Source organism: Heteronotia binoei, chromosome 14, assembly GCF_032191835.1.
Source record: "Heteronotia binoei isolate CCM8104 ecotype False Entrance Well chromosome 14, APGP_CSIRO_Hbin_v1, whole genome shotgun sequence".
NCBI lineage: Eukaryota > Metazoa > Chordata > Lepidosauria > Squamata > Gekkonidae > Heteronotia > Heteronotia binoei.
Genome location: NC_083236.1, coordinates 35867766 through 36156123, shown reverse-complemented (window position 1 = coordinate 36156123; position 288358 = coordinate 35867766). Strand labels below are relative to the sequence as shown.

At 43.1% G+C, this 288358-nt stretch overlaps 1 protein-coding gene across 1 annotated transcript; it reads left to right on the top strand.

Annotated features, from left to right (window-relative positions):
* The first annotated feature begins 157420 nt into the window (after window positions 1-157420).
* CDYL2 (chromodomain Y like 2) lies at window positions 157421-276662 on the top strand. The gene is made up of 7 exons (XM_060253667.1): window positions 157421-157681; window positions 227227-227821; window positions 249012-249229; window positions 258765-258937; window positions 263534-263744; window positions 266383-266526; window positions 274856-276662. The coding sequence occupies exons 1-7, from the start codon at window positions 157658-157660 to the stop codon at window positions 275012-275014; spliced, it is 1524 nt and encodes a 507-aa protein (XP_060109650.1). The 5' UTR covers window positions 157421-157657; the 3' UTR covers window positions 275015-276662.
* Window positions 276663-288358: the final 11696 nt, after the last annotated feature.

Below are 288358 nucleotides of genomic sequence, written 5' to 3'. Positions count from 1 at the left end.
GAGTTTTGCCTGGAAGGCAGCTTTAACTTCAGCTGACTGGAGGCTGCCAACCTGAAACTTCCTCCGAGGGATACCTCCTCTCCTGGGTGTGGGTTTAAAGTGAAGACGGAGATTGCAGCGTACAAGACGATGATCCGTATGACATTCTGCGCTGGGCATTACTCGGGTGTGTAAGACATCTCGAAGATCTCTCTGGCGCACCAGAATGTAGTCGATAAGGTGCCAATGCTTGGACCGTGGGTGCATCCAGGTTGTCTTCAGACTGTTCTTCTGCTGGAAGATAGTGTTGGTGATGGTGAGCTGGTGCTCCATGCAGAATTCTAGTAGGAGGCGCCCGTTGTCATTGCAGTTGCCAATGCCGTGTTTGCCAAGTACTCCTTTCCAGGCTTCCGAGTCTTTACCTACTCTGGCATTGAAGTCGCCAAGGATGATCACCTTGTCCTCTGTAGGGGTCTTCCGTACGAGGTTGCGTAGATCAGCATAGAACTTGTTCTTTTCTGCAGGATCTGCTTGAAGGGTTGGGGCATACACACTGAAGAGTGTTGCATGCTGCTTGTTTTGAAGTGGGAGGCGCATGGACATGATGCGATCTGAGTGACCTGTTGGCAGGTTTTCGAGTTTGGAGGTAATGGAGTTCCTGACCATGAAGCCAACGCCAGAAAGGCGGCTCTCAGCCTTTGACTTACCCGACCAGTAGAGGGTATACCCAAGCTCATTTACATAATAAGAAAATGGCCAACTATGCCAAAAGTGCCCATCCACAGAACAGTCTCCAACAGCCTTGATGTTCATATTTTAAAGTCAGTGTGTGTCTCTGCCATTCTCTCTTTTGTAAGTTGTACCCAGGCCTTAGATTCAGCAGGAGCTCACAGGAATACAGTCCCTTATCCTTTCTGATGTCCCCTCCTCCCCACCTACCTTGTCCATTGAATAGCAGGTGCAGCTGCATAACAATCCCAAGATTAGGAGAGTGGGCAGCCAGCCAGCCGCCAGGGGGGCTTTGCCACACCCCCAGCAGCCCTCATTAACCCCTGGAGAAGCCCATGCTACCCTTTCTCTGCTTCTTATGTGATTTTGGGTGGCGGGTGGCTTGCTGGCCTTTTGACTGGGGTTGGGGGCAGCCCAGGAGAGCCTCAGGAGAGTGAGAGATTCAGCCAGCCCATGTAGGCCTTGCTCATCTGGGGCTCTCCTTTTTTGCATAGGGTTGTTTTTGGCTGGGGCTAATGAGTTATGCTAATGAGCTCCGCCACCTATTTTTCTACAAAACAATTCCTGTTAGTACCTAGTAGTACTATCCTAAACAGTTATATTCTTCTAAGGCCATTGAAGTCAATGTCCCTAGAAGGGTGTAACTCTGCTTAGAATGGCCTTTCAAGCCTATGGGCGTTTTCCCACAGAGCTTACCTCGGAGCGACGTCCCTCTTCACCGCGCAGCGTCTGCGCGGATTTCCCACCAACTGCTCCGCATAACCAGGAAGTGCCGGACCTTTTGCATCGCAGATGTAAACCGCTAAAAACCAGTTTACGTTAGCGACGCAAAAGCCGCGGCTCTTCCTGGTTATGTGGAGCAGTTGGTGGGAAATCCGTGCGACGCTGCACGGTGAAGAGGGACGTCGCTCCGAGGTAAGCTCTGTGGGAAAACGCCCTATGTCTTGATCATTTCTCCTTTTGGAACGTTAGAGGGGGGGGGGACCCTTTCCAAACAAACAGGGGTGGGAGAACTCTGCAGACAACAATGGAACCCAGAATTTCCTATCAAATGAACTTTTTTGAAGTTGTGCTGAGATGCACTTGGATGTAAAGATGATGTTATTATTAGACCAAGTTAGCCTGTCAACCATAGGTAGGGGCTTTGGGGGTACTTTTCAATGATAGTAAAATGTCGGTTACTTATAGTGCAATTCTGTACAAAGTTACTCCAGTTGCAACTCCCTGGGTTCATCAGATTGTAGTAATTCAGCACAAGATCACATTGCTAGTTTATTAGATTTTTATGACAGTGGGTAGAAACACTATGGCTGTGGTCAGATGAGCAACTTGATCCAATGTCGCTGCTGTTCCCATCTGGATTTAATGTGCACAATCAGACAGCAACATCTGCCTCCCATTCCCCAGTCCTCCTCACCCCATTTTGGTCTGCCTTCAAAGCAGAGTTATTTGGTACCAGGGAATATCCAGTATTCACAGATGTCAGTGCTTTTGCTCTGTGTTTCCAGATGCCTGAACTTCCCTGTTGTGAACTGAAGCCAGTTGGGAAGTGTGACCATCTCCACGGTTATCCCACCCCCCTCAAGTTGTTGGTGATGTACACATAAGCACATGTGCACCCATTAAAAAAAATTTAAATCTACTGGACAGCACACTCCATAGTTGACAAGCAGCACTAATCTAGATAATTGAACATGGAGCAAGTGCGTGGTGAAGCTGCCACAAGGTGTGTTGTCTGATCAAACCTTCCTGCTGCAACTTAAACAGGTGCAATTAGAGGTGAAGCCAAGCCTGTAGTCTGACAGCAGCCCATATGTACCTTCTTGCGTCCTTTCCACTTGGACATCTCTAGGTTTTCATAAACACAGGCCTTGAATTCAGCAGGAGCTCATAGGAGCACAGCTCCTGAACATTTCTGATGCCCTCCCTCCTCCCCACCTACCTTCCTTGTCTGTTGAACAGTAGGTACAGCTGCATAACAATCCCTGGATTAGGAGAGCGAGCAGCCTGCCAGCCACCAGGGGCTTTGCCACACACCCAGTAGCTCTCATTAACTCCTGGAGAAGCCTGCACCACCATTTCTCCATTTCTTATGCAATTTTGGACTCCAGATGGCTTGCTGGCCTTTTGACTGTGGAGGGGGGGCAGCCAAGGAGAGCCCCAGGTGATCTCTAGCTAGCCCAAGCAGGCCTCACTCCTCCGAGGCTCTCCTTTCTTGCATCAGGTTGCTTTTGGCTGGTAGGTGACAGCATATGCTAATGAGCTATGCTAATGAGCTCCACTTCCTATTTTTCTACAAAATGACTCCTGCATAAACGTATCTTAGGCTTTTAACTGGAAAGCTCATGGTGGATTCAGAAAATCAGGTGGAGGGAACCCTTTTCCCAAGCTGATTTCTTTCCAATTTAGAGATTATTCTTTTCCCTTTCTACTTTTCCCTTCTCCTACCACAGTGTTGTAATATTTGGACAGAAAACATTCCATTCTTTGCCGCAAACAAAATGTCACAAAAAAAGGAACAGAGGCTTGCAGAACTCTGACAACAACCAAGGACATTCTTGCTCTCCAGGAGACTGCCACAGTTTTACCTAACATCAACTCGTCTGGAACACGCCAACCAATGGAGAACAGCTGGTTATGCTGCTGCAGTATAAATACAAAAAGCTTCCTATAGCACATAGTTCAGAGCAAACTATACAGAGATGCCTGCTTCTTGCAAAATGTGTAGGTATGCTTGATTGGAAGTTTCCTTGAGATTTCTGCAGACACGCTGCAAAATGCAGAAATGAAAAGATACTTCCATTTTTTAAAATTCTTAAACAAGATAAGAATAACAAAGATTAAATACATTATTATTTGTCGCCAAACACACCACTCATACTGACAAGCACATTAAGGGCTATGATCAGGTGAAAAGGTTGGGTCAGTTTGAATAGCATACATCCCTTAAGGAGTGGGAGACATGTTCTTTCCTTACCCACTTGGGCATATCACTTCCGCTCTATGGCCTTCCTCTGCATAGCACCCTCAGTACTCCACAGTGGACTCCCATCCAAATACTAACCAGGGCTAAGGATGCTTAGCTTCTAAGCTCTGATAACATTGGGCTAGCCTGGGCTATCAGGATGCTTGATAGTCTTAACTCACAATAATTCTTAACTCGCGTATGGACACATGAATGTGTTCCATTGGAAAGAACTGTGTTTGGGATGCTGATGTGAACCTTTTGGATGGGTCAAAGGCAGGGGTCATTTCATAGAAAAAGAGGTGCCAGAGCTCATTATCACAACTCATTTGCATATGCCATGCCCCCCTGACATCACCGGAAGGTAGGACTGCCAAGTTCCCAGGCTGCGTGGGGGCTCTCACCCTGGAAGTTCCCAACCCACCGGCCCACATTGGGCCGGCGGGGGGATCCTCCCCCAATGTTGCCGATGTGATGACGTCACTTGGAAGTGATGTCTTTGCACCAGCGATGTCACACGCCAGCCAATCTAGGAGCATCCAGGAAATGGTTTTCCTGGACACCCTAGCTATTTGGGAGGAAAACTCTATGGTACTATATGTATTCATATATATGAATTGTTGTTGTTCATTTGCACAGTTGACTCCGACTCTTTGCATATACATATATACCATATATGTACTCTATGGTCGGAGGCCACAGGTGACTTGGGAACCCTACCGGAAGGTGTACTAAAATATATCAGCTCAGCATCTACCTTAAAATGCTTCTTGAATTAGAATTGTCATAATAAAACCTGTCATAGTTTTTTAAATTACTTTCTCCTATGTGGCCACAATGGCATGGTGAAGATTTCCTTCTGTCTGCTTTATATGTCCTGGTTATGTTCCCTTTTTTTTTTTTTTTGGGGGGGGGGGCGGATATTAGAAAGTTTGTCAAATCTTAGAGTCCAGCAAAATGCTCACAGGGAGGTTGAACAATGGAGCCCAGAAGCAAGGTTTTTTTTGGGGGGGGGGGGTGGGAGTGAAAGGTAGAGCACAAAAAAATTTAGAGGTTCCAGAGCTCTGCTCCTGTGAGCTCCTGCCTAAAATGAGGCCTGGTCAAAGGCAAATACAACATTGGAAGACAGAGGCAATTGTGTAGGGATACTAGGATATTATATTATTTTGATGATATCCAGCCTGACCTACGTGTCCCAAACTAGCCCAATCTTATCAGATCTTGGAAGCTAAGCAGGGTTAGTCCTGGTTAGTACTTGGATAGGAGACAGCCAAGGAATTCCAGGGTTGCTATATAGAGGCAGGCAACTGCAAGCCACCTCTGTCTGTCATTCCAAGAAACTCCATGAGGGGTTACAATAACCTGGCTGTGACTTGCAAGCACTTTCCACCAGCAATGCCATCTGACTTGCCCATTTTTCAAGTGAGCCAAGTGGCACAATACAGCTGGGACACCTCTGTTGGAGTGGCATTCTGTGCCCCTTCCAGGGTGTACCTATCACAGCTTTCTCTGTACTTAGTTACAGAAACTGTAAAAGTGACATCACCTTGTGACAGAACTGAATAATTCCAGTTACCCCGGAAGAAAACTTTATGCCACCAAACAAACTGGATGACAATACATCATCATCATGATGACCCATTTCCTTGCCAGATACTCTTCTTGCCAATGTTTTTCCCCCAGATCCTCTCATGTCTTTTTTTTTTAGTTACCAGGCCTAACCACCAATATTGTTTGTTTTAAAAATACAATTCTCACCTATGATCTAGGAAAGGTTGTGTTTCAAACCTGAGATTCTGGCAATCTTTTTTAAAAATTCCATTAAATGTACCGTGTTGGTCCCACTGGTAGAATTATTATTGCTTAGAATGTCAAACGGGGTAAAGTGGCAAATTAACACCTGTATCTTGATGCTTCACGTGCAGTCAGCAATCACTGGTGTATGGTTTCTTAAAGCAGAGGCAGTGATCCAATATTCTGGAAAATGAAGAGTGAAATGGGTTGAGAAATCCCCTCTGTAGCAACCGACAGGATTGTCAGACATTTCCATGTGTAAAATAAAGAGCTTGCAAGTCTCTGGAGAGTTCAGTATGAACTGGATGATACACGATTAAGTAAAATTGCTGCTGTTATTGATTGCTCTGGGCCAATTATTCTTGACTGAGAAAGGAAGATTTGTTATCTTATCTATTCTGTTCGTTTTCACTGCAGTGATTGCCTCTTGACAACTGCAGTTTCTTCCTCTGAGCCTCTATGTCAAAGATACTTTCACACAAAAGAGAAAGACAAATTACAGTTAGGCCAGGATTGTCTAAACTAGGGGTCCCCAACCTTTTTAAGCCTGTTGGTATTTTCAGAATTCTGACACAGTGTGGGGAGTGCATCCACAAAATGGCTGCTGCAGGAGGTGGAGCCACTGGCTTACCTTCAGTTGCACAGGGTGCTTTGGTGACAGCTGCTGTTGAAGTAGGGTTGCCAAGTCCTCTTCATCCCCCGACGGGGGACATTCATGTACGCGATGTGGGCGCGTGATGAAATGATGTCACCCCGAAGTGATGTCATCAAAATGGCAGCACCCCCCTGGTGCAGGGCCGCTCTAAGCATTTCCAGGAAAACTCTATGGTTTTCCCAGATGCTCTAGCCATTTGGGAGGTTAAAACTCTATGGTACCTATTGTACCATAGAGTTTTACCTCCCAAATGGCTAGTGTGTCTGGGAAAACCATAGAATTTTCCCAGAAACACCTAGAGCAGCCCCATATGGGGTGCCACCATTTTGATGACATCACTTACGGGTGATGTCATTGTCCCAGTGATGCAGGGGGAGGTTCCACCCACTGGCCCAATTTGGGCCAGCGGGGTGAGAGCTTCCTGGGTGGGAGATTCCCCACCCAGACCAGGAGCTTGGCAGCCCTATGTTGAAGCAACCTTTAAATCTGCACATCCAAACAAATCTCCACTGACCAATCAGAAAGAAGTACTTCTTCACCCAAAGGGTGATTAACACATGGAATTCACTGCCACAGGAGGTGGTGGCAGCTTCAAGCATAGATGGCTTCAAGAGGGGATTGGATAAACATATGGAGCAGAGGTCCATCAGTGGCTATTAGCCACAGAGTATAGATGGAACTCTCTGACTAGGGCAGTGATGCTCTGTATTCTTGGCACGGGGGGGTGGGGCAACAGTGGGAGGGCTTCTAGTGTCCTGGCCCCACTAGTGGACCTCCTGATGGCATCTGGGGTTTTTGGCCACTGTGTGACAAAGTGTTGGACTGGATTGGCCATTGGCCTGATCCAACATGGCTTCTCTTATGTTCTTACGTTCTTAAGCCATATTCGGCAAAAGCCCCCACCTGGCTCTGCCCACTTTCTAAAAACATTTGGCAGGCACAAAGAAAGGTGTTGGAGACTCCTGATCTAAACTAAGGGCTGGTTCATACATCCACATCCCATGCCCGATTACTCCCCGTTTCTTAACTCACATGCCAATGAGTGGATGGTTGCATTGAAAAGCATCATGTTTCAACTGCTGATGTGAATTTTCCCTTTTGTGTGAAGACAAGACATAACTCATGATCAAAGCAATAACGTAAGGATGTATTGATATGTCTTTTTATTCTAGCCTTTTTTTGTATTCATACATTGCTCCTGTGAACATTTGCATTTTGCTCATTTTCATTGCTAATATTCCTTATCTGTCTATTTCTTCTGTGTGATTTTGGTGTCGTTTTCACACCGTTGAAAGGCCATGCCATTCATACACAGCTGGTGCAAAACAATGTTAAAAACTGAACAGGGATCATGCAATTCAAGGTAACAGGAATGATGAAGCAATACTAATTTGTATCCAGTCATGCATCCTGGTCCAAATGGAAGGCTAGCCCAATCTCATCTGCTCTTCAAAGCTAGGACAAGTCAGCTCTGTTAGTACTTGGATGGGAGACCACTAAGGAAGTCCAGGGTTGCTACACAGAGGCAGGCAATGGCAAGTGACCTCTGTATGTCTCTTGCCTTGAAAATCCTATAGCAGAGGTGTCAAACATGCAGCAGATGGGCTGCATCTGGCCTGCACTGGGCTCAAATCTGGCCCCTGAGCAACTTCCTTCTCCTGCTTGCTTTTCCAGGACTGCTGCTGCAGCTGTATGATAGCTTGTTTTTTTCCAAGCTCCCTCAGTGGCTCTTTGCTTCCAATTCAGCAGTCTCTCTTTCTCATCTCCCTTGGAAATTCCTTTGTAAGAGCACTGCTGCTCTTAGGTCAGCAACTGAATGTTGTGGTATCTAATGTCAGATTTATGTCTATTGACTAGGAATAAGGCCTGTTGTGGAGAAAAATACAACCTGCTCTAGAAAGAGGCTCAAAATGAGTGCCCCCCGCCTTTGCTATCTTCCCACCCACTGAATTGAAAGCATTCAGTCCCCCCCACCTCAAGGGGAGTTGATCTCTGTCATCTGGAGAGCAGTTGTAATTCTAAGTGATCTCCAGCCCTCACCTGGAGATTGGCAGCAGTGGTTCCCCAGGAGGAAATGGTATTGTACCAGTCTGAGGTCCCACCCCTCCTCAAACCCTAACCTCTCCAGCCCCACCCCTTAAATCTCCAGGAATTTCCTAACCTCGTTGGCAACCCTATCTCCTTCCCTTTATCTGCCCCTCTGATGTCAGCTTTCCATTGCCTTCATCCTCCCTACAATCTCTACATAGGAAAAATACAGTCTTTCTCCATGGGGAGTGGGGGACCAAAGCAGCTTACATCATTTTCCTCTCCCCCTTTGTTCTGAACAACTACCCTGTGAGGCAGGTTAGGCTGGAAGTCTGTGACTGGTCCAAAATCACCCAGTCAGCTTCCAGAGCAAGAACCTGTGTCTGGCAGACCCCACTCTGAAGCCCTAACTCCTATGCCCTCCTCAAACTCCACCGCAGAATCTCCAGGAATTTCCCACCAACCTGGAACCTGCAGCCATAGTCAGGACTGGCTCAATGAGTTCTGCCTCAGAGGCCTTTAGAGATACCTTTCAGACCAACAGTTTGTCTCTGATAACATTATTGGTCTTAAGCACAGGACTTCAGTCTCTCTCTGTGTCTCACTTTCCCTCTGTATCTCTCTCTCTGTATCTGGTCTGTTGCCACAGGACACCATTTTTTCCCTTTTCCAGAGGAGAATAAGGAGGAGTCCTCAGCCAATCAAGGGAAGCCTTTCTCTGGCTGTTTCCCTCCTCCCTCTCTCAGCCAGTTGAGGAAAGGTTTCTTTCTCTCCTCTGTGAATCAGTGCAATAGGTGGTTCAGCCAATGGGAAAGTAGGGAGAGCCAGTAACTGCCAGAACTAAGGTTGGTTGCCTTTTACTGACAGAATCAGCTCTGCTGGCTAGCAATAGCCACTCAGGTGGGAGAGAGGAGCAGACTCAACCAATGGCATGCAAGTCTTCTTGATTGGTTGTCTGACAGGACAAAGGCTGATGCACCACAATCCCATCCAGTCCCAACTAATCAGGTTGCTAAGTTTTGCCAGGACAAAAGGGCTTTTATTATATTATAGATTACTTTGGATTCATGTTGTTATGCCAAAAAAGGTTGTGTGATGATGATTATAGATTATTTGCATCCTCCTGGACTGAATCCTCCAGGATGGAACTGAGACCTAGGTTTCCTGTCTCATTACGAAGACTGGTATCTCCACACCTACTACCCCTCAGCATATTACACCTAATCCAATCAAGCCTGCTATTGTCATTCTTCTGCTATTGCCATTCAACATCTGAAATCACCTTTATAATGTTTATATCTCCAGTACTTTGTGTTACATTTTATGGCACACATGGCCCAGCCCAACAAACTTACATTTATGTCAGATCTTGCCCTCATAACAAATGAGTTTAACACCTCTACCCTACAGGGTCAACATAAATTGGCTACAACTTTGACAGCAATTTCACCACCATCCAGTCCTGCAATTAAAACCAAAAGAGCACTTCTATCTTCCAAAGAGGATAGGGTTGCCACCCCCTGGTGGGAGTGTGGGAATCCTGGCTTTCGCAGGCTCTTGCCTGCCACTGGCCAGCTGGTCAGTGGGGAGAAATCCTGCCCCCAGCCTACTTCCAGTTTCAGGACTACTTCTGGTTTCAGGACTACTTCCAGTTGGAGGCGACACTCTGGGTTTTGAGCAAAACTGGAAGTGGGGCTGAAACTGGTAGTAGGCCCAAAAATTCCCAACATCACTTCTGGTCTCCAGGAAGGATGTTGGGAGACCCCTGCTGGCCAGGTAAGTTAAACTGGCAACCCTAAAAGAGGGGGAAGTGATTTCTGCCATTTCCCCCTCCTACTGTAGAAGCCCATCTTAGCCTCTATGATGAGCATCCACTGATCCCCCAGGAACAAAACCTGTGTGGGCTCAGTGAATTGCAATATCAGAAGAAAGTCCTGGTCTACAAGTTCTGCCCCATGAGCAGATCTCATTGGATACAAGCCAAAGTGTCATGGATTTGATTTGCACAAGGGAGAAAGTAAATGGCAACATGGATTTGAGGCGGGGGGAGGGTTAAGTCAAAATTTGGCAGCTTCCCACAACTAAATCTATACCATGGGAGGGTGGGGCAAACTTGCAGAACTTTCAGCTTAGCAATGGAAGGATCTGCTGACAATAATCACATTGACACAAGATCAGCCAGTTGCAAACTCACCTTCTCTGTAAATGCTGTTAGCAGAGACGCTTCCGTATCTGATACTTAGCTATTGTGCCAAGTCTGTAAATCAATTACATAGCTATAACCGCTTCCAGATTTTTTCCAACTAGTTCCTCCCCTTCCCCCACCCAGTAGCTTTCACTAAATTGCTCAATCCATTAAACTTTATTTCTTGGTAGCAGCAATTGTATTAATTATAGCTGAATTGCAGGCAAGGGACATCATAGGAATTATAGAAGACAGCAACGGAGAGTATCAATTTGGCCTTCTGTGTACTCACACGGTTGGAAAAGAGTCAATCCAGGCACACACACGGAACAGTGACTGGCAGGTCTCCAGCAGCTAGCTTCAGATTCCATAATACTTCAACAAGCACTGCCAATAACACCAGAGTCCTGACAACAGTGCTCTTTAAAGGCCCCTGGCATTATTTTAGAAACACATTTTGGCTCCAGAATGCAGAAGCATCCATTTGCTCTACTCTTTTTATTTTAGTTTATTAAACTCCATTATATTTTCAATGCTCTATTTTCTACGTAAGCATACCATACTTACTTGGTCTTGCTAAGGCGCGGTGATGGGGAAGGACACCGAGTGAGTTCACTATCCCTTGAGCACGATCACTCAAAATTGCAAGTGTGATCAACCCCATTTGCAGGAAGGGTGGGATAGAAATTGCAACAAATAAATAAATATTAAAATAAATAAAACCAGGGCTTTTTGTAGCAGGAACTCCTTTGCGTATTAGGCCACACACCCCTGCTGTAGCCAATCCTCCAAGAGCTTACAGTAGGCTCTGTAAGAAGATCCATGTAAGCTCTTGGAGGATTGGCTTCACCAGAGTTCCTGCTATAAAGAAAGCCCTGAATAAGACAAGGTTGTCCGCTTTCCCCATTGCTGTTTATAATGACTCTTGAAATATTACTGATGCAGATCCAAGAAGATAAAGAAATAGAAAAATAAAAGGATTTATTTACAAATATAGAGCATTTGCAGATGATATAATATTTATAAATGAAAACCCCATACAAGTCACACCTTTGTTGTTAGCCAAAATACAAGAATATGGGGAGTTGGTGGGACTTTGTATTAATAAAGAAAAATCAAAATTTCTATGTAAAAATATGCAAATAAATAAGCAACAAGAGTTACAGAGACTAACGGGTTGTGAAGTCACCTCCAAGGTAAAATATTTGAGTGTGGAGATAACAATGAAGAATATTGATTTATTTAAAAATAATTATGAGAAGCTATGGCTAAAATGGATGAAGATATGTTAAAATGGAAAAAACTTAATTTGTCATTGCTGGGTAGAATAGCTGCAATTAAAATGAATATTCTACCAAGAATAATGTATTTGTTTCAAACTATTCCCATTGTGAAAGAAAGTAAACAATTTGATAAATGGCAAAGAAAAATTTCAGAATTTGTGTGGGCTGGGAAGAAACCAAGGATTAAAATGAAAATTTTGACAGATGCAAAAGAGAGAGGTGGATTTCAACTACCGAATTTAAAATTATATCAGGAAGCAGTTTGTTTAGTGTGGATAAAAGAATGGATAGTGCTGTTAAACATAAAGCTCTTAATGCTGGAAGGTCACGGAAACAAATTTGGCTGGCACGCGTATTTGTATTATGGAAAAAAGAAGATGGACGGTTTTTTCTCTCACTATTATATAAGAAATATTTTTCAAAAAATACATGGATTAAATATAAGAAATATGGGGATGAGAAAAAACCGTTATGGATAGTGCCAGTTGAAGTAATAAAAATAACGGCTGAGATAGGCAAAGAAAAGTGGTTGTCATATAATCAATTATTAAAAATACGAAGTGGCAAAATAGAACTGAAAACTGCTGAAGAGTTGAATAATAAATATGATTAGTTTGGTTCCAAATGCAACAAATAAAGACTTTGGTGGAAAGTGATATTAAAACTGAAGGAATAAGACGAGAACAAACAGAAATGGAAAAAGTTCTGCTTGGAGATAATGAAAAATTAATTTTGAAAATCTGTTACTTTTAAAATGGTCTACGGAAGATGAAGTAGTGAATCAAAAATGATAAGGTGGGCAATAATTAATTCTTTATTTAATAATTAAATAAAGAAATACAGATGGATACATGGGAATATTTGTGGAAGAACTCTATGAAACTCTCAACATGTCAGAGTATTAAAGAAAATTGTTTTAAGATGATGCACAGATGGTATATGACTCCTAAAAAGTTGGCAAAGATGAACAATAAGATGCCAGATAGATGTTGGAAATGTAAAAAACATGAAGGTTCTTTCTACCATATGTGGGGGGGTGGGCTCCCTCTGGGTGTCCTGCCCCCCCAGGGAAAGTGCATGCGCAATACATCGCCTCTCCTTTCCCGGTGTAGTGAACGCTGTGTGGTCACTGTCTGGCTATGCCTGGCAGATGGTCACTGCAATGGCCTCTCCTACATTACTGCATCCGTGGCAACACTTTCTCGCTGGTCCCCCCCATTTTCACAGAGTTTGCCACGTCATGGTGCAACTGAATGTCCGGAGGTATAACCGGATGGGCAGGCTGGGCTCACCAACCTCACCAGCCAAGAGAAGGAAAACTCTAACATTAAGCCCAGGCAGACAGAGCTCGTTAATGTAAAATCTACCACCTGGAGGACTCTCTGCCGGCGTCCCGGCTTACTGGGCCATGGCAAATGACCCCATGGTGAAAGGGTGGAGCCAGTACTGCACACACTGCGCTTCACCTAAAAATTCCTCTGCACAGGCCTGAAGGGTATCCACATCCACAACCCACAACATACCAAGTCCTGCAGCGATGGGCAAGGGGCGAAACGGCAGGTGGAAGATGCCACTGGAAGCCGCAGTCCCGATCCTGCATGTAGGCGGTTCAGGGTATTGGTCGCCTGATGCTGACCCGGAGACGAAAGCATTTTTCGGCAGCACCCTGAACGACCAAGCAGCCTTATTTAGGGACAGCACTGCTTGCTCCGTATGGAGAGGGGCATAGAAAAGGTGGCCTAAACAAAGCTCATCTCCTCCCCCCCACAGTTGGCTAGCCGCGGTCAACGGGCATCCTTACTTGCGGTCAAAAAATAACAACAAAGAAAAGGCATGCACCTGCCTCACAAAGTGTGCAAAGACTAAAGCTTGCGTGTTGGAACATCAGAACCATGCTTGACACAGTAGACAGTGGTCACCCTGAACGACACTCTGCTCTAGTTGCCCACGAACTTCTCAGGTTGAATATCGACATAGCAGCTCTCAGTGAGATCTGTTTCCCTGAGGAAGATAGTCTTCAAGAACACAGTGCTGGCTATACCCTCTACTGGTCGGGTAAGTCAAAGGCTGAGAGCCGCCTTTCTGGCATTGGCTTCATGGTCAGGAATTCCATTGCCTCTAAACTTGAAAACCTGCCAACAGGTCACTCAGATCGCATCATGTCTATGCGCCTCCCACTTCAAAACAAGCAGCATGCAACACTCTTCAGTGTGTATGCCCCAACCCTTCAAGCAGATCCTGCAGAAAAGAACAAGTTCTATGCTGATCTACGCAACCTCGTATGGAAGACCTCTACAGAGGACAAGGTGATCATCCTTGGCGACTTCAATGCCAGAGTAGGTAAAGACTCGGAAGCCTGGAAAGGAGTACTTGGCAAACACGGCATTGGCAACTGCAATGATAACGGGAGCCTCCTGCTAGAATTCTGCACGGAGAATCAGCTCACCATTACCAACACTATCTTCCAGCAGAAGAACAGTCTGAAGACAACCTGGATGCACCCACGGTGCAAGCATTGGCACCTTATTGACTACATTCTGGTGTGCCAGAGAGACCTTCAAGATGTCTTACACATCTGAGTAATGCCCAGTGCAGAATGTCATACAGATCATCGTCTTGTACGCTGCAATCTCCGTCTTCACTTTAAAACTACACCCAGGAGAGGCGGTATCCCCCGGAGGAAATTTCAGGTTGGCAGCCTTCAGTCAGCCAAAGTTAAAGCTGCCTTCCAGGCAAAACTCCAGACAAGAATTGAGGACCCCAGTTGCCTCACAGATCCTTCTCCAGAAGCACCCTGGGAACACCTAAAAACTACCGTCCTGCAGATCTCTGAAGAAGTCCTCGGGTTCTCCACAAGGAGATTTGATGAGAACAATCAAGAGATCTGGTTTGATGAGAACAATCAAGAGATCCAAGATTTACTGGCGAAAAAGAGATCTGCTTACCAAGCGCATCTTGCTCAGCCCTCCTGCCCCGGGAAAAAAGCAACCTTTCGCGCTGTATATAGCAACCTCCAGCGCAAGCTTCGAGACATTCAGAATGAGTGGTGGACCAAGCTTGCAGAGAGAACCCAGCTGTGTGCAGACACTGGTGATTTAAGAGGGTTCTACGAAGCCCTGAAGGCAGTATATGGTCTATCATATCAGGCTCAGAGTCCCTTGCATAGTGCAGACGGCCAAGTGCTCCTCACAGACAAGGCATCCATACTGAACCAGTAGTCGGAGTATTTTCAGGTTCTCTTCAGCGCCAACCGCGTAGTTCAAGATTCAGCAATCCACCTCACCCCACTTCAACCAGTGAAAACAGAGTTGGATGAGATCCCCACCCTAGAAGAGACTGTTAAAGCCATCAAGCAACTGAAAAGTGGCAAGGCAGCGGGAGTTGATGGAATCCCACCAGAGATCTGGAAGCATGGGGGCACAGTACTACATAGCACACTTCACAAAATAATGTCACCTGCTGGGAACAAGGCAAACTACCACAGGACTTTCGTGATGCAATCATCATTACTCTACATAAGAACAAAGGGGGAAATTCAGATTGCTCCAACTATCGGGGGATAACCCTGCTCTCCATCGCAGGCAAAATCCTTGCTAGGATACTCCTGAACAGACTGGTGCCCACCGTTGCAGAAGAACTCCTCCCAGAGAGCCAGTGCGGCTTCAGAGCTAACAGGAGCACCACCGACATGGTATTTGTTCTCAGGCAGCTCCAAGAGAAATGCAGGGAACAGAACAAGGGTCTATATGTGACTTTTGTCGACCTTACCAAAGCTTTTGATACCGTTAGCAGGAACGGCCTGTGGCAAATCTTGGAACGCTTAGGATGTCCCCCAAGGTTCCTCAGTATGGTCATCCAGCTACATGAAGACCAGCGAGGCCAAGTTAGACACTGCAACAATCTCTCGGAGCCCTTCCCAATAGGCACAGGTGTAAAGCAAGGTGTGTTCTCGCGCCAACTCTCTTTACAATCTTCTTTAGCATGATGCTTCAAAGAGCCGCAGTAGATTTAGATGACGACAATGGTGTCTACATCCGCTATTGCACCGATGGCAGCCTGTTCAACCTGAGGCGACTAAAGGCCCACTCCAAGACAATGGAAAAACTTATCCGAGAGCTACTGTTTGCTGATGATGCTGCACTTGTCTCCCACTCGGTATCAGCTCTGCAGCATATGACGTCCTGCTTTGCAGAGGCTGCCAAGCTATTCGGCCTAGAAGTTAGTCTGAAGAAGACAGAAGTTCTCCACCAGCCTGCACCCCAGGAAGATTATCACCCTCCTTGCATCACTGTGGGTGAATCAGTTTTGAAGACAGTCCAGCAGTTTAGCTACCTAGGTGCATCATCTCCTTAGACGCCAAGATCAACAAGGAGATTGACAATAGACTGGCAAAGGCAAAACGTGCATTTGGCCGACTGTATAAAAGAGTGTGGAGCAACAAGCATCTGAAAAAAAGGCACAAAGATCAATGTTTACAAAACGGTTGTGATGACAACCCTCATCTATGGCTCCGAATCGTGGGTATTATAACATCATCACCTGTGACTCCTTGAGCGCTTTCATCAGCGCTGCCTTCGCACCATCCTCAACATCCACTGGAGTGACTTTGTGACCAACACTGAAGTCCTCAAGTGGGCGGAGGTTACAAGTATTGAGGCATTGCTGTTGAAGATGCAGCTGTGCTGGGCAGGGCATATCTCCAGGATGGAAAACCACCGCCTTCCCAAGATTGCCCTGTACGGCGAACTTTCCACCGGCCATCAAAATAGAGGGGCACCAAAGAAGAGGTACAAGGACTCCTTGAAGAAATCCCTTGGTACCTGTTGCATTAACCATCACCAGTGGTCTGACCTAGCCTCAGATCGCAAAGCATGGAGGCACACCATCCACCAGACTGTCTCTTCCTTTGAGAACGCACGCATAGCTGGTCTTGAGGACAAAAGGAGATTGAGGAAGAATCATACTGCTACAGCACCAGCCCCAAATCAGACTTTTCCCTGCAGCCACTGTGGCCGGACCTGCCTGTCCCACATTGGTCTTGTCAGCCACCAGCGAGCCTGCAGCAGACGTGGACTACTGCACCTTTCTTAAATCTTCGTTCGTGAAGTCAAGCCGAGAGAGATGTGGTGGACTTGTGAAAGAGTGAAAAATTATTGGCAGATGATTCAACAAGAGATTTCTAAGGGATATGAATTTAACAAACATATTTCTTGGGATATGAATTTAACAAAGTTGCAGAGACTTTTCTGTTGGGATTACAAATGGAAAAATTTCCAAAAGAAGATAGAACTTTAATCTGGTACTTGCTATCAGCTGCTAGGACATTGTATGCATAGTTGTGAAAGCAAGAAAAAATACCAGAGAAATGGGATTGGATTGTAAAAGTTGTGACATGGAGTGAAATGGACAAGTTAACAAGAACCTTAAGAGACTATGATTTAGAAATATTTAAGATTGAGTGGAAAAAGTTCAGAAGATATGTAGAAAAATAAAATAAAAGGACATTGGACAATTTTTGATAATGATTAAGTATAAGGGGGAGGAGGATATTAATTTTGGTTCTTATTAATTAAGGGTACCTTTAATATTAGTATTTTAAGTATAGAACACCGGCGGGGGTCAAGTAACAGGGGATGGGGTGGGTAGAAAGTAATATATGGGATAGGGAAAAAAGTAGTTATTAATGATGTAAGGAATTGAAATTTATTACCATATTTTACTAAATAACATTGTTTTACACCAAGAGCCACAAAAAGAAAGAAAGAAAGAAAGAAAGAAAGAAAGAAAGAAAGAAAGAAAGAAAGAAAGAAAGAAAGAAAGAAAGAAAGAAAGAAAGAAAGAAAGAAAGAAAGAAAGAAAGAAAGAAGAAGGACTTCCGGAGGAGGAAAATGTCGAGCTGAGCTGTCTCTCATAACGGGAGCAGGCTGGAACTTCTGTTCGGGGTAGTGGAAGGCAAATTAATGCCTACTGCCTACTTTTCTCAGTTAGAGAATAGTTCAAGACATGCACGGAAAACTTTGAAAAGAGATTTACCTTGGCTTAAAGGGAGCCCTGAAGGCGGTCTGCTTTGAGGGGTCTCAGAAAGTTGCATAGTCATCATCTGCAGAAGTGCCCAGAGTCATTTATTTGACATAAGCTCGTCAGGATCCTAACCTTCTTGGACATTGCTAAACATTTAAAGCTTTGAAAGACCAGTGGAAATTTGGGTAATTGGAAGAAAAGGTACAGAAGTTTTTTTTTTTTTTTCATTCCGGAACTATTTATAGCTTAAAGGGACAAAATTAAAAGGTGGGAAAAGAAAGTATAGAAAGCTTGGAAGAAGAGGGAAGGAAGAGGCGAAATTTGGATTTTATAAATACAAAGGACAGTGTTAAAACTGCTAAAAAGTGAAAAGGAATTTATTGTTTTGTCTACCTGCGGTTTGGAAGTAAAAGCAACATCGTCACACTGGAACAGACCTGCAGCACATCTGAGCAAGACAGGAAGTACGTCAAGTATCGTGAGATCTCCATGTGAGTTGGTGGCAACAATAACAGGAAGCAGTAAGAAAAAAACCTACTCTAGCCATATATACCATAGAGAAACATCGGCGGCCATTGCTGGGAGGCTAAACTAAAAATACTGTTTTTAAAAGAACTCGGGACATTAAAAATTGTCGGAATCAACTGAAAAGGGGGTAAGAAGATAAGTACTATTGGTCATATCTTTGGTGGGCTCCTAGGAAATTTTTTAAAAGAAAGAGAAATTTGAAGAAGTAGTAAAAAGTCACGGCCACCATTTTGGAAATTTTAAAGACTTTTAAAGTAAATATCTGGACTTTTGGGGGCTCAGAGGACAGCGAAATCAGGCTTGCCATAAAGGGCAAGTCCTAATCTCTTGAATCTGATTGTTAGATTGAAGATTGGTGAGATCAAAAATTTTGTCATTTTTTGAAGGTTTTAAAATTTTTAAAAATTCATATCTTGGCCTAGAAAGCTCAGAGGAAGATGAAATAAAGCTTATCATAAAAAGCAAGCCCAAATCTTTTGAACCTGACAGCTAAATTTGAAATTTGTGAGATAAAAATTTTTGGTATTTTTTTTTCCCCTCTCTCTAAATGTCTGAAACCAAGCAGACCCGACAAAGGGCTCTTTCATTAGAGAAAATGCAGGAACAATTGGATGCCATAGAAGCCAGAATAATGAAAGGAGTTAGAAAGATAACAGATGACTCAAAAGAAGAAATTATTGCAGAGATTAAAAAAGACATGGAAGATCTCAAAAAGGAAACTGGGGAAACAGCTAAGAAAGTGCAGGAGGTAGAAGGAAAAATGAAAGTGTATGATACCACCTTGTTGAAAATTCAAGAAAAAGTGATAATTCATGACTGCAAATTAATGGAAACTCAGATACGTCTGAGAGGAGTACCTGAAGTAGAGGATGGTGATTTGAAAGGATATATAACAAAAATAATTGCAGACTTCTTAGAAGAAGATCCTGATGAGACCAAAAATATGTATGACTATATGTACAGAGTGAACTCACTTTTTGCCAAAAAAACCACTTACCAAGAGATATTGTTATAAGATATATGACAAAGGAAATGGTGGAAATGATCATGAATAAAAATTTTGAAAAGACATTGATAGTGGGAGGCAGTAAAGTGAGAATCATGAAGGAGTTGCCAAGGGAAGTGATAAATGATAGGAGAACATATAAAAAGCTGACAGAAAAATTGAGAGACAATGGCACGAGGTTTAGATGGATAATACCTGAAGGCTTGAGCTTTGAACTCCAGGGGAAGAGAGTCACAATTACAAATGCGCAGGAGTTGCATAGATTTTTTGAAGAAAATAAAGAGTTTGCACCATGATGGATTATAAATTATTGTCTTGGAATGTTAATGGACTAAATTCTCCACAAAAAAGAAGGGCAACATTTCATTGGATTAAAAAGCAAAATTGTAATATAATTTGTTTGCAAGAAGTACACATTAAACAAAAGGACTACAAATTTTTATGGAACAAACAATTGGGAACAGAATTTTTTTCCCTAGCTGAACAGAAGAAAAGGGAAGTGGTTTTATATATTAAACAAGACTTGGAGCCAAAATTAGTATTTAAAGACAAGGATGGAAGATTTGTAGCAGTGGAGATAACATTAAATGAGAAAAAAACATTGTTATTGGGAATATATGTGCCTAAAGGTGCAAAGGATGCTTTTTTAAAAGACATTATTAAAAAAAATTGATGAGTTGACTTATGATCAAGTATTGCTAATGGGAGACTTTAATGGAACAGTTAAGAATTCATTGGATAGATCTGGAGGGGGGGGAAATGATGGGAAAGAAGGGAAACTGCCAAAATCCTTCTTTGAATTGGCTAAACAAGAAAATTTAGAAGATATATGGAGGAAATTTAATCCTGAAGTGCGGGACTATACTTTTTTTTCAGCAAGACATAAAACTTTCTCTAGAATTGACATGCTGTTGTGAACTAAAGACTTAAGTTTTATAACAAGGAAGATAGAGATTTTACCTAAAACTGGGGCCGATCATAACCCAATAATGTAGATTACAAAATTGTCCAAGAAATTAAGAAGATGGAGATTGAATGAAGATTTGCTACAGAATAAAGAGACAGTGACATTCCTAGAAAAGGAAACTAAAGCTTTTTTCCAAGTGAATAATAAAGAAGGTATTGATTTTCTAACGGTCTGGGATGCTTACAAAGCAGTAATGAGAGGAGTGTTGATTACTTTGAATAATAAAGATAAAAGAAGTAAAGAAAAACAGTTAGTGGACATTCAAAATGAAATAAAGAAAAAGGAAGGGGAGCTGAGAAAAAGACCAGGGAAAAAGAAAATTTTAAGGGAAATTACAATATTACAAACCCAATTGAGACATTTGTTGAACAAAGAGGTAGAATGGAATTTGAAAAGATTTCAGCAGAAATCCTTTGAGGGAGCAAATAAGCCGGGAAAATATTTGGCTTGGCAACTGAAGAAAAAGAGAGAAAATAGAATTATTAATAGAATTGTGGTAGATGGAAGAGAGGTGGTTACCCAAGAGGGAAAAAAGAGAGAATTTTTCAAGTACTATGCCAAACTGTTTAAAGGTGTTAAAATAAAGAAAGAGAAGATGGATGAATATTTACAGAAGTTAAAAACAGAACCTCTAACTGAAAATATGAGAAAAGTTTTGAATGATCCAGTAGAAAAGATAGAAATTGAAGCAGCAATCAACGCAATGAAAAATGGAAAAGCTCCTGGGCCAGATGGATATACAGCTAAATATTTTAAAACTCTTAAAGATAAATTAATACCAAAATTGCAGAAGCTGATGAATATAATAAGAATAAAAGGGAATGTACCAAATACTTGGAAATAAGCTGTTATTTCCTTGATACCTAAAGAAAATAGAGATGCCACGAATGTAAAGAACTACAGACCAATTTTGTTATTAAATAATGACTATAAAATATTTTCAAGAAACTTGGCAGAACGGCTTAAACAACATTTGATAAATTTTGTAAAGGAAGATCAAGCAGGGTTTCTTCCCAAAAGACAAATAAGAGACAATATTAGGACTGTTGTAAATATTGTAGAATATTATGAAAGACATCCAGAAAAAGAAGTAGCATTATTCTTTGCAGATGCAGAGAAAGCATTTGACAATTTAAGCTGGGACTGTATGTTTGCGGTAATGGAAAAGATGGAGTTGGGAGAAAGCTTTATAAAAATGATACAAGCAATATACTCTGAACAAAGGGCAAGGTTGTGTGTCAATGCAGACCTTACAGAAGAAATGAAAATTAGTAAAGGTACTAGACAAGGTTGTCCGCTTTCACCATTGTTGTTTATAATGACTCTTAAAATGTTATTGTTGCAGATTCAAGAAGAAAAAGATATAGAAGGTTTACGAATAAACGGATGTACTTATAAATATAGAGCATTTGCTGATGATATAATGTTTATAAATGAAAACCCCATACAAGTAACACCTTTGTTGTTAATGAAAATACAAGAATATGGGGAGTTGGCGGGACTTTTTATAAATAGAGAAAAATCAAAAATTTTGTGTAAGAATATGCAGCTGAATAAACAACAAGAATTACAAAGATTAACGGGCTGTGAAGTTACCTCTAAAGTAAAGTACCTAGGAGTGGAGATAACAATGAAAAAAATTGATCTGTTTAAAAATAATTATGAGAGGTTATGGCATAGAATGGTTGAAGATATGTTAAAATGGAACAAGCTTAATTTGTCATTGCTGGGTAGAATAGCTGCAATAAAAATGAATATTCTACCAAGGATAATGTATTTGTTTCCAACTATTCCTATTGTGAAGGATGCAAAACAATTTGATAAATGGCATAGGAAAATTTCAGAATTTATGTGGGCCGGGAAGAAGCCAAGGATTAAAATGAAAATTCTTTCAGATGCAAAAGAGAGAGGTGGATTTCAACTACCAGATTTAAAATTATATCATGAAGCAGTTTGTTTAGTATGGATGAAAGAATGGATAACGCTGTTAAACAAAAAACTTTTAGTGTTGGAAGGCCACGGAAATAAATTTGGCTGGCACGCATATTTGTATTATGGAAAAAAGAAGATGGACGGTCTTTTCTCTCACTATTATATAAGGAGCAATTTATTAAATACATGGATAAAATATAAGAAATATGGAGATGAGAGAAAACCTTTATGGATTGTGCCAGCTGAAGTGATAAAGATAACGGATAAGATAGGCGAAGAAAAGTGGCTGTCATATAATCAATTATTAAAAATACAAAATGGGAAAATAGAACTGAAAACTGCTGAAGAACTGAATCATAAATATGATTGGTTTCAAATGCAACAAATAAAAAGTTTGGTGGAGAATGACATCAAAACTGAAAGAATAAGGAAAGAACAAACAGAAATGGAAAAAGTTCTGCTTGGAGATAATGAGAAATTAATTTCAAAAGTATACAAATTACTCTTACAATGGTCTACGAGGATGAAGTAGTGAAATCTCAAATGATAAAATGGGCAATTAATGTAAATAAAGAAATAAAGATGGAATTTTGGTAATATTTGTGGAAGAACTCTATGAAACTCGCAACATGTCAAAGTATTAAAGAAAACTGTTTTAAGATGATGTATAAATGGTATATGACTCCTAAGAAATTAGCAAAGATGAATAACAAGATGCCAGACAGGTGTTGGAAATGTAAAAAGCATGAAGGTTCTTTCTACCATATGTGGTAGACTTGTGAAAGAGCTAAAATGTTTTGGCAGATGATTCAGCAAGAGATTTCTAATATCTTGGGATATGAGTTTAATAAAGTTGCAGAGACTTTTTTGTTGGGACTACATATGGAAAATTTCCAAAAGAAGATAGAACTTTAATTTGGTACTTGCTCTCAGCTGCTAGGACATTGTATGCCCAGTTGTGGAAGCAAGAAAAAATACCAGAGAAATGGGACTGGATTATAAAAGTTATGTCATGGAGTGAAATGGACAAATTAACTAGAATATTAAGAGACTATGATTTAGAACTTTTTAAGTTGGAGTGGAAGAAGTTCAGAAGATACGTAGAAAAAGAGTGGAAAATAAAGGGACATTGGATAATCTTTGATAATGATTAAGTTTTTAAAACAAGAGTATAACTTTTGGGTTTTTTAATAGTTAAGGGTACCTTTAATTTGGGGGGGGGGGTAAGTAAATAACACTGGTGGGGGTCAAGTAACGGGGGAGGGGCGAGGGAAAAGTAAGATATGGGGTAGATAAATTTTTCCTTTTTTAAGTTGTAAGTTATAGATATAACTTTGCTACCATATGTTACTAATAAAATTGTTTATAACAGAAAGAAAGAAAGAAAGAAAGAAAGAAAGAAAGAAAGAAAGAAAGAAAGAAAGAAAGAAAGAAAGAAAGAAAGAAAGCCCTGAATAAAATCATCCCCATGCTAGATGGTAGAAGCAAAACAAGAGATGCAACACTTAAAGAGGGGACTCTAGAAAGCAATTCGAGCATAGAATGCTGGATGAGCAAATTAGGGTCGCCAGGTAGCGGGAGGATAACAGGCAGGGATATTGGGGGAAGTTGTGATACCAGCCACAGCATCACTTTCCTTCTGGTAAAAACCCAGAAGTACCACAGGTAGCTCAAGCAGCTACTCTATGTCACTTCCTTTTTTTACCAGAAGTGATGTAAGGCTTCAGCCACCATCATTTAAAAAAAAAAAAGTCCTGCCATTGCTCAGAACAGTAGTGGGCAACAGGAGCAGGAAGCAGGGGATTCCCCACCCCCACTAGAGGATTGGGATCTCTAGTGTAAATCCATCCATCAGGAGATATTCTTTGATTTGCTGGTGGCAAGCGTGATTTTGGTACACACATATTTCTCACACATTTGGAAAAAGGACAGCTGCAGAGTTTTCAAACCTCCCATGACCTCAAAGGAATGGGGTTTGTTGGTCCATTAATTCACAGAAGCTGTTTCAAGAACCTTGCTAGTGAACAGTCAGCACCCAAAAATTCTGGTAGGAACAGGGGCAGAGGAGAACTAGTAATCATCTTGGGTGCTACACTTTGTTACAGATTTTCTTCCCCAATCCCAGATGTTTGGTTGCCAGCAAACCTCACTCAGGAATGTTCAAAGACACTGGTATAGAACTGAAAATCATCATCCTTCAAGAAGGGAACTTCAAAGGAAGAATCCAGAGTGAAACTGCTGAATCAGAATGCATTAACAGGTTTTATTGCATGAACCAGGACTTGAACAGAGATGTCATTTGTTTTGGCCACTATGGGTTCAATAAGCACAAACCACCTTGAAAGACTCTAATAATCCATTACACCGACTGTACACTGTGCTTATTTTATTATACTTTGGAGTTTTTACTACCCAGTTTCCCCACTCTGCCACAGCTACTTCTGGCAATGCAGTTTCACATCTGGAATTCTGTTTTGACTCTAATTGGGTTATCTCTTACCAGTCTGGTTTTAATTGACCTGCAGAGGGTGTTGTGAATGGGTGTGTGTTAATATTTATATTAGCCCTCCCTGCCATTTTATTGTGTAGAAGTCATCTAATCGCTGATTCTCATGTGACCATTTTTACCTCAGGTAACGCAATTCAGTGAATCTCTTGCTAGTCTGGAGTCACCTACTGCCCCGCTAGACATAATAAAGAGTTATTTCTCAGAGATATTGATCAAGGAATCCGTTACTGTTCTGTTTAGGTAGGCCAAGACCACTGTAAGTATGCTATTACCTGTTAAACAGATCTTATTAAAGGGCCTCTTTACAGGCAGCCCTCAGGGTAAATTTAATTCGTTTCAATTATTTCAGGTATGAAGTTGAAGATTTCAGGGGGATTTTGAACAGCAAGGCTTACTTTAAAATTCCCAAGCAATTCAATACTGGTATTAATTTTAAACCTTCCAACTGCTGCTTCTTCTATGCCTGCCTTTAAATTACTTTTATACTCTATCTGGAAGATTTTTTTTATTATTAATGCAGTGCAAATCATCTCTATTTCTAGATATTCTAAAATGGAGAATTTTTTTCACTGTTTCCTGTACTTTGCAAGATGCTGTTTTCAGCAGAACAGTTATAAATATGCTATGATGTCTTGGAGCTCATGTTCCCAGAAACACATTGCAAACAGGAGGGCTTAACAAACTTGTTCAAGCAAATCCCAGCTGCATAGTGGGAAACCTACCAGGGCTACAGGGCACCTCTTTTTCCCCAGCATCCCCTTCCTCACACTCTTGTCTTTTCCCCTCCCCCTGGCAACCACATATCCTCACCTTTCCATGCTTCCTTCTTTCTTTCCCACCCACCAACAGACTTACGTTTTGTCTGCCCTCCATATTCACCTATATTTATTTTTTCACCCCTCTATGTACAATTGCTCATGTACACATGGAAGAAGTGTAGGCTCCATCTCAGTGACAAGAAATGGTTCAAAAAACAGACATAAAGCCTATACATCAGGTCTGTTCTCGGGCCTGATTGGAACCCTGCAGGGGCCAGATGTGGCCCACAACCTGTATGTTTGCCATCCCTGGCTTAGAGTAAAGAAAAACAGGGTATAAAAACCTACTCTTCTTTCTTTCTATCTCCTTGTTTCTACCTCATATGTTGACCGGGGGTGATAACAGACTGAGGGTAAGGAACAGAGAAACAGGAGTGCAAAACAGCTGGGAGACAGTCCCACTTGGTTCTTAAACCAGAAATAAGCAGTGACAGCAATTTTGTGTTTCAAATAAATCAGACTACTAAAGAAGATACAGGGTCTGCTGTTTCTCATCTTCCAATTCCAACAGTGCAGGGTAGGGGCAGGTTGTTTTCTACTGCCTGGCTGAGAGAACTTGGTAGGTCTTGGGTAGATCTGACAGGGCATTTGTTGTGTTATCAGTATATTTTTCTGACCCAGGAACTGGTCACATTTGGTTGATTCAAGTGTTTCCCCCTGCTACTTACACTTAATCTCCTGATGAGAAAGTTACTAAAGGGTGAAGCCTGAAGCAGAGTACATTTCTCCTCATAAAATGTAATATTAATATAAATTCATTCTGCTGCCGTAGAAACAGAAACACGTCTTGTTTCTTCCCTGTTGTAATTTGCCATCTGCGGACTTCATTAATGACATTTTTTTTAGACACCTTGGAAAGATGAGCTGATGTTTAAGACGCTGAAAGGAAACCTCTGACACCCTTCCCTTGCAGAGCTCAACAAATGAGTTTCTGACCTGGAAAAAATATATTAAGCTGACATTTGTTGAGTGAGAGCTTAACCAGCAGTCTTTTAAACAAAATTGATCAACAGTACATTATGTAACAGAGCTTGTTTCCTGGTGCAATGCAAAGGAATATTATTGAAATGATCCTAGCAGCCCAATCTATGACCTGAAGAAACTAAAATTCATATCTCTCTCTCTCTCTCTCTCTCTCTCTCTCTCTCTCTCTCTCTCTCTCTCTCTCTAACTGTTGAACTGTTATTACAAGGTAACTGTTGTTGTTTTTAAAAAGTGTTTAAAAAGGAACTATTAAACATGAATGATTGTGATGAAGCACTTGAAGCTACTTTATACTGAATCAGGCCTTCATTCCATCAAGGACAGTATTGCTTGTTCTGAATGGCGGCACTTCTCCAGGATCTCAAGCAGAGCTTTCACATCACTTCCTGCCTGATCCCTTCAAGTGGAGATGCTGGGGACTGAACCTAGGACCTTATGCATGCCATACAGATACTGAGTCACTGAGCTACAGCTTCCTCTCCCCCAAATTAACAATCACCATGCGCCATCCTGGACACCTTCCAGTGGAAAGGTCTTAGAAATGTTTACAGGCTCTGACTTTGGTTAACATCCAAAATGAAAAGAGACCACATAAATTCCCCTCTGGCATGGGTGGGCATGTGAGTGTTTCTGCTCCCCTCTAAGTGTGCCACAAAAACCTGTTGCCTCTGCCATGAGTTGGTCACTCATGCCCTAAAAGCTACACATCAGCAAAATGGAGTGAGATGGATTAAATAGCTAGCCCTAGGGTTGCCAATCCCCAGGTGAAGGCAGGGGATCCCCCAGTTTGGAGGCCCTTGCTCTGCTTCAAGGTCATAAGAAAGCAGGGGGGAGGGAATCTGCTGGGCACTCCATTATTCCCTATAGCAACCAATTCCCATAGGGTATAATGGAGAATTGATCTGTGAGTATCTGGGACTCTGGGGATTGTTTTTTGAGGTAGAGGCACCAAATTTTCAGCATAGCATTCAGTGCCTCTCCCCAAATTACCCTCCAGATCCTTCATTATTTCCAGTGGAGGAAAGGCATTTAAAAGGTGCATGGTCCCTTTAAATGTGATGGCCAGAACTACCTTTGGATTTCAATTATGCTTGTCAGAACCTTGTTCCTGGCTCCACCCCCAAAGTCTCCTGGCTCCTCCCCCAAAGTCCCCAGATATTTCTTGAATTGGATTTGGCAACCCTAGCTAATCCCAACTTGTATTATAGTGGAGTATGTATGGGGGGTTGTATGGGGAGTGGAGACTGAGACAAAACAAGAAACATTATTTCCATGTGTGTGTTTGTGTTCTTCTAGACTTCTTGGCAGTTCTTCAGTGGGCAGGCTCTAAAGGGAGCCAAACTTAGTCACTGTGGGAGGGGAAAAGAAGACGAACTCCTGGTTGCTGAGGGAACCGGGCTGTTATCTTCCCATTTTGCCACACAACACTGCAGCAGTTTCATTGCTATGTGGTAAATAAAAACAGTGTCACTGCACCGTGGCAAAACAAAACAAAATGGTTGCCAAGACAACAAAGATTCCATTCTAGTCCCCAGATGAGAGTAATGCCCCATCACTCAGCCACAGCCATATGGCCAAATTTGTATCCAAATTTGCTTGGTTGTGTAGCATACTGATGTAAGATGCCTGGTGCTTGATCCCTGATTGGGGGCAATTAGTCAATGAGAAGCCATCAGAAACTGTGCTGAAGATGATCCCAGTATTCACCAAATTCATTATCAAAAAATCTGGCAACGTGGATGCAGTCTAGATTCATCAAATGAACAAAGGATCAAAATATGGAACGCCTCCATCTTTACATCCTCCACAATATCCACAACGTTTCAATATTTTAAAATATTGAACTGTTGGTATATCTCCTGTCAAATTATCACATATAAGCTCTTCCCTAAACTGGGCTCATATGAGCATTGCTAGTGGCACTGCAAATTTGTACAGGATTTTTGGCTAACAGTACTGCATCAGATTCAAAGTGCTACAGGGTATTCAATAACTTTAAAACCTGAAATAATATTTCTGAACTATTGGCCTGATCCATCAATAGCCCAGCTTAGGAAAGACTTGATCTCAACCCTTTTAGTAGCTGCCAGAACTGCCATTGCTTCTAAATGGCATGAAAAGTCAGGTCCTTCAATCACTCTCTGGTACAATAAAATTTGGAATGAATTTATAATGTAGGGAAAATAACTCATCAACTTAATCAGAAACCTACCCTAGATGCTCTAATTTTGTGGAAAAATGGTTTCACATGCTAGATCCATGCAACAGTCACCTCGAGACTAGACTACTGCAATGCCCTCTACATGGGACTGCCCTTGTCTCGTATCCGGAAACTGCAGTTGGTGCAGAATGCGGTAGCCAGGCTGTTGTTGGGTCTCTCTATACGAGAGCACATACAGCCAAGGCTACGGGAACTGCACTGGCTGCCAATAGTATTCCGGATTCGCTACAAGGTGCTGGTTATCACCTTTAAAGCCCTATATGGCCGAGGACCTGTCCACCTTAGGGACCGTCTCTCCCCACATGTTCCCCAGAGGGTACTCAGATCTGGATCACAGAACTTATTGTCAATCCCCGGGCCGAGGGAGGCGATACTGAAGGCTACCAAAGAAAGAGCCTTCTTAATTGCAGCCCCCCACTGGTGGAACCAACTTCCAGAAGAAGTAAGGGCCTTGCGGGACCTTGCTCAGTTCCACAAGGCCTGTAAAACAGCCCTATTTTGACTTGCCTTTAGCTGAATTATAGTATAAGTAGATGCCCAACATCGCTGAACTTAATGAAATCAACACTAGCACCAAAATTGTTTTAAATTGTTTTAAACTGTTTTAAAATTATTTAATTGGTATTAATTAATTGTTAAAATTGCAATTGTTTATTTACTGTTTTATTGTTTTAGTTTTACTGTTGTTAGCCGCTCTGAGCCTGCTTCGGCGGGGAGGGCGGGATATAAATCTGAGAAATAAATAAATAGAATTCTTGGCAAATCATAATATTATACTCAAAGGATCTAAGTCAAGGAATATAGTACATTTCTAATTGTTGTAGTACTTATTGTGTAGCAATAATCTTAGAAATCATATACATCATAATTATACCTCTGAAATGCATAGTATTGTTTTTATAATCTATTATGAATTTATGTTGGCTGAATGAATGAGTATATGATTTCATTCGTAATCTTTGTATCCTATTTCCCTGGTTTATCAGATACTTTCAGTAGACTATACTGTTGTTGGATTCTTGTTCATTGTACTTTGTTGATTGTATATTAAGAAAACCTTCAATGAAATATTATTTTTAAAAAAGAATTGGCAAAGGAAGGAAACATGATAGATATGAACCTCTCCTTAGGAAGTAGTTTATTTTAATTTTACTTCATCTATATCCCACCTGTCTCTCCAATGCGGACTCAAAGTGGCTTCTCTCCTCCATTTTATCCTCAGAACAACCATGTCAGGTATGTGTGACTGGTCCAGGATCACCCAGAAAGCCTCCAAGGCAGGGGAGAGATTCAGACTTTGGTCTCCTACATCCTAATCCAACATTCTAAGCACTATTAGTGAGCATCCCTATAGTTCCACCACAAATCTTAGTCTTTCTTCAAAAGTTTACCAATATGACTTTTATACCGTGTGGAATATTCGAAAAGCTGTTGCAGACACGGTGCTGCTTTGAGCTCTTATTCTCTAGCCTGCCTGGCTTTCATAGAAAAGACAGAGCATTTGCAGAAATCATGCCCTCTGTTTCCAGCAAGGTGCTTTTATCATTGCATAAGAAGCTTGTGTCATTTTTCTTTTCACTGTTCCATTTCCCTTAACATTTGCAAATAATTTTCTCCCATTTCTTATTGATTCTCCACCTGCTGCATATCCCCCTCCCCTTGCTGCTCATGTCACAGAATGATGCATTGTGAAGACAGAAACACAAGACTCTTGGCAGTCACGAGGGATGAAGCACAAATACCTGCAGAGCAGCTTGTCTGGTCCAGCTGATCACAGAAAATACTCAAAGCCTAGAAAGCAAGCTGACCCTATGGAGGATCTTCTGAAATGTTAAGGGCATAAAAAGACCAATGATCACTATCATTCAGCATCCTGTTTCCTACAGTGACCAGCCAGACACCTGGATATCATCAGATCTCAGAAGCTAAGCAGAGTCATACCTGGATAGAATTCATATGGATGACCTCATATGTATGATCTCATATGGATGACCATATGACCTCATATGGATGGCTTCCAAAGAATACCAGGGGTGTGATGAGAGGCAGGCAGTGGAAAACCACCTCTGAAATGTCTGTTACCTTAAAAACAAGTCTAGCTTGCCATCTAGTGGTGCATAACATTAAAAGAGCTAGAACTTCTGACTGCCAGACAATCTTAGGATCTCTTGGCTATACTACATACACTGCCATATGATAATAATAATTATTATTGCCAGCCAGAACATAAACTGGCTTGAGAAGAACAGCTGTTTCCTATGGGTTTTTTCCAAAAACTTGGGAGTAGCCAATGAACAAACAGAAGAGCTCCCTCGGAAGCAATGTGGAAATTTGCTAGGAATTTTGAAGTTTGAACTAGAGGCCTCATGGCCTGAAGATGGGATAGAATTGGATCTTGCCTATTAAGATACCTGGGACCAGGACTGAGCAAAAGTGGTCAGCATTCAATTTCCTATTCAGAAAGGATCACCCTCACTCCAATTTGTTTTCATTTCACCCCAGTGATATCAGCATGTACTCAAGTCTCATTGGCAACATGGTATCATAGACAGCCAATGTGGTGTAGTGGTTAAGAGTGACAGACTAATCTGGAGAACTGGATTTGATCCCCCACTCTTCAACATGAAGCCTGCTGCCTGACCTCTGGCCAATCACAATTCTCTCAGAGCTCTCTCAGCTCCACCTACCTCACAGGGTGTCTCATGTGGGGAGAAGAAGAAAAGGAGATTGTAAACCTCTTTAAGACTCCTTAAGGTAGAGGAAATTGGGGTGTAAAACCCTAGCAGTATTGGGGTATAATTGGGGTATAAAGCAGCAGTACTGCAGTACTGTGATCTGAACTCTCTGTTCACGACCTAAGTTCAATTCCAGCAGAAGCTGGATTCAGGTAGCCTGCCCAAGGTTGACTCAGCCTTCCATCCTTCTGAGGTCAGTAAAATGAGTACCCAGCTTGCTGGGGGGAAAGTGTAAAAGACTGGGGAAGGCAATGGCAAACCACCCTGTAAAAAAGTCTGCCATGAAAACATTGTGAAAGCAACGTCACGCCAGAGTCGGAAACGACTGGTGTTTGCACAGAGGACCTTTCCTTTTCCCTTCTATCATGAAATCATCCCATTCCCAATATAATTCCTGACTGGCTGGGACTGAAAATGTCACTGGTCCAGAAACAATTGTTCTCACTTTCAGTATGCATCATTTTCCCCCAATGACATCATTTATTCATTTGTTTACTATCACCTACTCAAATCTGATTGGCTAAGCAACATTGTGTCCTCATCCCAGACACCATGTGATCCTTAATTAGCAAGAATCACCCCTATGACTGATTCAGGAAACATTATCCCCATTTTCAATTGATTTTGTTCACCCTCTGTGACATCATCACACAATCAGTCCTGATTGGCTCAGTATTGTTGTGATGCCACCTGATTCATTACATGTTCCCCAATTGGCTGGGATCACCATGAAAATTAAAACATGAGGATGAGAAGCAAATACACTAGTCTAGAAAAGGTGAACATTCCTATCACTGAGGACTTGGGGGAAAGTGTGTCTTCCATTCACCTCCCCCCCTCCCCAACACACACTTCTTTTGACTTGAAAATCAAATGGGACGTCATATTTAGGACTATCACATATTTAGATTCCTGGACATAACACGAAATCGTAGAGGCAATGAACCAACAGAAACCAAACAAAGCACCAGGACCAGATGGCCTTCCTATTGAATTTTACAAGACTTTTGAAGAAGAAACCCTTATTCCATATAAGAAAGTTATTGAAGACATACAAAATCAACATGAAATTCCCACATCTTGGAAAGAGGCCCTTATCACATTGATACATAAAGAAGGCACCGATTCAACGGAGATTAGAAATTACAGGCCTATCTCCTTACTAAATAGCGATTACAAAATTTTTGCTACGGTACTGGCGAACAGATTTAAGAAAGTTATTAGTGCTGTTATACATGAAGACCAAACTGGATTTGTCCCAGGAAGACAAATGCGGCAAAATGTAAGATTTCTAATGAATGTCATTGAATACTACAAAGAACACCCTGAGAAGCAAGTAGCATTAATATTCGTGGACGCTGAAAAGGCCTTCGACAACGTGAATTGGAAGTTTATTTTGAAATCATTGGAAGCGGTAGGATGCGGAAGAAATTTTTGTAAATTGGTGGAATCTATATATACGACACAAAACGCAAAGATCAGTTTTAACAGCACCAAAACAGAAATGATTGATATAGCTCAAGGTACAAGACAAGGCTGCCCCTTATCCCCACTACTATTTATTCTAACATTAGAGCTTTTACTGCAAAGAATAAGAGAGGAGGATAAAATAAAGGGTATCCGAATCAGGGGAGAGGAGTTGAAGATTAGAGCCTTTGCGGACGATATGCTATGTATCTTAGAAGATCCAAATTCATCTATTGGTCAATTTAAAGAAACATTTAAACAGTATGGACAAGTATCGGGTCTTAAGATCAACGTGCAGAAAACGAAATTTTTCACGAAAAATATGAATAAAGAACAAATAAACCAATTTGAAACCCAATCAGAATTTGTGCATGGAAAGAAAATAAGATATTTGGGAATCCAAATGACGAATGAGCTCAAAAACCTATATCGAGATAATTATGAGAAACTGATAAAAGAAATTCAAGAAGACTTAAACAGATGGCAAGATTTGCATATTTCACTTTTGGGCAGGATAGCAACCATAAAAATGAACATATTACCAAGAATCTTGTTTCTATTTCAGATGATTCCAATAACGCTTTCGAAGTCCTTTTTTCAACGGATCAATAAAATTATTTCAGTTTTCATCTGGCAGAAAAAAAAGCCTAGAATCCGACTAAAAGTCCTCCAAGATAGTAAACTCAGAGGGGGTCTCGCCTTACCAGAATGGACCTTATATCATAAGGCTTGTCGTATTGTCTGGTTGAAAGAGTGGTTTGTACTGGAGGATAAGAGAATGTTGATTATTGAGGGGGCAGGGTTGGGAAAAGGATGGCATGGATATCTCTGGTATCAGAACCCTCCCCCTAACAGTCCATTTTGGAGGCATGAGATAAGAAGATCCCTTTACAGAGTCTGGATGGAAATTAGGAAATTTTACCTTTATACCCCACTATGGGTCTCACCAGTTGAGGCTCATACCCATCCAAATATCTATGAATGGAATAAATCAACTGACTACCAAAGTCTACTAGATAAACAAAATAACCTAAGAATGGAAGAAATGACTTCAATAGATTGGTGGCTGAAGTGTCAGATACAATCCTGCTATCAAAAAGATAAAGAAAGAGGATTTCCCAAGAAACTGAATGACCTGGATCAAATTATTCAGACTGACCAAAAACTAATCTCCAAAATATATGAATGGCTATTGGGAGAAAAAATGCAGGAGGAGGTGGTCAAGGAATCATGGATAAAATGGCTAAGAGATATGGACCTTAACTTGACTTTAGACGATTGGGAGAAAATATGGAAACGGAACGTGAAGTTAACCTTGCCGGCCCTGTACAAAGAAAACTTGTACAAAATGATCCATCGCTGGTACCTAACCCCTGACCGCCTAGCCAAAATATATCCCAGCTATTCCAACAAATGCTGGAAATGTAAAAAGACTAAGGGCTCATTAATACATATTTGGTGGAGATGCGAGCATGCTAAAAAATACTGGGTATTAATTAATATTTGGGCTCAAAAAATTCTAAAAGTTAAGATACCTCACTCACCGGAATTATATCTTTTAAATGTGTGTAGAGAAGATTTCCCTCTCAGCATAATTAAGTCAGTAATGTACATTGTTACCACCGCGAGAATATTGTTTGCTAAATATTGGAAAACACCCCAAACCCCCTCCATGGAAGAATTTATGGCTAAACTTATTGAAGCTGCAGAACTAGATCTTATGACTACTAGAATAAGAAATGGAAATTTATTGAAATGTAAAGAGAGTTGGGAACCAATTTATTCTTGGGTTAAAAGTAAAGGATTGACATGGGAATAATTGAAAAGGAAACAGTATGTCTCTGATCACCCCAGGGGTGACTGAGAGAATGCATGGGAGGTGGAGGGAAGCAAGATGTTTCGACCTGTATGACTTGTGTGTTATATGTAGGTGTGGTTGTTAGTTTTTTCTTTTTTTTTTTTGTATGTTTTTATGCATTGTTTGTCTATTTTCACTTGGGTGCAATAAACTTCTTGAAATTTAAAAAAAAAAAAAAAAAAAAAAAAAAAAGAAAGCACCATCAAGTCACAGCTGATTTGCGGTGACCCCACAGGGTTTTCAAGACAAGACACATCCAGAGGTGGTTTGTCATTGCTTGTCTCAATGTCATAACTCTAGTTTTCCATGGAGGCCTCCCATCCTAATAGTAGCCAGGGCTGACCCTGTTTAGCTTCTTAGATCTGATTAAATCAGGCTAAAGATGGAATACCTATCTACTGTATTTTATCCATTCTACCAAGCTGGAAGCAGCATACACAGTTCTCTTCTTTAAGGCATTTTATGCTGAAAGAGAGTGACTGGCCCAAGGTCACTTAGTGAACTTTATAGCTGAGGGGGCATTTGAACCCATGTTTCTGCAGTATAAATATAGCATTCTAACCACTACATCACACTGCGCCTTGCATAATTGCTGCTGTTATATATTATGGGACCTTAGTTAGTTGAAAGGGGAATAACTGAGAATCTTACGTGTATCACACATGAACCCTCAGGAAGCCACCTTATACTGAATCAGAACCCCAGTCCACCACCATCAGTATTTGTCTGCTCAGACAGGCAGAGGCTCTCCAGGGTCTCGAATAGAGGTCGCCCACTGCCTGGTCTTTTTAACTGGAGATGCTGGGGATTGAACCAGGGACCTTCTGCATATCAAGCAGATGCTCTTCCACTGAGCCACAGTCTCTCCTGTGTAGGCAGGACAAGTGTTCTCTCTAAGCTGAGTTAGTGTGAGCTAGCTCACAGTTTTTTAGCCTCCAGCTCACACATTTTTGTTTTAGTGCAGAAAAAATGATCCCAGAGCAAACTAATTTATGCAGTAGCTCACAGATTTAATGCCAGTAGCTCACAAAGTAGAATTTTTGCTCACAAGACTTCACAACTTGGAGTAAATGCTAAATGAATGTATTTGTAAAAAAGGAATAGCCACAGCAGTGTATTCCACACCAGGAAGTTGTTCTCTGCAACAGCATCATGGGTAATGTATCACAGCTAAAAAAAGAAAAATACCACAGCAGCACGCTGCCCATTTTACAAAACACCCACAGCCTCCTTTGTGATTGTATTGACAAAAACCTACCTCCGAATCCTTCCTAAAATAATTCACAATTCATTTTGTTCCTGACAACCTGGAAGCATGTAGCTAAGGCATGTCGAAAGAGCAACTGCTATTTCATGCACAATTCAGTATGAAAACTGTGCTGGAGTTTTCTGATATTGAAGGCGGCTCGACAATTTTATGCCAAATTATGTATGTTAGGTAAATGTACTTCTAGGGCAGGTCCCTGAAGCTTCAATAAGTTCAAAGCAAGAAGGCAATTGCTACATCTTGTCTAGACTTACAAAATGTCACAAAGGATCTAGGCTGGGAGGGAGGGAGGCATAATGCTCTCCATTTCCCCTTCTAAGGTAGCCTTGTTAAGAGGAATTCTCAATTCCTCTTCCCTTATTTCTCCTTAACCCAGCAATCTGTTTCTCCCCATCCACCCCACCACCACTTTTTAAAGGATTTTGGAATCTGCTTCTAATTAATTTTTTGAATACAGGAGAAATCCAAAGAGAAGAGGGGGAGGAAGGGAGGTTCTGCAAAATTTCACTCTGTAGATGCTCAGAAGCAGTCGTCTTCCAAACATATCCTCCTGCTAGAGTAGGGTTGCCAAGTCTAATTCAGAAAATATCTGGGGACTTTGGGGGTGGAGCCAGGAGACTTTGGGGCAGAGCCAGGAGACTTTCCCATTCCCTAAATAAATACATAAAAATACAGCAGTGCAATTCACCGGAATAGTCATCATTTCCTCATCCCTCAATAGCTGCAATTCTAGTAAATGAAAGTGAATACACACAAAGCAGACAAAATGCATAGAGTTTGCAAGCACACATTTTTTGTGATCTCACTGGGGCTTTACTCACAGGACCTGCTGTGCTTCAGGCTAACATTGACAAATAAAAAGAGAGAGAGGTGGAGTTTTCCTCCATCCCATAAACAGGTTCCTATACAAAGACTCTGAAACCAATGCAAAATGAGCACAGACACTGTACTCTGGCATGCTCTCTCTCTCTCACTCACACACGCACACACTTACTGGCTCTGGTTCCTCCACAAAGACATCTGAAAAGTACAAAGACATCTGAAAAGTACAGAGTTGCTCTCTTTCTTTCTCTCTCTCTTTCTCACTCTCTCACACACACTTATTGGCTCTGGTTCCTCCACAAAGATGTCTGAAAAGTACAGGGGCTGTGCTGGCTCTCTTTTCTCTCTCACATACACACACATGCGCACACAGACACACACACACACACACTTACTTGCTCTGAAAGGAAAGCAAAACAAACTGAGGGACTGTGTTCTCACATGGCTCTGCTGCTGGCTCTTCCCCATGAAGCTTTCACTTCCTGCTCAAATTTAAAGGCACACACAAACATTTTAAAATGGGACCTGTTTGCAGGCTTCTAAACCTGTGGGAGATCTAGAGGTACATGGGGGCTGCCGGGGGCAGGACTTTCCCCCACTGGCCAGCTGACTGGGGGTGGGGTGGAGCCTGTAAAACTGGGGAATCCCCCACTTGGACCGGGGGATTGGGAAGCCTATGCTAGAGTACCACCCTGTAATGTATAACAAAACAACCAAAAGGCCTGAAATCATAAAAGGGTGCATTGATTTTTTTTCAAAGATAAATCCCTCTTTTAAAATAAAAAAGAGGAATCAGTGGCTACATCTAAAAAGGGGGGGGGGGAATACCCCTCTCTCTAAGAATGCTATCTTTGGCTGTGACCACACACACTAAATAGTGCACTTTCAATGCACTTTGCAACTAGATTTTACTGTGCAAACTGGCAAAAACCCAGTTGGAAAGTGGATTGGAAGTGCATTATTTAGTGTGTGTGATCGCAGCCCCAGAAAGAGCATCATTGAAGCCCTATTAGTATTGACAAGAGTTTGATAGGCCCAATGTCCCATCCCACACCTTCCATGTGTCATGCCCAGCATAAAATAGGAGAACACTAATCAGGAAAGGAAAATGGAAGACAATGATCATGTATCCTGCCCTGAAGAAAATGTGGATTAAAACTAAAATAGAAAAAGAGGGCGTGTAAATGAAGGAGAGACAGCATTGGGAATAGTGAATTCAGAGAATCACAATCACATGTGCAACTTATTTAGACAGTAAAGAATCTAGTTGGGGAGGGGTAATTCCTAATGCATGCACATCACCTTGATTACAGTACACTTGAAAGAGCTGAACCTGTGAACTGGCTCAGGCTGAAAGTCTTTGTGCTGGAGGTGATAGGGACTGATCCTACCTACATGACCGAGAATCAACCTGCCTGAAGGACTGCCTTCCTTCATAGGAGTCCACGTGACAACTGAGATCTGCCTAACAAACTTTGCTTAGGGTGCCTTCCATTTGGCAGATCCATACAGCTCCGCCAGGGCCCATGATTTTCCCTGTTGCAGTTCCTGTCATATGGAATAGCCTTCTGGGGAAAGGTTCATTGCCTGCTTGGTTTCCTTTTTGTGGACTGATAAGACTGTTCAATCCCAGCAGAAGCTGGGTTTAGGTAGTCAGCTCGAGGTTGACTCAGGTAGCTGGCTCGAGGTTGACTCAGCCTTCCATCCTTCCGAGGTCAGTAAAATGAGTACCCAGCTTGCTGTGGGGGAAGGCAATGGCAAACCGCCCTGTAAAAAGTCTGCCATGAAAACGTGAAAGCAGCATCACCCCAGAGTTGGAAACGACTGGTGCTTGCACAGAGGACTACTTTTACCTTTTAAGACTGTTCTGCTCTATGGGGCTCTCAGTAAGTTTTTGATAATAGTTTTGACCCTTGTGTGTGGTGTTTTATTGTACTGTAAAATGAATCTCTTGAGGACTTATATTTTAATATATCTCTATATTTGAAGAGTTATGGGCCAATTTGAAATTTGGTAAGACTGGATTACTTTTTAGAAAGGAAAGGAAAGGAAAGGAAAGGAAAGGAAAGGAAAGGAAAGGAAAGGAAAGGAAAGGAAAGGAAAGGAAAGGAAAGGAAAGGAAAGGAAAGGAAGAAAATGTTCTTCTGTGAAAGTCATTATTTAATGCTGAGAGACATAAAAGAATAACCTGTTCTTAATGCTGGAAAATTAGGAGTATAATTTTTACATCAGAAGGAAATTCAGACTTCCTTTTGGAAGCAGGAGTGGGTCAGAAAATAAGGTATAGTGAGACTGCATAACCAATATAGCAACATTCACAATATAATATTTTTTTAACAAAACAGGGCTGCGTATACACATCTAAAACCTTCAATTAAGTGTAATGTGCTAAACCCAGCAATTCAAGGGAGACATAAAATTGTATAGAACCAATCTAACCACCCAGGAGAATTCATAAAACTAATTACCCCTTGTTATTCACAGCCCAGATTTGATCTCAGGGCAAAATATTTATACAGAATTGTTTGTTTGGGTTTGCGCTCTTGCTCTGGCAGTCTGATTCTGCCAACTTCAAACATGTTGAGTCATACAATGATTTTAAAAAAATATGTACCAAGCAAGACAGATAAAAACTTAGAGCTTCTCATGAATGAATAAAATAGGGGAGTAGACAATAGATATTAATGGAAGATCCATGAATGGACCCTTTGGGGGGGGGGGTTAACTTTAAATTGCACCCATGCAGGGCTCTGCTTTGGATTGGGCCCCAGGGGATTAACTCTCTCCCTCTACACCGCATGCATATTAATTTTCAAACCAACCAGCAATGATTTTGTTTACATTTCTATGTCAAATATGTTCCACAAACACTCCAGAGAGCAAGAACTGCCATTGCATAGTGACTTGCAAATTTTAAGCGCATCAATGCATTCATGAAGTGTTCTACTACATGCCATGACAAAAGATATTGGGTAAATATGGAGCACAGGTCCATCAGTGGCTATTAGCCACAGTGCGTGTGTATATATAAAATTTTTTGCCACTGTGTGACACAGAGTGTTGGACTGGATGGGCCATTGGCCTGATCCAACATGGCTTCTCTTATGTTCTTATGGTTCCAGTCCATAATGCGCTAGAGCACTTACACAAACTTAAATGTGAGGGTATAATATAGTGGGTTCTAAGCATTGAGGAGACGAGATAGCAGTGATAAACAGCTCTTTATTCGATACAGCATGGTGAAGGCTGCTCTACTAAAGACTGCCAAAATGGGCCAACGTGGCCAACTATATACAACTCTGGGTTCCTGCACAAGCACATTATTGGATCATTCAAACCAGCAGGGGGCTGTGATTGGTGCAGGGCAGCAGGGATTTGGATCCTGCTGCCCATTGTTCCCAAGTCCTCAAGCTCTGTTCATCTGACTCCTATGAGCCTGGCAGGAATGCCCATTACAGTCTTCACTTAGGTCCAGTACGCAACAGAAGGGAAAACTGTGTATTAGCCGCTTGTACTGAATCAGACTCATTGTATTCTCACTTGTGTTTCTGCTTGTGCAAGATGCCATACAACCAATTTGGGAGCACTATAACATACAGAAAGGAAAGGTAAGGGGTGTCAAACATATGGGCCTGGTGAGGATAGAACTACCCCATCCAGGGGTCTTATCCAGTCCATGAGCAACTGGTGCAAGGGAGGAAAGGCAGGAGACTGCTAGAGGGGCAAATGGGTGCACACAGTGAGGTGTGTGTGATCAAGGTTATCAAGAAATAGAATGAAAATGGCTAGGGGTCGAGGCTAAGAGGCTGAGATAAAATAGTGGTAGGGGAAGGGCAGTGAAGGCAGAAGTAGAGAAGGCATGGATTTTCCCCCCTCTCATCTCCTCCAACTGCACCTGGGCAAGGATTGGTGAAGCTACTACATGGGGAGTCAGAGCCAAGCAGCCAGCTGCCACCATCACACCACTCAGCTTCATGCTTTTTCAAACAGTGGCCCTGTGGGGGGTTGGTGAGAGCAGGCGTGCAGAGCAGCACTTTGCTGACAAAGGAACGAGACCAGAGGGGGAGAGAGAGGGAGAAGGGCCGGTGTGTGGAATGGGAGGCAACTGGGCTATTTTGTGCATACCACTGTGAGGTGAAAGATGTCCCAGTCTCAGAAGGGAAAGGGGGTCTCAGGAGGACAAGAAGAAGATTATACTGGATTTATATCCTGCCCTCCACTTCGAATCTCAGAGTCTCAGAGCGGCTCACAATCTCCTTTATCTTCCTCCCCCACAACAGACACCCTGTGAGGTAGGTGGGGATGAAAGAGCTCTCACAGAAGCTGCCCTTTCAAGGACAACTCTACAAGAGGTATGCCTGACCCAAGGCCATTCCAGGAGCTGCAAGCGGAGGAGTGAGGAATCACACCCGGTTCTCCCAGATAAGAGTCTGCACACTTAACCACTACATCAAACTGGCTCTCTCCATTCTCTGGAGATCTCAGAAACAGCCTCTCCATCAGGTCTGTCCCTCAACCCTGCTACGTCTATGTGGAATGCAGAAGGGATGAGAACTGGGGTGGGGAGATCTGGGAAAGCCAGGTTTAGAAACCACCACCCACCCACCCACCCACCCCACCCCCCCGCCTTCTGAGCCAGGACCCTGTTTTCTGGGTCACTCGAGGCTGGTTACTAAGCCTGGACCACCTCCCAGAGTTTGGCGGGGCGGAAATGGGATGATGGAGGGGGTAGTCTGGTGTGCCTCCTCAAGATCCTCAGAAACAGGATAGGGAAGAGAGAAAATAAAGAGTGAGAAATGGTCCATAGTTGTGCTTGGCTGCTGAGGTAGGTGCCCCAAAAATACCTTATTTACTTGCAAGGAAGATGATTCATCTCCTAAAAGTGCTATATATATTAAATGCAATTAATGTGTATGGAAATGTAAGATACCCTCTCCCTTTTATGGCATCCTTTGGGAGGGAAATTGTCTTGCATATGATTAAATACATTTATTGGGGCTTTTGTGGGTTGCTCAGTAATTCAATTGTTTTCACTGTTAGGAATCAATTGCTTTTGTTTGTATTTTGAGTAAAACATAATCTTTTTAATGAGGTTGGCCTGTGTCCTTTATAAAGTTTATATCTCCAGTACCTGGCATAACATTTTATGGCACACATGGCCTATCCCGATAAAATGACATTTATGTCAGATCTGGCTCTCATAACAAATGAATTCAACACCTTTGCTCTAGGTGTTGCAGAAGATTTTGTGCTGAGTTTCCTTATGTTGCTGCCTACACATTGCTTCGTCCAAGCCATTGGCTACAATCCAAAACAGAGTTAAATGCACTTAAGCTATTGGTGGTACCATAGGGGGATGCAATGGTGGGCAAACACCCAGCCTGCTCTCTGACAGAGATCCATTGTGCCAGGCAATTCCTAATCATGCTGTTTATCTTGGCTGGCAGGAACTCAGAACTTGGCTAAAATACCCTGAAGGTTTGTATGAGCAAGAAAATCACTCCCTTTTACTGATACACTGCTTGGCATATTTTCCATTTTGTCATGATGGCTTCTACTAGGCACTGCTTGAATTCAGGATAAAAGTACATTACATGTATAAATAATGTAGGAACTTGGATCATTTTGCATGCAAATTTTGTGCTCAGAGTTCTAGCCCCATATGACAATCTTTCCTTACAAACAAACATCACATTACACAATTTCATTTTCAGAATTTGCACCATTTCAATTTCAAACTAGTTTCCCGACACTGACTCAGCAAATGCTGAGAATTGGGAGGTTGAACAGAGCCTGGGGAAGGCAACAGTTTGGATGGATGTGTCTGTCACTTCTAGGTGACACTCTAGGCTGCCTCCCCTAGTCTCATAGAAACTGGGGGAAATACCTAGAGCTCCCCTGTGTGGAGGCTATTTTTTTCTCCTGATCTTCAATTCCTTGGAGGCAGGAAATGGGGGGAGGGGGCAGGTAAATCTCCATCCCCAGTAGGTAAATGGGAGGCCTATTTCAAACCCAAGATATAAACAGAATTCTCCTGGAACAGCATACTGGGTTGGTAGCATCAAACCCCAGGACCTAGGGACAACCCCCCAGTACACAATAGCAAATAACGAAACCTACCACAGAGATATCACAATTGTTTCCCTGCTCCCAAATGGCAAGCAAAACGTGAGCCAAAATGGCAGTTCTTCAAGCATTCCCAGTATTCACACCTGCTACATTGCAAAATCTTAGTGCCTCATCAGTTCAAGATCTAATAGACATAGAATAAACATGCTGTTATTTTTTCTTATTATTCATAATGCAACCCACAAAAATATCAGACATAGGCCATAATACTTTTAACAGCTTGTTCCACATCTTTATCTCTGCAAGTGTCATCTTAAAATAAATCAATTCTTTTTATTCCCTCTTCTCCTTTTGTGTGAGTATATCTAGGGGAAAAATTATTCAGGGCATGTGTTGTGCTAATTTTTCACGCTCCGATTCTCTCCCATTTTTCTCCTCTGTATTATCACCGCACAATTTTTTGTAATGAGCCAGTTATGTGAAATTCTTGTCTGAATTATCTCCCTCTAACAAAAGGTGAAAGTGCTGTTTTTTTTTTTCAGTTTACTTATGAACTGGGAAAGTTTGATATACATAATAAAACGTGGAAAAGTTTGATATGTATAATAAAAACCTGACAGCTTTATTATGGGGCCATTTGCCCACTGCTTCTCCACTTCATAGAATCATAGAGTCAGAAGGGGCCTCCAGGGTCATCTAGTCCAACCCCCTGCACAATGCAGGAAATTTACAACTACTTCTCCCCACACACACCCCAGCAACAACTGTTCCATGCCCGGAAGGTGGCAAATCATCATCATCTCTCCAAAACTGGCCAGGAAAAAAATTGCAGACTGACCTCAAAAGCAGCAAACAGCATTTCCCTGAGCATGTAAGAAAGGGCCACAAGAACTAAGCACTGATACAACCCTTTCTGTCCTCCTCGTGATTTGCCTGAGTTCACAGAACCAGCTTTGCTATCAGATGGCCATCTAGCCTCTGTTTAAAAACTTCCAAAGGATGGGAGCCCACCACCTCCCAAGAAAGCCTGTTCCACTGAGGAACCGCTCTGTCAGGAAGTTCTTCCTAATATTTAGTCGAAAACTCATTTGATTTAATTTCACCCCATGAGTTCTAGTCTGACCTTCTGGGGCCATAGAAAACAACTCTGCACCATCCTCTGTATCAGGGGTGGCCAACGGTAGCTCTCCAGATGTTTTTACCTACAACTCCCATCAGCCCCAGTCAGTGGCCATGCTGGCTGGGGCTGATGGGAGTTGTAGGCAAAAAACATCTGGAGAGCTACCGTTGGCCACCCCTGCTCTATATGACAGCCCTTCATGTACTTGAATTAGAGCCTTGGTCCATCAAAGTCACTATTGTCTACTCACACTTCAGTATCTTAGACAGAGGTCTTTCATTTCACTAACTATCTGATCCTTTAAACTGGAGATGCCATAAAAAAGCCCTGGAAATAACCATTCAGCTTCTCAGCATTTGTATCCTTCTTTAAAACTGTTTTCCACCCATCATCACCATCAGGGCTTTTTTGTAGAAAAAGCCCAGCAGGAACTCATTTGCACATTAAGCTACACTCCTGGTGACACCATTGTTTCACATAGGCCTTTTTGTAGAAAAAGCCCAGCAGGAATCATTTGCATATTAGGCCACACACCTCTGATGCCAAGCCAGCTGGAACTGCGTTCCTGAGCGTTCCTGCTTTTAAAAAGCCCATGATCACCATCAAATCCAGTCTGTTCTGCAGTACAATCCAGTTTAATATTGTATGACCTATAGAACCCGTGACTTCTCCATTATGCCCTAAAACATCTTTTCCTGTGCTTTCTCCCTCTCTTTTTGTCCTAAGTATTCAGCCTGATGAAAAATCATGTGGAACTCAAAAGCTCGTCATATGGTCATATAAAAAGTCATTACATACCTCTTGGTTTTGGGATTCTTCTATGGACCAAGACAACTGCCTATATAACCTTTGCAACGAAGTTGGTTCATGATTTAGGCTGTTTCTCATTACAAGGTCTGTTGTTCTTGCATGATGTTCTTTACATTTCAACTTGAATACTTGAACATTTTTTTAGCAAAATTGACAGCACTGTTTTGATAGTGTTCCTATGTTCCCAGCCCCTGGCATTTTGCTTAATTCCTTTCTTGAAACTTTCCCCACTGCAGCAATTATTTTTTGAGGAGGAGAAATGCTAGCATAATTATGCCCTGCCTGGAAATTGTTACTCTGGTACAATAATACTTGCACATTCAGAAGATAGTATCTGCTTTTTGGAGTACAAAATGAAGCAGAAGAGATGAGGATGGGCAACATGGGCATTCTCACAGAGTAAAAAGGTGGCAGGAGAGCCCTTCTTAAGAACCTGGCATTTGGCAGTAGAATGTCTCAAGAAATTGACAGGGGGGTTATAATTTTAACTGAGAATGGATAATTACGGGGGATTTGTAATTGCTGATGAGGAAAACAGCTGAGAAAAGGATACTAAGAAGGTCTTAATAGCACTTCTGATTACTTCACCTAAGTATACTTCTGATCACTTTAAATTGTGAATGCAGAACGAGTACAGCTGCAGTCCTGTACACAGACAGCTTATATCTCATAAAAGTCAAGGGGACTTTAGCAGCCTAGCTGTTTGCAGGGTCACAGCCTAAGTCAGCAAATATTAGATATGTTCCTACTTCACTATTATGTTGTGGCACCCTTGCAAGCAGATAAGCAAACGCATCTGCAATGAGAAGAGATTAGACAACTCTAGGGTTGCCAGACCCCCTGCCTGGTCAAGGGATCTCCCAACCTTTGGGGCTCCAATCTGTCAGCTCCCAGCTGGCCGGCAGGGGGAACCTCACCCCCAAACAGGGACATCATCGCATAGCATCCCTGATGCGATGACATCACTTGGAAGTGACATCATCATGTCACCAACTAAGTTTTGGGCAAACTCTATGGTTTTGTAGGGGAAAAAAACCATAGAATTTTTGCCCAAAACCTAGAGTGTCGTGTGACATAAGTGACACAGTACATGACTCCCGGACTGGGTCTAGGATACCCCCACTGGCAGTGAGGTAGGAACTGGCAACCTTAGACAACTTTTTTGGCCAATGTGTGATAAAGAGTGTTGTACTGGATGGGCCATTTGGCCTGATCCAACATGGCTTCTCTTATGTTCTTAGGCCCGAATCCAAGGCAGCCACAACATAGCCCACATATATTTGGTCAGAAGTCATGAAAGTGTTTACAGTAACCAAGTAAGTGGCAGAATCAGAAGAGGCAAGGCTGAATGTCAGCATTTCCTAGTATGGCAAGCGGAGAAGGTCAATATTCTTTACCTGGCTCAGTGGCAGAGTGCATACTTTGCATACAGAAAATTCTTGGTTCAGTCCAGAAGACTTCCAGATAAAGGGTCTTAGATAGTTGGTATGTCTTTGTGTGAGACCCTGAAGACTCACTGCCAATTGGAATAGAAATGGTTGATTGGCCAGTAAATTGCCTTTATATGTATTTGTATGTTCAGGAATGAATGAGTCTAGGTTAGCTGCAGGAATGTGTTTAAAAACTTTCAGTTGTGCATGTCCTCCCCAGCCCAACTTCAGCTACCCATGGATGCAGCTGGGATTGTCACTTGCCCATCTGCAGTGGATAAACCTTAATCCGCAGCTCCATACTCCAAAACTGAGTAGAAGAAAAAAAATGGCTGGAAAATGTGCTCCATAGTAATGCTCTAGGAATTTCCCATGTCTCTATGATCTTTAGTGATATCACTTCCTCCCCAAACTCCACCCTCCACAGGAACTACCCTCAGAACCTCCTAACACTGCTGAGGCATTGCTGGCAGTCCTAATTGTAGCTCCCACTTAAACTCATATGTTCACATGTTCCTATATGATGACCTTGTGGGGCAGATTGCTAGGATAGAAACTCAACAAAGATTAGGGTTATTATGATCCAGGTAAAACCAGGAAGTCCCCCTGAATTACAACTGATCTCCAGATTACAGAGATCAGTTCCCCTGGAGCAGGGGTGGCCAAACTTGCATAACTTAAAAGCCACATAGAATAAACGTCAGATGTCTGAGAGCCGCAAAACATGAACGTCAGGTGTTTGAGAGCAGGAAGGAAGGAAGGAAGGAAGGAAGGAAGGAAGGAAGGAAGGAAGGAAGGAAGGAAGGAAGGAAGGAAGGAAGGAAGGAAAATAGATGGAGGAGGGAGAGATAGAAAGAAAGCAACTTTAACCTTAAATGCATTTCAAGTGTTCCAACTGCCAGCTGCCTTGGCTTGGAGAAGTGATTTAAAGAGACAAATGCCTTCTCCAAGCCAGCAGACGGGGTGGTGGGGGCTTTGAGAGCCACACAATGTGTGTGAAAGAGCCACATATGGCTCCTGAGCTGCAGTTTGGCCACCCTGGCCCTGGAGGTAATGGCAACTTCAGTGAACAGATTCTATGACATCACATCCCTGCTGAGTTCCTTCCTTTCCTCAAATTCCACCCACCCCAGGCACTGCCTCCTAATCTCCAGCAATCTCTCAAACCAGAGTTGGCAACTCTAACAGGGATCACCCAGAGGCTCTGATTGTGTGATCTAGTGCCTCTACGGTGGGTTTATAAAGATTTGTCATGATTTGTACAATTGTTATTTGCAACCAAGACTACGAACTGAGCCTTTTATGCTTCTCTCTGGGGATACAGTTACTATTGAGAACAGAAATTATATTGGCACCTTTACTTGTAGTAATTTATTTATGGTAGAAAGTTATTTATACTGAGTGGCTCCCATGTGTTTGGACTGCATTTTAAATATGCCATTGAATCTCCTGGAGCAGTGAATCTCCTCAGCCTTGTGGAACCTGTAGGTGCTTTTTGACTTTTGATAACAGGCTATGCATGTCACAACAAAAGACATGCCACAGGGCTGCTGCAGTCACTAAGATATCCTGGGACATTTGGAGGGTGGGGTGCCTGGAGAGGGTGGAGTTTGGGGAGGATGTGACATCATCAGAGCCAGTTTGGTGTAGTGCTTAAGTGTGCGGACTCTTATCTGAAAGAACCGGGTTTGATTCCCTGCTCCTCCACTTGCAGTTGCTGGAATAGCCTTGGGTCAGCCTTAGCTCTCCCAGGAGTTGTCCTTGAAAGGGTGGCTTCTGTGAGAGCTCTCTCAGCCCCACCTACCTCACAAGTGTCTGTTGTGGGGGAAGGAGAGAAAGGAGATTGTAAAACACTCTAAGACTCAGAGTGAAGGGTGGAATATAAATCCAATATCATCATCATCATCATCACCTCCAGGTGACAATTTGGGTGTGGAGGTATGCAGGCAAATGGCAAGCCCACTATTCACAAACACTGGGAAGTTCCTCAAAACATCAGCAGGTTCACGCCAATCCACCTGCTACAGTGGAATTACAACAGATCTCCACACTACAGAGATTAGTTCCCCCACAGAAAATGTTGCTTTGGAGGGGGGCTGCTATGGCATGATACTGTGCTGATGTCCTGCCTCTCTCCAAACCCTGTCCTCCCCTGGCTCCATGCCCAAATCTCCAGGAATTTCCCAAACCAGAGTCGGCAACCCAATTCCATTTTAACAGCACACTTCCAAGGATGTTCCAAGAATTTTAAAATTATTCATTTCCAGTTATAATGTTTGCTGGCGACAAATGCGGGTGCCATGCTATGTAAGTCCCGGCTGTTGGCTAGAGCTTACTTCCAGATTAGGGTGCAGCCTGAACAATTCTGTTGTGTGTGCATGCATGTGTGTGCGCGCTCACATGCATACGTGCAATTGTGCATACACCTTTTTTCTGTCTTTCCCTTTGTGATTCTTTCTGCATCCTGTGCTAGTATTTGGAGTCAATGTTTTAAATGCCTTTAAACCATGAATCACACTGCAGTCTCCAAAGGAAGAGGTGGAGTTAGTCATAAATAAACACAATTGTACAACTAAGAAAAGAATATGGTGAGCAGGGAGGCGGAGGAAGAATGAGAGCACGGAGCTATTTTAATCAGCAAAAAATAGTGCAAAGACATGAAATTAAGCCGGCTTTGGTATTCACAGCCAGCAGAGGAAGCAAGGAAAAATGTTGGACATCATGAGGGGAGAAAATAAAAACTAATTAAAAATACATTTTTCCCCCCTTTGTGCAACACGGTAGGATTGCCATTTCTGTTAGCAGGGACATGTGGGTGGTTGCAATGCCAGTTTGATCCAGAGTTTCTAGCAGTTCCTAGAACTATATTATGTCAGCTCCAGGTTTTTACTGGACTTGTTGCCTTACCTATTGTGTTCAGTGTTCCCTCTAAACTGTAGAGTCTTGTGAGCAAAAATTCTACTTTGTGAGCTACTGACATTAAAGTTGCCCCCACCCACTTGCAAGCCTTCCCAAAACCCATACTCATAGTCACCTGCACAGCTGCATGCCCCAATGTACAATACATGCCCTTTCCCTAGTGGCATTGGGCAATGAGTGCATCTAGAATTGCCACTGGTGTGGCTGGAAGAGCATTACCACTACCTGCACCAGGGGTCCCCAACCTTTTTGAGCCTCTGGGCACCACTGGAATCCTGATGCAGTGTGATGGCCACAGCCACAAACAGACTGTCAAAATGGCTACCACAGGAGGCAGATCAAGCCACAAAATGGCTGCCATGATTTGCCTTTAGTTGTACAGTGAAGATGCTTGTACTGTGGTGGCAGTTGCTGGCAAAGCAATGTTCTTACAGATCTGCATAGCAAATCAAATCTCCAATGGCCAGTCAAAAGTCTTGCTAGGCAAAAACCCAGCCACTTTCTAAAAATACTTGACAAGCACTGGGATAGTGGTTGGTGGTGCCATGGCACTCACGGGCAGTATGTTGGGAATACCTGATCAACACAGTCCACCCCAGTGGCGCTGGACAGCTTGTGCAGCCAGGAAACCAGTGGCTGTGCAAAGTGGCAGTGGGCTCTACTGAAAGCCCAGCATCCTGACAGCTGCCCCACCTCAGGGTATGTCCCTGAGTCTCATGGCACCCATGGCTGCTATATTTGAGATCACTGGGCTAGACAGTGTGGTGTAGTAGATCAAATATCTGACTTTGCTCCAAATCTTTGATCAGTCATGAAATCCACTGGGACCAGTTATTATCTCTCAACTTGCTCTGCCTCATTCAGACTTTACATTCTGATACAAAAGGCTCACAGTGCCAGGTGAGAGGCCATGATAGAGCACCTGCTTTTCATTGCAGTGCTTCCAGGTTTGGTCCCTAGTATCTCCAGTTTTACAAAAGGATCCAGTAGTAGGCGATAGGAAAGACCTCTTCCTGAGACCCTAGAAAGCTGTCAGTGAAAGCAGATAATACTGACCCAAATAGACCAGTGGTGTGATTCTGTGGAAGGCAATGCCATGGTTTTATGTGATGTTATTTATACGTATATTCTCTTTGGATGAGGACACTTTCTCTGATAAGGAGGGAAGGAAGGTCAGTCTACTTGTACAAAGCTTTGTGCTCATATCAGAGCTAATGCATACTACTACGGAGTTGTGTCAAGTTAAAAAATAGCAATTCATTACACTGCATTTTAAATCTGAATTTTAAAAAGAACTTCCAGTATGGATTTCAAATTTAAAAATGCATAAATTTGCATTTCTGAAATAAAATGCACCTATATAATAACATCTTATTAATGTTGAGAAAATATTGGAACATCTAATTTAAATAACTGGATTTATTTTATGGACTTAAAAGTACCAGAACAAAGCTATGTTTACTTAACCAAGACATCTGAAACATCTCATCTTTCCATGAGTGGTTACAGTGTCCAATATGGAAGCATCCCATCGGATTCAGCAGAACCTGTTGTTTCCAGTTTTCTCTTCTGTGCATGACCACACCTGCCTGTGAAGATTATGTGATGGATCAGTACAGAGTAGGGTTGCCAGGTCTCTCCTGGCAGCCAGCAGTGGATGGGGGGGACTTACTTGGAGAAAGGAAAGAGAAAGGCCCAACCCTCTGGCTAGGGTTGCCAAGTGCTCTTCAAGTCCCAGTGGGGAACTTTTGTGTGTGCACTTTGCACGCATGTGAGACGAAATGACATCACCCGGAAGTGACATCATTAAAATGGCGGCATCCACGAGGGCCGCTCTAGGTATTTCCGGGAAAACTCTATGGTTCCCCCAGATGCTCTAGCCTTTTGGGAGGTTAAACTCTACGGTACCTATTGTGCCATAAAGTTTTACCTCCCAAATTACTAGAGCGTACGGGAAAACCATAGAGTTTTCCTGGAAACGCCTAGAGTGGCCCTGCATGGGCACTGCCATTTTGATAACATCACTTCCGGGTGACATAATTGCAACAGCTATGCAAGGGGGGTTTCTCCACGCCGGCCCAATGTGGGCTGGCGGGTTGGGAACCTCCTGGGAGGGGAATTCCCCACCCAGACTGGGGGCTTAGCAGCCCTACCTCTGGCTGGTGTCACACAGGAAGTGAAATTGTCATACTAGCAACGTCCAGGCAACAGTCTGGTATTTGAGCAAAAACAATGGTAAAACCATCTTCTACTATAGAGTTTTTGCCCAAATACCAGATTGTTGCCTGGATATTGCTTGTGTGATGATGTCACTTCCTGTGTGACACCAGCCAGAGAGCTGGGCTTTTCTTTTTCTGCAAATAAGTCCCCCCACTGGCCAGCTGTATTGTCAACTGAGGGTGGAACCTGTCAGCTGTATTGTCAGCTGAGGGTGTGACCTGTGAGATCCTCCCATTTTCCCATCCAGCCTTCCCTCTTATCCAAACTAATCTTTTCTTTACCTCCCCTCCAGACTGTCCTGATGCACTAGTTTAACAAGCATCCATGGATCAGAGCAGAGAAACAGGACCTGGAGAATCTACCACAACAATACTTAGTAGCTTGGGAGCCACATGTGATTCTTCTGAGCACTGTTTCTCAATGTGGCACCTTCCAATGTTCCAGGAAACTGAGCAAGGCCGTTTAGATTTATTTACATTCAGTTGACCTCTTGCATGTGAATAATCATCATGGGGCAATCTAAAATCCATTCAGCTTTTCTGCACAGTCTTGGCCAATTCTCCTCTTCAGTATTGTCCCTGCCCTATGTGGCTTTGGTCCAGGTCCCATGACTGCAGCAAAGCCCCTTTGGTAGTCAAGGAGGGGACCCCATGCTCCCTTTTCCTTTAAAATGCAATGTAATGCACAATTCTTTAACATCCTGCATTCATCTGTCTTCAATGTGACTCTGGTTTTGCTCCCTAAATTCAACATGGTGGAAACCCCCCATTAAAACCCCACCCTGTCATGGTCTGCTTTCCGCAACAAGTAAAGTTATTTCCCAGAAAATACCAAAATATCAAATAAAGCGGGGGTGGGGGGAGTACTTCCCATTCAAAATATCAATCCATTTTTCTGTGTGTATGTTAGGTAAGAGATACCATTTAAATTGTATTCTAGACAAAAACATGGATTTTGAGTACATACATTTTCAATACTTCATGGCTCTACCTCTAAAATCATGATATGCATATCAATTAAATCACAGGAAATCACAGTGGGGTGGGGCGGCAATTGCATTTGGTTTCGACTGTAGGAAAATCTTGAGATGTATCCATCCTCCTACTCCACTGAGCAAAGTTGGAGGCCTTCCTCCAGCGTAAGGAGCCTTCATCCAACTTAAGTAGCTTTTTCATTGCAGGAAGAGTGCACTGGGTTACAGGAAGGGTGCTAACAGACTGGCACTTTGGGCCGACTCAGAGACACCTCTGAAATCAACCCGAAAAATCCCTCCAGATGGCAACATCTGCTGCCCGTCTCCATCCCATATCCCGTCCTCCAGGCTCCTCAGAGCGGCTCAAAAAGCTACATACCACTATCAAAGTGGCAGCAAATCTTTGAGCCGACTGCCAAGCACCTCCTTGCTATCTGGAAGTGGTAGGGTGGGTGCACGGTGATTTGACTATGTGAAAGCACCAAGCCACCCCAAGCTGCTTCTGCCTTAAAACCTGTTGGGAGCGCTTAAGCACTTAACTTTTTTTGGGCGGGAGGAGCAGTCCAACTTCTGAGGCACCTTCGCTTCTGGAGGCATCTGGCCTCCTGGTAGACGGGATCCAGGTGTTTCACCGTGGAGCGTGTGGAGGCTTTGGGACAGCTCTTTTTGAGCTAGCCCAATTTGGGACACCTCCCATCCACCCCCAAATGCCCATCTATTTGCAGCCGAAGAGTCCTTTAGCTAGTGGAAGGCTACTTGGAGAATGGCTAGATATGCCTCCTTGGTTACAGTTCCAACTCAGCCAAAAAAATTCCTCTGGAATCAAAAAGGAATAAAATTTACTTGAGCAAAATCGAATGGATGTTAGCTGGAACAAAAGTCCAAATCTTGTTTATTCCAAATGTTTCATCTCCTCTTCTAAGACTCTACATTTGCCTTTGCTCTTTTGCATCATCACAATAAACTTCAGAACTACAACATGGAAAGACAAGGTCATTTCTGGGCTTGAGACAGAATGCCTTCTATTATGTATGAATACTTTCCACAAGGACAAGTCATTGAAGTTGTCTACCTGGTTCAGCTAGGTGGCACATCTATTCATTTTCTTTGTAGTGTGGAAAGCAAAGAAACAGAGAGAGAATTCAAACCCTCCATCAATTTGACAGGGAAGTAGTTCATTTGCTAATCACAAATATCGACAGACAGGGTCTATTTATACAGAGGGTCAGGCAGCTTAACATCTATCCACTTCACTTACCCCATCACAGTTTAATCTATCTAGGAAATGTTTTCGTCCAAGCAAACTTCAGAAACCCATTTCCATTCCTCGTTCAGAGTAAATTCCAACTACTTGGGTTAAAGCGATAAAGTGCTGCCCTATCCACTTGCCATTTTCTATATTACCAAGCAATCCATTAGTTTCAAAGTGTGTTCCTGAAAACACAAGAACTCTTGATGTGGGAAGGGTTCCTTGAAGCTAGAAGGTCTGATGAACACCGCAATTATCACCTCTGTGTGTTACCTCTTGTATTGAGTACGTGTATTTATTCTTAAACTTCCACCCGCCTCTTCCAACTGGGCTAGATGTGGCTCAAAGCATAAAATATAAAAATGGCATTGATGAAAAATAACAAAATCTAAAAACCAGGAACAGCAATAGCAATAGGTCAGCAATCAACAATAGAAGAGTAGATTTTTTTTTTAAGTCTAAGCTGGCTAGAGAGGCGTTTAATTATATTGTTAAATCATGACTCTGTGTTTGTTGTTTGCTGTGACTTTGAGACAATGCAATAAAAGTGCTTGCCTATATTGTTAAATCTGCCAATAACCTGAGAGCTCATAGAGGGAGAACTAAGGGGAGAAGATCCCGAGGGCCTTGTTATCCTGGAGGACCTATGGAGCCAGGAAAGTCATTGTTTTCATTTGGTGTGGGGCCTAAGTGGTGAAGTGATGCAGGAAGAATCTTTGCCTGGGGCCTGTTGGTGACTCTCAGCAGCTCCGAAGGAGTACCGCATTACAAGAATCCCAGAGCTGCTGCCAAAAATGGGAGCCCCGTGTCAAATTACAACCGCAGAGGGTTTGAAGGGTTTTTGAGAGCTCTTCTACACAAGTAGTGAATTCCATCCAGGGAACTTTCAACCAGGGAAACTTGTACTAAGTACTATTGACAACGTACTTGACGAGAGCGGTATTTTAATAGATAAAAGTATTAGCTTGTAAAAGTTTACCCCCTAATGGAATGACTTCACACTTTTATTAAACACTGACAAAGAAAGGTTTATAAAGTGCTTGAAAAAAACTATAAACATGAATATCATAATCAAAATATTTTTAAAAAATGGAAAAAACCTGGAATGCATGATAGATTGGGGAGAGGGAGATACATAACTGAAAACATTTTTTCCTCTCCAACCCATTTTCCCTTTCTCTAACCTAATCTCCTTATCCGGGACATTGCAGGCCCATTTCCTTTTGTTTCTTTAGCTCACTCTCAGCTGTGCTAAGAATTGTAAGAGAAATGAGCATGCGCTGTCATCATCAGGTTGCATTCAGGGTGTTCTTTTACTTGTGATTCATTTCCGTACAGAAGAGAAGGCAGGACTTTTTTTTAGCAGGAATGCAGTTCCAGCTGGCTTGGTGTCAGCGGGTTTGGCCTAATATGCAAATATGCTCCTGCTTGGCTTTTTCTATAAAAAAAGTCCTGGGTGCAACAATGGTGACATCAGGATATGTGGCCTAATAGGCAATGTGTTCCTGCTGGGCTTTTCCTACAAAAAAGCCCTGGAGGCAACATGGTATACAGGACCAGCCCTCCTACTAGGCTAACTAGGCAGTTGCCTAGGGTGCCAAGAGGTGGGGGCGGCAAATTGGGCTCTCGCCCCCCCTCCGGTGCCCCAGGCAAGCCCTTAGCTTGCCTCCCTCCCCCCTACCCACTGCTGCTAGCCCCCTCCGGACTGCCAGCATGGCATCCCACCCCTGCCCCAGCATCCCACCCCCCACAGGTGCTCCGCTCGCCTGCCCACCACCGCATTCCACTCGCTCGCTCCCTTTCTTCCCCCTGGGGCTCACCAGCTAAAAATAAGCTTAGCCGGCGAGCAGCTCACGCCTGCATGTTTTATCTCCAAAACGCACAGGCGCAAGCTGCTCACCGGCTAAGCTTACTTTTAGCCAATGAGTCCCAGGGGGAAGGAAGGAAGGGAGTGAGCAAGTGAGCGAGCGGAGCACCGGGGGGGACACCACTCGGGGGGGAGGGGGCACGGAGTCATCGTGGGCGCTTGGGGGGGCGCCAGGGAGCAAGTCTGCCTAGGGCGCCCCAGGGTGTGGGGCCGGCCCTGATGTATAACCCAATCTCATCAGATCTCAGAATCTAATGAGGGTTGGTACTTGAAAGGGAGACCTTCAGGGAAAGCTCTGCAGAGGAAGGCAATGGCAAACCACCTCTGCTTCTCATTTGCCTTGAAAGCCCCTTGCTGGGGGCTCCATAAGTCAGCTGTGACTTGATGGCACATTATACACACACCTGTATTTGAAGCTGTGCTAGAGCCAGCATTAGCATATGCTGCGGTGGGGCAACTGGCGAGGCCCAGTTCTCCCAGGGGGCCTGCTGCTGCAGCCCCCACCTGCTCACCTTCTTGCTACCCATCTGCTTGCTTCATCCAGACCTACACACACACTGCTCAGTAAACAGCAGTGATACTCCCAGCAGCAGCATTTCTAACTGCACATATTTCCCGTGCTATCAGGGAAGGGCATGCAAAACTTGGGAAGGCTGGTAATGAGCAGGTGGGTGGAGGACAGATGCATGAATGAGCAGTGGGGACCACAACGCAGAGAGGAGGAGCATGGGGGAAGGCAAGGAGAGGAGGGGTTATAACCCTAAAAGCTGTAACTGGCCACAATCTGAGGGGTTCCCAAGTATGTTTTTAAAAATATAACTTGTATGTGGATTTTGCTCATTTCACTAATTTTGCAGCTTTAGTTGAGCAGCCTGCTGTACTACTCAGTCCAGAAGGCCAGTGTGGTGTGGTGGAGTAGCTCCTGATTGGGCAAAAATCTCCAGCATCATCTGGATCGAGGTGGTTTGGCGGTGCTGTTGTTGTTAGACCTATCGGCTGCGTTCGATAAGGTCTACCACCAGTTACTGACCCGCTGCCTCGCCGACACAGGGATTAAGGGGCTGGCCTTGCAGTGGCTTTCCTCTTTCCTTGATGGTCAGGGACAAAGGGTGGCGATTGGGGGAGAACTGTCCCAGAGGCACCTACTTAATTGTGGGGAGCCTCAGGGGGCGGTTCTCTCCCCGATGTTGTTCAACATCTACATGCGCCCTCTTGCACAGATTGCCCGGAGGTATGGGCTGGGTTGCCACCAATACACTGATGACACCCAACTCTATATACTGATGGATGGCCAGACTGACGATGTCCCAGAAAATCTGGACCTGGCGCTGCAAGCCGTGGCAGGTTGGCTTAGGTTGAGTAGGTTAAAGTTGAATCCAGCAAAGACAGAGGTCCTTTGCCTGAGCCATGGCGGCCTAGGAAGGGAAATTCCCCTACCAGCTTTGATGGTGCGCCACTGAAAACAGTGCACAGGGTCAGGAGCCTGGGGGTGCTACTGGAGTCTTCTTTGTCAATGGAAGCCTAGATAGCAGCCACCACTAAATCCGCCTTTTTTCATCTTAGGCGGGTGAGGCAGTTGGCTCCCTTCCTGGAACGTGATGACCTGGCAACAGTGATCCATGCAACGGTCACCTCGAGGTTAGACTACTGTAATGCCCTCTACATGGGACTCCCCCTGTGCCGAACCCAGAAACTGCAGCTAGTGCAGAACGCAGCAGCCAGACTGTTAATGGGACTCCCTAAGTGGGAACATATACAGCCTAGGCTACAGGAATTGCACTGGCTGCCAATTATGTACCGGGTTCGTTAGAAGGTGCTGGTTATCACCTTTAAAGCCCTATACGGCCGAGGACCTGCCTACCTTAGGGACCGTCTCTCCCCATATGTTCCCCAGAGAGTACTGAGATCTAGCTCGCAAAATCTGCTGACCATCCCTGGGCCGAAGGAGGCCAAATTGAAAGCTACGAGGGAGAGGGCCTTCTCGATTACAGCTTCTCACTAGTGAAATCAGCTACCAGAAGAGGTACGGGCCTTGCGGAGCCTCAACCAGTACTGCCAGGCCTGCAAGACCATCCTCTTCCAATTGGCTTTTTAATGTGGAACTATTGTACCATCGCCATGAAAGCTATGTTTTATATCAAGATTGTAGCACCAAATCAAATTGTGGTTTTAAATTGATATTTTAATTGCTGTTTTAAATGTAATTGTATATTTAATTAACTGTTGTGAAATTGGGGTATTTTATTGTTGTATTACTGTAATGTTGTATTTTATGCTATGTAAGCCGCCCTGAGCCTGCTTCGGCAGGGAGGGCAGGATATAAATTATTATTATTATTATTATTATTATTATTATTATTATTATTATTATTATTATTAGGCAGCATAAACATGTTTTAAATAAATAAAAAGTGGCCCGAATGGGAGACCCACTGAATCAGGGATATGACACAGAGGGAGAAGTTAACACATCCCATGGCTCAAGGTACAACAACTACTTTGGAATCTGGGGATCTCAGGTTCAATTCCCAGCATCTTCAGATAAAAGAATCAGGTAAAAGACTTCTAGTGGAGATTCTGGAGAGCCAGAGTAAACAGTAATAACTCTGAAATCTCCATGGCCTGACTTTTTATAAGTCAGCTTCATGAGTTCATGTGCAAAGAGAACTACCTCATTCCCCAGTGCTGTGACTCTCATTCAAGTTGAATCTACCCAGCTATGGCTGATTTTCAGGAGTAAATTACATGTCTAGGGCAATACTCCCTCTAAGCTGTGGGGTCTTGTGAGCAAAAATTCTACTGTGTGAGCTACTCGCATTGAAGTTGTGCGCTACTGAATAAATCAGTTTGCTCTGGGGCCATTTTTCCTGAGTTAAGAGAAAAATGTGTGAGTCTGAGGCTAAAAAACTGTAAGCCAGCTCACACTAACTCAGCCTAGGGGGAACACTGGCCTGGATATCTTCTTGCAGAATTCCATCATCCTGTGTTGCTGGTCCTCCAGCAATCAGTCTTTTGCTCCCAATAGACAATGGTTTGTTTATCATCTGTCCAATAAATTCAAAAGCTCATTTTTTCCCCATTCAGTCCACAACTCGGGAGTCATCTCTAACCTTTCTTCCACAAAACGCAGATGTGCTCTCTTTTTCTGTTACCTTAGCTACATTCTATCTTCAGTGCTTTTTGAAAGATCGCCAAGGTATCCTTTTTTCTTCATTACAGGATCTTTACGGCAGCGAATCTAATACTTCTTAATACAGAAATTTGTCGTAACTGAGTCTATTTTGCAAGGGAACGCAGCCTTGGCTTCAGAGGAAGAGCATCGTGAACTAAAAAAGTGCCTACTCATCAACAGTACCTTGTCTCAATTAGAGTATAAAGTAAATAGCAATTTCTGAACTGTGCATGTTTTTCTGCAGAATTGTCAGCAAACTAACAACAAAATACTGCTGCAAGGAGAAGGACATGGGCTGTGCAGATAGTCCAATCACCTTTTCTCAGTAGCAATACATAAATAAAAGCTTTGTTAATTTCTCCTCCTGGAAAAAACTATGTCTAGTTGAGCTCAACCAATCTGGATCCACCTGGTAGCAGCAGAAATTTAATTAGAGAGACCAATAAATCATGAATTTCGTATTGGCAAATTTAATTTTTAAAAAAGCAGCTGCCATTATAAGCTTGACAATCTAAAGCTTCTCTTATCTGTTATTACTGCATGGGAAGAATATTGTTACTCCAGACACAATATTTTCTTATCAATTTCAGAAAATGTCATAAGATAATAGAAGGAGGAGGTAAATGAATATGCTGTGCCTGTAGACAAATGAATGTTCAGGACAGATCTTGTAAAAGCAGGCAAGAATTCAGATACAGAGAAACTTAGTATATAATTACTGGAATGATACAGAGATGAAAGTAAAAAACTACTTGTCTGTATACCTCTCTCAGGTTGGAGGGTTCAGGTAAAGGATTCCACAGCCTTTTGTTGTTGCTGTTGTTGCTGCTGCTGTTGAGAGATATAGCCTATCCTAGCTTTTGGTTTTGTCTGCATGGTGATGTTGTATGTGGAGGTGTTAATTAATGAAATAACCAAATTAAAGCTCTATTTCTGTTGTTCTTAGCATTATAACTACTTGCTAAATTGCTAATATTGCTTAAAATACTATCCATAACCTCTGTAAACCTTCAAAAATGTCCCTTCTTGTTTTCACAGTTGACTATAGCAGCAGAAAGAGAGGGACATAGTGGAGAAACAGTGAGAGCCTGGAGGGGGGAGAGATAGAGTGAATCAATAGATAATGTAAATGACAGGCACTTTATCCAATCAGAAGAGTTAGCTGATTTTCCCACCAAAGCAGATTGCAGAGCATTCTGTTAATCACTGTCTAAACTGCTTAGGGAAGGACTCTGAATTCCATGTCAAATAAGTAGCTTATCATTATTGCCCTACCTATATGAGTACATTATGTATGAGCAGGGCTTTTTTTTTAGCAGGAACGCCGTTCCGGCTGGCTTGGTGTCAGTTCCGGCTGGCTTGGTGTTGGTGTGTGTGGTCTACTAGGCAAATGAGTTCCTGTTGGACTTTTTCTACCAAAAAAGCCTGTGTGAAACAATGGTGATGTCAGGGAGTATGGCCTAATATGCAACTGAGTTCTTGCTGGGCTTTTTCTACAAAAAATGCCCTGTGCATGAGTACATTATTCTAACTGAGACCACAGGTTTACAGGTTCCCAGTCTACAATTTGCTTTGCTCTTTGCAGTTATTTGCTGTCATATTAAACTATGTCTTGTATGGGAGTGTGATTTGCTATAGGGAATGTGACAGAGTATCATTTCGTCATTTTCTGCCTTTCCCTTCAGTGTTGGTTCTAATATCTTCTGCAAATGATCTTTACTGTATATACATTCAGAATATTACTATGGTTGCTAGCAACGTACATAAATAGTGAGTCACCAAATTGCCTCTTTACCTGCCTTTCATAGGTTGCAAAATGCATGGACATTCTGCAATCTTGCACTAGCATAAAATATATAAAATTTCTCTTAATTTGAAATCTGGAAAAGGAGCACCTCATAGGTGAGAGATACAGTCCCTCAGAATTTCATCTCAATTGGATATGAGGTTTTTGTTTTAGTGTTATAGCCAAAAAACAGATTGTCATTTAATTGTCGCTAACTTCCATGGTCCAGGCTAGCCTGATCGCCTCATCTCAGAAGCTAAGCAGGGTCAGTCATAGTTAGAACTTGGACAGGAGACCACCGAGGAATGCCAGAGTTGCTATACAAGGAAAGGCAATAGCAAACCACCTCTGCTCATTTCTTGCCTTGAAAACCTGGGACTTGATGAGACTTTCCACCACCAAAATGAAGACTTGTTCTCGTAACTGAAATTTGGCAGGAAAGATCGCTCGTGTAAGGGTTTCAAGTCCTGTAGATGTTCGCTCCAGTGGAAAACAACAAAAAGTAACAATGAAAATGAGTTTCTTGTTGAAAACAAGACAAACAAGAACCAATGTTTACAAAATAACAATGGATAACAAACATTAATACCAAACACATCTAATTTTTTAAAAAAATTATGTGCATAGCTCCTCTACACAGTCATTAGATTTATATCAGTTTAGCTGGCCTGGTGTTCCTTAGAGAATCCAACCTATCATATATTTCCACATTTCCTTTAAGGAGGTCAAAGCAGCATACGTGTTTCTCCCGTCTTTTATTTTTTCCCTCAGAACAACCCTGTGAAGTAGTGGTAACCTGAGAAAGGTAACACTACAACATACCACCTGGCACATTTCACAGCTGAGTGAATATCAGAATTAAAAGTTAAGGCATACTGTCTAGCCACTGGTTGCACCATGCTGGTCTTCAGTTCCCAGGTACTGTAATTGGTGAGGAGCTGAGGATTCTATTGTACAACAATAAGACATCATTAATTCATTTCAAAGGTTTTCTATTCTAGCTTTTCACCATTTCAGCCTTCAATGTTTACAAGTATATTTGCATAAAGTTAAATTTAGTCTCCCGGAGTTCCACACAGAGATCTTCCATATTAGAGAAAACCAAGAGATTCTCTTACCCTGCCCCTGATGGCATATACCAGCATCACCCCTGAAGTGGTATCCAGAGAAACACCTACCCCCAACCCTGCAATTGTGATTACTGGGGAAGTCTGAAAATGGAACTAATATACTTCACTTCCTTCTAAACCCAGAATTTGAAATCTAAATCCAGATCATCAGTACTCCAGGAGAGACAGCAAACCAAGCTATACATGTACCTTGGGAATCCTTGGATTGGGGCTGGAGTGATTTCAGGTGTTAGTCAGGAGTGTGTCTGTGAGTTAGATCCAACCAGCATTTCTGCTGCTGAAAAATGAAATAAGAGTAAACTTTGACCAACTAAAAAGATTACGTTGGAGATTATGGGATGTGCATAATAAGGGGGCTATAGACAGGAGGGGAATTGGTGACACTGAGTGGAAAAGGTGGGTTTTAAATATGTCTATGCAACCTATATTTATTATAGTGTATTAACATCAATTGTAGTATGCATGCCAAAGAACTTCTTCTAAACATGGCACCCATTCACATCCTCAGAGAGCCTGTTCCTTAGGGTGGGAGCTAAAGCATGGGCTAGTAGATGCCAGGTGAGCTTAAACAGGGAAATGGAAACAGCCAATAGATGACAACCTGAGGACCAAAGAACAAGAAACCAGCTACTCTCCAGATTCTCAGGTGAAAGCCTTTCACATCCATGCAAACCTAAACATTTTATCTAGAGATGTCAGCGACTGAACGTGGGACTTCCTGCATGCAAAGCTGATGCTCTAACACCGAGCATTGTCCCTTCCTCAGCCCTGCTGAGCAACTAATCTCTAACAAGGGCCATGTTTTGAACTGAGGGCAAGCTGCATTGGGTCATACAATGCTCTTTTGCCAAGTGTTTCTCCAAAGTTTCCCACTGTCAAATAATGTTTTCTTCCATCAGAGACAAACTTTCTCCATTAAATAAATTCTTTTTCCATCAAAGAAAAGCGCAGTAGAAGGGAGTCATCTGATCTAACCCATTAGTTTTACTCAAAACCGGTGGAGGCTATTAAGCAGCTGCCGGCAATTGGCCGCCTCCCATTCCCTTGGATGAAATCACAAAGGTGGGGGAGAGCCTATGTGAGCTCAGCGCGGGAGAGTTGACCAATCAGGGAGGGCCGGGCCAGCTGGGGCTGGCTGCCGCCGACGTCTCTGATCATTCTGGTCCAGCACGAGCTCCCCACCCGCCCGCTCTCTTGTTAAGACCATGTAGGATTAGCCAGTCATCAGTTATGGGGCTGAGCAGGAATTTTTGAGCCTCACTCAAATTGACTGTGAGGGGGCCTTTTTTCGCCTGCTCTGCATGGTCAGAGAGGGTGAGGCATAAATAGGCCTGGTATCACTGGTTAGGCCCTAACTGGGATGGTGGGAAAAGCATGGGTTGAAGGGATTTCAAGCTGGCGAGCACCCTGAGATATCACCGATAGGGGGGGTCCTCAACTGGGCTACATAGAGGCTTCATAGTCCGGGTGGCCTGGATGGGGGCCTCTTCGGGGTCAAGGGAGCATATGACCGGTATTAAGGCTTCACAGTCATGCGCTGGGCTGTGCTCTCCCATTGCCTCTAAGCACTGACGTGTGGGCAGTGACGGGTAGGGTTCGGAAGCTTCTGAACCCTGCCCTGAGCTGGGGTGGATTTGCCTTGTTAGAAAGCTTGCTTTGCAAGCTCAATGCAACCCGTGCTTTAAGATGTATGTAATGGTGCAGATCAGTTTATGTGTAAATAAAATACCCCGTTTAACCCATAACCTATGTAGTGTTTCATTCGAGGGGTAGGTAGGAATGACCCATTCCTACTAAACCAAGACATGGGAAAGGACTCTTTGGGTGATAACAGACGGGGAGTTTGGGACAGTTGGGAGGCATCTCGAATTGGGCCGGCTCAAAAAGAGCCAGCCATTTCAAATCCTCCACATGCTTCCCAGCATCGTGTCTGCCAGGTGCCTCAAGACGCGGAGGTGCCTCAGAAGCCGGAGGGCTCTTTCTTCCCCCCAACAAGTTAAGTGCTCATGCACTCCAGCGCTCCCAACAGTTTTTAAGGGGAAAAAGGTGAAAGTGGCTTGAGGTGGCTTGGCGCTTTCACACAGTCAAGTCGCCTTGCATCTACCCTGCCGCTTCCAAACGCAGATGGGGCAACTGGCTGTTGGCTCAGAAATTTGCTACCAAATCAGAAGTGGTAGCTTTTTGAGCCGGCCTGCGGAGGCTGGAGGATGGGGTGAGTGCAGGATGGGAACAGACGACAGATATTTATGTGTGTGAGGATTGTTTGGGTCGATTTCAGAGCTGTCTCTGAGTCAGCCCAAAGTGCCAGTCTGTAATCAACCTTTAATTCCTTTTCCCCCTCGCACATAAAATGGCAACAGAAATGCTGCCCTTTTGTGCAATTTATTCTTCTGCAAGGAAAAAAAATGAATGAGCAGCGTTTTAGCCATTGCCTCTTCTGCTCAAGCAAATAGGAGTGAGCAGCTTTTTTTAGGCAATTACTCCACTGCTGAAGCAAATGGGAGTGAGCAGCAGATCTACATAATGGGAGAAATGTGTCAAAACTTTTGTTGTTGTTCACTGTCAGTGGCAAAATAAATTAAATAGTCCAGGGGTAGCCAACGGTAGCGCTCCAGATGTTTTTTGCCTACAATTCCCATCAGCCCCAGCCATTGGCCATGCTGGCTGGGGCTGATGGGAGTTATAGGCAAAAAACATCTGGAGAGCTACCGTTGGCCACCCCTGAAATAGTCCATTACATACAGTATGTTAATTTGTCTGAGAAATGTGAATTCTTGTGATGGGGATCCAGGGTTTTTTTGGTAGAAAAAACCCAGCAGGAGCTCATTTGCACATAGGCCACACACCTGGCATCACCATTGTTTCACAGAGGAATTTTTAGTAGAAAAAGCTCAGCAGGAACTCATTTCCATATTAAGCCACACCATCTGATACCAAGCCAGCCAGAACTATATTCCTGTGTGTTCCTGCTGTGGGGATCTGTTATGGCTACACCGTCCCACCTTCTCTCCTTTATGCTTTTATATGTTTATGAACCAGAGAAAACTGGTATTGTCATCTTGTTTTGTTTATTTTGATAGAATGTATTTACTTTTTTCAGTTAGCTCAAGGTGGTTTATTGCACACTTTTTCACTTATATGTTACACACTTCTGTTCATGTGTACTTTTGTTCTGTCTATGGTTTGGTGTAGTGGTTAGGAACATGGACTCTAATCTGGGAGAACTGGGTTTGATTTCCTACTCCTCCACATACACCTGCTGATGTAACCTTGAGTTAGTTCAGAGCTGTTCTCTCAAGAGCAGTTTCTTGAAAGATCTCTCTCAGCCCCACCCACCGCACAGTGTGTCTGTTGTGGGGAGGGGAAGGGAAAGGAGATTGTAAACTGCTCTGAGACTCCAAGTGAAGGGCAAGGTATAAATCCAGTCTCCTCTCCTCCTCTTCTTTTTCTTCTTCTTCTCTGTTTGAAGGGTTCCCCCCCACACACACACACACACTATTTTATACTACATTAGACCTTTGATCCTTCAGAGTTGGTGTTGTCTACTTTGACAGTCAGTGGCTCTCCAGGGTCTCAAGGCAGAAGTCTTTCATATCACCTTCTACCCAGTCCTTTCCACTGGAGCTGCTGAAGATTGAACCTGGGACTTTCTCCATGCCAAGCAGATGCTCTACCATTAAGCCACGGCCCCTCTTCATCGTGTGAGGGCTTTGCTTTTCTTATAATCAAACTGGCAGCCTTCCAAACAAAAATGAAACAGTGCCTTTAAACATTCCCTGTTGATGTCCCTTTACGGTAAGCCAATGGCACATGGCAGTTTTACCAAGTGATGTATTTCCTTTTCATCACTGCAGCCAGCCAAGTTTCATATGATCTTATTTTCAACAGCAAAATTACTTCCTGTACCAAGTTCAGCTGCTCGAAACTCTTTGCAAAGAATCCAGTGCTGCAGGAAATAGTCTTGCCCTATTTAAATATTTTCTCATTATACAAGTTACTTCCCTTAAGGGTTTTTATTTTATTTTTTTTTTACTCTCTGTCCAAACTCGGAAAGCTTGGGTTCATTTCCAAAGGCAAGACCGCTTTTCTCTTTAAAAAAAAAATCTTAATCATCATTTCAAAGAGAACTTTTTACTAGCATGGATAAATGTTTACAGTAGATCTTTTCCAACTCCAGAAATAACAAAGCAAGGCAAATATGGCCACAGAGAATGGAGTAATGTTCAGTCTATTTAATAAGGCTGACTTTCATATGAAAATGCAACTTGGATTTTTTCACTCTGATAAAGAGCAACTTATTGCATTTTTAAAACCAACACTGGACAATGTGTGAGTGCATGTGCAGGGAGTTCAAGCATTCTCTGTATTGCACAAAGAAAAGCGTGCATCGCATTTCTCTGTAAAATCCTGTCATTTACCATCAGAGGTACTGCATTAGTTGGGACCCTGTTCAGAGAAAGGCAGAGGTGGCGATAGTAAGCAACTGGACTGTAAGCAAACTACTCAGGTGAGATTCAAGGAAAAACACTTTCAAGCACAATAGTTTATTGGGTTCCCTGAACAACAAAGCTTATGTTTATATTGGGATGGCTTTGAAGGCTACTCACTTGGTCAGCCAGTTTTCACATGAAGCCATGACGGCAGCACTTTTATTGACATTTAGTCAACATGACTTCAAGCACAGACTAATTATAGACACAGGATCACAGCCTTGGTGACCCGCCCTTCTTGTTTTCCTTCTCTGGAAGTGAGTCTGGCAGGCAGAGCTGAGGAGATTTTGCAAAGATGGTTCATGAATTTGTATACAAAAGGGGTTTGGGATAAAAGAATTGTAAAACAGAGAGCCCAAAGGCTGCTAATTTCAGGTTAGGAAAATCCTGGGGGTTTAGGAATGGAATCTGGGAATGGCAGAATTGAGCCAGGGGTGGGACCTCAGCAGGACATATTGTCATATGGTCCTCCAAGGCAGCCATTTTCCCCAGGGAAAATCTTTGTAATCTGGAAATCAGTTCTAATTCTAATTCTGGGAAAACTCCAGACCCTACCTGGAGGTTGGCAATCCTAAGCCCTGATGGGGAGAGAGAGAGCACAGCAGCAAGAGAAAGAGGGCACAAGTCCCTTCTTGGCTCAAAAGCTTACTATGTGGTCCTTAGGCCAGTCTAGGGCTGCCAGAATTTAATCTCCAAAATGGCAGCATTCAAAAACCAATAGAAAAACACTTCAGACTCCCGTGACACTCTACTGTTGATCTACAGACCACCATTCTTCACTAAAGCAGCTTTCAAAGGAAACTCCAGGGAGGAATTGCTGTACTAGAACTTGTTAGTGTGTCTGATTTTATGAGTTTAAAAACCTCTGTTGAGAACATTGGTTTGATCCTTGGGCTTCCTTCAGCAAATCAATGTGTTTCGGGCTTGCATTCTCACATGGTTGGATATTATACTACCTTTGTGTTGTAGCAGTCATTCACAAGTGGATTTGTTTTTATAGTATTAAACTGTTTATATCTGCCATTCCCATACCTCAAGGTTGCTTAAATGCAAATTTTAAAACATACATGATAAAATAAAACCTCATATAACCCCACTCCTCAAACCATGAGAATGCAGGCAACATGCAAGAAAAGAGCTGTTTTGTAATTTATGTAGTAATTCTCCCAGACTTAAATTCTTCCTTTCTTCCTCATATTCCCAGCCATATAATTCTTAATTTATAGGTCAGAGGAGTAGAGTAAGAAAGAAAGAAGGTTTACAGGTCATGTCACCTTCAGCTCAGTGGGGGTCCACGGAGCTTGTCTCTAGCGCCCCCCTGAATCAGGCAGTTGGAGAGGTGCCACAGATGTGGGATCTCCAGGGAGACCCTGAAGGGGTTTCCTTTCGGCATGGGGCTTTGCAAGAAGTCAGGGGCATAGCAGCGGTTGTTCCTGTCCTTCTTGTATGCCCTGAAGCTCTGCCGCCATGATCGCCATTACAGCAGTAAAGAGATGAACACCCGGCCACTTGCTCTTTTTTTTCTTAACAAGCTTCTGATGCATTGCTTTCCTACCTCAAGCATGGCAATTCTACCAGGCAAGTAAGTTTGTTTTCAATACCACTGGCTAATGGGTCGTTTTACATAACAACAAATGGGACAGTTCAAAGAATTCCCCCCCCCCCTACTTTCCCGTGAATGTGGCTTCGAAAAGACGAAAAACAACTTTGAGCATTGGCAACAATTTGAATTAGACTGATTATAGATACTCAAATCGACCCGGATTATAATTGAATATGTGTTAATGATTATTATCTGGCTATAATATGGTCTGAACAAAAACAAGATATATTTTAGAGAGATTTGTCTTTGCCGCCTGAGTGCAACTGAAATGGCAACAATCAAAACACATGACTGGAGGAGATTTGGAGAGACACTAACTGGGTATCTGAGTTATTTTTCAGCTTGGATTAATAGACTGAGTTATTTGGTAGAGAAAAATGGCATTACCAAGTGAAATGTTTTATAAAAAAGATATAATGGTTACCATAACTTCTCTAAAGCAAGATCTTGGTTCATTATCAGAGTTGATAAAAAAGCAAATGGGAGCTTTTATGTTGAAAGCTAGCGAATCTCAACTCTACATGAGCAGAGTGTTAAAGAGATATCGGTGACGCCTGTGGAATTGGAAATGGAGAGTGATCCACTGGGAAACGAACAGAAGAAAACCAAAATGCAACCTTATTGCACAGTTAAAAAGAAGGACCGGAAATTGAGACTGCTTAAAGTTTTTTCGAGAGGAACAAGTGGCGTGGGATCCTTACTATTTTTACCGAGAGGGATGACTGAACTAAGGAGAGAGAAGGTACATCTCAGCAAAAAAATCAAGACATGGAAAACTTTCAGGAAGAAGGGTCTTTGAACTGTTTCTCTCTCTCTCTGGGTAATTGGATATGGAATTTTCAACAAGAACTGACATGCGCTTTTAAAAGGCCAAGTGAGATTTTTGGGTCATATTAAGTTGTTCCTCCTAGAGCAATATGGATATAACAGTTAAAGGATTGAAAAGTTTTGAAAAGAATTTTATATAAATAAATAGTTAACTTGGATCAATTTTTAAGAAGGCAGACAATGCAATTACTCTGTAATCTGGTAGATCTGCTCTTAATATGTTTGTTTGGAGAAATAGTTTATACTGAGACAGATAAATTACTATGGGGTTTTTTCTGCATACAACTTTTTTCCCCTCTACGTTTTATGAAATTTTAAATCTGATTTTTTTCTTTCTGTTTGAAATAAGTAAGTTAGAAGGATAAAGATATTTGTTTCTTATGCTCATTTTAATGACGACATTGTTGAAATAACAAGTTAGTCTGTATTTTTAATATGGTTAAGCTTAGCCAGTTAGTTCTGTGTTGAGACGTTTCTGACTTTTTTTATACTTATATGTGCTGAATAGTTTAGACTTGTATTTTAAGTAATAGTTTAGTAAAAAGTGTATAATGAAAGATAAAGATAGTAAAATATAAGGGGGAAATTTAATACTTGCAGATAGAAAGAATTTCATTTGGAGGTAGAAATGCAACTGATATATTTGTATTTTTCTTTGTTTCTGATCTCCCACTCTGTATCCACCCCTCCCCCTCCTTAATGCTTCTGTATCTATGCTTATGCTTTTTCTTTTTATAGTTAAAATCAATAAAAAATATAAAAATGGAAAAAGAAAGAAAGAAAGAACCCCCCTCCTACAAATGAATTTGTTGGCCCAAGCAATAAAATTCATTTGCAAACATTTACTATTGCACCATGATGGCACAATAGTAAATGATGAGTGGAGGCAACCATGTTCCAAAGGAAGGAAACTAGGGATGTGCGGGAGTAGGGGGGGGCTTTTTTTAAATTTGGGGACATTGGACCCCAAAATATTAATATTTCCCAATATTTCTGAATTTCAGTATTAGTATGGTATTGGGATTTGGAAATATTCATGAATCCTGATTTTTTTTGGGGGGGGGATCCCAGAGAATCTTTGCTGTAGAAAGTGAGGGGAGGCATTTTTGCAAGGCCAGCAGCAGAACCAGTGCAATATGGTCAGCAGAACCAGGACCACTTGGCAGTGCCAAAACTCAACATGACTAAGGTCAAATATGAGGATATCTATCCAATGAGTGCCATCTCACAGGTGATTGTGGTGGTAGCCACAGAGGGATGCTGCCTAGTGGGGGAGGTGGGGGATGAACAGAAGTGGAGCTGCTTTCACCCCCCCCCCCCCTTTTCTTCAGCTTGCACCAAAGTGCCCCTCTTGTCCTACATGCACTCAACTCACCGGGAGAGCTTGTCTCTTCAGCAAATGAGCTCATTGGCCTGCTTGGTGATCTTGCCCTTGATGCATGGGAAACACATGGTCACCAACATGTAGACCTTCTGCTGTGTGAGAGGCTGAGGTGGGCCTTGAGTCCATCTTGCAATCTTTTAACCAGCACAGGCACTGCTGGAACCATGTCTGCACTTCCTGCATCTGGCTCTCTAAAGGAGATCAAGTCCTCACAAGCCATTTGGATCATGGGGATGACCAGGCAGAGTCAGACTTGCCATGTCAGACAAGAGCATCTCTGTGTAGCTCTTAAACAGCCTAAGAACTTCCACAGTCTGTGAGATGGTCAACCACTCTTCATGGGTGAGCTGGATCTCTTCCAGAATGACCCTGGTCTCAGAGATCAGAGCAGTCAGAGCTCTCTTCTGCTCCATCAAACACTTGAGCATCGCACAGGTGGAATTCCAGCAAGTACTCACATCACTGATCAGGTAGTGCACTGGCATGCCTGTCAGTGACTACATCTCACACAGCAGATGGGTGTCCTTCACACCAGAAGAGAAGTGACCATTGTTATATGCTGGCATTTTTGGAGGAGATGCTTGAACTCAGCATCCAAATCAGGATTGTCTGCAGAACTCAGCCCCAAGGCATCCTTAACTACCAGGTGAAGAAGGTGGGCCATGCAGTAAATGCTCATGAGGTCCAATGCCTGCTCATGCCCCCATCGGTCACCAAGAAGCCCATGGAGAGGTCACTGTCTATCTGTGCCACTAACTGTTTTTCTATGGTGGTTGATACATTGTTTGCCATGTGTGCCCCATCAAGTACCTTGGCATGGATCAGAGCCTGGCAATAGCTGGCCTGCCTAACATTAGTTTCCCCACCAAGAATGGCTGCTTTTTAAAAAATGCTTGTAACAGGGCTTTTTTGCAGAACCTCATTTGCATATTAGGCCACATCTTTGTTCCACACAGGGCTTTTTTGTAGAAAAAGCCCAGCAGGAACTCATTTGCATATTAGGCCACACACCCCTGACACCAAGCCAGCCAGAACTATGTTCCTATATGTTCCTGCTAAAATAATTTTTAAGAGCCATGTTTTAAATGCTTGCTTTGCTTATTTTAGTCTGATATTGCTGGGAGAGGATTTTACAATCTTTTAGAACTTTTTTTGAGACATTTGATTCCTTGGGTTGTAATTTCCTGCCCCTAGTTTGCTGTGTATTCCAGACTTTTAACTTCCCAAATATGAAGTATGTTCTGAGAATTTTGTCGTAATCTATTCAACAGCCTCCACAAGTATTTTCCAGCCAGAAGAAGCTGACCGTTTGCTGAAAGTGCAGATTTCATATTTGCTTGAAAAAAAATTATACTGAGGAAAAGACCTGAGCTCTTGTTGCTGTTTTGGAAAGTTATGTGCTATTAAGTGCAATTTCTAAAGGTCAGAAGGCCAAACAACAGGAGAGAGGATTGTCTGGAGATGGGGGAAGAATCTGCAGCTAAAATAAATGTGAAATCTTGACTCAGAAAGTGGAGATCTTTCTGTCGTTTCCCCAAAGGCTATTAAAATGCACCTGCCACAGCCTTCTTAGATGCAGAACGGATATTTGTGGGCTTACAAAAAAAAATTGGCACTGTCGTAATAATGCTTAGAATTTATATAGTGTGGTAGTGGAAGACAAGCATTCTAAGCACTCATTTCCACTTAAAGAGTCCCTGAAGTGGCATCCGGTAAAATCAAGGTTAAAAACTGAAAGAGCAAAAAATGAGAAACAACCAAAAGCAATAAAACAAATAGAAAGAGTAACAGGAAAGGGGAAAGCCGTGTCAAATCAAAAGTGTCAGTAAAAAGCAAAGAATAAATAAGTTTGTAGATTTAAAAAAAAATAGACAAGTATTTATTTACTTTAAATATCTATTTCCTGCTTTTTTTCCAAATCAGTGTAAACAACTGATGACAGTAAAGCTAGCTAAGAATGGATTTCCTCAAAATACAATGAAGGAACTACAATAAAAGGTCTTTGATGGTGGAAATTTCCGTAAAGTCTCAGCTGACGTATGACACCCCATAGGGTTTTCAAAGAAAGAGATGAACAGAGGTGATGGGCCATTGCCTGCCTCTGCAATGTGACCCCAGACATCCTCAGTTGTCTCTTATCCAAACACTTACCAGCACCAAACCTGCCTAACTTCTGACATCTTATGAGACTGGGCTAGCCTGGGCCATCCAGGTCAAGACAGCAAGCTGCTTAGCACATCATAATAGCTGACCTCTACTCAGTAAGACACTAAAAGCACACTGAGAAAGCTCTGGCTTAGAAGCCTCTGAAAATTCTCCAAGTTGTTCCAGGCAGCACTCTCCAGATGAAGATCCAAGACAACACTGGTCCAGTATTCCCTCTAAGCTGAGTTAGTGTGAGCCAGCTGACGGTTTTTTAGCCTCTGGTTCACACATTTTTGTCTGAGCTCAGGAAGGATGGTTTTTAATGCCAGTAGCTCATGAAGTAGAACTTTTGCTCACAAGACTCCACAGCTTAGAGGGAGTATTGCACTAGTCTATTCAGATGGCTGATCTACATCATGATTTATTGGAATGTGCTAACCTATTTCAAGAGGCTGGCTGTGCTAAGCAGCCTTACCGTGACTAGGGTTGCCAATCCCCCAAGTGGGAAGGAGAAAAGCTAAGCTTCCATATATACTGTCTAAATACTACTACTAATATCTTAATCAAGTACAGACAATAGAAATAGAAAAATCTTAAATACCTATTATTAAATCACAATATGCATTCATACAAAAATACCAACAGAACAGTACATTTTAAAGGGAAAGCAACAGTCAATTCTCATACAGTTCACGGTTCAACAGGTAAGTCCAATTCCTTTTCTTTCCAGGCTGACTTTTCACCTCTCCCACTTTGTGGAGATATTAAAACAGACTTCAGGACACAGAAAAATATGCTCCAGTCCAAAAGAAGATTGTTCAATGTGCAATAATTTCCAATATTCTCTGTACAGGCTGTGCAAGCTAAACAGACCACCCTGGACGTTTAGACCTCACTTTCACCCAAAAGGGCTTTATCCAAGCTTCAATACATGTCAGTAGTACACTTCCAGCCGATCCAATGTTTCAAACTCTTACACTGCACTGAAGTTCGATTCAATGTTTCAAACTCTTACACTTCACCCACAATATCTCAAGAGAGGGGAGGCAGTGTAGCAGCATGTGGAAGGAGTGGAGATCTGCTTAAGCATGTTGTCACCTCCCAGTTAATGAGAGCTAGTTTGGTATAGTGGTTAAGTGTTCAGACACTTATCTGGGAGAACCGAGTTTGATTCCCCACTCCCTCACATTCACCTGCTGAGTGACCTTGGTTCAGTCACAAGTTCTCACAGAGCTGTTCTGCTCAAGAGCAGTTTGGGGAGAGCTCTCTCAGCTCCACCTACCTCACAGGGTGTCTGTTGTGAGGAGGGAAGGGAAAGGAGATTGTAAGCCACTCTGAGGGTGTTTTTGCATTTAGTTTGATCCAGAGATTTAGAGTCTTCAAATCGCCTGCCGCCATTCTGCTTTAATTATTTTCCTTTTACATTTGTGGATTTACTCTGCTCATTTTGTGTAGCCAAACTTCTATATTTCCTGTTGAAAGCATTTCAGTTGGGGGGGGGGTTCTCTGATCAGAGTGCAGGCAGAATACCAGTGCTTAGTTAAATGTATACGATTGCTTGGAAATTGTGTCAACACTGCAAAAACAATACAAATTTAAATTACAACATGAGGCAAGCAATGATATGTGAAACATTTAAGTGCTTTCAGTTCTCATGCAAATTACTGCACCTTGTGGCTTTTGGAGGAGTCTTTTAAAATGCATAAAAACTTCTACAATACAAATTGGAAACGCCTAAAGAGAAATGACCGGATCAAAACTAGTTTCGAGAAAAACGTTGCAGCAGCAGCACCAGAACTAATCTCAGTGAAACAAATGTAGATGCTTCAGGCAGCAACTATGAAAAACAGTTGTGAGAATGTTAGGTAATGTAAAAGGTGAGTTTCCAATGCGGTGATAGAGAGTCACAAACTGTCAGTGTAAAAACACTCTGAGACTCCTTTGGGTAGTAAAGGACAGGGTAGGGTATAAATCCAATCTCTTCCTCTTCTTCAGGTCTGCCAATCCTGCCTCATTAGAACCGCAAAATGTTTACCAAGGTCCAAAAGTCAAAAGGTCTCTGGGTTTGCAAAATTTACCCTCCCCACCCCACCCCACCCCACCCCCCAAAAAAGCCAGTTCTAGCTGAGGGCGATAAATAAGAAGACCAAGATCATTAGAACACCAGAAGAGGCCAGGACAACAAAATCCCCAGCTATAGCACTGTGAATACATTTGTGGGGCTTTCCTTACATCCCCAGGAAGCCCTTTCCATAAAACTGGAGCAGTCAATGAGAAAGCACCTAAATTACATTAATGTACATATCTCATAAATCTGTACAAGGAGACTATTCTGTTTCGTAGATCAGGAACTACATGAGTACATTGGATGTGTAGTGCAGCTTCCTTCTTAATGTATGCAATGCTGTCATCAGGGATTTAATTCTAAACTATTTAATGTTCCCCACTGAATTGTGCCCAAGATCTAAGGCTTCTTCATTGGACTATGTGGCCCAGAGGATAAGACTCTTATGTTATTGAAATCATAGGATGCCAGGTTAATATAAAACAAAATAAAGCATTACTTGTACAATAAGTTTGGTTTCAGGATGTTTATAGCTTAAATCTTCAGTGAATATTCTGACTGAGGTTCATACTCTTTCACTTCACAAACTCCTCACTCTCAAATCCTCCTTTCTCTTCCTAACTCAACTTTCTGACAGCTTCTGTCTCTCACATTCCTATAATACTCTGACGATATTAGGTTTTGGCTCTCTATCTGGCCCCTAATATATCCTCTGAAGTATTCTACTTTTCTTCCCCGGAATCTTAATGCCTTTCACAGAAGTAGTATGGGATTCTAATCAGAAAACTGCTGCTCAGACTGCTTCTCTCTTTCCCATTTACCAGACTGGGGATCTGTACATGATGTGATTAGTGAAAACAGAATCTCTTCACTTATTTCCTTTTCACTTCATATTTACTGTGCCAAGTATATCAGATGCAATACAGTTACATCTTCCTTGGCCTAGCTTTGATCATATGAGATCTATTGAAAAAACTATCCATTCAAATATAGTAAATGTGAAAGCAGAACTTCACAGACAATGGTTCTTATCAAGCCATCGTGTTTTGATTTGCAATGACATGTTGGACTTTAGAACCCTGTTCTCATAGACAGCCTCTCTCCTACTGTCTTCCATTTCCTCACTGATCATCCTGAAGAACAACCAACATCTATTTCTTTTTTCCATCCTGTACATCCTTCAAGGAGCTCAGGGTATAGAGCTCCAGTGGGAATCTGGGGTGACATGGCATAGGGGACACCATCAGCACAATGATGTGACATTCACACTGCTCTAGGAATTGCCAGAAACTCTATGGTAAAATGGCAAATGCTACAGACGTTATGTCATTTCCATTTCCCTCCTGGAAATGACATTATGCCATTGGTCTATATCAATGTTTAAATTTATTTTTCTCCCACTGGCTGGCGGTGGTGGTGGGTAGCAGAGGTTACTGTTGGAGGCAGTCCTATAACATAGTTCTTTTCATTTCCATTACATCTTCACAAGAACCCTGTGAAGTAAGTTATGCAGAGAGAAAGTGACAAATCTGAAGACACACTTTGAGCTTGGTGGCTGAATGTGTAATACCTTCCATCTTTCATACATGTTGGTATGGAATATGGTAAAAGGGAATGCAGTTGTATTTCCCATCTTCTATACTGTTGTTATAAAATACAAACAAGAAATTAGTCAACATGGTACTCTCACCTTTTGCTTTGAGACTGCTCCCCCAAGAAAAAGAGTGCCAATAAGAAACTTAGCTCTTACCAAAGATTTCTTGTGTGTTCTAGGGGTGGGTGAGATCAGACTTTTTTTCTGGCAGAATGCACTGAGACAGAGTTCCAGAACTGCATTTTGGAAACAGACTCCTCAAAAAATGTTTAAAAGTTCATGAGGGGAACCAGGATAGCATGATGTCACTTGTGACATCACAAAAATATTAAAATAAGATTTCAAAATAAGACTTACATGAGGGGATGTCCAGTTAGGGTTGCCAAGTCCAATTCAAGAAATATCTGGGGACTTTGGAGATGGAGCCAGGAGACTTTGGGGGTGGAGCCAGGAGCAAGGGTGTGACAAGCATAATTGGACTCCAAGGGAGTTCTGGCCATCACATTTAAAGGGACCGCACACCTTTTAGAATGCCTTTCTTCTATAGAAAATAATGAAGGATAGGGGCACCTTCTTTTGGGGCTCATAGAATTGGGCCCCCTGGTCCAATCCTTTTGAAACTTGGGAGGTATTTTGGGGAGAGGCACTAGATGCTATACAGAAAATTTGGCGCCTCTACCTCAAAAAACAGGGCCCCCCCCCACAGAGCCCCTGACACCCACGGATCAATTCCCCATCATTCCCTATGGGAATCGTTCCTGGAGGTGCATAATGGCTGTGGGGGTGGAGCTTCCCCCGCCGGCCAGCTGGCTGGGGGAGGGGGGAAGCCTGTAAAACCAGGGGATCCCCCGCTGGGACCTGGGGATTGGGAAGCCTTTGTCCAGTAGCGGCTGTGGGTGAGCAGGGAAGCAGGCAGACAGTGCAGGGGACTTGTTGCTCTCACCAAGGGTGAAATGCAGGCTGTGAGCCTGGAAGAGACTGGGGTGAGTTTGGGCGGGAGAGAGAAAATCAACTGCAGCCTACCCAACGGAGGCTTTTCTCCCCCAACAGCAGCACACCCCCTGGCTACCACTCCGCATGCTGACTCCCAGGCAAGTGCAGCATGGATCGCAGCCCTGGTGGGCCTGAGCCAAAGCTACTCAGCTGCATCTCCCCACAGCTTGGTTCTCTCTTGTGCTGAGGCCCACATGGCCTTGGCAAGGTGCTCCTTGACTGGATCCCCTTGTTGTGGCCCAAGGGCAGCCACCATTTTTACTTTCCAGCTTCTAGATTCCCACAGTCTCTATTGCTCCCTCTTAGGAAGAGACACTTTGTAATCGTAAGAGGTAAGAGCTGCTCTGCAATGACAGCAGCAGGCTTCTTTATATAAGGGAGCAGTGCAAATTCAGGGGGCTGTTAACTATGTGTGTGTTGACCACCTGAAGACTCTGAGACCCTTGAAAAGGATTTCAGACTATTTTACTGAGGCTACAGCGAAACATAAAGCAATTGAATATCGTTCATCAACATCAAGGGATTCATCAATCAATTCAGCTGGAATTTTAACTCCCAACAATAATTCAGACTTGGAACTTCAGAATGCAACAAGTGACTCAGGGAGTTCCACTTCGGTCTCTTCTGGACCAGCTGTTGGATTGTAGAGCGGAAGAATGAATTTGTGTGGGGGTGGAACAGATTGGTTATTTTTTCATGATGGCAAGTTAGGTTGCTCAGTGTACAAAAATGTGGGATGCTTAGGCACAGAGAAGACTGTGGGTATTTATTTATTACTTTAGATTTCTATCTCATCCTCTCCGCAAGCGGCTTTCTAAAGAATGGATAAATTGTGAGGTTACATCTTATGGTGAAAATCCGTTTCTAGCAGCCAGCAGCATCGCTGCTAGGCTTCAGGAACATATTCTGCCTCCCTGGAAGGGAAGGGAGGACTTTTGCAGCCCGTTTGGGTGCGCTTTGGAGGGGGTGGGGCTTGGCCATAGTAACGGCAGGACCATCCGCCCCCTATTTTCAGTCCCCCACTGAAGCTTGGCAGATCAGGAGCTGCATGCTGGCTCCTGCTTTTGTGGCATCATTTTCAGGGCCAGGGGCTGAGGGGATCGGAGGGAGCATTTTATTGCTCCGGGCCATTCTCACTTGCCTGAGCTTTGGGAGGGCCCCATCAGTCTTGCTTATCAGCAATCGGATCGCTGATAAGCCAGGAAGGTGCAGCTTGGCGGAGGCAGGGAGAGTGGGGCCGGACAGCATTGACCCAAAGATCGGGGCTTGCTTTTGTCTTAAAGCCACCGCAAAACGCTTTGGTCTGGGGGAGAGGAGCTCCATTATACGGCCGGTTTTGCCCCCCCTTTCAGTTTCAATTCAGTCCCCCCTTTTTTTCCCCTTTCCCTTCTTTTAGAGGGAGGGGGTTTATTTTTTCGACTACCCTTGTGCTGAGTGGGGCTGCCCTGGGCAAAGTCGGCCATATTTGGTCCCCCTTCTTATACTGTTGGGTGGCAGCCATATTGCTTCCCCTTCTTCTTCTGTGGGATGGCAGCCATTTTAAAGGGCTGTTGGAGGGAGGCCATTTTGTGGGTTTGATCCAGTATAGGGCAGCTTCACATAAGCAGGCAATATCAGCTTCCTGGGGCTGTTCTTCAGTAGCAAGCAGCCATTTTTAGGTGCGGTTTAACAAGGGGCCATTTTGGTGTAATTTTATGTAGTCTTAATTGCCCTTGGCATTGCAAAGATGTCTGGTAGGAAAGGGACGGGAAGATCCAAGGGTAAGCAGCTTGTACCAAAGCCCCCTAAGGCCCCACCAAAAAGGCCACCACCGCCTTTATCTTCTTCAGATGAGGAGGGTGAGGACAAAGTTAATGCAGTTATTATGCAAAGGCTGTTGGCACTGGAAGAAGCATCTGGTATTCCTCCCTTGCACGGTTTAGGATCTGGAAAACCTTCTAAGATGGTACTTCAGGCAGATATTTTAGCCAGGTTGTCTGTTCTGGAGGGCACGTCTGCTGGAAACATCGCAGGAGGAGCCATGGGTCTTGGCAGTTCTGACGGGGGATCAGTTCCATCTCCGGGAGCTGCTGGATCAGGATCAGCACTGGTGCCTATTGGAACCGTGGGTAGGGCTCATGACACCACACAGTCATATACCGGGCTTGCTTGGCCTTGTGGTACATGGGGTCCCGCTGCCCCTACTGCACCAGGCATTGCCGCTGGGAGTTCTGGTGTATCTCCCTCCCCAGGTATGGGTTCTCAGCCAAATTGGGCTTGGCCACAGGGACAGTTTGGCCCCTATGGAAATTGGCCAGCTGTTGGGCAGCAGGGTTTTGCAGGTTCCTTTTGGGGGGGTTGGGTCTTTCCTTCTCTCTATGGGGCGGTCCCTTTTACTGCCTTACCTTTCGTGAGCGTAGCATTTCCTTTAAGTGATCATTTGTTGCCTGTGACAAAAGATAAGATCCTAAAGGGGGAGTATGTTGATATCTTCTCCCTCCTGTTCCATGAGTTGGAGAAGAAAGATAAAGAGGATTTGGATGACAAAGAAAAGGAGAAATTGAAGAAGCGCAAAGTGGACCGGACTTGGGCCAATTGGCTGCCTGGGTTTTTTATATATGCTGGCGTGATTGCACGCGCCCAGCCTTGGCGGGTGGCTGTGCTTATCCAGTATATGGATATAATTTATAAAGGGTACACGATGTTTAGTGGGCCCGCCTGGATTCAATATAATGAAGAATTCAGGATGAGGACAGCTTTGTACCCTTCCCTTCAGTGGGATCGCATTCACCAGCAGCTACGGCTCCAAGTCATGTCTCCTGCATGACCAAATTTGGGCGACCGCTCAGATAGCGGTCATTTGGTGGCCAGGTCAGCAGCAACTTCTTCAGCTTTGTCATCCGCTTCCTGCAGTTCTGCGGGGCAGGCAGTTCAGCCCCACCTGCTTTGCTGGGAATTTGGCTCCCAAGGAGTGTGCAGTAGAAAAGCTTGTCAGTTCAGGCATGTGTGGCAGCTCTCACTCCTTTAGTAACTGCCCCAAAGCCTGGCCACGTAGGCGGGGTGGAAGTAATTACCAGGCTGGAAAAGGGGCCCAATTTGATAAAGATGGGACCTCTTGAGCACTGGCTGTCCAGGTATCTGTGAAGGGTTGATAGCGTTTACTTGTTAAAAGGTTTCAAGTTCGGTTTTAGGATTCCTTTTCAGGGTCCCCGGGTTGCATTTTGGTCTGGGAATCTTTGTTCTGTTAAAGGTTTAGAGTATGTAGTCAAGGATAAGATTGACAAGGAGTTGGCGGAGGTCAGGATTTTGGGCCCATTTTCTAATCCCCCTGTGCCTAACCTTAGGGTTTCCCCTTTGGGGAAGGTGCCAAAAAAGGCGCCTGGTGAATTTCGTTTGATTCACCATCTCTCCTTCTCCAAAGAGAAGTCAGTTAATGATGGGATTCCTAATTTATGCTCAGTTAGGTATACCAGCTTTGATCAGGCCGTGGGCATGGTACGACGCTGTGGTAAGGGGGCAGAGTTGGCCAAATGCGATATTAAATCTGCATTTCACCTTCTACCTGTCCATTCGGCTGATTTTGAGCTTTTAGGATTTTCCTTTGCAGGGTAATTTTACTTGGACAGAGCATTGCCAATGGGCTGCTCTGTCTCATGTGCAGCTTTCGAGTGTTTCAGCACGTTTCTGGAATGGGCTGTTCGCAAAAAAGTTGGTTTGCAGGATGTTCTTCATTATTTGGATGACTACCTCTTTGTGCGTCCTGCAGGGACTGGGCGTTGCGCACAGTTGTTGTCTGGCTTCATCAAGCTGGCTGCAGAACTGGGGGTTCCGTTGGCTCAGGAAAAAACAGAAGATCCGGCCCAAAAACTTATCTTTTGGGGGATTGAGCTGGATACCCTGGCGCAATTGTCCAGAATACCTATCCAAAAAGTGGCAGATTTGAGGAGTAGGATTAATTCCTTCCTTCTTAAGCAAAAGGTCACATTGCTTGAGCTCCAGCAGCTGGTTGGGCATCTTAATTGTGCTTGCAAAGTGGTTGCTCCTGGACGAGCTTTTCTTCGTAGGCTATGTGATGCTATGGCAGACCTACGCCTGCCTCAGCATAGAAAGCGGGTTACCAGCAGCATGAGGGAGGATTTGCGGGTATGGCAAGAATTTTTGGAGTCCTTTAATGGGATTTCTTTTTGAGAGACAACATGAGGCTTGAGGCGGAGCTTCAGGTCATGTCTGATGCTGCTGGGTCTTTAGGTTTGGGGGTTTATTTCCGAGGACATTGGTGCGCGAATGCATGGCCAGATTCATGGGTTCAAGCAGGTGTGAACCAAGATCTTACGTTTCTCGAGTTCTTTCCCATTCTTGTTGCAGTTTGATGTAGCCAATCCTCCAAAAGCTTAGAGGGCTCTTAGTACAGGGCCTACTGTAAGCTCCAGTAGGATTGGCTACATCAGGGAGCATGGCCTAATATGTAGAGGAGCTCCTGCTAGAACACGAGTCCTTAAAAACATAAATTATTTCAGGGCTTTTTTTGTAGAAAAATCCCTGCATGAACTCATTTGCATATTAGGTCACACCTCCTGACACCAAGTCAGCCAGAACTGCTCAAAAAAAGCCTTGAGTTATTTTCACTCCTACTTACAGTTAGGGTTACCAGTGCCTGACTGATAAACCCTGAGAGTGGCGACTTCAAAAATCAGCATTGGTAGCACCATGACATCACTTATGAATTCAGAACAGGAAGTGATGTCACAATGATGCAAAGCACTCTAAGAATTTCCCAAATCTCTATGGTTTGCAGGAAACTGCTAGAACATTGTGCAACACCATGACATCACTTCTGGTTCTGAAACCAAAAGTGATGTTGCAGTGTTTCCAATCCCAATTTCCTTCCCCATTTCATTGTGCTGCAGCTGGTCCATAGAATGGCAGTTTGAAACAGGAGGGAGCAACCTGGCAGCCCTATTTACAGTCTAGTCCTACAGTCCAAGCCTATTTACTGGAGTACTTCTGCATAGGATAGGATTGTAGTGCTAAGTTTCATGTGTTGTCACAGCCGCTTCTGTGACAAAGACATATCCTCTAATTCACTGTTCATCAGCTCATGGGTCTTGCTGTACAACAGGATCACTGGGCCACATCAGTGGCTCTACCAACATGTAAATGGTTTACTTTTGAAAAAAAAATTTTTTTAAAATTTGTTTTCTTTGCTACTAATTGTCAATGAAGATGTAGTGTGCTTAAGTAAAGCACCGCGCAGCCATGCAGCAGAGGCGACCAGGGGAAATCCCCTAGTCACTCGGCGCAGCGCGTGAAAGGACTCCGCCAATCAAGATCTGTGGCGGGAAGTTTGACTGGCCAGGATTGGACTGGGCCAGCTGGAGGGCCGTTCCGGGTAAAGTGTATATATAGCAGGTACCGGCCCGCTTTGCCCTGTTCTGTGATGTACCATCCAATAAAGCATGTTGCCTTCAACACGTCTCGTACATTACAGAAGACATGAAGATATAAATCAGGAGAGGGATGAACCATATCTAATCTATTTCAGGGAAGAGGAGGAGGAGGTGAGAAATCCAAAATGGCCGCTTGGATTCTTGTGCATGAGACAGTGCAGAAGTCTTGACAGTGACACATCCGGAAGAATGTAAATATCCTTTCTGGTTTCTCTTCCCTTGTGGTTTAATGAACTCAGAGTACATCACACCCAGTGTCCTTTTGAGTGCAAGGTTGTGCCAAACTGATTAATTTATAATTTATTGTAAAAACGATTAGTCTGTTTGGGAGGGGGAAAAGCAGTAGAACTGAAAGAGGTGAATGTCAGCTTTGCTGAGAGTGCTCAGCATGGCACAATGAAATAATCAGGGGCTTTTATGCAATTGTAATTATGAATCTATAACAACCCAGAGACATTCTGAGGGAGGTGAAACATTCTCAGAACCCCTGACCTTGAACTGAATGGAAAATATTTATTAACAGCCTGGGCTAGACAAACATCATTCTGTATTAGTTCTGCAGTTTTGCGGCATCAGCTGTTCCAAGGGGGGGTTTTGAGCAGGAACACAGTTCCGGCTGGCTTGGCATCAGGGGGTGTGGCCTAATGTGCAAATGAGTTCTTGCTGTTTTTTTCCTACAAAAAAAGCCCTGTGTGAAATGATGGTGATATCAGGGGGTGTGGCATAATATGCAAATTAGTTCCTGCTGGGCTTTTTCTACCAAAAAAGCCCTGGCTGTTCCATATCCTTCCAGTGATTTTCTGTGTGTTTCTATGGATGCACACAGGATGTGCATTTCCATAGCTGTTCTAGACATGCTGCAGTCTGTGCTTCCATACATATCTAAACAGGGCTGGCCCTAGACTGACACCTTAGAGAAAGTTAACTTCTGGCACACACACACACCCGCACTGATAACATCACGAGTCACATGGGGGGTACCCAATTCAGTGCCCCAGAAGGCCAGCACCCTAGGCAATCGCCTAGCTTGCCTAGTGACAGGGCCAGCCCTGTATCCAAATACATATCCTTAAGATCCACGACACAACAAGGGACAATGGGTGCTTGGTTCTGTTCCAGAGTATATCAAATGAAAATCAGAATTACTGATTCTTGGGGGAGAGGTTGTGGCATTCAGTTTTTGGCACCTCTACTTGAAAGGATTGGGGAAAAGGTGATGAGAAATCTGTTGATAACCAACCAGCCAGAGGCTTCCCCAGAAGAACTGGCCAGAGGGCTGGAGGCCGTGGATGGCTGCTTAACACAGAACAGGCTGAAACTAAATCCAATGAAGACAAAGGTCCTGTGGTTGGACCAGGGGGGTGGGGACAGGTTGCCAACTCCCCTCTCTTGATGAGATGCTGTTAGCAGAGTTTAGGAGTGATCCTGGACACTTCCCTTTCAATGGAGGCCCAGGCCACAAAGGTAGTTCTGCTGGAATTTTACCATCTTTGTCAGTTAAAACAGTTGGCCCCATACTGTCACCCTCCATATGTGTTTTAAGATAGCCAATTTGGTGTAGTGGTTAAGTGTGCAGACTCTTATCTGGGAGAACCGCATTTGATTCCCCACTCCTCCACTTGCAGCTGCTGGAATGGTCTTGGGTCAGCCATATCTCTCGTAGGAGTTGTGCTTTAAAGGGCAGCTTCTGTGAGAGCTCTCTGAGGCCCACCTACCCCCAGGGTGTCTGTTGTGGGGGGGGGGGAGGTAAAGGAGATTGTGACCACTCAGACTCTGAGATTCAGAGTATAAGGTGGGATATAAATCCAATTTCTTCTTCTTCTTCCTTGGCCATGGTGATCTATGCAATAGTCACCTCTAGGCTAGATTACTGTAACTTGCTTTATGTAGGTTGATCTGGAAAATGCAACTGGTCCAGAATGCAGCTGCAAGAGTGTATATTCAACCAGTGCTCTGTCAGCCGTACTGGCTCCAGATTGTGGACAGAAGCAAGTTCAAGATTCTGGTCTTGACAATCAGAGACCAGCATATTTTTGGGACCACCTTTCCCGGTACATCCCCCATAAAGTGTTATGCTTAAGTGATTAAAATCTGCTGGTGATCCCCAGTCCAAAGAGTGTCCCACTGACCTCAACCAGGGCCAAGGCCTTTTCAGCCCTGCTTCTGACCTGCTGGAACACTCTTCCAGGAGAGATCAGGGCCCGGTAGATTCTCATACAATTCCACAGGGCCTGCAAAACCGAGTTGTGCCACCAGGCCTATGTGAGGATAGTACCAGGTGCCTAGCTAACAGACTATAACAAATTTTGGCCTCCCCCTCCTTCCCTCCTCTCCCTGCTTCCCCCAACCTTCTTCCCTTCTTCAGACATTTTGTATTGCCCCTCCGTATGTGTTTTACACCATCATAAATTGTATACTGTTTTACGGATTTTATTGTTATTAATTTATGCTGTATTTTAGAAAGTTTTTTTGTTTAGTTATGAATTGTTGTCACCCACTCTGAGCTGGTTTTGGGGAGAGGGGTGAGAAATCAAGGAAAGGAAAGGTCCTCTGGGATGACGTTGCATCACGACATTTTCACGGCAGACACATAAATAAATACCTCTTCCTGGGGCACTAAGAGCTGCTGCCAGTCTGAGTGATAAGTATGACCTTGATAGACTAATGGTATGATCCAATAGAAGAACCAATGGTATGATCCAACTTCGTACATTCTTATGAAGAAGTCCTATCAATGAGGAACCCTTATTAGCAACTGCTTCATGGCTTCAGGTGAAGAATTCCTACTGAGGATTCCTTATCAGCAACAATCTTTATTAGATGAATGCAGTTTATGAAACTAGATCTATTTTATGTGCAGTTTTTCCCCAGCTTAAAACTCGATCCATTTCAGATTATACATGATAGAATCACATAACTGAATGTGCCTGCATACCAAAAAATTTATCACATATAAGGAAACTAGGTATTAGGAAGGATAGTTCTAGTCTAGCCTTTCCCAATATGTCAACTTTATATGTATGGAGGGCTGTGATATAGTAGGATTGAGTGCCCAACTATAGACTGCAATTATACAGCTCAGCTACACATTTTTGATTGATTGATTGACTGATTAATTTGATTGATTCAATTTTCTGCCATCCACTACTTCAAATAAACAGGGACTTAGCCAGCCTACTGTGAGATCATAGCTACACAGAGGAAACTGAAAGGTTCATGCCATTGGGTTATTCGTGAGTGGCTAGAGATGAATCATGCTTTGGTGGTGGGGACACGAGTCATCATCATGCTCATGCAAGACTGTGCTTCATAACGTGATCCTTTTGCCCTGCCACTTCACCAACCACATCAACCATCTTGGCTGCATCAGAAAAAAAAGATTCAGACAAATAAACCAATGAAGTAGATTCAGGAAGCAATGGGAATAGATTTCAGTAGATTCAGGGTGGACAAAAGAAAATACCTCTTTACACAGAGAGTGATTAAAATATAGAATTCGCTGCCAGAAGATGGAGTGATGGCCACAAGAATAAAAAGCTTTAAAAGGGAATGGATTCATGGAGGATAGGTCTATGTGGCCACTAGACACTGTGATTAAGGGGAACTTTCATGTACCGAAGAACTAAGCCTCTGAATCCCAGAGCCAGGTGTGAGAAAATGACCCCTCTGTCACAAACGTGGTTGCCAGGGCGCCTGGAAAAGTGAGCTTGCACCCGCCTGGCCAGTGAGTGCGAAGCAAAGCTATCCAGGAACTATGTAGGACTCATGTGTACCAACTACCAAGTATACAAGTGCTTGAGACAGGCACAGAGTGTCTGCAGACGCACACGGACGTTTCCCCGCTACCGCGTGGAGTCCGCCATGGCGAGGAGGAGGCTACGCCGCCAAGGAGCTGTCCAGGCGAACGGTGTTGAAGCGCTAAGCATAGAAGCCACTGTATCTCGCTAACACCACATGTAGCCATCTTCCTGCCCGGTTGGGCTTCATTCCTTCATAGTGGAAACCCCACGTACACACCTTGAGTCATTCCTAGCCCGCAAGCAACCTATCTGTTTTATGAATGGATTAATGGTTCAACTGTTGATCCTAATTACTCAGTAATATCCTGAGCAACAGTCCTCACCCAGGAGATGGTGAGAAAGAGGAAGGATCTCTCCTGCCACATCCAAGCCCTTTTGTCTACACCGGGATACCTAGGTCCATATCTGATTCCCTATTGTCACCTTCCCAGATAATCCCATCTCATCCCAATCACCCAACCATTTCCATACTGATATCACTGGAGCCGCCCCAGGCCCTGTCGCAACTTGGAAGTTTCCAGGATGCCCAGGATAAAGGTGAAGCCCATTGGTCAAAGCATACACCCAATCAGGTGTCGCCATGGACTCACCATTGGTCCAGCCGATGTCCAGCCTTCCTGGTCATCAGCGGAACCTCCCATTACCACTCCCAGTTACCTCCCATCCCCTCAGGACTGAGGTGACTCTATATAACCTGTGGACTAGCTACCCACAGGTGTGTTCTCTATTCAGCAACCCCCATATCCCGCTGTATAGATCCATCCCCGATTCCTGATCAGTTTCGGGTCCATCCCCCATTCCCTCATTCGTCGCCATCGGAGTCTTCCTTGGAGTCTGCGAGAGGTAGTATCACCCTGTATGTCCATCCTTTTATGTACCCCTATCGATCTCTCTATATTTCTTTAGACCTGTGTGAATGTGTGATTGTTTTTGTACCTTGTGTGAAAGAACTATTGTTTCAAATAAATTACAATTGATTTTATTAAATTAGAGTCCAGTTTATTGAGCATCACTCTCTGAATGGTTGAGCCTGGTATACATAGATAAAAAAGATTCCTATTAAAGCCAAGTGTCCATTAAACTAATTCCCCAACCTCGTTTTGAGGGCATTTTGGCTAACACAGGAGGCAACATCGGGAGAAGGTCTCAGCCTTTAGGTCCTGATATTAGCACTCCAAAGGAACTGTTTGGCCATTGTGTGAGACAGGATGCTGGACTAGATGGACCACTGGTCTGTTCCAACAAAGCTCCTCATATATTCTTATAGAATGACATCATGGAGAGATGGGGCACTCAGTGTTTTTCAAGTCTGGCTATAATCTCTGGATATTAGTAGTAGGACTTTTTTTCTGGGCAAAGGTGTAGAACAGAGTTCTGGAACCTCTTAGTGGAAACAAAATTCTCGAAAAATGTTTAAAAATTCATGAGGGGCACCCATATGTTTCTTCTTCATTTCCCTCTTGAGAGTTCCAGTGCCTTGTTTTCCAGGGAAAAAACCAACTGACCATTTTAACCTGAATCCCTTATGGTTTACCAATCTGTTCTCTGTTTTCAAAGCAAAGGGCATACCGAATCCTCATTATAGCCCTGACCAGGAGAGTCTGATCTCATCAGATCTCAGAAGCATGGTGAGCCATAGTTAGTACTTGACCCTCAAGCAAGTCCAGGTTGTGCTAAGCAGAGCAAGTAATGTTCTAGCAAGAAGGTTATCTTCCCCCACTTCTCAGTTTCTTTGCATTTCTAATCAGATAGAGGGGTGTGGCTTTGATCTGGATGGCTCAGGCTGGCTTGATGTGGTCAGATCTTGGAAGCTAAGCAGGGTCAGTCCTTATTAATACTTGGATGGGAGGCCACCAAGAAAGTCCAGGTCACTACACAGAGGCAGGCAATGACAAACCACCTGTGTTTGTCTCTTTCCTCGAAAACCCTATGGCAGGGGTGGCCAACGGTAGCTCTCCAGATTTTTTTTGCCTACAACTCCAATCAGCCCCAGCCATTGGCCATGCTGGCTGGGGCTGATGGGAGTTGTAGGCAAAAAACATCTGGAGAGCTACCGTTGGCCACCCCTGCCTTATGGGGCTGCCATGTTGGCTGTAACTTGGTCACAAAAGAAAAAATCCCCATAGTGTATAATTTGTGCAAAAGCAGTCTTTCTGGCTGTGCATCAACATCACAATGTTCATCCAAGCCCTATTCATCCAAGCCAGTTGGTGTAGTGGTTAAGAAGCAGATGAAGAAGAAGAAGATATTGGATTTATATCCCGCCCTCCACTCCGAAGAGTCTCAGAGCGGCTCACAATCTCCTTTACCTTCCTCCCCCACAACAAACACCCTGTGAGGTGGGTGGGGCTGGAGAGGGCTCTCACAGCAGCTGCCCTTTCAAGGACAACTTCTGCCAGAGCTATGGCTGACCCAAGGCCATTCCAGCAGGTGCAAGTGGAGGAGTGGGGAATCAAACCCGGTTCTCCCAGATAAGAGTCCACACACTTAACCACTACACCAAACTGGCTCTCCTTAAGTGTGCGGACTCTTATCTGGGAGAACCTGCTAGCATGGCCTTGGGTCAGCCATAGCTCTGGCAGTGGTTGTCCTTGAAAGGGCAGCTGCTGTGAGAGTCCTCTCCAGCCCCACCCACCTCACAGGGTGTCTGTTGTGGGGGAGGAAGGTAAAGGAGATTGTGAGCCGCTCTGAGACTCTTCGGAGTGGAGGGCGGGATATAAATCCGATATCTTCTTCTTAAATCCAGTATCTTCAACTGGCATCTGTTGGGACAAATACAGCTGCTCCTCTGCATCCAGGTCCACCATTTGTCATGTGGGATTAGTTGGTGGCTACTGAAACTGGATCAGGGCCTTTTAGTGCCAATCTTGTACACAGTCAAATTACTCCCCTGGTTTGTGCTGCTTTGCACCCCATTGGACATTGTGCTGCTGCTGCACAATCATTAACAGAACCAGAGATGAAAATGGGCCCCGTGAGTCACCAAGGAACAGAAAGCCGAGCCTCATGTTATTTGCTAGCAACGAGTTTTCTTGGGATTGAAGAAAGAAAAACAGACATAGCTGTTCCAGGATCAATTTTATTACAAGGATTACTCCTGGTCTTTGATAAAGACAGTTTGTGAGAAACGCGACACTTAGAGAAAAAATATTCTAATATTAATTATATTATGAAATAATTGAGTCCATCGCCGTGGTCTTATAGCCCAGTTCCAAACGAAGGTCCTAGGTATTTTTTTACTTTGTTTCAATTTTTTCTTCCACAGTGGTTAGGGCTCTTCAATCAATTTATATCCAGCATGTAAATTGTATGCAACTTAAGTGGTGGTATTCTGCTGTTGTGCAGTATATACTTTTCTTTGAGATATTCTTCTCTATCTCCTACTTATTTCTTGCATGAACTAAGGAATCAAGCCTTGATAAAGACTTCATTTTGTTTGTCGAAACAGCTGTTGGGCAAAGGAGACCTTGGAGAATTCATTCAAACACTTTTGGGCAGTGGTGACTTTGGAGAATAACAAGCACTTTTCAGTCTGTTGGAGTTTGGTGAAATTGATGGATCTTTAAACATACATATGCACTCCCGAGAACCCCTTTTGACTTTACAGTCTCTTTGTATAGGTTTAGAGAGAGTGCCTCATTACAGATCATATTGTATATTGTATATGTTTCCTACAGTTTTGTGAATGAATGTCATGTACCTTTAAGCAAACTATTATATTTATACTCTCTTTGTTTCCAGTGAGATGCTTTTTTTGCTTGCTTGCTTGCTGCACAATCATTGGCAACTGGATTTTCCTGTGTGGACAAGACAATCCAGTTGTGAATGATTTCTACTGAGCAACAATAGCACAATACCCAGAAACGTGTGGGTGGATACAGGCTGGCATCTTTAATCAAGTGTGCCAGGTGCTCAAAGCCAATCAAAGCTTGTATACATTGTTCTTTTGGACCCAGTGAAATGCAAAAAGGATATCAAAATAAGGCCCATTGTTTATTTTCTCTCATTTGTGGCATCAAAAGGCAATTACTTTTTTATGCAAAAAAAAAAAATTGTTCTTTGTTTTCTCTCCCCCTTCCCACTCCTATTATAATGGCAAATTCCATCTCTACATCAGTTATGTTTTCTCCCATACTTGAGAAACATTCCCAACAATAGATCCAAATAGACAGCCGTGTTGGTCTGAAGGAGTAGAACAAGATAGGAGTCAATTGCACCTTTAAGACCAACTTAGTTTTATTCAGAATGTAAACTTTCGTGTGCATGCACACTTCTTCAGATGAGGAATGAGGTACAGTAAGCAGAGCCACATATAACTGGTGGGGTTTGGAATGCCAATTGGTTCAAAGTTTAAAACCAATAGCAGAATAGTAAAATTAACAAATTCAGAAAACCTTTGATCTGGGTTGAATTAGCGTGGGAAACCACATGTCAGAATATGAGAATGCCTGTTAATTATTCTACTGCTAATAAATCTGGGTCAAAAAGAAGGCATTTCTTTCCCAGAAGTTTTTCTTGTCCAACTAATTTACCTTTTAACATGTAACATAAATATATACATCATTCTAGTTTGCCATTAGCTCTGGCAGAAGTTGTCCTTGAAAGGGCAGCTGCTGTGAGAGCCCTCTCCAGCCCCACCCACTTTACCTTGTTTACCACCTTGACATCAGTTTTTTATCATCAGTTCTATGTTCTTGTATTTTCATCTTTTTGTTAACATCTTTGTTTTCTGTTTATTAATTTCAAATCTGCTAAAGCTCTAAATTCTTTCAACTTAGCCATTAATAATTCAATCCCCTTTAAAGGGTCTTCCAAAACTAACACCAAATCATCTGCAAAAGCTCTTAGCTTATAGGTCTCATCTCATCATATCTTATTCAGTATTTCAAGAACCAAGATAAACAAAAGAGGGGGCAGTGAGCAAATGTGCCTTGTTCCTTTTTGAATCTCACATGTTTAGTTAAATCTCCATTAATGATTATTTAAGCTGTCTGTGGTATAGATTGATTTCACACATTTTATAAAATTCTCTCCAAAGTCCATAACTTCTAAAATGAGTTCAGATTGTCAAATGCTTTCTGTCCATCTAAAAAATATCAATGCATTTTTATTATTGTTTTTTCAAATACTCCAAAATATCTAAAGCCATTCTAACATTATCCTTCAGCTATCTTTTACGTAAATATTATTTTCAAAATTTTAGCTAAAATCATTGTAAAATAATTGTAAACAACTTATAATCATTATTCAATAATGATATTGATCTATAATTTATTGTCAAAGTCAGGTCTTGTCCATCTTTAGGTATTATTATATTGGTCTCTTTCCACATCTCTGACAGCTTTCTTCCCTGAAAAATAGAATTCATTGTTTTTAGTAAAGACAATAAAATTTCATAATCAAAGTATTTATAATACAAACTTGATAATCCATCTGGATTTCCTGGTTTGATATTTTATAGCTTGTACAACTTCTCTTATTGTTACAAGCCCATTCATAATTTGTCTTTGTTTTTCTGTAACCTTAGGTAAAATATGTTTTCTGAGATATTCTTCTGTTTTTTGCCAATAACATGTCTTGTCCTTTATACTTATAAAATGCTTTTTGAATAGTTGCATTGTCCAGTAATATGATATCTTCTCTGTGTACTTTGAATAGCATTTTCTTTTCTCAGTTTATATGCCAACCATTTTCTTGCTTTGTTTGCAAATTCAAAATTTCTTTGTTTTACATAGATCAATTTTGTTTTCATTTTTCGTATTGTTAACATACATAAATGGTCGTGTCAGATTCTTATTTGATGAGAAATTATTATATTCCCAGGATAATTTTTTTTATTTCTCAGAGTAGGCTTGCCAATCCCCAGGTCCCAGCGGGCGTTCTTCCGCTTTCCCAAGCTCCTTCCTGCCCCCAGTCAGCTGGCCGGTGGGGGGAAGCCCCACCCCCAAAGCCACCATGTGACTTTCCCCCTCCGGAGGCTTCAGTCTCCGATTGAAAGGCTTCCTTTTGGGATGGAGTGTCTGTATTACTTGGAAGAAGTTGGTTGCAACTTGTGAGTAGAGAGGCCAATCCCTTGCTTCAGAGTCACCAGAAAAGGGGGGGGAGGAGGGAAACGTCTGCTGAGCACTTCATTATTCCCTATGTGGAGATCGATTCTCATAGGGTATAATGGGGAATTGATCCGGAGGTTTCAGGAGCTCTGGGGGAGCTGTTGTTTGAGATAGAGGCACCAAATTTTCAGCATAGTATCTAGTGGCTCTCCCCAAAGTACCCCCCAAGTTTCAAAACGATTGGACCAGGGGGTCCAATTCTATGAGCCCCAAAAGAAGGTGCCCCTATCCTTCATTATTTCCTATGGAAGGGAGGTATTTTAAAAGGTGTGCTGTCCCTTTAAATGTGATGGCCAGAACTCCCTTGGAGTTCAATTATGCTTGTCACACCCTTGTTGCTGGCTCCACCCCCAAAGATATTTCTTGAATTGGACTTGGCAACCCTATCTCAGAGAGATTTTTAAAGTCTTTCCCTTTACTTTCAATCTCATTCAAAATATATCATAATCTCTCTTGTCTCTTCTTCTTAGATTTAGCAGCCCCTCTCACCAAAATTTCTCTTTCTTTTCACTTTGAAGAAAAATCAGTGCAACTTTTTGTAACTTCAGCCCAGCCCTTGCAGTTGTTCAGCATTTACACACCACAGGATTTTGTAGCAGAAGTGCAGGAAGACTTGGGAAGACATTGCCAGCCTCTAAGCATCTACATAGTGGAATTCTGCAGACCCTCCTTTCCTGGTCCCCCAGCTCTCCAAATTTCAATTTGATCAAAACAGAGTTGTTTTGAAACTTCAAATTTCTTTAAAAGAGGGAAAGATAACTGCAATTCAAAAAGAAACTGGGTGAAGAGAAATTAAGAGAATTTATTTTGAGAATGCTGCTAGCTGGGCAAAGTTCATCTTTCTTCTCTTTCTAGAGATTTACAGAGTATTGGGCAACTTGATGGTGAACTGGGGCTCCATTTTAATTTGTAGGTCAACAAAACCAGACCAATTTCTCTCTTTCTCTTTTTGCTATAAAATCACAACTAACTTATGGTGACCCCATAGGGCTTTCAAGGCAAGAGACATTCAGTGGTGGTTTGCCATCGTCTCCCTCTGTATAGAGCCTCTAATATTCATTGGTGGTCTTGCATCCAAATACTAGCTTGCTTAGCTTCTGAGATCTGAAATCAGGCTATCCAGGTCAGGGGTCTCTATTCTTTCTTATCATACATGATACTGGATCCCAAGGTAGATATTTATTTCACGGTACTATACAGGGACAGAAGCTAACTCTAGCAATGGTTTATGCACCAACTTCAGATCAAAAACAATTCCTGGAAGACACACTAATTCAACTGCAAGGTCTTCAAGAAGGGAAACTGATCTTAGAGCAGGACTTAAATTATGCAACCTGGATAGATATAGGCCAAGAACCTGTTATCTCTCACCATAAAAAGAATCTTAAACCAAATTGCATGGTTTATTGGTAAAACACAGTTTATGTTATATTTGGAGACACAGATTATAGTATAGACCTTCTCTTAATCTCATAATCACTAGTAGATAATGTTCTATCCTCAGTCATTGTGATTACAATGTGGTCAGATCATGCACCAGTCAACTGCCAAACAGAACTGTTGGAAAGAGGACGCAGGGACTCTCACTGGCTGATGAACAAATCAATTTTTTAAAGGTAACGGTAGTGCCCTGTGCAAGCACCAGTCGTTTTCTATTCTGGGGTGACGTTGCTTTCACGTTTTCACAGCAGACTTTTCACTGTCAGATAAAAACAGAGAATACGGAATAACAATTAAAGTCTATGTTGATGTGAATAAGTGGAGTGAGGTGCCCCAAAGACTGGTAGATCCCAGTAGGCACCTGTGTTGGTCTGAAGTAATAGAACAAAGCAGTAATGTTTAAGGCAGTAATCAGAGGCAAGTTAATTTGTGACCTCATATCATATCTGAAACAAGATAGAGAGCAAAAGTCAAAATTTCTGATATCAAACACTGAATAGTTAGAGAAATGACATAAGGAGACAGGAAATAAAAAGCTCTATAAAAAACTACACACTGAACAAAAGCTTCTAGAAACATTGAAAACATACCAGGTACAAAAAAAACCCCACCCTGTTTTACATGAGACAGTAAATATGGAGAAAAACAACAACAACCCAGTCACTAAAAATTCTGGCATGGAGAGTGAAAGAGAAAAAAGTGCCTCGAAGAATACATGCCCTTAGGAATAGCTCTGGGAATCTGCAGGTAAGCGCATGAAAAATCAGAGAGATCTTATCAGCCTTCTAGAAAGAATTATTTGCACCTAATAATATCAGTAGACATGCAATTAGAAACTATTTTCATTATCCTTATATTAAATGGATAATTGATGGCCAAAAAGACACTTTTAGAGGCTCCAATTACAAAATGAGAAATTCTAGAAACAAAGCCTAATACTACCCCAGGAAACAATGGTTTGGGTCCAGAATTTTATAAGATTTTTAAATCAGACTTGAAGAACCTTTAACTGATGTTTGTAATCATATAATGTCCACCAAGGTGATGCCTCTAACATGGTCAGAAGTTAACATCATTTTAATCCCTAAAGAACAAAAAGATTTAATGAACCCTGTATTTTAACAGACCTGTAGCTCTGCTAAACTCAGATGCAAAAATTTTCACTGAAATTCTAGCTAACCAACTGAAACAGATCATTATTCATTATATTAAATCAGATCAAATGGGGTTTATCCCAAATAATTCGCTAGTGGACAATATATGTAGAACACTTAATGTAATCTCACATTGCACAGCCAATACAGCAGAAGCTTTTCTCATGGCATTGGACAAGCTATTGACAGCATGGACATATTTTATCTTCAGTGTCTGTCTGTTGCAAGTGGCGCACTTTGGGGACAAATTCATGAATGCAATTGAGACCATCTATTCAAAACCCACACCAGAACTGAAAGTAAATGACCTAATGTCTGACAAATTTCAATTGAGGAGAGGCACCAGACAAGGTTGTCCCCTCTCGCCTCTGCTTTTTACTCTGGCTACAGAGCTGTTAGCAGAAGCTATTCAAAGAAACTCACAAATTTCAGGAATTAGGTAACAAAGAGCATGAAAAGATTTTATATGCTGATGACTTGGTGCTTTATTTAAAAGCCCAGATCTGTCACTTCTAACATTACTTTTCACAATGCAAACCTTTAGTGAAATCTCTGATCTATATATAAATTTTTTAAAAATAAGATCTGTTCCTTATAAATTTGTCATCTGATACAAAGATTAGTCTGAAATCAAATTATCAGTATAACAAGATTACCACTAAATGGCAGCATTTCAGTATCCAAACTCCATTGAACGTCATAGATTTAACAAAATGTTAAATAAAACATTTATTGAACACAATATGTTCAATAAAACATATCAAGAGTCAAAGGCTCAGATGAGTAAGTGGAATAAATTGTCTCCTTCATGGGAGGACAAAAATATAATAAAACTGATAATTTTGCCTAAATATTTGTTTCTTTTTCTAACCCTTCCAATAGAGATCCAAAAAAAGAACTTGAAGAAGTCGCAAAAATCACTCAATGAATTTATGTGGGCACAAAGGACTACCCGGTTTAACAATTTATTATGAAGCAGCTAAGTTAGCAAACATAATAAGAATATTAAAATTAGAGAAGCCCAATAATTGGATTCATATAGAAAATCTTGGTACTTACCAGTATTCTCTTGCAGAATATTTCTGGAACAGGCAGCAAGATAGATTCTGTTAGTCAAAGGAAAATACATATCTGAAAACTTCATTGAATATATGAGATAGAAGAAGGAGAATTTTAGTTCCTGAGATCTTGAAGATGTGGCCTACTTTAAACCAAGAATGGTTCTCTTCAGGAAATGAAGTTTTGTCTTTAAAATACTGGAGTGAAATGGGTTTCAAGTCCATAATTGATTTATTAGATAAGGGTATGACATTAGATAAGCAAATTGAACAGAAATTGGGAAGCTCCATAGTATGGTGCAGATACTTACAAATAAACAATATGTTAATTCTCCTGCACTTAAAAATACAATGACCAGACCCCCTCACAGACTTTGAGTGGTTATTGTAAAAAATTGATGGCTCTTCCTCAGGTCTAATATCTCAGATATACAGAATGATACTGAAAAACCTCCTAAAAGCCAAATAAAATGGCAATTAGACTGTCAGAACAGAATACAAGAAACTGATTGGATACAGATTTGGAAAACTCTGCGTTTTAAATCAAACATTTTCAACATTTGGTTTCAAGCAGCAAAGACTGCAACAAGGTGGTATTTAACACCTGTAAGTCTGTATAAAATGAGAAAGATAAGTAGCCCAAATTGTTGGAAAGGTTGTAGTCTACTGGGTACTTTTTTTGTATGTTTGGTGGGGATGTGATGATATTAAGGTCTTCTTGGGACAGATCTTGAAGGAGATACAAATCATAACTGGTTGTAATTTACCCTGCCTCCCAGAGACAGTATTGCTAAATTGGTAGTCAGAGGATCTAGTTGACAGAACAAAATTAGAAACTATTTATTATTGGTGGTAGCACAACTAGCTATCAGAATGCATTGAAAAAATAAGACAGTGGTTACATTGCAGTTCTGGAGCACACGTTTATGGGACTACTTCATTCTCAGGGAAATGACAACACATGGTTTTAAGTCTCTATTGTGTAAGAATTATTACAAAATTGTGGTAAAATAGTAATGAGTCCAATAGTGCCTACAAGATTAACACATTTTGTTGTAACATAAGCTTTCAAGAAGCACAATGCTCTTCGTCAGATACAATGAAACCATGGTACGATATCTCTCAAAAAAGGGGATATTACCTAAAAAATCCACATTATTATAACTTAATATACTCTTCAATTAAATTTACTTACTGATCCAGCTAGGGCAATCTCACTCTGGAAATGTTTAAATGCTTAGAAAGTCGTATATAAGGAGAACGAAAAAGAAGGCATATTGAACTAAATTGAACATCTGTGGGCATAATTGTTGGGAAAATGTTGTTAGTTTAAATTTGTTACCTACCTCTTGTGCAGTATAGGCAAACTTCACAAGGCTTTTGCTGTTTCTTAGATTTGCTTAACGTTTGTAATTATGTAACTCAGAATATATGGTTGTGTTGTTTGTTTTGCTATAAAAACTGTTCAGTTTTAAAGGACAGGGCTCTCTACCAGTATAACTATCCCTGGTCCTAACATATTCCTCCCATAATATTGGAGTTTGGAGATGCTCAGATAAGTTGATGGACAAAAGGAAGCACTTGTTCAATCAATGAGAAAATTGCAAGTGTGGACATAATTATGGTCATAAGCAGTGTTCCCTCTAAGCTGAGTTAGTGGGAGTTAGCTCAGTTTTTTTAGCCTTCAGCTCACACATTTTTGTCTTAGTTCAGGAAAAATGGCCCGAGAGCAAACTAATTTATATAGTAGCTCATGCCAGTAGCTCACAAAGTAGAATTTTTGCTCACAAGACTCCACAGAGGGAGTATTGGTCACAAGTATATATGGCCACAAGTATGTGCCGTATTTGCTGGCCACTGAGATCACCTGGTTGGTTCTTGTGTGAAACGGAATGCTGGACTAGAGGTCTGATCCAGCATTGCTCATTTTATGCCTTTTAAGAGACAGAGTTTCAGTTCTTTGATGGTCTCAAGTGGGAAAAGGTCATTCCCAACATCCGAGATGCCTTTAACTGGAGGCACCCATCCATTGTATCCTCTCTCTTAACTAGCAATTTCCATCTACTTTAAAAGTCAAGGAGGGAAGAATAACTGTGGAGGTTTAGTGGAAGATCACCAGCTTGGCAGGCAGAGAGTCCCAGGTTCAATTTCTGGAAGATCCAGTGAGACAAATCAGGTAGCATTTGATATGAAGGCTCTCTGGCTAAGACCCTGAAGAGCTGTTATGTAGGAGCAAAAATACTGACTTTGCAGAACTGATGGTCTGGTTTACTATAAGGCAGCAAGAAAGACAACAAAGAAAGAAAGATGGCTGTTTACTCCAGCAAGATCAAGACAAAGAAACCACTTCCCTTTTTTAATCTGATATTTTTTTCTTGTCTAGTAAACAGATGGAGGAGGGGAGGGAGCAGCCATGACCAAGTATTAACAATCCAGGCATGATGAACACCGAGATAGCCAACATGCTGCATAAAGCATTTATGATCCACAACCAAGAAACTTTAAATCAGCCAGGGTAAATGTCACATTGCCTCCATCCCAAAGATAGACAGAGATGAGGAAAGCAGTATGAGATGATGATGATGATGATGATGATGATGATGATGATGATGATGATGATGATGATGATGATGAGCAAATAATGATTTTACTAAAGTTGTTATTGCTCATAAATGGAAAGATTAGCATCCACCAACTATTTGGAAATGGTATCTCAAAATATGAGACTACTTTATATTAGACAAGGTCACAGATGAGGTGCACTCACGTGTTAATGTGCCCCATCATCAGTCTGTAATGGAAAAGTAGTCACCTTTTTAAGACTCAAGTCTGTAATCTGAAGTTCAAGAATCTTGGTCAAAATTTGCCAGTGGTGATCCAAACAGAGTGGGGATCAATCACCTTGACATTCAATAACAATTCCCAGGATTCATGGGTGGGGGGAGAGACCCTGATACTTAAACTGGAACAAACCAGATACAGGTTTAAACTGAAAGTGTATGCTCAAAGCTTGTGATCTCTTTACACTCAACCTAAAAGGGCTACCAACCACAGTTTGTCTTCTGAGCCCATTTCATAAAGCTAGAGAAAGGCACATTATCCATGGCAGTTCAACTGGTCAGGAACTGCTGACTATTAGACCATCTGTAAATAATGAAGTAATTGTTTTCATTTGAGTGTAATAAAGATACTTAATATATTTTTATTAGGGTTGCAAGCTTTAATTAATATAATCAGTACTACCGATTCATATGTTACTTGTGTAATTGGCAAAGAGCAATTTTAATGAACAAGGGCATAATATAATTGGTGGGATGGTGGGTTAAGGGCACACAGTGACTTCTGAAGCTATTTTTTGTATTCATGTGTTATTGCACTATGAAACAAAAAATTACTACAGATGGCCTTTTCTTGTAACAATGAGTGGTAGGCGTAAATAGTATACTTAACACAGGGAATTTTTTGTTTTCACATGACGTATTTGTCTATATCTAAAAGGGTCTGATTCACCTTCTCAGTACCAGCTTCAGATATAAATACTACAACTCCACTTAGAAAGACAGCTATTATTCAGTAGGGTTGCCAGGTTCCCCACCCCCAGGTTGCCAGCTCAGATCAAAGTTGGGAAACCCCTGGAAATTTGGAGATGGAGTTTGAGAAGGACAGGGACCTCAGTGGGCTACAATGCCATACTCAAAACATCCATGTTCTCCAGGGAAATTGATCTCTGTAGTGTTGCAATTCCATTAGATTCCCAGGCCCCACCTGGAAGCTGGCATCATGGGATGAGGGAGGTGAGCTCATTTTCAGTGGGAATTCAGCCCTGACTGATAGCAATTTAACACAGACAAAACTGGGGAAAGTTGGCAAGGACAAGTGGATAGTTAGACAAATACTCCCATTCAAGCCAAGGAAAGAGGATAGATCTTCTAGAGAGAAAAGACTTCCTGACCAGTCCGTAGCCCACCCTGCCCTCCAAGTTTTCCGTAACACCTGGGCCTCATTCAGACAGGCATTTTGGCCTGACATAGCCACCCCCAGATTAAACAGGCATGTTCACATGCACACATATAGGCCTTGAGTTGCCATCACACCTACCTCATCTTCTGATGCTTTGATTCTGTTTTTAATAACTAACAGGGGCTACTGTGGTACTGAAGCACTTCCATGGCATGTTTCTGGGCCATCTGAATGGCCAGGGCACACCATGGATGCACTTTGTACACACATGAGCCGTATGACTGCTCCTCTGGTGCATGTGCAGCCCATTCCTCTCTCAGCAGCCGGGCATGCGCTATCTGATTCCCATGGCATGCCTTGAACTGCATTGGCTCTTTTTAAAAAAACAAACAAAAAGGCCATTCTGGCAAGCTGCCCGTCTACTCACAACGCTGAAGAGGCTTTTCTCTCTCGCGCTGCTGCCACCTGACCTTGCCCACTGGGAGGGTCGGAACTCCAAGCTTCTTTTCTAAGTTCTGAGACCTTGCCTCTTTGTCTCCCACTGCCCAGCACCTGGTCACCATGGGGACCGTTTGCTCCCTTGTACACCCTTGAAGGAATAGCCACTTGCCAACTGTCTGCCTACCCCCTGGCATTCCTTTTAAAATAGCATGTCCAAGATGGTGGAGATCTATGTGGTACAGAGAACCACTACCAGCATCCAAAGTTATAACGTATTTATAAAAGAGAAAATATGCACAAGATACTTTTAACACAGTACCGGATTAAGCAAGGGATTCAAAAGAATTGGATAAAATGCAATTCCTCTCTCTCTCTCTATTCCCTATCAGATGTTAAAATATAGGACAGGCTCCTTAACTTAGGAAATTACAGATCTCTATAGAGTTGTTCTGTTACCTTGAAGCTTCCTTCAATTCTTCAGGCCAACACAAGGTAAATGGTCCCCTTCTCCAGACCTCAGCTAAGAGCTCTGTCCATTCTGATGGACTCAGCACAAAAGAGAGCCCTTCCTCCTTACATCCAGGAGTTTTATCTCCTCTCTTTTCCCCTCCCACTGACAAGCCTTTCCAGTAGTTTCCTGAATTTTCCTTCCTGAAGTCTCTCTAGTTTTTTAGACTAGAGGAAAAGGAAGGGGGAGGAAAGTACAAAGAAATGTGTCTGCTTTTAAAGGTTTGGAAGCAAACTAAGAGGATGAAAGGGAAATACTCCTCTAAAAAAACCACTTGTGGAAACTACAGACAAACAGTGATGTGACCACAGAATGCTTGAAGAAAGATGTGGAAGAAAAACTAAAATCCAACTGCAAAGTGAGGTGAATGTTGGTGTGTATCTGGAAACAGATTTTTGAAGTGATGGAAATGTGGGGAGACATGAACAGTAAAAAAGAAATGCAGAAAGGGCCGAAGTTGAAGCCCATAGGCTTGCCAACCTCCAAGTGGGCCTGGTGATCTCCAAGAATTACAGAGGCGATTAGTTCCCTTGGAGAAAATGGATGGACTCTATAGCATTATGCCACTGAGGTCCCTCCCCCACTAAACCCTATGCTTTGTAGGCTCCACCCTCCAAATCTCTGGGAATTTCCTAACTTAGAGTTGGCAACACTAAACATGCATCAAGTTAAACTGCTACTACTGCAACATATATCTCTACTTGCATACCTAGGGTGAGTAAAGAGGGGACAATGTGAGAAAGAACACCAGTAGATTGGGGAAAACAGGCCACAGCTTTATTGAATGTAGTGCATTATTTGGAAAAGAATGCAAGCACAGCATTCGAAGTAAACCCCAACCAGCTTGACTTCACTGAAAATCAGAAGTAAGCTGTGTTTGAAGAAAGGGCCTATGTTTTCAAATGTGTACATTTATATTTTGTAAGTCACACTGGGCATTGGAGGAAAAGGCACAATTTGATATACATAGTGTAAGCAAATAAATGTAGAAGCTTCCAAGCTCTGAGGGGGTAGAGAGAAACAAATTGCAATGGAAACTTTTTTTAAAAAACACCCTTTATACCACACAATGCTTATTATCATTTGCAACAAACCATACTTTGGCTGGTACTTACACAAAGTGTCATACCACCAACCAGCGGTAAATGCTTCATTTAGTCTAGCGTGCACTTTTCTGTTGATCAATGTTAAATTATCTTGCAATTCTCTCAAAAAAGATGCATCTATGTTGGCAGTTTAGTAATCAATTAATTAAATGTTCAGCTGATCAATCAACTAAACATTCCTTTATTTGGCCAAAAGAATTATCTTTTTTAAAAAAAACAAAGCCTGAGCCCAGTGGCACCAGTCCAACAAATGCATACTTCATTCTTTTATTATTCTTTATTGGTTTTTATCCTTCAAGGTCTTTGAGGGTAAGGAAAGGAAATACAATACAGTGTCTTCAGTAATTCCTTTGAAATTGGTAGGACTACACCAGTGTATGTAGCCTAAAGTGATTGTGCCACGTTGTTTCCAGCACTGCCAGGTTTTTTCCCCCTAACCCCTCTCCGAGGTGCACTTGTGTGCTTCTCTGCATGAGCGCACACATGGGGACTATTTTTTTTAAAATGACCCTTTCCACAGTAGGCCCATAGTTGAGCCAGGCTAGCAGTGTGGACACGCAACCATGAATGGCTGCCGGGATCCTGCTGCTTCAACGGTGGCTGTCTGACCCCTCTAAAATGGACCTGACTGAATCAGGATTTTTTGCCTCAAGATACTATCATGTCAGTTTCCCAGTGTGACAGCACCCTTGCTCTCTCTTCCCTCCTACTGCAGTCCATTGATCTTCATTAAATGCTGCTCCCAAGGGATAGGGGGCCCTGGAGAACTGTATGAATGGGGTCATATTGTAGAGTAGGCTCAAGGCCTAAATGAGTGTTGTTTCATAGATCTTTGGGGAATCTCCTGGAGCATGCTTTGGGCTTCCAGAAAGCAGTTGACAACAGTAGAAGATAGAAGCAATCTGTGTTTTGTCAAAACTAATTATCTACAAGCTATACAGTTGAATCTGCTAACGAGCTGTCAAAATTTGAAATTTATGGTTTAAGTTTCTGAACAGAGAAAACAACTTGGCAAAATGCCCTTTCTTTGTTAATCACCATTTCAAAAGGTGAACTAAAGTTCAAAGTTCCAAAATGATGCTCAAAGCCCATAATATTTTAACATTAACTAAGAAGTCTGTTGTTTATAGTTTAGATTCTAAGAAAGTTTATAAAATAATATTGAGCATTATGGATTAAGAGAAATTACATTGAATTATTCGAGAAATTATATTGAGCTAAGGAAATGCATGAATAAGCAGGTTGATCATGTAATCCACAAGACTCTACGATCATAGCAAGGAATCAAAAACTTGTTGCAATCAGCATTATTTTTAACAAAAAAAGGTGAACCTTGTTATTGGAAAGTATTTTCAGTCAATTAAGCTAGGATAAGATGCCAAGGCCAGTACACTGGACTTTTGCCAAGTAAAAGATACTTCTAAGAGAAAATTTATGACTCCTGTCTAGAACCTTTGACCTAGGTGAAAGTAAGTTATCGAACTCTGACAACTAATTAGAATAACGAGGAGAAGAAGAAATTATTTCTATACAAAGAAGGCCCTCATGTGTTTAAGAAGAAAAGTGTTTTATCTATAGTTTTTTACAGGAAAAATAAACTTAAATATTTTAAAAATCAAATAAAAGCTTCCTGATCAATTAGGGAATAAACAAGAACAGGTAATCAAGAGAGAAAAATAAATTATTTCAGATTATGTTATTTTAAAAGCTGAGAAGTCCATATAAAAGGTCAATTTTTCTAAGAAATGGCTGATGTGGTATTATTATCAGTTCTTTTCATATATTTTGTAAGAATGCTTAATAAACAAGTGTTTTTATATATCTTTCTGTATGTAGAAGCTAGATTATTCAATATAAAGTTGCTTGTAATATAAATTCAAGGTCATAAATTCATGAGAGATGGAACATCTAGGAAAGAAGACAAGTGGAGTTAGCAGGAAGGTCAGTGTCTAGAAAGATGTTATATTTCATTTTTAATGAGGAAGTCTTGACAACACACCTGCTGATGAAAAGGGCAGTAAAGCTGAAAATAAACCAGGAATATCTTATTTGTCAAACGTAAGATTAATGAATGTTAGAACAAAGAAAATCCAAGAGTGCATGCCTGATGATGTACGATTAATTATATAAAGGGAAGGAGTGATGAAAAGTATAAAAGTTTGAACACAACTGGAGCTCAGTGAACAACTGAGCTGAACCTTTGGCTGTATGCTGTTCCTTATTCAAATAAAACTTTTGTTACCTCTTTTTGCTGACTGGATTTTGTCTCACTATGTGACTGTAATTGGCTAGCCACACAAGTCAAAGAACTTTGGCGCCTGAAGGCGTTGCTTTCAATATGAACACATGTAGCTGCCTTGCTGTTTTCTGCTGCTGCAGACAGACTAACATGGCTAGCCATCTTGATCTTTTTCAGGATGGATATTAATAGAATTAAAGTTAACTTGGCCAAAAAAAAAGTACACAGGGTATTTTTGACTAGCAGACTGGAAAACAGCTCCTTGATTGTTAAGTCCTTGACTTTAATTAATCCCTTCTTTTGCACTTAAAAATAACCCCTTCTGATGAAACAGAACAAATCAGTGGAGATGTTCCATTGCTGTTGTCTATATAAACCAGGGGTGCCAAACTCATTTGTTAGAAGGGCCAGATCTGACACAAATGGGATTTTGTCAGGCCGAGCCACGAGTGTTATAAAATATAATGCCAGGTAGCAGAGATATAAACTTTATAATAAATATGAACACAATTAAAGATATTGTTTTTAAAATTTAAAGTACAAACATGCTTAAAACTCTTCCAATATTTTGTTTAAATTGGAAAGGTAGGGGAATAGTGAGATTTGGCTGTTCAATTTTTAAAATAAAACATCAAGAAAAAGCACAAGGCTCTGACTCTGTGGAAACAATTAAATGGTATTGTAAACTTCCCCGCCCCCCTACTCAGATTGGCCATGGCTTTCTAATATAATATCCCCCTTTGGCTGTGAATTCCCACATTAGAGTACTCACTAGATTAGGGCCATTCAACAGAAATAAAATGGCTGAAAGCATCAACCTTTTATTTGCAAGGACACAACTCCAGAAAGCATGAGTTTTAGCTGGCTATAGGAAAGCTGAAAATGTAACAATCTCCACTCCATTTGAAACTGCAAAACTGCAAGTAAAACATGGAATGGATCTTAAAACCCACCCCATATTTTCCTTGCAGCAGCCAGCAAAGAAAGGCAGGAAGAGCCTGGAAACTGAGACTTAGCCTGGGAGCTTCAAAGGGTGCTTCAAAGAGCCTTTGAAGCTCCCAGGCTGAAACTGAAAGAATTGAAAGAGACTCAGTCTCAGAGCTTCAAAGAGCCTGGGAACTGTAAGAGACTCAGCCTTGGAGCTTCAAAAGGTAAGGACAGGAGGAGGAAGAGGGGGGAGAAAAGAGCCCCACAGGCCTGATCAAAGCTCTGAGCAGGCCAATTCTGGCCTGCAGGCTGTATGTTTGACACTCCTGCTTTAATGTCCCCACATGAAACATGCCACCCCACAGAGAAGAAATAGCTTGTGACACTTTTCTACCCTTTAAGCAGCAGTGGCAAGACTGAGGTGGCATCAGTATCACCAGTGGCATCACCAGTGGCGAGATGTTGAAATGGACACGCCCCATTCCTCCCAAGCTCTTTTCCTGGCATTAAATGGTACATTGTCCCAGAGGCTTCTGCAGCCTCATAGTGCCCTCCATGATGGTCACCCATTCCTGATAAGAACAGATTTGCCTAGCATATCTGATGAAGGTTGAGCCTCAGCAGATGCTCAACTTTTGATGATGTCCCTGATAGTCTCCATCTCTTTGTGATTATTATGGGCTATTCATACAAGTAGATTTTTTTTTTTTAGGACAAAGTCCTTCAAGGGCTTCTGGCTCCAGAGTAGAGCATCTGCTTGGCATGCAGAAGGTCCCAACCCAGATTCAGTCCCCAGTATCTCCAGTTTAAAGGATCAGGTTGTAGCTGATGCGAAAGACCTCTGCTGAGATAAAGATGCTTCCAATAAAAACTGATAACATTGACCTTGGTTGGCTGTTGGTTAGACTCAAGTCTCCTTTCTACAAAATTAAGATAAAAACCTTCATTTAAAGACAGGCCTGGCTTTGTAGTAGCACATTTTCCTTGCATGCGGAGATCCCAGGTTAAATCTCCAGTTAAAATAATCCTGAAGTAGGAGATGTGGGAAAACTCTGTCTAACTGTGAGAGCCACTGCCAAGTCAGAATAGATAATACTGACCATGACAGCTCAGTGCTCTGATGCAATACAGTTCAATGTGTTAATGTGTCCTTCTGAAGCTGAAGATGCCATGGGTTGAACCAGGGGTTCTGCATCATACCAAGCACATCATACCAATATGACCCCTCAAGGTTACAGCAACCTTATTGAAAGTGCGTCATCATTTACAGATGGCTTGTTTCAGCTTGCACAGTTTATTGTTTCATGAGTATCAGCAGGGCTTTCTTTGAGCAGGAATGCAGTTCTGGCTGGCTTGGTGTCAGGAGGTGTGGCCTAGTACTCAAATGAGTTCTTGCTGGGCTTTTTCTACAAAAAAGAGCCCTGTGTGAAACAATGGTGACATCACAGGGTGTGGCCTAATATGTAAATGAGTTCCTGCTGGTCTTTTTCTACAAACAAAGCCCTGTATCAGAAATGACCAGGAGTACTGAATGCTATAGGCTGATGACCTCATAGCATTCGGGCTTCCAGATTCTCCTTAAACTGTGCTTTGAATTGAGCAAAGCACAACCAGAGAAGATGACCAGAAAAGTCCAGAGAGCAAGAAGCCTGGCAAAGGACTCATTTGCCCCACCTCTCGTTATAATTACCATTTGCTGTTTGTGGCTGCACTGGCTGTCTCCACTCACAGGAAATAATTCACTCTTTGCATTTCATGTATGGAAGTGTCACTATAATGCAGATTAATAACCACCCATGGTGCTCTCCTCTATGAATTTGCTCATTTCCTTTTAAAGCCAGCTGAGCCTAGTGACCATCTCTAATTTAGTTTAGTTTATATCTATCCTGCTCCATTTCCTACAAGCAGGACTCAGAGTGGCATACAACTTTAATAGGAAGAAGAAGAAGAAGAAGAAGAAGAAGAAGAAGAAGAAGAAGAAGAAGAAGAAGAAGAAGAAGAAGAAGAAGAAGAAGAATTGGATTTATATCCCGCCCTCCACTCCGAAGAGTCTCAGAGCGGCTCACAATCTCCTTTACCTTCCCCCCCCCCCACAACAGACACCCTGTAAGGTGGGTGGGGCTAGAGAGGGCTCTCACAGCAGCTGCCCTTTCAAGGACAACCTCTGCCAGAGCTATGGCTGACCCAAGGCCATGCTAGCAGGTGCAAGTGGAGGAGTGGGGAATCAAACCCGCTTCTCCCAGATAAGAGTCCACACACAACCACTACACCAAACTGGCTCTCCACACCAAACTGGCTCTCTACACCAAACTGGAGAAGGAGGAGGATTCAGGGCTTTTTTTGTAGCAGGAACTCCTTTGCATATTAGGCCACGCATCCCTGATGTAGCCAATCCTCCTGGAGCTTACAGTAGGCCCTGTACCAAGAGCCCTATAAGTTCTTGGAGGATTAACTACATCAGGGGTGTGTGGCCTAATATGCAACAGAGTTCCTGCTACAAAAAAACGCCCTCAAAAAAACAGGGTCAGAGTAGAAAATAAAGAGGGATAGGTAGCTTTAAGGGGGGGGGGGCATTAGATACCAATACAAACATATCAAGATGGACATGAAAAGAAAGGGGCAAAATCAGTGGTGATTTTAGCTGTTTGGGATTCCTGCAGTGCCACAAACCTGGCTCAAAATATAATTGTAAGGATTAAATTGAGAGCAGTCCTCGCCCCCTCCGCCAATGCAAAGGGAAGAAAGAGTCTTGGCAGCAGTCAACAGATCATTGCTCCCAGCTTCTAGATAAAGAATACACTTATCCATTTCCACTCCGCAAATAATAAATATTTTCAGTCCCCATTACAATACTTGGCAGCTCTTATTTTCCCATTAATTTGAAGAAATGCAACACACATATTTTCCCTGTTGTACCAGCTGAAGGGAAATCCACAGCGAGTGCGCATTCTCAAACGGCAACTTGATTGCAAGTAGATTAGTCTGTAAGAATTACCTTGAAATGTGGGCAACCCAAATTGATTGCTAGATCATGAGACTATCAATCGGGAAAGGCTGTTTCCATTCTGGGTGAAAAATGTGGGACTTGAAACACTGAGAAATTGCAGTTAATTTTGCAATAATGCCGCGAGGCATTATTATTATTACCAGAGAAACTGTGTAATTGAGATTCAGTAGAGTTTATGATACCAATGACCTCAAGTATAACAATTTCATGGAAGTGTTTTATTATATGCTTATTTGGTCTGGAGTGTTTTAATTGGGGAAAATCATAATTACTAAAGAAGGATGTGAATATTATTAACCTAGTTAAACAATTAATTTTCTCGATTACAAATATTATTAATGGCTCTTTAATGCACCAATATGCCAGTCAAACGTTTATTTTATTTACCCCACGCTTTCTTCCAGGACGTCTGGTTGGAGTACATAGTCCACCTTCCATCTACCCTAACACTAGTCTTGTGAGAAAGCAACTTGCCCAAAGGCATCCAATGATCAAGCCTAAGAAAGTCTACTCAGAGGTAAGTCCCATGTTAGTCTATGGGGAAAGTGTCCTTAGAAAAGTGTCCTAGGAAAGTGTCCTTAGAATTGCAGCACCAAGGACTAAGTGCTCAGATACATGACATGAGTATTTTGTGTCTGCTTACGTCCATAAAATGCCAAGTGTAGGCCTGTGCAGCCTTAACTTGCCTTGGGGTTCATTCAGGGAAGGGAGGGGTTAACTTTTCAATTTATTTGAGACTTTTTACCCCACCACCCTCTTCCCACAGTCCAGCCAGGCTGTATTGGTATTCAGGGGTGGAATTCTAGCAGGAGCTCCTTTGCATATTAGGCCACACACCTCTGATGTAGCCAATCCTCCAAGAACTTACAGGGCTCTTTTTTTGTAAGCTTTTGGAGAATTAACTACATCAGGGGTGTGTGGCCTAATATGCAAAGGAGCTCCTGCTAGGATTCCATCCCTGTTTGTATCTAAACTACATATCAAATCTAGGTCCAGTCACACTCTCTCAGCCTAACCTCTCTCACATGGTTATTGTGAGGATAAAATGGAGGAGAGAAGAATGATGCAAGTCACTTGAGGACCTCACTGAGGAGAAAAACAAGATGTATATAAAAGAAATATATTTAAAAAAAAATTCATGTGATTGAAAATAATATATTTGTGGCCACAAAACATTTGTGAGGTCTGTTCTAAATGACTCCTTCAGCCCTTTCTTTCCATTTCACTATCTGAAACCTTTTGAGCTATTTTGATGCAATGTGCTGTCCCCAATGGTCCAGTTTTGTACCATTAATGTTCATTTTAGGGACTCCAGATACATTCTAAGTCAGGGTCAAACCACCCATGATGCTGAAAAATCCATGAATGGATCTCCACCATTTTTATGGTCAAATAACATTTTAGAAGGGTCAGTTCTAATCAGCACAGAAGGATGAGTTTAAATCTTTCCCTCAACACCATTTCCCCTCCAGAGCTGCTTCTTGCCAGCTTGAGAGCCAGTGTGGTGTAGTGGTTATGAGTGGCAGAGTCTAATGCAGAGAACTGGGTTTATTCCCCCCTCTGCCAAGCATCGATATTTTGAAATAATCAAGCTTTTGTTAAAAATCAAAGACTTGTTTTATTGAAACTCAATGACTTGTTCCAAAGACTCAAACTTTGGAAGTGATACAGATTGTCATAGTGCAAAGTATCTTAAAGGTTAAAGGCAGGATTACAGAATACAAAATACAGATTACAGAATACAAAAGAATAACATATAGATGCTAATTGCGTTTACAGTTCAAAGGCTACTAACAACTATCTCTTTGGTTACTAAAGAATGTAGACATCTCGTTTTCTCACACTTGCTGATAAGACCTTTTGGTGAGAACCTGTGGGAGAGGCTTTTTACATTTTTCATACAAGGTTACTTACATATCTGAAAGAAGGAAATTTATTATGCATCTGCTGGAAGAAAGTGAGGCTAAAGAGAGGGGGGAGGGAAAGGATGGGAGAATGTTAAAGTAGGAATAAAGCAACACTGAAAAATAGCATGCTTGACACCCTCCACATGAAGCCAGCTGGGTGGTCTTGGGTCAGTCACAGTCCTCTCAGAATTCTCTCTCAGCCTCACCTACCTCACAGGGTGTTTGTTGTGGGGAGAGGAAAGTGTAATGTACCAGTCGCGGAGACGAGCGTAGGGCAACGTAGTTTATTACATGGTACAAAACAAGATGGAAGAGAGGGAACACGCGGGCCGGGCCCCGCATATATACAGCACCGGAACTATTCTTCCTGCTGGCCAGTCCAATGTAGGCCAGCCATATTTCCCGCCACTAGCTGTGATTGGCGGGTGGCAGCGCCCCGCGCGGAGGCACCTGGATGTTCTCAGTTGCCTCCGCTGCTGGGCGGACTAACGCTATTTTGCTGTTGCGTTATTATGAAATGGTTGCGTTCTGCGAACGCCATACATTACACTCCTCCCCCCTTAGTTCGTGACATAATCCTGGAGGTAGGCGGGAGGTCGGCGCTCCCGTGTTGAACGCCTTTGGGTTGCTTGCGGTGCCGGGGCGGCTTCGGTTTCCGGGGTCCCTCCGGGGGCCTGAGCGTCGGTGGGCTGCGGGTCTGTTTCTGGGGGTTGGTTCCCCTCTGCTTGCGGGTGTGGGCTTGGTGCTTGCGCAGGGGTTGTTGGTGGCTCCTCGGACCCCGCCACTTCCCTCGTTTCCATGGGTACCTCTGGTAGGGTCCGGCGGCGCATCTGGTCGATGTGCCGGCGTAGGATCTGGCCCCCCTCGGTGGATACCTCGTAGTGGCGGGACCCCACGACCCGTAGTACCCGCCCGGCTACCCACTCTGGTCCCGAAGCGTAGTTGCGGACGAACACTGGGTCCCCCGCGAAGAACCCCCTAGCCGCGTCTCTGACCTCCGGGGATCCTCGCACGTCGGAGGCTCGGTCGGGGTGCAGTCGGTCCAGCCTTGTGGTGAGCTTGCGTCCCATGAGGAGCTCGGCTGGGCTGACCCCGGTGACTGGGTTCGGGATGACCCGGTTGTCGAAGAGGAACGCGGCTAGTCTGTGGTCCCAATCGCCCTTCACTATTCTGCCCAGGGCCTCTTTTGTTGTACGAACCATCCGCTCAGCCTGGCCGTTGGTGGCCGGGTGGAAGGGGGCCGACCTGATGTGTCTTATGAGGTACCTTTGGAGGAACGCCTGGAATTCCCCTGAGGTGAATGCTGCCCCATTGTCTGAGACCACAGTGTCCGGGATGCCGTAGGTGCACAGGACCCTGCGCAGTGCTCTAATTGCCGCTGCGGAAGAGGTGGACCCCACGGGGATGACCTCTAACCATTTTGTGTATGCGTCTACAATGATTATAAAGATCTGCCCCTGGAATGGCCCCGCAAAGTCTATGTGGAGCCGGGACCAAGGTTTCCTTGTCGTCTCCCACCGTGTAGCCGGGGCGCTGGGTGGGTCCGGCCGCGACTCCTGGCACGCGCTGCACCGTTGGACCCATTTTTCTATCTCCCCGTCCATTCCTGGCCACCACACATAGCTCCTGGCTAGGGCCTTCATTCTCACTATGCCCGGGTGTGTTTCATGGAGTGATTCCAGGACCCGTTTCTGTAGAGGGGGGGGGACCACCACCCGGCTCCCCCATAGCAGGTACCCCTTGTGGGCTGCAAGTTCCTCCCATCTCATTTTGTAGGGCTTGAACTCTTCCCCCATGTCCCCTTCTGGTCCCCCCTCACCACCCAGTCGAGCACCCTTGCCAGAGTTTTGTTTTTCCCGGTGGCCTTGGCCACCTCTGCCGCGTGGAGGGGCTGGTCTGGGAGTGACTCGACTGACATGACTAGGTGGGCTGGGGCAGGATCGGGGCCCGTGTCTGGAAGCGGCAAGCGGCTGAGTGCGTCCACGTGGCCCATTGCCTTACCCGCCCTGTGTACCAAGGTGTAGGTGTATGAGTTGAGGAATTGGTTCCACCTCAACACCCTTTGGGACAGGATTTGTGGAGTTTGGCGGTCTGGGGCCAGCAGACCCAAGAGCGGCTTATGGTCGGTCGCTATTGTGAACCGGCACCCGTACAAATAATCATTACATTTGTGGACCCCCGCTACAATGGCCAGGGCTTCCTTGTCGATTTGAGCGTAATTACGCTCCGCCGATGACAGTGTGTGCGAATAGTAAGCGACCGGTACCTCCCGGCCGTCCGGTAGTTGGTGTCCCAGGACTGCGCCCACCCCGTACGGCGATGCATCGCATGCCAGGATGACCGGGAGGCGCTCGTCGAAGTGGTGCAGCACCGCGTTTGAGACCAGAACGTCCTTCACTGCCTGGAAAGCGGTGGCTTACCTCTTCCCCCACACCCATGGAGCTTTTTTGTCCAGTAACCGGTGTAGGGGCTCGGCAATGGCTGCCTTGTGGGGTATGAATGTGTGGTAAAAATTGAGAACCCCCAAGAAGCTCTGTAGCTCCGCTTTACACGTGGGGGCTGGGGCTTGGACGATGGCCCTGGTTTTCTCCTCGGTCGGGTGGATTCCCTCCGCGTCCACGGCGAATCCCAGGAACTCCACCCGTGGCACCCCCAGCAAGCACTTTTCCCTCTTTACTCTTAGGCCAGCAGCTTGGAAACGGCGGAGCACTTCCCTGAGGCGGTTGCTAAACTCCTCAGGGTCCGGGGCGGCGATTAAAACGTCGTCGAAAAACGGCTGGACTCCGGGAATCCCTTTGAGGAGAGCATCCATTATACTCTGGAAGATCCCCGGAGCTACGCTGACCCCAAACTGTAGCCTGTTCACCCTGAACGCCCCCCTGTGGGTGACAATCGTCTGTGCCTCAGCCGTTTTGGCGTCCACCGGGAGCTGCTGGTAGGCTTGTGCCAAGTCCAACTTCCCGAAAATCTTTGACCCCGCAAGGGCGGCCAGAACGTGGCTGACTACCGGCACTGGGTATGGGTTATCTTGGAGCGCTTTGTTGATTGTGCACTTATAGTCTGCACATATCCGCACTTCCCCATTGGGTTTGACCGAAGTCACTATGGGGGTCTCCCACATGGCATAGTCGACCGGCTCCAGGACCCCCTGTGCTACTAAGCGGTCCAACTCCGCCTCGATTTTAGGCTTCAGGGCGAAGGGGACCCTCCTTGCCTTGAGCCGGATCGGTCTGACCGTTGGGTCGAGCGGTAGGGAGATGGCCGGGCCCTTGTAACTACCCAGCGACCCGTCAAATACGTCTGGGAACTCTCTGCACACCTCCCCGAACCCTCCTGCTGTGGTCGTTTGCGCCACCTCAATGCGGATTCCCAAGGGGCCGAACCATGCAAGACCCAACAGGGTGGTAAGCGGTTGCTTGACCACCAGGATGTCTAGCGGGCCCCTGAAGGACCCTCGCTCCACGTGTACCCGTGCCCACCCCGCGATCTGAACCGGGTTTTTCTGGAAGTCCCGCAAGATAAAATTTGCCGGTCGCAGCTGCACCCCCTGGCTGGGGCATAGCTTTCTCAGGGTCTCCTCCGCGATTATGGAAATAGAGGAGCCTGAGTCCACTTCCATGAGGCAGGGGGCTCCTTCTATGAGGACCGCCATCTTGATCTTGTTGGGGGTGGTAAGGGGCAAGTTCAGTACCTGGAGTGTGGTGGAGGCCGTGGAGTGGGACTCGGCAGCCTCGTGGTGCGCGGTTGGCCGCAGGCGGTAGGACTTGGCTCGGCAAGCCCGCGCTATGTGGCCGGTCTTCCCGCAGCTCCTGCAGTCCCAGGTCCGGTACTGGCAGTCCCGTCGGTCGTGGGGGTCGCCGCAGCTGGCGCATTTGGTCCTTTCGTTGGTGCATTGATTCTGCCGTTCGCTGGCTCGGGGGCGCTGTGGAGTTCGGGCGGTTGGTCCTGTGGAGCGGCGCATCTGGAAGGCTTCTCCCTCATCCTGGTGCTCGGGTTCCAGCTCCTCGTGGTGGGCGGTCTCGGTCTTGGCCCTGGGGAAGGTCCGGGTGGTCCTCTTGAACGCCACAGCCTCGCTGAAGGCGCTCTGGAGGGTGAGCTCTTCTTTGGCGAAGAGCTTCTGCTGGAGCCTCTCGTCGCGGAGACCCCACATGAATCGGTCGGCCAGGGTGTCTTCCAGCTGGGGGAAGTTGCAGTTCCCGGCGATTTTGCGGAGGGCCGCCAAGTAGTCAGCGGCCGATTCCCCTGCAGCCTGGTCCCTTCTGTGGAACAGGAACCTGCGGGCCACCCGTGAAGGCTGGGGCGAGAAATGGCCGGTGAGGAGCCTGATGATGTCCTCGTAGGACTTCTCCGTTAGGCGGTCGGGAGCCGAGAGACCCTTGGCGATCTCGAACGTGGCCGGGCCGCAGACGCTCAGGAGAACGTCCCTCTTCATGCTAGCGTCAGTGACCTTGTTGGCCCTAAGGTAGAACTCAACCCGTTCCGCGTAGGACTCCCAGCCCTCTGGATTTGCGGGGTCGAAGGTCTCGATGTAGCCGGTGGTTCCGCGCTGGGTTGCCATTGCGGCGGCAGTCGTGACCCGTGGTTGCCCTAGATCTCCGTAGTAGCCGATGAGGCTAGCATCCCACCTTCGTCGCCACTGTAATGTACCAGTCGCGGAGACGAGCGTAGGCAAACGTAGTTTATTACATGGTACAAAACAAGATGGAAGAGAGGGAACACGCAGGCCGGGCCCCGCATATATACAGCACCGGAACTATTCTTCCTGCTGGCCAGTCCAATGTAGACCAGCCATATTTCCCGCCACTAGCTGTGATTGGCGGGTGGCAGCGCCCCGCGCGGAGGCACCTGGATGTTCTCAGTTGCCTCCGCTGCTGGGCGGACTAACGCTATTTTGCTGTTGCGTTATTATGAAATGGTTGCATTCTGCGAACGCCATACATTACAGAAAGGAACAGCTATTGTGTTATGTAGGCAACCTTGACTTAAGGGGGAGGGGTGTCATGTATTTGCTGTGTTATGTATTGCATCTCACTGGGTTATTATTGTCTGAGCTTGAGACAGGCACTCTTTGCAAACCAAGATCCTGAAGCCTGGAAGAACAGGCCAATCAGGGTGATAGGTAGGCCTTGGATTCAGTGGGAGCCTTTCTGAGAGTTCCACCTCTTCCTTCTGAGAGTTCCACCTCCTTGTCCGTTGAATAGTATGTGCAACTGCATAACAATCCCTGGATGAGCTCCACCATCTATTTTTCTGCAAAACAACCCCTGATGATAGGTATGCAGCAACTTGTAACAAAGAGATGCAAATAAAGGATTCCGAGTGAGCCAATAGGAGTAAGTGTTGCCTGCTGGGGGGGGGGGGGCGTGGTTAACCATGGCCAGAGTGTATATAATGAGTGAAGTGCCTGTGCTGTTTGTGACTTTCTTCTTTCAATAAAGTGTTCTTAGATGATTCAGAGCTGGCTAAACTCACTTTATTTCATATTGTAAGCCACCTTGAGAGTTCTTCTTTTTATTTTTGCTTCATTGGAGGAAACATGCATTAGGTCTCCACCGGGGGTCACATTTGCAGCTCAAGGGGGTGGAGGAGAGATGAGGTCAGGAAAACGGCACATGGAAAAATCAATAAAATCCCCCTTCTCTCACACTTGATCTAAATAATCCTTTCTCCTTCTGACTGCTATTTAGCAATAATAATGTTCTGCTAATTTTATTGACTGCAATTCTTGAGCTCTTTTGAACTGGAGATATTGGGGATTGAACCCAAAATTTATGTTTGCCTGCACATTCTCTACCCTTGAGTTCTAGACATTTGTGAAACCTTTCAACTTGGATTTCTGCGTGAAATACACTGTTTTTGAATATCTTGCATTTGTTCATTTGGCTTTTTAAAGATTTAAACCAATGGAAAATGAAGGTTAGTGTTAACTTAAGTCATGCATGGAAAACAATGATCTAAATAATCAAAGTTACACTCTTTCACAATCATCATTCTTCTGGAAATGAAGAAGAAGCCGCTCTTCCCAGCCCTAATCAGGTGACAAGAATGAGTCAGCATTGTTCTTTCCAGTGATTCAGAACCGATAGTAAGAAGATATTTGCAAGACTGCTCTCTAACCTACTTTTCCTTTATACATTCAGGACAATGGAATGAGAAAGTCTGTTCTAGGAATTCTGAGAGGAAATTCCAGAGCTATGTTGCAAAAGTTTGTCTCCAAGACAGGCCGCATAGATGCAGTCATAGTGTCAACCTTCCTGTATGGTCATAGCTTTGTGTTGTGGCAATCTTGCTATAGAATCCTTTATGACAGTTGTTTTTCAAGGGTTGCTAGGATAGCTCTTGTCCCAAAGTAATAATTCGCGATGTGGGCACTCTAGTATCTAGTTCTACCAGGGCCTAGCCAGAATCCAGAGCTACTGCAGCCTCCAGCATTTCCTTTTGGTAGGTTTTGCCATGGGAAGGGCCTTGGAAAAGAGCAGAGGGGGTTCTCTCTACACCAAACCCCTCTCTCACCACTTCTCTTTCTGCACCTTAGCCGAGATCTTCTTCCCTAGCTCTCCCAGGATCAGGCCTCATTTTGGGCAGGAGCTCACAGGAGCAGAGCTCCAGAACCTCTACATTTTATTGTGCTCTTTCTTTCTTACCCCTCCCCCCAAAAAAAAAATACTTGCTTCCAGGCTCCATTGTTCAAACCGCCTGTGAGAATATTGCTGAACTCTAAAATTAGATAAACTTTCTAATATTTCCCTCCACAAAAAAATGGGAAAATAACCAAAACATATAGAGCAGACAGATGGAAATCTTCCTCATGCCACTGTGGCCACATAGGAGAAAGCATTTTTAAAAGTATGTTGGAGTAATGTTTTATTATGACAATTATAATTCAAGAATTATTTTAAGGTGAGGTGAGGTGCTATAATTTAGTACACCTTCTGGTGATGTCAGGGGTGTGTGGCATATGCAAATGAGTTGTGCACTCCAGCACCTCTTTTTCTACAAAATGACCCCCTGCCCAGGATGCACCTTTTAAAGGGGTTTCTGGTGGGGGGACCTCTGGGATCGCCTAATCCATCTAAACCAAAGGTTATGCTTCAGGAAGTGGCAGGTCCATGGCCCATAGGACTGCTGGCATGCCAATCCAGCTCACCTGCCCTTCCCCCTTGTTCAGTCTTAAAGCATTTCACCTCCAGCCTCTCCTGGCCTAAGGAGACCGATGCTGCCTGCTTCCTCCCCTGCCCTTCCAAAGTAGTTTCTCCTGCCCCATGGATAGCCAAGGGCTGGAGTCTGATTGTGCCCGGCCCTGCTGCTCTCACTAGTCTAGGGGGGTTGGTAGCTGGCTGCTATTGTAAAGTGAGTTCAGTCAGCTCTTAAGTAAGCAGCAACAGCTTATTCAAGAATAAACCGTCACAAACAGCACAGGCAACTTCACTCAATATATACCCTGTGGCTGAGTTAAACATGCCCCCTGAGTTAAACAGTGGCAATCCCTCCTATTGGTCTCTCTAGGATCCTCAATTTGCATTTCTTGGAAGAAATGCCTCATGCCCTGATTGGCCAATTCTAAGAAAACGGCCAATCGGAATGCAAGCATCAGGATCCTGGAGAGTAATGGAAGCATGCTTCAAGCTCAGACCTACTAACAGTGAACACAGCAAATACACAACAGCTGCTACTCAGGCCACCAGGCTGGACACTCAGCTGAGTCTTTGCCTGCCACCTCACCGCTTTTGCTGTGTCTTTATCTGACCATGGCTTTCTTGCAGCTGTCTTTAATGACCTGCCCTCTCTAGCCACTGCTTTCCTTGCCCATCATGCCTTCTCCAGGCTACAGTCACACACACTAAATAATGCACTTTCAACCCACTTTCAGTGCACTTTCCAACTGGATTTTACTGCGTGAGGTGGCAAAATCCAGTTGGAAAGTGCATTGAAAGTGCATTATTCAGTGTGTGTGATTGCAGCCTTAGAGTGGCAGCAAGGCAGGACACTGTTCCTGTGAGGTCAGGCCAGGCTCCATCAGCCATCTCCTGGCAAGGAGAGGAGGCTTTATCCTCTTTGTTGAGGGTAAGTATGGAGTCAGCAGCATTGGTCCAAGACTTCTCACTTCTAAATTCCAAATATTTGAGCAGATTGTGATTGCTTGGGAATGAGGCAGCTGCTCAGTTAATTTCTGTTTTATTCTAAATTTGTTGAGTAAAACAGAAATTAACAGAGCAGTCCTGCAACTTTCCTGAGAATTAAGTTCCATTGAATAAACTTAAGTTGGATTCTGAGTAGACCTGCTTAGGATGGCACGGTAAAGGTGTCCCCTAGGCACAGCTACAGTTTTCTAAGTCCACTGAAGTCAATGGCCTCAGGGGCATTTAATTTTGATTAGGCTTCTACTATAAATGTACTATAAAGAGCCCCGTGGTGTAGAGTGGTAAAGCTGCAGTACTGCAGTCCTAAACTCTGCTCACAACCTGAGTTCGATCCCAGCCTTCCATCCTTCTAAGGTCGATAAAATGAGTACCCAGCTTGCTGGGGTGAAAGTGTAGATGTCTGGAGAAGACAATGGCAAACCACCCTGTAAAAAGTCTGCCATGAAAACGTTTTGAAAGCAACGTCACCCCAGAGTTGGAAACGACTGGTGCTTGCACATGGGACTACCTTTACTACCTTTTTGAGAGAGAAAGCCAGTTTGGTGTAGTGGTTAAGTGCATGGACTCTTATCTTGGAGAACCGGGTTTGATTCCCCACTCCACTTCTTTTTTTTTTTTTTTTTTAATTGTTGTTTTAAAAACCCCACATGTGAAACCCCAGTGCATAAAATTACAATAGTTACTCAAGTTAAACATTAATAGATATCAGAAAGAAGAACATCAACCTAACTTTCATATAGTGAATACAAGAAAAGTAAAGCGATACAGTTTACAACGATATCAAATCAAATCAGCTAAACATTCATCATTTGCATAAATGGACTCCAAATCTCATTAAAACGACACATTTGTCTACGACCAGAAAACGATATTTTTTCAAAAGCTGCAAGTTTCAATAAGTCATCTTCCCAAAGAAGAATTGGAATTACATCATTTTGTTTCCAATGTTTAAGAATTTGGCGTTTTGCTATCAACAGAGCCCTTCCTAACCATAATTTTTGCCCCTTCTTTAATTTCCATTCTTTCGGAAAAAAGTTTAGTATTAAGTGACTATCTTGCCATGGTAGTTGACGTTTAATTGTATCCTTTATTTTCAATAACACCTGTTGCCAAAAATTCTGAATCACCTCACAGTTAAATAGCATATGTGTGAGATTTGCCTCTCTGCTCTTACATCTCCAACACTCTGCTGAGGATAGCATTGCTCTCTTAAACATACGAAGTGGGGTCCAATAAACTCTATGCAATACTTTCTGTTGTATAGTTATCAACCTGATGTCCAGAGTGGACTTCCTAATTTTATTACAACAATCTTCCCATTGGTCCAAGTTCACGTGACATTGAACCTCTAGATTCCATTTTTGATTTAGTGCAGATAGGTCAGGTATTGTAATCTCCTTCAGTATATTATACAACACTAAATTGGATTTCTTCTGCTCAAATGCCTCAGACAGTTGACCAAACAATGGCGGGCACTGTGATGCCGCCAACGCATCAGGCCCGAACACAGTTCGCAAGGCTTGTTTTATTTGCATAAAATTCCACTGATATAATGGTAAAGATGTTATTTGAGTTGGAAGTTCATAGTGTGCAATAAACTCATCCTCTTGATTTTTTAACTGATCCAAAGAAACAATACCGGCGTGCATCCACCGAAGCCAAAAAACCGGCTTATTGCCTATCTTAATTAAAGGATTGCCCCACAAAGAGGCTTTTTCATGCGAGAAAGGGTCAGCGTTAACCAGTTTCAGTGTCAGCTCCCATACTTTTCTAGCTGAAGTAATTGATCTCAGTGGATGTTTTATCACAGAGAACGTCGAACCTAGTGCATAGCATCCCTCCAATGGAAATATCATTGCGCCCTCAAGCGATGCCCAGGTCGGTGCGTTATCCAAGCTGACAAGATTCCACCATTTAACTGCAGCTTGCACCTGCTGGAATGGCCTTGGGTCAGCCATAGCTCTCGTAGGAGTTGTCCTTGAAAGGGCAGCTCTCTTAGTCCCACCCACCTCACAGGGCGTCTGTTGTGGGGGGAGAAGATATAGGAGATTGTGAACTGCTCTGAGTCTCATTCAGGCCCATGGCATTTCCCCAAAAGCATTGCCGTGTTTTTCCCATTCCCAGTCTACTCTTTACCAACACTTTTTTTAAAATGTTGTTTTAATTTATAATTTTTATTTTATGAAATTGTTTTGTATTGTTTTTAACTTGGTGTGTCCTGGAATGTCTTGGAGAAAGATAGGGGCATAAATATTTTAAATAAATAAATAAATAAAACTGTTTCTATCGATTAAAGGATCACAGTCACACAAACCTGCCTTGGATTGAGTCGGGCTGTTGGCCTTTCAAAATCAGCATTGTCTGCTCTGAATGGCAGTGGCTTCCAAGAGTATCAGGAGGAGATCTTTCACATTGCCTACTGCCTCAGCCTTCTAACTGGAGATGCAAGAAATTGAACCTAGGACTTCCTGCATGCAAAGCAGATGCTCTGCCACTCTACCATGGCCCCTTCTTCAACCAATGTGAGGGTACAGCTGATCTAATTGTTTTTTATAAGTGAAGACTATTTGGAAACAATACATGGTATAACCACAAAGTCAAAGCCAAAATTAGCTAAGAGTCCCATTCAATTCTATCAAAAGCTATTTTTGTCATCAGCATATAATAAAGATGTTGATTATTCTCCAGATATTGTGACCCAATTTCCTATTATGGATAAATCATAGTTAAAATATTTAGGTTCTTTCATCCTCCCATCCATAAAAATGCACCAGTGGATCCAAGTTATAATATATTAAACATTCAATGCTGATTTATCAGCGCACAAGTAATGTTCAAAGTGTGCATATTCACAGGAAAATAAACCATGGTGTAACAATAAATAATCATGAATTTGATTCACAGAAGGTGAAAGCATAAGAATTTCCAGTTGAAACAGCAGAGAAGAGATACCATAAGTAATCCTTGTCTACAACTGAAAGGCCATTATTTCAAATACCTTATTATTTTGATGTTCTGGGGGTGCTTTTTATCCTGAATAATTTTTAAAAGTCATGTTTGATTCCCATGAGTCGTCAGTAGTTGAAAAACCTGTTTCCAAAATACAGCCCTGGAAACAGAGAAGGCAGCATCACAATGTATTCAAATGATCTATTAACTGCACAACCTGTTCCAACGTAGTCAAAGTGTTAGTAAAAGCTGCATCACATGTGAACAAAGTACTTTTCCAGTGTTACATCCATGGTAGCCTGGCAACCATATGCATTGGATATATGTACTACCCAGGGCTCTTTTGGTAGAAAAAGCCCAGCAGGAATTCATTTGCATATTAGACCACACCCCCTGGTGCCAAACTAGCTGGGACTGCGTTCCTGTGCATTCCTGCTAAAAAAAAGCCCTGGTACTACCCAATATGTGCAATCATCATGTCAGAACAGGATCAACAGGTATGTTTGCAAGTGCATACAGTTTTGGTATGAGAAAACCAGACCCCTGAAAAATCCATTGGTCAGTTTGAAAGCTATACACACATGCAGTATACAGGCATTGTCCATGTTCAAACAGCACAAGAACCATGTATATCAGGAGGACCTATGCACAGCCATCCAGATCCTGGCATTCATGGATGTAATGTCTGGAAAAGATTCAAAATGCAAATACTTCCACAAAAATAGCAAATCCAGTTATTACAGAAGTTGTGAGGCAGATACCTAAGATAAAAAGCAAAACAACCAGTGCATCACCCACCCTGAGCCCGTTTTTGGGAAGGGCGGGATAGAAATCTGAATGAATGAAAGACATATCCTTTCTGATGGCGGTGGCGGTGGAAGCCTAGACGCTAGGGCTCCCGCCGATACCAAACTTAATTCAAGGATTAACAACTTTAACTTGACTACAGCGACTGCATTGCATTGCATTGCATTGAGAAGCTTTAATAATACAGCAGTAACGACTAAATAACAAGAGAAACTAACAACTTAAAAGCTAATATTGAACGAACATTGAACCCACCGGTGACTAGCGGAGGCAGAGACTGGGCTGGTGCTGAGGTGGAGGAAAGACACGCTCGCGGGCTGCCGTGCACGGAGCCTGGCGAGGGGAGCCTGGTGAGATTGAGGGCTGCAGGCGGAGCGGAGCTACGGGCTGTGAGCTTGTGGAGGCTGAAGACCTCGAGAGGTGAGGGGCTGTTGTGGTGTAGAAGCAGGAGCGGCCCGGCAAGAACGCCGAGGATGAGCTGTGGGGGTCGGCCGAGAGCTGCGACGAGCGGAGGCTGGGAAACGACTGCGAGGTTGGGCAAGAGGAAAACATGGTGGTTCGTCCTTAGGGCGTTTTCGATCTTCACCCTCACCCCCCTATTTGTTTTGGGGCTTTGGGACGTTCCGACTCTCACCCCCCCCCCCCTTGCTTCCTCCTGCTCTTTACTCCTGCTTCCTCCACCTTCGCTCGCCCCCCCCCCCCATTTATTCCACTCCCACCGACGGACGTGGCCTGAAGCGGTTGATCCAACGGCTTGGTCATTCCCCAGCGGAGAGGCCCTGTACGGGGCCCAGGGGAACCCAAGAGTCTGCTGGCCACAAGAAACTCGAGGAGAGGAGTATGCTCAACTACCGACTGCACTGGTATCTGCATTCTGCCAACATTCTATCAACCGCACCTTACCAACTGCACTTATTAACTGCACTGACTTCTACACCTTATCAGCACCTAAGACTGAATATGATTTTAAACTCTACAACCCATAGACAATATACACTGCCACCCCTAAGGACTAGAACTTGAGTTAAACGATTGCTAGCTGCTAATGGAATTTTACTAAAGATGTTTATTAATTAATTTATTGGATTTCTAGCCAACTAATTAGTGATTGATTTTTATAATATATTTATATATATCAATTTATATGTATTTATATTCATAATCTCAGCACATCAATCAGTAGGGGGGAGGGATTGTCTATTTATTAATAGTGCTGAAATTGATTAATTTAATATTATACTAATTAATTGGAAGGGAAATTGAGCGGACTATTAAATTAATTATTTATGATAATTAGTTAACTAGCAGCAAGTATTGGAAGAACTGATAGGGGGAGGATAGAGTAAAAGCCAGGTGAGGATAATTGGGAACAACTGTGAGGAGTATACTGTGAGTCCATTCCAAGTTAGTGCAGATGTTGGCCCAGGGGGTTCCAGTGCTCCTGGGGAGGGGAAGATATGACGGTGGGAATAGACAATTATATAAGGGAAGGAGACAGAGACAAATCAGCGCTCGGCCACCTTCCAGTCTATTTCCCATCCCAACGGTGGCAGGTAGTGGGCCTAAGAGGAAATGCTCGTCTCCGTCACTGGTGTTATGCAACGCCAGGTCCATCAATAATAAGACCTTGACCCTTAAGGAGTTTTTGCTCTGGCAGGACGTGGACCTGGCTTGCGTGACCGAGACCTGGGTGCGGGACGGAGAGACAGTAGCTCTCTCCCAGATGACCCCCCCAGGCTACTCGGTCTTTCACCAGCCACGGAGTAACGGGCGGGGGGGAGGGGTGGCATTATTCATATGGGAGGCTTACTCCTTTCGGGCTCTCCCGGCCCCAAAGATCGATGGCATCGAGTGTGTCGGTCTGTGGTGGGATGTTGGAGAGGGGTTGGCGATTTGGCCTAACGCACCAGCCAGCGCCTTACCATCACTATTGGAGGCAGTGGCGGGCTGGGCATTGGAGTACCCAGGGCTTATGGTCCTGGGTGACTTCAATGTCCATGCCGATGACACGGCCTCCACTCAGGCGATGGACCTAGTGTCTTCCATGGTGACACTAGGACTCTCTCAATTTGTCACAACACCCGCACATCAGGCCAGACACACACTAGACCTGATCTTTGCGTCTGGGATCTTGGTGAACGATATCGCAGATGAAGCGGTTCCATGGTCGGATCACCTACCCCTTAAGGCCCGTATGGAGATGTCGCCCCAACCCTGTATGGGCGGAGAGCCTATTTTGGCTCGCCCTCGGGGCCTGATGGACTCGGAACGGTTCCAAATAGCCCTGAGGGATCCCTGGCCCACTGGCGATTCCCTCGATGACCTGGTAGAAGTCTGGCAAGACCAGCTATCCAGGGCCATTGACGAAATTGCACCCCGGCGCCCTCTGCGCCCTCGTGTGAGGCTGGCTCCATGGTACACCTTGGAGTTACGCCAGCTGAAGCAAGGGCTCAGACGACTAGAGAGGTGGTGGAGGCATACTCAGGACGAAGTGACGAGAACATCCTATAGAACGTTTCTGAAGTCATATGAGATGGCAGTCAAGGCTGCAAAGAAACAATACTTTGCAGCCAAGATCGCATCTGCAAATTCACACCCAGCACAATTGTTTAGGGTAATTGGAGATCTTATAACACTGCCACAAGGCAAACCAAACGTTAGAGAATTGGAGATAGGCTGCGAGGCATTTGCGAAATATTTTGCAGATAAAATCTCGTCACTCCGCCAAGACCTACCTATCACATTAGATACAGTAAGTGAAACTGAGGCTCCGTGCCTGTCTTCGGATTTACTGCTGGACCACTTCGACCCACTCAGCCTGGAAGAAGTTGATGGAATTCTCTCTGCTGCTCGCCCAACAACATGCGATCTGGACCCTTGCCCTTCTTGGCTGATTAAATCTTGCCAGAGGGAGCTTAGATGTCCTTTACGGGACATCATGAATAGATCCCTCTTAGAGGGGCGTTTTCCAACGCCTTTGAAAGAGGCCTTGGTCCATCCCCTCCTGAAAAAATCTACAGCAGACCCGGCCGACTTGGCGAACTACCGACCGGTGTCTAATTTACCATTTTTAGGTAAAATTATCGAGAGGGCAGTGGCGTTGCAGCTACAGAGATTTCTAGATGACGCTTCTGTCCTAGACCCGTGCCAGTCTGGCTTCCGACCAGGTCACGGGACGGAGACGGTCTTGGTCGCCTTGGCAGATGACCTCCAACGGCAACTGGATCGAGGCGGTGTAGCGGTGCTGATGTTATTAGATCTGTCGGCTGCATTTGATACGGTCGACCATCGGCTACTGATCCACCGCCTCGCCGACATTGGGGTTAGGGGGTCCGCTTTACAATGGCTCTCCTCCTTCCTCATGGGTCAGGGACAAAGGGTGGCGATTGGGAGTGAACGATCCCAGAGGCGCACACTAGATTGCGGGGTGCCTCAGGGAGCAGTCCTCTCCCCGATGTTATTTAACATCTATATGCACCCCCTTGCCCAGATTGCCAGGAGGTTTAGGCTGGGTTGCCATCAATATGCAGATGACACCCAGCTCTATCTGCTAATGGATGGCCAGCCCGCCTCCGCCCCGGGAAACCTGGATCGGGCGTTACAGGCTATCGCAACGTGGCTTAGACTGAGTGGGCTGAAGTTAAACCCGGCAAAGACAGAGGTTCTCTGTGTGGGTTGTGGCGCTCCAGGAGGGGAAATATCTCTCCCGACCTTCGACGGTGTGCAGCTGAAGGCGGCGCAGCGGGTGAAGAGTCTGGGTGTCTTGCTGGAGCCTTCATTATCAATGGAGGCCCAGATAACAGCCACTGCCAAGTCAGCATTCTTCCATCTGAGGCGGGCGAGGCAGTTGGCCCCTTTCCTGGAGCGTCGGGACCTAGCAACAGTGATCCATGCGACGGTCACCTCACGATTGGACTACTGTAACGCCCTCTACATGGGGCTGCCTCTGTGCCGGACCCGGAAGTTACAACTAGTGCAGAACGCGGCGGCCAGGCTGTTGCTTGGTCTCCCAAGATGGGAACATATACGGCCGGGGCTACGCGAGCTGCACTGGTTACCGATTGTATACCGGGTCCAGTACAAAGTGCTGGTTATTACCTTTAAAGTCCTATATGGCCGAGGACCGGCCTACCTGAAGGACCGTCTCTCCCCGTATGAGCCCCAGAGAGCACTGAGGTCAGTAGAAAAAAACAGACTGACTACCCCTGGGCCAAGAGAAATTAAACTACAGAACACTCGCACACGGGCCTTTTCGGCTGTGGCCCCATATCTTTGGAACCAACTCCCAGAGGAGGTGCGGGCCCTGCGGAACCTTGATCAGTTCCGCAGGGCCTGCAAGACCACCCTCTTTAAATTAGCTTTTATGAACAGCTGAATTATAATTTTACAGCGAAGAAATATCCGCCATCAGCATTAACTAGAATATAGCGTCAATGATAATGTTATGGTTTGTTTTAATTAATGCACGAACTGGTTTTTAAGGTTAAATTAATGCTCAATTTTAATGTTCTTAATGTAATTGTTTTATTAATGTACCATTGGTCATTGTGTTGTTTATTACTGTTCTATTTATTAATGTACCATTGGTCATTGTGTTGTTAGCCGCCCTGAGCCTGCTTCGGCGGGGGAGGGCGGGATACAAATAAAATTTTACTTACTTACTTTGCAAGCACCATATGAAAGCTGGGAACTGATAAATGCTTAAGCTAGACTGGATCTTTTACTGTAATCATAAACAAAAGCATATCAATTTAGAGTTAATTCAGACTTTATTGAAACAGGCTGACCCTTAGATGGATGCCAGCAAACTGATCACTTCAGAAGTATAATAATACAAGAGGGGACTTCAATTGGTCTGGGTTTTTTTCTAATTTTCCTAATCATGGGGCTGGGGAGGAACAATCTCCTAGAAATCTCTTACGCTTATTCTGTTGTTACAATGACCACATAAGTAGCTATTTTGAAAATATGACCAGACAGCAATAAGATAAAATTGAAAGAGCTTTTAATGTGTGTGTGTGGGGGGGGGGGGCAGCTTGAAGTCCTTTGGGTTAGTTAGGGTTTTATTGTACTTTTTATGGTATATATTTGGATCTGTAAACCCCCTTAGGCTACTAAGCAAAAGTGGGGTATAAATGTTTAAATTCATTGAAGTATCCAGGGCTTTTTTGTAGCAGGAACTCCTTTGCATATTAAGCCACACACCCCTGATGTAGCCAATCCTCCAAGAGTTTACAGTAGGCCCTGTAATAAAATCCTGTAAACTCTTGGAGGTTTGGCTACATCAGGGGTGTGTGCCTAATATTCAATATTCCTGCTACAAAAAAAACCCTCTGAGTATAGTGCTGGTTCTTCATTGTCCTACAAGACCGTCTTGTGCAGTTCTTCTTGCGACTAATGATATTTCCTCAAACTCTCCCAGCACATCATACTCCAGAGCAGGGTAAGACTATTACAATCAATACATGGTAAAATATATTATTCTGCGGCAGCTGCATTGGCTACCAATTAGTCTCCAGATCCAATTCAAAGTGTTGGTGTTAACTTTTAAAGACCATAATGATCTGGGACCCACCCTCATACCTTTTGGACCGCTTTTCCTGTTACATCCCCCTGCATTTGTTTTGGTCATCATCTAGAGGATTCTTACAGGTGCCTGGCCCCAGGATGCGTCACTTAGCTGTCACCAGGGGAAGGGCCTTCTCAGTTGTGGCCCCTACCCTGTGAAATGCGTTCAGATTATACCCATGCCCTCCATACTTGTTTAGTTTCCTCAAGACATGTAGAGCTGAATTATGTAGGTTGGCCTTTGGAGAGTACTCGTGTTTGGGCTGTTTTAATAATAATAGTGATAGCCACATATTTTAGTGTTTCAGTGTTAATATTTAATATTTGTTATTTGTTTTTATATTGTTTTTACCTTATTTTGTTTTAAGGTTGTAAGTCGCCAGAAGACTCTTAATGTGAGTGGCAACCAGTGTTCCCTCTAAACTGAGTTAGTGTGAGCTAGCTCACAGATTTTTAGCCTCCAGCTCATACATTTTTGCCTTAGCTCAGGAAAAATGGCCCCAGAGCACAATAATTTATGCAGTAGCTCACAACTTTAATACTAGTAGCTCACAAGGTAGAATTTTTGCTCACAGGACTCTGCAGCTTAGAGGGAACATTGGTGGCAATGAAAAAGATCTTGTAAATAAATAAAATAAAAACAATTTGCAGATATTCCAATGTCCTGTCTAGTTTGATCCTCATTATAAAAGGCTTAGATTCAAGTCCAGTGGCGAATTAGAAAACAACAGGATATAAGCTTTTGAGACCTAAGCTTCCTTCCTCCAACACAAGAAGGAATGGAAATCTTTGAGTCTTTATATCCCAGAGGGAGTCTTGTAAAGAATGCTTATAAAGGATGCAAAGGTACCGTGCAGACTGTAATCAGCTTGATAAAAGAGCAGAAGGGAAATGCCTGGGGGCAAAAATTAGTGTTTGAAGTGAGACAAGATTCCAATGTCCCTATTCAGCCTTAGGGGATCCTAGAATTGCTAAGTTCCTGGGAGGTTCCCAGTCTGCTGGCCCGCATTAAACTGGCAGGTGGGATCCTTCCCCAAAGTTGCCAGCACAATGATGTCACTCACAGTGACACCATCACACCGGTGACGTCGCCCGTCACACGCTCTAGCAGTTTGGGAGGGAAAACTTTATGGTACCTATTGTACCATAGAGTTTTCCCTTCCAAATTGTTAGAACGTCCAGAAAAACCATAGAGTTTTCCCAGAAGTTCCTAGAGTGGCTGGTGTGCGATGTCACCGGCATGATGACGTCACTTGTGAGTGACATCATTGCGCCATGCATTCGCTGCATGCACAGAAACAGTTCCCCGCCAGAGGCTGCAGGAGACTTGGCAACCCTAAGTGATCCATTGTTCTGAACTTCAAGTTCAGCCATCTTGCATTGTAATTCCTCTTGAAGTTTCTTTGTTTGAAAACTGCCATTCTTAGGTCAGCAACAGAGTTATTTGGAAAATTTAAAAGTCCTGAAAATCTTGTTGGTCTTTAGAGTGTTACTGGATTCAAATCTAACTGTTCTACTGTGAAGCTAGAGTCCAGTGACACCTTTAAGACCAACTAAGTTTTATTCAGGGTGCGAGCTTTCGTGTGCACACATACTTTCTCAGACAGAATGAAATGGAAACGAAAATAACAATCTTACATATAGAAGGTTGGCAGTAAATTTGTAAGCAGAACAATGAAGGTGTTTTTAACAGATTAAAAGAATCATGAGCTTAGTTATATGGCTGTCACCTGGCTACCCATCTGGATTTCTGTTCTACTGCAGACAAACATGGCTAACTTATGAATTTATTTTAAAAGGTGATGCATGCATTGTTATACAATTGGTGCTCAATAAGGCCTGCAGAGTTTGCGACCACCAAAGCTAGTATTGCCAAGTACAATTCACGAAATATCTGGGGACTTTGGGGTGAAGCCAAGAGACATTGGGGGTGGAACTTGAAGCAAGGATGTGACAAACATAATTGAATTCCAAACAGATTCTGGCCATCACATTTAAAAGGACCACACACCTTTTAAATGCCTTCCCGTGGGGGGGGGTGTTTTGAGGAGTGCTAATGGATGCTTTGCTGAAAATTTGGTGCCCTTACCTAAAAAAAACAGACCCCCCCCCCCGAGCCCCAGATAACCACTGATCAATTCTCCATTATACCCTATGGGAATTGTTCTCCATAGGGAATAACAGAGTGCCCAGCAAACATTCCCCCCCACACACTTTCTGATGACCCTGAAGCAGGGGGAGGGCCTCCAAAATGGGGGATCCCCTGCCTCCACCTGGGGATTGGCAACCCTAACCAAAGCTAAATGCAATAATGGGATTGACAACTCCACAAAATTTTGCTCAAGCTTCAGTTAGAGGCACCATTCATAACTGATAGGCTCTGTTCTCCTTCCTGAATCTGAAGCAGTGCATTAAGCTTAGACGGGGGAAATGTAAATTATGAGATGAACAAACCCTTCAACATTTCACAGATGAAAATGCAGACACATCCCTGTCCTAATACCAACAATCACTACCCAACCCAGCCTCAGCCTGTGTTTCCTCTTAGAGACTATGAAAAGAAGAGTCTTGCTAGATCATAACCATTCCACTTAATCCTGATTTCTACAGTGCTGAACCAGATGTTAGCACAACCTAGAGGCTAAACCCTTCTGCTGATGTTGCTCCCATCCCAAAAATCTAGTAATCGGAGGTACTTTGTCTCTAAACACAGAGGTTCTATTTTACCATCATGGGTAATTGCCACTGATGGACCTATCCTCCCATGAATTTGTCAGATCTCTTTATGAAATTCATGTCTGCTTCTCCCTGCCTCCCCTGGGAGCCATATTGTGCAATGCATGGGTCAGATTGCATCATCCTTTAGCTTCAGCATATAACTGATTGTAGTATGTCAAATGTGCCATTGTTATTGCAACTCTTGGTTGATGTCACATACAACCAGAGACTTGGGAAATTTCTTACCAGGTGGGTTCCTGCATTCAATTAGTTTTAGATTTAACTTTTTATTGGTATACACTTTTTAGCTGATATACAGTTTTCATTTATAGATTATTATATCACTGAAGATTTTGTTGTGCATGTGCAGTTACCATGAGAAGTTACCCACAGCCTATTCCATAAACTTTTAGCAGCCACCCAACATATGAGGTAGAAACATTTTTTTATCTCTTGGTGAATTCCTCAACAAACTTTTAAAAATAGTTATTTATTATTATAATTTAGAGGGCTTTTTTTCTTTTCTTTTTTTTGTACATTTTCAGAAAGCAACACCTGGCTCCAATTTACATATGTTTGCTTCTGGATGTGTGTGTGTTTGTCTGTGATTATAGTAATGGTGACCACTGAGGAAGGGCCTAGAGGCCAAAATGCATATGGTCCTATTGGTCATTCAATATGTTTATCAACTATGTAGTATGTGAAATCATCAACTCTGTATGTAAAACAACTAAAGCTTTTTTCAAGCTCATGTTGATGTTCTTTGAAGTCTGATCTTCAGACTGATTGTTTTTAATCTTTTAATATTTGTGCTGTGTACCCTATAAATAAAAATATATTTTGATAATATTGAAATTAGCTTGACCCTTCGAACAGTGAGGGTATATTTTAGCGTTGAGTTTGTTTCCCCCTTTTTCCATCCTCTGCTTCATCTTGTATTCATTTATATCCTGTCCTCCATTGATTTTAAGAGCCAAAATGGCATTCTTTCAGTTAGCCAACCAAACAGAAAAAAATTGGTTGACAGGTGATTGGTTTATTCAGGGGTTGTTTTGTAGAAAAATAGGTGGCGCAGCTCATTAGCAAAACTCATTAGCATATCCCGTCCTCCCAGCTAAAAGCAACCTGATGCAAGAAAAGAGAGCCCCAGGCTAGAGATTCAGCCAGCCAAGGGAGGCCACGCTTGCCTGGGGCTCTCCTGGGCTGCCCCCACACACACACACTCAAAAGGCCAGCAAGCCACCCACCACCCAAAATCACATAAGAAGTGGAGAAAGGGTGGCATGGGCTTCTCCAGGGGTTAATGAGGGCTGCTGGGGGCCTGGCAAAGCCCTTGGTGGATGGCTGGCTGGCTGCCTGCTCTCCTAATCCAGGGATTGTTATGCAGCTGCACCTACTATTCAATGGACAAGGTAGATGGGGGCTCGGAGGAGGAGGGGGGCATCAGAAAGGTTCAGGAGCTGCACTCCTGTGAGCTCCTGCTGAATCTGAGGCCTGGGTTTATTATCATACAAAGAGAGCAATCATAAATAGGTCTACTCTGAATTATACTATGGTCTATTCAATAGAGTAGAGCCCCATGGTGCAGAGTGGTAAAGCTGCAGTATTGTAGTCGGAACCCTCTGCTCACGACCTGAGTTCGATTCCAGCAGAAGCTGGTTCAGGTAGCCGGCTCGAGGTTGACTCAGCCTTCCATCCTTCCAAGGTCGATAAAATGAGTACCCAGCTTAATGGGGGGAAAGTGTAATGACTGGGGAAGGCAATGGCAAAGCACCCTGAAAAAAAGTCTGCCGTGAAAACATTGTGAAAGCAGCGTCACCCCAGAGTAAAAAACGACTGGTGCTTGCGCAAGGGACCTTTCCTTTTTCCTATTCAATAGGCCTTACTCTCAGGAAAGTGTATTTTGGATTGTGCTGAAAGCCCGTGAGTTCAGGGCGTCAGGCCAGCTCTATGCAGGGCTCAAATCCACCCCACACCCCAGCAGCCTCCTTCTCTTGCTTCCTTTCCAGGGCTGCTGCGGCTGCTGCAGCCACACCGTACCTTGATTTCCTTCCCACACACACTTCCTCAGTGGCTCTTTGCTTCCTGCCTCTTCCCTCCCTCCCTCCCCCCCCCCTCTCTCTCTCACACACACACACACACACACAAAGCTCCATTGCTGCTTCATGCATGAGAGATAAAAAGACAAGCCTGCCTCTGCCGCACTCTCTCTCTGCCGCGCTCTCTCACACACACACCTGTCCACCCCCCTTCTGCTTGCTTCCCCGGGGCTATTTCACCTCTCTTGCAGACAAGAGAGAGAGAGAGCAATGCTCCCAAGGCAGATTTAAGACCAAGAACATTTTATTCCAGGCATAAGTTCTTGTGTGCAAGCACACTTCTTCTTTGGAGGGAAGGAGGCTGGGTGGGTGGAAGGATGGTTTCTTCTGACAAGTACAATGTACATTGATAAAATTATTTTGGTTTGTTCTGAAAACGGTTTTTTTTTTTTAAGAAATGGATTTCTCTGTTCCTATCTGGATTTCTTTCTTTCAAAAAGACTCTGATTAGGAATTAGAACACGTGGACTGGTGCTTATATCTTGGAGAGTGGAGTGGTTTCAGATGCCAAGTGATAATACCATACATTGGTAATGAGACAAGAAAACTGTATCTTAGTTCAGTCCAAGAGGATGTATTGTCTTGAGCTTTATTATCAGTTGCAATTCATTAGTCTCTCTTTCTAATCTCCCTTTGAAATTCCTTTGTAAGAGCACTGCTGCTTTTAGGTCAGCAATTTAATGTTCTGGTTTCTAATGTTAGAGTTATGTCAATTTATTCTTTGCATCCTCTTGGACTGAATCCTCCTGGATGGAATTGGGACCTCAGTTTCCTGTCTCATTACCAATGCTGGTATCTTCACATCTACTACTCCTCTGCATATCACACCTAATCCAATCAAGTCTGCTATTGTCATTCATCTGCTATTGCCATTCAACATTTGAAATTACCTTCATAAAGTTTATATCTCCAGTACTTTGTGTTACATTTATGGCACACATGGCCCGGCCCAACAAAATGACATTTATGTCAGATCCAGCCCTCATAACAAATGAGTTTGACACCTCTGGCCTAGTGAGTTAACCTAGGAATCCACAGCCAAAGGAGGATATTGCACTGGATAGCCATTGCCAATGTGAGTAGAGGGGGTGGGGAGAGAAGCTTGCAATGCCCAGCCATTTCATGTTTTCCTACTAGGTTCAGAGCATTTTATATTTTTAGTTTATATTTTTAGTTCCTGCTGTGATCCTTGTGCTTTTGCTTCATGTTTTATTTTAAGAATTGCATTGCCAAATCCCAGTATTCCCTCACCTTTCCATTTTAAACAGAATATCATAAAAGTTTTAAGCATGTTTGTATTTTTAGTTAAAAATAATATATTTAATTGTGTTTATCTGTATCCTTTATAAAGTTTATATCTGTGCTACTTGGCATTACATTCTATGACACGCATGGCTTAGCCCCACAAAGTCCCATTTGTGTCCCTCTTAACAATGAGTACGATACCCCTGTAACAGAACAAGACATGGTTTGTCTTCACCATGTGGAGGAAGCTCCAAAGGAACTTACAGTTCTAAATTTGTCTTCTGATATAAACCCATTGTGGTTTGTCTCTTCAGTGTGTGGTGGAAGCACAAAAGGAATTTATAGTCCGACTGCATTTATGGCTTGGGGGGGGGGGCAAGGGTGGAATTCTAGCAGGAACTCCTTTGCATATTAGGCCACACACCACTGATGTAGCCAATCCTCCAAGAGCTTACAAAAAAGAGTCTTGTAATCTCTTGGAGGATTGGCTACATCAAGTGGTGTGGCCTAATATGCAAAGGAGCGCCTGCTAGAATTCTACCCCTTGAGGGGGCGTACTTGTGTGTGCACCCAGGATCACAGTTAAAGAATTGCTCTAATGCTTCTGGGGTTATTATCTTCCAGGTGGTGCCTGGAGATCTCCTGGAATTACAGTTATCTCCAGATGACAGAGATCCGCTCTCATGAAGAGAAGAGATACTTTGAAGGGTGGACTCCAAACAGTGGCGAGTCAAACACTGGGTCTAAAAATATTGGTTGCCAAAAGACAAAGGTGGCCCACCCACAACTTTAAGGCTATCATTTAATTTTTATAAGAAATAAATAAAATTTTCAAAATAATACATAAGTGGAAAAAAGGTACAATTAAAACTTTTGCGAAATAAATGTTTATATATTTTTAGTAATTACAGTGTACATATATTGTATATTTTACTGGCACAATGCAGTAGATACTAAATGTAAATACAGCTTGCATTTTTTTTCCAGGGGAGCTGATCTCTGCCAGCTGGAGATCAGTTGTAAAAGCGGGAGATCCCCAGGCCCCACCTAGAGGCTGGCAACCCTAAATATAATGTAAATTTTAGTTGCATTACAGTAATAATATTGAAACTTCTATTATATTTTCAAGCTACTAAAAGGACATTAACATTTTTAACATATTGTCTAATGTTTAAGGGGGCCCACTTGCCATCGGGCAAGCTGACCCCCTGGCCAGTCCACCACTTACTCTAAAGTATTATACACTGCTGAGGTCCTTCCCCTCTCCAAACCCCACCTTCTCCAGGCTCCACTCCCAAATTTCCAAGAATTTCCCAACCCAGAGCTGGCAACTCTACATATTTCTGGAAGGATATTATCACCATACACTGGGAAAATCAAGCTATTCCTAGTCAGAGGGAAATTTTAAAGTATCGATGTCATAGTGACTGATCTCTTTATGTTCAGGTTACAGCAGCGAGACCATCTATGGATGGGTTTTATGAAAAATGTTCTCCATTTGTTTTATACTGCAATGCTTAGAATGAAGACTGTTACCAGCAATGTATAGTGGTGTAATTTATCTTTTGGTTTTAGTTTTGTTTCTTCTTTCTTATGTGGAATCTAAAATTGAAAAATAAAAGGGAAATAGATATATTGAATGGAGTTAACAGTAGCTGGCTCCCAGTGGCGATGCATATTCTTAAACACTTTCAAACACATTTCCAAATTTGTGTTCTCAGCCACCATCCTGGATTAATTTAGTGGACTGTGGTTTCAGCAACAGTGAGGAAAAAATAGCTATTGAGCCATAGTTTTATGATTAAATAAATAAAAGGCGTACTGTAATGGAAGAGAGCAATAAGAATTAAAGGTGTTTGCTCAGCTTTTTGCAGTAAAATGAACTCTGCAGTGTGGTTTTTTTTCTTTTTTCTTTTTTAAAAAAGATGCACATACAAGAGGCTTGGTAAATTCTGCTACTTGCAACTATTTCAAAAGATGTTAGGCTTCGGGGACCGCCTGGGCAAAGTGGCAGTGCCCTGCTGGCAAGGGTATAAGGTGTTTTTAATATATATATTTTAAAATGTATGTATATCTGTTGTTCTGATGTTTATGAAAGTGTTCTAATATTGCTGTTATCTGCGGTAGGTCCTAAGCTGCTCAGGAGAGAGGAAGTCATATAAATATTTTAAATGAACAAATACACGTTAAAAGAAAAACATAGAGCCGATTACATTACTGCAATGTTATAAAGGGATTTAAAAAACAAAACAAAAACCTGTAGCATTAATGTGGAACAAAACCTATTCATGTAGACCTGAAGCAATTGCAAGACAGCTTCTCCATGACTGGAGGGGAGAACCAAAGCAGAAAGATTCTTTTAAAAAAATTTGAAGTAGTTTGCAAATCTACAATCCTGCAAATTCGCAGTCTTGCATCTCGGAAGATGGAAGTAGACAGCTTAGCCATGTGCTTATGAGTCTGTTTCTTGTTGGCTGGGATCCTGAAGGCTTCTTTCATGAATGAAAGGCAGGTTTGGTGGTATAAGGCAGGGATCCCTGATTGTCTGCAGATTTTGCCATGCAGCTGCCATTCTTTGTGCTACATCTCACTTTGTTCTGGAGGACTGGGAGTAGCTATTTTGCAGGGTGCAGAGCTGCAGCAGGAAGGAGGACTCTGTGCTACTTTGGAAGAAGAAAGTTTCAGGGTAGCCATGTTATCTGCAGCCAATGCTTCCTCTAAGCTGTGGAGTCTTGTGAGCAAAATTCTGCTTCATGAGCTACTGGCATTAAAGTTGTGAGCTACTGCATAAATTAGTTTGCTCAGGGGCTATCCATCCTGAGCTAAGACAAAAATGTGTGAGCTCGCTCACACTAACTCAGCTTAGAGGGAACATTGTCTGCAACAGTAGAGTAAAATACTACTGGACTTGAATTTTGGAAGAAGGAGAAGGGAAAGAAGTTTTTTAACCATCTTTCCCTACTGAAATAAACACATATTCTGCACCAGTTCCTCCCTTCCTCTGTTTCTTGCCTTACATCAAATTTTACACTATTGGCTCAGCTCTTTGAGGCAGGCCATGCACATACATGGGGCTACATAAAACTACAAATCAGTAATACATCAGGGCAGTGTGGTGTAGTGGTTAAGGTGTTTAATTAGGACTGAACTCAAATCCATGCTCTCTTGCAAAGTTCAGTGAGGGAACTGAGGCCCATGTCCCCCCATTGTGTGGCCTAACCTAATTTACAAGATTATTGTAAATTACTTCGCTCCTAACCTTGTAAGAAACAAATAGTCACATTCAAGGCCAAGCTTTAAGGAACACAAGCCTCTAGAATGCACAAGCACAGTTGTTAACAAGCAAAACAAATGTCGTGTTCAGGGCAGAGCCTGACACTTTACTTAGTCTGGGATGCACAGATATAATCACAAACAATTAAGCCAAAAACAAGAGCAAGAGCAAAGTCAGCAAACTGCATAAAGTCAGGAAGCTGAACGTTCCAACTGAACATCAAGGAAATGGGAAGGTCTGGAGAACAAGGTTCAAAACTTGGAAGCTAGGACAGGGTCTGGTTTTCTAGCTGGACACGGGTCAGCAGGACAAGGTGCAAGGCAGCAAGCAATGCAATACTCTGTTCACTGAAACAATCAGCTCACAGAGTGCTGACAAGGAAAGTTGCTTGCTCTCCAAGCCTTCCTTAGTGTTTTATCAGCCTAATTAGCTGACTCATCCTAAAAGCACAGGTGTCGCTTCTTACTGGCTTGTTATTCATGACTCAGCTTCAGGAATTAGTGCTGGTCACCATTGTGCAATTAACTGGCACGTCTTCATCTTTCCTAGGTTGTCAAACACTCCTGACATCTCCTGCAGGAGACACTGGTGGTGACTGTCGCTCTGGTCTCTGCCCCATTTCTTGCATGTCCTGCCAGAATGAGCAACCCTCATCTCCTAAATACTTCTTTCTCTGGTTCTGCCTCTAGATCCAGCTGCTCGGGTGGCCATTCCACCAGCGCAGGGCTTGACTCTTCAATTTCCTCATCCTCAGAGGAGGAAGCAGCTGGCTGGCTCACAACACAAATTGTGATAGTTATTATAATATGATTAATGTCTGTAATCCTAAAAGGCTATTCTGTATTTCCCTTCAATCAATGCTAGTGGCATGAATTGCAGCTGGCACAAGATGACACTGCATAAGGCAGAAACAAGAGAACTCCTATAAGCATGAAGAGTTGGTTTTGGTTTGAAGGGAGGAGAAGGAGGAAGAAGAGGAGGAGGAAGAGAAGGAGGAGGAGATGGATTTATACCCTGCCCTTCATTCAGAGTCTCAGAGCATAGAATCATAGAGTTGGAAGGGATATCTAGGGTCATCTAGTCCAACCCCCTGCACAATGCAGGAAACTCACAAACACTTCCCCCTAAATTCACAGGATCTTCATTGCTGTCAGATGGCCATCTATCCTCTGTTTAAAAATCTCCAAGGAAGGAGAGCCCATCACCTCCCAAGGAAGCCTGTTCCACTGGGGAATCGCTCTAACGGTCAGGAAGTTCTTCCTAATGTTGAGCTGGAAACTCTTTTAATTTAATTTCAACCCATTGGTTCTGGTTCTACCTTCCAAGGCCACAGAAAACAATTCCACACCATCCTCTTTATGACAGCCCTTCAAGTACTTGAAGATGGCAATTATATCACCTCTCAGCTGCCTCCTCTCCAGGCTAAACATCCCCAGCTCCTTCAACCTTTCCTCATAGGACTTGGTTTCCAGACCCCTCACCATCTTCATCACCCTCCTCAGGACCCATTCCAGCTTGTCTATATCCTTCTTATAATGTGGTGCCCAAAACTGAACACAATACTCCAGGCAAGGTCTTACCAGAGCAGAGTAAAGCGATACCATCACATCACGTGATCTGGACACTATACGTCTGTGGATACAGCCCAAAATTGCATTTGTCTTTTTAGCCACCGCATCACACTGTTGACTCATGTTCAGCGTATGATCCACTAAGACCCCTAGATCCTTTTCACACATACTACTGCTAAGACAAGTCTCCCTCATCCTATAACCATGCATTGGATTTTTCCTACCTAAATGCAGAACTTTACATTTATCCCTGTTAAAATTCATTGTATTGATTTTAGCCCAGTTTTCCAGCCTGTCAAGGTCATCCTGTATCCTGTTTCTGTCTTCTTCTTTGTTTGCAACCCCTCCCAATTTAGTATCATCTGCAAATTTAATAAGCATTCCCTCTATTCCTTCATTGATAAAGATGTTGAACAAAGCAGGTTCCAGGACAGATCCTTGAGGTACTCCACTTGTCACTCCTCTCCAAGAGGATGAGGAACCATTCACAAGCACTCTTTGGGTGCGATCTGTCAACCAGTTACAGATCCACCTAATGGTAACAGGATCCAAACCACATTTTACCAACTTGTCAACAAGGATAGTATGTGGAACTTTATCAAAAGCCTTACTGAAATCAAGATAAACAATGTCTACAGCATTTCCCTGATCCAGCAAGATAGTCACTTGCTCAAAAAAAGAGATCGGGTTAGTCTGACATGACTTGTTCTTGAGAAAACCAGGCTGGCTCTTAATAATCACATTCATTCTTTCTAAATGTTCCAGGACTGACTGTTTGATGATTTGTTCTAAAACCTTTCCAGGTATAGACGTCAAGCTGTTGAGTTGGTAGTTATCTGGACCGTCTTTTTTCCCCTTCTTGAAGATGGGGACAACATTCGCCCGCCTTCAATCTTTCGGCACCTCTCCTGTTCTCCAAGAATTCTCAAAAATAATAGCCAGAGGCTCAGAAATTAACTCTGCAAGCTCTTTTAGAACCCTTGGATGCAATTCATCTGGCCCTGAGGACTTAGTTTCATTTAAAGAAACTAGGTGTTTATGCACTACCCCTATGCTGATCCTAGGTTGGAACTTCATACCCTCCTTATATGTTCTTTTTTTGCCATGTTGAGCACCGTTTTCCTCAGAAGAGAAGACTGAGGAAAAGTAGGAATTGAGCAGTTCTGCCCTCTCTTCATTACCTGTTACAATTTCACTTTCTTGCCCTCGCAATGGGCCTACCATGTCCTTGCTCTTTTTCTTACTCTGAACATAAGAAAAGAACCCTTTTTTGTTGTTTTTAGCATCTTTGACCAGCCTAAGCTTATACTGAGCTTTAGCTTTCCTAACTTTTTCTCTACAAGCACTGGTGATTTGTTTATATTCATCCTTGATTATAAGACCCTCCTTCCAATTCCTAAAGGAGTCTTTTTTATTTCTCAAATCTTTAGAGAGCTGTCCATGGAGCCACTTTGGCTTCTTTAGGCTTTTCCTATTTTTTCTTCTCATAGGAATTGTCTGTGATTGCGCTTTCATTATTTCGCTTTTAAGAAACTCCCACCCCTCCTGAACCCCCTTCCACCTAAGTATTTCTGACCATGGGATTTTACCCAGCATAGTTCTAAGTTTATCAAAGTTTGCCTTTCTGAAGCCCAACCTATAAGTCTCTGTGTATAGCTTTTCCCTTCCCTAAGACTGTAAATTCCAAAATCACATGGTCACTACTGCCCAGGGTGCCCACTATTTCCACTTCTTCAATCAATTCTTCCTTGTTGGTGAGAATCAAGTCCAAGATAGCAATCCCCTTGTTTCCTTCTTCACTTTCTGGAAAAGGAAGTTGTCAGCAAGACAAGTCAGGAATCTATTTGACTTTTCATTTTTAGCAGAGTTGGACTTCCAACAGATGTCCGGATAATTGAAATCTCCCATGATCACTGTATCCCTTCTCTTAGAGAACTTTGCAATCTGCTGTAGAAGTATCTCATTCAAGTCCTCTGCCTGACTTGGTGGTCTATAGCAGACCCCCACAATAATATCACTGTTATTTCTTACTTCTTTTATTTTTTCCCAGAGACTCTCAACTGAGCTGCCATGCTCAGATTCACATATTACCTCCTTCACACATACTGCTACGCCTCTGCCCTTTCTCATTTGCCTGTCCCTTTAAAATAAGTTATACCCCTGAATCCTAATATTCCAGTTGTGAGTGTCATCCCACCAAGTTTCAGTAAGGCCTATTATGTCATAGTCTCCTTCCTTTATTAGGACTTCCAGTTCCTCCTGTTTATTTCCCATACTCTGTGAATTAGTGTAGAGACATCGGAATCCACGTTTTATGCATCCCAAAGGTTTAGTTTCCATACAAGCCTGCAAGTTCATATTACCTAGTGTATGCACCACTCTTTGCAAATCTTTAATGTTCTTATCCCCAGTTTCTGGCATCATACAAGGCTTTGAATTATTGTCTCGCTCCCCCATACAATTTAGTTTAAAGCCCTCCTTATTAGGTTAGCAAGGAGGTTACCAAACACCCTTTTCCCTACTGCCTTAAGGTGCAAACCATCTCCCAATAGAAGACCACCATCTCAAAAACGTAAGCCATGGTCCAGAAATCCGAATCTTTCCTGACGACACCATTGACATAGCCGGTCGTTTATTTGAAGTATTCTTCTTTCTCATCCTAAGCCATGGCCTTCAACAGGAAGCACTGACGAGAACACAACCTGTGTGCCCAGCTCCTTCACCTTCTGACCAAGAGCCACATAGTCTTTTCCAATATGTTCTTCTTACAATCTCCTTTTTCTTTCCCTCCCCACAACAGACACCCTGTGAGGTAGGTGGGACTGAGAGAGCTCTTTTGAGAACAGCTCTGAAAGAACAGCTTTGAGAGAACTTGTGACTGACCCAAGATCACACCAGCAGCTGCATATAGAGGAATAGGGAATCAAAACCAATTCTTCCAGATTAAAGTCTGCGCTTCTAACCACTAAACCAAACTGGCTGAAGTATATGAAATTGCCACACTATCATCTGAATTGAAGTTCTTAAGCCGACATTTAGTCTGGCATTTTTGAAACCCCACAAAATGATGGCCATAGAGGACCAATCACAAAATGTTGGAAAGTTCAAAGCCAAACATTTGATGGAAGCAGCTGCATCCAAATGGACGTCTCCTGCAAAGACCAAGGTGACACCTTCTAGAATTTTCCAAAGCATCTCCCACTCCAACAGAGGAAAGCCAGGAGTGGCTTTTCATTTGGGGGAAGACAGTTGTTTCGTTTCAGTTCCCAAAGAAAATAGAGGGCTCAGTCTATGCATAGCTGCAAAGGAGAGGTAACCAAGGCCAGAGACATGAGGAACACAGGGAAATCTGTGCCTCTGCTCAAAACCAAAGGGGGTTGATTGCAGTGTTCCCTTTAAGCTGAGTTAGTGTGAGCTAGCTCATGGTTTTTTAGCCTCCAGCTCACACATTTTTGTCTTAGCTCAGGAAAAGTGGTCCCAGAGCAAACTAATGTATGCGGTTGCTCACAACTTTAATGCCAATAGCTCACAAAGTAGAATTTTTGCTCACAAGATTCCACAGCTTAGAGGGATCATTGGTTGACTGTCATATCTACTGGTAGGGAATGACTTGAATATCCCTGTTATTTTTTTCTCCCTGGCCCATTCAAGACTGTTTGTACTTTATTTCCGGGTCTCAGGAAGCGGCACCAGGTAACACGTTAGGTGCACCATGGCTCAATATTCCTGAGTGTCCTGTTGAGGATCACTGATCTAGTCTTGAGAGTGTTCTGCATTCTGAAGAACTGTACAGCTGACATGAATCAACAACCCTATCGGCATTAGCAGCCATAGAGCAGACCCACAGGACATGACTACGAAGTTGTACAGTTTCTTGGGAATCAAGAAATGTTGTTTTAATTACTCATCATGCCTTCGGCTGCATGGATGGTCGATTCATCCAGGCCCTTGTTTTTTGCTTCGTCAATATCACATGGAATCATGTGTTGTCATTGACACAATGGTTCAAATACAGCTGACTCCCAGTTACCATTCCAGCCAAACAATTTTGTTTTACACAAGTTGGCAAGCTTTGTTCCTCAGCACTTTAAACTGTTCCTTCCCATTAACAAACAGGCCACTGCAACTGACGCTGCCATGAAAAAAAAATAATAACAGCCCTTAAAGGTTTTTTTAAAACTGTTCACACAACCAGGGCTTTTTTTATATAAAAAGCCTAGCAGGAACTCATTTGCATATTAGAGCACACCCATATTAGGCCAAGCCAACCAAAACTGCATTCTTGTGCATTCCTGCTAAAAAAAAAACAAGCCCTGCACACACAACTAATGTTAAATCGGTTAGCTGGTAACTTTATACTTGATTGGTAGGGCCCAGGACTTTTTTTTGTAGAAAAAGCCCAGCAGGAACTCATTTGCATATTAGGCCACACCCCTGACATCACCATTGTTTAACATGAGGCTTTTTGTAGAAAATGACCAGCAGGGACTTATTTGCATATTTGGCCACACCCCCTGCCACCAAGCCAGCCAGAACTGCATTCCTGTGCGTTCCTGCTCAAAAAAAGCCCTGGTGAGGCTACAATACATAACAGGCAGCAGTTTATGAAAAAAAATCTCTTGGGAGGGGTTATCTGGAATGGGAATTCACCTTTGATCCAAATGTCATCCTGGATAATGTAAGTTTGTAGGGACTCAAACATGGAAATTTCTTCTGTCTGCTCCATTGCAATTTCATTTCCACAAGAGTTACCCATCCACAGGCTTAGACTGGAGTAACTCTGACAGTTGCATGTGGAGAAGTGGGGAATAAAACCCAGTTCTCCAAGATAAGAGTCTGCACACTTCACCACTACACCAAACTGAATTAATCCCAGATTTTCCATTCTATGATTTTAATTCCCAGCAATGACCATTGGGCTGTTAAACTAGTGTTTAACAGTGAAAAGCATGGTTGGATTTTATTATTTATTTACTTGTATTGCCTGATCATCTGCCTTTCTCATTGGGACTCAATGCAGAGTATACAGAGTGAGTCAATACAATTGACAGGATGGAATATTCAATTAACTATGCAATAGGACTAGCATTCAGAACCAACCAGAAGTTTAAAAACAGAACTGAAGCAAAGCATAAGTATTAACATTACAATTAACCTTACAATTCTGCCAGGCCTATGGTTGAGGACAGCAACATTTTTTTAATTAGCCTGGCCTCTTTTTTCCACTCACTCCCCATTGGGGTAAGCAAATGGACTCAGATGCCGTCTGAAATTGTGACTGAATTTGCTTTACTATTTTTAATGATTTTAAATTTGGCTATGTTTGTAGTTTTGAATGTTATACACCACCCAGAGCCCCAAGTATGGGGGAAGGTGGGCTAAAAATCTAATAAATAAATAAACATGACACATTAATTATGCAAAAATTGCACAGTAGGATCCTTGTTTCAGCAAGTTGCTATACACATATTAGATGTTTGTTTTTATGGCTTGTATTTTATCTGTACCCTTGATCGTCTTAATGCTTTTTCAATGCAAAATGCTGATAGATTCCAGTAGGCAGTCGTCTGAAGCAATAGAACAAAGCAGTAGACAAGTGCATCTTTAAGACCAACTAAGTTTTATTCAGAATGTAAGCTTTCGTATGCTCTAAACCACTCTGAGCCTGCTCTGCAGGGAAGGTGGTATAAAAGTTCAATAAATACTATTAGTAGCAGCAGCAACAACAACGAGACCCACAGTCCCTAATAATTTATCCAAATAATTTATGCATAATTTAGTACAATGGAACCCTATTGCCTGTCTAGAAAAACCCTGTTGAATAATTTGAATCCCTGTTGCATTCCATTTGGACATAATGGTAAACTATGGTCTGGGGTGAACTATGGAGTCTCCCAGTTCTGAGCCATGTGCAAGGAGAGAGGGGACAGATCTGTGGACTTTCAAGATTCATTCTCACGGTTATGTCTAATGAAGCCTGTAACAATGGTGGTGTCTGATTCACATACTTGTAACATCAAACTCAGTAACGTATCACTCCCCGTGGCGCAGAGTGGTAAAGCTGCAGTCAAACTCTCTGCTCATGACCTGAGTTCGATTCCGGCGGAAGCAGGGTTCAGGTAGCCGGCTTGAGGTTGATTTAGCCTTCCATCCTTCCGAGGTGGGTAAAATGAGTACCCAGCTTGCTGGGGGGAAAGTGTAGATGACTGGGGAAGGCAATGGCAAACCACCCTGTAAAAAGTCTGCCGTGAAAACATCATGATGCGATGTCACCCCATAGTCGGAAACAACTGGTGCTTGCACAGAGGACTACCTTTACCTTTTTTTAAATGCAGCCTGTAACAATGGTGATGTCTGATTCACATACTTGTAACATCAAACTCAGTAACGTATCTGTCCTTTCTCATTTTTTGAAGATGCATAGCAGAGCATGTGAATTGCCTTCCATTTACAAGTATGGTATCAGATAGGATAACAAGATTGCCCTCTTTGAGCTACATGGGAAGAGCAGACTGAGATGAACATTGCTGCCAAGTGTGTGTTTGTTTGCTCTTCCTGTTTTCAGGTGTAAAGTCTGGGCAAAGGCATGAACCCTTGGGTACAAGTCCATAGCTTGTTCCCTGCAGCCTTGGGTGAGATGGCCAAGATAGATTCCAGAAAAGATAGATCCCAGTGGCACCTTAAAGACTAACAACATTGATTGCAACATGAGCTTTTGTGATTCACAGCTCACTTCTTCATATGTGTAAAGGGAGGGAAGACCATACTGAGATATTTTTTTTAATGGGGAAGGTTACAAGGATTCCGTACATTCCAAATTCCATTGGATTTCAGATTGACCCAAGAGATATCTGGGTATTGTTTGTTTGATTTCAATTGCATTGCAATTTAATCCTTTACAAAAAAAAAAAACTGTTGCAAGCTGCTTTAGAGTCTTTCAGGGAGAAAAGTAAGGAATAAACATTTTAAGTAAGATTGTTCAATCACACATGCAGCTAATCACCACCAAATATTGCAGTCACCCTGCCTAGGGATAAGAGGAGTCACTGGAGTCTCTAACGCATTTCAGTGCAATATTTCTAAGGATGTTAAACACCTCCTTCTTATTGTCTCTCTTGCTGATGTTGAGACAGCCACTCAGAAAAGCCATCCATCTGATTATTAGAGAAATGTTGAACTCATTAAGTGACTGCTAATAGAATCCAAATGCAAATGTGGAGTTGCCTCTTCCAGTTCCTTGGACATCAAGGCCAAAGTGTGCCTTTCAAGCACCCGCAAGAGCGTGTGTGTGCCCCACAGATGGTCTGAAGGCAGTCATTGGAGTGCCACACTATAAAACCCACACTATTTAACCCTTCTCAGAGCTTCAAAAGTGGCAGCCCTGGAGGCCATCATTTAGAATAAATGGTCAGTACACACAGGGGTTTTGTTGTTGTTGTTTGATTCTCTGGATCTCAGCATATGCTTCCAAAGCCTAATTTCCATTTCATTGCTTCTGTCTTAAACACATAAGAGAAGAAGAAGATGATGATGATATTGGATTTATATCCCGCCCTCCACTCCGAATCTCAGAGTGGCTCACAATCTCCTTTATCTTCCTCCCCCAGACAGACACCCTGTGAGGTGGGTGGGACTGAGAGAACTCTCACAGCAGCTGCCCTTTCAAGGACAACTGCTGTGAGAGTCCTCTCAGCCCCACCCACCTCACAGGGGGTCTGTTGTGGGGGAGGAAGATAAAGAAGATTGTGAGCTGCTCTGAGACTCTGAGAGTTGGAACCCACCAAGTTCTTCTGCTCAATTTCATCCAATTCTCCCTCCTGAGGTTGCCAATTCCCAGTTGGGGGAAGGGGATGCCCTGGTTTGAAGGTCCTTCCCACATTTCAGGGTTATAAAAAAGCAGGGGGGGGGGGAATGTCTGCTGGGTACTCCATTATTCCCTATGGAGACCAATCTCCATAGGGTATAATGGAGAATCAATCTGTAGCTATCTGGGGCTCTGGAGGGGCTGTTTTTTTAGTTAGTTGCACCAAATTTTCAGCACAGCACCTGGTGCCTCTCCTCAAAAAAAAAAAATCCATGTTTCAGAAAGATTGGACCAGGGAGGTCAATTCTATGAGCCCCCCAAAAAGATGCCTCATTCTCCATTATTTCAAATGGAAGAAAGGTATTTAAAATTAGTACGGTCCCTTTAAAATATGTTGGCCAGAACTCCCTTTGGAGTTCAATCCTGCTTGTCACAACCTGCCTCCTGGCTCCACCCTCAAGTCCCCAGTTATTTCCTGAGTCAGACCTGGCAATCCTACGGCCTTTCTCACAAGGCTTATGTCCACAGAGTTCCACAGTCCTGGGCTAACATAACCCTTTTAGTGGTCAAAAGTAGCTCCTCTCTCCTCTCTTTTGCCAAGCTGGTAGGATCCAAACCATTCTTTACTCCTAATAGCAGTAATTCATAATGAAGGCCCATCTAGTTCTTTTAATCTCATTAACATCAGGAGTGCATGAGAAATGACTTGTCCTTATTCAACCCTTGATAAATATTTATCAAACAAACATTTTTCTTAAGAACATAAGAGAAGCCATGTTGGATATATATATATATCAGTGGCTATTAGCCACAGTATGTGTGTGTGTGTGTGTATACACACACACACACACACATACTGTGGCTAATAGCCACTGATGCACCTCTGCTCCATATTGTTATCCAATCCCCTCTTGAAGCTGGCTATGCTTGTAGCTGCCACCACCTCCTGTGGCAGTGAATTCCACATGTTAATCACCCTTTGGGTGAAGAAATACTTCCTTTTATCCTTTTTAACCTGACTGCTCAGCAATTTCATTGAATGCCCACGAGTTCTTGAATTGGGAGAAAGGGAGAAAAGGACTTCTTTCTCTACTTTCTCCATCCCATGCATAATCTTGTAAACCTCTATCATGTCACCCCGCAGTCGACATTTCTCCAAGCTAAAGAGCCCCAAGCGTTTTAACCTTTCTTCATAGGGAAAGTGTTCCAAACCTTTAATCATTCTAGTTACCCTTTTCTGGACTTTTTCCAATGCTATAATATCCTTTTTGAGGTGTGGTGACCAGAATTGCACACAGTACTCCAAATGAAACCACACCATCGATTTATACAGGGGCATTATGATACTGGCTGATTTGTTTTCAATTCCCTTCCTAATAATTCCCAGCATGGCGTTGGCCTTTTTTATTGAAATCACACACTGTCTTGACATTTTCAGTGAGTTATCTACCACGACCCCAAGATCTCTCTCTTGGTCAGTCTCTGCAAGTTCACACCCCATCAACTTGTATTTGTAGCTGGGATTCTTGGCCCCAATGTGCATTACTTTGCACTTGGCCACATTGAACCTCATCTGCCATGTTGACGCCCACTCACCCAGCCTCAACAGATCCCTTTGGAGTGCCTCACAATCCTCTTTGGTTCTCACCACCCTGAACAATTTAGTGTCATCTGAAAACTTGGCCACTTCACTGCTTACTCCCAACTCCAGATCATTAATGAACAAGTTAAAGAGCATGGGACCGAGTATTGAGCCCTGCGGCACCCCACTGCTTACCATCTTCCACTGCGAAGACTGTCCATTTATACTCACTCTCTGCTTCCTATTAATTAGCCAGTTTTTGATCCACAAGAGGACCTGTCCTTTTACTCCATGACTCTCGAGCCCTCTAAGGAGCCTTTGATGAGGAACTTTATCAAAAGCTTTCTGGAAGTCAAGGTAAACAACATCTATTGGGTCCCCTTTGTCCACATGCTTGTTCACCCCCTCAAAGAACTGTAACAGGTTAGTGAGACAAGACCTTCCCTTACAGAACCCATGCTGAGTATTCCTCAATAACTTGTGTTCATCAATGTGCCTACTCATTCTGTCCTTGATAATGCTTTCTACCAACTTTCCCGGTATTGAAGTCAGACTGACTGGCCTGTAATTTCCCGGATCTCCTCTGGAATCCTTTTTAAAGATGGAGGTGACATTTGCTACCTTCCAGTCCTCAGGAACGGAGGCAAATTTCAATGAAAGATTACATATTTTTGTCAGGAGATCCACAAGTTCAACTTTGAGTTCTTTCAGAACTCTTGGATGTATGCCATCCGGACCTGCTGACTTATTAGTTTTTAATTTGTCTATCAGTTGTAGGACCTCCTCTCTTGTCACCTCAATCTGACTCAGGTCTTTCAACACCCTTTCCAAAATAAGTGGTTTTGGAAGAGGCAAACACTTCTCATCTTCCACAGTGAAGATGGAAGCAAAAAATGCATTCAGCTTCTCAGCCATTTCCCTATTCGCCTTCAGTAATCCTTTGACACCTTGGTCATCCAAGGGCCCCACTGCCTCCCTGGCTGGTTTCCTGCTTCTAATATATTTGAAGAAATTTTTATTGTTGGTCTTTATGTTTTTTGCAATATGCTCCTCATAGTCCCTTTTTGCCTGCCTGATCACAGTCTTGCATTTGATTTGCCACAGCCTGTGTTCCATTTTATTAATCTCACTTGGACTAGCTTTCCACCGCTTAAAGGAGTCCTTCTTACCTTTTACAGCTTCCATTACTTTGTTTGTTAACCATGTTGGCCTTTTCTTATACCTTTCCTAACTTGTGGTATATATTTTATCTGAGCTTCTAGGATTGTAGTTTTTTTTCCCAAGTATTTTTTTTTTATTATTCCATTTAGTCTGTTGTAAATATTTGTTGTAACAAATATTTGTAGCTATATACATTTCGATCTCTTCCTCCCTCCCTGCCTCCCTTTACTCTTAGTCTTTTCACCCCAGCCATGGGCACAAAGTCTTAATCTTCCACTGAATGTCTTTTATTCCTTCTTTCAATATCCAATCTAGGTAGGTCTTCCATCTGGTCTTAATTTCATTAGATTTCCCTTCCCATGTTGTCTCTTCGTTGATTGACGCCACGATGTCTGACTGTATAAATTCAAACAAATAGTTGTGCCAGATTTCTACTGTCCATTTACTTTTGTCTTTCCAACCCAAAGCTATAACCGCCTTTCCCGCCAGTATCATAGCCTTAACTAAATTTTGAATACTCCTATCCGTTATCGGGCCTCCTATTGCACTTAACAACATTAGATTAAAATCTATAGTTAGTGTTACATTGCATACTTTTCTAATAATTTCAATAATTTCCTTCCAAAAGGTCTTTACTTCCAAATATTCCCACCACATGTATGCATACCAACCTTTAGAGAGTTTACAGTGCCAGCATAACGGGCTTAACCCTGGAATCATGTTAGCTAGCTGTGCTGGTGTCTTATACCATTTTGTAAGGAATTTATATTCAAGTTCTTTAAATTTGGTTACTTTGATTTCTTCTATTCCTTTCATAATTTTATCCGCCATCCTCTCTGATATCTGACCTTCATGGCTCCATCTCCTTTGTAAGTATTCTGTTATTTTATCCTTATTTATTATCATCTTTCTATATATTTTCCCTGCCAACCCCTTTTTCTGCTTTGCCATTTCTTTGTATATTACTTCCATTGGTGCATCTATCCAGAGTTCTTCATTTTCGCTAATCGTTTTTACTGCCTTATATAGCCCAGCTATTTTTAACCAATATTGTTTACCTACCTCTTCTGTTACTTTCTGTAAGGGTTTAAGATTTCCACTTCTAAACATATCTCCCACTCTGTGATAACCTTTAAGATTTAACATTTCCCACCAATTAATTTCTTGCACTTCCTCATTAACAGTTTCGAGGGGTGCCCATCTAGAAACTTTTCCTAACCAATAGGATTGCCATTTCTTCCAAACTTCTAATGCTGCTCTTCTAGGGCCTATTGTTAATTTTAAGTCTTTATTCGTAACTTTAGAAAAAATGTCTAATCTACCTATATTATTATTAGTTTCATTTAAAGTTAACCCACTTCTGAGTCTTTTCCTCGCCTATTTCTAATAATGGTTTTAGTTGAAAAGCTTCATAATAATTGTTTAGGTCCGGGATTCCCCATCCAAATTCTGATTTATAACTATAAATTATTCTCTTATGGAACCTGCATTTTTTACTGTCAAATATCCACTCTTTTAATCCTCTGTTCCATTGTTCAATTTTATTTTTTATTGTTCCCAGAGGCAACGTTTGAAATAGGTACGTTAACTTTGGTACCCAAAACATTTTAGCACTCTTTATTCTAGATGATATCCCCAATGTTTTATTTTTCCATCTTTTCATGTCTCTCTCTATTTTTTTCATATTTTATCATAATTATCCTTTATCATTTTATCAATTTTTTTTGCAAAACTATACCTAAATATTTAAATTTCTTAACCTCCAATCCTATGTTCGTACTCCTATTTATCTCTTGCCTTTCTTCTCTATTTACATTAAAATATATGATTTCTGATTTTACCATGTTGACCCCTAGCCCTGAGCACTTTTTGAAGTCTTCTAGGATAAACTTAACCTCTTTAACTCTCTCTTTAGGGTTTGTCATGATTACTATAATGTCATCTGCAAATAGATTGAGCTTCATTTCTTCGTTACCTATCCTATAGCCTTCTATTCTTCCCGAATTTCTAATCTGTTCCGCTAATTGTTCTATTGCTATTATAAATAAGAGTGGAGATAGTGGGCAACTTTGTCTTACTCCTCCTCGTATGGGAAATGCTTGTGAATGTTCATTATTTACTCTTACTTTTGCAATTCCTCCTTTATAAATCTCCTGAGTTGCATGTAAGAACCCTTTCCCTATCCCTATTTTCTTCAATATTTGCCATAAATACTCATGAGAAAGAGTGTCAAAGGCTTTATAAACATCCAATTTTAGTAACCCTATTTTTTTCTGCTGACCATGGTATAGGACATTGAGAATATTTCTAATGGGGTGTGCTATATTTCTACCTTTAATAAACCCATATTGATCCTCTTTTATGATTGTCAGAATGACATTCTGTAGTCTATTTGCCAATATTTTTGCAAAGATCTTGTAATCTTGGTTTAAGAGGCTTATAGGTCTATATGAACCTACTTCTTCCGGATCCTTCTGAGGTTTTAGGATTAATATTATTTCTGTTTCCCTCCACGTATCTGGGGCATTCTTCCCTTTCAAAACTTTATTAAAGACTACCTTCATTTCGGGGGCAACAATCTCCATCATTTCTTTATAAATTCGGCTGTAAAATCATCTAGCCCTGGCGATTTGCCTTTTTAAAATTCTTTTATTACTTCTCTTATTTTCTGAACTGTAATATCGCCCTCTAGTAATTCTTTCCCTTCTTTCTTCAAAACTAGACTTTGCTCTCTATAACTGTATATGTATGTATACTCTATACACATGCCGACTGTAATTAAGTGATGAAGCAGGCCCACATCCAGTTAAGTGTACACCACAGACCACCACAAGGGTCTTCTTTTATTCTTGTTGCAGCAGACTAACATAGCAGATTATTTGGAATGTGGTGTGAAGAACCTCCAAATTGCAGCCAATTTTTGATGACCCCATCAGGTTTTCAAGAGGTGGTTTGCCAATGCCTGCCTCTGTGTTGCAACCCTGGACTTCCTTGGTAGACTTCCTTGGTGGTCTGCCATCCAAGTACTAACCAGGGCTGACCCTGCTTAGCTTCCAAGATCTAACAAGATCAGGCTAGCCTGGGTCTTCCAGGTCAGGACCTTTGGCATGTATTGTCATATATAATTATTGGCTGAATTGTATCTCATTTCCAGCTCTGCTCTTTGCTTCACTGATATTTTGCAAGTTTGCCCTAGCCTCAAAAAGGGTTGCACTTCCTCCCATTTTTTGTGTCAACCATTCATTTAATAAAAGTACTGCCACTTTTTTCATGAATGAAGTTGCTATGTAATACTGGACTCGCCTTTGAATTATCGCACAGGATCCTGTTGTCCAGTTTAATGCTAACTTCTTAATTACTGCCTTCCTGATTCTGAGCATTCTTCCAATTATTAATTTAATGTCTTCCAGTCTACATCCCCCAGTCTGCCTCTCGATATTATGTTAAGGGGAAACAGAACAAAATGTAATCAATAAACTCAAGGAGTCTCAGACTACTAGTCCTTTGTCCGATTATTATGGACTACGCAAGCTTGTTTAGCCCTTGATGTTTGCAACATGCAATAAATAACTGCATGTTGTCTAACTACACATTATTTCCCAGTATGTGTTAGCAGTGCCTCACCAAAAAGCAAAGCTGCTTTTGAATGAAGAAGAGTAAGATGGTTCTGAACCCTTTCACACTTGGTGTTCTTTTCCCCAATCCCCTTTCCCTTCCATGGCTTTCTCTTCATTTTGTTTCAAAATTCAAGCATGCTGTTATATAATTTGACCCCCAAAGGGATCTGGACTACTTGAGGGCAATTAAGAATAGAGAAATATAGGCAAGAAAAGGATTATCTATCCCCTTTCTTCCTGCACTGATTCTTGGTTCTGAACCTTCCCCTCCCCCCCCCCCGCCGCAGTGTGGACATGGTGTCATACACTGTATATACATAATGTGTAGTTTTGCCTGTCGTGTGAAAACAAGCTATTGCAGATTTCAATATCAAGACAGAACTTGTATTATCTCTTCACTTCATCACAGTACTTTTCACTGGAGCTAGACCATAATTTTAGCAGCCAGTGTAATCAAGTACTTAGAAAGCATGGATGAATCAGGCGCAATGCAAGGCCACAGAGAATCTGATAAAGGCAGAGAAAGAACTGGGATGAATCTGCCATATGACTTTTAAAGCTACCGATGAGTAGAACCCAAGCATGTAATTGTAAGAGGAGGATATTTCTGTTTAGACTAGGAGTCCCCAGTCTTGTTGAGTCTGTGGGCGTTTGGGGAATTTTGAGAATGAGAAGTGGGTGGTGGTGGAAAACACTATCATGCCACAGCTGGTTTATGGTGACCTCAGAGGGTTTTCCAGACAAGAGAAATTCAGAGGTTGTTCACCATTGCCTGCCTTTGTGTAGCAACCCTGGACTTCTTTGGCTGCTCCCCATCCAAGTACTAACTGGGGTCAACCCTGCTTAGCCTCTGAAATCTAATAAGACTGGGCTAGCCTGGGTCATCCAGGTCTGAATGAAAAATGGATACCATCACTAAATTGCTGCCATGGAGGAAAGACAAGGCCAATCACAAAATGGCTGACATGGGCTGCTGGGGCCAATCAGAACATTTGGTGTTGCAATCCATACTTCCTCCACCCATTGAGGTGCCTGTTTCTGAATGGGTGCTCCTTGAAAGGTGATGGCTCCTAGGCTCTTCTAAGGCACCTCTTGCTCCAGTGATGTAGAGGAAACCTGGGACTGCTTATTTGCTTTGGGGAAGAAGCTAGTGGGCACCAGGAAACACCCACAGGAATCATGTTGGATATGACAGATTTATACAATAGCATCATTTAAAAAAAAAAAAAGATACCAAAGTGACCCATTACTTCAAATAGTCAACACAATCAATGATCTGACATCCAAACTGTTGCGGTTCTGCAAGGCCTGTAAGACAGAGCTGTTCCACCAGGCCTTCAACTGAGGCGGTGGATGTTTTATCAATCTGAAAATGGGCTGCCACCGGACATCCTGCAGAAGCTGGCGATCATAGTCAGAACCCACTACCGCCAGACTGGATTGAGACAGCGCAAATAGTTTTAAACTGATAAGTGTATTATGGTTTTATATGTTTTATGGAATTGATTGTTTTTATGATATTGTAAGCCGCCCTGAGTCCGCTTGCGGAGAGGGCGGGATATAAATGTAAAGTAATAAATAAATAAATAAATAAATCTGTGGCCTCTCTGCTGCAATGGCCGTTGATATCATTCTGTTGAATCAACCTGCTATCTTAAGGTTATGTCATCTGTCTTATACTAGCTTGGGGGATATCTGGGAGTAGATGAAATTTGATATCACCATCTGCAGAATTTAAGTTCATTTTTAGAGTGCTATATTGTTTTATTATATGAATTTTAATTTTAATAAATAACAATATTTATTGATTATTGTAATCCACCCTGAGCGCACTGAAGGAAGGGCAGGTTATAAATTGATGATGATATCAATTTCGAATGGATTGGTAGAAAACACTCATTAAAGATTCTGATGGTCACAGTTCTGTTCCACCAATAAAATTTTTCTTTTGTGTACCACATTTCAAAGAAGATATGACAGTTAAGGATTCCATATTCTTTGGTTGACAGAGGAGCTAGAAGGGAGCTCAATGATCTGCATGCTTAAACCTACAGAAAAGATTAAAGGGAATGTGTTGACAGCATTCATGATGATTAAAGGGATCTCCAAAAAGGGAGAACAATTGTTCATACACATTACAGCCAAGCAACATAGCAGCTGCATAAAGTACACTTCCCTCAACTCTTGAGGGTATTTCTTATACGCATGTCCATCAGGTTCAATCTCCAATGTTGTTGTTCAGTCGCACAGTCGATTCCGACTCTTTGGACCAAGTCACGCCAGGCCCTCCTGTCCTCCACCAACCTCAATGCCCAATACCTCTGGCAAAAAGGATCACATAGTAGGCGAAAGACCTCTCCCTCAGACCCTAGAAAGCTGCCACCAGTCAAAGCAGACAATACTGAGAGGCCAGGGAGCTGCTGGATTCCACATTCACACATGCAGTTTTCATGTCACTGTCATATAGTGATGTCCATAAATCACTGCTACATCTTGCAACATTTACTCAGAACCAATAGCTATCATTTACTAGTTATGACCTAAGCTTACAGAAGTGAGCTAAAGGACAGAACATTAGAATTTACCTTTCCTCTTTCCTTGAAGGCCAGGGACAAAGGGTGGCGATTGGGAGTGAGCTGTCCCAGAGGCACCTACTTAATTGTGGGGTGCCCAAGGGGGCAGTTCTCTCTCCGATGTTATTTAACATCTATATGCGCCCCCTTGCCCAGATTGCCCGGAGATATGAGCTGGGTTGTCACCAGTATGCTGATGACACCCAGCTCTATCTATTGATGGGCGGCCGAGCTGGTGACGTCCCTGTAAATCTGGACCAGGCGCAAGCCGTGGCTGATTGGATTAAGCTGAGCAGGCTGAAACTGAATCCAGCGAAGACAGAGGTCTTTTGTCTAGGTCGCGGCGGTTCGGAAGGAGGGATCTCCCTTCCAGCTTTTGACGGGGCGCCATTGGTACCAGTGCGCGAGGTCAGGAGCTTGGGAGTGCTGCTGGAGTCTTCCTTGACAATGGAGACCCAGATAGCAGCCACTGCCAAATCCGCTTTTTTCCATCTCAGGCGGGCAAGGCAGTTGGCCCCCTTCCTGGAATGCCACGACCTGGCAGCAGTGATCCATGCGATGGTCACCTCGAGGTTAGACTACTGTAATGCCCTCTACATGGAGCTGCCCCTGTACCGAACTCGGAAACTGCAGCTAGTGCAGAATGCAGCGGCCAGACTGCTAGTGGGACCTCGGTGGGAACATGTGTGGCCTAGAGTGCGGGAACTGCACTGGCTGCCAATTGTCTACCGAGTTCGTTACAAGGTGCTGGCTATTACCTTTAAAGCCCTATATGGCTGCCTACCTTAGGGACTGCCTCTCTCCAGATGTTCCCCAGAGAGCACTACGTTCCAGCTCACAAAATCTTTTGGAAATCCCTGGGCCCAAGGAGGCCAAATTAAAAAAACCAGGAAGCAGGCCTTCTCTTTAAAGGCACACCAATGGTGGAATCAGCTACCAGAAGAGGTGCGGGCCCTACGGGATCTTAATCAGTTCCGTAGGGCTTGCAAAACCGCCCTCTTCCAACTAGCCTTTTAAGATGAACTTGGAATTAACATCAAGCCATCTTGTATATACTGCGACTGTAGCACCATTATATTTTTAGATTGATGATTTTAATGTTAACTTATATATTGTATAATTTATACTGCTGTTTATTGATTGTATTACTTTGTTTTATTGTTATACCATGATATTTTATATCATGCTTTGTAAGCCGCCCTGAGCCTGCTTCAGTGGGGAGGGCGGGGTATAAATAAAAACTTATTATTATTATTAGAATTTAGCAGATCACTTTGGCCAGGGAATCTTGTTCTTCACTGACTTTATTCTGATCAGTTTTGCAGTTTGGTTTATGGTTAGCAAACCATCAAGGTACAGAGGAAACACACTTCATATTTGGGGTAGCTTTTTAATAGCTATAAAAACCCAGCACACTCTTGAGGATGATGGTTGCATTTAAGGGAACAGGTGTGTGGATGGGGCACCTTTTTGTTTACACTGAGCTAGGTTTGCAGTCCGACCTCTCTGCTCACAATCTGAGTTCGATCCCGGCAGAAGCTGGGTTCAGGTGGCTCAAGATTGACTCAGCCTTCCATTCTTCCGAGGTTGGTAAACTGAGTACCCAGCTTGCTGGGGGAAAAGTGTAGATGACTGGGGAAGGCAATGGCAAACCACCCTGTAAAAAGTCTGCTGTGAAAACGTCGTGATGTAATGTCACCCCCAAGTCCGAAACGACTGATGCTTGCACACCTTTACCTTTTTAGGTTTCAGGAGGTGCTCTTCCACTGAGACATCCTAGGTTCAAGAATCCTCTACACCAAGGAGAGCTTGCCTCACTGCCTTGCTGGCTTTTCTCAGTGTCCCTGTAGAATAAAGCCAGCAAGGCAGTGAGGCAAGCTCTCCTTGGTGGAGAGGATTTTCCATGGCTCTTGACTTTGGCTTGCTCCTCATGGTGGTACACCTCATGGTGCTCAGCTTGGATGCGCTTGCTGCCACTTCTCTCAATCAAAGGTCCCAGCCTTAAAACTGTTGAGACTTTATATTCGGTCCTGCCTCTTCCTGTCACATGACTCTGATCCCATATGTATACACTTCAGAGGGTCCCAGTTCAGGGAAGCTTGAAACCCCATAGTCCAGCACACACCTGTGGCCTTTGAGATGGGAGTGGGATGAATCTGGAAAAAGGAGGTTCAACTAGCCTCCAAAGGGAGGCTGGCTCTACCCAGAACCCACATCCCTGGTCCTCTAAGATCTCCTCCAAACCCAAGCTTCCAGAATACCTCCCCCCCACACTCCATAGGTAGGTGGATACATTTGGATGGAAGAATCCTGAGGAGTGGTGTAGCCCTGACTTTTCCATGCTTTTCCTTTTTTTTGCTTCCAAGAAAAACCAACGGGTGCAGGAGGAGAGGGGGAGACCTCGCTTGCCGGCGGGGGGCGCTGGTTTTGGGCACGTAGGGTGCGGAGGGATCGGCCTTCTTTTTGACACCCCCACTTGGCATGGGGGGGGGAGGTTCCTGAAGGCAGAGCCACACGCGCGCAGACACACACTCGCACACAGGCGCGCACGCATGCATAATACTCTCCTTGGCTCGCACACATCCAAGAGCGTTGCTCTCTGCTCTAGAGCTGCCGCTGCTGGTTACGCCAGCCCCGCCGCCTGCCTCTCGCCGTCTCCCTTCGCCTCGGATTCTGCGCACACAGGCAGCCCCAAAGCCTGTCATTCTGCACAACACAGTTGGGTGGTTTTTTTTTTCCCTCTCCCTTTCCTCCTCTTCCCCTCGCTCAAGCCGGAGAGCGAGTGGGGGGGAGAGAGGGGGAAGGGGGGGAGCCGAGAGCCAGAAGAGGCGAGAAGGCGCACCGGAGCCAAGTCCCGCAGCCCAGCATGGCTTCGGGGGACCTTTACGAGGTACGCCCCAGCCCGGCCGCCCGGCTAGAGGGCAGCCGGCGACAGGAGACGGGCAGGGAGAAGAGGGGAAAGGGGCAGCCCGGCCAAAGCTGCGGAGGCTGGTGGGGAGGAAATGCCCTTCGCTTGGGGATCCCCGCGGAGCTCTCTCTTCTCTCCGCTTTCTTTTTTAGTTCCTGAAGATCGGGGAGGAAATGGCCAAGGCGAGGGCTTGGGGAGGCGGAGGCAAGCGGGGAAGGCGAGAGGCAGAGAGCTGCGGCGGCGAAGGGCTTGGGCTGGCGGAGGGATGGAGCGCTCCCCCTCCTCTCTCTTTCTCTCCCTCGACTTTCTGGGGGGTAGGGGGGTGCTTGGTGCTCAGCAGGCCTCGGGAGGGCGAGGAGGGGGGTCCGAGGTAGCAGTCCGAGGGGAAGGGAGACCCGAGCGAGGCGCCCACGGGGCAGAAAGTCCGGGGAAAGAAGTCCTTGGGCGCTCGGGACGCCCCCCCCAACCCAACCCCCCGCGGTGGATTGCGCCCAGGCGCAAAGTCTGCGGAGGGGTGGGGGGAGGAGGAGCTACCTCGGTTAGCCTGCCCGCCTTTCTCAGTGAGGGGCTGGTGCAAAGAGGGGCTAAGCAGTGGGAGGAGCCTAATCAGTCGCAGATGCATGCTGGGGGATTGGGGGTGGGCCCTCGAGAATGAGAGCAGGAGGAGCTGTCAAAGTTTGGCAAGGTCTTTCTGAGAGGTCTTGGGGGTGGGGGAGTGGAAGCAAAGATGGGGCTGCTTGGGTTAGATCATCTTGGGAGTCCTTGCAAACGTCATTGCTGTAATGAAATGTCATTGGTGATTGAGGGCATATCTGCACAGGAAATCCTCCTCTCTGGCCATGCTATGTTTGAGTGGTGGACTGCAAGGGCAGGAAGCCCAAGAGTACCCTGTTTGAGCAAGTGGATTATACTCTACTTCCGTGTTGGAACTCTGATACCCATGTTGACCCCATTATTCTTCTGGTCTTCTTGTTTGGACAACTGGGATTGAGTGTAGGAGTTGGCACAGTTGCGATGTGGCTAGCTGGAAACATAATGTGCTGCATTGGTGCATCTACAACCCAACAAAAACCGCAAGTGACCATGTCTACATGTTGTCATATAGCTGACCTCAGCATTTTACTGGATTGGCTGCGTTCTGTAGCAAGCCTTCCCACTTCCTCTATATGGATTCCACCAAGTAGATGTAAATAATTTCTGGATCCATTGCCCATTACAAACTTCTAAAATGTGGATCTGACCAAGGGATGACAATGGAATCTTGGTGATGTATCTTTAGTCCCATCATCTGAATTTAATGTTGTCTATTTGTGAAAGCATAACTATAGAGTTAAGTCTTAACAATGCTAAAAGTATGATGCAGAAAAAAAATCGCTACAATATGATGCAGAGGAAAAAGTTGGTTACAGTTCAGGTTGGTCCAAAAATTTGATTGACAGGTAGAGAGTCTAAACCTAGTACTCTGAGGGCTGGTTCAAATATTGCAACAAATTATCATCTGCTCAGTAAGTTTCTGGTTCAGTAGTGAAAGATCACCTAGAAGATTTCCTTCTTTTAAGAACAGTCACTGTGTAAAGATTTTTCACTCAATTAATAGCTTCGTTTATAGCCTATTAATTGATTATTTAATGGGTTGGAGTCAATGTCAAGGTTTTAATGGTGATTAATCCCATATTTTACCAGTTAGAATGCTGGGACATGTTTTATTGCAATGTGAACCATATGATTTTGCTAATAACCTGCCTGATACATTGACAGAAGTGATATTTTGAAGGTATTTGACAATTTCCATAGTCTATGACAAACAAATTGACTTTGCCTTAAAATATAATGTGACAAAGATTATGTGTTTATCATGGTGGTTGCAAGCCAGCAAATCATGTGGGCACTTAGATCTTGGTACCAGTCAAGGAGGGCAAAGAACCATCAGCACAAATCATTGACTGGATGACAGTGGGATATTTAATGGATCCCAGTTATTTTCTGAATAAAGAAAAGCAAGCAGATAATCTACAGCAATGACTTCAGCATCACCATCATTGCATGGAGAACAATGTTGATTAAAATCCACTTTGACCCCACATTTCAAGTAATTGTGATCAAACTAATACATTATTGGCATCAGTAAGTCAACTGATGGTTTCAAGACCTATTTCTAATGTGCTCATAGGGTCAAAATTTACCTGGGTTAAGCAGGACATTTGCATCAGTCAACAGATTTATGCTTATCCTGGTTCCATGCCTTGCTGAGCCTCCGGTTTGGTGTAGTGGTTAAGTGCATGGACTGTTAACTGGGTTTGATTTCCCTACTCCTCCACATGCAACTGCTGAAATGTTCTTGGGTCAGTCATAACTCTCTCAGAGCTGTTCTGCTCAAGAGCAGTTTTTGGAGAGCTCTGTCAGCCCCACCTACCTCTCAGAGGGTGTCTGTTGTGGGAAGGGGAAGAGGAAGGAGATTGTAAGCCGCTCTGAGACTCCAAGTGATGGGTAGGGTATAAATCCAATCTCTTCTTCTTTGTGATTATTATGAGTACTCTGAGCTTGAAGGAAAGATAGGCTAAAAATGTATCTAATAAAACATAACATGGATTTTGCACTTTCTTTTCTCAACTCAGCAGAGCAGATTTCATTTCTCAGTAGTGTAGAGGTAGCTAGGAAAGTTGCGTTGTTGGTCTTCTGTGGAGGATTAAAAAAGTAAGTCAAGATATGGAAGAACACTCAGGTTCTTCCCTGTGCAGTTTATTGATGTACCCTTGGAAAGCAATTAATGCTTAAATGACTGTTGGGTCCACTCTGTATTTCTTCTTGAACAAACTGAATCTCTTGCAGTGACATTAGATGACCAGGAGTTAGTTCTGATTGGATTCATCTTCACTTGAGACTTGTTGCTTAAGCAGCTTGTGTAGCTTTGAGTTTGTAGTTATTCATGGAGTCATCTTTGCTTTTCTCCAACTCCACCATATTCAGTTATAGTTTCTACATTGATGACTTTCACATTTGATAGCTGCTACATTTGATACATTTGGTTGAGGATGTCTTTTGCAGCTTATCACATCATTCTCCCTTCTTCCTGCTTTAATGAGAAAATTTACATTGTTTCATGGCATATATGCTTAGGTGCTTTCTAGATAAAGCTGGCATGATGTTCATATGGACATAGTAATACATTCTCTAATGCAGGTATTTCAAGATTGTGAGGTAGAATTACTGATCAATCTTATACTGTATTGAACATCCATTGAGTACCAAGTGGAATTTCTGCGAGTAAATGCAATGCCAAGGGCAAGAATAATCATTAAAATCATTTTTCGCTATGCAGTTAAGCCAACTCTAATGCTAGAGGAATTTTAGACAAAACATTATGGGGTTGGATCAAAATAGTGGAGCTGGATCCAAAGTCTCCTTCCTACTGCAGAAGGAGTTATTCCATTCATTGAAAACAGTCTTCAATGCACAGAGGGAGTATTCTGATCATGTAAGGATTTTTTTGGTAGGTGGATGGACATTTGCAGATTCAACCCTACAGCTTTTGCCCTTCTGCTTTCAGCAGATTTAAGTAATATGATGACTGGTAAATATTTACATCCATTAGAGTGAGGAAGGTGAAAATGTGTTTCTTTTACACTTGTCAGCAAACACAACCGAAGCATACCTTTTGACCTGACACATGGTGATTATCCATCACCTTGATACTAGAACCTAGGTACATTTTTTGTTTACAGGTTTGGGTTAATAGCCAGAAAGATCTTCTATGCTGTAAGAGGGAAGAGCCTTCGGTTATGAGGTTCAAAAGCACTCTTTATTTGATACATTCTACTGGTATGGGACTTTGATTAAACAACTGGTTAATCCAGCTAGCCAACAGGTGATGGAAAACAATTGGTGATGAAAAGCACCATCTCAGCTGAGTTGCGGTGACCCTGTAGGGCAGGGATGTCAAACCTGTGGCCTGAGTGCTGGATTAGCCCCTCCCCCCCCATCTGCTTCCTTCTCTCTCTTGCTTCCTTCTGCATCACAGCTTTCTTTGGTAGGCTTGCTCAATTGCACAGGAGGTACAGAGCAAAGCCTCTATATCCTCCATTGGCTGACCAGCACATGAACCTCAGTGGGGTAGGGCGGGATATAAATCGAATAAAATAAATAAATAAATAAATAAATAAATAAATAAATAAATAAATAAATAAAATTATGTACCAAAGCTTGCAATGCCCAGCCATTTCATGTTTTCACCTGGGTCTTAGGCTCAAAGCATTGATGATGAGATTTCTGTAATGAATGTCAATAAATCAAACATTAGTTTGCAACTTACAGATACACACCTGAACCACACTTGAATGACATACTAAAGATATGGACATGGTCTCCAGATTTTGATGCAATAATTCAAAGCAAGAGGTATCCATTATCAGAAACTATTAAATAAAATATTGCAAGAGTGCTAATCTTTTAAACATCTTGTAAGTTTTAAAAAAATCTTTAATTGCATTCATGTCCTTCGTAAAGTTTATATCTTCACTACCTGGCATTACATTTAATGACACACACAGCCTGGCCCAACAAGGTCTCATTTATGTCAGATCCAGCCCTCATAACAAATGATTTCAACACCCCTGCAGGGTCTTCAAAGCAAGAGATGAACAGATGTGATTTGCCATTGCCTTCCCCTGAATAGCAACTCTGGACTTCCTTGGTGGTCTCCCATCCAAGTACTAACCAGGGTTGACTATGTTCAGGGCTTTCTTTGAGCAGGAATGCACAGAAACGCAGTTCTGGCTGGCTTGGCATCAGGGGGTGTGGCTTAATATGCAAATAAGTTCCTGCTGGGTTTTTCCTACATAAAAGTCCTGTGCAAAACAATGGTGACATCAGGGGGTGTGATGTAGTATGTATATGAGTTCCTGCTGGGCTTTTTCTACGGAAAAAAAAAAGCCCTGACCCTGCTTAATTTCCAAGGTCTGAGATGATTGAGCTAGCCTGGGCCATTCAAGTCGGGGCCAACATATACCAAAAAGCCAACAAAGAAAAACCCTTGCATCAAAATTGCTTTCTTAAGTTGTGAAGAATATTTTGAAGCTGTTTCATTTATTTATTTAAAATATGAATATCCTAATTCCTACCAGTTAACAGGACTGCAAGAAGCTTGCATCAGTGAAAGCAACTACAATCTCTATTAACAGAAATACAAATAAAAAGACAGACCACAACCTCCACTCACAAGCTGTCCAAAACATGGTGGGAAAACTCCAGCTTTAGAGAGCCTCCAAATCATTGGAAGGTTAGGGCTTTTGTCACTTCTTTGGGAAGCCTGGTCCATAGCACATGAGTAGCTACTGAGAAAGCCTGAGCAGAAACTGTTCTCAGTTACTTGACATAGGAATTGTTAATAATCCATGGTCTGATGACTGGAGGTGCCTTGTTGGCACATTCTGTATGAGCAGAGGCATTCTTGCAGATGTGAGAGTCCCAGCAAAAGCTGCAAAGAACCAATATGGTGCAGTAGTTAGGATGCTGGACTAAGACTCTGGAGCCATGGGTTCCAATCCTCATTCAGCCTGGTAAGCTCACTATTATTTATTTATTTATTTATTTATTTATTTATTTATTTATTTATTTATTTATTTATTTATTTATTTATTTATTTATTTAATGACTTCTATCCCGGCCTTCCCAACAAGTGGCTCAGGGCGGCTTACAACACAGGAATCTAACATAAATAGGAGTTAAGCATAAAGCATTTAAATTTAAGCATTAAAACATTTAAAACATTGAACCATTTAAAACATTTAGGTAATACTAGGCTAATTACACCCTCTCACCTTTACCAACCTCATAGAATTACTAAGAGGGTAAAATGGCAGAGGGGAAACCTCTGAGCTCTTTGAAAGAAAGGAGGATAAAAATGTAATAGAGGTAGTATCTTACTTGGACATGTCATGCTTTATTCCCTTCCCTTTCTGGATGTTGAAAGCGCTCTGAAGACATTAACCTTAATACTATTAATTAGGTGCAGATTTTATTTTAATATGATGCACTAGAGAATGTCTTGATAATGTCCTCACTTTACACTGCTTAGTACTGGCGATGGTGCTCACAGAATATGCTGAGATGATAATGATAATTAGTTTTGCCGATGTAGTAATCGGTAATGGCTTTAAAATACTATTATGGTCTTGGTGATCAATAGTTCTGGCTAACTGGGATATTATGGACCATCGGGATGACAAAAATTTATCTTAACCTTTTCCCATGCTTCTGTAAGAGCAAAAAAACTTAAACAAGGTTAGACAACAGCTTTTGCATAGCTAAAATGGTGTCAGGATTAGCCCAGCACAGTTTTATTCTATTTTTTTCCCCCAAAGTAATGCATAGTCAGTATCTTTTTGGCAAAGATATTGCAAGATGACAGTTATGGTCGATTGCTGTTCCAGAGTAGTAACCTATCTCCTATGGAACATACTTCTGAATGGAAATGTCATAGGTAGAACAAAACCCATTTTAAATATGCAGAAGTACCAATTTACAGGTGGGATTCTGACACATTTTGTTCATTTCAAAGGAGAAACGTGAAACATGGACTTAACTCCTTCCCTGAAACCTATGAGTCTTAATAGTTCTTAGCATTGCAGGATTGTGTCTTGTGTTTTTAATCTTTGTAACACATTAGAATTGTGTTTATGGTTTGTAAATTTGGTATATTAAGATGAAGATACATCAAATCAAAAAGAACGTATTGGTATGTTCAACAACGTCAAGTGACAATCAAACTAGTCACAATGTTTTATATTTTCCCGATGTGTGTTTCAGTATAAAAATGTCTCCTAGTGATGTAGGCTTGAAATATGGTCTGCCATGCTTCTTGAAAGGTGGTGAGTTATTTGTCATTTACACTACAGAAGGAGCTTAGAAGAACCTGAAAGAACTAGAAATATGCCTTTACGTCTGAGGAATCTAGCCATCAACCTTTTGGAAAGGCTGACAGGAAAGTGTAAATTCTGAAAAAAGCAGAAAAAAGTGATGTCAGTGCTTAATTAAGATCTCTCAATTAACAGATTGCCAAAGTTATTAACTGAAGAGTCCTTATCACAAATGATTAAAGAAAAAAACATGGCTAGCTTGTTTTGGATTCAAAATCACTCACTGATCTTTCTGGGGAAACATTTTTGGCAGCATTAATAAGTAACCTCACTCTACTGTTTTCATCTTTTAACATCATCACACAAATAAATCTGATTGGTTAATACCCTTCACTGTATGGACCTTGATTGGTTGGGGTCATCCATGTGTCTCAGCTGACTTTGTTCTCATTCACTAACGTCATGATATAGCCAAATCTGATTGGCTATGTGCAGTGAAATGAAACCATTCTCTGCATCATCGTCAACAACAGTCCTTGTTATGAAAGGTAGGTTAGTCCGGCTGTACATTCTCAGGTTTAGGATGGAGACAAAGGATGAGCAAAAGGCTTCATAGGAAAGGTGTATTTTAAGGGAAAGAGAGATTTGAAAGGAGAGGGATTTACTAGCCAGGGATCAGTGTTCACAGAGCAATTTCAGGTCCAGGTATCAAAATCCAGTTCCACAGTTCAGACACAAAGTAGACAACACTCACAGCTACAGATCTGAAGGGCAATCCAAGAGCAAGAATACAAAGGTACAGGCCAGTGTCAGAGATGTAAATCCAAAGCAAAGGCAGAAAGGCCAGAAACTATCAGATGACTTGATTCCACACAGCCACTCCCTTCTCTGTTGCTTTTAAGCACCATGCTGCTCAACAGCCTGTATTGCATCATGTACCTACTGGCTGCCTCAGTCCTGCTCCTGTAAGCATGCATCCTCACTTCTGGGTTGGTGCTCTGCTGCCAGGAGAATGCTACACCTCCTGTCTTGCAGGTCTCTCCCCATCACTCTTGCACAGCATTCCCAAGGCTCTGGTGATGGGGGAGTGAACTGATCAGCAACTGGCTCTCTGTTGCAAGCTCAGGGTTGGGGGCAGGCCTGAGGGGCCAATGGACTGGTTCCTGACTGAGGATCTGTGTCTGGTCCCCCAGAGACTGCCTTCTCCTGCTGTCTGTGGGTTGGGGTCCAGTCCGCTGGCTAATGTTTCTCAGAGGAGTCTTCTGTATTCCTTTGCTCTGCTGGGAGGTTGTTCCGGGCTTATGTGAGGGAGAGACAGGTTGGAATAGATTCAGGAAACAGAAGAGCTTTGGATGACTGCTTTTGGTGACGTTGAAGAAGTAAAGGTCAAGGGCAAGTTGTGAGAGCAAAAAGATAGCAGGGAGCAAAGTCATAGAGGGTTTTAAATTAAAATATTTCAATACCTCCCTTTCTTACAAGCATCTGAGGACCCAACATAGGTAACAACAATATCAAAGCAGTCTAAAATGATTGGATATGCAATAAACATTAAATCACATATAAGATACATTAAAGGCCTCATTCCTTGCTGGCAGGATTTTCCTCCGTTGCTCAGACTTTGAAGGTAAGGATGAGAAGTTTGTGCCAGATCTTGGAGTGAACAAGAAGCCGGTGTAGGGGTTTTTAAGAAGGTTGTCACTTAGTTCAAACAATGAGAGAATGCTTTGTTCCCAGTTTGAGTCCCAAGTATGACAATTAAAAAAAAACAGAGAGAGAGAAGAACCTGTCATAAGCAATGAGAATAATTACCAGAATGTGAACCAGATTTTTATTTATTTATTTAGTCATTCATTCATTTTGCCAAAGGGTTGGAAAGGAAGGGCTGTATTTTTGCAGTGTTCTTAAGGGACAAGGGAGACAGTATCAGGACTAAAAAGGGGAAAAAGTCAAACCCTGTTCTATTTGGTGGATGTTGACTGTGTAACATGCTCACTAGTTGGCTAGAATTGTTTAGGTGATCAATAGTGTAATTGAGTCACACACTTCTAAGTCCATTGAAGTGATGTGGTGTAATTCAGGACAAAGAAGCAAGCAAAAGGGTAAATGGCAGCACATCAGCAGATAAGAGTAAAACTGACCCTAATAAGATTATATATAAGATTATATATTCACAACCCCAAGAGTTTGCAAAAAACTATTTCTAAAGTCCACTCCACTATTTTTGCTCCCACGAAACGGGAAATGAGAACAACCACCACCATTTCTTGTTGACTCACCTCCGGGTACTTATAGGGTTCTTAGCACTGCCTTTACAAGTTCCAGGTAATTTTGGGGTGGTGTTTGGGGTGAGTGGGGTTTAGGGAAGTTATGATATCACTTCAGGGTGATGTTCTAGACTTCCTTTCCTCCCTCTGTGGTCTTTATGAGACAGAGACTATTGGAGATGTCTAGAGTTATCACTGTGTGCAGGCTGTTTTCTTTCTCTCCTGATCCTCAATTCCTTGGGGGTAGGAAAGTTTGCTTCTTCAAAAAGACTATAATTTTTCCTGTGGTTAATGTATGCAAATTCTATAGCACATCTATAAAATTTAGAAGTATAAATATAGAACTTCTCTGCAAAATTTCAAATGTACTTATACTTTAGAGAGAGTTGCAGACCGTTGAATCTCATGTTACCTTAGCACATGGATGTTTGCCTGTCTGAGTCATATAAAATAATAAATGCTAAAATCAGAAAACTTTTTGTACTAAAGAAAATAAAGTGTATTTTTTGAACTTAAACAGGCTGATGTAACTACAATAGTTAGAACTATCAGCATATTTGGACAGCAAGTTAAATTTTATAACATTGAAAACACTAAACTTTAATAATTTATTACTATCAAATACATATGGCATGTTAATGTTGCCAGAATTATTATTTATTAATTATATTGTTAATTAATTACATTATTTAAACAACCATATCCTGTTCACTGCCTCAGAGACCCTGAGTTGAGTTGAAATACAGCACAGAGATATTTTAAATAAATAAAATAAATCCTTAGCAATATGTTGTATTTTTCAACAGTGTGTATATAAATTATCTAGTCCTGTCTTCCTTAATGTTTTTATTGTGTATATTCTGAGTGGCTAAGATCTTGCCCTAAAGGGCAGCCCATTAATTCCAAAAGAAAAAAAACCAATTGAAGTTTTGTTGGCACCTCCCATCCGAAAAGCTGATTTTTCCATCCTCCTCCTCTCCTTCCTGGGACTTCAGATCTCTAATGGTACAGCCAAGCCTTTATGTAAACTCAGCAAGTCCCACTGAGTCTAAGAAGACTCAGTCTCAAATAAATGTGTTTAGGATTGCAGCCAAAGTGAAACATAAGAAGAACCAGGAATCAGATTCAGTGGAAGCTCACTGGAGCGCAGCTCCTGAACCTTTCTGAGAGTTCCACCTTCTCCTCCTGAGAGTTCCATCTCCTTGTCCATTGAATAGTATGTGCAGCTGCATAACAATCCCTGAATGAGCTCCACCACCTATTTTTCTACAAAACAACCCCTGAGAAGAACTATCTAGTCCAACCGTCCAGTTTCCCATGGGGTCCATCCATATACCTTCAGAAAATCTACAAGCGGGGCATGAAGTCCACAGTTTACTCTATTCTTTGCCCCCCCCCCACACACACACACTAATAAGAACATAAAAGAAGCCATGTTGGATCAGGCCATTGGCCCATCCAGTCCAACACTCTGTGTCACACAGTGGCCAAAAAAATTATACACACACACACACACACATATATATATATATATATATACACACTGTGGCTAATAGGCACTGATGGACCTCTGCTCCATATTTTTATCTAACCCCCTCTTGAAGCTGTCTATGCTTGCGGCAGTGAATTCCACATGTTAATCACCCTTTGGGTGAAGAAGTACTTCCTTTTATCTGTTTTAACCTGACTGCTCAGCAATTTCATCAAATGCCCACGAGTTCTTGTATTGTGAGAAAGGGAGAAAAGGAGAAAAGGACTTCTTTCTCTACTTTCTCCATCCCATGCATAATCTTTAAACCTCTATCATGTCACCCCGCAGTCGACGTTTCTCCAAGCTAAAGAGCCCCAAGCGTTTTAACCTTTCTTCATAGGGAAAGTGTTCCAAACCTTTAATCATTCTAGTTGCCCTTTTCTGGACATTTTCCAATGCTATAATATCCTTTTTGTGACCAGAATTACACACAGTATTCCAAATGAGACCGCACCATCGATTTATACAGGGACATTATGATACTGGTTGATTTGTTTTCAGTTCCCTTCCTAATAATTCCCAGCATGATGTTGGCCTTTTTTATTGAAATCGCACACTGTCTTGACATTTTCAGTGAGTTATCTACCATGACGCCAAGATCTCTCTCTTGGTCAGTCTCTGCCAGTTCACACCCCATCAACTTGTATTTGTAGCTGGGATTCTTGGCCTCAATGTGCATTACTTTGCACTTGGCCACATTGAACCTCATCTGCCACGTTGACCTTCACTCACCCAGCCTCAACAGATCCCTTTGGAGTGCCTCACAATCCGCTCTGGTTCTCACCACCCTGAACAATTTAGTGTCATCTGCAAACTTGGCCACTTCACTGCTCACTCCCAACTCCAAATCATTTATGAACAAGTTAAAGAGCATGGGACCCAGTACTGAGCCTTGTGGCACCCCACTGCTTACCGTCCTCCACTGCGAAGACTGCCCATTTATACTCACTCTCTGCTTCCTATTAATTAGCCAGTTTTTGATCCACAAGAGGACCTGTCCTTTTACTCCATGACTCTCGAGCTTACTAAGGAGCCTTTGGTGAGGAACTTTATCAAAAGCTTTCTGGAAGTCAAGGTAAACAACATCTATTGGGTCCCCTTTGTCCACATGTTTGTTCACCCCCTCAAAGAACTGTAACAGGTTAGTGAGGCAAGAACTTCCCTTACAGAACCCATGCTGAGTCTTCCTCAATAACTTGTGTTCATCAGTGCGCCTACTCATTCTGTCCTTGATAATGGTTTTTACCAACTTTCCCGGTATTGAAGTCAGACTGACTGGCCTGTAATTTCCCAGATCTCCTCTGAAACCCTTTTTAAAGATGGGGGTGACATTTGCTACCTTCCTGTCCTCAGAAACGGAGGCAGATATCAGAAGATCCACAAGTTCAACTTTGAGTTTTTTCAGAACTCTTGGATGTATGCCATCCGGACCTGGTGACTTATTAGTTTTTAATTTGTCTATCAGTTGTAGGACCTCCTCTCTTGTCACCTCAATCTGACTCAGGTCTTTCAACACCCCTTCCAAAATTAGTGGTTCTGGAGCGGGCAAATACTTCTCGTCTTCCACAGTGAAGACGGAAGAAAAAAATGCATTCAGCTTCTCAGCCATTTCCCTATCCTCCTTCAGTAATCCTTTTACACCTTGGTAATGATATCCCGTCATTCATAAATGTTCCTATCACATCTACTATGGAGACGCCAGCCTATCGCCTCCTGCCTCAGCGAGGGCAGCTAAATATACATTAGTCTCTTCGGGGGTCTGATACAGTAGATACGGTCTGATACGGTAGATGAGCAGGGGACCACTGCAGATTTGAAGTCTTTCCCAATCACACAGGCACCAGAGAACGTAACAGCAAACTATAGTTACTGTAATGTACTGAGAACCGAGACGGTTTGAAGGCAACATAGTTTATTCAGTAGCACATTACAAGGGAGAGAACACGCGGGCCGGGCCCCGCTTATATACATTGCCCGGAACAGCCCCCTCCTCCGACCAGGCCAATCCGGGTCGGTCAAATTTCCCGCCACAGATCGTGATGGGCGGGGCGTATGGCGAGCTCCATCCGGGGACCCGGGGGTCACCTTCAGTCGCGATCGCCATGTGGCCTGATCACTTATGTTCAATACATAACATTTACAAAATAGGTTTTAACTGGGGGATGGGATGTATATACAGAGGCTAGTTTGTATCTTGTAGGAATAACATTCTCTATACAGTATGTCGGCTAGACCCTCCAGCAATGCTCTGAGATATTTCAGGGTACACAGTGCTTCTATTAATCCACTCTCCTAAACTTTAATCAGGCTGGCCTCTTGGGCTTTGAGTGCCTGGTCCCTCGAGTCGTCTGGTTTGACAAGCCCCAGCTCTCCTGACTCCCTCACACCCATGACTCTCTCTCAGACACCTTATAAACTCCTAGGAGCAGTGTATCATATGTCTGTGACCACTAAGGTCTTCCACATAGACACTCTCTGTCACCTTCCTCTTCCTTAGAGGGCACTCGTGACCTAGAGATATGCCTCACGCTTAGCTACCTGGCTGATTTCACAGAGTGTATATAGAGCTTCACTTCACACCAAGCCTCTCTCACACTTTCTCAGTCCAACTCCCCCTTTCTGACCATTTTTTTTCCTGACAGTTAACCCCTGAGCCCGTTAGCTGTCACTCAGGACTTGAGAGTTCTGAGCAACTCTGGCCCCCACCTTCGGGTCACATGACTCAGGGGTCTCTGAGTCCTCAGCTTCTCCATTAACCCTTTTATTCCATCACAGTTCCATTTAGCCATCATGGCCAATGGGTGTTGAAGTCCTCCATGAATTTGTCTAGTCCTTCTTCAAAATCTTGTATGCTAGGGTCATTTAGAAAGAATCAAAGAGAGCCAATGACATTAAGTGGCTCTATTGGCCTGAATGGGAATTCGATCTCTGACACAATCCGGTGACAGGAAATGGCCAGGCAAAATTGGGAGCCACCCTGAAGGCATAACAGTGATTGAGGGTGCCAATATGATGCACACTGGTTAGAATACTGAACTAGAATTTGGTAGAGTTGGCTTCCAATCCTACTCTGAAACACAATTGGTAACCTTGGCCAGTCATCAACTTTCATCCTAACATCTCTCACTGGGTTATCAGTATGGTGGTAAAGTTGACAAAGAGTTAATTTGTGGGAGGGAGGCCATCTGCCTTCTGGTGGAGTCTAGAAAAAAGAACCTGCAATGGTGATTGTTATAGGCTTACCAATCCCCAGGTGCAGCGGGAGTTCTTCCACTTTCCCAGGCTCCTTCCCGCCCCCAGTCAGCTGGCCAGCAGGGGGAAGCCCCGCCTCCAGAGGACCATGTGCCTTTCCACCTCCGGAGGCTTCAGTCTCCGATTGAAAGGCTTCCCCTCGGGATGGTTTGTCTGTATTGCTGTGAAGAAGTTGGCAGCAACTCGTGAGTTGAGAGGCCAATCCCCTGCTTCAGACTCACAGAAACAGGGTGCGGGGAGGGAAACGTCTGCTGAGCATTTCATTATTCCCTATGTGGAGATCGATTCTCATAGAGTATAATAGGGAATTGATCTGGAGGTTTCGGGGGCTCTGGGGAAGCTGTTTTTTGAGGTAGAGGCACCAAATTTTCAGTATAGTATCTAGTGCCTCTCCCCAAAGTACCCCCCAAGTTTCAAAACGATTGGACCAGGGGGTCCAATTCTATGAGCCCCAAAAGAAGGTGCCCCTATCCTTCATTATTTCCTATAGAAGACATTTAAAAAGGTGTGCTATCCCTTTAAATGTGATGGCCAGAACTCTCTTGGAGTTCAATTATGCTTGTCACACCCTTGTTCCTGGCTCTGCTCCCAATGTCTCCTGGCTCTACCCCCAAAGTCCCCAGATATTTCTTGAATTGGACTTGGCAACTCTAGGTTGTTAAGATGACTACTAGAGCTGATACAGTTAGGACTTGTAGGCCCAAGTTGTATATATGAAAATAAAGTCTGTGGAATTCCTTCACAAGTGGAATTAGCCACAGTGTGTGTGTATATATAAAATTTTTTGCCACTGTGTGACACAGAGTGTTGGACTGGATGGGCCATTGGCCTGATCCAACATGGCTTCTCTTATGTTCTTAAGTGGCTGGGATCAGTTCCATGGGGAACCTGAAGGATATTCCTGAGTTCCTGTTATATCAATCACGATGATAAAAAATAAGGTACCATGTATACTTTGAAGAAATAGAGGATAAATAGGCAGGGCTTTTTTGTGCTGGAGCCCACAGGAGCAGAGCTCCAGTTGGGCAGGCCAGAGTTCCGGCTGGCCCAACCCACCGTGTGGCCTAATATGCAAATGAGCTCCTGCTGGGCTTTTTCCTTTAAAAAAAACCACTGTAAATATGTAATTAATAAATGACTGTAACAGGTATTTAAATAAATGCCATGGGGTAGGAATCCCCTTATCTAAAAGCTACTAACCATTTTAGTTCAAGCTTCATTTTACAGTTCTGGCATCCGGTAAGTATGTTGATACAAAGTCCTGCGTGGCTTTAATGACAAACAGAATTAGTAATATGCTCCTCAGTAGTAAATTTTCAGCACTGTTTATTGACACTCATTAAAGCTCTTGCTGTTGACTGGGGATCTTTCCTTATGTGTTCTCCACACCGTGTTCAATTCCAGCATGTACCCATAATGAACAGCTCAACCCTAAAAGCCCTTCATCAACAAAAGTCCTATTAAAGTTAAATAGGACCTTGGCGAATAGAGGTGCTTTAAGATCTAACTGCCAGGCTTTAAACAGGAATGAAGAGTGTTGCTGTGATAGCAAAAGTTAGAGCTTCTGGTTTTAATTGACTGGTTTGTGAAAGGATGAGCACAAGCACGTGTTGAATTAGTTGGAGGAGATCCATTTTCTAATGCTAGTCTTCTAAGTGGAGCAGTTTTCTAGGTCTGTATCATGAGCAAAACAGTTACCTATCCAAAGACTAGGGGTGTGTTCACACACTACACTAAATAATGCATTTTGCAACTGGAGTTTTGCTATTCTTACACAATAAAAATCCAGTTGCAAAACACATTATTTAGAGTAGTGTGAACACAGCCTAAGTGTGGTTTGTTGTTACCTGAATGAAACTGAAACACTCCATTTTGTGTGTTCCTTCATAAGAATGTTGGAATGCTAGTTCAGACCCTTTCCCACACAGTGGTCAACCATGAGCCCTGCAAAGCCATCAAACAGGTCAGACTGCACCATTCAAATGGAGGTTGCAGATGGACCACCCGTAGAAGCCAGTGGGAAGTGCTGTGTATTACAAAGCATACCTGGGTATGCAACTGAAGCCAGCAGTTCACTTCTCAGCAGAGAACTTGCTCTTTCAAAGGGACTGTGAGCATGCTTAAGAACAGGCTGACTCCATAACCCATGTTGGTCCTATGACTGACCAACAGTTAATCCACTTTATCTGGACTGAGTTGGGTGCTTCAACAATTTAGAATTTACTTGCTCACAAACAGGGATTCTAAACAACATTCATCTGTGGCTTAGGATCCCAGTTTGTTGGAACTCCTGTATTCAGATGTCACATCAACTTGTGGCAACATCAAAATCCCTCCTGATCCAAGAATTTTTGAATCTCACCAACCTCCTCAGAAACAAACAATCTGGCAGTAAGTGAAAGGAATTCAATTTGTTTTACAAAGATGCATCACACCATCTCAGGGCTGGACCAGGGTGGGGGCAGAGGGGGTCTAACTGCCAGGCTTTAAACAGGAATGAAGGGGGGCACCAAATGGGGTATGGAGTCCATTCTATTCTATGGGCCCATAAGATAGAATGGGCCCAAAAGGGAGCATCACCTTTTAATTTTGCCCCTCCCCCCTCAAAAAACATGTCGATCCTGTCCTGCACCGTCTAGGGTCCTTCTATGTTACAAGCTCTCTCTTCACACAAGGGATGAGCCAGTGTTTCATATTTCTTTTTTTTTTTAAGTGTGTGTGTGTGTATAATCTCAACAATGGTTTCAGTTCTCTGATTTTTGTTCTTGGATTTGTACATTTGTTTAAACTGCGTTCATAAAGTGCACAGATTTCAATGCAGTTTATATAGTATAACATATATAGACACATATAGAACAGTGCTGATTTGTTATCTGAGTCACAAATAATACGTATTTTGCAGGGGGAAATGGTACAGAAAAACAGAAAAGTGGCATGAATTACCTGTATTAAGCCAACCTCCTTTGTCAGCCTGTTATTGTCCAGCTGTCTGTAGATACAGGCAAGAATCACACAGAAAACTCACATGTAATTGAGAAGATAATATGTGGACTGACAATATTTTATTAGCTGGATCAATTTAAGACAGCCTAAGACACCTTGGCAGTGAGGGCTAGGCCTTCTATTATTTTGCCGGTAGCGTGCTGCTTTGTGTAGCTGAGGGAAATGGTGAAAGTGTTGGAAAGACATGTGATGTGGCTGCATCCTATGAACCTCATGATGTGAAGTCCCTGTTGTGGACTTCCTGTCCCCTGTTGTGTCATGGTAATACAGGAAGTGCCCTTGCAGTTAAAGCAGTAAAAGAATGAGTCCATGAATGTCAGCCCTTGGGCTACAACTAACAAATGATGGGTTTGCTATTAAAGTAGCGGAAGAATGGGCCCTTAAAGAGAACCTCAGCAGTAGTGTATATAAAGGTCTTAAGTGAGATTTCTGGTACTTCCAAGTAAAGAATCCTAAGAAGGTTAAAAAAGACTGAGACCTTCTGAAAAAGACCACACAGCTCCTTCCCGTGTTCCTGGTTTGGTGCTGTGGTACACAACTAGAAGCTGAGGATGTGTCTTGAAAAAGCAGAGACCTTGCCTGACTCTGCTGGTGTAGATGACACACCTTGTGCTTTAACTAACCAGTGAAACATGTCCAAGCGTGGAATTCTAGCAGGAGCTCCTTTGTATATTAGACCACACACCCCTGATGAAGCCAATACTCCCAACAGCTTACAAAAAGGAGCCTTGTAAGGTTTTGGAGGATTGGCTACATCAGGGGTGTGTGGCCTAATATGCAAAGGAGCTCCTGCTAAAATTCTACTCCTGCATGTCCATGTGTGATTCCACCCTGCTTTCTTTGACAAGCAAGCGTAAAACCAAGATGCAAATTAAGGTGCATGCAAATTTTGGTGTTTGCATGCAGCTTTGTATTCGTAGTCCAGACTGGACACCCCCTGATTGCTTTCCCTTGGCTTCAACATTTATCTCTACCCCTGTCTAAGTGTATGAGTTTTCTTAACAGTGTTAGCATCCAAGCTTGAAATGTAAGATCTTGCCATAAAGATAAACCTCTTAGGTCATACCAGTGCTCCATATAAGTTAGTAGGCATAGGCATGAACTGGGAAAATGGGCATTTGTCCCAGTTTGTGGTTTTTGGGGTCTCACGATCCATAAACTTTTACATACCTTCCTGTTTACCAAGCCAGTTTGTTTTGTGAGATCCATGATGTGGTAGAATGGCCCCCCGTGGGCTAGAGATACCAAACTCACTGTGAGACTCCAGCTGACTCTCCTCTACCTGACATCCAAGTTTGGTGAGGGTTGGCTTTCAGGGGACCGAGTTACAGCCACCTGGGGCAGATGCCCCAGGAAAGTGATCTCTGGGGATATCACAGTTGCAGGTTCAGAAGGAATTTGGTGAACAGCCCCCCTGCTAGCTAGAGGCATCAAATTCACTCTCTGCCTAACTGCCTGCTGCCAAGTAAAAACAGCTGCATGTGAGCTGGGGGTATATATATCCATTCTGCTCCCACAGAGCAGAATGGGAGCTCTCTTGCTGGCAGCCAGCACCACTTTCCAAGCTCTGGAGGGCCACTATATGTGTTTCAGGGCTGCAGAAGTCTATCCTCCCCACCAGTTGCTTTGACAATTAATTGATCAGCGCTAGTTTATCTGCCACACGAACCACCAACACAAACCCCATGAATCTCCTTTAAAATATGATGGTTCATGGAAGGTTCTTGGGAGATGCAATTGCACAAACCTTGGCTCATGAAGCATGAACATGGTGGTTCGTGGGAGGTTTTTGGGAGATGCAATTGCACAAACCTTGGCTCATGAACCATGAACTGGGCGATATTTATGACAAACTTACATTCATGACGAGGTTAGTGCCCATCCCTATAGTTTAGCATCCTGAATTCCCCAGTGACCAGCCAGGTGCTTCCAAAAGCAAAATATGAAGGCAGTGACCCCTGTCACTCTGATATTAATGGCTTACTGCAAATGGAGGTCTAAGTTAACCATTATGGCTAATAGCCATTGATAAACTTTATCAAATTTATATTCCACCTGTTAGTAGTCCTGCCCAAGGTAGCTTACAAAATCTCTCAAGTCCTACTGTCCATGCAGCTGGCTTCTTGTTATATATTGTTCTGTTATTTAGTTATTATTTAAATTGCAAACCATACCTCCAGCAGGTCTCTGAAGAGGTGGTGCATAGAAATATTCTAATGACATAAATAAAACTATCCTTCATGACTCAGTTTTCAAAGCCATCAGTGCTAGAGGACAACTTGCTGAAGTGAACTCCATGGATTAAATGTGTGTTTTGTGAAGAATGGTCTGCCCTGAAACGATTGAAACCATAGCTATAAACCCTTGGAAATAAGAGTTTCTTTTAAAAAATACACCATTGGGATGTAACTCAAAACAATCACTGGGATAGTAGAAATGGGTTGAATATATAATTAGCTAATGCTCAGGCATGTCCTCCCTCCAAACAATTGTAATATTCAAATGTGATAAAAATCAGCTATTTTCTTTAATCAAAGGAGTGATTGTGATGACTAATCATGCTCATGAAAATAGTTCTTTTGTCCATTCATTAGCCTCTCAGCAGTGTGGCATACCCTTGGCTCTATATATTATATTGGTCTCTTACCCTCTGTCTTGGTATATTTGTGTTTTTCAGGGGAAATATTTCACAAACTTTCACATAAATGCCTTAGTAATGTCAACAGTTTTGACTCAAGAATGAATTATTCTTCATTGTGAAAAGTGCAGAAAAATTATCTGACTATCCAGCCATTTCAACAAAACATGAGAACATTTGTGGAACAGTAGAATTGTTCCCACATCCCACCCGTGTTTATTCAATGTACACTAAATAGGAGCCTATTTCAGCCTCCTACAGGAAGAAAGTAGTGATTAATAACAGTATTGGGTTTACTTTTTTGCATTACAGAAACCTTACTTGTCAGAGATTATACATTTTCATATTGTTTCTGATATCCCCCCCCCCACTTGTAATATTGCCATCGTTAAAGGACAGCACCAGATTCATTCCTCTGTACTTAGCTGTCTTAATTGGATAGTAAGCAATCTGCTAGCAATATATCTATTGTGTTTCATGTCTCCTTGGGTAGAGCTTATGCCAAATCCTGACCATATTCATTATTACGCTGTTGGCTGGCCCTTGTGTAGAGGATGCAAGCAAAGTGCTTGTTTCACTTTAAAGTCTGAGACAGCTCGTGGCTCTTCCTGTACTGTCTGATTTTCAAGTTAAGTTGCCAGGTCCCCCTCTGCCCCTGGTGAGGAAAGGATTGGGAAACTTCTGGAGATTTGGGAATGGAGCCTGGGGAGGACAGGGACAACGTTAGGGGAAGGCCTTAGACTTCGTGCCCTGTTCCTTGACAATCCAGAGCAACTGGTTGGCAGCTGTGCAAAAGAGGATGCTGGGTTACATGAACCATTGGCCTGAACCAGCAGGGTTTATGTTACTTTAATGCACTTGAGTGTGCTGTATGATATACACTAAAAGGTAAAGGTAGTCCCCTGTGCAAGAACCAGTCGTTTCCGACTCTGGGGTGACGTTGCTTTCACAACGTTTTCACAGCAGACTTTTTACGGGGGGTTTTCCATTGCGTTCCCCAGTCATCTACACTTCCCCCCCACACACACACTCCCAGCAAGCTGGGTACTCATTTTACCGACCTTGGAAGGTTGGCAGGCTGAAGCAACCTGAAGCCGGCTACCTGAACCAGCTTTCGCTGGGATCGAATTCAGGTTGTGAGCAGAGCAGTACTGCAGCTTTACCACTCTGCGCCATGGTGCTCTTCATGATATACACTGGCCTGCTTTAAGAAAATTTATTATTATTTTCATGATAGCAATATATATGTAGAACATATAATAAGGAAAGCTGGGTTATATTTAGGTGAAGGTGGAGTGAAAATTGGTGGAAGGAACATTAGCAATTTGAACTATGCAGATGACACCACATTACTGACAAAAAAAAGAAGTAAAGTCTTTGAAATGACTACTAATTAAGGTTAAAGAAGATGGCGCCACAGCAGAATTACAGCTGAATATCAGGAAGACAAAAGTAATGACTACTGAGGAATTACACAACTTTAAGGTTGACAATGAAGAAACTGAAATTGTTAATGCTTTTTTATTCCTTGACTCAATCACTAACCAAAATGGAGGAAGGTTTAGACTGGGAAGGACAACCATGAAAGAGCTAGAAAAGATCCTTAAGTGTAAGGACGTGTCATTGACTACCAAGATCAAAATAATTCATACTGTAGTATTAATTACTGTAAGGGTGTGAATGTTGGACAGTGAAGAAAACTGACAGGAAGGAAGTTTATTCATTTGAAATGTGGTGTTGGAGGGAATTTTTATGAATACTGTGGTCTGCCAAAAAGAGAAATAAGTTGGTTCTGGATCAAATCAAGCCTGAACCCTCTCTGGAGGCTATCATACTTACTTCAGATTTTCAGAGCAGTAAACCTTTAAGATTGACTTTGGATTCTGTGCCCATCTTATGCACCATTCTCTTTCCTCCAGTGTATTTATTCTGCAGCTACAATTTTAAAAACACACATTACTAAATTGTGGTGGGAACATCACTTGTGAAGTGTCACAGATGGTGTCAATTGTTTAAAAAAAATTGTACAGTTGCCCTATTACAGCTGCGCAGTAGCATCCTTCCATTTAAATCCTTGTGGTTTATGTTTTGCATGTACAGTTTAGTGTTAGGTCATTGAATGAAAGGGAGCAGAAAGGAACACAGGCAAAGAGGAAAACCCCAATGTTGACATGGTCGAGACTTTTTTTTAAACTGACAAGCAGCTGAGAAGCCCTGTTTTCCTTATTGTCAAGCACTAGGGGATTCTCTGCTGTGTTATCGGCCCCTGTGAAAAATGGAAAAGAGTCCCAAGATCTCATAATATGGGGGAACACAGTGTGTGTACAGAATGCATGGCAGAACCTATTGACAATGGCACTGCAAGCTTTGATCATTGTCAACAAATGCGTTTGTGTGTGCACGCCTGTGCAAAGTTGGCTGCAACTCCACCACACTTCATTCAGGACCGCAATTTGTATGGGGGAGGAGTCCTCTGGCAGAAGCTCTGGAGAGATTTTTAGTCTTTTTTTTTTTTTTTTGCTGATGCCCTAGTGCAGTTGCACATTAAGTCTAATTTCTTGCCCTCCCTTGCAGTTTTGTTTGGTCGTGTACACTGGTCATGATCTTGGCAGTTTTTTAGAACCTGTCTTGTGCTGATTGCACTCTTTCCTCCAAATGGATCGATCCCAAGTGATTCTTAACTTCATTAGTTTGCAGCAGGTCTGCCAAAATGCACCCCCCCCAAAAAAAAATGTTCACTAAAGCATTAAAGAGAAAAATGTTTTCAAAGCTTTAGGCTTCCCATTCCAGTGTCTCTTTATATCTCATGTCAATTTCATTCTGCACTGACCATCCTCCCGCCTTCATTTTGTTTGCATCTAGCACTGAAATCCTCTCTTTTTTTGCAATGGGGGTGCCTCTGTTTGCCTCCTCCCTGATCCCCCCCTTTAAGTCAATACTTGCAGGAAACTACACTTCACACAGCTCCTTTTGGACTTTTTTTTTTTTTACAGTTGGCAAAAAAAAATTAAACATTTAAAACAACAAGGAAAAAAGTAATCAGTAGAGCTTGTACACTGATGTAGGGGGAGGATGGTGGAAGGTGTCAAGTGGACAGAGTTACCTTGATGTGGGTGGGGAGTGACCTTTGAGGGGCAGCAATGAGTGGGGGGAAATCCAAGAGAATCTGTACACTTTTTAATTACCTTTAGCTTGGAAGCAAAACAAGGGAAATATTGGCACAGAAGCACTCTTAGAAAACCCAGAGAAACAGTGTCCAGAAAGTGAACTGAGGACTGAAGGGAAGAAAATCAATACGGAACAACAACAAAAAAAACCCAGTGGACAAGCACATGAAAGCAAAGGGAAACACCCGTGCATAATAGGCCATTGTGAGAAGACAAAAGTAAGTGAAAAACAAAATAATATTAGGAAAAGTTGAAGGCAACAGGAAAAGAGGAAGACCCCACATGAGATAAATTAACTCAATAAAGGAAGCCACGGCCTTCAGTTTGCAAGACCTTAAGTGTGTTAATGATAAAGCATTTTGAAGGTCCTTAATTCATAGGGTCATGATTATTCAGAAGCAACTTGACAGTACTTAATGCACACACGCAAGAAATAATAATTTTAAAGGATGAGAAAATTCCGTGACAGTATTCAAAAGTATATGAATGAAATCAAGAGGATGATTTTGTCACAAATCCTTAAATGCACAACTCAACAAAATAGTGGGAATAAGACAATATCCCCTGAGTCCTGATCCCTCCTCCATTCCCCATTTGAAATCAAATCACTAAGATTTAAACAATATTCTTTAAAAAAAAAAAAAAAGCTATAAGTAATGTCCATGGTGTCAAAACTTTAACCGAAGTAAACCAAAGAATGTTTTCTGGGTTTGAGATAGACATTTGAGGAGGAGATGCTTCAGAAGATGTGTCTAAAGTGGGCACCCATTCTGAACAAGCTGCCTTCATTACTGGAAAATACTTGGCTTAGAACCTCCCACTACCTGTACCAAAATTCCAAAAGTGTACATAGACCCCAACAAGCTTGGGATCCCTCTTCTTATAGGCCAGGTATTTTAAAATCTTATTTTATACCATTGTACCGAGTGTGCATTTATGGGTTACATTATTGCCTTATCCTGCTGCTATAATGTAGTCATAACTGTTTTGAGCTTGCTAAGATACAGTATAATCTTAAATTGATCAATTAATTAAATAAATTAGAATTCATTGAGATGTCAGCATATGCTTGCAGCAGAAAACTGTAAACATGCGCTGTTTGGCTTCTTCTTTGGATTAAAAATATGTTCAAATGAATAAAAAATCTGAAGTACAGATGCTGACGTTGTCAAGACTAAGCTCCAAAACCTCTACTAATTCATTCTTCAGCCAATAAGCCTTGTATTGGAAAGGACTACTTGGAAGGAATTTTTATGTTTTGAATGGACAGCACAGTGTAGAAGGAAGAAATGTGACTAATGTTCAGTAATAATTCAAGTGGAGACAATAAAATGCAAATGGAATTGTGTTTGAAGACCTATTTTAAGAACCTGGGAACTTGGAGTATGACTTAATGGACCTGCTTTTGGGTTCAGACTGCAGTCTGCAAGATTACTTAATGATTTCTGTGATCATGGTAGCCTCTATGGCTAAAGGCAAGTGTTTCAGTTCTAATGCAATGGTCAAGTGACTTTTCTACTAGCTGCTGATTGCTCCACAACCTGTTTTTGGAGGATGTGCCCCATCTCTAAGTCTTGGCAACTTCTGGCTAAGCTAAATGATTCTTGGACTTCCCAGGTCTTTAACCTTGCCTTGTAATTCTTTGACTTTCCCAAATCACCCTCTGTTGCTTGCTTTTCCTTCAGCCAGACCAAAGCAAGATCAGATGACATCTTCTGAAGATGAAATGGGAAAAGGCATAAAGCATACAATTATTCCCTATAGCAATCCAGAACATTTTTAAAAGATGGAGAGTAATAAAAACAGCTTGAGACAGCAAAAAAAAAAGTCCAGGACTCATCCAGCATTAATTAAAGCACAGATATTGCTGTTAACTCACCATGCATCAGTTCCATATTTGGAAGTTTGATAGAATTAAAGTGTCCTGGGGTAGAATTTCTTTCTGAACCATCACAGACTTGCATAAGGCTTTCATGGTTAATGCTATCCAAAGCCGTTGAGATGTCCAAGAGAATCAAATGGGGTGCATTGTCCCATCACTCATCCACTGACTACTGTGTTGCTTCTTCCCCAAACCAAGCCCTAACTCTGGGCTGAAATGGGATTAGATGTGGCATTATCCAATCTGTAAAGCGGGCAGTTCTGCAACTTCTCTGGATAATGTTTTTCTGTTCTCCTGTAAATTGTCTGGGACCACTGAGTTGTGAATCAGAACCAAGTGATTTACTGTTACAGAGATGTAGCTGAATTATTTTCCCACCATATAATCTGATTGGAATAAGGTAATGGTAGCCTTCTCAGAGGTTTCATAATCTGGTTGTTCTCTTCACATGGATCCAGCCATTCTTGATGAAGAGGTATGTCAGAATCACCTCTCAGCAGAGTCTATTTGGAAAGAAACAGGTTGAGGACAGGGAATCATACAGAGATGTTGTGGGCATCTTCTTCCATTGCTGTGCATGATGGGCTCATTGAATGCTTTAATTATTTTAACTTCTCTGCAGCAGCTCATTAATCATTCTTTTGCAGCCAGTGCTTTGTGAATTACTTCATTAGGCAGCTTTCTAAATAAATGATTATTATAAAGTATATATTCTTCTTGATTGAAACCCTTAAATTTTCCTTATGAGATTTTATGGAATAATTAGCCCACAAATCACTTGACAAGTGCAGGAAGAAAATTTAGATGCTGTGCCACCTATTCATTTCTTGGAAGTGTCTCTTCTCTGCCGTTCAGTTGCTGCTGTTAGCCAAAAAGTGATCTTATAAAATGTGGCAGAGGACTGTGTTCTGCCTGGCTTTAATAGTACCTCAAAAGCCAGTGGAAACGTAATACTGATACTATGTTGTTTGTGTTGAAGAGGCATCCGTGGCCATCAAAACAAATTCTTTTGGAAAGTTCAGATGTGACTCAGTAAAGATTCCAGGTCTCCATCTTCAATCCGTTTGATCTCCCAGGCATGGATAATATATTATAGATAAATAAACAATAAAATAAGATTTGTTTCCTCTCAATAACAATACTGCTGCCAAGTTGTGACTGTCTTATGGCAACCCCATATGGGGTTTTCACAGTAAGAGACTTATTGAGGTGGCTTGCCATTCCCTTTCTCTGCATAGCAACCTTGGTCTTCCTTGGTTGTCTCCCATCCAAGAACTGACCAGGAAAAAATTAAATCAAAAGCATTTCTGGCTCAACATTAGGAAGAACTTCCTGACCGTTAGAGCGGTTCCTCATTGGAGCAGGCTTCTGGGCTCTCCTTCCTTGGAGGTTTTTAAACAAATGCTAGATGGCCATCTGACAGCAATGAAGATCCTGTGAATTTGTGGGGATATATTTGTGAGTTTCCTGCATTGTGCAGGGGGTTGGTCTAGATGACCCTGGAGGTCCCTTCCTGCTCTTATGATTCTAGGACTAACCCTGCTTAGCTTCCAAGCTAGCCTGGGCTACTTGGGCTGCTGTTCTCTCTCAGGTCGTCTCCTTTTCTATCCCTTCCTCCTCTTCATCCGACACCACAATGTGTCACCAGTAAAGGGAGGTGGGACATTTCTTCAGCATGCAAAGCAGCCAAGCAAGAGACCCCTAATGTGCAGGTGACTGCAATGTTTCTCTTACTTTAGGTCCTTTTTTCTGGTTCTGAATGAAACAACCTGACTCCTGATTGAGGGCTAAAATGGCTCATCTTGCTATTTCAGGAGGAACAAAATGTTAAGATTTTAAAGAACAAATGTTCAGTGCTGTGGCATACAGAATTCATACTTTTGATGAGCTTTCAAATAAATGACAGAACAAGGGGATATCTCTGCTGCTTGAATGAAAGGAGAATATCCATACAAAATTACTGTTAGTAGGAACCAAAATGTTTCACAGGTTGTTCCATGGAGGGAAGCATTTTGTGGCACACCAGCAGAGAACTGAAATTCATGACAGAAACTATTCTATGATGTGGTTCATGAAGAGCTGCACAATGTCAAGTGACCTTTGTTCAGCACTTCAGTCTTCTGTGGCATTGTTTGACAAAGCTGACAAAGACAAATTTGCAGCCAGCGTGTTGTGTCCTAGGCTTAAATGGGAGAACTGTTACTTTTGGAGGGAAGCTGAACAAGCCAAAGCTTGTACTCCACACCAGGGTTCCAGAGAAGGCCTAAGCGTGCCCAATCAGGGGAAGGATTGAAACATAAGTAGCCAATCAACATCTAGGCTCATACTGTACCCTGATAGGCCCTTAGGGCCCTGTAAATAGCCAATCCATGTAGATAGTTAAGGACCAATCAGAAGGGAGCAAGAATTGTATAAAAGAGCGGGAAGTTTGAATAGGTCTCAGTCTGTGTGTGTGTTCCTGAAGTAAAGCTTGCTGAAATCACTCTCCGACTCTGGTCTCTTACTGCGCCAACCCCAGTACTTTACACTGGCAACGAGGATGGGATGCCAGTAAGAACCAGCAATAGAACCAGGAACATGGAAAGGTGGCTAAATCCAAGCCATCTGGGTCCGCACCTCCGCTCTGCGCACACCCCAGCTCGCAAGCCGCCCAGACACACTGCCAAGAATGGAGGCTCCAGCCAACCTCCTACAGCCCTTTAGCATCGATCGCCCCGAGCTGTGGGACTCGTGGGTCGAAGGCTTCCAGTCATACCTGACCTTCCGGAAGATTACAGAGACTACCATGCAGAGAGCTCTGCTTATCAGTACGTGTGGCACGGAGACCGTGGACTTAGCCAGGGCTCTTCTCCAACCCAGGAAGCTCTCAGAGACGCCAGTGGACGACATCATCAGCGCTCTGGAGAAGTATTTCCAGCCCCAGCCAACCAAGCTCACCCGGCACTGGGACTTCCGACAAAGGACACAGAAGGCAGGCGAAACCACGATGGCGTTCTTGACAAGCCTGCGCCGGGTGGCAAGCCGATGCAGTTTCGCAGACCTCAACGAAGCCCTTCTCGACCAGTTTGTATGGGGCTTGAGGGACGAAAAACTAGTACAGAAACTCCTGTCCCTCTCTGAGTGCGACCTAACAAAGGCAATCGATGTGGCCACCAGCTGGGAGAAGGGCAGATCAGCAGAGCCACGGCTGACAAGACAAACTGCGGCACACCAGATCAACCCTGAACCATCTACAGAGGACTCAGACGAGGACAAAGCTCTACAAACCGGCTATCGTTCAGCAGGAAGGAAGACCACCCATGTCCCACAGGGCATGAGACACAAGACACTACCTGCATGTGAAAGTTGCGGGGGCCAGCACGAGCGGCAGACCTGCTGATTCCGGAATGCCACCTGTCGACTCTGCAACAAGGAAGGCCACATCGCCTGCGCCTGCAGATCCAAATCCCGAGCACGCGTCCCACAAAGATCTGCGCACTCCGAAGGCCAGCCAGACTTCGAGACCGACGCTCTCCACGCCCACCCATACCCGGTACAGTACCTACCCTCGCCAGTCAGGCCCTCCAAAATCCAGGTCAATGTAGGGATTGGGGGGGTGCCCTGCCAAATGGAGGTGGACTCTGGATCAGCATCATCTATTATAGCGGCAGAGACATTTTTTTAAATTCCAACCAGGCTGAGGCCTCGTCTCAGGGACCCGGGGTTTATATTAGTGGACTTCCAGAAGAATAAGGTGCCTATCTTGGGAGTGGGCCCGGTCCCAGTCCAATACAAGGGGTTCAAGGGCCAGCTACAAGTGCTAGTGGTCAAGAACCACCTTACAAACCTTTTGGGTCTCGACTGGTTCAAGCCCCTGGGAATAGAGATCAGGGGGGTCAATAAGACTGTCGGAGTGGACTTTAACAAGGTTTGCGAAGAGTTCCCGGCCGTTTTCGATGGCACCTTGGGCTGCTACACGGGTCCCCCGGTTACACTACACCTCGACCCCACAGTGCGGCCTATTAGGCTTAAAGCGCGGCGAGTTCCATTCGCGCTCAAGCCTAAAATTGAGGAGGAACTGGATAAACTGATTGCACAGGGAATACTAGAGCCTGTCACCCACGCAACCTGGGAAACTCCCATCGTGACTCCAGTCAAGCCCAGTGGGGAGGTGCAGATTTGTGCAGACTATAAGTGCACCCTCAACAAGGCTCTTCAGGCCCACGCATACCCTGTGCCCATCGTCAGCCATGTTTTAGCCACCCTAGCCAGCGCAAAAATTTTTGGCAAGTTGGACTTGGCCCAAGCTTACCAACAGCTGCCGGTGGATGAGGCCACGGCCAATGCCCAAACAATTGTGACCCACCGGGGGGCCTTTAGAGTAAAGCGGTTGCAATTTGGCGTGAGTGTGGCTCCGGGGTTGCTCCAGGAACTCATGGACTCTCTTTTAAAAGGACTCCCCGGAGTCACTCCATTCTTCGATGATGTGCTGATCGCGGCAGCCTCGCCTGAAGAATTCGCCGCCCACCTTAGAGGAGTCCTACAACGTTTTGAAACAGCCAGCCTCAAGGTCAAACGGGAGAAGTGCCTCCTGGGCGTGGATCGGGTGGAATTCCTGGGGTTCTCCATCAATGCCCAGGGGATCCACCCCTCCGACGCCAAGCTGCGTGCCATCAGAGATGCTCCAGTGCCCACCAACAAGCAAGAACTCCAGGCCTTCCTCGGCCTCCTAAACTTTTATCATGCTTTTCTCCCCCACAAGGCAGCGGTGGCCAAACCCCTGCACCGACTTCTAGACAAGAACCAACCCTGGGCATGGGGCCACCAGCACGCTAAAGCCTTCCAGGATATCAAGGGCCTCCTGATGTCCAACTCCGTCCTTGCCCATTTCAACGAGACCCTGCCCTTGGTCCTTGCATGCGACGCATCCCCTTATGGCGTGGGGGCAGTTCTGGGCCACCGACTCCCTGATGGGACCGAAGTCCCTATCGCGTACTACTCGCGGACCCTCTCGTCAGTGGAGCGAAACTACGCCCAAATCGACAAAGAAGGGTTGGCAGTCGTGGCCGGCGTAAAAAAATTTCATGATTACATCTACGGCCGGCCCTTTACCCTCTATACGGACCACAAACCCCTCTTGGGCCTCTTTGCATCGGACCGGCAGACCCCTCAGGTGTTGTCCCCACGGGTCCTCCGTTGGTCCATTTTTCTAGCCGGCTACACCTACACCCTAGTGCATCGCCTGGGCAAGGCAATGGGCCATGCTGACACCCTGAGCCGCTGGCCCTTGCCTGATGTGGATCCCGATCCAGCCCCGGCTCATCAGATCCTACTGATGGACATGCTTCCGGACAGGCCATTGCTCGCCCGCCACGTTGCTGCCCGCTCCGCTCGTAAGCCAGTCCTCTCCCGTGTCTTGGACTGGGTGGGGAGGGGGTGGCCCAAGGGCTCGACTGGGCCGGAATTTACTCCGTTTGCAGCCCGGAAGATGAACTATCCACCCACAAAGGCTGCCTACTATGGGGCAACAGAGTCGTCATCCCCAAACCCTTGCAAGACCAAGTGCTGAGAGCCCTGCACGAGGCACACCCGGGCATAGTCCGCATGAAGGCTCTCGCACGGAGCTATGTCTGGTGGTCCGGCCTCGATGCAGAAATTGAGGCTTGGGTTAAAAGGTGCCCGACATGCCAGGTGTCAAGGCCTGACCCCCCACGTGGCCCAGTGCAATCATGGGAATCCACCAAACCCCCTGGTCAAGACTGCATATGGACTTTGCTGGCCCCTTCCATGGGCGGACTCTACTCATACTAGTGGATTCATACTCCAAGTGGTTGGAGGTGGTCCAGGTGCCCTCGCCATCATCGCAGGCGACCATCATGGCTCTGAGGGCCATCTTTGCAACCCATGGGTTGCCGGAGACCATCGTCACCGACAACGGCACAGCATTCACGTCCGCAGTGTTCCAGGACTTCTTGGCCAAGAACCTCATCAGGCACATTCGCTCTGCCCCGTTTCATCCAGCCACCAACGGCCAGGCAGAGCGGATGGTGCGCACGGCAAAGGAGGCCTTGAACCGTCTGGGCCCCTCAGACTGGCCAAAAGACATGGCGTGTTTCCTAACGGCCTACCGGACCACACCTACCACCTCCACAGGTCGCAGTCCAGCAGAACTCCTCATGGGCCGCCGCATCTGCACCCTGCTGGACAAGCTGCACCCTGACCGAGCCCCAGACAGGCGACTGGCGCCGGAACACCTTAAAGCCCCCAGAGTGTTCTACCCAGGTGAGACAGTGTGGGCATGGAACTATGCCACCACTGGCCCCGCCTGGCTCCCTGGAAAGGTGGACCACGTCACCGGACCGGTCTCCTATGCAGTGACCGGTCTCCTATGCAGTGACATCTCCTGAGGTGACACATCGACCAACTCCGAGGTCGCCTGCCTGCTGGGGAGCCAAGGTCAGAGGCTCCAGATCCGGACAACGTAAGTCCCCGAGAGCCTGACACAGAACAGGGTTCCGTGAAGCCCGCTTCTGCCCAGCAGGAGGAGACCCCCGACCGCGCAGCTGAACCCAGGTCTCCCGGGGCCGCCGTCCCAGATGTCTCCAGCTCTGCAGCCGCGGAACCACCAACCGAGTCGGAACGCCCAGTCCCCTCGGAGTTCCGACGCTCGACACGAGACCGCCGCCCTCCGGCATATCTCCAGGACTATGTCACCTGATAGTTGGAACTATGGGGGGAGGGGTGTTGTGTCCTAGGCTTAAATGGGAGAACTGTTACTTTTGGAGGGAACTGTTACTTTTGGAGGGAGCTGAACATGCCAAAGCTTGTACTCCACACCAGGGTTCCAGAGAAGGCCTAAGCGTGCCCAATCAGGGGAAGGATTGAAACATAAGTAGCCAATCAACATCTAGGCTCATACTGTACCCTGATAGGCCCTTAGGGCCCTGTAAATAGCCAATCCATGTAGATAGTTAAGGACCAATCAGAAGGGGGCAAGAATTGTATAAAAGAGCGGGAAGTTTGAATAGGTCTCAGTCTGTGTGTGTGTTCCTGAAGTAAAGCTTGCTGAAATCACTCTCCAACTCTGGTCTCTTACTGCGCCAACCCCAGTACTTTACACAGCGGATGCAATTAGATGGGCTTTTTGACCAACCATAGCCACCCCCCACCCCCAGATTTAATGTGCGCTATCACATGAACACATCTGTCTCCTGCAGACAGCCCATCCTTCCGTTGTCATAGGATGGGCAGGGAATGGAATAAATAGCCACCAGGAACTTCCTGGTAGCAAACTCCTTGTTGCTCCTCTGTGACGTGTTTCTGGCTGTCTAAACGGCTGGGGCATGCCATGGACACACCAAGCACGTGCAGGAGCTGTATGAATGCTCCTCTAGCATGTGCATGGCCCATGCTTGTCTCAGTAGCCAGGTGTGCACTGTCTGATTGCCACGGCATGCCTCAAATTGCCCTGGCTTTTACAAAGCCGGAAGACCACCACAGCAACTTCCTAGTGTGATTCCACCCAGTTACTGCTGCTATGCAGTTGGGTAAAATGAGGAGAATAAAGTAAGATCTGTTGAGGCTAGGTGAGTGGGCGTCAACATGGCAGATGAGGTTCAATGTGGCCAAGTGCAAAGTAATGCACATTGGGGCCAAGAATCCCAGCTGCAAATACAAGTTGATGGGGTGCGAACTGGCAGAGACTGACCAAGAGAGAGATCTTGGGGTCGTGGTAGATAACTCACTGAAAATGTCAAGACAGTGTGCGATTGCAATAAAAAAGGCCAACGCCATGCTGGGAATTATTAGGAAGGGAATTGAAAACAAATCAGCCAGTATCATAATGCCCCTATATAAATCGATGGTGCGGTCTCATTTGGAATACTGTGTGCAATTCTGGTCACCGCACCTCAAAAAGGATATTATAGCACTGGAAAAAGTGCAGAAAAGGGCAACTAGAATGATTCCCTATGAAGAAAGGTTAAAATGCTTGGGGCTCTTTAGCTTGGAGAAACGTCGACTGCGGGGTGACATGATAGAGGTTTACAAGATTATGCATGGGATGGAGAAGGTAGAGAAAGAAGTACTTTTCTCCCTTTCTCACAATACAAGAACTCGTGGGCATTCAATGAAATTGCTGAGCAGTCGGGTTAGAATGGATAAAAGGAGGTACTTCACCCAAAGGGTGATTAACATGTGGAATTCACTGCCACAGGAGGTGGTGGTGGCTACAAGCATAGCCAGCTTCAAGAGGGGGTTAGATAAAAATATGGAGCAGAGGTCCATCAGTGGCTATTAGCCACAGTGTGTGTGTGTGTGTATATATATATATAAATTTTTGGCCACTGTGTGATACAGAGTGTTGGACTGGATGGGCCATTGGCCTGATCCAACATGGCTTCTCTTATGTTCTTAAGAGAACGACCGATTTTGTACTAGGCTTGTTCCAGATGGAGAGCCCTTTTGTTTCCGGCACTTCTCTGTTTTTGCACAAGCTGCCCTGGAGCTGCGAGCTGGCACGCCACTTTTCCACAGCATTTGAGATCCTCTTACAAGTAGGCTTCCCAACCCTCCCGCCCTGGTGGGGGACCCCAGGTTTCACAGCCTCTTCCCACACTCCCCCAAAAAACGGAAGCGGGGGGAGGGGGGAGCCGTGAGTAGTCCGGACACAGGACGTAAAAGTACATGCCCGCGTCGGCGTAGAAATCCATCCTCCTCTCGGTCTCCTCGGTGGCGATGAGCTTGAAGGGGGTGTTGGAGCACCATTTATTCTCAACATCCGCCAGCTGCTGGAAATCCATCCTCGCCTCCTGCCCTGGCTGCCTTCAGCCTCCTCCCTCCCTCCTCCTCTCTCCTCGGCGGGTGACTGTATCCGATTCCGCTCCCCTCTCCCTCTAGGAAACTGGGCACTCAGCCCTTCAGAGGAGGGGGAGGCAGGACGGGGCTTAGAGCTGGGGAGATGCTCCAGGCACCCCGCCGGCACGTCGGGCTGCGGCTCCTGGCCTCGGCATTACTTGCGAACTTCCACGTATTGTTTACATGCTGGGTGGCCCGGGTGGCAGGCTGCCTCACTCGCTCACTCTCCTTCACCCTTTTCTCTCGCTCGTTTCCCCCCGCCTCCTGCGGCCGCTCTTCAGCAGCCTGACATTGGTTCAGCGCGGCTGTGTTGCTGTCGGTGTGGGTCACTCGGCGGGTATGAGTAAAAGCTGGAGCGTGGTGAGCCGCGAGTCCAGGTCCATCTGAGCCTCATATCCAGAACCCCCTTTGGAGTTCAATTATGCTTGTCACAGCCTTGATCTTGGCTCCACCCCTAATGTCTCCTGGCTCCACCCCCAAAGTCTCCTGGCTCCACCCCCAAAGTCCCCAGATATTTCTTGAATTGGACTTGGCACCCCTACTTACAAGTGGTTTCAGCTTGCCGCGGAAAAGCAGTACACCAGCTTGCAGCTCTGGGACAGCTTATGCAAAAACAGAGAGAAGCGCCAGGGGCAAAAGGGCTCTCCACCTGGAACAAGCCGAGGGCAAAATCGGTCAACATCTTTGTAGAAATATGTTGCAGTATATCAGACTGCAGTCCTAAGAGTTTTTATTGTGTAATCTGTTTTTAATGTGGTTTAATTTGCTGTTGTTAGCTGTCCTGAGCCCGCCAGGGGAGGGCAGGATATAAATTTGATAAAATAAAATAAATAATAAATAACTCTTTCTCAGGAGTAAGCCCCTCTTGAATCCAGTGATCCCTCAATCCCTTATCATCTGATGATTTAACATGATTTGATTATTCTTTTACCAAATCAGGCCAGTACTATTTATTCTGATTGCTCTCCTGGGAGAGAAGTTCTATGCTTAACTGTATAAGGTTTTTATACAAGAAGTTAAAAAGTGGGGGGGGGGGGAAGGAGTAGTATCTGATCTTCTCTGCTACAGAAATCCATAGATTAACTCATTACCTCCTTAGTCTGTAATCAGACCAAGGGAAATATATTACCTTTCTGTGTAAGCTTATTATCTTTGCCTTTTAGTCTTCAAAGCCATAAGTCATCAGTTCATTTCCCTCCTTTTTATGCAAGAAGTCCATAAAGGGTTTCCGTGATGTAGGTATAAATTTAAGTAAATTATTTTCTTTTATCAAAGACATGTTTGGCAATCTCTGCAAGCTCCATCATCTTTACTAGCCATTCCTCTATTGTAGGTAATGACAAAGATTTCCAGTTTTGAGCATATAGCAGTCTTGCTGCCATTGTCATATACAGAAAAAAAAGTTCCATTCATATTTTCAAGTTGTTTATCAATTAGTCCCAACAAAAAAGCCTCTGGCTTCAATTGTATATTAATCTTTAAAATCTTCTACATAATTGAATGTATTTGTATCTAGTATTTTTTTGCTTTATTACAATTCCACCACATATAATAAAATGGTCCTTAATTTTGTTCACATTTCCAGCATTTATTCCCAACATTTTAATACATTTTAGCTAATTTATCTGGAGTCATATACCATTGGCACATCATTTTATAAAAATTCTCTTTACAATTAGAATTTAAAGTAAATTTAAGCCCTTTCGACCATAGATGCTCCCATTGTTCCATTTGAATAGTTTAACCAAAACTTTTGACCACTTTTATCATAAATCCCTTTACTTTTTCTTCCTCTGTTTCAAATTTCAACGGATGTTGATACATTTTCAAGATAACATGTTGGTCATTCTTACACAGTTCTCTTTCAAATATAGATGTAGTTTTGTCAAAACTACCCAACCTTTTATTCGTTTTAAATCTTATTTATTTATTTATTTATTTATTTATTTATTCCGTAACTTATATCCCGCCCTTCCCACAAGTGGCTCAGGGCGGCTTACAACAAATAATAAAACAATAAAATAGGAACAAATTAATACATTTAAATTCAAACATTTAAAACCTAAAAACCTTAAAATTTTACATTTTACATTAGGAAGCTTAGAAAAAATAAATCTGTCTAATCATCAGGGCTTTTTTGTAGCAGGAACTCCTTTGCATATTAAGCCACACACTCCTGATATAGCCAATACTCCTGAAGCTTACAGTAGGCCCTGTAAGCTCTTAGAGGCAGGGCTCATTTTCTAGCAGGAGCTCCTCTGCATATTAGGCCACACCCCCTGATGTAGCCAGTCCTCCTGGAGCTTACAGTAGGCCATGTACTAAGAGCCCTCTAAGCTCTTGGAGGATTGGCTACATCAGGGGGTGTGGCCTAATATGCAAAGATGTCCCTGCTACAAAAAGCCCTGCTAATAATGCATTAAAAACATTCACAATCATATACTTGTGCTAACAAGCACACTCTTGTTTTCATTTTACTATCACCTTTGGGCATCTTTGCATTCACCTCTTGGAAAGGGTGTTGGAAGGGACTGCAGTCCTTTTGGGTGCCTGCAGGAGAATGTGAGTCCCAGGAGCTGCTGTGTGCGTGAAGCACATTACTCCATGCCTCACAGAAAATCCTGGCTGGGCTCACTTTCTCCAGCACTCTGTGCCACACAGAGCCCTTTAGCTATCCATCAGTCCTGAAAAATCCTATTTTCAGGATTTTTCAGGCTCGGCCTTTTTAGATAACTGGAAAAATATCAGGCTCTTCATTCATTTGAAAATATATCTGTAAAATACCGATAAGGCTTTTTTCAATTATTTTTTCAGCTTGGTATTATGGAATGCACACCCCTGGCAGAAACCATTATTTATCTTACAACTCTTGTCCAAAGTTAGGGTTGCCAACCTCCAGTTGGCAGCTGGAGATCTTATGGGATTCATCTGGAGAAAGTGGTCATTTTGGAAAGTGGACTTTGTTGCATTTTATCCCTCCGAAGTTCCTACCCTCCCAAACCTCTCCCTCTTCAGGCTCCACCCCCAAAATCTCCAGGTGTTTGCCAACTCAGAGCTGGCAACTGTATTCTCAAAGAAGCTTAGAAAAAATAAAGCTACAAGCTATAATTAAAACTGCCCAAAAACACATCTTTATAAAATGAAATGCATAGCCCCAAAGGCTTAAAAACTGGCAAGGATCTTTAGAAGTTTAAAAGAGCAGCCGATAAAACAGTAAGCATGACAGCTTGAGATCTTTTTATAAGATTTTTTTTATTTTAGGAAGCAAAGTATAATATAGCAGGGATACAAAAAGAAAAGAAGGATTATAAAGCTATACACACACACACACACACACACACACACACACATATATATATATATTCATTACAAGATATATAGAACAGAAAAAGTGAATATTTCTCCCCAACATCCTCTTCGTTATAGTTTATAAGACATTTAGCTTGAGATCTTAAAATATCTTAGAAAGCAGTCAAATAACAGTAAGAGACGGCACCATAAAAAACAGTAGGAAAATATATACACAGCAACAAAAATTCACAAATCAACAGAAGGCCTGGGAAAATATGTATGTTTGGTGGTGGTGGAAAATAGTGTGATGTCACAGCTGACATGGCAATCCCCAGAGGGTTTTCAGAGACAAACTGAGGTAGCTTGCCATTGTCTGCCCATTCTTAGCAACCCTGGAGTTTGTTAATGGTCTCCCATCCAAGTACCAACCAGGGCTGACCTTGCTTAGCTTCTGAGAGCTGATGAAATTGGGCTAGCCTTGGTGCCATCTTATGTAAAGGGAGAAGCACTGAGAATGATTTTATCAGGAATGCTACCACAGCTCATGGTATATAACTCCACTGTGCCCTGAGAAAACAGGGTATTTAAAAAAAAAACTCATCATGAAGTATATTCATTCATTTAAAATATTTATAGATTCTTCTCTACTATGTCCAAGGCCATGTATAGTTATTAAAAATGTAGAGCAAAACACAGTGGCCTGGATTTTCCAGTAAATCTGCATGCATGACAGGCATTTGCTTCAGTGGAATAGGACTTTCTCAACTTCCCATCTTCTGCTGCTGCCCAAAAAGTTCCCTAAAATGGTAGACAGGAGACCTTTGGGAATAAGATGAAGGATGAATTGGGAAAATCTGCCATTGGAGAGGGAATTCAGCAAAAATCATATTCCTACTTCCATTAGTGGAAATTTACTGTCAAATTCAAGACATGTGAAACTAAAACAAAATAAAAAAGCATCAGGCCGCGGTCACACTCACCATTAAATCCATCCCTAACCCGTCACTATTATACCCCGCAGCTTTTTTACAACGAATTTCCTGATCAGACATCCCTCCATCCTTCAGTTCTAAGCAGCGTTGGTCCCATCGCTGGTTGATCAGAGGTCTCAACCGGACCTCGTTTTTTGAGATGGCATTCCACACTCGCGCAAGCGCAGTACGTGGGATATTGTGCTTGGCTTTTTTTTTTTAAAGGTGCCAGAAAAGGTGGCCAATCGCGCCCCCCCCCCCACCGATTTAAACACCCAGAAAGGAAGGGGAAGCCCAGGAGCTCTCTTTGCTGTCTCTCCGCCTGGCAGGGAGACAGCGAAGGTGGGCGATCTTCTTCCCCTGGCAGGGAGACAGCAAATGTGGGCGATCTGCCTCCCCCCCCATTTAGGAAAGGTCCCCTGTGCAAGCACCAGTCGTTTTCGACTTTGGGGTGACGCTGCTTTCACGGCAACTCTCTTTGCTGTCTCTCCGCCTGGCGAGGAAACGGCAAAGGTGGGTCATCTTCCTCCCCTGGCAGGGAGGTAGCAAAGGTGGGCGATATGCCTCCCCCCCCCATTTATGAAAGGTCACCTGTGCAAGCACCAGCCGTTTTCGACTCTGGGGTGATGCTGCTTTCACAAAGTTTTCATGGCAGACCTTTTACGGGGTGGTTTGCCATTGCCTTCCCCAGTCATCTATACTTCCCCCCCCCCAGCAATCTGGGTACATATTTTACCGACCTCGGAAGGTTGGAAGGCTGAGTCAACAATTGCTGGCACAATGATATCATTTGGAGTGGGCTCTCGCGGGGAAGTGGATGTGCGCTTGCGACGAGTCGGCTACAATGGAGCGTTCAAACATAGAAAGGGGAGGGACGGTGGCTCAGTGGTAGAGCATCTGCTTGGGAAGCAGAAGGTCCCAGGTTCAATCCCCGGCATCTCCAAAAAAAGGTCCAGGCAAATAGTTGTGACAAAACCTCAGCTTGAGACCCTGGAGAGTCGCTGCCAGTCTGAGAAGACAATATTGACTTTGATGGACCAAGGGTCTGATTCAGTATAAGGCAGCTTCATATGTTCAAAGTACGCGTGGGAGTCGTCGGAAGCATTCTTATTCCGGATTTAATGTACTATCAAAAAAGTCCGTGTCTCAGTCATGGCAGTTCGGGACATGAATGAGCCAACGACCATTTCCAGATGCTGATGTTTGGACAACCGCTTAAAATCCGACATGCATCTGACTTTCATCCATGCCTATCTTGTCAGTTAATGTGCGTCTGACCTTGGCCTCAGTAAACTAAAACTGCAGACTGTATCAAATTAACCATAAAACCAGTCTCAGTAAAACCATAAAACCAGAAAGGAAATAAAACGAAGTTAGCCATAAAGCCACAAATGAAGCAGAAGCAAAGGTACATACAAAACTGTCTGAAACAACAAAAAAGGGTCTTCAGTTGCTGCCAAAAGATGTCCAGAGATGTCACCAAATGAAGGTAAAGGGCAGAGGACATTCCAAAACTCTGCAAGGTCTCTTTGGCTAAGAACTGGGCCACAGCAATGATGACAGTGGCCTAGATACAGCGGTCCACCAGGAATATTTTTATAAAAGACAGGCCACCACTAGCCACAAAGCAGGGCCTGTGGCATCAGTCATAACCAAGCAAACACAATATTGGTGGGCCACCGTTTTACCTATATTTTTTCCTGCTGTTACTAGAGGATTTTTTAAAAGCAATAATTGCTATAGTGCTATAATAGTTGCTATGGCAATTGCTAAAGCACTACAGCAATTACCATTTTAAAAGTGAAGCCCTTCAGATGTGCAACTAGAAAAATAGCAAACACAAGGGACTGACAGCAGGAGAAGAACCGATATGGGCAGGACCTTTGAAAATATGCGCTTTCCCGTTGGAATGGCAAGAACTTAAGAGAAGCCATGTTGGATCACACCAATGGCCTATCGAATCCAATACTCTGTCACATAGTGGCCAAAAAACCAGGTGCCATCAAGAGGTCTGCCAGTGGAGCCAGGATACTGGAAACCCTCCCACTGTTGCCCCCCTTCCAAGCACCAAGATTACAGAGCACCAGAAAGGGAGTTCCATCTATACCTTGTGGTGAATAGCCACTGATGGACCTCTGCTCCATATGTTTATCCAATCTCCTCTTAAAGTCATCCATGCCTGTAGCTCCCACCACTTCCTGTGGCAATGAATTCCATGTGTTAATCACCCTTTGGGTAAAGAACTACTTCCTTTTATCTGTTCTAACCCAACTGCTCAGCAATTTCGTTGAGTGCCCACGAGTTCTTGTATTGTGAGAAAGGGAGAAAAATACTTCTTTCTCCACCTTCTCTATCCCATGCATAATCTTGTAAACCTCTATCGTGTCACTCTTCAGTTATCGTTTCTCCAAGCTAAAGAGCTCCAAACACTTTAACTTTTCTTCATAGAGAAAGTGTCCCATCCCTTTAATCATTCTAGTTGCCCTTTTCTGCACTTTTTCCAATGCTATAATGTCTTTTTTGAGGTGTAGTGACCAGAATTGTACACAGTACTCCAAATAAGGTGGCACCATCGATTTATACAGGGACATTATGATAATACCCTTGGACTGCACTGTTCCCCAGACCATGAGCACTAAGAAGGTTTTGGGAGGAAGTGAACCGTGTCCAGAGCAGATGGTTGGAGCATGATTGGAGTATGACTTTCTGTGGATGCTCCAAAGAGCAAACATTGCAGCTGGAGTGACATGAAAAACTTCCATGCAGAAGCAGTCACTGTCTATTCCACATGTGGAAACTACTTGTTTCACTTGTCACTCTGAAGGGAAAAACACAACAGCTAGCAGGGTTGCCCTCCTGACTTTCTTTTTCTTCTTCGCTCAGCTTCAGTGTGAGCCAAGTAGCAAATGTATTTGGATTCTTTTCAGTGACTCAAGAGATGCAAATGTGGTGCAGCCCCACCAGCTGAGAATTGTTTACTGATGATCTCATGATCAAACATAGCCCTCTGGCACGGTAGCAGCAGCAGCAAAAAAAAAAGAATAAAAGAATAAATAAAGGTGCATGCATAATACTTTGTCAAATCAAAATCTTAACCTTTCATGCCTTAGTAGCTTTCTTTCAACAAGGACTCTGAAAAGAGATTTGCAAGTTTAAGCCTCATTAATAAATGAAGTCTCCTTATTCCCGCAAGGTGAGCAAAGAGTAAATAAGTGAGATTTCCAGAATATTAATTCTTCCAAAATGGTTCAGTGCTAGTTTTGTTAGCTTTCTTTATTTAAGTGGCTGTGTGATAAAGTCTGTATTAAAGGGAACCAGTGAAGCTGATTCTCTGAAGTCTCAGAAGTATAATCTTTGAAAAGGAATTGTGGCTCCTTGATCATATATTTTATAAAAGAGATATTTGATTGGCCACTCTAAGGGAGGAATCCCTCCATGGACATAAAAGGAATTCCAAAATCTTAAAGCCCTGTCTTGGAAGGGATTTATACCATTGTTTATGATGGGGAAAAGCATCAAAGGAAGATTATTTTTTTTTACCCCACACTGTATTTCAAGGAATTAAATTCAGGCATAATGGACCAGTCGTTATGAGAATAAACCTCAGAAGTGTTGTCGTCTGTTCCATTCTCCCATCCCACCTTCCCAACACATGTGGTTCTCAGATACTGAGAAAATATACTAAAAATATTTATAGAGTTGCCTTTCTTCCACATAACTTGGACCAAAGGCAGGTAATAAAAATAAAACCATTTAGACTACTACAGTGAACATCAAAACTAAAAAAAAACCAACCAGAAAAAGCTAAGAAATAACATTATTAAATCCCCAAATCCAAACAAACTACAAAACCATGAAAGGGGTAAGATCCATCTTTCACTACTTACAAAAGTTCAGTAAGGATGAGGCATTCCCTTTTTCATCATTGATCTTCTGAGCAGGCCCACCATCGGAGAGGTCTTCATAGCTAAAAAGCATTTAGGGGGTGATATGTGCTGAAGCCAGGTAGCTTGTTCCTGCCCAGGGGCCACGTGCTCCCACACAGCAGTGCCCCCACACTCAGTTCCTCTTTTGCTGCCAAAGGAGAAGGTAATCTTTTTGAGTCTCCAGTTTTCACATGGGTATGGAAGACCTCCATATGTGTGGAGAACAGATTATCCATATGACATGGTCCCTTGAGATAGAAGTCAGTACTTCTGAACGCAAGCCAAGGGACAAAATTTTGAGTTATCTGTGTTCCGACTCCCCCAGTATTATTGCATTCTTGATGTTAGAAGGTCTGGAAGACTTTACACAGGAACTGTGGCAAAAGCCTGCATCCCTCCAACCCACATCCAGAAGAATGGAACACTTCTACAAAATCAAGAAGGATCCTTTTAATAATTTAATAACTCATCCCCCACCATGGTCATTGGTGAAGGAGGAAATGCAACTCAAGGCCATCAGGCTTACCACTCCTCTCCCATGGATAGAGAGGAATGGCAATTGGATTTCCTAGGATGGAAATTGTATTCTTTTTCTGTGTTGGACTTCAAGATTTTCAACTATGAGACCATCATGGCTGGTTACCTGTGAGAGAGAATCTTGCCCTTCTGTCCAAGGACAAGTGGCCACTTGCTAAGTTTCTGAATACCGAGGCCATCAAACTCTCAAAGCAACAGATCAATGCAGGTTGGCATTCTATGGATTCTGCAGCATACACCATGGTGAGTTTTGTTGTTCTTAGCTGAGGTCAACAGAGTTGCTTGTAGAGACCAGACACAAGACTGAGGACTTACCTTTCAAGAATTCAACTCTCTTCTCTGCCAGGACTGATGAGATGCTGTTTTTGATAAAGGAAAACAAGCAGATGGTTACATCATTGGGAGTGTTACAACCTGACCTGTATCACTTCAAGCAGTGGCCATTTGTACAGCAGCCCTGGCATCCTTACCAGAAGGATTACTGCTGTGCTAACCCTCTGAGGCCCCAGTCATTGATTTGCAAGATGCTTACTTTCACATTTCTATCCATCCTCAACACCACAAGTTCCTACATTTCTCTTGTGGGATGCAGGTGTTCCAGCACACTGTTTTGTCTTTTGATCTGTCCCCAGCACCCCTGTATTTGCAAAGTGTATAAGCCTCAGTTAGTGTTGCCAGGTCTTACCTGGCTCCTAGCGGGGGGAAGTTTCTAGTGCATGTGATGCAATGACATTACCCAGAAGTGATGCCATTGTGCTGGGCACATCGTGCAGAGATGCTCTAGCAATTTGGGTAAAGAATTCTATGGCCCCAAAATGCTAGAGCATCCCCCAGCAGACATGTCCAGCACAATGACATCACTGCCAGGCGACATCATCATGCTGGGCATGACAGAGCTCTTTGGGAGCAAGGAACCCTCCACCAGCCAGCTCTATGCCAGCAGGTTGTGGGGCCCAAAACTGGGGGAAACCCTGCCCCCAGTGGGAGGCTGGGAACCCTACCAGTGGTTGCCTGTTTTTGTTTGCAAGGTTGCCATATATTCCCCTATTTGGAGGACTGGTTCCTGGTGGTGGACTCCAAAGATCAATTATTGAGGCCAGGAGAGAAAAATTGAACATGATATTGGTGGCTCCCTTTTGGCCTCGTCAAATTTGTTTCCCAATCCTTTCGAAAATCTCCTGGAGATGGTACATCCCCTTGCCTAAACAGATTTAATCAGTATCAACCAGCTGCTTCCTCATGATCTAAACCATCTCAACCTAATGGCTTGGAGACTTAGGGTATAGACTTAATATTTTTTTTCAGGAAGTTAATGTCATACTCCTGCATTCACACAAACCCAATACCAGAAAGTCCTATATGTATGAGTGGAAGCAGTTTTCCCTCCGGTGTAAGGATAAGGAGATTTCCCCAGGTAGTGCTTCATTGTAAGTCTTATTTGAATATCTTTTGCATCTGAGGAATAAGGGTTTGGCCTTTTCTTTTTCTGGCTTCCATCTCTTGTCACCACAGGGGAGTAGGGGTGTGTGTGTGTGTGTGTGCCAGTGTTCAACTGTCATTTGCCCTCTCAGTCCCACTCACCTCACAGGGTGTCTGTTTTGGGGGGGAGAAGATAATAGGAGATTGTAAGCCGCTCTTAGTCTCTGATTCAGAGAGAAGGGTGGGGTATAAATCTGCAGTCTTGTTGTTATTGTTGTTGTTCACCGAGTATCTTCTGTGCAGGCACACATACCCTCCCTCCTGCCCTGCTGCATGCTGTGGCTTCAGTGGCACTAGAGGTACTGAGGATGGGGGCACTGCTGCGTGGGCGTTTATGGTCCCTGGATGGGAAGAAGTTTCCTGACTCCATTGTGCAGGACTCCTTGGAGGCTTTTAGCTGTAAAGATCTCTTGGATGGCAGGCCTGCTCATGCACAGTCCCCATGAAGCCCCCATTGAGCACAGAAGATACTCAATGAACACTAGTTCAGGTAACTGCAACTTGGTTTTCCACTGGAAGACTGCCACAGGGCTGGAGTAGCTACAGAAAAAGCCCATGAATGGGCAATTGCAGGATACTTCCTTGTAAGCGCTGAGACAACCTATGTTTGTGAGCAAAGCTGCCACATGGACTCGTACTAGGAGAGATGGTCTTTCATGTTGGAAGAGAAGGACCAGATGCTCTCTTGGCCTCAACCTCCAGAGGGTGGGTTACAAGACAGTCAAACAGATAGACAGGCAAATTGTGGGTTTCCTTCCTGATTACCCTTCTGTCTCTGTCCCTTTGATGTGTAGACAAATACCTCTCAGGGAAATGGCCTGCCTGTCTGCCTTCCGTTCACTCTTCTCTCTTGCACACACACAAAGAAGGAGGCACATTGTTACTTCTTTGCACCATGGATGTATCTTCCATCTACATCCAGCCAAGTAGCTAGAGTAGCTAGATCCAGTCTCTGACTTCCATCTTTACTATCTGGAATGGAGTTCACTAAGTAAAGAAAGTACAAAGTAGTTTGAAATTGACAAATGGCTCTGTGTAACTCTGTAACTGACTAGAGCACTCAGAGCAAAAAAAAAGTTCTGCTGCATTTAGCACTTAAGTGCACTCTACTACAGTCAAATACAGACTACTGGCTTACCATACCAGTGAATCTATTTATCACTTCAAATATCTGAACCCCAGGTGATTCAAGGACTTCCAGATTCCTACAAAACAGTCAGTGAGGACATCTGAATTTGCTGAAATGACCCACTATAATTTATTCTTTTACCTTCAAACTAGAATGCCTAACTAAATGAAATTATGGTTTGCAAACCTGGTGCATAGGCAAGAGAATAAACTGCAGTTCATCATTTCATCCAGTTTGGTCATCATGACAAATTATGATTTATTGGAAACAAAAAAAGACTTCTGTATCTAAGCCATATGCAAGGAAAGGAGGGAAGGGGGGGGAGGGTCTTTGTCAGCCTGAGAACTTCCACAGCTTAATTAAGCCACATGATGAGAAAGAAAGAGAGAGAGAGCTTTTTTTTGTAGCAGAAATTTCTTTGCATATTAACCCACAAAACCCTATGTAGCCAATCATCCTGGATCTTACAGTAGGCCCTGTACTAAGAGTCCCTGTAAGCTCTTGGAGGATTGGCTACATCAGGGGTGTGTGGCCTAATATGCAAAGGAGTTCCTGCTACAAAAAAGCCCTGCCATAGGTAGGTAGGTAGACAGACTGACTGACTGATTGTTTTTTTTTTCTTTGGGGGGGGGGAGTGCCATCAAATCACATCTGATTTATGGTGAGGCAAGAGATGTTCAGAGGTGGTTTTCCATGTGTCACAACCCTAGTATTCCTTGATGCTCTCCCATCCAAATACTGACCAGACCTACTCTGCTTAACTTCTAAAATCTGACGAGATCTGCCTAGATAGAGATATATGGGTACAAAGAATTGTTTTTCATTGCGTGTGAGACATGGAAGGGCTTTCCATTCAACATAACGTCCAGACATATTACAGGGTGCTGTTACAATGATGGATCAGCTGAGGACTAGCAGGTGGGTCAGACAGAGAAAGAGTTCAGTAGATGCTCTTGTTGGCAAGGGGCCTGGGTTAATGGCTGGGCTTTCCAGTGTAGGAAAGGCTCAGATGTTAGATTTCTCAGTTGCAAAAAGCCAACAAACAGACCAACCATTTGCTGCTGCTGCTTCCATTTTCCTCAAAATTAAAGCATTTAATTGGATTTCTATGGATATTGGATTTGGTACATTAATTATTCAGATGGTACACTTTTACTTTTATTCCTTACTATTATTAATTTTTGTTTAGTTTCTTTCATTGGGTGAATGTTTTGACTTTTGTTTTGCTCTCTTGTTTTAAAACAGGGCTGGCCAAACTTGCTTAACAGAAGAGCCACATAGAATAAATGTTAGATGTTTGAGAGCCCCAAGACATGAATGTCTGATGTTTGAGCTCCTCAAGACAGGAAGGAAGGAAGGAAGGAAGGAAGGAAGGAAGGAAGGAAGGAAGGAAGGAAGGAAGGAAGGAAGGAAGGAAGGAAGGAAGGAAGGAAGGAAGGAAGGAAGGCAAATAGATGGGGAGGAAGAGAAAGGTGGAAAGAAAGCAACTTTAAATGCATTCTCCAAGCCACCAGCTGGCTAGGAGAAGTGATTTAAAGGGACAAGTGCCTTCTCCAAGTCAGCCGACTGGGTGGTGCAGGCTTCAAGAGCCACACAATATGTGTGAAAGAGCCGCATGTGGCTCCTGATCCACAGTTTGGCCATCCCTGTTTTAAAACTATGATAACTAAAACTGGCATGTTGGGTGAAGAGACTAACCATGCACCTCTAAGAAGAGTTAAACCCTTCTAAGCCTTCAATTTCTAGTGCAACCCTAATTGGAATGTATTTCATGTACTTAGAAGGGCATTACTCTGTTTAGGATTGCACTGTAAATTAGAAACTGAAATAGGGAAACACAGATCTACCACATTATTCAAATACTGTTGCATTTGTGAGTGGTGTTGAAACTGATAATGGTTGTTTTCCCATCCAACATGCAGTATCAGTTTTATTCAAAAGCTGAGAAATACCACCAATTGTATTTTTTCCACATTGCTTCTAAACCACTTTAGTTCCAGCAGCATTGAAAGAGAAAGACCATTGTATGCATTCACCAGTTTAATTGAGCAAAAATTGGGGATATAATCATGATCGGGTGTGTTTTATGTGAGTTCCAATTATAGAGTGAATGGATGGGAGAATGGAAAACTCAACAACTGGTTTCTTCTAGGGGAAAAAATGATCTTTTTGATTAATCTCTAGCATCTTATAATTTCCCCCTATTTTAAACAGAAACTCCTATCATTTTGAGAAGGTGTAGAACATAATAGGTTATTCTTTTTGAGAAATAAAAGTGTTTGGAGCATTCTAAAGTTGAAATAAGCAAAGTCAAAGTTGTTTGAAGATAAGTTATGAGCTTCCCTCTGGTATGTTCCATGCAATGAAGAAAGGGGCTAATTTAGGCCCTAGATGGTAACTTGTTCTCAAACAGAAGAATTTGTATATTCCCACTGAACTTTAATAATAAAATGGACCAGATGCTCATCTATCTAACACAGGGATGGCCAAACTTGGTTAACATAAGAGCCACAGAGAATATATATCAGATTTGAGAACGAAAACATGGACAAATATTACACGCGTGACTTTATTAAAACGCTTAATACTTTCTTTGCACAGAAAGATAAAATACATATGTGTGCACTTTACAACATGACCATGCTAGAAAGAGTCTTTAAAAAAAAAAAAAAAAAAAGCTGGGAATAACAGTCCCCATAAACCCAACATAGGGAAAGGTTAGGGAATTATTTTTTTGCATCAGTGGGAGAAGGAAACACATGTACCATATAAATCATTGACCACTGTTTGCATTATTATGCATCTCTCTTTGCCCTGATACCAAGGTTAGTAAATGCAGCTCCTAAAAGAGCTATGAAACAAAGGGGGAACCCTGCACTGCCTTCTTTAATTTCCATCCCTCCTTCCAGTGGTTCCCTCAGTTCTTGTGCTCTCTTCCCCCATTCTAGGTCTCCATGTGGTTTAGTTGAAGAGCTTGCAAGCCTATTTCCCCCTCCTTTCCTGCTTTGCACACGGCAGAAATTGTTACCTACCTATGGGTCAGAGGCTGACTGAGGTCCCAATGCTAAGCAAACCTACTTGAGAGTAAGCCTGTATTAAGTTCCTACTTGACTTCCAGGATCCATACAATATGTGTGAAAGAGTCGCACGTGGCTCCCAAGCCAGTTTGGCCACCTCTGATTTAATCACTTCTTACTTTGGCATCCTTAGTGTTTAGTAATCTTGTGCTAGCTTTCAGCCACAGTTAGCTGAGGCGCTCATGTGGCTTTGGCATGCAGTTGCCACCATTCCCAAAGCACACCATACAAAAGTGGCAACACAGTCTATAGCAGAAAACAACAACTGTGTACAAAACACACAATAAAAATATATACAAAGTAATTCCTATTTGTCTGTTTGTTTCCAGTAATACCAAATACACAGTATATCAAAATGTTTCACAAAAGGAAAGGATCCACAGTATTTCAATGTCCAGAGACTCTCCAGTCCTTCTCCCTTCTTGTTCAATCCTGTGTGGTATCCAAATTCCTTACAAAACCTGACTCCAAAGGTGATGTTCCCTTATGTGCCCGTCAACTTGGATCACATTACACACACAATGCTTCCTCAAAGAGCCAATCTGCTCAATTTTTCTTTTTGAGGTCAACTAAGACCACTTGATCAAATTTTCAATACGCACCAGCTCAAGGGTACCTATTGGAAATTTGATCAGGCGGTCTTAGTTGACATCAAAAAGAAAAAATGAGCAGATTGGCTCTTTGAGGAAGCATTGTGTGTGAAACGTGATCCAGGTTGACGGGCACGTAAGGGAACATCACCTTTGGAGCCAGGATTTGTAAGAAATCTGGATACCACACAGGATTGAACAAGAAGAGAGGACTGGATATTCTCTAGACATTGAAATACTGTGGATCCTTTCCTTTTGTGAAACATTTTGATATACTGTGTATTTGGTATTATTGGAAACAAACATAGACAAATAAGAATTACTTTGTATATATTTTATTGTGTGTTTTTTACACAGTTGTTGTTTTCTACCGTTTCCAAAGCAGCAAAATCCAAGGCCTGCAGCATTTTGCAGCAATCCCATGACGACTCAGCTTGTGGAAGCAGAGAGAAATAAACACATGGCTAAAACACATGGACCGATTTCCCACTCACCTTACCCCATTCCCATGTTCGTCTTCTCAGGGGGGCTTCCTTCTGAGTTCACACTATCTACTCTAGGGCTGCAGCAAGCATCGTCATTTTCGCACAGCAAACAGAAACCGCTAAAAACCAGTTTCTGTTTGCTACGTGAAAATGCCAACGCTTGCTGCAGCCCCCGGGGCAGATAGTGTGAAATCGGAAGGAAGCCCCGCTGAGAAGACGAACGTGAGAGCAGCATAAAGTGAGTGGGAAATCGGTCATGGTTGGCATCACATGAGATACACCTGGATTATATGTTGTTATATATCAGAGGCATGAGATGGATTGACTCTATAACGGAAGCCACAGGCCTCGGTTTGCAAGACCCGAGCAAGGCTGTCAACGATAAGACGTTTTGCAAAGCAGTAATTTATAGGTCGTTTTCGCACTCACCTCCAGCCGGCGCGACCCCCCTCTTCACCGCGCAGGATCTGCGCGGATTTCGCACTAAATGCCGCGGAGCAGCCTTTTGCGCCGGAAACTCCCGTCGCAAAAGCCGCGCAAACGCCAAACTGCTTTTTGGCGATTTACGTTTGAGCGGCTTTTGCAACGGGAGTTTCCGGCGCAAAAGGCTGCTCCGCGGCATTTAGTGCGAAATCCGCACAGATCCTGCGCGGTGAAGAGGGGGGTCGCGCCGGCTGGAGGTGAGTGCGAAAACGACCATAGAGTCACCGTAAATCAGGAGCAACTTGAAGGCACTTAACACAAACATGTATCAGAGGTACACCGGCAAGAACAAAAGATGAGATGACATAGGGGGAGTAGCTGTGGTTCAGGCACCCATCCTTCATGTGGAGAAGGAGCAGATGCACCTCTGGTAGTATAAGACCAACAGAGGTTTAATATGAGTAACGAAATATGAGCTTTCATGTTCACACTCACTTCCTCAGATACTCTGGCAGTATGTGAGACAGGTGCCACTTTTACATGAATGTATCCACCATTGTGGGGGAAGGGGAGAATTGTGCAAATAGCACCCATCTCACCCACTAGCCTAGATATGTGGAGCCTGAAAGCCACAGAGTGGTTGAATTGTTTCATTTCAGAGGGCGTTTAATTCTTCGCTTGCTGTATTTTTCAGCAGCGGCAGTTTCATATAGCATAATACTTCCTGCCTTCCTTGCTGGGTTCAAGAAACGTTGCAATGCTGATTCAGCAATGGATTTTGAATTGAGTTTTTTGAACAAAAGACACACACACACACACACACCTCTCCAGTGCCACGTCACTAACTGCTTTTGAAAGCCCCATTGGCTGTTTCATTTTAATTTAATTCAGACTCATACATAATCTCAAAACTGGTTGGAATAGTGGGGATGTTGTATAAGAGAAGGGAATGTTTGGTCCTACATTCACGTGGCATCTTGGCCATAAATCCAAGAGGATTAAAGATGGGTCCTTAGGAATATGATAACCTGTTATTAGATGTATTTGTGAAAGGATCTCGCTGCAGAAATGGCTGACCTTGCTGCATGCCCATCCGCTTTTCACTCCACACTGTTTCCAACATGATGATGTCAATAGTGGACTGATGCATAAGAGTTTTGCAGGAGTGAGGTCAAAGTAAGACCTTTATAGCTTGATGTTGAATAGGTAGTGAGCAGGATGTATAAGTTACTGTGCTCCAAATCCTATCCCATTGAGAAGTAGTAAGTTCTCTATTGATATCTTTCTGCCATGCCACTTGATATGGAGCAAGAGGAAGATCTGAAGACATAAAGCTTTATAGAGTATTGAAATTAGCCCTTTTGAATAAAGATTTTTAGCTTTTCTGAATTGCTACAAACCATCAGCTCTGCAGCTGTCCTCAGTGGAAGACACTCTCCAAATTGTAAGGATAAGGTCTTTATTTGATAGACAGAACACAGACGTGTCAGAACTAGAGATTTCCATGCAGGACACAGGTTATATACCTTATCTGGAACTGTTACAGCCTCCCACCTAAATTCAAGCCCCTCCTGAAAGCATGCATTGGCAGAATTACCTAGTTCTCACAGAAAAGTTAGGTGCAGACGGTTTGTGATTACTTTGTCTTCACAGTAGATAGTAGTGACCTTGAGAAGCAGCTAGTGCTGTGTCTATGTGTGGGGTGCACATTCTTGTTCTGGTTACAGAAAAGACAGTGAACTCCAGCAAGGTAGCATAATAAAACACTAATTCATAGTAAGAATTAATACATGGCAAGGGCACTTGACACAAACATGTAAGCAGTATGTTCAGACTTTTCAAAGAATGTAACAGGTGTGAAACCTGCTAATCAGGGAAGATTGGAGCCACAAGTGCATTCCAAAGGCCTTCTCTCTAAGCCAGGGGTCCCCTACCCCTGGGCCGGGGACCAGTAGTCGGCCATGGCCTGTTTTTCCGTACCCTCCCCGCGGCGCCTCCCTCCCATTTCCTCCTCCTTCCTTCACTCCCTGCACAGCCTCCCTGCCCCCCAATCAGCTGAGTGGCCAGGAAAGCTGCTGCAACAGCTTCGAGCAAGGCTGCCCTCAAGTGGGAAGGAGGCAAGGGCGCTGCTGCCAGCCGCCCTTCCTTTTCCTTTCCATCCCTGCACGGGAGGGGGGGATTGAGGGAAGAAAACGGTGTGGGGAGGATAGATCCAGGTGGGCAGCCGTGTTGGTCTGAAGCAGTAGAACAAAGTAGGAGTCAAGTTGCACCTTTAAGAGGTGGTGAGGCTGCACCGGGGGGGGGGAGGAGAGAGGAAGAAAATGGGGGGAGGAAGAAGAAGAAAAAGATATTGGCTTTATATCCCGCCCTCCACTCCAAAGAGTCTCAGAATGGCTCACAATCTTTCCTCCCCCACAACAGACACCCTGTGAGGTGGGTGGGGCTGGAGAGGACTCTCACAGCAGCTGCCCTTTCAAGGACAACCTCTGCCAGAGCTCTGGCAGCTGGTGCAAGTGGAGGAGTGGGGAATCAAACCCGGTTCTCCCAGATAAGAGTCTGCACACTTAACCACTACACCAAACTGGAGGAAACGGTGAGGCTGCACGGGGGGGGGGGGGTGAGGGAGGGAGAAGAAAAATGGAGGAGGAAAACAGAAGTGAGGAGGCGCCATGCGGGGGAGGTCGAATTGGGTCCCCCCACCCTGCGTGCTCTGGGCCGCGGTCGGCGGGCTGACCCTGGAGCTGGTCCCTAAGGCCAAAAAGGTTGGGGACCACTGCTCTAAGCCAACCATTGGAAGAAATATCTATAAAACAAGTCAAGTTGGAGAATCACCATAGGGGATAAGCCTGGGGCATGCGCGGGTACATGTGTGGTAACCTTTTAAAACAGGACCTTCCCTCCTTGTCCACCAGGCATGCCTACCCTGCTGGGATCCACATAGGACAAAATGTTCTAATAAGGTTCACACAAATACAAGCCAGTGGGGGTAGGTCCAGGCCATGTGGTTGATTCCTAGTTGTTATCCAGGAATAGATACCATGCAATCTAGTCTGTATCTATTTCAAAAATAGCATCTGCTTTTGCTAGGGTTCCAGATCCAACTCAGGAAATATCTGGGGACTTTGGGGGTGGAGCCAGGAGACTTCTCTATTCCCTAAATAAATAAATAAAAATACAGCAGTACCCTGAATACAGTCTTCACTTCCTCATTCTCTTTTTTTGCCTACCTTGGCAGCTGCACTTCCACTAAATGAAAGTGAAATTTGTCATACTTCCACAAGTTCCCTTGTCAGGCTTTGGAAGCATTTCCAAACATGGCTTTTTTAAGGGATGCATGCACACACTTACAAAGCAGCCAAAATAAACACACTTTGCAAGCCCGCACTTTTGTGAGTTTAAAAACAATTTATTATACTTATATATATTATTAATATATTGTAATCACACTTATCATATATTATTAAAAATTAATACATATACATTACATTTTCTCCACCCAGCAGTGTATTTTAATTAAATTGCTAAAAAAGGTAATCAATTTAGTCTGTTTAAGAATCTTCATAAAAAAGAAAGTATCATAAAGCAAAAAGAGAAAAGGAAAGAAAAACCATATGTTATAATTATAATCCATCTTCATAGTAATCCTTTAGTCATTATCAAAAGAACGAAAAAGATATATTCCAATAGTCTTGCTTTTTTACTATAATCCATTTAACATTCCTTTAGAATTTAATCATTGTCAAAGATCACCAAATATCCCTTACCATTCCATTGTTTTTCAACATATTTTTGAAATTTTCCCCACTCATTTTTGAACTTCTCTAAATCATGTTCTTTTAAGATTTTTGTAAGCTTGTCCATTTCATTCCAATGCATAACCCACTTTTCTGGTATTTTGTCTTGCTTCCACATCTGCGCATATAATGTCCAAGCAGCTGAAAGCATATACCAAATTATCGTTCTATCTTGTTTTGGAAATTTTTCCATTTGTAATCCCAACAGAAAAATGTCTGGTGCCTTCTTGATATTATATCCCAAAATTTTCAAAATCTCTTACTGAATCATTTGCCAAAATTGTTTCGCCTTTTCACAAGTCCACCACATATGGTAGAAAGATCCTTCTTGTTTTTTACATTTCCAACATCTATTCAACACCTGATTGTTCATTTTTGCTAGTTTCTTAGTTGTCATATACCTCCTATATAACATTTTAAAACAATTTTCTTTAATATTGTAAAATGTCGATATTTTCATAGAGTTCTTCCATAAGTATTCCCATGACTCCATCTGTATTTCTTTATTTATATGTATCGCCCATTTTATCATTTGAGATTTAACTACTTCGTCTTCCGTAGACCATTTCAATAATAGTTTATAAGTTCTTGAGATCAATTTTTCATTTTCCCCAAACAGCATTCTCTCCAATTCTGTTTGTTCTTGTCTTATTCCATCATTCTTAATGTTCTGTTCAAGCAAACTCTTAATTTGTTGCAATTGAAACCAATTATATTTGTATTGTAATTCTTCAGCTGATTTTAATTCCACCTTTCCTCCATGTATTTTTAAAGGCTGTTTATATGATAACCACTTCTCTTCTTTAGTGTCTGAATATAATTTTATTACTTCTGTTGGCACAATCCAAAGCGGTTTCCTCTCATCCTCATATCTTTTATATTTTGACCAAGTATTTAGCAGGTTGTTTCTTATATAATGATGCGAAAAAAGCCATCCATCTTATTTTTCCCGTAGTACATGTAGGCATGCCAACCAAAAACATTTCCATGACCTTCTAATGTTAGTAATTTTCTGTTCAGTAATGTCATCCATTCCTTAATCCACAACAGGCATACTGCATCATGACACAACTTTAAATTAGGCTATTGAAATCCTCCCCTTTCTTTCGCATCAGTCAAGATTTTCATTTTAATTCTTGGTTTTTTCCCGGCCCATACAAATTCTGAAAGTTTCCTTTGCCATTTATTAAATTGTTTGTTGTCTTTCACTATTGGAATTGTTTGAAACAGGAACATAATTGTCATTAAGACATTCATCTTGATTGCAAAAATTCTGCCCAGCATAGAAAAATTCAACTTATTCCATTTTATCAAATCTCCATCAATCTTACGCCAAAGCGTCTCATAGTTATTTTTGTATAGATCAAGATTTTTTGTTGTTACTTCCACACCTAAATATTTTACTTTAGAGGTAACTTCACACTCTGTTAACCTCCGTAGTTCTTCCTGTTTACTTTTTGACATATTTTTACACAATTTTTTTTACTTTTCTTTATTGATATAAAAGCCTGCCAATTCTGCATATTCCTGTATCTTACGAAGCAACAATGGCATTACATGAGTGGGATTTTCATTTATAAACATTACATCATCTGCAAATGCTCTGTATTTATAAGAAAACCCTTTCAACTTCAGTCCTTCTATCTCTTTGTCTTCTTGAATTTGCATTAGCAAAACCTCTAAAGTCATTATAAATATCAATGGAGATAGAGGGTAACCTTGCCTTGTTCCTTTACTAATTGTCATTTTTTCCGTCAAATCTGCATTTACACAGAGCCTTGCTTATTGTTTAGTATATATCGCCTCACCATTCTTATAAAGTTTTCTCCCAATCTCAGTTTCTCCATCACTGCAAACATAAAGTCCCAATGCACATTATCAAATGCTTTCTCTGCGTCTGCAAAAAATAATGCTACTTCTTTTCAGGATGTTTCTCATAATATTCAATAATGTCTATAACTGTTCTGATATCATCTCTAATTTGCCTCCTTGGAAGAAATCCTGCTTGCTCTTCTTTAATAAAATAGTTCAAATGCTGTTTAAGGCATTCTGCTAAAATACTGGCATATATTTTATAATCATTGTTAAGTAATGAAATTGGTCTGAAGCTTTTTTACATTCGTAGCGTCTCTGTCTTCTTTCAGTATCAACGAAATTACTGCTTCTTTCCATGTGTTAGGGATTTTCCCATCTATTCTTATAATATTTATCAATTTCTGAAGTTTTGGTAATAGCGCCTCCGCAAGGACTTTATAAAATTTTGCTTTAAAACCATCTGGACCGGGTGCTTTCCCTAATTTCATTGAATTAATTGCCACCTCTATTTCTCCTTTTTCAGTTGGTTCATTTAATACCTTCTCCGTATTTTCTGTTAAGGGATTTACTTTAATTTTCTGTAAATATGCATCAATTTTTTTTCTATCCACCTTTTGACTTTTAATAGCTTAGCATAATATTTATAAAATTCTTTTTTAATTCCTTCCTGATCAACAATGTCCTTTCCTCCCGATACAATTTTATTAATAACTTTATTTCCCCCCCTTTTTTTTCATTTGCCAGGCCAAATATTTTCCAGGTTTATTTGCTCCTTCAAAAGATTTCTGTTGAAGTCTTTTTAAGTTCCATTCCACTTCTTTATTCAACAAATGTCTCAATTGGCTTTATAATATTGTAATCTCCCTTATGATTTTCTTTTTCCCAGGTCGCTTTTTAAGCTCCTTCTCCTTTTTTCCAATTTCTTTCTGAATGTCCATCATTTGCTTATTTTTGGCTCTTTTATTTTTATTGTTCAGTGTAATTAAGATGCCCCTCATTACCGTTTTATATGCATCCCACACAATTTGAAATTGAGTGTCCTCTTTTTCATTTATTTGAAAGAAGAATTCAGTCTCCTTTTCCAGAGACACCACTACCTCCTGCTTCTGTAGCAAATCTTCATTTATCTTCCATCTTAGGGTCTTTTTTACAGGTTTTGCAGACTACATTAATGGATTGTGGTCTCCCCTATTTTAGGAAGAATCTCTATTTTTTTTTTTTTGTTAAAAGTCCAAGATCTTTTGTAATCCATAACATCAATTCTCGAGAAAGAATTATGCCTTGCTGAAAAAGAATAGTCACGTTATTTGGGGTTGAATGAATGAATGAACTTTTTATTACGGTCATAGACCAATATAAAAACTATAACACATCATGTAAAAACCCTCCTAAACTACATAAAATAAAATACATAAAACTTTTCCGCATCTATACAGGTCAAGGATAACTAAAATATAATTTAACCAATTTTAAAATCCAGAATCAGTTCAAATTAATATAAAATCCTTTAAATCAGAATATATAAAATCGTTTATAACCTAAAATTCAAACAGATCATACAGAACCTACAATTTCTTGTTTCTTAGTTTGGAACTTCACAAGGTAATGGCAGAATTTAGCTCTCTGTCTAGAGATAGATGGACTTGCATCCAACAAAAGTTTCTCCAAACACGCCCTGTCCGCATCTGCTATTGGTTTGACTACAAATGGGGAAACAAACCTGTCCCTATATGCTTGGTGGAATGGTCATCGAAAAAACATATGAGTCATCGACTCCACCTCTCACATAGCACAAGAACAGCATCGATCTTTGTACGGAACTTTTCTATATTTCCCTTCTAACACTTTTGCGGGCAAGGCTGCGCATCGAGCCAATGTAAAGGCTCTTCTGTGAGCTGATACCTCCAAATAAGAAAAGTACTTGGCCATCCTCATAACATATTTGGTCTCAGTAGATGCCAAAAAAGAAGGGGCCTGTTCTAGATCCCTTTGTCTCTCTATATCACAGATTCTTTGTTTGATAATACTTTTTGCTTTGGCATTACTCTGCGTCAAGAGGTTTTCAAGTGAGAATCCTATACTTTCCAAATTGCTTTCAACCAATTGCAGCCACCTTGGCCTATAGGGGTTTCTTTGGGGTTAAATTCCCTCTATATGTCTTCCAGACTCTCTTGTTTTACCAAATCAAATAATGACTTTGGTAGTTTCTCTTCATTATTTTTTTCCCAGATCTGTCCAAAATATTTTTAACTGTTCCATTAAAATCCCCCATTATTATAATTTGCTCATACGCCACTTGGTCTAATTGTTGCATAATGTCTTTAAAGAACGAGTCTTTTGCTCCATTTGGGGCATATAATCCCAATAACAAAGTTCTTTTGTAATTCAGCATCACTTCCACCGCAATATATCTGCCATCATCGTCTTTAAAAATCAATTTTGGGTCTAATTCTTGTTTGACATAAAAAACACCCCTTTTTTTCTCCTTAGCCAATGAACAAAATTCCATACCAAATTGTTTGTTCCATAAAAATTTATTATCCATTTGTTTAATGTGTACTTCTTGCAGGCAGATTATATTACATTTTTGTTTCCCAATCCAATGAAAGGTTGCCCTTCTTTTTTGTGGTGAATTTAGTCCATTTACATTCCAAGATATTAGTTTGTAATCCATAATGGTTTTTTATTCTTAATCTGTACCCCCAAATTCCTTATGATTGTCCAAGAACTTTGTCATTTCCTGAGTGCTTGTAATTGTGAATCTCTTTCCTTTGTATTCAAAACTTAAAAACCCTCTGTAAGTATCCATCTATATCTCATTACATTTTCTCTCAGCTTTTCTGTCAATTTTTTATACAGTCTCCTGTCGTTGATGACTTTCCTTGGCAATTCTGTCATAATTCTTACGCTGCTGTCATCCATCTCCAATGTATTTTCAAATTGTTTACTCAGAATCTTTCCCATCATATCTCTTGTCACAAATCTTACTACCACATCTCTTGGTAATTTGTTTTTTTCTGGCATAGTCCGAATTTACCTTGTAAATGTAATCATAAAAATAGCTGGTTTCATCTGGGTCTTCATCCAAGAATTCAGCAATGATTTTTATTATATATGTCCTTAAATCAGTCTCAGCAGATTCAGGCACCACTCTCAACCGTATCTGATTTTCCATTAGTTTACAGTCTTGTAGCAATGCTTTCTCCTGCATTTTTTGTATAGTGGAATCCACTGTATCTATTCTTAAATCTTGGCCTTTCACCTTTTCTTCCACCTCCTGAACTTTCTTGAGAGTCTGTTCTGAGATCTTCAATTTCTTTTTTAATTTCTTTTTTTAACTTCTTCTGCACTGGATTCAATGTCTTTTTTTATTTCCTTCTTACTTTCTGTTAATGATTCCTTTATTATTTTTACCAATCTTGCCTTCATAGCATCCATTGCCTCCTGCCATTTAGCCATTCTTGCTTCTTCAAGTGACCCAGCCCTCATTTTAATCTGCTTTGCTCCTGATTTTTGCACAGACATCACTGCCTGCCCGTTGCTTAAATAGGCTCCAAAGTTGACCTCACAAATTTAATTTTCAGTTACACAGTTTATATGAGCCCAAAATCGCCGTTCCCTCAGGCTCCTAAGTCCAGATATTAATTTTTTTAAGTTTTAATTTCTTCAAAATGGCGTTCACAGCTTTTCTGTCCCTTTTAAAAAGTTTTTCCTTTTTTCTCCTGGACTGCGCCAAAATTGATTCAAAGCATATAATCCAATAGATTTCACCTTTTAATGATAATATCTGCTGGCTCCACTATTTTTTAAAGTCCCATTTTCTTTTAATTAATTTTTGAAATTTTGACCTTCTTTTAATGGCAGCCAATACTTCTCTATGATTTATAGTCCTAGAGAGGGCTGGGAGGCTTGCAATTTTCCCTTCTCTTAATGGCTTCTTCCTTGCTTTCTTTCCACGAAGTCTCGTTTTCAATGGTTAATTAGTCTCACATTGTTTCTATGATGCCATTTCCTGTGACGGCTTCACCAAGTCAGCAGTTCTATTTCGGAGGGGGTTGTCTGACCCGACCACAGGTATTGAAAACAAAGTTTGTTTTTCTTCTTTTAACCTTATTTCTCCAATTTCATTAGTCCCAAATTTACCCCCTCCTTTATTTTCCTTGATTTAGGATGACGTAGTTGGATCCAGACCTTTGTTTTTATTTTAAATTAGTCTTATATTAGTCCCGGAGTGATAGATAAAGATCTTTTACCTATAAAGCCGCTATCCTTCTGAACACTGCTCTTTTCAAAGATAGATGTAAATCAGTTTCAAAGAAGCCTTGAATCCTGGTGAATTTAAGTCAATTTAATGACCGCAGAAATCCTCTGTAGACGTTAGAATGCAATCCTTCTCTGCAGACTCTTCAAAGCCAAAAAGGAATCCCGCTGGAATTCAAATCAAATCAAATCAATTTTATTACAATCCATGACCAAATAGACATCACAATGCAGACCAACAACAACCACAGAAAAACTGTAAAAATCAAGAAGGACCTAAACAAGTAAGACATAGGATATATAAAATATAAATATATAGGTAAGATATTAACATTAAAATGAATAATGAGAAATAACAAATAAAACAGTATTGGTCTGACATCTTCTAACTAATTGCCTCAACATTGGCTTGGGAACCATAGAATGCAATTTAATTGCATGTGAACAAAATTAGGCAACCTTACGCAAGATCTCTGAGTTTGTAACAGTTGCAGTGACAATTTGGTGGTATACAAAGTACTCGGGGATTTAGGAAAGGGTAAGATATAAGGTTGAAAATATTTGGAAATAATTTAAAAAACAGGCGATTTCAAGACCCCTTCTTTACATAATCTTCACGAATTCTCCTGGGTGCCGCCAAGAATTTGGCACACTTAACTGTGAATTGAGGATTAGAATCTGATAACAGCATATTTCTAATTTTAAAATCGGAGAACCCCAGAAATCCCTTGAGCAAAGAATAAATGTACCTGGCGTGTATGCCTAAATATAGGCCACACCCAAGCAACACACCCACTGGAATTCCTTGTTAGCCAAAGTAAATCCCCTCAGAATTTCATATGCATGTCTTGGCCTTCTCCCTGCCTGGAAGAAGTAGGCAGCAGGTGTTAAGATCACCTTCTCTGCTCTGGTCTGCTCCTCGGCTGAGAAGCAGCTCAATCCTCCATGACCAAAGCCCGGAACCAAGCCCGCATATTTGTGATCTCACTGGGGCAATTTACTCACAGAAGCTGCTGAATATAACAATCTGTAGTTCAACCAGCTTTTAAGACAAGAACAGGAAAGGAAAACAGCCTAGGGGGTGGAGTTTTCCTCCATGCCATAATCAGGTTCTAACTAACTCTGTCTTATCCATTTTGCCGTAGAAATTATTTCTGAAATGAATGCAAAACAGAGGGACTCTACTCTCTGCTTTTCTCACAGCTTTGCACACTGATGGCTCTGCCTGCTCACCCCACCCCCTGCTACTGAGATTTAAAGGCACACACATGTTCCAAAACAGAAACAGTTGCAAGCATCTTCTAAGCCTGCCAAAGTTTAAATCCAATACAAAAATATGAAACTGGCACAAATATCACTTACATCATAATAGGTTTGTATTAAGACATATCTCACAATACATAACCAAGTGTGCAGAAAAGCTAGTGGAGCCCCGGCTCCAGAGTAAATAATCACAGTCCAATCAATCCCGTTCTCATGGAGAATAAAAGTGTCTATATCATCCAGTCCAGACCCTCACAAAGGGGGGGAAAGGCTCAATGAGCACCAGTGAGGTGAAAGTCCGTTCAAATTATGAGGTGAGGCAGCAAACAGGAACTCGCCACCTTACTCCTCTTCACTCACCAAATAAATCCGTCCTCAATCTCTCAACACATCTGTCTATACTTGCTGCGTGTTTTGAGGAACTGCCCATAGGCAGTTCAGACTTTATCAAGAGCCTGAATAAATGCAATTTACATAAACATCATTGTCTCAACAATCAAACAAATTTATAACAAGACACAGAAACCATACTTACAAGGTAAATGGTGAGTAACTTTCTCTCAACTTCACATCACAAATCTCAAAATAGGCAAACGCTCAAACCACCAAGTGAACGCTGGCATAAAACGGTTGTTCTGTTCTGTTTTGCCAAAGTTTAAAGACACATGGCTGTTGGGGCAGGGCATTCCCCCATCAGCCAGCTGTCTGCTGGTGGGGAGGAGCCTGTAAAACCAAGGGTTCCCCTGCTGGGACCTGGGGACTGGCAAGCCTAACTTTAGCATTCATTTGGAGATAGTTTGTGTTAACTGGTTTACATAGTCCTGTTGGCATATTCACTGGTATGCTCTGGGTTCGAGAGGCTTAAGAATATACAGCACACTGACTTGTGCTAACTATATACATTTATTTACAGATTTACAAGTTATAGCTGTCCTGGTATACATTGTTCAAAGTGCTTCACCAGACAACATATACAATAGCAGAGGATACACTGTACAAGCTCTCCTCAGTTATATACACATAGTTATATACAAGCACCAATCAGCACACAGTGCTGAGTCATTCTGCTTAGGTACAAGTCCTCTGGACAGAACCAGTTTGCACTTGCTAAGGGAAGCTGTCAGGGACTGTCATAGATCAGGAACTGTCATAGATCATGTGCATTAGACTCCATCCTGAAGTCTTACTAGCAAGCATATGCTGACACTCCCCCTAAGACTCAGGCGGTGAGTCCCAGCCTTTGTTTCAGAGATACAAAGTTGTCCACATTCAAACACTTAGTGAACAGTACCGTTGAAATACCTCAATACCCTTATTGCAGCCATTGGTTCCATGCTCTGGCACTCTGCTTTAAGCCATACAGGGCTTTGTTTAGTTTCAACACAAGGTTCTTGTTAGAGCTTTCAAACCCTGGGATTTGCTCCATGTAGAGCTGTTCATCTATTTGGACATTTAGATACGCAGTTGTGAAATCAAAATGATGCACCTGCATCTTATCAATCCCAGCCTTGCACAATGCTGTTTTTATCATGTCAGAGTTGACCGTAGGGGCAAACACTTCATCATAATCCTGACCTCCATCTGGGAAAACCCCCTTGCTACTAGCCTGGTTTTCCTTTGTAGTCCACCGTCCAGTAAGGCTTTCAGTTTGTATACCCAGCGGCAACTGATTACATTTTTATTAGCAGGCAAATTCGTCAGCTTAACACTTCATTTTCAGTAAGAGAATCATGTTCTGCTTGCATGGCAGTCTGCCAAGCTTGCCTTTCTGACTCAGGCAAAGTTAACACTTACTGGTAATTCTTTGGTTCTCTTACATATACATGATTTACAGTGGTGGTATCATACCCAAATCTGACCAGAGGTATACCTTTGGTACTTCTGGTAGACACTCTTGGTACCTTTTGCTCACTCTGTTCACTCTCAAAGGACTGTTGCCTAGGAGACACAATCTCTTGTTTTACACTTGGCGAAGTTTTCTCTGATAAGGGGAGTGCAACCTGTGAAGGCAATTCATTAGCATGCACTCTGTGCCAATTCTGGTTTTCATAAAAATTGGCAGACCTGCTAAAGCTCAGCCTTTCATGTTCAGTAGCAAACCTGTATGCCTTCATTCCAGTCTGATAGCCTAGAAATAAAAGCTTTTTAGAGCGAGCACCCCCTTTCCTTCTCTGGTTTAAAGAAACATTCACCCAGGCTTTTGTGCCAAAAATTCTTAAATGTGCCAAACTGGGTTTTTTGTTGTACAATACCTTATAAGGAATGTTATCTATGGACTTGGTCCAAATTCTGTTGCATATATAACATGCAGCTTGCAGCCCTTCAGCCCAGTAAGTGATAGATAAACCAACATCAGTGAGCATAGACTGCATCATATCTTGCAAAACTCCCCCCTTTCTTTCAGCTACGCCATTCTCCTGCGGTGTTGACGCATTTGCCACTCTATACCTTGTGATTGTAACCATTTGTGAAATTCAGAAGACATGAATTCACCTCCCATGTCAGTCTGCAAAGCACATAATTCAGCCAATTGTTTCTGTACCTTGCGTGCCCAATATTTTATAGTTGCGAACACCTAAGACTCCTTTTTGAGCACATACACCCATGAGAACCTGGAATAGTCATCAACTAAGATTAGGGCAAACCTCTTATTAGAATGGCTTTTGGGGAAAGGTCCTATCACATCTGCATGTACTAAAGCCAACAGTTTAGCAGACACTCTATCACTTTTCTTGGCAACCGGGAATGCTTTTGATTTTGTGCGTTTGCACACATCATAGTCAAGGAATTCTTTACATTCTTTTACTCCCTCATGCCCCACAATAGCAAGTGTTTTGCTTATAGTGTTAAAACTGGCATGCCCCAGCGTTCGGTGGAGCAAGTGCACACGATTATCATGAGGTTTGTTGTTTGTTACCATCTGTGCTCCCACAGATGGATTTTCTACAACATGAACATTATTTTGCAACCTTCCCACAGCAAACACCCGGGCACCTTTCATTGTTTTGCACAAGTTGCTGGCAAAAGTCATGGTAAAACCAGCTTTGTCCAAAGCCAGCACACTCAGTAAATTGTTTTCAAGAGCAGGAACACACAGCACTTCTTTAAAAGTGTGTTGAAGTGCTGGGAATGTAACATTTCCCTGACACTGTACAGCAGAGTTCCTGCCATCAGCCAGACTCACATGTTGTAATGGTGAGGAATTAATGTCCTGAAGCAAAAGTTCATCTCTGCAAAAGTTCTGAGATGCTCCAGAGTCCATGTCCTATGTGCAGCAGCCACATCTGTGACCACCAATGTGGCCTTCTGGCTGTGTGAAGAGTTGTGAGTGAACATATGAAGCTGCCTTATACTGAATCAGACCCTTGGTCCATCAAAGTCAGTATTGTCTTCTCAGACTGGCAGCAGCTCTCCAGGGTCTCAAGCTGAGGTTTTTCACACCTATTTGCCTGGACCCTTTTTTGGAGATGCCAGGGATTGAACCTGGGACCTTCTGCTTCCCAAGCAGATGCTCTACCACTGAGCCACCATCCCTCCCTTTCTTCTTCCATTCCGGGCATGATCGTCTCAGGTGCTTTGTAGATCCACAACAGAAGCATTTACATACTCTTAGAGCAATTTGAGATGCCTCTCCATGCTTGTTACTCTCGGCTTGGCCGGTCTTGCAGCTGGCCCTTTTTGCCTCCTCCATGTTGGAACGCTGCCACGTCTCTGAGAAACGCAACTCCCTCTGCCTGTCTTCCTCTTCTAGTAGTCGTCCAGTAACGTAAGCCAAGGTTAGTTTGTTAGCTTCTGAAGATTCCCGTGATGTTATCAACATATTGTAATCCACAGACAGGGAACTGAGAATAATAAATACTTTATCCTCCTCTGGAACAGTTTTTCCATGCTGCTCCAGTTGCTGAAAGCATTCAGCCAAAGTGTTTAAATGAGCCCTTACAGATTCCCCCTGTCTCATTACAGTCCGGTACTTGAGACGGGTAATTGCTATCAGAGACCCAGCTGTGCTTTGCACATATGCAGCCTTCAGACTGTCCCACGCCTGTTTAGCCTTCGGCTTACCAGATATGTGCACAAGCTGGTCGTCTGCCACACTCAAAATGATGGTCATAAGAGCCTTTTCGTCCTCGATGTTGTCTCCAGCAGCTGAAGGGTCTGCGGGAGCGTCGACATACATCCACAGACCTTCACGCTTCAGATAATGCTTCATCCGAAAAGCCCACACATCATAATTCGTAGAAATGAGCTTCTCCACCAGCAGAGCAGTCGGAGCCTGAGCCATGCTGTCGTCTCCATCCGGCAGCTGGTCCTCAGAATCACTCCCATCCTCCATGCTGTTATCAGGAGCCTGGCTGAGCATGTCTTCCTCCTCAGCTCCAGAAGCGGCAGCTGCAGACTTCCACTCAGTCACAAGTCACCACAGTAGTTCAGCCTCCTTCAGAACCTCCAGAGCATGGCACAGTGGAAGCGTGCTGGTCCCATAACCCTGTTGGCATATTCGCTGGTATGCTCTGGGTTCAAGAGGCTTAAGAATATACAGCACACTGACTTGTGCTAACTATATACATTTATTTACAGATTTACAAGTTATAGATGTCCTGATATACACTGGTCAAAGTGCTTCGCCAGACAACATATACGATAGCAGAGGATACACTGTACAAGCTCTCCTCAGTTATATACACATAGTTATATACAAGCACCAATCAGCACACAGTGCTGAATCATTCTGCTTAGGCACAAGTCCTCTGGACAGAACCGATTTGCACCTGCTAAGGGAAGCTGTCAGGGACTGACATAGATCAGGAACTGTCATAGATCATGTGCATTAGACTCCATCCTGAAGTCTTACTAGCAAGCATATGCTGACAAGTCCATGTGAACATTCTTATAATGAGGCTGAAGAATCTATACCCGTAACTCTGCAAGAACAAGAAGAATAGTGTAGAATGTGACTACTACTATTGCTGTGAATTCAGATCTCATGCAAGAACAACAAGAGAACTCAGTTAACAGCCAAATTCAAAACCAAGCACTAGCAAGGTAGCGACCTCCAGCTCTGCACCAGAGTTTTTCTCCTAGAGAATGGGAAGAAAGCTGGTGGCAACCAAAGAAGAAGTCTTAGCTAGTGATAGAGCAGATGCTTTGCATGCTGAAAGTCCCAAATTCAGTCTCCCACAACTCCAGTTAAAAGATTCTCAGGGAGGCTGGCTGGGGGAGACCTTTGTCTGCCTTAGACCCTGGAGAACTACTGCCAGTCAGAGCAGTCAATAGAAATCTGGATGGAAAAATGGTCTGGCTAAGTGGGTTGGTTCCAACCTGCTTTCCCACTAGTATTTATTTATTCTATGGCAGAGTTATACACAGGAAAAAAGGTAAAGGTAGTCCCCTGTGCAAGCACCAGTTGTTACCGACTCTGGGGTGATGTCACATCATGACGTTTTCACGGCAGACTTTTTTTTTTAACGGGGTGGTTTGCCATTGCCTTCCCCAGTCATCTACACTTTCCCTGCAGCAAGCTGGGTACTCATTTTACTGACCTCAGAAGGATGGAAGGCTGAGTCTACCTTGAGCCGGCTACCTGAACCGAGCTTCCACCGGGATCAAACTCAGGTCGTGAGCAGAGCTTCGACTGCAATACTGCAGCTTTACCACTCTGCCCTTCTTATACACAGGAAGCATATAATAATATAAAATACATAATCAAGTTGATACAACAGGTAGTGGAATTGGAGGATGGGATCTCCTTTGACCACTGAAAAGGCTGCCTTGGGAATCACACAACCTACATGGACAAAAGTCATGTGGGATGAGGTCTGTAAGCAGGAGAAGAATTAGATAAGATTGAGTGAAAAAAACCTGGCAGAATCCAACACAGTTTTTGTCAACTTCATATGTGTATACTTTCATAATCCCCCCCAAACAGCATCCTGCATGATGCCCCTTTGCCCCAGAGCAAGGATATCCTATATCTGTGTGAGCTATGGACTAGAGTACAAGGATATTGTGCTTATTTACTGAATTGGATTCATGCAAAAATAAGACCTCTTTTGTGGCCTTGCAGCAAACAACAATATTTCCCTTTACGTCTTCTTTCTTCCCAGTTGCATGCATGTAACAGAAGTAATCAGCACATAATTCAGTCTTAGAGATGGGAAAGAATGTGATCCATTAAAAATACGCTCTTACATACTTAGTTTATCTTCTCTGAGGAGACTGGGCTGCTGGGATAGATGACAGTGTCATCTTATTTTAGACTTTCATGTCCAATATCATTTGCATCTTGCTCTTTTGCATTGCATTGTCCACAGAGATCCCTCTATAGAAGTTTCTAAAATTGGATTCAGTCATACAGAGACAGCAGAGCCATATATTCCAGCAGCATTGTTTTCATGGTAAAAAAAAAATAGTCATCCACCAATGGTGGTGGGGGCATGTAGCAATCAGCATACAAAATGGGGTTGCAATCAGCATAATAAATTAACCTGGTGAGGACCATCCTTTTACTCGTGTAAATTAGACACAGTCATTAAATGTGATGCAATAAAGTGAGGTGGGTCTTCTGTATCAATCAGAACATCTAGGTGGCCAGCTGGTACAAGAGCTTATCCTATTTAATCCTCTTGAAAGTCCTGGGAGTTGCCTAAGAATATAAGAGTCCTGCCACACCTGGTCAATGTCCATCCAGTTCAGAATCCTGTTTCTCACAGTTGGCCCATCACATGTCCTTGAAAGGCCTACAAGCAAGGGCATACAGGCCAAAGCCTTCCTCTTTTGTACCCCTCCCAGCAATGGATCTTCAGAGATTTATCGACTTTGAACATAGAGATTTCACATAGCCATCATTGTTGACAGACCTATCCTTACACTAGTATTTATTTAACATTATTTGTTGTCTGGCTTTCTGACTTGAACTCAAGCCAGATTGCACAGAGTATGTCTTCATTTTTAAAGCTATCCGCCACCCTGACCTGGATTACCCAAGCTAGCCTGAGAAAGGCAATTCTTCGCTTCTTACCTTGAAAACCATGCAGGGTCACCATAACTCTGCTGTGACTGGATGGCACTTTCCACAACCAAGTTAACTGCCACTTCTGCTTCATATTACAGAGAATTCCTTAAACTAATGGTGGGAATTAAGCTAATTCTTTAGTCTGTCCTCAATCTACTCCCCATCAACTTCATTGGGTACTTCCAAGTTCTAGTATAATGAGAGAGGTTCTCCATACTGCTCTTCTTTTAGTTGCTGTTAATTTTATGTTTTTTGGATGGCCAGAATTGCTTTCATTACAGAAATTGTTTTAGGCAATTTCCATTATCTTAGTGAAGTGATATTATTGCTGAATCTGATGTATTGTGGTTTTGTTTAGTATATTTTGGTCATGTCCTTCACTTGGGAAGCTCAATGTGGCACTCCACAGATCATTCTTCTCTACTTCATTTTCTGCTCACAAAACCCATGTGGTAATTTAGGCTGAAAGAAAGTGATTCATTCTGGGTCATTGAGTTTTATGAAATCTTTATCTCCTAAAACTCTTAACCCCTAAACTACACTTTTATTTCACTTGCTGTTTTTACATACTCATCCACCGACTGTGGTGGGAGCATGCAGCTGTTATGGCTTTATTTTATTTTCTTTATTTATGCACCATTTTCCTTCTCAATTGGGACCCAAAGTGGCTTACAATATTCTTGCCTTCTTTGTCCTGTTCTCACAGCCGCCTTGTGAGGTAGGTTAGGCTGAAAGTGTGTGCCTGGCCCAAAGAAACCCAGCAAGCTTCTATGACAGAGTGGGGGACTGAACCCGGGTCTCTCAGAACCTAGTCCAACCTTCTAAACCTCTACACTCTGCTGGCTTTATGACTGCCATAATGGTACTTGCTGTTTTAATCTCTTTTTTAAAAACTGAGGCTGGAAGTTTTGTTTTTAAAAAAGCCAGAGTTCTCAGGGTGTGGAATTCTGACTGCTGATCAAATTAGGATATTTGATAACTTGGTAAGCACACATAGTCCTGGCAACTGATTATCAAACATCAATTCAGTCTGACATGATGATGATGATGATGATGATGATGATGATGATGATGATGATGATGATGATGATGATGATGATGATGATGATGTGCTGTCAAATCTCAGTTCATTCATGGCAAAGTCTCATGGGGTTTTCAAAGCAAGAGACATTCAAAGGCGGTTTGCCGTTGTCTGCTTCTGCATAGTAACCTGGACTTCTTTGGTAGTCTCTCATTCACATACTAATCAGGGCCAAGCCTGTTCATCTTCCAAGCTCTGACAAACTCCATCTAGTCTAGGATATTCAAACTACTGCATGATGCAAAGCTATAATTTAATTACACAACCTGGCTAGAATGATTGCTCAAATGCAGGTCTGTTTGCTAACTCTGATCAAACTTTGTTGGTCTTAAAGGTGCAACTTGACTCTTGCTATGATCAATTTGGGTACATCAAGCCAGCATTTGAAACCATGGTTTGAAGTTGGTTTATTAACAGCAATTAGTCTTTAATGTTGGTGTCAAGTGATGTACAAAACATGGGCGTTCTGGCTTGTTTCCCAACTCCACCCTTGTAGGGTCAACATGCCCCCCCTGCTACCAGGCAGTAGTTGAGGGGGGGGCGGTTAGAATTGCCAGCTCCAGCTTGGGAAATTCCTTCACCTTTGAGGTGGAGCCTGGAGAGAACAGGGACCTCAGTGGGATGCGGTTCCATAGAGTCTACCCTATAAAGCATCAGTTTTCTCCTAGGGAACTGATCTCTGTTGCCTAGAGATTATTTATAATTCCAGGAGATCTCTAGCTACCACTTGGAGGTTGGTAACCCTATTGCAAAGCCAGCTAAGTCTCTATAGGGCAGGTGGGAAAGCGCTGAAACCAGAATTTGTCAAGGCAAATCCTTGTTTCACATCCTAAGTGTAATTGAACAAACCATGAGTTCATGTTAGGTCTGAACCCAGCCCATGTATGTTTCCATTCCTGAATTATTTTTCCCTTTGGCAACTGACTGTGGTGGTTTTTTTGTTTTTTCCCTTCCCTGCTCACTCTTAGGTCGAAAGGATTGTAGACAAAAGGAAGAACAAAAAGGGAAAATGGGAATATCTGATACGATGGAAAGGCTATGGAAGCAATGAGGACACTTGGGAACCAGAGCATCACTTGTTGCACTGTGAGGAATTTATCGATGAATTCAATGGCCTGCACGTCACGAGAGATAAGAGAGCGAAGCATGGGAAGCAAACCGTCACACCAAAATTTTTACGAGAGAGCCGAGGCTCATCCTTGGACAAAATCTCACACAGACCTACTGACACGGGGAAGAGCAAAGGTTTGTCCCATAAAAAGAAGCGAATGGCCTCAGCCTTTCCAAAGCCAAAAAAGAGTTATACAGCCAAGCCAGCATCATCAGGGGACAGAGCAGCTAAAACCGTGTCTTACCGGACTACTCCGAGTGGTTTACAGATTATGCCCTTGAAAAAAACCCACAACGGCCTACAGAATGGGGATGCCGGTTATGAGAAGGATTCTAGACATTTTGGGAATGGCTCACAGAAGCCAAACATGGATTTAAATGAACACGAAGGGGAACATGACCTACCTAGTGTTCTGGATGTAAATAATGAAACACCTGTCATGAATGGAATCGGTAAGTGATTTTTCAGCCCTGTGCCTTTATTTAGTTATTTATGATTAATTGTCGCAGTCAGATATTTGACTAGGTGATGGCGTTCTGCAATTCAAGATGTAGACAAGTTCCTGGGAAGTGCAGAGGTTTCTTCACAGGGTTCTTGCTGTTCCAAGCAACACTGTCTTCTGGAGCTGAGATTTATTATTATTATCATTATTATTATTATTATTATTACTAAGTGGCGATTGGTAATGGGGAGCTGAGGGCTTTTTTTGAAGCAGAAACTCCTTTTCATATTAGGCCACAAACCCCTGGTGTACACCATCCTCCAAGAGCTTACAGGGCTCTTAGTACAGGGCCTACTGAAGCTCTTGGAGGATTGGCTACATCAAGGGTGTGTGGCCTAATATGCAAAGGAGTTCCTGCTACAAAAAAAAGCCCTGGAGGAGCTTATATGCATGTAATGTTGAAATGCTTATTTGGAAGGTGAGGAGACCACAGTACTCTCCCCAGTCTTCCTTCCTGAGTATAACCATGCATCACAGTGGCTACAAGAGGGAAACAGTGTGATCCTAAGCAGAGGTAACTTACATCTGTCTAAGCCTGATGACCTTGCTGAATTTAGAAGGGAATTGTTCCATTTAGGAATTCATTGTTAAGGAGTAATTCAAAACAGGTCTACTCTGAAGTATGCCCCATTTTATTCAATGCAGCTTATTCCCAGGAAAGTGTTCTTGGGATGCCAACCTAATTAGTCCTTCAACTGTAACAGGACCATGTTAATAATACCCGTCTATGTTAAAGAACTATTGTAAGGCTTTCGAGAAGATATTTTGTGCTTGAAGTCCTTTGAACACTGCAAACGCTATGCCAGTGCTAATTCCTTGCAATTTCACTGCATACCGTCCTTTCATTCCCTGATTTCTTGCCAACTCTGAAACACGGAATATTGAAGCTCAATATTGAATGGATCCTTGTGTACATCTTCCATTTTTTAAGATACTGGAAGGCAAATTGTATCAAGACAGAAGTTGTGTTAGGGTTAGCTCCTCAAAGACACAAACATGCACTAGAGTAATTGAGAACATGAGGAATATTGACTGTCTAGGTGTAGAAAATACTTTCAAAATGCCATGGTTTTTGTTTCATGTTGCAAACTGCTTGAAAATTTTAATCGAGAGTCCTGGGGTTGGATCCAGTCAGCTTTTTTCACTCAGGGCGTTTTCGCACTGACCTTCAAGTGGCGCGACCACCCTCTTCACACCAGAGGATCTGCACGGATTTCGCACAAGAAGCGCCGGAGCACCCAAAAGAGCCGGCGACTTCCGTCGCGAAACCCGCTCAAACGGAAACCGCCAAGAAGCAGGAAAACGTTTGAGCGTTGGAAGTTGGAGTCCTGCATTCTTCTCCCTGGCTACATTCCGCTCGGTTAGAAAATAGACGCGAGCTCGCTCTTCACACGCGCCACAGAAGGGGAAGGAGAGAATGGGGCGGGGGGGGAGCTCTGGCGGCAGGAATCAGTCAGGTCCCCGTTGCAAGCGCCAGCCAGGGAGGGGAAAGAGCGCAGAGGAAATCCCAGCTTCGCCACCCGGGAGGGAGCGAGGCTGGGAAAGGAAGAAGCTGCCACACACACACACCCCTCGATTTCTCTCTCTTCGTTATTGCGATATTTCGCAACTTCAGAATTTGGGGGAGAAATCTAGTGCTAGGATTCTCCACTGTGAATGCTTCTGTTAATACATAAAGGGCTGTGGAGGATCCTACAGCTACAGCCAATCCATGAGCAGAAGCAGCACACGTGATGCGGTTTGTCCACGAAAAGAAGGGGAAGGAACAGCTGTGACTGCTCGATGTTACGTTATTACGTCCTTACGCAACCAGACTTGCGCTTAAAAAAAAATGATTGACAGGGCATCGAACTCAAGTCGATGCCAGTGGGAAAACGATTTGAGCCGGGGCTTCATGGAAAGCGACTCCGCAAATGAGTCCATGTGCGAAAACAAGGAAAATGAGCCGGACATAATTGCGCCGTGGAATAAGGGGAGCAAACGCTAAGTGCGAAAACACCCTCTGAGTTGTTTCCTCACCAATGGGAGCAAGAAGCAGATTGCTCCAGCTGCCTGCTCAGTTTGTCTTGTACTCCCATTAATTTTCGCCTGACAGAAGCTACATCTGATAAGATCACATGTGAGCTTCAGACTCTCAAAAGTAAAATATATTAATACAGCCTTAGTTAGCATGTTGGAATAGGGTTTTCAACCTCTGGGCAGGGCCCTCGTATCTCCCCAAATTACAGCTGATCTCCAGACTACTGAGATCAGTTCCACTGGAGAAAATGGCTGCTTTGTGGCATCTGAGGTTCCTCCCCTCCCCACACCCTGCCCTCCCCAGGCTCCACCCCCAAATCTTGAGAAAACTTCAACCCAAAATTTGTAAGCCTAAATGAGAGCATACCATGATGTAGAAAAACATACGCATAATTTACCTTCAAAAACTTGTCAAGGAACAAGGCCAGTGGCCAGCAACCTTTAAGATCCAAATTATTTCAACATTCAGAGTCAGAAATAAACAAAGATTCAGTATTTTAAAAGCTTATTTGCATAAGTGAAAGTATGTAATTTAATGTTACTGGTAAATGATGTGCGGATTAATAATCTGTAAATTTTCTGCAGACTCAACACTAGTTGTTGTTTATCAGGAAGCAACACATGAAGCTTCACAATAAGTAATATACACAGGGGAATCCTGTGCAAATGTTCTCGTGCAGTGTGTGCAATAAATCTGTGCATGGTTTGCACTGAGATTCCTGGCAACTGTTCGCTTCTGTTATTTGTCCTTTTGTGCAGGATCTCTTAGAAGCCCTTTAAACAATGAAAATCTTTGCCTGCCATTCCCCTCATATGCTGGTCATTCTGGCATTCCACCTATCGTTCCACTATGACATCACTTAAAAGGTCTGATTTCTTTTTTAAAGAGCCATATTAGGTTTCATACTGAACGACATTTGGTTCTAGAACCATAGGTTGCAGCCTGAGAACTTGTTCTACTTAATGGAATGAATGTCTATGATCACTACAAATAAGGTTGCTAGGTCTGACTTAGGAAATAACTGGGGACTTTGGGGTGCAGCCAGGAGACCTTGGAGCCAAGAACAAGGATGTGACAAGCACAATTGCACTCTGAAGGGAGTTCTGGCCATCACATTTAAAAGGATTGCACACCTTTTAAATGCCTTCCCTTCATTGGAAATAATTGAGGATGGGGCACCTTCTTTTGGGGCTCATAGAACTGGACCCCCTGGTTCAATCGTTTTGGGAGTGGTTTGAGGAGAGGGACCAGATGCTATGCTTAAAATCTGAAGCCTCTAACTCAAAAAACAGCCCCCCCCCCGAGCCCCAGATATCCATGGATTGATTCTCCATTATACTCCATGGGGAACCAGTCTACCTAAGGTATAATAGAGGGCCCAGTTGACATTCAGCCCCCCACTCCTGCTTTCTGATAAACCTGAAGTGGAGGGAAGGCCTCCAAACTGGTGGATCCCCTGTTCCCACCTGGGGATTGGCAACCCTAACCAAGGCTGGATCTAGGGGGGGCTTGCCCCGGGTGCCAACAGGGGGGAGGCACCAAATTGGGTATGGAGTCCATTGTATTCTATAGGATCATAAAATAGAATGGCCCATAAGGGGGCATCATTTTTTAATTTTGCCCCCCCTCAAAAAACATGTAGATCCGGTCCTGACCTTAACAAAAGTTGAGGTCAGTTCAGTTAATGCTAAGAGCCCCAATCATATAAGAAGCTATGAAAAACTACAGAGATAAAACATGACAACCATACAATCACCTGTAAGCAATAGAATCTATGGAATAAAGCAGATTCAAGTAGTAAAAAGGAGGGGAAAAACATGCCCACCAAAATAAAATCATTTTTTCACAAGTGTATAGAAGTGCAAAATGATAGGGGTCTTCCACCCAATCAGAAAAGCAGCAGATGACCCAGTCAGGTCCAGCAGTCTAGCGATTACCAAAAAGACCTGTAAAGTGGCACCATTACGAATTATTAGGCTCTTATTTTCTTCCAGGTAATTTGGTACCACCCGAAGAGACACAGTAGGGGCTGCAGTTCAGTGGCAGAGTGTCTGCTTCAGACACAGAAAATCTTAGGCACCTCCACTTAAAAGGATCAGGTAGGAGGTGATGTGAAAGATGTCCACTTGGAGAACTGCAGTGAGTCAAAGTAGGCAGTAGGGTGTGTGTGTTTGGTATAAACCAAACCGAATAAATACCTGAAAAAGTAAATTAAATGCTTTTCTCTATTGTGGAGGCAGTGCAACTCTGGAGAGTGAAGGGAAAGCATTTAAAAATTTAGAGCCAATGTGGTGTAGGGGTTAAGTACATGGATCCTAATCTGTGAGAACTGGGTTTGATTCCCCACACTTCCACATGCACCTGCTGAGTGACCCTGGGTTAGCCATAGATCTTGAAAGAGCTGTTCTCTCAAGAGCAGTTTTCTCAGAGCTCTCTGAGCCTCACCATGGAAGAAAGCATCAGAAAACCCTGCCAAGTAACCATGTTTGCTGGATGCCCATTTTGGCATGAGGGCAATAGGGCAAAGTCCAATGACCCACCTATGATCAGTAAATCAATGGCTTGCCAAGGGGCTGGATTTGGCTCAGGAGACATGACTTGTTGACATCAGTAGTTGAGTAAACATTTCTGTTATCTTTACCAATAAAGACAAAGGAAGATAACAAACAACAAAACCATCAACGAGTCCCAATAACAATAACAAATTTAACTTGTGTATCTGGTGACAGACCAAAACAGAGCAGAATTGTCACTTTCTCTCCCATCCCTGGAATCTCCTTGATGTATCCATGAGCATGCCAACAAATTCATAGAATATTATTTTTTATCTTTGGAATAGTTTCTAAGTTTGCATATAATCCTTTGTTCTTGTGTTGCATGCTCAAGTAACAAGTAGTATTCAGAACTTCTAAATCCCATTCAGCAAAGCAATCCCAGTATCTTCACGGTCACCTAATATTGAAGTCTATGGCAGCTTCCAAATATTTTTGCTGATCTTTTTCTCAGTCCTTTCTCTTCCTATTATATCCCTTCAGAGATTGTGAGATCAGGATTGAGCTCACTATTGGAGGAAGGGATAACTCCGTGATGTGTTCTTTTGCAGGCTCTCGTTTTCTACGGCCTAACCCTTTGTGGGTTTCTTTTAATGCTTTTAGCATTCACGCAAAGCAGCGGTCTCGTAACATCCACTGCAGCTCTCAGTTCTCTTACCTGCTCCAGATTAAGCATTTCAGTTTAAGCAATTTAATTTACCGGTATAGTTGCATGTTGGCTTGCCTCTCTCTGGGTCAGAGTGTAGCCCTAAACAAAGTTGCACCCTTCTTAGTCCACTGACTTTGATGGGCTTGTATATGTGTGTGTGTTAGGTGCCATCAAGTTACTTCTGATTTATGGCAGCCCTATGAATTAATGACCTCAAAAATATCGTATCATGACCAGTCTTGTTCAGGCATTGCAGACTGTGGGCCGTGGTTTCCTCGACTGAACCAATCCATCTCACGTTGGGTCTTCCTCTTTTTCTGCTGCCATCAACTTTTCCTGGTGTTATTATCTTTTCCAGTGGGTCTTGTCTTCTAATATGACCAAAATACAATACCCTCGTTAGTTCACTTTCACTTCTCGGGAGAGTTCACGCTTCATTTGATCTAGAACCCACTTATTTGTCTTTTTGGCTGTCCATGGTCTTCCTCAACACCACATTTCAAAACCATCGATGTTGTCTTAGACAGATCTAATTGTGTTTAGAATGCACTGTTAATTGGTTTTGGCTATGGTTTTCCCTGACGAAGGCATCAAAATTATCTTTTTGGGAAACCTTCTTGTGGTATACTTCTGGATTTACTCCAAACCAATAGGGCTCTAGCTTCACTGCCAAACCTGTGCTCTTTTAAAAACTGCGTATCACTGCTCAAAAAATCAACCCTAATGCTGAAGCCACAAATCACTGGATATTACATCTATTTGTCTTTTACTATATAGAATCTATTTAGTATCTATGGTATCTGTTTACTGAATATTATTGCAATTTGCCTCATGGATTTGCCTGCCTGGACAGGAAAATCTAGGACATCATAATGTCCAGTGATATACAGATGCTCCCTAAATCCTTTTTGCCTTATAGGTAGGGGGTGGGGTTGTGGCTCAGTGGCAGAGCGTCTGCTTTGCATTAAGAAGATCTAAGGTTCAGCCCTGGCATCTCCGATGGAAAAAGACCAGGTAGACGGTGATGTGAAAGACATCTCCCTAAGACCCTGGAAAGCTGCTTCCAGTCAAAGTAGACAAGACTGACCTTGATAGACCAGTGGTTTGACTCAGTACAAGGCAGGCTCATAAGAAGAGCCCTGCTGGATCAGACCAATAGTTCATCTAGTCCAGCATCCTGCCTTACACAGTGGCCAACCAGTTCATCTGGACAACAAACAACAGGGCATAAAGGGAGAGGCCTTCCCCTGATGTTGCCTCCTGACTTTGGGATTCAGAGGCTAATGTGGAGAGCCTCCTCAGTCACCATAGCTAGAAGCCACTGACAGACATCCTCCAAGAATCTGTCTAATCCCTTTTAAAGCTGTTTATTCCCATAGCCATTACTACATCCTCTGGTAACAAATTCCTAATTTTAATCATTCTCTGTGCAAAGTAGTATCAAGATTTTCTGCCATCTTCCCATCTTTCTTCAGCAATCCTTTATTCCTTTGTCATCCAAAAGCCCCACTGCTTCTCTGGATGGTTTCCTGATCTGGATATATTTTTTAAAAAATGTTCATTATTTGTCATAATGTTTTTTGCAACCCACTCCTCAAAATCTCTTTTTGCATGCCTAATTGCTGACTTAAATTTCTTTTGCCTAATTACTGACTTACATTTTTTTACCCTTTTGTTCACTTCATTTGGACAGACCTTCCACTTCTTAAAAGAAGCCTCTATATAGTTTCCTTGACTTGCATTGTTAACCATGCAGCCTTCTTTTAGACTTGGCAGTGCCTTTCCTAACCTGTGGAATGCATTCTATTTGGCCTTTAATTACTGTGGTTTTAAATAGCTTTCAAGCCTCCTCTAGGGATTTGACTCTCTTGTGTTTCCCCTTCAGTTTCCTTTTTACTATTTCCCTCATTTTTATAAAGTTCCCTCTTTTGAAAACAAATGTCATAATTTTGGACCATAGGGGTAACATTCCATTTACCTGAATGCTGAACTTAACAGCATTGTGGTCACTGTTCCCAACTAGTATAACAACCTCTACATCTCTCTCCAGGTCTTGAGACCTGCTCAAAACCAAATCCAAGATCACTAGCTTTCTGGTTGGTTCTTTGACCAGCTGTTTCAGTACACAGTCATTTATGGTGTCTAGGAATCTCATTTCTACAGCATGACTCGAGCACATGTTTACCTAATCATTGTCAAAGTAGTTGAAGTCCCCCAGTATAAGATTATCTGCTTCATCTCATTTATTTATTTCTTTGTCTCAAAATCAATCTCAAGTGTTTGATCAGATGGATGATAGTATACTCCCAGGGTCCAGTATTTCCACCCCTATTGCTTCTGGTGGGGAGTTAATTCCCCTGATGTTTTCTAACTTATTTGATTCTAAGCCCTTGCTGTATAACACACCACCTCCCCCAACCCATCCATCCCTGTCCTGCCTATGGAGCGTATACCCAGGAATGACTGTATCCCATAGATTTCCTCTGTTCTACCATGTTTCTGAGATACCTAGGATATCTAAATTGTTGTTAAACACTAAGCAGCCAGCTCCCCCATCTTAGCTCAGAGACTTCTAGCTTTGGCATATAGACATCTATAATGTGTTTCCCTCTCCAGTAATCTTTGTCTCCCATGGCCCTTTAGGTGCCACACACAGCCCTCAGTCACCATCCTACCCTCACTCCCAAGTTCAGTTATGTTGTTGTCAATATTACCCTGAGTGTTTATGCAATCATCCCTTTGTAGTGACTTGTCCCAATCTGAAGGCCTCCCAGCTTCTATTGGCTTTCCCCTCAGGATTAGTTTAAAAACTGCTCTACCACCTTTTTGATATTAAATGCCAGTAGCCTGGTTCTCTTTTGTACAGGTTCAACTTGTCCCAAAACGTTCCCCAGTGCCTAACGGATCTAGCCTCTTGTGTTCATGTGTGTCCTTAATAAGGTTTCATATAAGCAGCCACCATCTAACACCAGGTATACTTGGTTTTTAGGGGATTTTTTGAAGTGTAGCAATTACATTCTCCGGGTGTAAGCCCTGGTTGAACTTTGCCTAGATATACACAAGGAAAAATATACCTTGCTGGTCTTATTCCATACATTACCAGCCTATGATATGGTTGTTCATAGGGTGTTGGTAATTTACAAGATAATTTACAAGAGACAGTTGAAAGCCAAATCAAGTCATTCCAGTTATGCTTAACAGGTAGATCCCAAAGGAAAATCAGGAGTGATTTTTCACTGTCTGTTCAGGCTTTTCTGTTTATTTAATGCTGCCTGTTGAGGATGGAAAGATATTTGGAGAGATTTGCTATCAGTATGCAAAAATACCCAATGTGATTGCTCTCTGTATTTCAAGTTTATGGGCTCTATTGAGTTTCAGTAGGGGCAAGTGCAGTTGAGCTCAGTAAATCAGAATTATGAAAAAAACACAATTGAATATGATCAGTAAGCATACATATTGGTGATGTTTCACCAGTAAATATTTGTTTCCTGTGTCATATAGCAAGTTGAATGTGTTCCCAAAGGATGTCGCTTCAGAATGCAAAGGGAGAGTGTTAGAATGCCTCCTTAGGGCAAGAATCCTTACATATACAAAACTAGCCTGTCAGGGAAACGTCTGTGCTAGAACCTTTTCCACTGATATCCCAGTTTTCCATATTCTGAGAATTTGATGAGTGAGCATTTGGTCTTGCAGTCCCCTACCTGTAACTGTTAATGGTACAGCCTGTATGGAGCTGTCTCCATGCTGGATGCATTTCTCCCATTAAGCACAGCCTCCTACTCTCTCTTAAGACCTAGCACAGTGTAATGGAGAGAGTGCTAGACTTGGACATCAGCACCAGAGGTGAGCTTGGTTGGGCTTAGAATGAGGACCAATCCAATCAACTGTATTGGTGGCAGAGAGTGCCGTCAAGTCACAGCTGATTTATGGTGATCCCATGGGGTTTTCAAGGCAAGAGATGTTCAGAGGTGGTTTGCCATTGCCTGCCTCCATGTCACAGCCCTGGTATTCCTTGGAGGTTTCCCATCCAAATGCTAGTCAGAGCTGACTCTGCTTAGCATCCATTTCCTCCAGGGGAACTGATCTCTGTAGTCTGGAGTTGTAATTCCTGGGGATCCCCAGTTCCCACCTGGAGGCTGGCATTTCTACCTTGGCCCCAAGTATCTAGTTTCCCCATGGTGCAGAGTGGTAAGCTGCAGTACTGCAGTCCAAGCTCTGCTCATGACCTGAGTCCAACCCTGGCGGAAGCTAGGTTCAAGTAGCAGGCTCAAAGCTGACTCAGCCTTCCATCCTTCTGAGGTTGGTAAAATGAGTACCCAGCTTGCTGGAGTAAAGTGTAGATGACTGGGGAAGGCAATGGCAAACCATCCCATAACAAAAAGCCTGCTAAGAAATGATGTGACGTCACCCCACAGGTCAGTAACGACTCGGTGCTTGCACAGGAGACCAATGCTCCCTCTAAGCTGTGGAGTGATATGAGCAAAAATTCTACTTTGTGAGCTACTGGCTTTAAAGTTGTGAGCAAATGCTTTGCTACTGCATAAATTAGTTTGCTCTGGGGCCATCCTCCCTAAGCTAAGTCAAAAATGTGTGAGCTGAGGGCTAAAAAACTATGAGCTAGCTCACACTAATCAGCTTAGAGGGAACACTGCAGGGGACTACCTTTATCTTTTTATCTAGTTTCCCAGAGTTGGAAAGGTCTGATAGGCAGGAATGGATCAAGAAATGGACCACAGTACCTTCCACTGGCAACTCACTGGAGCCAATCTATTGTTTTATGGTACTCCTTGCAAAGGCCCAACCTGGTATTATTATCCCCATATTGCATAAGAGGCGTGAGACTGACAGAGGGCAGCTTGCCTAAGTGAATTTGTGACCAAGGTGACATTTGAACCCAGAACCTTCTAGATCACAGCTCATTTCTCTCAGCTACTGCACTACAACAGCTCCAGTGTGGCTCTTTTCATCAAACAAAGGTTAAGGCAATTTGTATAGCTACATGGGGAATCCTAAAACAAAGCATCAAAGTAGCTGGATATTTCTGGATGGCTCTGAGCAATCAGACGAACCCTTGAGAATTTTCTTTAGATGTTAACGTACTCTGCTGTTCACACTCCCACTTCGTTCCCTTCCCTCCTGCTTTGTTTTCATGCCTCAGGAGCAGCAAAACCGAATCTGGCTTTTGATCCCCACATTCCTCGTCCCTGGGCTCACTTCCTCGATGATTTCTTTGCCTGCCAGGTCAGGATTCCAACTACTATTGCTTTGTAGTGGCCAAGAGACACACACAGATGCCGCAGCCAAGCTGGCAAAGAGAGATGAGGCAACCAGCTTGAAATAGGGGAAGTAGAGAAGCAGCAAAGAGGAGGAACCTGTGGCTGGGCCAGAGAAGAGCTGGCTAGACTAGTGGTTAAACACCGTGTTTATAAAACTTTTGGACTGGAGGTGTCTGAAAAACCTAAGAGCTTGTCAGAAGGCAAATGAAGGGCATGACAGTTCCTGCAAAAGGGCTCTATGCTGCCTGTGTAGCTAACCTTTGTTTTTGATAAGGATTATATGTTGCTTTACAATAATAATAATAAGAGCTACAACACAAGATGGAAGTTAGAGTTATCACACAGGGCTTTTTTGTAGCAGGAACTCCTTTGCATATTAGGCCACACCCCATGATGTAGTCAATCCTCCAAGAGCTTACAGGGCTCTCAGTGCAGGGCCTACTGTAAGCTCCAGGAGGATTGGCTACATCAGGCCTAATATGCAAAGGAGTTGCTGCTACAAAAGAAGCCCTGGCTGTCAGCCTCCAGGTTAGACTTGGAGGTCTCCCAGAATTGTGCCAGGATTCAGCCCATAGGGTTGCCATATCACCCCTGGCAACTGGCAGGGGATGAGGAGGTAGGTCTCCCAGATCTAGGTTAGGAAACTCCTGGAAGTTTGGGGATGGAGCCTGGAGAGAACAGGGACCTCAGTGGGGTTCAATGCCAGAGAGTCCAACTTCTAAGCATCCATTTTCTCCAACGAAACTGATCTCTGTAGTTTGGAGACGAGCTGTGATTCCATGGGATCTCTAGGTCCCACCTGGAGGCTGGCATCCCAGTGCCTCCAGCAAGGCATTTCTCACAAGTTCTGTTGTGAAGGTTGAAAGCCTTCTTTGCAAAACTACAGTTCCCAGGGTTTCTTGGGGAGAAGCAACAAAAATTAAACCAGCATTCCCAACATCCTCTGTGGCCAGTGTTTGCCAGCCTGTCCAGTCAAGCTGGAAATTCTTCTTTAATTTGAGCTGCCTGCTTACATTTAGCCTGCTCAGTTTATCAGTCACCAGATGTCAAAAGTTCCCTTCACTCTCTGGGCCCATGTTGGCCAGACCCTTGATAACATACAGAACATCTGTTGAGGTTTCTCTGGGTCCTGGTGGTGTCCCGTCACCTTCCAAAGACATTGGTGTTTGTCTGTTATCACACTGCTGTCTGCTTCTTTCATGATACCGTCATTGAGAGTGATCGTTGTGTCAAGTTGCTTGACACAAAAATAATCCCTTCCATTGTCCTCTTTTTCTTTCCCTTGATCTAAGTTTCTCTGCCATCTGCTGAAGAATTCTAGTTTCACATTTTGCAGTACGCTGTTCCTTTCTTTTACTTTTCTATTCCAGGGATGATCTGTAATCGCAATGCTAGTTTCAAGTCCCAAGTAAGTTCATATTTGTTACTATTGCTTTTGGGAATACGGTTGATATACTTTTGCTGCAAATATTCCCTTTACTAGATGATACTTTTAGGCTGAACAAATTGTTGTGGGTTTTTTTTAGTATCCCACAGAGGGTTTAAGATTCAGGGCAGGAACCACAGCTCAGAAAACTATTTTGTAGCTGGATTTTGCTTGTATTTTGGGTCATTTCTTCTTCGTGCAACTGTGAAGCCCTGGGCGGCCATTAGAGGATCAGATTTGTTACAAAGGGTTATGGCTATTTTGCCACTTTATTTCAATATATTATTTTTTAAAAATGTCTGTTCCACTGTCTCCTGTTTACAACTGTCAGAGATTGCTTGCCAAAGATATTGAAAGGCATTTTTTTTAAAAAATGAAAGATTTAGTCAGCCATTAGAGGTTTTACTGCAGAAATAAAACCATCGGTCTCGAAAAGGTCCTAGAAAAATGAGTCATTAAACAAGCCCTGCTGAAGAGCCCCTAGCAGTCAATTCCAGAGGACCATGAGAATTTGCCAGTGTAGATACCCTATGAGGGAGGAAGAAAATAAGTGGGTACAGAGACAGCCAATACATGATTTCAAAGCAACAGCAGTTCTCCAAAATAAAATAAAAAAATTAGAAAACATTTCCTTAAAGTTCTTCAAGGCTGGTTTTTGGCAGCTACCAGTATTCCATTTTCTAGCTGATCGGGTGGTCACATTCTAATAGTGTCTCTCTTTATAGCCTCTCGTCATAGAACCAGGGAGAATATGTCTCAGATTGCACTCAGGCCAGTAGTCATAACCTGTGTGCCTCAACAAGGTACCTTGCCTTTTGATCAGCATTTATTGTTGGCATCCAAGCCATGAAATGAGACTGTGTGTGGTCCATAACTGTATGAAAGTAGCAACCTGCTTATCAAAATTGATGGGACAGGAAACAGAGAAAGTATCAGTCCAACAGCTGATGCATATATCAGTTGCTTGATTTTCCTAAAGAGTATCTTTGTGAGTTTCATCCTAGCTTCTTTTAATGAGGAAACTAGACATAAGGCTCTTACACATTCTCATTTTACTAGCTGCTAAATTCCGGTTTGGGGGGGGGGGTTCCTGTTTTGCACATAATTTGCTCCCTCTAGTGGTCAATTCAATATCAAACCACTTTATTTCCAGTTTATCTCTCTGCAGTTTAAATCTGCAGAGAGATATGGTTTTGTTTTATATCAAATTGACTGCTAAAAGGAGCAAACCACGTGCAGAATGGTGGGCAGGAGTAAAGAAAAATAAAAAGGAACTTTACAGCCAGTAAAATGAGAATTTATTTATTAAATTTATTCATTAAAATATTTATATCCCTCCTTTCCTGATGGCTCAAGGGTGGCTAGGCAGCCTCCTGCTGTTTTGGAAACTACAAAATACTCCCTGCTGAAGGGATGTTTGAGTTGAGGCCATTGCATTGGTATGGTAAGGTAATAAACTGTTTCTTCCATTCGGGGTGGAATTCTAGCAGGAGTGCCTTTGCATATTAGGCCACACCCCCTTGATGTAGCCAATCCTCAAAGAGCTTACAAAAAAGAGCCTTGTAAGCTCTTGGAGGATTGGCTACATCAGGGGAGTGTGGCCTAATATGCAAAAGAGCTCCTGCTGGAATTCCACCCTTGCTTCCATTCCACCTTCCAGTCAGTCACACAAATTGGGAGCTTCTATTTACCCCCATGAAAACATAGAGGCATCCTGTATGATTTTCCTCAGGGTGAGTTTAAATGTCAGGTCTTGTGAGGAAAGGGACAACTGAAATCACAAAAATGGCAAAAAAAAGAGAAATTTTTTTGTTGTCCATGTTATAGGCTTGATATGAATCTCTGTTTATGGGATCTCCTCCAATCAAATCTATCTTAGCCCTATTATATGTAAAAGTTTTAAACTCAAAAAAAGCTTTCCTCTTCCCTTGCACTCCAAACCAGGAAAGGCTGCACCTGTTGAATTTGCGCATCTTCTGTGCAGCTGTTAAAGGGTCAAAGGAAACATAGCAAACATACGGCAAGACAATTTCAGTGACATCAAATTATCCTCCCTCCACCCAGTGCGTAAAGCTATCCAAGTTATAGCCGGCATAATGTGATGCAACTGATTTGTTTGCTTCTGTTGGTCATTTCATGAGATCCAAATAGCCCGTGCAATTTCAGCTGCTGTTAGATTAGGCAGATTTATTCTAAATGCATAAAACAGCCAAGTGTGGAGTGCCTAATTGTCCATTCTGGTGTCTCTATCTTCTGCTTTTGCTTTTCTCAAGTGCCGTGACAGATCTCCTGTGGGCTTGCCATTAGTTGAATCTCTCTCCTCTCATGCATCTCCTTTTGCTTGGCTTGGCTAACTGCTGTGAGGTTAAGATCTTCTCTTGTCACCCCTTCAACTTGCCCACTAGGTCCTCTCCTTGAACAAATAAGGAAATAACAATGAACGAGAGTAGCCTGAATGTCTAGTGTGTACTGTTGTCGTGTTTGATTCCCCTGAAGGCTTAATCCCTCTTTGTCCTCTTCTCTGACCATCTGTACTTCCAACAGCTGTCACTTCTTCTTTGATACTGTGTAGATTGTTGGTGTGGTACCCTGAATTCCGCCTTCATCTGTTTCCTGATCTTCTGGAGTTCTTCAAGCTTTTCTGTAACTGAGTTACTTCATGCTTGCTTAGACTTCATTGTACACTAAGAAAGATGCCCATATTGGGCCAGTAGAAGCCACCATTATTCTTGTGTTAATCCTAAAATCATTTTTTTTTTCTGTGCTCATTATGGTGCACTAACAGTCCTTTGATTGTAGAATATACCCACAGAATTAGAGTGAGAGAGCAAGGAAGACTGCACCTATAGGCTGTGATCACATGTGCTAAATAATGCACTTTCAATCTGCTTTCAATGCACTTTAAAGCTGGATTTTGCCAGTTCACACAGTAAAATCCAGTTGAAAAGTGCATTGGAAGTGGATTGAAACTGCATTATTTAGCATGTGTGATTTCAGCCCTTGTCACCCTAACGATCTTCCCATTATGAAATAACAGCCTCGCGTTAGGGTGAGGCCATCTCTGATTGCCCCACAGAGAGCAGGAAACCCTTCCCCCACCACCACCACCAACAGTCAGAGATGCTTAGTTCTGAAGTGGGAACTCTCTTGGTTGGTGTTCTGCATTCTGTTTTGATGTGACCCCTCTAACTTAGTGACAAGAATCTGAGGATAAAGAATTAGCATAAAATTGAGCCAAAGAATAAAGGTGGCATTAAAAAATGTTTAAAATAAATATTTTCCCATTTGGGTGGAAAGGTAGCAAATAAATGAGAGGTAGATAGATAGATGGCAGAGAGACAGAGACAGACAGATGATAATGACGATGATGAAGGATAGATAGATAGATAGATAGATAGATAGATAGATAGATAGATAGATAGATAGATAGAAGGCTCCTATAAAAGAACCCTCAGAGTAGTAGGACAGATTGCTCAGGAGGAAGAAAAGTGTTGTGCCTTCTCTTTTCAGTTCTTTCAGGTGCCAGTTCAGTCCCTGCCAACTCCATTTAAAAACAGATAGCCAGATAGGAAAAGGCTTCTGCTTGGAACTCTATATTGCTGCCACCTGCCAAAGCAGACAGTTCTAAGTTATCCAGACCATGGTCTGAAAGACAAACCTGTTTGCTAACTTAATGTGTTCCTGTTGGCCTCGGTTGCTCTTCTCCTTCTCTTCCTTCACATCCACTCCTTATTTGGGAATCCTTGATATGAGTAGAAATGCCTAATGACCCAGATCGATGGGGCACCCCCTGCCTACAAGGCAGGGCCCGTCATTCTGTTAACAAAATTTTAGTTAATTAATTGTATGATCATCAGTTAAGTTAAATTTCCATATGAGTCACACAACAGTGCCAAAGAAAGGTGTATTGTTTCTTCTGCCTTAGATGTGACAATGTGCAAAGAAAAATGCAAAGAATTCTCCCCACACTATCCATGATGCATCAAAGACCTTGGTGGCAGAAAGTACCATCAAGTTGCAGCCAACTCACAGCGACCCCATAGGCTTCTCAAGGCAAGAGGTGAACAGAGGTGGTTTGCCATTGCCTGCCTCTGGACTGCAACCCTGCTCTTTCTCAAAGACTGAAGTACTCACAATGTATCTGCGTACAGAGCTAACAAACATACAAAGGGAGCCAGGAGCAAGTGCACAGCCCTGCCACGTGCATTTCCCAGTATGCCCACAGTGCCTATAACATGCACAGACTGTACACATGTGGGCGTGTGCCCAGACATGGTGAACATACATAGGACAGGAACAAGAACAGCACATTCAGTTGTAGGTGGGAAGCATGACCAGCAAGCTCATTCCTGCTCCCGCTCTTCACAAGTTAGCCCAGTAAACAGGCAAGTCATGGCTATGGGGTGTTCCTCTTTTGGTATTACAGTAGGGATCTGTCTCATAGGATTATTGTGAGGTTGAAGCGGAATGCCCAGGAATGCAGTTCCAGACTTGGCATCAGAGGGTGCGACCTAATATGCAAATGAGTTCCTGCTGGGCTTTTTCTACAAAAAAAGAGCCCTGGAGAACCATATGGGCTGCTCAGAGCTTCTTGGCAAAAGGGCAGAATTAAAACACGCTAGACAGGTAGTTCAGTAGTTTTCAGAATGTGTTTCAGGGAACAATACAAGTTCCCTAGAAATATATAAAGAGTTCCTCAGGGATAAGATACAAAGGCATCTGGGTGGTCACTGGGGGAAATCAGTATGGTTGTCTTCTAGACCAGTGGCCCCCAACCTTTTTGGCCCCAGGGACCAGCCCCAGGGTCGACCCGCCCACCGCGGCCCCAGGGCCAGCAGGGTGGGGGCACCAAATTCGGCCTCCCCCTGCAGCGCCTTCTCCCCCCGTGGCACCTCCTCCTCCCTCTGTTTGCACAAGTTTAAGGCCAGAAAGGGGCGGTGAAGCGCCTCCCCAGCTCTTCAAATGCGGACCTCCCTGCCGATCAGCTGGGGAAACCGTGGCAGCAGTGCAGGTGACCCACTGAAAAAGGCACGCTGCACTTGCCTCCTCCCCACTTCCATCATGGGCGTGGGGAGGAACTGGGGAGGAGGCAAGGGCAGCATGGCTTTTTCAGCAGGTCGCTTGCGCTGCTGCCGCAGTTTCCCCCACCAATTGGCAGGGGGTCAGCCTTTAAAGAGCCGGGGAGGCATTTCACCACCCCTTTCCTGACCTTAAACTTGTGCAAACAAAGAGAGGAGGAGGCACCGCGAGGAAGGGGGCTGGTGAGGCTGTGCAGTGCCACAGGGGGGCAATGGGGCTGTGCGGCCTGATTGCTAACAGGCCCAGTCTGTGGACCGGGGGTTGAGGACCCCTGTTCTAGACCAGTGTCCTTCAGCTTTTCCAAGACTAAGACCTACTGAGCATGGGACCTACTAAGCTGCAAGTACTTAGCAGGAAGTTGCATGACATCAGAGTGACAGGAAGAAGGGGAGCCAGTTTTATGCAGTTTCTGAGTTAAAATCAATGAGTTTAGACAGGAATGGCTCTGTATAGGATTGCATTTAAGACTGCCAACTCTGGATTGGGAAATTCCTGGATATTTGGGGGTAGAGTTGCTAGTGGGTTTATTATTATTATTTAATTCAACCCGTTGGTTCTGGTCGGACCTTCTGGGGCAACAGAAAACAATTCTGCACCATGCTGTATACGATTGCATTGCAAGAGAGCCAGGGAGCACAAACACAAGCTGAAGACCAGGAAGTGTGCCTTAACAAGTAACAAGAGCCAGAGTCCCAGACGAATCCTCTCTGTTGTTGACTCTCCTTGCTTCACCATCCTGGTGCTCTTCTCAGCATGTGTGAAAACAGAGGCAGGAGCCTTTGTTTTCTAGAGCATCTAGAAGTGGGTCTTTCCAAAAGGCAACCAAAAATAAGAGTCAACTCTACATGTGTTCTAATCCTGCAGATGGGGGGGACCCACCAAAGAGACCTAAGTTATGGGTTGAAGAAGACCAGAGTTCTAGAGTTTACTGTCATATCATAAAGGGCAACAGTAAGGCCCAGCAAGACTGACCAGTGGCCTGGGTGGTGTGTGGGTGCACCCTAAGACATCTCTTCAGCATCCTCTTCCCATGAGTCCCCTGGGAGAGATGTCAAGGTCAAAAGCATTCATGGAAAGTCATTCAAAAGTAGATCCAGAAAGCCTTTAAGAAGCAAAGTATCTTGGGCCGGGTGGGGGGGGGGAGTAAAATGTCTGAATCACTCCATGTTGTTCTATTACCGAGTTGGTTTTCAGTTTGGAGGTAAGCTCATTGTTCTCAAATGGTTATGCGTCATAGTGCACAAATGATGCTATATGAGCTAATAAATCACGCATTACTATTTTTCCACTTGTGGGGTGGAGGAATAATGAAATTCATTAAGAGCTTCAAAATGGGATCCTGTAAACTGAAGCCCAATTTAAGGGCTTTTGTGCAGGATTAATAATCACCATTCATAATCGTTATTTCACAGACTAGATCTAGTCAAACTGCATTAAACATGTTGCAGATGTGACTCATGAGGAAAATTAATTAAGGACTGCTTGGGAAAAATGGTAATAAAAATACAAATATAAATAACTTGCCTGCCCGGGCACTTTAAATATTTAAAATAACTCTGTATTGTAGCAATAAACAAAAGCACCAAAAAAGGCAGTGGGCGTCATATAGATTTCTGGAAAGTCTTTAATAAGCAGTTGGATTCGTGGTCCAGTCACAGATGGTATTGAGTTCTTCCTTCCATTTGCCTCAGAAGGATGTAATCCAGACCTTCCTGAGTTAATTGAAAGACTTCTGTGGGTCTTTGGTTACTCCCAGAGAGACTAATTTGCTTTCAATTCCCATGATAATGCACTGATGTTTTAACTAAGTGAAGGTAGAACTGGTATACAAAATGCATCTTTTGCTTTCTTATTTATTTATTGCTTATGTCTATTTATATCCTGCTTTTCTTCCCAGTGGGAATCCAAAAGCAGCTTACCACAGCAGTCTCCCCTTCTCCACCTTATCCCCTCAACAGCAATCCTGTGATTGTGACCGAGGGGCACACTCCCTTAGACTAACTCGTGTGCCAGGGCCAAGGGAACTCCCGTAAGTCTCAGCAAGGCAGGCAGGCTATAAATGAAACAAAAATAAAATAAATGGCAAAACAGGGATTTGAACCTGGCGTTTCTCAGCCCTAGCCTGACAAGCTAACCATTGTACTACTCTGGCTTTCCTGTGGGAATCATGGCAAGTTAGCCAAAGCCCAAATCAGTTTTATTTGTTTGTTCATTTTGGTTTCTAATGGTTGCCATATTCCTGGATATTTGAGGGGTGAAACCTAGGGTGGGTGGAGTTTGTAGAGGGGAGGTGCTGAGATTAGGCATAATGTCATAAAGTTGACCTTTCAAAGCAGCCATTTTCTCTGGGGAAACTGATCTGTTATCTGGAGATCACTTGTAATTACAGGAGCTCTCCAGGCGCTACCGGTAGACTAGCAACCATACATTTTCAATATAAAAATCGTCAGTGAACAAAGCTTCCAGCTAAAGTTGCCAGGTCTGATTATCCTGGCAGAGGAGGGTGGGAAAGAGCTGGCCAAGAATGTGGGGGGCAGAGCAATATCGCTACACTTAAAATGGCTGGTGCAGTTGTGCTGGGGATATCACACATCAGTGCTCTAGCATTTTGGCCAAAACACTATGGTTACCATACAGTTTTTGGCCAAAATGCTAGAGCATCAATGTGCAACATCCCCAGCACGATGATGTCATTTCTATATGATGTCATCGTGCTGATCATGTTGACACACAAGAAGTTACATGTCATCATACAGATGTCCAGTGGCAGATTGGAATCCTGAAGGCCAGGGGATCCCCTGGCTAGACTGAGGGATCTCGCAACCCTACTTCCCTACTACCCTACCCTACTTCCAGTTAACACACCCAGTTTTCTTTCACTTTCCATCTCAGTTTGGAGTTTTTATTTTAATAAGTAAGGAATGATACTCAGGTCATGAAAAGAAGGGGCTTTCCTCAATGTTTTTGTAATGGACTCCTGTTACTTTATTATTATTCATGCCAGATATTGGGATAGGGATTGTCAGTTTGAAGAAAATCACCTTCAAACCATAGAGTTTTGCCCCAAAACCAGAACATCACTGCATGACATCCACTATGTGATAATGTCACTTCTGTATGACATTATCACATCAGGAACGTCCTGCGTCATGTGCCTGTTTGGGGGATAGTTTTCCGCAGCTGACCAGCCAGAAAGCGGATGATCCCTTGCCCAGACCTGAGTACTAGGAACCCTATCCAGGAATTGCCAGAAATTCTCTGGTTTTACCACAGAGTTTCTGGTGATTTCTAGAGCTCCCCTTTGTCACTTCTGAATTGTATCCAGAAGTGACATTGGTGACTTTGCTCCTTTGTTTTTCTTCCACTGCTGCTCCAAGTGGCAGGAGAATATTACAAGCCTATTACAGGAGAATAACAAAATGGCTGCCATGGGAGCTGTGTCTGATTCCAAAATGTTGTGAGGTTCCACAAAATGCTAAGCAACTTCAAGTCAAGTATCCTTCTCTGATGTTAGCCGATGGGTGCTTCTTTCAGATACAAAGATAATGCCTCCTGGGGGCTTCTGGAGCATCTCCTGCCCCAGTGAAGTGGAAGAAAGCTGGGAGTAGCTCTTAGCTTTGAGTAAGAAGAAAGCAGATGGTAGGCTACATGTCAATGGGTACCATGCCATCACATAGGGATCATTGGTCAACTCTGACCTGCTGACTTTTTCTGCTACCTGAACTTACCAGAGAATAAACTTAACATTTTCTACATGCAACTCATATAGGCTACCAACAAACCACAGCACCTCCCCAAAAGAAAGATGTTGCAATCTTTACCACATTCTGAATGACTCCATCATACAGAGGCAGTACATCAGTTTCTGGGAAGCATGGTTGGGAGGATGCTGTTGCAGTCTTCCTGCTCATGGGCTTCCTAGAAGGAACTATGTCAACCATTGTGGAAACGGAATATTGGATTAGATGAGCCTTTGGTTTGATCCAGCATGGCTCTTCTTATTTTCTTAAGTAGTTCAGCCACACTCTAAGGACACTGACTAAACCTGCACTTGATCAAAGACACCAATGCTTGTCTCTTTGGAAGAAATTTATAGCCATAATGACATGTGTCCCTTTTGGCTCTTTGCATTTGAAAGGTTCTTCCCTGGCTAATGGAGGCCTGAATCTTCATAGCACTGTGAAAAGGAAACTGGAAGGGGAGAAGGATTACGTCTTTGATAAGAGGCTAAGGTACAGCGTGCGTCAAAACGAGAGCAACTGTCGATTCAGAGACATTGTAGTGCGCAAAGAAGACGGATTCACGCACATCCTCCTGTCTAGTCAGACCTCAGATAACAATGCACTGACTCCAGAGGTATGCGGGTGAACCTCAAAGCCAAGGGGAAACACCATGAAAAAATGGGGGCTTGGTGACCATGAGAAATTGAAAGCCAAACTTAACCTGTGTTTATTATTATTCCCTCATGCCAATGAAGACATTCCCTCAATATTCTTTGTCATTAACAACATTTTCCATCAAAAAGTAGAATGGGAGGTTGCAGATCTAGAATTCATTAACAGGTTTGTTTATGTTTCTTAGGGCTTGAACAGCGATTCTAGGTGGTTCTCCCACTAGGAGGCAATTACTTTTTCCTGCCACGTTCAAATGATAGCCTTTTCTTTTTAGCGCTGCATCTTGAGATATATTACATCCTGAAAAATTTATCTTGCCTCTGTTCTCCAGGCTATGATAAATCTAACAGTTTTACCATTAGAAAAAGCAATTGGAAGGAAAGGTTGCCACAATTTTCTTGTTTCATGATGTACATGTGATTGCTCCATGCAGTCCAGATTGCTTAGTACTCCCAACCCACCTGGGATCATGTTTGCATGGTTTGTTTGTTTTTCTGGAATGGTGTAAATTTACAAGGAGAGAGACCAGAATCAAGGGGGAAGATAATTTTTTACTCGGCTTCACATTTACAGGCTCCAATCTGAGCTTCCAACAAGCAGCTTCCCTGATTGGTTATATGCAGGGCTGGAATTCTAGCAGGAGCTCCTTTGTATATTAGGCCACACACCCCTGATGTAGCCAATCCTCCAAGAGCTTAGAAGAAGAAGAAGATTATATTGGATTTATATCCCATCCTCCACTCCGAATCTCAGAGTGGCTCACAATCTCCTTTATCTTTCTCCCCTATAACAGATACCCTGTGAGGTGAGTGGGGCTGAGAGGACTCTCACAGCAGCTGCTCTTTCAAGGACAACCTCTGCCGGAGCTATGGCTGACCCAAGGTCATTCCAGCAGGTGCAAGTGAAGGAGTGGGGAATCAAACCCAGTTCTCCCAGATAGGAGTCCGCACACTTAACCACTACACCAAACCACTACACCAAAAAAAGCCTTGTAAGCTCTTGGAGGATTGACTGCATCAGGGGTGTGTGGCCTAATATGCAAAGGAGCTCTTGCTAGAATTCCACCCCTGGTTATGTGTTTCTACTGAGTGCTATTCTTGCACCTCAGGGACTAAGCTTCAAGAGACAAGGGACAAATGTTTATAAGCTTTAAGTCCCTTGTGACTTTAGTCAAAAATGGTTTGTTATCAGGACACTGTTATCTGTGTCTACCATGAAGGTAAGCCTGTGAAAACTCAGCTTTTAGGTACATATGACTTACATGGGATTGGTCTGCCTGACCACATTAGTTTTCCCAGAGAACTTGAAGAAGAAGACTCATGATGACCCCCATCCACAGGGTATTCCAGGCAAGAGATGAGCAGAGCTGGTTTGCCACTGCCTTCCTCCATGTAGAGCACTAATCTTCTTTGGTGGTCCCCCAGCCAAGTACTAACTGTGGACAATCCTGCTTTGCTTCCAAGTTCTGAAAAACTCCAGTTTAGCTGGGTTATTCAGGTTCCCTGAGAATGAGACAAACCCCATGAATATATATGTTTAATCTCATGTGTATCCTGTCCTTCCAAATACCATGGTCAAATTACTAAGAATTCATAAATAGTTCTATTCCAAGCTTCGAAAGTATGAAAGGTAAGAACATAAGAGAAGCCATGTTGGATCAGGCCAATGGCCCATCCAGTCCAACACTCTGTGTCACACAGTGGCCAATATATGTGTCCAATCAATAAGTCCAATCAATATGCAGTAGTTGCAATTTTATACACTGTGATACAACAATTCAATAAAGTGCTTGTGGAAAAGTCTCTGGTCTTCTTTAACGGTTTAAATATTAGTGCCAAAAATGGGATCTTGGGCAGGACATCTCAGCCCAACTCTGACGTAGCTCTTCTCCATTAAAGATGATCTATGCTTTGCGTGTTCCATGAAAATATTGGTTTGGATCTTGACAGTTGTGGTCTGCTTTTTGTCCCTCCACGTGGACTGCTTTTTGCCCCTCTCAGACTTCTGCACAAACACTTTGTTGGATTGGTGTATCACAGTGTATAAAATTACAAGTATATTGATTGGACTTATCTTTCATACTATTGATGCTTGAAACAGAACTATTTATGAATTCTTAATAATTTGACCATGATCTATTGTTTTTTTATTTCACCGGTTGTTCTGTGGTTCTCTCCACTATATAACTTCTTCCAAATTCTTCTACGTGGCACACATGGTTCTCCACTCCCTCATTTTGCCCTAACACCAATATGCTGAGGTAAATCAGACAAAGAGAATGATATGCCCAAGGTAACCCAGTGAGCTTCATGGTGAAATAGGAATTGTACCTTCATCTCCCTGATCTCATTGTGATCCTCTAAACCAGGGGTGTCAAACTCATTTGTTATGAGGGCTGGCTCTGACATAAATGAGACTTTGTTGAGCCGGGTCATGTCAGGCTGGGCCATATGTGTACCTATTTAAGATTAGGTAGCAGAGATATAAACTCCATAAAGGACACAAGCACAATTAAAGATTTTTTTAAAAAACCCTTAAAACATACTTAAAACATTAGCACTCATTGGTCTTAAAGGTGCTTTCTTTGTATTTCTTCCATGGGATCCAGGGAACTGGGCAAAGGAAGCGCTGGGTCTTTCCTTCCTTCCCCATGGGACCGTGAGAGGGAGGAGCCTCAGCCAATAGAAGGAAGAGAGGCTTGGTTCAGTAGCTCTGCTGTGCAATTGAGAGTCTGGCAAAGCAAGCTCTGCCTCCCTGCCCCCCTTCCTCCCCAAGGGAGGAGCCACAGCCAATGGAAAAAATAGAGGCTTTACTCTGTAGCTCCTGTGTGATTGAGCAAGCCTGACAAAGCAAGCTGTTATGCAGAAGGAAGCAAGAGAGTGGGAGAAGGAAGCAAATGACAGCCAGTTGCTTGGGGGGCTGATAGGAGCCCTCCAGGGCCTGATTTGGCCCCCGGGCCATATGTTTGACACCCCTGCTCTACACTTACTGACTCACATCTGCATAAGCTGAGATGCGGGCAAAGGATGTTTTCACACCTTACTTTACCTTTGTACATACAGCAACCCAAAGACATTGGTAGAGCTCTCTTCTCACTCTCCTTTGTCTTATCCCCCATAGGAGATGGAACAAATAAAGTGTGGAAGGGAATAATTTGAACACCACCTGGGTTGTTCTTCACTGGAAGAGATGTCTCACCTCAAGAGGGAGAAGGTAGCTGAGGTGCAAAAGTAAAGGGGTTTTGAGCATTGAGGCAAAATTGGGAAGACGCTGGTGACAAAATAGGATTGAGACCCCCAGCTCTCAATAGCCTGGGGTTAGTAACCCAAGCTTGCCTATGTCTACAGTTGTCAGACTAATGTAAGCCATGCTACCTGCATGACTCAAATCCTTTTCACATATTGGGAGCCTGCCAACCACATGCAACAGGAATATGCGCTGCCTGCAGTTCTTCCAATACACACAGCTGCCATGTTGCATGAACATGGGCAGTGTACATATTTACCTTGTGCATACAGTCTCACAAACTGACCACAGTATTTTTCAGGGTTTGTGCTCATGCGAACCAAGGCTGTATGATAAATGCATATGTTACCCTTGATCTTAGCTTGAGCTATTGGTCTGTAATTTGACTAATTCTGCCAGTTTGGTGTAGTGGTTAAGTGTGCGGACTCTTATCTGGGAGAACCGGGTTTGATTCCCCACTCCTCCACTTGCACCTGCTAGCATGGCCTTGGGTCAGCCATAGCTCTGGCAGAGGTTGTCCTTGAAAGGGCAGCTGCTGTGAGAGCCCTCTCCAGCCCCACCCACCTCACAGGGTGTCTGTTGTGGGGGAGGAAGGTAAAAGAGATTGTGAGCCGCTCTGAGACTCTTCGGAGCAGAAGGCAGGATATAAATCCAATATCTTCTTCTTCATCTTCTTCTTCTCTGAAATTGAGTGGTTTTAATCGTTTTACTGTTATTTTATGGATTTTAATCGTTTGTTCTTGTTGTACTCTGCCCTAAGCCTGTTTGCGGGGTAGGGTGAGAAAAAAATCAGCTAAATAAAATAAAAATAAATTGTTCACAAATCATGGTGACTGGGCATATTGGGAAGATCATGAATAGTGCACAATCCCATTGTGTGCAGTCCGTAAGCTCTGGGTACACACGATTCTAACATCTGAAAAGATTTTAGGATACACTGCAATCCCATGCAAAATTACTCCAATGTAAACTCATAGAAACCAATGGGCTTGATGTGTAATAATTGTGCATAGGCTCACACTATAACCTAAGACTTTTTCCATGCAGGCATTCATCGGAGTAGAAAACAAACACTTGAAAGGGGAAAGAAACTGGAGGAAGTGCCATTGACTTAGCTGCAGGAGGACCTCTTGATACTTTGCAGGCTTGTTTGCAGGCCAGCTTATTAGATAAAAAGAGCATCCCAGGAAGGGTCAGTCTCTGAAACCTCCTTGAATCTTCCCTGCACCTCCTTGGCAGCTCAACAATAGTCCTTTGGGCTTTGTTTTCTCCAGGCGGTGCCTCTTGCCACTTTATCCTCAATTAATTAAAGCTGCCTCCGAACGTGGTGATTGCATTACCGTTCCCTGCATGTATCAAAAGAATAGAGCCAGCATTTTCCTGCCAGAAGGCGCACACTTCAGCCACACTGTGCTAACAGGAGGGATTTTTTTGTTTTGAGGCTTTATGAACTCAGGAATTGAAGAGAAGCTGTGTGAAATATTTGGGACACAGTTTAGGAAGGTGACCTGCTCATTAAGGGGCTCCGCTTTTATTTCTTCAGAGGCCTTCTCTTTGCATCCTTTATTGCATTGAGCCAGTCTATCTAATAGACACTCAAGAATGAGTCTTATTAAGTCCGGTAGAATGTAAGGTCCCAGAAGACTTCCTTTCTGTTGGTGCTACAAGCGGCTAACATGGCACCCCCAGATGACATTTGTAACCCTGCCAGACACTCCAGCAGGCTCAACCATATCAATCAGGACAAAATCCAGGCAATTAAAACAGCAGTCAAGAGACAAAGCTCCAGGAGACTGTGGTATTAAATAAAACCAACAAAGAGGTAGCGCAAACGGGGGGAAATATGAAAGGGGCTCTGCTTTCAACAGTAGCAATGGGCAAAAGAGGTACTGAGGAGAGGCAAATGTTGCGTCTGTGTCCTATTGACCATTCCTCAGCATCTTGTTGCCACAGCTGCTCTGAGCAAATCATAGAGCTGGATCTGAGCACAAGGGAGCGCTGCTTGCCTACTGCCTCCCTTTCCTCTGATGGACTCATCAGTGGCTGCTGGAAGCAGCAGGGAGAGGGTCCTGACACTGGATCTTGGCGCACTCCTCTTTGGTCCCTAACTCTCCAGCGCAGAAGGTTTACTGAAACAAAATGCATTAGTCTATTAAGGTTGCCAGGTCCAACTCAGGAAATATCTGGGGACTTTGGGGGTGGAGCCAGGAGACTGGGAGTGGAGCCAGGAGTGAGGTTGTGACAAGCATGATTGAACTCCAAAAGGAGTTCTGGCCATCACATTTAGAAGGACTGTGTTTCTTTTAAATGCCTTCCCTTTATTGGAAATAATGGAGGATGGGGGCACCTTCTTTTGGGGCTCATAGAATTGGACCCCCTGGTCCAATCTTTTTGAAACTTGGCAGCTTTTTTCTTTTTTAGGAGAGGCGCTAGATGCTATGCTGAAAATTTGGTGCCTCTACCTCAAGAAACAACTCCCCCAGAGCCTCAGAGATCTACGGTTTGATTCTCCATTATATCCTATGGGAATAGGTCTTCATTGGGAATAATGGAGAGCCAGCAGACATTTCCCTCCCCCACCCCTGCTTTGTGATAACTCTGAAGCAGGGGAAGGGCCTCTAAACCAGGGGATCCCTTGCCCCTAACTGGGGACTGGCAATCCTAAATCCATGTGCGCATGTTGTTCATATCACTCATTTTAGCTAGCAGCTAAGACATTTTGACAGTTCATTATATAATTATGGGAACTGCTACATGCATCATTTGTACAGCTTTTGGACTTACTGAGCCATATTGTCTCCGGTTTGGAAATATAAAAGCCATACAGCAAACAGCGAGCATCTTCCATTTTAATTGGAAGGGTGAGGTACTGTTTGTATGGTTCTCCCATGTGGTGGATTGTAATGGAGACCACACAGAAGTGGAATTTGGTGGAATTGCTTCCAAAACAGGATCACTGGCTCAGTGGTGAAGGTCCTGCTTTGCATGTAGATCTCAGATTCAGTTGTGGGCATTTGCAGACATTTTAAAGCATCTCTGAAAGCAGGTGTTAGGAAAGATCTTGATTCTACCTGTGATCCTCAAGAGCCACTGCCAGGCAGAGCAGGCAAAGCAGTACTAAATAGCCCAATAAGTCTGCTTTGGTATAAGGCAACTTCATATGTTCAGACCAGACAAAAGTAACCATACTCTGAAATCAATGTTAAAAAAAGGATGGTCCAAAAATCTGGATGGTTCAAAAAAACAAAAGCGAATGGTCCATTCTAGCCCTATCTCACCAGATCTCAGAACCTAAGCAGGATCTGCCCTGGTTAGTACTTGAGAGGGAGACCACCAGGGCTTTGTAGCAGGAACTCCTTTGCATATTAGGCCACACACCCCTGATGTAGTCAATCCTCCAAGAGCTTACAGGGCTCTTAGTACAGGGCCTACTGTAAGCTCCAGGAGGATTGGCTACATCAGGGGTGTGTGGCCTAATATGCAAAGGAGTTCCTGCTACGAAAAAAGAAGCCCTGGAGACCACCAAGAAAATCCAGGGTTCTGTGTACAGGCAGGCAATGGCAAACTAGCCCTGTTTGACTCTTGCCTTGAGACCCCTATAGAGTCAGCTTGACAGCACAAAAACAGTGGCAATGAAATCCTTACCAATCATTTAATAGAACTGCTTACATGCCTAAATGCACAACCCAGTAAATAAACCAAGTTCCAAAAAGTTCAGAAGTACAATCTCCTCTCGTGAGCAAAAACGTGATTCAGAGAAAGGTTAGTATTGGGATGAATGGGCTATTATTTTTATAATATCAGTCAGGTAAGGCCTTTTAAAATATTTTACGAGTGTTTTATGAATAATTTCAAAGTTGTAGTAAATCAAGATGTAAATTATTCCATCTTCCCGGTAGCTTTTATGGCTCCCTTCTTTCTAGAATTTAAAGTGTCACCAACCACCCAGTTATACATAATAAATAAATGTGCTCTGTGTCTGGTGCACAGGAGGCGGTGAATTCCCAGCGCCCTTTGATTTTAGATCGCATTAAATGAAAGAGCAGAGAAGCTTCTTCCTTACCAGGGATTTATTGATTTCATTGACACCAGGCAGCCGTTAATCTGTTAAATCAGTTCATTCAGAGCATTGCTGATTTGTAAGCCTTTGCACAAGAAAGGATTACACCTCTTTACTAAATACATTTACTCAGGTTAGAGGCAGGGAATTGTTTTGAACGACTTGAAAGTGTCATGTTAAGGGCCTTGCGCCTTCATCTGTGGCTGTATTTCTTTTGCTGTGAATGGTCAAACAGGTTTGGGAGGGTTTTGAAACACTGCAGAAACCTGCCAAACCTGTCAGCCTGCTGGTGAAAATGCAGGGCTTTTTTTGAGCAGGAATGCACAGGAATTGTGTCAGGGGGTGTGGCCTAATATGCAAATGAGCCCTGTGCAAACAATGGTGGCATCACAGGGTGTGGCCTAACATGCAAATGAGTTCTTGCTGGGGTGTTTCTACAAAAAAAAGCCCCGTAAAAATATATACCATTGGTCTTCTGTTCCTTTGTGAGCCCCAAGTAAGCTGAGTTGTTGTGGCTCATGCTGACCATTCCACTGCTCCATTTTTCTGAGTTCAGACATGCTTTGAAAGAAAAAAGAAAGGCTGCATCCACACAGTGTTGGATATTGTGCCCTTGTTGCACTAGAGCAGTCATTTGTTTCTGCAGTTGTTGACATCCACACGATGAATGACTGTGGTAGCCTCAGCCATAGGACAATATTTGGTTCCAACTAAAGGCAGAACAAAATGTAAGTGAAAAAAATAGAAGAGAGCACTCAGCTGCAAAAAGAAACATAATTCCTGCACTGTTAATGTTAATATACCCCACCACTGGCTGCAGCCCAACATCACCCCAACTTTATGCCATTTTTCTGATGTAGAATGGCTAAGGAGGAACTAGTTGCCCCACTGGGGGAACAGCATGTACCCATGGTCATTTTAAAGAGTGAAACGCCTTGTTTTTTAACTTCTGACTAGAAGGCAGTCTAAAAATTTAGTGAAAGACAAATGCACACAATAAAAAATTAAAAACACACCTGAAGCTGCCTTATATGGAACCTGACCATCGTTGTATCAAAGTCAGTATTGTCTGCTCTGCAGGGTGGAATTCTAGCAGAAACTCCTTTGCATATTAGGCCACACACCCCTGATATAACCAGTCCTCCAAGAGCTTACAAAAAAGAGCCTTGTAAGCTCTTGGAGGATTGGCTACATCAGGGGGTGTGGCCTAATATGCAAAGGAGCTCCTGCTAGAATTCCACCCCTGACTGGCAGTGACTCTCCAGGGTCTCAACTGGAGATTTTTCACATCACCTACTGTCTAGTCCTTTTAACTGGAGATGCCAGGGATAGATCCTGGAACCTTCTACATTTGAAGCATTTAGGTAGGGTTGCCAGGTCAATAGGACCAGTCAGCAGGGGATGGAGATGAACTTATCAGGAGCAAAAGAAGCTGGAAATAAACCCAACATGCCTACATAACCCAGAAGTGACATAGACATGTCAGGGGTGACACTGGTTATGGGTGGAATAAACCAGAGCATCCCCACACACACATCACTGATGTGCCCATGTCACTTACGGAGGATGTAGGCACATCATGTTTATTTCCTACTTCTTGCCTGTTTGGGGAGGTGATTTCCCCCTGCTGGCCAGCTGACCGGTGGTGGAGAGGAGAGCCCAAAACTGGGGGAATCCCACTGGGGCTCTGGCATCCCTACTTTTAGAAGAAGTGTTGTTTTCAAAACCTTGCCTGCTCATGCTTTTCCAGTGCCCACACAGCCCCACAATGCCATCAAGTGGCCACCAAACACAAGCCATGTAAAACAAACAAACCAACCCACTAGCCATTTTTGGAGGTAAAGGAGGTAACTACTTCTAGGACAGCTGCAAGAAGCCACACTAGGCCAGATACAATCCATTTGACCGTAATTTGCCTATTTCTATGGCAACTGCTGTTGCCTTTGACATTGGGAAACATCCCATTAAATATGGCATATATTTGAAATACATAAAACGGAGGGTTGAGAAGGGTTTTTTAAAGGATGCAGAGATCCCAAGCTGATCAGCACATGTATGAAAATTACATGGGTCAAATCTACATACGACAAAAAGCAGGTGCCTCCTGTTTGGCAAGGTTTGGGGGCTGTGATCTCGCTCGATGACACAGGTCAGTCAAAACCCCATTCGACTTCTTTCTTGTTCTCCACAGATCATGAAGGAAGTTCGGCGAGCACTGTGCAACGCATCGGCGGATGACAGCAAACTCCTGCTCCTCAGTGCAGTGGGAAGCGTATTTTGCAGTGGCCTAGATTACTCCTATTTGATTGGCAGATTATCAAGTGACCGAAGAAAGGAAAGCGCCAGGATCGCAGAAGCAATAAGGTGACTTTGGTGTGCTGGAGTCACTCCTTTATGAAATGCAAAGTGTTTTTTTAGAAAACAAACAAACATATATATCAGTCTTCCTATGTTACAGCTTTAAATCAGCTAACACCAGGGCTTTTTTATAGCAGGAATTCCTTTGCATATTAGATCACATACGCCTGATGTAGCCAATCCTCCAAGAGCTTACAGGGCTCTTAGTACAGGGCCTACTGTAAGCTGCAGGAGAATTGGCTACATCGGGGGGGGGGGGGTGGTCTAATATGCAAAGGAGTTCCTGCTACCAAAAAAAGCTCTGGCTAAGACTGAGACCAATTTCATACTAGGCTTGTTCCAGGTGGAGAGCCCTTTTGTTCCCGGCCTTTCTCTCCATTTTCACATAAGCTGCCACAGAGCTGCAAGTTGGTGCACCGCTTTCTCGTGGCAAGCAAGATCCTCTTACAAGCAGTTTCTGCTTGCTGCAGGAAAGTGGCATGCCAACTTGCAGCTCCATGGCAGCTTGTGTGAAAATGGAGAGAAGCCCCAGGGAAAATGGGCTCCCCACCCGGAATAAGTCCTAGTGTGAAATTGGTCTGACACACACAAAGAGTCATCAGCATATCCACATACAATAAAATTCCAGAGCCACATAAAAGACAGATTTTAATAGTGAAGACATAATGAGGGCTTTTTGTGTAGAAAAAGCCCAGCGGGAATTCTTTTTCATATTAGGCCACACCCCCTGATACCAAGCCAACCAGAACTGTGCTCCTATGCATTCCTGCTCAAAAAAAAGCCCCGGACATAATTAATAGAGATTTAACCAGCTGCTTCCTTGTTGAACATACTGAGGCACAAAATTTGACCACCTTAAAAGTGGTTTTGTCTGAGAAGGAAAATATAAAATTCATTAGGTCTGCCTGAGAAATTCGGTAAGATTGGAGATTTGTAGAGAACGAATGTCTGTACAAAGAACAGTACACTAACTCATGGTCAGCTGTTTCAACCACATCCTATTGGCAGGGACAAACACATTGAGAGTAAGACCTACATATATATCTCTTTTCCAAAAGAGCTGATGTTAATGCATTAAAGGCAATATATGTGTGTATTCTTGGAGGACAGGATTGGGTCCAACAACAAAAAAGAGGGGACACTGCACACACATATGCAAATTTAGGTGCCACCAGCTAAAGATGAGGCTGGAGGAAACCACTAATCCTCATATGCACATGGATCTCTGAACTCATGTGCAAAACTTTCTCTAAATCAAGAAGGAGAATTCTAGCCCTTACTAGCTGGGTCCACTGGGGCCCAGCCCTGGAACAAGAAAAATGTAGTGTTTCTCCATTTTCACCATTCTCTACAACCAAAGGAGAGTTACTGAAGAGAATAGTGCATAGAGGCATAAAAACTTAACACGTATCTATGAAAAGTCAGAGCTGGCTTTCCTTTCTCCCTCTCTTCCTTGGATACCAGATATTCCTTTCAAGAATTCAGCATGTTCATAAATTCCATTCTTTACAATGAACTTTAGCATAGTGCCTATATATATGTGTGTGTGTGTGTGTGTGTGTGTGTGTGTGTATATATATATATATATATATCAGGATATGACTATATTTCAGAACCCTACTACAGAGGAGTTGAGATATTTTGTCTTAAATTACTTCATTTATATGTAAATGTACTCACAGAGTTGAAAATGTGGCCTTGCTCTAATAGAAATCCATGCAGAATTAAATGTTGTCAGCAGTGGCTCCACTATCTTGATCCCAAAAAACCAGTGCAAAATGGTGCGCAGTTGTGTTACAGTATTATTACCGGAGGTGGGGGCGGGGGGAGAAGTATTCTCTTATGAATATGGAGTCCTAAGCCCTGCTTTCTGTGAACAGCACTGTTCAAAAACCAGGCAATCTAAGAGGTTTTTTCACATCCTAAATTTCATGGAATTGAGCCTAGGATCTAAGGGAATTATGATCCAGTAGGAAGGAATGGCTGGGAGGTAGGAGTGTGAGGGGTTAGAGTGTTGATGAAGCAAAGAAGCAGAGAGGCAGAATGCACAAGCCTGTTAGCTGACAAGAGAATAAAAAGAGTCCAGCTGGATTAGACCAGTGGCCCTTCTAAGTTAGCATCCTGTCTCGCACAGTGGCCAACCAGTTACTATGGAGGACCAACATCAGGGCACAGAGGCCAAGGCCTTCTCCTGAGGTTGTCTCCTAACACTGGGATTCAGAGGTTTATTTACTGTGAATGTGGAGGTTCCACTTAGTCACCATGGCTAGTAACTGTTGCCCTCCATGCATCTATGTCTGATCACTTTTAAAACTGTCAGTGCTTGTGGCCGTCACAGCATCAATGCGCTGTCCCACCCACTCCTTGAACAACTCCACAAAATGTCAAGGGAATGCCAGGCTTAATCCTGCAGCAGATCCAGAGATCCACGCATAAAAAGTGCCTACTCTCATTAGTTCTGTTAATTTACTTGGAAAAGAAATTGCATCCTGCCCTTGCACAAAAAAAGTTCTTGGGGTGTCTTCTCTCCCATTGCAATGATATTTTAGTCCTTCCCCCAGACTAAAGGCCTGAAACTTTACATCATTCTGAGGGTGAGCTTTGGAAAAGGTAGAGGAGAAGAACAGTGCTGTGTGTTTTCCTGATGCAAATTCTTGGTGGGTAACTCATTGGTTATTAGCTGATTATGGCAGGCAAAGAGAGACAAGAAAAGATATCAGCGATTCTTGTTCATAACTTGCTCACAGTTCATTACATTGAAATATGGATAAAGGTGCTGACTCCAGGTTGGGACATGCCTAGAAGTTTGGGGGTGGAGCCTTGGGGAGGCGGGGTTTGGGGAGGGGAGGGGCCTCAGTGGAATATAATGCCTTATGATCCATCAGAGCAGCCGCTGTCTCCAGGGGAATTGATCTCTGTCATCTGGAGGCCAAGGAGCTCTCCATCCCCTACCTGAAGACTGTTCAACAAACAAGGGAGCTCAGCATGAGGAATGCAAAACAAGAAACCACCAAGCGTGAATCACAAAAACAATTAGCAAAATGCAGATCTCTAGTATTGTGAAAATACAAAGCCAATGGCTAACAGCCAAATAATAACTTAACAGAGCAAAGGCTCACAGGAGGAGGAAGGGGAAGAAGAAGAAGAAGGTGGATTTATACCCCGCCCTTCTCTCTGAGCGGCTTACAATCTCCTTTATCTTCTTCCCCCACAACAGACACCCTGTGAGGTGGGTGGAACTGAGAGAGCTCTCCCAGAAGCTGCCCTTTCAAGGACAACTCCTACGAGAGCTATGGCTGACCCAAGGCCATTCCAGCAGCTGCAAGTGGAGGAGTGGGGAATCAAACCTGGTTCTCCCAGATAAGAGTCTGCACAATTAACCACTACACCAAACTGACTCTCAAAAGTAAGCATATTAATATTAATAGAATAAGTACAACATTTCCCCAGGAAAAAAACAATTATGTCCATAAGTGGAATCCATAGACTTCCAAATCAAAGAGAACCTGTGATTCTATACGAGCACTATACTTCTGATGTTAGTAAATACTGAAATCGGGTTCCATCACAGCAGCCACATGAACTGAAGAAAAAAATATTGAAACATTCTCCAGTACCTGGAAAAGGCATCTTCAAGGGGGGTTTTTTAGAAAAAGCCCAGCAGGAACTCATTTGCATATTAGGCCACACGCCCTAACACCAAGCCAGCTAGGACTGTGTTCCTGTGTGTTCCCACTCAAAAAAAAAGCCCTGGGTATCTTCATTTGGCTGATTCCCCATTGTTTCCTTGTATGAATGATTTGGAAGTCTATGGACTGTGCACGTGGATATAATGGGGTTTTTGGGGAGGGAAATGGTATTCTATTAATATTCATGTGCTTACTTTTGGTGCCTGTGAGCCTACTTTGCTCCATTCAGTTATTATCTGACTGTTAGCCATTGACTTGGTATTTTCACGATATTAAAGTTTTGCATTTTATTCATTGTCGTAATTCATGCTTGGCGGTTTCTTCTTTTGCCCACCTGAAGACTGACAGCCCTAAATATGGATAAAAGACTGACAATGTGGAAATTAAAGCTTGCTTAACATTGAATAAAAGACAGGTCAAAGTATAACTCTTAGATCTAGGTAGAGCAAAGTGATCCGGTAGCAAGGAACGGAATGACAATTCACAATTGGAAACAGCTGGAAGAAACTGAATCCCCTTGGAAAAGATTCCATCAATGGCTATTAGCCAGGATAACTAAATGGATCCTCCATGTTCAGAGACAATAATTTTCTGAATACCAGTGCTGGGGGACAGCAACAGCTGCAGGGAGTCTGATCCTGCTTGGTTCTCTTATATTCTTCACTCAGATCACTGGTCTTTACAACTCAAGATTATCTGATTTGAATGCGTTCCAGACTAGATGGACCTTTGGTCTGTTCCAGCAAGGCAGGCCTTACACTCTCCATTAAAGTTTCTACATCTGAAATCAGATGACAGTTCTCCGAGTCAGAGGGCCAGGAAAATTTAAAATGCTGTCTTTGTTTTCCAGTAGAAGGAGTGAAATTTTAGAGCGCTATTGATAACCGTCTTCCTCTTTTATTCTCTGTTTTAGGGATTTTGTCAAAGCTTTTATTCAGTTTAAGAAGCCGATTGTGGTTGCGATCAATGGCCCCGCTCTTGGCTTGGGGGCTTCGATACTACCGCTGTGCGATATTGTCTGGGCAAGTGAAAAGGCCTGGTTCCAGACACCATATGCTACAATTCGCCTCACTCCAGCTGGCTGTTCGTCTTACACATTTCCTCAGATCCTAGGTGTAGCTCTGGTAAGGCTGCTTCCTGTACAGTTTTTTTTTTCTGGCCCAGATGTAGCCCAGTGCAACAACACAAGAACAACCAGAGCTGGTAATCTGGAGGTACACATTCCAGTTTGTGTCACATGGCAAATGGACAGGTGTGTCTTCATCCATGCCCTGCCATGCAGCTGCCCTTGGTATCTCCCATCCTAATGCACATACATGCATCTTCAGGGGACTCTGCTCTCAGTTCCCCATCTTCCTGAAGTTAGCAGGGTCATCATGAGGAACAGGACAAGATCTTTTCCATAGTGCTGCTACCCGCTCTAGGGAGATCAATTTGGCTTATTCAGTTCGTCCTAGTTTGAGAAGAGAAATTTAAGACTTTCACTGCTGGTTATTTTGAGACATGTGCTACATGAATTTTCATTCTCAGTACTGCCTGTTAAGTTTTGAGATATGTTGTGATGGCTTTACAATAGCTTCCGAGTTAAGCTGTATTTTAGATGGTAATTTTTAATAGGTGGGGCTTTTATGGGTGAGAGATATCTTGAGGGTCCCATCAGGACTGTATAACACAACATAAATTTAAAAACTAACCCATTTCTAGTCCTTAATTTAAGTCCCTGATGAACATCTCAAAGTGCTTTATTCTGATGCAGGCAGGGCCTTTTTTGTAGCAGGAACTTCTTTGCATATTAGGCCACACACCCCTGATGTAGCCAATCCTCCAGGAGCTTACAGGGCTACATCAGGGTGGCTACATCAGGGTGTGTGGCCTAATATGCAAAGGAGTTCCTGCAAAAAAAAAAAAGCCCTGGAATCAGGTCGACTTGGGATGATAGGACTCAGTGTTGTCCACTTTGGCAGCGGTTCTCTTGACGTCCTGTCTCTAGACTGGAAATGCAAGCAATTTAACCTGGAAACATGATGCATGCAAAGCACGTGCTCAGCCCTTGCAATAATGGATGGAACATGGAGATCCATCTACAGAAACTGCTTTCCTGCGTGACTTTTCCTTGACTGGATGAGGTCATTGGGTTGCCCTCTTGGAAAAGTAGTGCACATTGCAAGTCCCAAGCACAAAGTCACTGGTCTCCTGCAGTTTTGTACCCACAAAATTTTAGCCCTATCCATCCGTTCCAGTGTACTTAAGGAGCATCAGTGTACTCAAGAGATGCACATGTGATGAACTATTTCTTTCCAACCCCAAATGTTTTAGTTAGTGATATCTTGCACAAGACCAGGGGTGGAAATCTAGGAGGAGCTCCTTTGCATATTAGGCCACACATGCCTGATGTAGCCAATTCTCCAAGAGCTTACAAAAAAGAGCCTTGTAAGCTCTTGGAGGATTGGCTACATCAGGGGTGTATGGCCTAATATGCAAAGGAGCTCCTGCTAGAATTCCATCCCTGCACAAGACCACTACTACCCCTCACTCTAGACTACTACAAATTTAAACCTGGATGCATCCGAGAACCAGCCTTCTAAACTTTGGTATGGATTTTGCTCCTGTGATAGCCAGGTGCTTTCTCATCTCCCCACCCTCCCTTTCACACCTTCTAGTAGCAGTAACCAAATTGATTTTAGTTAAGGCATGGGTTGCGAGAGTGCTGGATTATGTGCTGCTATTACAAAGGAAGACTGGGGAGGGCAGTCTGAGGTAATTTCTACTCTTCTCCTTCCCCCAGAGTGATTCACACCGATCCCACTGTCCCACAATGAAAATAATAAGTTTTTTGTCTCTTCCTGAGAAGGGCTCATGCTGAGTGTGTTAGTGGCAGGTAACAAGTTATCAGTTATTTACAGTAAAGGACAGCAGAACTCTGCTTTCGAACAGTCAAAATGTCAGACACCCACAGCTTTACTGAACTGATAGACTTTGCCTCAAAAGTCCCTAACCTATTATTTCCTTAAAATGGATACCTGCTCTATTCCTGTCTCTCCATTGGCCCCTGGCCCCTATGCATGGCTTTTCTTATAGCAGGAACTCCTTTGCATATTAGACCATGCCCCCCTGACATAGCCAATCCTCCTGGAGCTTACAGCAGGCCCTGCACTAAGAGCCCTGTAAACTCCAGGAGAATTGGCTACATCAGGATGTGTGGCCTAATATGCAAAGAAGTTCCTGCTACAAAAAAAACCCTGCCCCTATGTTCTTTTCTTCACTGGGTGAAGCTTTACTGCCTAATTAACCTGCTAGTAGTTTTACTCTGTTCTTTTACTGCTTCCCCAGACCCTAACTGAGGCAATGGCAGACTCCCCCCACCCCCCGCACGACTTGATTCTCCCCACCCCCACCAAGATTCCACAACCTCTCATTGATTGCTGCCTACTCCCGTTGTAGGGAGAGATTTCCTGGAGGGCAGAACTAGGAGCTATCCATCACAGCTCCTTCCCCAACATCTCATGAATTGAACCCAAAACATTGCTGTTGTCTGAGCTGATGCTGTCACAGGTGTTCAGGCTGTCAAAAATCCATGCACTTCTGAGCCACACCAACAAGGGCTAGAAGAAAGCAGCTCCATCTAATTTTCCTCCACAGTAGAATTCGTACACTGGGTGATCCCAGATGATGCTGGAGTCGGGAGCCCAAGTACGTACTGTCAACTTAAGCATCCTGTCCTTCTTCCCAGTATCTTGATAGAGGGTGTTTTGGTCTTTGCAGGCTAATGAAATGCTGTTTTGTGGGAGAAAACTCACAGCACAAGAAGCCTGCAGCCGAGGACTCGTCTCCCAAGTCTTTTGGCCCACGACATTCAGCCAAGAAGTGATGCTGAGGGTGAAAGAAATGGCATCTTGCAGTGCAGTGGTAAGAAAACACATGGGTGTCTAAATCAGGAAGTCCCAGGGTTGATGCTTACTTGGTGACTTTCGGCCAACCTCTCTTTCAGCCTTAGTCTCTTATCTTCAAACTGCTGATAGTACCAATCACTATTACAGGGTAGTTATACTGATTACAGTAAAATGATGCGTGAGAGATACTGTGGATGCTGTAAAAGAGTTGGCATAATGGCTGGACTGAGGCTGACAGTACCCAGGTTCGTATCCCTGATTGCCATAAGTGCTGGTGTGGTGTTGCGGTTATAGCGTCAGACTAGGGCCTGGGACTGCTGGGTTCGAATCTTCTGCTCAGCCATGGAATCCCACCAGGTGACCTTGGGACCCTCACAGTCTCTCAGCCTAACCTACTTTCACAGCATTGTTGTTGTGAGAATTAAGAGGAGGGAGGGAACAATGTGAAAACCGATCTGAATTCCTCATTAGGGAGAAAAGAGGGATATAATTTTTTTTAAAATAAGTTAATAAAGAGCGTTTTCGCACTCACCTTCAGCCAGCGCGACGCCCCTCTTCACCGTGCAGGATCTGCGCGGATTTCGCACTAAACGCCGCGGAGCAGCCGGAAGAGCCGGAAAGTCCCGGCGCTTTTGCGGCGCAAACGGAAACCGCCAAAAAGCAGTTTCCAAAAAGGCGTTTAGTGCGAAATCCGCGGAGATCCTGCGCGGTGAAGCGGGGGGTCGCGCCGGCTGAAGGTGAGTGCGAAAACACCCATAGTAAAGAAACTGGATGACTTTGGACCAATCCCTCTCTCTCTCTCAGCCTACCATTGCTCACAGGGTAGTCATGAGGATAAAATACAGGAGGGGAACGCCATGTACAGTGCCCTGATGTCTCTGGAGGGAGGGAGGGCAGGATGAAAATGCTGTAACACAGTATTTATGTACCGTAGTATTTTAGTTTACTTTTCCATCAGTAAGAATCCTCCAAGCAGCAAATGGCTGTAAGCATATTTGAAATAGACATCAAATCATAAAATAGACCTATCTAAAACCATCCCACAAGAAGAAAATAACATTGGGACACAGAAAAGACATAAAAATAAAACTGACACAAGACACGCTGCTGAGGTCCAACTGCCTGTTGATTTTCCCTTCCCAGAATGGTCTTCCATAGTAGACGTTAGCTTTGGTCATTACAGAAGTATTTGATAAATTTCTTAAGAGTTAATATTTGCTATCCTATTTTTTTCCTGTCCCCTTTTCTTTGGTGTCATATGTATTTTATTCTGAGCAGTCGTTTGCTATATAAGTATTACCACACAAATAAATAGTGTGCATAAGCTGGCCATAGGAGAACACATAAACAGAAACCAGTGACAAATGAAACCCATTTAAAAGCCTTCCCAAAGAGTCTTCACTGGCTTCCAAAAGATACTACAAAATAAGCTCTGTAGAGAAGGGGTTTCCTTAAGAAGGGGCAACCACCAAGAAAGCCCTGCTTATGTATAATCTTATGCCTAGCCAAACAGGCATAGCAGGTAAAAGGCATTGTGGCTAGGGTAGCCAACTTCCTGCTGGTAGCAAGAATCCTCTTTCCTTCTGCTCTTGTTGTTCACCACCACTCAGCTGGGTGACAGAAGAAAATTCCCAGACAAAATTGAAGGAGCGGGATGATTGGTGTCCCTTGCATGAAGATGCCACTTCCAGCACAACTCAGAAAATACATCATCTAAACCATAGAGTTTTAGAGGAATGCTAGAGAGGTGCACCCACACTCCAGCAAAACAATGTCAATTCCAGGTCACACTGGAAGTGACATCATTGGCACTGAGAACACTAATTGCCAACCAGACTGTAAGTCCCTGCCTTCCACCACTTCCACCTACTTCAGGCCATTCCTGGCAACCCTACTTGCAACCCCTTTGGGGTCATCTAAACTATAATAACTAAATATATGGCAGATTTCTGATAATTAAATCGAAAAATGTCAATCTCCTTTTACAACCAGCCCTAGAAGCTTACTAGGAAGGAAAAGGGGGATGGTAAGGAAAAGATCAATTTCAGGCCTGGTGCATCTGAGTAGGCCAGGTAGGTGGCTGCCTAGGGGCACCACCTGGCCTACAGGGGTGCCAGGCGCCCCCTCCTGCCTGCACCTTCTCCCTGCAGGCGGCCCAAGCAGCCAGTGAGGGAGGCCAAGCTGCCAGCAAATAAAAGCAGCTGGCAGTAAAGCAAGAGGTGACGAGGCAGGAAGGAAGCTCTTGACTCCTCCCTGCCACCTCGCCGCCTCTTTCCTTCTTTTCCTGGCCTCCAGGCTCAAGCTTCACCTTCTGCTGTCATGGAGGCCCAGGCTAGCCCCTTCCTTTGCTTCCCTTCCTCCCTGGCCTGACAAATGGTGAGGACACCAGGCAGCTGGTAGCAGAGGCATCGCAGAGGCAGGTGCAGCACATCAACTGAGGCCTGCTGCCTCCACACTCAGGGGGGAAGGGCACACAGTGGGCAGGAAGTCAAGGGGGGGGGGCAGCTTGCCTGGGGTGGCAGCCTAGTACTGATTCCATTTAAATTATTCAATGGGGCTTAATGTCCCCGCTGCATGCATGGCTTCCATTCCTGGGACTAATAATGCCATCACATCTGAATGATGAAAATATGTAAGCCAGTGCAATGTAGTGATCAGAGCAATGGACTTAGGGATGCCAGTATCCAGGTGATAGTGGGGGTTCCCCAGCTGGCCAGTGGGGGGAAGTACAACCCCCAACAGTTGTCTGAGGCTCCACCTGAAAAGAGTGCCGCCAGCTCTTGTCTTGCAAGAGGTGATTTTTACCTCTTGCAGGATGGGAGCATGTGGCACCCGTTCTTTCCAGGGGGGAGGGGGGGAGCTGCCTGCTCCCACCTTGCAAGAGGTGACTTAGCCGGCAACCCACTTCCCCCCCACCAGCCATTTAAAGGGGAGTTCCCCTTTAAATGGTTGAGTGCAAGTTGTGTTGGGACATGACGGCATCACTCTGTGTGACATCATCACATCGGGGTGACCACGGCCCCTCCTGGAATGCCCCCCAAATCTCCCCACCGGGGAGAAGATTGAACCCGGCAACCCCGTTGGACTAGGATCTGAAAGACCTAGGTTCAAATCCCCACTCTGACACAGAATTTTTCTGGTTGATCTTGGGCCAAATCATTCCTTCTCAGCATAATCTACCTCACACATCATTGTTGTAAAGATAAAACAGAGGAGAACAGCATAAACTGTAGAGATGAAAAGTCATCTTCTGGACTCAAAAATACTCCCTAAAATCATCTGTCATCAGCTCAGCACTTTAAACAAGCTCTATCAGTGCTAAGTGTGAGTAGTTGTTGCTTCTAGGGATTTATGGCAAGTATATGAACACTGAAGCTACCTTATGCTGAGTTATGCTGAGTCAGGTTATTGGCCCTTCTCACTCCAGACTATCTACTCCAACTGGTAGTGAATCTATAGGATCTCAGGCAGGGATCCTTTTCAGACATGCTGCCTGAGATCAGAGAAACATACAAAGCATGTCCTCTTCTACTGAACAGCAAGTTATTTGGAGGGAACCCTATTTATAAAAATTCCTTAATTATGTTAGTTTATGTCTGTCTCTCTGTCAGCTGTCAGTTTTGTCTCCCTCCCCCACATCAGGGTGTCCCCAAGCTTTTCCAGCCTATGGGCATATTTGGAATTCTGATACAGTGTGGTAAATGCTGCCACAAAATGGCTGCCACAGTAGGTAGAGCAAGCTGTACAATGACTGTACAGCTTACTCTCAGTCATTCAGTGAAGATCCTTGTGCTGTGGTGGCAGTTGCGGCCAAAGGAAATTTTTTTAAAAATCTGCACAACCTGATTTCTAGTGGCCAATCAGAAGCCTTGTTGAGCAAACACCCAACCTATCCCTGCCCACTTTCTAAAAACACTTGGCAGGCACCAGGAAAGGTGTTGATGGGTGCCATGGCACCCACTGACACCACATTGCAGACCCCTGCCCTACATGTTTCAGGCTGGCTTGCCAGCCTCTCCCCCCTTTTTAAGCATCTTCAGTTACACGTTCTTTCATTGTTCATTATTTGCTCGGTTCTTAACATTTCTCTTCCATATTTTTAGAGTTGTAAAACTGCTAGAGGAATGAGCAATGAGTATGTGTAATACACGGGCAGAAGCTAGCAGTGCTGTGCAAACTCACAAAACCAGCTTTTCCCTGAGCTCAGCCTCATGTCAAAAATATAGCTTGGATCTAAGACAGCTGACAGCCATCTTCCTACATTTCTCTCATTTGCAGGAGAAACCTCTGGCCATACTAGTGCTGCCAGGGCCCCTTAACAATTCAGCAGGGGGATTTGGGGGGCATTCTGGGGATGGGTTAGGGTCATGTTACAAAATTGCTTCACAAGTAACTGTATGCCTCAAATGCTCTTTTGTTTCCCAGAAGCCCCTCTCTCCCAAAAAAACCTGAAGTTTTGTTTTCACCTTCTATATTAAAGATAGTAACTTGGGCACCGAAGTAACAGCTCCCAATTTCATTTAAAATTGCAGAGACTGTGAGGCACACAAAAAATTTAATTAAGTGAACTGTAGATTACATCTCTTTGGAGACACCTGGAACAAGACACACAAAAGAAACGCACACTGAAAAGGCATTGTGTAACCTTCTAGGATCGTGCAACTATTCACCACATTGATCTGACAACACTCCAGGTCTGATCCTGCACTCTTCTTTGCCTTTCATTATCTCCCAAGACCTCGTTTTATCTTCTCCATTTGTAAGATACTGTTGTGTGTCTATGGATCTGAAAACAAGGAAACTTGCAGCTTAGGAGGCATTGAGAAGTGATACTAAAATTTTTATTTTTATTTTTTTTGTTTCTAGGCCCTTTTGAAAAATAAAATAGACGTGTGCATACAGTTAACACAACATATAATGTATACCAAGTCTCTTTATCATTATTTGAAAGACAATCCCTAGAAATGAGGCTATTTGAGTTGAGCGCCTGCAAGGAATTGCGGTGGTGGGGGAATACATTATAAAGAAACATCCCTGCCCAGGCAAGCCTCAGATGCTAAGCAGGGCTGACTCTGGCAAGTACTTGAGAGCCAGTTTGGTGTAGTGGTTAAGTGTGCGGACTCTTATCTGGGAGAACCGAGTTTGATTCCCCACTCCTCCAATTGCACCTGCTAGCATGGCCTTGGGTCAGCCATAGCTCTGACAGAGGTTGTCCTTGAAAGGGCAGCTGCTGTGAGAGTCCTCTCAGCCCCACCCACCTCACAGGATGTCTGTTGTGGGGGAGAGAGATAAAGGAGATTGTGAGCCGCTCTGAGACTCTGAATGAAGGGCGGAATATAAATCCAATGTCGTCTTCTTCTTCTTACTTGGATGGGAGACCTCCCTGGAATACCAGCAGTCAGTGGGCAACCACCTCTCTGAATATCCCCCAGACCCTCAGTAGGGGACAGTTACCAGAGGAGGAGGAGAAGACTGGATTTATACCCTGCCCTTCACTACCTGAAAAAGTCTCAGTGGTTTTCCTTCCCCTCCTCACAACAAACATCCTGTGAGGTAGGTGGAGCTGAGAGAACTCTGACAGAAACTGCTTTTGAGAGGAGGAGCTCTGCAAGAACTCTTGACTGACTCAAGGTTGCATCAGCAAGTGCATGTGGAGAAGAGGGGAATCAAACCTGATCCTCCCAGGTAAGAGTCTGTGCACTTAACCACTACACCAAACTGGCTCTATGGAGGTTACCATGACTTCCAGGTGCACACACATGAACATAACATAAAAATATTTTTTAAATACAAAAAAAAGAGTGAAAGAAACACGCCCCCCCCCAATACTGAAAAAAAAATATGCCACTGCTAGCTTCCGGGGCTAGCTGAGTCTCTGCTCTCTCAGGGAAGCTTGCTGGGTGACCCAGGGCCAGGAACAATCTCAGCCTAACCTACCTCAGAAGGTTGTAGTGGGGTTACAGCGAAGGAGGGGAAAACAATAACAAAAGCCACTTTGGGTCCCAATCAGGGAGAAAAGAGAGATATAAATTTTAAAAATTCCGAACCAAAATAAAACAAACATAATAAATATCCTTCCTCCTGTGTGGTACCACTCAGATTAGAACATAAGAACATAAGAGAAGCCATGTTAGATCAGGCCAATGGCCCATCCAGTCCAACACTCTGTGTCACACAGTGGCCAAAATTTATATATATATATATATACACACACACACACACACACACTGTGGCTAATAGCCACTGATGGACCTCTGCTCCATATTTTTATCTAAACCCCTCTTGAAGGTGGCTATGCTTGTGGCCGCCAGCACCTCCTGTGGCAATGAATTCCACATGTTAACCACCCTTTGGGTGAAGAAGTACTTCCTTTTATCTGTTTTAACCTGTCTGCTCAGCAATTTCATCGAATGCCCACGAGTTCTTGTATTGTGAGAAAGGGAGAAAAGTACTTCTTTCTCTACTTTCTCCATCCCATGCATTATCTTGTAAACCTCTATCATGTCACCCCGCAGTCGACGTTTCTCCAAGCTAAAGAGTCCCAAGCGTTTCAACCTTTCTTCATAGGGAAAGTGTTCCAGTCCTTTAATCATTCTAGTTGCCCTTTTCTGGATTTTCTCCAATGCTATAATATCCTTTTTGAGGTGCGGCGACCAGAACTGCACACAGTACTCCAAATGAGACCGCACCATCGATTTATACAGGAGCTTATGATACTGGCTGATTTGTTTTCAGTTCCCTTCCTAATAATTCCCAGCATGGCGTTGGCCTTTTTTATTGCAAACGCACACTGTCTTGACATTTTCAGTGAGTTATCTACCACGACCCCAAGATTTCTCTCTTGGTCAGTCTCTGTCAGTTCACACCCCATCAACTTGTATTTGTAGCTGGGATTCTTGGCCCCAATGTGCATTACTTTGCACTTGGCCACATTGAACCACATCTGCCATGTTGACGCCCACTCACCCAGCCTCAACAGATCCCTTCGGAGTTCCTCACAATCCTCTCTGATTCTCACCACCCTGAACAATTTAGTGTCATCCGCAAACTTGGCCACTTCACTGCTCACTCCCAACTCTAAATCATTTATGAACAAGTTAAAGAGCATGGGACCCAGTACCGAGCCCTGCAGCACCCCACTGCTTACTGTCCTCCACTGCGAAGACTGCCCGTTTATATTCACTCTCTGCTTCCTATTACTCAGCCAGTTTTTGATCCACAAGAGGACCTGTCCTTTTACCAAGGCTCGGTAAGCAGTCTTCTGCTCACTTAGATTCAGACCTGGGTCTCCCAAATCCTAGTCTGTCCCTCTAAACACCACTCCAGACTGACTCACAGATTTAAATTGTTCAGATGTGATGGGGCAGGGACTTTAAATCATGGAAGGAAAGAGCAAAACATCGCCTGAGAGAGGTTTAAAAATTATATAGGGGGTACAAAAAATGGATCAAGAGTGCATTTTCTTCCATAACACTAGGTCAGGGCACACAGTGAAATTTATGGGTAATAGATTCAGGACAGGCAAAACTAGAATCCTAGTATAAAATGCTGGACTATGAATGAAAATACTCCTTTCCTCTCAATGGGTTATTAAATTGTAGGATTCACTGCCAGCAGACATAGTGATGGCCACAAGCATGAATGGCTTTAAAAAGATATTAGACAGATTCATGGAGGAAGGTCCACTAATGGCTATGGGCCATGCCAACTGAAGGGACTCTCCATGTTCAGAGACAGTAAACTTCCAGATGCAGCTCAGGGGCTGCTTATTTCTCCTCCCCCCCCCTTAAAAATGTGAGAAATCCTAATCTCAGAGATTCCACTGTATGTTTAGTTTGAGTCTTTGCCAATGTGATATATCTCAAAAGCTTAAATCACGACTCAAAATCGGGTGTTCTGCCAAAACGGTAACACATTCCTCCTGTGTGGTACCACTCAGATTAGGGCTCGGTAAGCAGTCTTCCGCTCACTTAGAGCAGGATTTGCAAAAGAGATGAGCAAGGCTAGTCCAGTTCAACCATCCTTTGCTTCAGTGAATTAATCTGCTCTTTCTTGGAATAGTTTGCTTCCCACAGTAATTATACCTTGCCCTGACCTGGATGTCTCAGGCTAGCCCAATCTTGTTAGATCTTGTAAATTTAGCAGGGTCAGCCCTGGTTAGTACTTGGATGGGAAACCACCAAGGGAGTCCAAGGCAATGGCAAACCACCTTTGTTCATCTCTTGCCTTGAAAATCCTAGAAGGTTGCCGTAAATCAGATACAACATGAATGCACTTTCCAATAGTATCTTGATAGCTTTAATATATTCTAACTATGAAATTGGGGATTATAATTCCTTTCACAGGTATTAGAAGAATCTAAATGCCTGGTTCGGAGCTTCCTGAAATCCGGACTTGAAGATGTCAATGAGAAAGAGTGCCAGATGTTAAAACAGCTCTGGAGTTCTTCCAAAGGACTGGATTCATTATTCAGTTATTTGCAAGACAAAATTTATGAAGTCTGAACGTCCCGTCATGCACCTCAAAAGATAAAGGGTTCCAAGAGAAGAGGGATTTCAAGTGTCACTAGGTTTGGAAATCGAAATCAAACATCAGGTCCAAATCCAGTAAATCCTTCCAAGGAATTTGTGTGATAATGTATCTAACATACCTTTGGCTGTGTCAGTTTCCGTGTGAGTTATATAGAGAAGTTTCAGCGGCTGTTCCTAGCAGGTTCGATTCTCGTTTGACAAAGGGAAAGAGGACCGGGTTTTCTGCGCACACACTTGACAGAGGACTTGAATTGTATGCATGCGCAGATAGAGGGAACCATACATTCCGCCAGCTGAAAAGCACTAGTGTCACCATTCAAGTGACACCACAAGTTGTTTGTTTTATTTTTAACTTATTCTTTGTAAACAATGTGATCCAAGAGGCTTAGTTTAGAATTTGGGTCAAAGTTACACTTTTTTGAGCCTGCTTTAGAACTATATTAATACTTTTATTTTATTTTTGGTCAGTTTTCAAAATGTTAACAATGGGGTCAGGGGTTTTTTTCCTATAATTTATATGTTATGATGTATAAAGAGATTAATTTTGCAAAAAGAAACAGAAAAAAAAATCCCCAAACAACTTCCTTGGGATTCTTGTCCTCTGGGTGAATTTATTTAATTAACTTATTTGTACCTCTGCATCTATGTATAGTTGACTGCGTCATCTGTTGTTGTTGTTATTTTCATACTTCCATAGACTGGATAAATGTTTTGTACAAAAGTGCAAACTCTTCAGTTTACCTTAACAGAGCAAATTGGGCAGACAAGAAACAATGAGGGTGGAGCAGGGAACATACATAACATTGTGGGGCATTAAGTGCAACAGCCATGTCTGTCTTTTAGTAGGTGGCACAAAAGGCACCAAAAGGTCCAGAACAGGACTATCATTTTGTGGATTCCTTAAGGGAAACCCATGGAAAAAAGGTGAAGTTGTGAGTGTTACACAAGACCCTCTTTATTCTTGACATAATACACAGTGTAGGGATTTTTTTTTTTTGTAATTTTTTTCAAAGACTAATATGTTTACTCTTTTTCTTATTAGCTGGACATTAATAACAAGGTGTACAGTGCCCAAACCGTGGGACTGACAAAAAGGCTAAAGCATCTTTTTGTGCTGTGAAACCTAGAACACCCTCATGGGCCTCTGGTCAGTTCTGTTTTTCAAATGTGGGACAAATAGTGTTCAGAAAGTTTTGAAAGAGACCAGCACAAAAAGCCTAAGTTATTGATTAGATCAGGAAAGAGTTTCATTCCGCATCCTCCATCCATTGTTCTGTGTCTGGCCTTACCACTCAGACATACTTTCCCACCAGAACAAAGTACAATCATTGGTTCTTAGAATAGTATCATAAGAACATAAGAGAAGCCATGTTGGATCAGGCCAATGGCTCATCCAATCCAACACTCTGTGTCACACAGTGGCCAAAATACACACACACACACTGTGACTAATAGCCACTGATGAACCTCTGCTCCATATTTCTATCCAATCCCCTCTTGAAGCTGGCTGTGCTTGTAGCCGCCACCACCTCCTGTAGCAGTGAATTCCACATGTTAATCACCCTTTGGGTGAAGAAGTACTTCCTTTTATCCGTTTTAACCTGACTGCTCAGCAATTTCATCAAATGCCCATGAGTTCTTGTATTGTGAGAAAGGGAGAAAAGTACTTCTTTCTCTACTTTCTGCATCCCATGCATAATCTTGTAAACCTCTATCATGTCACCCTGCAGTCGACGTTTCTCCAAGCTAAAGAGCCCCAAGCGTTTTAACCTTTCTTTAATCATTCTAGTTGCCCTTTTCTGAACTTTTTCCAATGCTATAATATCCTTTTTGAGGTGCGGTGACCAGAATTGCACACAGTACTCCAAATGAGACCGCACCATCGATTTATACAGGGGCATTATGATACTGGCTGATTTGTTTTCAATTCCCTTCCTAATAATTCCAGGGTATCCTGGTACCCTGGTAAGATTTTCCTCACTCATTGGTCTGACACCTTACTGGGTGGAATTAAAGAATGGAGGTGGCATTGAAGCAGAAGATTTGCACATCTAGTTATTCCAGTGGTTTGTGTATTGGCTGGCTGTCTCCCCACTTCTACAATAAGCTCTTAGTTCTTTTCAAAATGCAAAGCAGAATGCTCCTTGCAAAAGAATACTAGAAAGGGTGAGTCAACAGTTCATAAATGTCATGGAGAATATGAATAGTTCCCATAATTTTTAAAAGCCTTTTTTGTTGTGCTTTTTGTTATTCATTCATTTCTAAAGGGAAAATGCTTTTCAATTATGTTCAGTTTCTGTTTTGCATTTCTGAGCTTCCAGATAAGGCTGTTTAAGCTTCATGTTTGTATTTGACAGAACTCCACCACCTAATTAGAATACTTCTCTGGAGAAAATCATCTTGAAAATCCATGGCAAATCAGGGCTTAAAGTTTACCTGAATGTTATTGAATGCAATATTAAAGATAGTTTGTGAAATTATCTTACCATATATGCCTAGAGCAACCTATTCAGTCAAGAGGAATTACCTAATGCTTTTCTTACTGGGTTGGAACCTACCAGCTTTTCCATGGGCGAAAAGAGAAAAGAGGGGCCACTTTTGATCGCAACAAAGGCTCACATTATGTGAGTCACATAGAATCCCAGTGAACAGAAAACCTGGTATGATCCAACGCATTCTCTGTTTAATATTAAGGATGGCCTCCACCAACTCATTGATTACTTGCTGTATCTCATTCCTGCTGACTCATGACACCTGCAGCTGAAGTTCTACTCTTGCACAAATATTTGAGAAACATGATTCTTTTCTACTAGGTGTGGCACCTTCCATTGGTGAAAGACTTCTTCAGCTAGATGAAGTCTTCTTCTGCTGGAGAAACTACCCTCTCCAACAGAAACAACTGGACCCAGCCTCACAGAAAGATGGATCTTTTCTGCCTTTCCCAGCAGTCTTTGTGGGGGACTCGGACACCAAGCATTGCCTTTTGGGCCCTCAGGAAAAGGGAAGGGTGGGAAAGATCCACCACACATTTTGTTAGTGGTGCACAGAATCCAGCCTTGTGACATTAAGCAAATGGGGGAGAGGGGTCAAAGTGTATTATATGGCAAAACCCATTTGCCCCTTTCCTCTTAAACGGTACAACTCCAATTGATGCTTCCAATATGTCAGCAGAACTGGCAGAGAGTTGGTGCTAAGTCTTGCTTTACCACATATGATTTTGGGGGGTCTGAACATATGATTTTAGAACAAAGAATCCTCATAATACAATTGATTTTTCAACATCCTGTTTTCAAAATATTACCACCTTTTCTGGGGGGAGCAAATAAATGCCTGAACAACACAGAATACAATTTCCTCATAATAACTAAAGCTTTTCAGCTTTTAAAAATAAATTTCATAAGTGGTTAATCTGATTTCAGTTTAATATCTTTTTTTTTTAAGGACAGCCTTTTTTTTTTTAAAAAAAGCTTCCTTATTTAGTTTTGTCTCTCAGCACTGGGTATTCTGCTATATAGGTGTACTGTATATAAGATCCTGGGTACATTTATGAATATTCACAGTATTTAAGAAAATAAATGCAAATTTGTTGTTGAGTATGTTGTATTATTTCATGTAAATTGTTTTGTACAAATCTTTAAGGGTGGGCAGTTTTGCATTTGTAGATATCGAAAGGTAAAGCAGTTCATTTGTGTGTTTGTCATGCATGTATATTTTTGCTGTACATAAACTGTGGCTTTATTAGCTGGGTACCCTTCAGTTTCAACGAATAAGCTTTCAGACTTTAATACAGTATATATTTTCAAAAATATAAACTTTTATATTTCTGTGGTAGATTAGGGTAAGCGTTTTAGGCAATCTTTTCCCACTATGGTTAACCATTCTTTTAATCTCTACAATTTTCAGGTTTTGTGCCAATTGTTTTTCCACTTAGAATAATACATTCTTTTACTCTTATAAATATATGCAGGCAGGGGTTGTTTGTTTCTTTCCTTCCTTCCTTCCTTCCTTCCTTCCTTCCTTCCTTCCTTCCTTCCTTCCTTCCTTCCTTCCTTCCTTCCTTCCTTCCTTCCTTCCTTCCCAGCCTTGAAATAACTGACTTTAAAATATAATTTGTAATACTGCATTTGTGAATAAGCCTTACCAGTAGGTGAAATCAAGCGATGTTGACTGCATAAGTAGAGCTGAATGTCCAGCTGGGTGTGACACTGGGTGACCCCAGGCTTTAGAACATGAGTTATCACCAAGCAGATATAAAGCAGGAGGTGGGTGGGCACTTTTATGTGGAAGGGGTGGGATGTGAGAGAGGTGCTAAGCCCTGTCTCCACCGGTGCCTGCCCCACTAAAGCACCTTCCCCACAAGTACCAGTTTTGCCCAGTTCTAAAACCAGATACGAATGACAAGGAGAGAAGCACCTTGAGTGAGGTGGTTTGGGAGGGAAGCATAAAGCGAAAGAAAGGTTCGGTACCTCCTCCCTCAGACACTTTTCTGCTTAAAATGCTCTTTCAACCATCTGTTTTTGTATAATCTTCCTCTAACTTGTGGCCTGTGTTGTATCTAATTGGATGCTGAGGACTTCCCCCAAATAGCCTTGTACAGATGGCCTACAAATTCAGAGTGCAAGGCTTTAAGTTGTGTGTTTGTTCTTCTCTATGTGTGTATGCATGTGTGTGTGTGAAATGGATAATACGGGTTGTTTCTTTCAAACAACATGGTTAGGCTTGTCAGAGTGGGCTTTGTTCTCTACAAACTGTGTATATGGTCCACCCCAGTCATACCACTCAATCTCAGGCTTGTTTTCTGTGGCTGGGCCTATCCAAATCAAATCTGGCTGAAGCCAACTCTCTGTCAGAGATGCTATAGAAGTTTACATAAGAGACTTAATGACAATCTTAACAGTAGTGCATTTAAGTACTTCATATCATAAACATGTTATTTATGTATACCTAATTAACTGCATGTTTTTAAGCCATACTAAATCTCTTTGCCACTACTTTAAATACAACCCAAAAAGTCATTTGCTAACTTACTGACATCAACAGGTTTTCAAATCTTAGGGAACAAAGATAGGTTATAAAAGGAATAATAGAAATATAAACCAGGACCAAAGAGTTCCATTGACCAAGCATCCATTAGTTAGAAAAATGAACCCATTTCTCCTGAAAAGAAAAGATCAGCTGCTGACTCCCTTCTCACCAATGTTTCGTTTTATTTCTTACTCATTTCAGGGAAAGAGAGAGAGAGAAAGAAAATGGCAGGGTGGCCAGAGAAGGCCTATCTTTTAAAAACTAATTAGGAAATGAGAGGTGACCGGTAAACGATGAGTGTCTATTGGTAAGGCTTATTACCAAACCTCAGAGATAAAGCAGATAACCAAAAAAATAAAAAGTTAAAAAAATTGCAAAATTTGTCGAGGACAACTTATTTGATTACGAATGATTCTCTTGCACAAAGAAATTAAAATGTTGAACTTTTCAGCGTAGGCCCTTGAGTTATTTTGTTGTCTGGATGTCGTAGGTTAAGGCAGAAACAGCATCTAAATATTTGTAATGGATGATGAGTATACAGTATAAGAAATACAAGGGTATGGGGCACCCCTTAACCACAGTGTTGTAAATAATATTTCTGAAATCGGGACAGTGCTGAGGGACACATTATCTTCTGATATATCAAATACTGACTGTCTAGATCAAATTGTACACAATATATTTGTGGATGGTCCTGTAAACTAGTGTATGAACACATTTTTCTGGGTGCCTTAGAAGTTGTATTTTTCATGTGTGTTAATATGCAGTATTTATACATTGTGAGAAGCTGCTTTGAATAAAAACATTGAAACTTCCATTTGATGAGTTGGTTGGGGGGGGTTGTTTTTACAAAGAGTCATGGTGAGAATGGTCAATGAATGTCACAGATAGAAGTTTATAAAATTCTGCATGGGATGGAGAGGTTGACAAAGAGAACATTTTCCTCCCTCACCCAAAATACTAGAACTCAAGGATACCAAAGGAAGCTGATGGGCAGTAGATTCAAGATGGACAAAAGGAAACCCTTCTTCATACAATGAGTGATTAAAATGTGGAATTTGCTGCTAGGATGATGGCCACAAGCATAGACAGCTTTAAAAAGGGATTAGTCAGATCCATGGAGGATTGGTCTTTCAGTGGCTACTAGCCATGGTGACTAAAAAGAACCTCCATGTTCAGAGGCAGTCAACTTCTGAATCCCAGTGCCAGGAGGCAAGATTGATGATGATGATGATGATGATGAAGAAGAAGAAGAGGAGGAGGAGGAGATTGGATTTATACCCTGCCCTTCACTACCAGAAGGCGTCTCAGAGCAGCTTATCAAGGGAATGCTTTGGCCTCTATGCTATGTTGTTGGCCCTCTGGAGAAATTAGATGGCCATTGTATGAAATAGGATGCTGTACTAAATAAACCACTAGTCTTATCCAGCAGAGCTATTCTTATGTTCTTGTTGCCCATGACCTTCCATCAGGTTAATCACCATAGAGTTTTATGCCTGAAAGGTCATACGGTGTAATCAGATGGGGAGTTAGCCATGTCAATCTCTCAGCTTTAAAAAAGCCATTTCAGTTAGAGACGTGCCGCGGCAATCAGATGGTGACTGCCCAGCAGCATAGTTATGGGACACACACACACACAGAGGGCAGAGCGATCACACCGCTCCCGCATGTTCATGGTGTGCCTGGGTGGATCAGATGGCCCGAAACACGCCATGGAAGCGCCATATTGACTTTGCCACCAGAAAGTTCCCAGTGTCTCTTTAAGTGGGAGGCACAGGACATAAGGTAGGGGTGAGTATTGCATAGCGGTCAGATTTGCATGTGTGATCGCACCAATTAAATCTGGAGGTGGGGTGGCTATGGCAGGCCAAAAAACCCATCTGATCGCACCCAAAGACTCCTGTTCAGCTTTTCCTTATATGATCATTAATCTCCTGCTAAAAGGAACACAAAGAAGCCTAAACAGACTAGCCCAATCTTGTCAGAGGTTGGAATCTAAGCAGGGCTGGCTCTAGTTAGTACTTGGATAGGAGACTACCAAGGAAGACCAGGATTGCTATGCAGAGGAAAGCAGTAGTGAACCACCTCTACTCATCTCTTGCCTTGAAACCCCATGGTCTTGCTGGTTGCAACTGGACAGCAAGTTATAAAAGGTTCATTCAGGGTTTCATGCAACAATAACCAGGGCTTTTTTTTTTTTTAACAGAAACACACAGGAACGCAGTTCTGGCTGACTTGGTGTCAGGAGGTGTGGCCCAATATGCAAATGAGTTCCTACAAAAAAAGCCCTGTCAATAACACACCCTTTGCCTTTAGGGTGCAACTGTGCTTAATGTAGCCCTGTAATGCTATTAGAAACTGTTCATAATGATGCAATGGAACCAAACACCAATAGTTAATTCTACACTCACAGATATATAGTGAAGATGAGCCACAGTATCAAAGATGCTAATTTTTGATTCAGAGTTCTCATACATTTTAAAAAGATCACTTCATATTCTAATCATCTCTTAACATCAGTTAACTGTCCCAGTTAATTGGACCCACATTCTTAACTAATTGGTTTTCTTACAGAGTAAAGACCCTTACATGATCACCTGGACTGCTATATTCTCAGATAAATCTACTAAAACCTTGTTAACACATTTTTGCCAACTTGGATCATGATCACTCAGTAAGAAATAATGACTACAAATCACACACGGATATAATTGTCTGTTGGCCACTAACTAAACAGCCATGTCTTTTACTGGGCTATGCTTACTATGCTACTGACACTCCTTCCACCTGGATTTAACTTTAAATTAATATAGTTCTCATATTGATTGATATAAATGAGAATTATCTCCTAGGTTATATTCACCTGAGGCCAATGCTTCCGGTGAGCTGTGGAGTCTTGTGAGCAAAAATTCTACTTTGTGAACTACTGGCATTAAAGTTGTGAGTGAGTGATTTGGCTACTGGATAAATTCGTTTGCTCTGGGGCCATCCTTCCTGAGCTAAGACAAAATGTGTGAGCCAGAGGCTAAAAAACTGTGACCTAGCTCACACACTAACTCAGCTTAGAGGCAACACTGCCTGAGCCTGCTGTTTTCTTTGTTCAACTGATCTAAGCATTTATTGAAACCAGCCATTCCTTGGTTGTGCTCTTGGTGATGTTATCAGAATTGACTTCCCCATTGCTTTCAGGTAAATTTTTGTCACTCTATGAAGTGCACCCAAAGTCAGACTTAGGGATAATGAATAATAATTTATGAATAACAATTATCAATGATGATATTTTATGAATAATAACTATGATCCTGGCTTCTGCATGGCAGACATACAAAGTCAATCAAGCACTGGAGGAATTCTCAGTTTTGTTCCTTGTCTCGGATGTCAACTAGGTTGTCCATGTTTTGGGGACTTCTAGCAGCATGTACATTTTTTTCTATATGTACACACTACAAAAACATGACCATGTAAGAAACCATTTCCTCAAGCACTGGGGAGAAAGGTGAGTTGCTGATGACAAGCCTATTAGCCCACAGGCACCTTTCACATTTCTGAGATCCAAGATCACTGCAGATGGTGACTGTAGCCATGAAATGAAAAGACGTTTGTGCCTTGGGAGGACAGCTATTGCAAACCTAGGCAGTATAATAAAAAGTAGAGATATCACCCTGCCAACAAAAGTCCATATAGTCAAAGTGATGGTATTCCCAGTAGTAATGTATGGCTGTGAGAGTTGGACTGTAAGGAAGGCCGAGTGCAGAAGAATAGATGCTTTTGAGTTGTGGTGCTGGAGAAGAATCTTGAGAGTCCCTTGGACTGCAAGAAGATCAAATCAGTCAGTCCTAAGAGAAATCAACTCAGACTGTTCCCTGGAAGGTCAGATGCTGAAGCTGAAGCTCAAATACTTTGGCCACCAAATGAGAAAGGAGCACTCACTGGAGAAGATCCTTATGCTGGGAAAGACAGAAGGCAAAAGAAGAAGGGGACAGCTAAAGATGAGATGGCTGGACAGCATTACTGATGTAACTAACACGAATTTGAGCAGACTTCAGAGGACGGTGGAAGACAGGAGGGCCTGGCGCTACTTTGTCCATGGGATCGCAAAGAGTCAGACTTGACTGTGCGACTGAACAACAACAAACCTTTCAAAGGTGGCTACTCTCCAGTTAAACTGAACCACTTTGAAAACTTGCAGAACCAGCTTATCTATGGAACAAAGATTGGGTCTAGTAGCACCTTTAAGACCAAGAACATTTAATTCTGAGTATAAGCTTTTGCGTGCAAGCTTGCACCCAAAAGCTTATATCCAGAATTAAAGTTTGTTGGTGTTAAAGCTGCCACTCAAACTTTGTTCTATTGCTTCAGACCAATACTGCTACCCACCTGAATCCAGCTTTTCTGTGATAGCAGAAAAATGATTAAGCCACCTGTTCCACTTGTTAGAAGGTATAGTTGACTTTACCCCTTATTCAGACTACCAGCAGCCTGAAAGCCCAGCCAAACTTGCTCTTGTCAGAACTCGGAAATAAGTAGGGTTTGCCACATTTATCGCTTGGATGGGACACCACCAAGGAAGACTGTGGTTGCTATTCATGAGAAAGCAATGGGGAACCACCAGTGCTCATCTTTTGCCTTGAAATCCCCATTGTCCTGAGTTCACCATGATTCAGTCGTGACTTAATGGCATACCAGGGCTTTTTTTTTTGTCGAAAAAGTCCAGCAGGAACTCTTTTCCATATTAGGCCATTCCTCTTGATGGCACCATTGTTTTGCACAGGGTTTTTTTGTAGAAAAAGCTCAGCAGAAACGCATTTGTATATTAGGCCACACCCCCTGACACCAAGCTAGCCAGAATTGCGTTCCTGTACATTCCTGCTAAAAAAAAAAGCCCTGTGGCATACTATTATTATTATTACTATATCCTCCTTGATTTCAGGTTTGAAAGGCAGAATTTAGGTAATGTAAATAGGTATTCAAATGATCACACAAATAGCCCTACTTTCAAGGATTGTCCCTTCCTCAAGTACAACTTCTGCTTTTGATGCCCATCAGGCCTGGTGGCCATTTTTTTTAAGTCCTCTTTCTTAAGGCAATAGAATATGTTGGACTGGGGTTCTCAGGAACAGCCATGGCTCCATGGTAGACCATCTGCTTGGCATGCAGAAGGTCCCAGGTTCATCCCCAGAGTCCTGTTAAAAGGATCAGGCTGTAGGTGATGTGAAAGACCTCTGCCTGCCCTGGAGAGCCACTTCCAGTCACATTAGACAATATTGATCTTGATGACGTCATAGTTTAATTCAGTATAAGGTAGCTTCAGGTGTTCAGAGGAGCTCCAGAACTTCTACCAGAATCAGGGCTTTTTTTGTAGCAGGAACTCCTTTGCATATTAGGCCACACACCTGATGTAGCCAGTCCTCCTGGAATTTACAGTAGGCCCTGTACTAAAGCCCTGTAAACTCTTGGAGGATTGGCTACATCAGGGGTGTGTGGCCTAATATGAAAAAAAGCCCTGACCAGAATTATGTTTAGCATTGACATTTCACTGTTTAACACATTATCTTGTATTCTTTGCAGCCAGCCTGCATAGCAGGGCAGTATTATCATCACTCTGCTGCAGAAGGGAAAGTGTGGGTGGATAACAGAATGGATTGCTGAAGGCTGCCTCATGACAGGCAAGATCCAAAACAGGGACATCTAGAACAATGGTCCCCAATGCTGTGCCTGTAGGAGTCATGGCCTCCATCAACACCTGTCCTGGAGCCTGCCAAGTGTTTTTAGAAAGCAGGCAGCACTTTTGACTGGCCACCGGAGATCTAATTGACTGTGTGGATTTTTTTTTTAAATGCTGCTTTGAGATCAGCTGCCACCACAGCACAAGAATCTTCACCAAGTGACTGAAGGTAAGCTGTGTGTATTCAAGAAAACCTTTTAAAACAGTATGTTCATTTTAAAAGGTGTCCTGTTAACTAGTGCTTCTGCCTGAAATGTTGAAAAGCTGTTTGTTAGAGTTACGCATAAGTTCACTCCCTGACTCCACTGGTTGGCTCTGCTTTCTCCAGCGGCCATTCTGTGGTTGGCTATGCCTTCTGAAGCAGCCATTTTGTGTCTGGCTCCACTTCCTGTGGTGGCCATTTTGTGGATGCACCAAACACCCTATGTCACAATCCCAAGGGTGCCTGCAGGCTGAAAAAGGTTGGAGGACCCCGAATCTAGAATCACATGACCATAGCCACTGCAGTATACCAGCTCCCAGCCGTGAAAAAAGACGTCTGCAGTGATAAGCATGAGCACTTGGCTGTAATTTTACTTGGTCTTTCATTACTGTTTCCTTTTCCCCTGTTGCTAGGATAGCCCAATCTCATAAGATCTCAGAAGCTAAGCAGAGTTTCTTCTGGCTAGAGACCACCAAGGAATACCAGGGTCTTGAATTGGAGGCAAGCAATGGCAAACCACCTCTGAAGGTCTCGTCTTGAAAACCCCATGGGGTCACCAGCAGTACTTTCTACCACCACATTATCAGTCAATGGGCTGGACTAAACTTACACACATTTAAATTAATTAAAATAGGAAATCCTGAAATGGCAACTTTTTCCATTGGGGCAAAATAAATCAGCATTCCAGCTCTGAAAAAGCAGTGAAAAACTTTGCAGGATCCTAAATTCTATAACTCCAGGTTTTTATTTCCTGGTGCCAGAGTTTTTTTCTTAGTGGAAAACAGAGAGGAAATTAGAATTGCCTATGTTTTGGCAGGTGCTTCATGTCTCCTGTAACAATAATGTCTTCTACATTAATAATATGTTTACCTGTATGCGCTTTTTACTCCCTGGCTGCAATGGCTTCATTCTAAAGGAAAGATTGAAATTGTTGAAATGTACTTGAGCAAGATAAAAAGCCTTCAGTGTTCTTTTCCTGCTTGGTTCCAGAAGTGTCAAAACAATCTTTTTACACTTCTTCTGCCTTTCACTTAATCTATGGCAGAAGCTAACTTTAAATGAAACAGCTATAAAACATTAATGTGCTATCATAAGGAAGTACTTTGCTTTACAATCACAGTGAGTTTTTTTTAAGGAGGTCATGAAATGATAGCTGTTCAGTACAGGAAAATGAGCCGGATCGAGGATGAAAAGAGTGAAATCACTGAATCAGACGCCTTCCACTTACATCAGGGGGCTGCAATCGATGGCTGTAGAGTAAAATGTTCAGCATCTTTAAGGGCCAAACTACACTTTACATTTTATAATGAGTTGGGTCCAGACCGGTTCTTCAGACTTGATGTGCTTTTCCTGCAGCCACACAAACAGCTGCAGGAAACTCCTCAGAGGATGGAAGGGCCAAATTTGGCTCTGGAGGACTGTGGTGTATGGGTAGGAACCCTCTCTCCTCTTGCTGTTTTTTTCAAAGCAAACTGGCCTCAGGAGGAGTTATCTGCCCCATTTTGGAGCCACATGTGGAGTATTCTACAGAGTAACATGGTCTTTATTTTGGCTTCAAATTCATATTGGAGGGATAGATGTACTGCTAGAATAACCAGGGGTGTTTTCGCACTCACGTTTTACTGGCGCCACGACCCTCCTCACGCCGGCGAATCTGCATGGATTTCGCACCAGAAGCGCCGGCGCACCCAGAAGCGCCGGCTACTTCTGTCGCTAAGCCAGCGCAAACGTTTTCCTGCATCTTTGCGATTTCCGTTTGCGCTGGCTTAGCGACGGAAGTAGCCGGCGCTTCTGGGTGCGCCGGCGCTTCTGGTGCGAAATCCATGCAGATTCGCCGGCGTGAGGAGGGTCGTGGCGCCAGTAAAACGTGAGTGCGAAAACGGCCCAGGATTGTGAAGGGAATTACAGGCAAAGTCTTTTTTTTATGGGACTAAGTTTTTTGGAGATGCTTCATAGAAAGGTAAATGATAGAAATGGACCTGTGGCCAAGAATCCAAAGGCAAACCATGCACAGATTTATGCCAGCATGCTAAAACACTTCCAAATAAAAGAAGAAATTTTGGGCTGCAGAAATTATATGGATTATTGTGGCAGCAAGAAGCAGGAGCTGGGAGCAGGGGATGTTTTGCCCCTGCCAGCAGGCTGGCCATCCTATTTAATTCTTTCTCTCTAAGAACATAAGAGAAGCCATGTTGGATCAGTTCAATGACCCATCCAGTCCAACACTGTGTCACACAGTAGCCAAAAAAACCAGGCACCATCAGAAGGCCCATCAGTGGGGGCAGGATACTAGAAGGCTTCCCACTGTGCCCCCCCAAGCACCCAGAATACAGAGCATCACTGCTCCAGACAGAGAGTTCCAAAT

Excerpts from the sequence above, each read along its gene's own strand:
- CDYL2 (XM_060253667.1), top strand. The coding sequence starts at position 157,658 with ATGGCTTCGGGGGACCTTTACGAG. Across the intron at positions 157,682-227,226 it reads CTTCGGGGGACCTTTACGAG|GTCGAAAGGATTGTAGACAA; the intron begins GTACGCCCCAGC and ends GCTCACTCTTAG. Across the intron at positions 227,822-249,011 it reads ACCTGTCATGAATGGAATCG|GTTCTTCCCTGGCTAATGGA; the intron begins GTAAGTGATTTT and ends TGCATTTGAAAG.